This window comes from Drosophila miranda, chromosome 3 (assembly GCF_003369915.1).
Source record: "Drosophila miranda strain MSH22 chromosome 3, D.miranda_PacBio2.1, whole genome shotgun sequence".
Taxonomy (NCBI): domain Eukaryota; kingdom Metazoa; phylum Arthropoda; class Insecta; order Diptera; family Drosophilidae; genus Drosophila; species Drosophila miranda.
The window spans coordinates 20,289,684-20,519,374 of NC_046676.1; the positions used below are offsets into that span (position 1 = coordinate 20,289,684).

The 229,691-nt window shown below is 46.5% G+C and overlaps 36 protein-coding genes, 3 long non-coding RNA genes and 16 other non-coding genes across 78 annotated transcripts; 23 read left to right on the forward strand and 32 right to left on the reverse strand.

Annotated features, from left to right (window-relative positions):
- Positions 1-257: 257 nt before the first annotated feature.
- On the forward strand, positions 258-1,679 carry LOC108160616 (epimerase family protein SDR39U1). Its single transcript, XM_017294732.2, has 4 exons — positions 258-367; positions 439-881; positions 936-1,166; positions 1,237-1,679. The coding sequence occupies exons 1-4, from the start codon at positions 346-348 to the stop codon at positions 1,429-1,431; spliced, it is 891 nt and encodes a 296-aa protein (XP_017150221.1). The 5' UTR covers positions 258-345; the 3' UTR covers positions 1,432-1,679.
- Positions 1,680-2,066: 387 nt separating this feature from the next.
- LOC108160617 (general odorant-binding protein 67) lies at positions 2,067-3,035 on the forward strand. The gene is made up of 3 exons (XM_017294733.2): positions 2,067-2,172; positions 2,267-2,470; positions 2,535-3,035. Exons 1-3 carry the CDS (start codon positions 2,125-2,127, stop codon positions 2,922-2,924), a joined length of 642 nt encoding a protein of 213 aa, XP_017150222.1. The 5' UTR covers positions 2,067-2,124; the 3' UTR covers positions 2,925-3,035.
- A 71-nt stretch (positions 3,036-3,106) lies between these two features.
- LOC108160615 lies at positions 3,107-4,372 on the forward strand. The gene is made up of 2 exons (XM_017294731.2): positions 3,107-3,585; positions 3,641-4,372. The coding sequence occupies exons 1-2, from the start codon at positions 3,138-3,140 to the stop codon at positions 4,282-4,284; spliced, it is 1,092 nt and encodes a 363-aa protein (XP_017150220.1). The 5' UTR covers positions 3,107-3,137; the 3' UTR covers positions 4,285-4,372.
- Positions 4,373-4,426: 54 nt separating this feature from the next.
- Positions 4,427-6,356, reverse strand: LOC108158179 (putative uncharacterized protein DDB_G0294196). The gene is made up of 3 exons (XM_017290396.2): positions 6,147-6,356; positions 5,497-5,680; positions 4,427-5,431 (listed from the first exon to the last, which is right to left on the reverse strand). Exons 1-3 carry the CDS (start codon positions 6,214-6,216, stop codon positions 4,540-4,542), a joined length of 1,146 nt encoding a protein of 381 aa, XP_017145885.1. The 5' UTR covers positions 6,217-6,356; the 3' UTR covers positions 4,427-4,539.
- Positions 6,357-8,657: 2,301 nt separating this feature from the next.
- Positions 8,658-14,890, forward strand: LOC108159166 (nucleoporin NUP188 homolog). 2 transcript variants are annotated; one of them, XM_017292192.2, is made up of 8 exons: positions 8,658-8,778; positions 8,839-10,076; positions 10,133-10,242; positions 10,303-11,267; positions 11,327-13,394; positions 13,456-13,610; positions 13,685-13,868; positions 13,954-14,890. In XM_017292192.2, the coding sequence occupies exons 1-8, from the start codon at positions 8,753-8,755 to the stop codon at positions 14,821-14,823; spliced, it is 5,616 nt and encodes a 1,871-aa protein (XP_017147681.1). In that variant the 5' UTR covers positions 8,658-8,752; the 3' UTR covers positions 14,824-14,890. The 2 variants fall into 2 exon arrangements, with proteins under 2 accessions (XP_017147681.1, XP_017147680.1); XM_017292191.2 differs by having other exon boundaries at positions 8,753-8,778; positions 13,685-13,898.
- Positions 14,891-15,105: 215 nt separating this feature from the next.
- LOC108159167 (glutaminase kidney isoform, mitochondrial) lies at positions 15,106-23,698 on the forward strand. Of its 8 annotated transcripts, XM_017292194.2 has the most exons (7): positions 15,132-15,647; positions 18,283-18,383; positions 20,695-20,724; positions 21,485-21,724; positions 21,797-22,170; positions 22,230-23,257; positions 23,339-23,698. In XM_017292194.2, exons 1-7 carry the CDS (start codon positions 15,411-15,413, stop codon positions 23,486-23,488), a joined length of 2,160 nt encoding a protein of 719 aa, XP_017147683.1. In that variant the 5' UTR covers positions 15,132-15,410; the 3' UTR covers positions 23,489-23,698. The 8 variants fall into 8 exon arrangements, with proteins under 8 accessions (XP_033246429.1, XP_017147683.1, XP_017147685.1 ...); XM_017292196.2 differs by lacking the exon at positions 20,695-20,724 and having other exon boundaries at positions 15,133-15,647; XM_017292193.2 differs by lacking the exons at positions 15,132-15,647; positions 18,283-18,383 and adding an exon at positions 19,185-19,615.
- A 597-nt stretch (positions 23,699-24,295) lies between these two features.
- LOC108159169 (probable ascorbate-specific transmembrane electron transporter 1) lies at positions 24,296-34,799 on the forward strand. Of its 4 annotated transcripts, none has more exons than XM_017292201.2 (6): positions 24,296-24,652; positions 26,282-26,450; positions 33,140-33,363; positions 33,446-33,668; positions 33,745-33,909; positions 33,988-34,799. In XM_017292201.2, exons 2-6 carry the CDS (start codon positions 26,329-26,331, stop codon positions 34,127-34,129), a joined length of 876 nt encoding a protein of 291 aa, XP_017147690.1. In that variant the 5' UTR covers positions 24,296-24,652; positions 26,282-26,328; the 3' UTR covers positions 34,130-34,799. The 4 variants fall into 4 exon arrangements, with proteins under 4 accessions (XP_017147690.1, XP_017147692.1, XP_017147693.1 ...); XM_017292203.2 differs by lacking the exons at positions 24,296-24,652; positions 26,282-26,450 and adding exons at positions 28,720-28,808; positions 29,383-29,646; XM_033391617.1 differs by lacking the exons at positions 24,296-24,652; positions 26,282-26,450 and adding exons at positions 32,490-32,505; positions 32,975-33,064.
- Positions 34,800-39,669: 4,870 nt separating this feature from the next.
- On the forward strand, positions 39,670-48,537 carry LOC108159987 (ras-specific guanine nucleotide-releasing factor RalGPS1). Of its 3 annotated transcripts, none has more exons than XM_017293695.2 (8): positions 39,670-40,069; positions 44,496-44,594; positions 44,653-44,999; positions 45,057-45,384; positions 45,452-45,903; positions 45,967-46,170; positions 46,502-46,612; positions 46,992-48,537. In XM_017293695.2, the coding sequence occupies exons 2-8, from the start codon at positions 44,535-44,537 to the stop codon at positions 47,599-47,601; spliced, it is 2,112 nt and encodes a 703-aa protein (XP_017149184.1). In that variant the 5' UTR covers positions 39,670-40,069; positions 44,496-44,534; the 3' UTR covers positions 47,602-48,537. The 3 variants fall into 3 exon arrangements, with proteins under 3 accessions (XP_017149184.1, XP_033246974.1, XP_017149181.1); XM_033391083.1 differs by having other exon boundaries at positions 39,670-39,835; XM_017293692.2 differs by lacking the exon at positions 46,502-46,612.
- Positions 48,538-48,770: 233 nt separating this feature from the next.
- On the forward strand, positions 48,771-49,451 carry LOC108159989. Its single transcript, XM_017293697.2, has 2 exons — positions 48,771-49,050; positions 49,145-49,451. The coding sequence occupies exons 1-2, from the start codon at positions 48,872-48,874 to the stop codon at positions 49,359-49,361; spliced, it is 396 nt and encodes a 131-aa protein (XP_017149186.1). The 5' UTR covers positions 48,771-48,871; the 3' UTR covers positions 49,362-49,451.
- Positions 49,452-49,490: 39 nt separating this feature from the next.
- LOC117187995 lies at positions 49,491-52,555 on the reverse strand. Its single transcript, XM_033391084.1, has 6 exons — positions 52,479-52,555; positions 50,711-51,028; positions 50,484-50,645; positions 50,345-50,422; positions 50,145-50,288; positions 49,491-50,023 (listed from the first exon to the last, which is right to left on the reverse strand). The coding sequence occupies exons 1-6, from the start codon at positions 52,500-52,502 to the stop codon at positions 49,616-49,618; spliced, it is 1,134 nt and encodes a 377-aa protein (XP_033246975.1). The 5' UTR covers positions 52,503-52,555; the 3' UTR covers positions 49,491-49,615.
- An 85-nt stretch (positions 52,556-52,640) lies between these two features.
- LOC117187996 lies at positions 52,641-56,807 on the forward strand. The gene is made up of 2 exons (XR_004472407.1): positions 52,641-56,490; positions 56,546-56,807. It is a non-coding gene; the product is annotated as an uncharacterized LOC117187996 (long non-coding RNA).
- A 14,524-nt stretch (positions 56,808-71,331) lies between these two features.
- On the reverse strand, positions 71,332-71,995 carry LOC108160966. 2 transcript variants are annotated; one of them, XR_004472593.1, is made up of 3 exons: positions 71,846-71,995; positions 71,662-71,780; positions 71,332-71,565 (listed from the first exon to the last, which is right to left on the reverse strand). XR_004472593.1 is itself a non-coding variant. In XM_017295264.2 (3 exons), the coding sequence occupies exons 1-3, from the start codon at positions 71,931-71,933 to the stop codon at positions 71,418-71,420; spliced, it is 351 nt and encodes a 116-aa protein (XP_017150753.1). In that variant the 5' UTR covers positions 71,934-71,994; the 3' UTR covers positions 71,332-71,417. The 2 variants fall into 2 exon arrangements, 1 of the variants encoding a protein (XP_017150753.1); XM_017295264.2 differs by having other exon boundaries at positions 71,666-71,780; positions 71,846-71,994.
- Positions 71,996-76,995: 5,000 nt separating this feature from the next.
- Positions 76,996-77,697, reverse strand: LOC117188237. Of its 2 annotated transcripts, none has more exons than XR_004472526.1 (3): positions 77,397-77,697; positions 77,265-77,339; positions 76,996-77,206 (listed from the first exon to the last, which is right to left on the reverse strand). It is a non-coding gene; the product is annotated as an uncharacterized LOC117188237 (long non-coding RNA). The 2 variants fall into 2 exon arrangements; XR_004472527.1 differs by having other exon boundaries at positions 77,663-77,691.
- A 6,473-nt stretch (positions 77,698-84,170) lies between these two features.
- On the forward strand, positions 84,171-85,281 carry LOC117188288. The gene is made up of 2 exons (XM_033391871.1): positions 84,171-84,263; positions 84,332-85,281. Exons 1-2 carry the CDS (start codon positions 84,186-84,188, stop codon positions 85,196-85,198), a joined length of 945 nt encoding a protein of 314 aa, XP_033247762.1. The 5' UTR covers positions 84,171-84,185; the 3' UTR covers positions 85,199-85,281.
- Positions 85,282-85,579: 298 nt separating this feature from the next.
- LOC117188290 lies at positions 85,580-86,250 on the forward strand. Its single transcript, XM_033391873.1, has 3 exons — positions 85,580-85,726; positions 85,806-85,920; positions 85,998-86,250. The coding sequence occupies exons 1-3, from the start codon at positions 85,621-85,623 to the stop codon at positions 86,137-86,139; spliced, it is 363 nt and encodes a 120-aa protein (XP_033247764.1). The 5' UTR covers positions 85,580-85,620; the 3' UTR covers positions 86,140-86,250.
- A 48-nt stretch (positions 86,251-86,298) lies between these two features.
- LOC117188289 lies at positions 86,299-87,053 on the forward strand. The gene is made up of 3 exons (XM_033391872.1): positions 86,299-86,578; positions 86,649-86,766; positions 86,857-87,053. The coding sequence occupies exons 1-3, from the start codon at positions 86,389-86,391 to the stop codon at positions 87,038-87,040; spliced, it is 492 nt and encodes a 163-aa protein (XP_033247763.1). The 5' UTR covers positions 86,299-86,388; the 3' UTR covers positions 87,041-87,053.
- A 29-nt stretch (positions 87,054-87,082) lies between these two features.
- On the reverse strand, positions 87,083-87,606 carry LOC117188291. Its single transcript, XR_004472547.1, has 2 exons — positions 87,345-87,606; positions 87,083-87,283 (listed from the first exon to the last, which is right to left on the reverse strand). It is a non-coding gene; the product is annotated as an uncharacterized LOC117188291 (long non-coding RNA).
- Positions 87,607-88,102: 496 nt separating this feature from the next.
- Positions 88,103-88,731, forward strand: LOC117188354. Its single transcript, XM_033392084.1, has 3 exons — positions 88,103-88,236; positions 88,300-88,414; positions 88,483-88,731. The coding sequence occupies exons 1-3, from the start codon at positions 88,149-88,151 to the stop codon at positions 88,586-88,588; spliced, it is 309 nt and encodes a 102-aa protein (XP_033247975.1). The 5' UTR covers positions 88,103-88,148; the 3' UTR covers positions 88,589-88,731.
- A 19,787-nt stretch (positions 88,732-108,518) lies between these two features.
- Positions 108,519-112,078, forward strand: LOC108158779 (integrator complex subunit 8). The gene is made up of 6 exons (XM_017291453.2): positions 108,519-108,726; positions 108,785-109,186; positions 109,250-110,275; positions 110,334-111,198; positions 111,270-111,732; positions 111,802-112,078. The coding sequence occupies exons 1-6, from the start codon at positions 108,612-108,614 to the stop codon at positions 111,919-111,921; spliced, it is 2,991 nt and encodes a 996-aa protein (XP_017146942.1). The 5' UTR covers positions 108,519-108,611; the 3' UTR covers positions 111,922-112,078.
- On the reverse strand, positions 111,986-113,440 carry LOC108158782 (flap endonuclease 1). The gene is made up of 2 exons (XM_017291459.2): positions 113,223-113,440; positions 111,986-113,157 (listed from the first exon to the last, which is right to left on the reverse strand). Exons 1-2 carry the CDS (start codon positions 113,302-113,304, stop codon positions 112,079-112,081), a joined length of 1,161 nt encoding a protein of 386 aa, XP_017146948.1. The 5' UTR covers positions 113,305-113,440; the 3' UTR covers positions 111,986-112,078.
- A 258-nt stretch (positions 113,441-113,698) lies between these two features.
- Positions 113,699-118,968, forward strand: LOC117188313 (protein DEK-like). 2 transcript variants are annotated; one of them, XM_033391959.1, is made up of 11 exons: positions 113,699-113,795; positions 114,243-114,492; positions 115,122-115,618; positions 115,690-116,101; positions 116,169-116,269; positions 116,330-116,518; positions 116,574-116,765; positions 116,829-116,913; positions 116,986-117,110; positions 117,185-117,337; positions 117,406-118,968. In XM_033391959.1, exons 1-11 carry the CDS (start codon positions 113,793-113,795, stop codon positions 117,418-117,420), a joined length of 2,022 nt encoding a protein of 673 aa, XP_033247850.1. In that variant the 5' UTR covers positions 113,699-113,792; the 3' UTR covers positions 117,421-118,968. The 2 variants fall into 2 exon arrangements, with proteins under 2 accessions (XP_033247850.1, XP_033247851.1); XM_033391960.1 differs by lacking the exon at positions 113,699-113,795 and adding an exon at positions 114,148-114,165.
- A 1,603-nt stretch (positions 118,969-120,571) lies between these two features.
- Positions 120,572-125,879, reverse strand: LOC108158780 (far upstream element-binding protein 3). 3 transcript variants are annotated; one of them, XR_001775278.2, is made up of 7 exons: positions 125,470-125,879; positions 124,230-125,381; positions 124,002-124,151; positions 123,412-123,935; positions 123,104-123,350; positions 122,558-123,026; positions 120,572-121,017 (listed from the first exon to the last, which is right to left on the reverse strand). XR_001775278.2 is itself a non-coding variant. In XM_017291454.2 (6 exons), exons 1-6 carry the CDS (start codon positions 125,548-125,550, stop codon positions 122,682-122,684), a joined length of 2,499 nt encoding a protein of 832 aa, XP_017146943.1. In that variant the 5' UTR covers positions 125,551-125,879; the 3' UTR covers positions 122,553-122,681. The 3 variants fall into 3 exon arrangements, 1 of the variants encoding a protein (XP_017146943.1); XR_001775277.2 differs by having other exon boundaries at positions 120,577-122,294; XM_017291454.2 differs by lacking the exon at positions 120,572-121,017 and having other exon boundaries at positions 122,553-123,026.
- Positions 125,880-126,086: 207 nt separating this feature from the next.
- LOC117188314 (NF-kappa-B inhibitor-interacting Ras-like protein) lies at positions 126,087-127,239 on the forward strand. Its single transcript, XM_033391961.1, has 2 exons — positions 126,087-126,270; positions 126,551-127,239. The coding sequence occupies exons 1-2, from the start codon at positions 126,157-126,159 to the stop codon at positions 127,064-127,066; spliced, it is 630 nt and encodes a 209-aa protein (XP_033247852.1). The 5' UTR covers positions 126,087-126,156; the 3' UTR covers positions 127,067-127,239.
- A 941-nt stretch (positions 127,240-128,180) lies between these two features.
- Positions 128,181-129,369, forward strand: LOC108160448 (60S ribosomal protein L11). Its single transcript, XM_017294459.2, has 4 exons — positions 128,181-128,274; positions 128,450-128,581; positions 128,651-128,948; positions 129,169-129,369. The coding sequence occupies exons 1-4, from the start codon at positions 128,269-128,271 to the stop codon at positions 129,297-129,299; spliced, it is 567 nt and encodes a 188-aa protein (XP_017149948.1). The 5' UTR covers positions 128,181-128,268; the 3' UTR covers positions 129,300-129,369.
- An 88-nt stretch (positions 129,370-129,457) lies between these two features.
- On the forward strand, positions 129,458-130,600 carry LOC108160447 (ADP-ribosylation factor-like protein 6). Its single transcript, XM_017294458.2, has 4 exons — positions 129,458-129,919; positions 129,988-130,119; positions 130,183-130,311; positions 130,375-130,600. The coding sequence occupies exons 1-4, from the start codon at positions 129,622-129,624 to the stop codon at positions 130,539-130,541; spliced, it is 726 nt and encodes a 241-aa protein (XP_017149947.2). The 5' UTR covers positions 129,458-129,621; the 3' UTR covers positions 130,542-130,600.
- Positions 130,601-130,603: 3 nt separating this feature from the next.
- On the reverse strand, positions 130,604-131,586 carry LOC108160449 (elongin-C). Its single transcript, XM_017294460.2, has 3 exons — positions 131,490-131,586; positions 131,202-131,413; positions 130,604-130,903 (listed from the first exon to the last, which is right to left on the reverse strand). Exons 1-3 carry the CDS (start codon positions 131,553-131,555, stop codon positions 130,762-130,764), a joined length of 420 nt encoding a protein of 139 aa, XP_017149949.1. The 5' UTR covers positions 131,556-131,586; the 3' UTR covers positions 130,604-130,761.
- A 7,019-nt stretch (positions 131,587-138,605) lies between these two features.
- Positions 138,606-142,288, reverse strand: LOC108160223 (tubulin beta-1 chain). Its single transcript, XM_017294073.2, has 2 exons — positions 142,117-142,288; positions 138,606-140,005 (listed from the first exon to the last, which is right to left on the reverse strand). Exons 1-2 carry the CDS (start codon positions 142,171-142,173, stop codon positions 138,719-138,721), a joined length of 1,344 nt encoding a protein of 447 aa, XP_017149562.1. The 5' UTR covers positions 142,174-142,288; the 3' UTR covers positions 138,606-138,718.
- Positions 142,289-147,381: 5,093 nt separating this feature from the next.
- Positions 147,382-147,473, forward strand: Trnay-gua. Its single transcript is given in 2 exon segments — positions 147,382-147,418; positions 147,438-147,473. It is a non-coding gene; the product is annotated as a tRNA-Tyr (tRNA).
- Positions 147,474-147,591: 118 nt separating this feature from the next.
- On the reverse strand, positions 147,592-167,870 carry LOC108158784 (helicase domino). 4 transcript variants are annotated; one of them, XM_033391668.1, is made up of 16 exons: positions 167,663-167,870; positions 166,404-167,061; positions 166,034-166,349; positions 165,516-165,822; positions 164,342-164,446; positions 161,865-162,680; positions 160,350-161,634; positions 159,855-160,041; positions 158,083-158,219; positions 157,828-158,014; positions 155,375-157,537; positions 154,851-155,069; positions 151,992-152,027; positions 148,840-151,911; positions 148,354-148,776; positions 147,592-147,972 (listed from the first exon to the last, which is right to left on the reverse strand). In XM_033391668.1, exons 2-16 carry the CDS (start codon positions 167,048-167,050, stop codon positions 147,967-147,969), a joined length of 9,906 nt encoding a protein of 3,301 aa, XP_033247559.1. In that variant the 5' UTR covers positions 167,051-167,061; positions 167,663-167,870; the 3' UTR covers positions 147,592-147,966. The 4 variants fall into 4 exon arrangements, with proteins under 4 accessions (XP_033247559.1, XP_017146952.1, XP_033247558.1 ...); XM_017291463.2 differs by having other exon boundaries at positions 147,592-148,776; XM_033391667.1 differs by lacking the exon at positions 167,663-167,870 and adding an exon at positions 167,334-167,503 and having other exon boundaries at positions 147,592-148,776.
- On the reverse strand, positions 157,649-157,758 carry LOC117188537. The gene has a single exon (XR_004472631.1). It is a non-coding gene; the product is annotated as a small nucleolar RNA Me28S-Am2589 (small nucleolar RNA).
- Positions 158,316-158,460, reverse strand: LOC117188546. The gene has a single exon (XR_004472640.1). It is a non-coding gene; the product is annotated as a small nucleolar RNA psi18S-841/snoR66 (small nucleolar RNA).
- On the reverse strand, positions 158,501-158,641 carry LOC117188553. Its single transcript, XR_004472647.1, has one exon. It is a non-coding gene; the product is annotated as a small nucleolar RNA psi28S-3316 (small nucleolar RNA).
- LOC117188542 lies at positions 158,701-158,845 on the reverse strand. The gene has a single exon (XR_004472636.1). It is a non-coding gene; the product is annotated as a small nucleolar RNA psi18S-841/snoR66 (small nucleolar RNA).
- LOC117188552 lies at positions 158,886-159,026 on the reverse strand. The gene has a single exon (XR_004472646.1). It is a non-coding gene; the product is annotated as a small nucleolar RNA psi28S-3316 (small nucleolar RNA).
- Positions 159,086-159,230, reverse strand: LOC117188547. Its single transcript, XR_004472641.1, has one exon. It is a non-coding gene; the product is annotated as a small nucleolar RNA psi18S-841/snoR66 (small nucleolar RNA).
- LOC117188550 lies at positions 159,271-159,411 on the reverse strand. The gene has a single exon (XR_004472644.1). It is a non-coding gene; the product is annotated as a small nucleolar RNA psi28S-3316 (small nucleolar RNA).
- LOC117188543 lies at positions 159,471-159,615 on the reverse strand. The gene has a single exon (XR_004472637.1). It is a non-coding gene; the product is annotated as a small nucleolar RNA psi18S-841/snoR66 (small nucleolar RNA).
- LOC117188548 lies at positions 159,656-159,793 on the reverse strand. Its single transcript, XR_004472642.1, has one exon. It is a non-coding gene; the product is annotated as a small nucleolar RNA psi28S-3316 (small nucleolar RNA).
- Positions 161,707-161,815, reverse strand: LOC117188536. The gene has a single exon (XR_004472630.1). It is a non-coding gene; the product is annotated as a small nucleolar RNA Me28S-Am2589 (small nucleolar RNA).
- LOC117188549 lies at positions 163,113-163,245 on the reverse strand. The gene has a single exon (XR_004472643.1). It is a non-coding gene; the product is annotated as a small nucleolar RNA psi28S-3316 (small nucleolar RNA).
- On the reverse strand, positions 163,274-163,418 carry LOC117188545. The gene has a single exon (XR_004472639.1). It is a non-coding gene; the product is annotated as a small nucleolar RNA psi18S-841/snoR66 (small nucleolar RNA).
- Positions 163,459-163,599, reverse strand: LOC117188551. The gene has a single exon (XR_004472645.1). It is a non-coding gene; the product is annotated as a small nucleolar RNA psi28S-3316 (small nucleolar RNA).
- LOC117188554 lies at positions 163,616-163,750 on the reverse strand. The gene has a single exon (XR_004472648.1). It is a non-coding gene; the product is annotated as a small nucleolar RNA psi28S-3316 (small nucleolar RNA).
- On the reverse strand, positions 165,891-165,998 carry LOC117188538. Its single transcript, XR_004472632.1, has one exon. It is a non-coding gene; the product is annotated as a small nucleolar RNA Me28S-Am2589 (small nucleolar RNA).
- Positions 167,871-169,280: 1,410 nt separating the features above from the next.
- On the forward strand, positions 169,281-171,736 carry LOC108160549 (N-acetylglucosamine-1-phosphotransferase subunits alpha/beta). The gene is made up of 3 exons (XM_017294616.2): positions 169,281-169,500; positions 169,562-170,973; positions 171,024-171,736. The coding sequence occupies exons 1-3, from the start codon at positions 169,407-169,409 to the stop codon at positions 171,510-171,512; spliced, it is 1,995 nt and encodes a 664-aa protein (XP_017150105.1). The 5' UTR covers positions 169,281-169,406; the 3' UTR covers positions 171,513-171,736.
- A 4,771-nt stretch (positions 171,737-176,507) lies between these two features.
- Positions 176,508-180,325, reverse strand: LOC108160955 (homeobox protein unplugged). Its single transcript, XM_017295248.2, has 3 exons — positions 179,299-180,325; positions 177,046-177,299; positions 176,508-176,976 (listed from the first exon to the last, which is right to left on the reverse strand). The coding sequence occupies exons 1-3, from the start codon at positions 180,143-180,145 to the stop codon at positions 176,599-176,601; spliced, it is 1,479 nt and encodes a 492-aa protein (XP_017150737.1). The 5' UTR covers positions 180,146-180,325; the 3' UTR covers positions 176,508-176,598.
- A 5,351-nt stretch (positions 180,326-185,676) lies between these two features.
- Positions 185,677-187,219, forward strand: LOC108160043 (sister chromatid cohesion protein DCC1). The gene is made up of 3 exons (XM_017293787.2): positions 185,677-185,792; positions 185,850-186,989; positions 187,049-187,219. The coding sequence occupies exons 1-3, from the start codon at positions 185,755-185,757 to the stop codon at positions 187,146-187,148; spliced, it is 1,278 nt and encodes a 425-aa protein (XP_017149276.1). The 5' UTR covers positions 185,677-185,754; the 3' UTR covers positions 187,149-187,219.
- On the reverse strand, positions 186,991-189,964 carry LOC117187688 (ATP-dependent RNA helicase DDX24-like). Its single transcript, XM_033390371.1, has 5 exons — positions 188,460-189,964; positions 188,284-188,403; positions 187,768-188,220; positions 187,527-187,710; positions 186,991-187,471 (listed from the first exon to the last, which is right to left on the reverse strand). Exons 1-5 carry the CDS (start codon positions 189,865-189,867, stop codon positions 187,213-187,215), a joined length of 2,424 nt encoding a protein of 807 aa, XP_033246262.1. The 5' UTR covers positions 189,868-189,964; the 3' UTR covers positions 186,991-187,212.
- A 147-nt stretch (positions 189,965-190,111) lies between these two features.
- LOC108160044 (phosphate carrier protein, mitochondrial) lies at positions 190,112-191,997 on the reverse strand. The gene is made up of 4 exons (XM_017293788.2): positions 191,864-191,997; positions 191,250-191,471; positions 190,429-191,193; positions 190,112-190,371 (listed from the first exon to the last, which is right to left on the reverse strand). Exons 2-4 carry the CDS (start codon positions 191,452-191,454, stop codon positions 190,205-190,207), a joined length of 1,137 nt encoding a protein of 378 aa, XP_017149277.1. The 5' UTR covers positions 191,455-191,471; positions 191,864-191,997; the 3' UTR covers positions 190,112-190,204.
- A 376-nt stretch (positions 191,998-192,373) lies between these two features.
- Positions 192,374-197,872, reverse strand: LOC117185792 (VWFA and cache domain-containing protein CG16868-like). The gene is made up of 6 exons (XM_033390370.1): positions 197,652-197,872; positions 197,234-197,590; positions 196,429-197,176; positions 195,693-196,367; positions 195,057-195,635; positions 192,374-194,987 (listed from the first exon to the last, which is right to left on the reverse strand). Exons 2-6 carry the CDS (start codon positions 197,522-197,524, stop codon positions 192,913-192,915), a joined length of 4,368 nt encoding a protein of 1,455 aa, XP_033246261.1. The 5' UTR covers positions 197,525-197,590; positions 197,652-197,872; the 3' UTR covers positions 192,374-192,912.
- A 1,880-nt stretch (positions 197,873-199,752) lies between these two features.
- On the forward strand, positions 199,753-200,779 carry LOC108158402. Its single transcript, XM_017290659.2, has 2 exons — positions 199,753-199,971; positions 200,025-200,779. Exons 1-2 carry the CDS (start codon positions 199,960-199,962, stop codon positions 200,634-200,636), a joined length of 624 nt encoding a protein of 207 aa, XP_017146148.1. The 5' UTR covers positions 199,753-199,959; the 3' UTR covers positions 200,637-200,779.
- LOC108160823 (pro-resilin) lies at positions 200,706-204,745 on the reverse strand. Its single transcript, XM_017295054.2, has 2 exons — positions 204,324-204,745; positions 200,706-201,967 (listed from the first exon to the last, which is right to left on the reverse strand). Exons 1-2 carry the CDS (start codon positions 204,327-204,329, stop codon positions 201,287-201,289), a joined length of 687 nt encoding a protein of 228 aa, XP_017150543.1. The 5' UTR covers positions 204,330-204,745; the 3' UTR covers positions 200,706-201,286.
- LOC108160825 (casein kinase II subunit beta') lies at positions 202,023-202,919 on the forward strand. The gene is made up of 2 exons (XM_017295055.2): positions 202,023-202,665; positions 202,726-202,919. The coding sequence occupies exons 1-2, from the start codon at positions 202,115-202,117 to the stop codon at positions 202,808-202,810; spliced, it is 636 nt and encodes a 211-aa protein (XP_017150544.1). The 5' UTR covers positions 202,023-202,114; the 3' UTR covers positions 202,811-202,919.
- Positions 204,746-217,018: 12,273 nt separating the features above from the next.
- Positions 217,019-220,783, reverse strand: LOC117185791 (dehydrogenase/reductase SDR family member on chromosome X-like). 3 transcript variants are annotated; one of them, XM_033391662.1, is made up of 5 exons: positions 220,693-220,783; positions 218,973-219,158; positions 218,794-218,901; positions 217,599-217,980; positions 217,019-217,534 (listed from the first exon to the last, which is right to left on the reverse strand). In XM_033391662.1, exons 2-5 carry the CDS (start codon positions 219,151-219,153, stop codon positions 217,138-217,140), a joined length of 1,068 nt encoding a protein of 355 aa, XP_033247553.1. In that variant the 5' UTR covers positions 219,154-219,158; positions 220,693-220,783; the 3' UTR covers positions 217,019-217,137. The 3 variants fall into 3 exon arrangements, with proteins under 3 accessions (XP_033247553.1, XP_033247551.1, XP_033247552.1); XM_033391660.1 differs by lacking the exon at positions 220,693-220,783 and adding an exon at positions 220,420-220,527; XM_033391661.1 differs by lacking the exon at positions 220,693-220,783 and adding an exon at positions 220,420-220,526 and having other exon boundaries at positions 218,973-219,175.
- Positions 220,784-222,999: 2,216 nt separating this feature from the next.
- Positions 223,000-225,097, reverse strand: LOC108160316 (the record flags this gene model as incomplete). The annotated part of the gene is made up of 3 exons (XM_017294240.2): positions 223,000-223,599; positions 223,662-224,032; positions 224,086-225,097. Coding segments are annotated over 3 exons (1,557 nt in total), but the record flags the coding sequence as incomplete, so codon positions are not given.
- Positions 225,098-229,691: the final 4,594 nt, after the last annotated feature.

Here is a 229,691-nt window from a genome sequence, read left to right on the forward strand (position 1 = left end):
TAATGGTATATTTTATAATTTCAACAATCTATTAAATTTCATTTTCAAAGGGTATAGAAATCCAATAAAAGCAAATATTTAGAATAGGCCAGTCAAGTAGAAAAATTTATTCATCAATGGGCTAAAATTATGTGGGCATGGCTAAATGTTCTATATAGCTGATAATATTCGACGGAAGATCAAAAACGAAGAATATGTAAAATATAACTTGAATTCGTCAGTATATTTACGGTGCATTTGGAAAATAAGACGGTATATTTTGGTATATAAATATCCGTGGTCAGATCAGCTGTTTTTTGTGTCGTAACTTGGGAGAATTCTTAAGAATTTAAATAATAGCCGCAAATGTCCAAGCACACGTTGATAGGTACGTTCAATGTGGGACCCAGGACTGGAGCCAGGTGAATTAATCGGCGTTCTCGCTTATCCTGCTGTCAGGTGGCGGCACGGGGTTCATTGGCAAGAACCTGTCGAAGCTTTTGTCCCTCAAGGGCTATGATGTGACAGTCATTTCCCGGATGCCCGGGCCGAAGCGCATTACCTGGCACGAGCTGGAGAAGAATGGCATACCGAACAGTGTGAACTCCGTGGTCAATGTCACTGGCCAGAATGTATTAGATCCGTCACGCCGCTGGACGCCCGGCTTCCAGCAGAACGTGTGGAACTCTCGCATCAACTCGTCCAAGGCTCTGGCCAATGCCCTGACCGCTGCCCCTCAGGTCACTTCCTTTGTGAATCTCTGCGGCGTGAGCTCTTACCCGCCATCCGCCACGAAGATCTACACAGAGGACGATAAGGTCGAGGGCTTCGACTACATGTCCCGACTGTGCCTGGCTTGGGAGGAGGCGGCACATACTGGAGGCGAGCAGAACTGTAGAACTGTGAGTGAGCAGAGAACTCTATAATCATATTAATACAATATTGTTCGTTTCCAGGCCATAGTGCGCACGGGAGCAGTGGTTGGACTTGGCGGCGGTATGATTGAGTCAATCTGGTTGCCCTTCAAGCTGGGCGTTGGCGGTCCCCTAGGCACTGGCCAGCAGATCATGCCGTGGATTCACATGCTGGACCTTTGCAGTCTTATACAGCACATCATAGAGAAGTGCGAGTCGGGCGTGTTCAATGGCGTTGCTCCAGAGATAGTCACTAGCAAGGAATTCTCCAAGGTAAGCGTTTGCTATTCTGAGATCCTATTTGACCTGTAACTAATGGCTATCCTATCTGATCTCTCCTCAGGCCTTTGCCAGCGCACTGAACCGACCTTGCATCTTCAATGTGCCCGAGTTTGTGGTCCAGGCGATCTTTGGCAAGGAACGTTCGGCCCTCCTATTGAGCGGTGCGAAAATCCAGCCCAAGAAGGCTCTGGCCTCTGGTTTCCAGTTCAAATATCCCACGGCCAAGGCTGCCTGTGCGCAGTTGGTGGGAAAGTGAGGGGGGATGTGCAGAGGACTACATGGAATACCATTGGCCTCAGTTGTGGTTTAGTTAAAGGAACCCTGTCCTTGTATATTATATAGAAAGTGGCAAGCGAAAATTAAAACGGATTTCTGCCAGTGCAGATCTATGAATCATACCGAGATAATGGAGCCTAAAAAGTCCCATTTAATTTGTTTACTCATTAGGTTTTGGCACCAATTTTTTGCTGTTGTCGCATTATATCTCATTATTGGTTTAATTTATTTCACAACAAAGATAATTATTTTAATCGAAACGTATGTACGACAGACATGTTCCCGCAAACTAGCCAAAACCAAGCGATAATCTTAGCTTTCGGGTGGCACAATGCGGCACGGCACGAGAATGTCTACAAGGAAATTCCCGTCGAATTTAATAGCGGAGTGTGAATAATGCGAGATCGATCGGACAAACAGAGCCCTTTGCTGACTTTGGACAATTGAAATAATTACGGACAACAAAAAACAATTTCAGAATTGGCAAAAATAAAAAGGTTAATTGACTTGCACAACGAACACGAATCGCAGTATACACACATAATTATAACCATCAATCAGTATTAAATGAACATATCGTTTTTTTTCTCCTATCGTCCGTCCGGATGTTCTATAAATTCATGGCTTCCATGAGGTTGAAGCTTAGTGTAGTTTGAAGCTGCAAAACCGCAAAATGCTCTCCAGAACACAGCTTTTACTGGTCGTCGTCGGGTTCTGCCTGGTATGTCTATGATGACTGCACAGCCGAGTGCTAACACGCGAATGAATACCAGCTAACGAGCTCAGCTCTGGTCTGCTCCAAACTCTATTAACAGAACGCAGCCGCTTTAGGAGATGTGGACTGCAGCAAGAGGCCCAAGTTTGTCGATCCGAAGACATGCTGCCCCATGCCGGACTTCATCACTGCAGAGCTGAAGGAGAAGTGCAAGTCGTTCGACATGACACCCCCACCCAGGCCCACTGATGCCAGCGGTTCGTTCGAGAGCAAACGTCGTCACCACCATCCACATCCCCCACCGGTAAGGTTCTGGGCCCGAATGTAATCCATGGGTAATGGAACTGATTAACGCATTAACCTTCTAGTGCCTGATGGAGTGCATCTTTAATGAGACGGGCATCTATCAGAACCGGCGTCTGGACGAGACCAAGCTCGAGAGCTACATCAATGTGGTGTTCGCTGACAGCACGGATCTCCAAAATGTTGCCACGCAGGCGTTCGTCACCTGTGCCGAAAAGGTGGCCGATTTCGAGGCCAAGTTGAGTACCGAGCGTCCACGCCCATCTCCGCCACCGGGCATGCCCGTCTGCGCCCACGATGCCGGCCACCTGATGGGCTGTGTCTTCAAGAATATGATGAAAAACTGCCCCGACTCCATCAGGAACGACGACCAAGAGTGCACTGATTTGCGCGAATTCTTTATCAACTGCAAGCCACCTCGCGGTGGTCCACCATTCTCATCCGAGAAGGCCTAGACTCTCAAGGAACACTTTTAAAAGCTCCTAAGGGAGTGCATCATCAGGCAGGACACTTAATGTTCCCCCAACAGATTTAGGGCACGCGACCCAATAAATTTTAAAGCTCAACCTTCTGTTCCTTCCTTTGTGCCTCTTATCGCCATGTTGCACGTCTGGGCGCGCACTGAATTAGAAAATTAGATTTCCTCAAAGCAATTGCTTATCGCGCGCATGTGCGAGGCGAACCACATTATCCGTTGGGCTCCTGGGCGACGGATTCATTCAAGTTCCGTCCGGCCGCGGGTAAAGAACATGGAAAAGGAGCTGCACGAATTCTTTGGGGATTGCCGGAAACAGGAGTTTAGTGCCAAGGAAATGCGCACCATATGCCAACCTCTGATCTGGCAGATACGCTTGGCCAAGGTCCAACGATGGCTGCTCCTTTTGCTTCCACTGTTTTTGGTTTGTCTGCTTTGGTTGTACTGCGACACCTTCGCCTGGTGGGCGAGTGCTTTCGGAAGACTGCTGCTGGTGCAGGTGCTGCCCTTCTGGGACTGGACTCCACACTACAATGGAAAGTGCCTGATCCCGCGTGGCGAGCAGCGTGTGGTGACGCAGGCTCCAGCTCTGGGAAGGCATGAGACTCTGTGGGAGAACTGCGTGCTCTGCGAGTCGCTGGGTGAGTGGTGAATCAAAAATGCCATATAAGTCTGATCTGTCCAATTTCCAAGCAGAGGGCATAGCCACCGCATCCAATGTCAGCTACTCAATGCTGGAGTCGCAGTTCCTGGAACGCGGCCTACCCGTCATTGTCACTGATATCGATCTGACAACGGATCTGGATAGCCTGCTGTGGCTCATAGACGACAAGGCGCCAGAGGTGATCTCCAGCGAGGCCTGCGACGTGTCCAGTAATCTCCTGCTGCGAAAGCTCTTCAGCGTAGATGCGGCTTTGCAGAAGATTCGCTCCCTCCAGGCCCAGCCATCAACTGCCTGGCATCTCCAGCTGCGCAACTGCCAGTGGAGGGCGGTGAAGGCGTCACGGCTCTTCCTAGAGCGACCCTACTTCTATCCCTTGCACCTGGAACCCTACTACTCCAGCTGGCTGCTGATATCGCACCAGCAGTGGCGGCCCCAGGCGGAGATCGACGTGCGTGGCCTGGTCTTTATTCAGCAGTTAAGCGGACACTTTGAGCTGGAGCTCCGACCCAAGGAGCCCTGTGATGACGGCCAGTGTCCCCGTCTAATGATGCGCCTCAATGCAGGCGAGGGTATGCTCTTCTCCACAGACTTGTGGCGCCTCAGCTATGGTCTGCAGAAGCCCGACCCAAAGCAGAGTTCGATTGCCAGTATTTTCGAGGTGGACTGGCAGTTATAAATACAAATACTACTACACCTATAAGATAGCACTGGAGTTATGTTACAGCTTTTATGGCCATATTAAATTATTTCCATCGTTACCTCTAGCACTATTCTAAACCGATCACTATTCCTCCCAGAAATATGACCTAGCAGATGGATCGAATTTGATAGTTTGCCGAAATTGTATTTACACCTGACCAGAAACGCCAGAAACATTCAGAAGGAGGCTACACATCAAAATTACAGATATAACTACGATAGGAAGAAAGATCTAAGCACGTCGGCACTTGGCCTCCACGAGCTTCTGCAGAGTGCCCGTCAGACTGTTTATGGCGTCGATCTTCATCCGCTCGATACGCTCCTGCTGCACCATGGACATCTTCTGGATTTGCACCTGCTCCCGCTGCAGGCTCCGCTGCAGGTCAATTTTCTCGCGCTCCAGGTCGAGCTTGCGCTCGAAGTAGTCCCTCCACCAGACGTCGTCCGTCAGTGGCTGGACATGCGGCTGTGTCATCTCGAACATCTTTCCGTTGGTCGTCTCCAGCTGCTGGCTGCTATCGTTGGTGCGCTCCGCCTCGGCAGCCTGATCCGCATCGTACTCGAGCTTCGGTTGACGGACCTCGGAGAGACTATTGCTGCTGTCCTCATCGAAATCGTCGTTGGACTTGCTGTCCATATTCATTTGATCCTGCAGCAGCACCTGATCCACCGGCGTAATGTACGGCTGTCCCTCCTTCAACTGCGGCTGCATTTGCAGCGTGATCTTTGGAGTTCCGGGCTTTGTCTGGAATGCTGCCAGCTCTGATGGTGGCTGTTGCAGTTGCATTTGTAACTGCGGTTGCTGTTGCTGTTGCTGCTGCTGATACGTCTGCTGCTGTTGCTGCTGCTGTTCCTGCTGGATTGGTGGTTGAACCTGTGGCTGCTGTGGCTGTGGTGCCGGATTGGACTGCTGGGACATGTCGGCCTTCTTGCCTTGCAAGTACTTGAACATCTCCTCGAAGAACTCCCAGTGGACGTAGCCAGACACATACTTCTTGGTCAGATTCTTGTTGTACGTGATGAGGATGTTGTGCCACTTCTTCTGCACTTTGGCGGCACTGTACCGGAATCCCAGTCGCTGCAATTGGCGTGTGCAGTGCAGCCAGAGGGCTGTTCGCTTCTGCCTGTAATGCCGGTAATCTATTATTACAATGAACATTACCAATGGCTGCACTGAGTGTAAACATACCTGCCCTCCGTGAAGTTTCCCTCCATGGGGCCGCGTATGTGGATCAGGGCGCGGGTGGCATCTGTGGTCCAGGCACGCTCGTACGGGCCACGTCCCAGGCTGTTGGCGCTGCCCGGCAACTCGGCCTCCTCCAGCAGGCACTCATCGTCCAGCTCATCCAAGTCGGTGTCGCTGATTTGGTAGGCTGAAAGCGGAAACGGAAACAGAAATCCAAAGATGAACAAATGACTCCACAAAAACTTGTTGCTTTTGCAACCAGATGGCAGCACCGGCGCTCTCTCAGCATCCTGCTCCTTCCAGGCACACAAGCACGCACACACTGAGCTCTCTCTCTCTTCTTCCCAGTGTTTGCTTTCTCTCTTTCTCGTTTCGACCTTACCACCCACCACCAGCCCACATCCTAGCAAGGGAATAGCCTTCTAGCTCTGGCTGATGGTACTGCGGCTTAAGTACATCATAGCCTCAGCCTCAGCCGCAGCCTCAGCACAGACCCGTCCCTCTCCTCCTTTTCACTTTCACATACACAATTCGAAAGAAAGTTTCGAGCCATAGATGATAGATAGTTTTACATTGTACATACATATATGTATTGTATGTACATACGTATCTGCAATGGATTGCAAGTGCACCTGGATGGTTTGAGGACTTACGTTCATTTTCGTCTATGTTACTATTTCCATTGCTTGGCACATTGGCTCCATTCAATTGAATTTGAGCCATTTTATTGGTGATTTGGTTTCCGTATCACTATGCCCCGATACACTCAATATTCACTCATGTGGGTATATGATTTTTTTCTCAGCCGCCAGCCTTTCGGATTAGACCTTATGCCTGTCAATAGTTTTCTGTTACTAACAGGACATTTTGCTGGCCGCAGCTTCCAGGCGAAAATTCGGAAATTCGCCTGCGCCTACTCTCCGTCTCTCTCTCGCTTCTGCTTGGCCTCTCTCTCGCCAGCTCAGATCTGTGGAGTGTGGAAGCTGCAGCTAGAGAAACAGCATAGTGTGGCACACGAGTATCTAGACCAGCGCTGGGCTGTGGGTGGGTGGGTCGTGGGTGGTTCAGCATCTGCGCACTCTGCACACCTTGGCAGGTCTTTAAGCTGCAGCCACCTCCCTGTTTTGTTATGATGGAATGTCTAACGTAAGTAGTTCTAGTCCGGCTGCATGGGAAGTTTGATTCTTTGCTTTGCTCTTATTAAGTATAAAAGTAATTAAAGTACTCAATTTTCTGAAGCTTATCTTTTTGCAGTCATCCAGAGAAATGAGAAATGTTTCCTCATCATGTTAACTTTTATCCTGTTTTTGGTAATTTCAAAAACCAGTTCTCTGTTCTCCTATAAATCTATATTATATACATATTTTTATATAGAACGTTTTTTGCTACGTTTTAATATCTTTCTCTTTTCAAACTGTAACGAACATTTCAAATTTGACACAACTTCATATTGGTCGAATTGGTCTGACAGCATCCAAGCCGCGAAACAGCGCGTGCGTTTTTGGTTTTCTGGTATCTTAGAAATTGTGGATTTTCGACCTTTGTGGAGGCAGAAAGTTTTGAAATACACTTGTTACAGTGACATATCACAGAGGTCTGGATACAAAATGTCGTTGCTCTAGCTCTTATAGTCTCTGAGCACTAGGGGCTCATAGGGACGGACAGACGGACAGACAGACTTGGCTCAATCGACTCGGCTATTGATGCTGATCAAGAATATATATACTTTATAGGGTCGGAAACGCTTCCTTCTGGACGTTACACACATCCACTTTCACCACAAATCTAATATGCCCCTATACTCATTTTGAGTATCGGGTAAAGAAAATAAATACAGACACACTGACTGAGTACCGGGTATAAATGTAGAGGGGCGGCCCTAGCTGCGGCTTACAACGTTTCAGCTCGTTTTAACTTTGCTTTGTCAAAGGCATACAATCTACTCGAATTCGTTTTAAGTCTTAATAAGTCTTAAAATGTTCTTGTATTTGCTTTAGTCAAACATGTGATAAAGCGAGGAAATAATGCACTCTAGCATATATGTAATCTCATTCTTTATTTAAATGAAAATAATTCATGTTGGCATAGCTGTATTTAAATACTAATTGAAATGCATGTATAAAATGGGGAGAGTGATTGGCTCATCACCTCAGTTGAATTCTCGCGTCGTCAAATCGAGTCTGCACAAAATGTTTTGTGGCCTTAAACAAGTCGTTTGCTGTCTTCTGATACTTCAGCAAGCACTGAACATTAAAGCTCAAGTGCCGATAGTTGTTGATCTATATCAAGATATTTTGCCCGGACTAGTATTCAAACTTTTAAATCCTGGATATCCTGGCAGTGTCGGTCCGTTCGGATTATACTATACTGCCGTGGCTGACAAGTTTCTCGAATATACCTTTTTTGTGCTATCCTGCAATATTAATCTACCGCAACCACCATGGGTGAGAAGTGACACGATCACTGAACATAGAACTAACAATTTTATTCCTCAGAACAATGGATTGTGCCTAAGTTCATCTATGATTGTGCTCAAAGGCTTATTACAGGTGCCAGAACGCTACTGCGGCATAGGGAAGTTTGAAATGACAACTACTGAACGCCGATTAACAATAAATGTGATTATTCTACCGGGTTTTACAGGGAAATTTCTATGTTATATCTATGTAGATCAGTATAATAATACTAATAGCACATTTGTCAGTAAACGGTAAATCGATAAAATGACGCATTAGAAGGTTTGGTCAAATGGCTATACTCTAGCCGTTTATCCATATATTTTTACAAATGATACCTTAAACGACGCTTAATTAATTAAAGCACCAAAAGAAAGATCAAAAAATCATTTTTATACTTTTCCTAAAAAGCTATATTTAGCAAAAAAAAAAAAAAATTGAATTAGAAAGCTTAATATTTTCCAGTCGCTAAGCTGAAGCTACAAAGTGTTTGGGTCTGATTTGGGACTTATTGAAATACACTCCACAAAAATGATGAAACTGGACGAGTTTTAGCGCAGCTCATATGAATATCGTGGGAATGTTGTTCCGCGGTTTAATTCAAGCGTTCACTTGTTTAAACAAAGCGGGGCCAAGTTCGTTTTTTTCGTCGGTATATGAACGGTATATTTTGAAGCTAGGAAAGTATATTCGGTATATTTCTGAGAGTCAGACCGTATATTAAATCCGCGGTCACACTGTGCAAAATTGCGCGTGTTTTGTTAATAAATTATAAAATTTAGTTTTAAGCGAGATCAAACACAATGCCCATTGTGGAAAAATATGTCATGTAAGTCCTAATAACCCTCAGTGGCGGATACAATCAATTAATCCCGACTGTCGCTTGCAGCAAAGACTGGAAGCGCCTTTGGCAAATGGTGTCCGGCATCCACCATGAAACTCCCAGGGACATAGTGCGGGAGGAGCTGATGAGTGTGTGCAGTGAACTGCAGGCCGGCGTGTTGCAGTTCAAGCCGAAGAGTGCATCAGATGTCCAGCTGGAAGCACTTTTGAGGGATAAGAAGCAGGAGAAACTGCTGTCGTTCACAGAGCGCCTACAAGACTTGCTCAACATCGAGTCGGCACAATGCTGGGAGATATTGTGTTACTATCTCACGCAAGAGTACCGCGGCTCCGCCAGTCTGCTGACCCAGCTGATTTCCACAGAGACGTCTATGGCCAAGCTGCTGGCGGATATAGTACACTACTACTCGCTGGAGCGCATGATTGTGCTGAAGATTGTGAAGAACCTGCTCGTTTTCTACAGTGTGCCCAACCACCCCTACCACAAGGAGTACCGCGAAGTAGTGGATAAGATAACGCTGACTCGCCTGCGGGACTCGTACTTCGATCAGCTGGAGAGTCTGATCGATGAGCAGCCGCCGCGAAAGCTGACGGCAGGCGAATGCTTTTACTCCACCGACAGTCTGAAGGCGTGGTCCGAGCGCAATTCTCGCGAGACCAAAGAAGTGCTGCACATCCTCCTACTGATGACCGAGCACTTGCCGATGGGGCTGGAACAGATCAAACGGCTCTTTTCGGTTTTCAAGCAGCACTCTTTTGGTCGCACGCACAAAAGCCTGAACGAGGGTAATGTCTTCCATCAGGAATTGAGGCGCAGTCTAATCTACTCTGAGATGGCGCTACTTCTAAGGTGTTTGGACTTCGAGGAGCCCCGCGAAAACTGCGATCTCATTGAGAAACTAGTCGGTTGCCTTGATGTAGATATAACCAGCATGTACCATCGCCAAGAGCATGGACCCCTGCTCCTGTTTTGGATGCTGATGCGTTTGCGAGGCACCAACGATGCCGATGATGCATCCAGTTTGCTTCGATGCCGACACCTTGGCAAGCGCGCCGTGGATCTTAAATGTTTTGTCGAGCTCCATTCGATTGTCACACATCCGATGTTCTCGGATGACAGTCTTCTGTCACGAATTGTACGCAAGACCGTCTACAACCAGGTGGGGTACTTGTGCGACCTGTTCGACGGTGACGGCAGCTGTGCCCGCTACGAGGGCATTTACGAGCTGCTATACGAGCTCTTGTCGTGGCCGCAGCTGGCCAAGGATTTCTGCACTCGTGAAGGTTCGTATTAGCATTTGAGTTTTTGGATACTATTGAAATTATCCTTTTGCTTTCAGATACTGGGGCGCGCTCGCTCTACACAACTCTGTTGGAGAACTTTCCCCTGGACTTTACGAATCTGGCCAAGCTGGGACAGGCGCTAACCAAAGGGGGACAACGGAACTATGTAAGCCATTCGTGCAGTATTTTTTTGTTCTAGTTTCCTAATTGTATGTGTAATAATTAGATCAAGAAACAGCTGGAGTCTTTGCCCATACTGGCGCTCATGTTCGACGAGAAAGTGCACAAACTGAATGAAGTGGACACGGATGAGTTTGAATTGACGGCCGGCGTTAGTCCCTATCCGGGCATAGACTTTAACATCCCCGTGGGCACCAGCTGCACGGCCATACAAGATCCGTCCGGTTGCTACATGCATTTCCGCACTCAAGTAAACTTCTTCGATGCCCTGCACCACGAGATGAACTGCCTGCTGAAAGAGACGGGCCATCTGCACGGCGACTTTGAGAGCAACGACCGCATTCGTCGCGTGGAGGCCGGCCTGAGGTTCCTGGAGTGCGCAGTGCAGCACACCCAATCGGTTGAAGCCATCAGTGCCGAGATGGTGCATCCCACCGAGATGTGCATTGATCTTCTGAACAAATTCAAGACCGTGCAGTGCCCCCCAGTGGGACTATTGTCCACATGCCTCAACGTTTGTACGGCGCTGCTGCCGCTAGTGGACGAAGAGATATTCACGCGCGTAAGCAACCTGGGCATCCTGCCCAGCATTTCTGATAGATCTGTGGAAGACTACAAGCTCTATGCTGGCGGCAGTGCCGCCTGCTTCCAGGCGCGCTTTCTTGGCTGCATCATAGACAATGTGGAGAAGAAACTCGAGCGCTACGACTTCCTGCTCTCCTACCTGGCCTTTCTGCGCACATATACGAAGCTCAAGCGCAATCGCTACATGCAGGTGGAGCTCCCTGGCCTGATCTTCGTGCTGCGCGATGTATTTCCCCACGTGCATGCCTGGCACTTCCGGTCGCATCAAGACAAGAACAAGATATACTTCGAGATTTTCAGCTACATCTGCGACATTCTCGACCTAATCAGCACCGGCAGTACTCCGAGGAGCGAGGACCGCGAGCTCCTCCTCAAAGTGTGCATCTATTCGCTGCTGAATCTCGAGAACGGCATGATTCTCCTCAGGTGAGGGTTTCCTTCGATTTGACTCTTTATTCAACTTTATTGATTCGGATTTCATTTAGGTTTGTGGGCGTAGGCAACTCCTATTTGCAGAACTCCATGGAACTGGAAACGAACTGGATGCAGCAGCAGCCGCAGGGCCTGACGATGCTAGTGCGTCTCTCCATGCGCATTCTAATGCAGTTGTTGCGACTGAAGGGTTCGGTGTATGGCGGCCACAAATCGCTCTCCCCGCTAGAAGCCTTGATATACACCCAGCCCAAGCAGAGGGACACGCTGCGTATCATTCCGACTGTGTGTAGTTATATGAGTAACATTTTCGACAGATGGCTGCCCATCCTGTCGTGTCGTCTGCTGAAGCGCATTGCCTTGGAGTTTAACATGTCGCTGCTGGCTTGTCTCGACATGGAGCCCGACCAGATCAGGCTGACCTTTATACAGAAGCTGCCGGACGAGCTGGAGAGCGATTCAATCAAGACAGCCATTCTGGAGCTGGTGGATGCCTGCATTGCAAAGCAGCCGGGCGTTACCGAGGCCTTTTTCAAAGTCAACTACGGCCAGGACAAGTGCTCGCGCTCGTTTTTCGGCAAGGAGTGTCAGCCGACCATTGGCGAGAGCATTGTCACGTACATGAAGGAGTTCCTCGATGCACTCGAGCAGGAGCCGCTCACCATACAACAGGCGCTCCCCAGAAAGATCATGAACATCTTCCACTCACTGTGGAAGCACAATCTCCAGATGCTGGTCAGTGATTTGCTGAAGGAGTCGAAATTCTGGCAAAGGCTCTGCTCGCCGCTGCTCTGCCAATTCGAGACGAATATCCGCGTCTACACCCAGATCCTCAACATTGTGTCCATCGAAGTCTACACGTGCAACGGAGAGAATGCCGCTCTCAAAGATGTGCTGACCAAGTTCTTTGAGATCAAACACTTCGGAGAGTGGCTCAACTATGTATTCGACATACCCAAGGCTCCCGCCGTTGCCAACTCGAGCTCCGATGAGCTGCCTGATTGGATTTGCTGCCTGCAGTCGTTCAAGGATCTGATTATCATAATGCTGAAAAAGCAGCCAAAGCTCATGAGCATCCCGGAGCCAGAATTCAAGCTGATGGCCAAAAAGTGCCTAGCCGTGTTGGTCGATCGTTCGCACTATCTGGAGGATATGCGTCCGTTTATAATGCTCGCAGAGCTGTATGTCTTCATTCTTCTGAAGCTGAACCACTCGTACACGAACAGTGACAAGGAGGACCGGGAGCTGATGGAGCATTTGCTGCAGCTGATGAGCCGCATCTGCTCCTGCTATGAAGACCTGCACGTGCGTGCCAAGGAGGCCTGTCTGGCCATCATCATCAAGAGCGCCCATCTCTACACGAGTCTGCTCATCCACGATTCGGCCATATCCCTGAGTTTCCTCAACTCTGTGGTCAGCATCATCTGTACCGAGCTGCAGAGCATGGAGAACTCGGTCAATCTGGATAGGAGGCAGTCGGTGGAAAATACGGACAGCACCGACAGCACCGACAGCACCACCAACTCTTTGATTCTGTGCCTCAATCTGCTCAAGACCGTGGCCACTATATTCAACAGCGAAGGACCCGGAAACTGGGACCTGCCCTTTGTGTCCGTCCGGCTATTTCAACGCCTTCTGCGCTGCATCGCCCACACTCTGCCGCTGCACAACAAACAAATGCTCACCGTCCACCTGCTGAACGTCCTCATCGTGTTCGCCAAGAGCCACTGCTCCGTGGAGTTTCTGCACTGCGATATCGGCGAATACTTGTGGCTTAGCCTTCAGCCGCCGCCCGAACTCGTCCAGGCCAAATACGAGTTCAACAAGCCCAAGGCTGATGCGGATTGCTGGACCCCGGAGCATTGGTGGCCCGTCTATGCCCGGGGCATTGAGCTCGTAAACATCATCTACGAAAAACATAAGGGTTGCTTCCTGAAAAATGCCCTTCAATTTGTGGACATACACGAAGTCTATCTGGTGGACGCCATGCTGCTGAGCAAGCAGTCGCTGGAGCCGGCTGCCATGCAGCTGATCAAGGCCGCCGTTTCACTGGTGGCCAGCCTGACGGAGCACCACATGGAATGGGCGCAGCAAAACAAAACGTCCCTTATGAATATAATGGTAAGAGAGTCGCATTGAAAGTCATTCAGTAAATAATTTTACCAATTTTCTCTACCCGTAGCGTGCGATGCAAACCCTGCTGTGCCACGTATCCACCCTGTTCCACCAACAGCGCAATCTGAAGTGTCTCCTGGCAGGGAGACACTGCCAACTGGAGATCCTACGCAGCACCGCGGCTATTGTAATTGACGATGACCTCATTGGCGCCTGCAACGAGTGAGTTGTGATTGTTTGTGGTTGTGGCCCCGGATTTGGCTAATATATATATCCCGTTTTTTGCACACGAATAGCCTTACAGACATCATCATCTACTGTACAAAGTCGCTGCTCAAATTTAGCCCTGATTTGATGGAACTAATCTGCTCCAGTGTCTACGAGCCGAGCAAATGGTCACCGCTACTCGACGTAAAGTTCGGAGCTCCTAAGATGAGCGAGCAAAATGTAACGTTAACCTTTACCATGATCCTGAATATGGTCAGCATTTATGTGAAGGCCCTGAATATGGTATGCTGCCCGTATACTTATTACGAATAGATCAATGATCTCTTTGAATCCACAGCAAAATCATGGCTTCAGCGAGGTGCCCCTCAACACCCTGCCCAATGTTAGCCAGGGTGGGGAGACTGCGGACAACGAAAGCGCATCACTACTCCAGACCAACCGAACTTTCTCCAAGACAATATCGAGCACCTCGATTGTATCCGTCAGTTGTCCCGCCAGCGAGCTGCTCTCGAACATGGATAGCCAACTGTGCCTGCTGGCACTGGAGCACTTGCTCATGTTCGTGGCGTCGCAGGGCATTTACATAATTCGGTCCACAAATCTGGAGCCGCGCTGGAAACAGATTGTGCGGCGAGACATCAATAGCGATCTTCTCTGCTTCCATGAGTTCGTGCGTCGCAAGGTGATCGCGGACAGTCGCGAGTCGCGTTCGCCCTGGCTGCGCCGCAAGCACGGGCTATTCAAGCTAAATTTTCTGGATCCGACTCGGAGCTCCAGCTCCCCCAGCAGCCGCAGCACCGATGTTGTCCGTCGCACCAACACCGCCCCTACAAACGAGCTGCGGGTGAATGTAGTGCGACGGCTGCATCTACAGCAGCAGCATCGCACTCCGTCTGCTGGCACGAATAACTTTGACATGACGCGCGACCTGAGCCCAATAGGAGCGGAGCACGGTCCGCCCGCCGCCCAGCACATGGCCACCTCGTCCACACCCCGCTCCAATGATCCGGAAGGTGACTTGGGCAGCAGAAAGCGCCTGTATCCGGGTGACAACTGCGTGTTGGATGATCTTGCCGCTATAGAAGTGCAGTACTTTCCCCCTCCGATGGAGCCCGGCTTCTGTGAGCAGTCCCAGGTGCAGCTGGTTGAGGAGGACTACCTCAAGCTGATGTCGCTGCTCTTCGTTGTGATACCGAGCAGTGAATGATCCATCTTTCCTCCTGTTTCTCGAGCATTTGCAGATAATTTTAATAAAGTTTCCACACATGCATACATTTCACACTAGTATGCGAGTGACGTCATGGCCATGACAAATGCCAAACGTAGCCGAGCCCCCAGGCAACGTCATTGACGAACGAGCACGTGCTAACAGACAGAAAGAGAGAGAGAGAGAGAGCTCGCTGGAAATGCCACCCATGCCGTGTATCTCTCTTGTTGGTGGCTCTTGTTCCCGGTTAGAGTTCTCTCTTTTCCGCTTGCCCACAGCCCAAAGAAGTGGCTACCTCTGCTGCCGCTGTCGCTGCTTCTGCTGTTGCCGGTGGCAGCAGCAGACTGAGGCTGATTATAAGTTTTTTCTGCCAACTGCCGCTGTTGCTGTTTGGCTTTTTAGTACCTTTCGAGTCGCCCAAAGAGAAAGAACGCATGTGCAGAAGCGGACACGCACAGAGCATAGCAGATTAGCCAGAATTACGCGTTCGAAAGGTTTATAGACTCCAGCCACGCCACCGTTGAGGCTGACTGACTTGGCATTGAGAAAGTGCATACAAAACAGAGGAATAATAAGTGCTTGTGATAATGTTCAAAGGTGTTCCCGCTCTAGCAAGCCAGAATCTTCGCTTCCTGAGGAGCCACACGGAGCAGGCAGCCACCGCTGGCCTGGGCCTGGGCCTGGCGAAACGCTCAAAGGCATCGTCTGTGGAACTGGCCGCGGCAGATCCGACTGATGTCCACTCTCCTGGGGAGTCGAACCTGCTGAATCGCGTCAAGTTTGGCCATACGGGCCAGCAGGTGAAGCAGAAAATAACTACTGAGGTGAGTCCGAGGTGTGAGCGAACGGCACAGCTGACCAGAAAATCCAGGGGATGATGCAAGTGTCTCGTCTCGCACATTTGGGACAGGCCATGAATCGCGTTCCTATTGATTTTTACATGTGATAGCTCGAGTGAATCTGCACCGCACCACAATCAAATCCCAAGAATCCCCTGGGTGCGCACTTTCCCAGCAGAAAAGCAAACAATTTGCACACATCTGAAAATAGATTTTTGGAAATTCAACAAGAATACAGTACGGTTTGGTTCGCCAGAAATCGCCCAGATTTATTACGAGCATGCCATGGACTCTGCTCTGGCCTGGAAGTTCTTTCATTACGAAAAGTCTGACAACGTCGTATTCCTGGTAGCCGGCAATAAAGATAGCGCCCTGTCGCCGGGATTTAGTTTAATTAGATAACCGTGAACCACACACCGCACCGTGATTGGCGCAATCCCTCCGCTAGATAAAAAGCCCAGCCCATTCACCCGCACTCCCACAGTGATAGCTTTTTGTATCTCTTGGTATCTTATCACATGAGTACCAGACGGTCTGGACAAAAAAATTGTGAAATTATCGTGACGATTTTTGTTTAGGCGCTAATCAGGTGCAAATCAAGTGACACACAGAGACTACTGGTCCTTCCTTCCTTCTCGATTCATTCATTCATTCAGCAACCAGTTCTCTCTCACATGTGGAGCACTAAACAGTTTGGAGTTGTCAACAGAGCAATTAAAATGTCAGACGCCAGACGGCGGGCCGGCCCCAGACGCTGACCGAGACATTGAAACTGATTGGGAATAATCGTGGTCGCAGGAAATCTGCTCTAAATTATTCTTTCACGCTCGTAATCGAAAATCTTTGGTACACGCCACATGAATCACTTATTCCATTCCCCCACAAAATCTGAGCAGGTCAAAATCACGCGAAAGTGTCACCCAAAAATAATTTGAATAAACATGAGCGTAGCATAGCAACCGAACTTTAGAATATTCGGACTTTAGAATACCTGCTGGTCGGAATTATCTGTTGTACTCTTCGGGCAAAATGATATTGAGAAGCAGCAGGTGCAACAACTACATTCACAATGACAGGATAAGACGTGAAACAAATGCCTAAAAAAACTGAGATATATTATACGTTTTCTGGCTGTAAAACCTATACGATTGGGATAATTTCCGGTAGATCGGCTTATAAAAGCTAAAGCCAAACCCCTGCCAAATGAGATACAAGTATAAAATATATATAATAAAGATTACTGGGTATACCATAAACCATATGACCGCTCACAGTCCCATCGCTAGCCTCTCACGAGCGGACGCCGAAATGGTTTTGTGGTTGTTTCGACGTGTCGTTGCCATGGAAGAAATGAACACACACATCGAAACGCACATATTATTTAGAATTTTTCGCGTACGTATGTGTGTATGTATATATTAAATATTCAGCTGACACAACAACAAAGAACCAAGCCCCTTCACCACTCACATGTGGTTTCTTTTAATGAGAGCAAAGCTTTGGACGAATAATTTCTCAAATTTTCCCAAAATTTCCTCTCTCTTGTTTGTCTCTTTTGGCGCCTGAGCACTTCCGTGCAAATTATGCGTCAAATACATATGTATTTCGTCAACCGTCAACGAATTTCATATGGAAAGGTGTCAGTCAGGTACATACGTCCCACGCTAAGGTGCCGCCGGGCATCCTCATCTGTCTCTGGGTTCTCTGGTTCTGGTTGAAGCACTTGACAAAAACTTGTTTGCAAAATTCTGTATTATACTCGTATTTGTTATATTTATATACTGCATTTGCTGTATTTTTTGTTATGGCAGATATTCGTGTTCACATGACTTTCTTTTCGATCAATATGTATTTAATAAAATTCACATAGCAAGTGCGAAAACAGCTGAACATCAAGAAACGATTTAGCATGCGAATAATGCTGGAAATACCCTTTTGGGGTTTTGACAGAATCTGAAAGAATCATCTCTATTGGGACTAGAAAGCATAGCAATGGAAGGTTGATTTAATTTATATTTATATCGAAAAGAAAAAAAATTGGAATCAATTTAATCAACGAATTGCCCCTAAGAAGTCGAAGAAGCGGAAGCGTCGTCTGTTTCGCTGATGTCATACGGCTTTTGGGTTGGGTAAGCCAATAGCATTAGTAGGAAGTATTTAGTTGCGAATAAAATATTGACCAACATAATTAAAGTGTAGTTAAAGCACTTGGCTAGTAGGCCTGGAACTTTAACTAAACAAATTATCAAATAAATTAAATGTAAAGCTGCGAAGTAAGCAGTTAAGGAAATCTATGAGGACGGCAAGGAAATATGCGTATGATATGCTCTAAAGGTGTCCTTGCAAGAAGTTTTATTACAATTGCACAAGCAAAGGTACTTGGCATATAATCCGACACTATATAAGGTTCTGGCTTATGAGGTCTTTCCCGTATTCTCTGCCCGACTTAGTAGAGGAGTACATTAAAAATTGGACCTAAATATGTTTGTACGTGTCGTATAATTCGCAATAGCTAGGAGTACGTGACTCGGGGACATTCCTTTTCCTACCCCGAACCGAACCGAAACACACCTAAACCCAAATGAAATGTGAAGTAATATATTGTCTTTTTGGTTTTCAGAAGAAACTGCGCGCTCCGCCGCTTATGAATCTGGTGTTTGCCAACCGCAAGCTATCCTTCTACGACCCCAGCTCCGGACGCAACGAGGAGAATGCGAAACTGTAAGTAATCAGCCGCTTCGAGTGCATCACTTGCCACTTATCACACCACCACACCTGCTACACCTGCCACACTCCACGCCAAAGCACCCTGCCGAATGCATTCACTCAGTAACGGTTAGAATCGCAAAATATTTGCATCACTCATTCGCACTTGCTCTGCTCTGGTTGCTGGTTGCTGGCTGCTCTGGGCTGCTCTGGGCTGTTGTTCCTTCTCCTACTCCTGTCCATGCCACGTGGCTCAAATGAGTTGCGTCCACAGACAGTCGGAGCTAGCGATTCTGGGGTACCAGGCCGGATACCACAGCCCCCTAGTCGGTTGCCATTTATAGAACACACTGCAATTTGCATTGCTATTCATAGATGGCCAAATATTGTTTTGAAAACTGCAGCCAAAACAGTTTACAGACTCAATTAGCAGCAAGAGCAAAAGTCCAAAGAAATGCCCCCTGTTGTGCAATAATATGTTTTGATTGCATTTCGTAATTATTTTGTGGGAATCTCTGCAGGCACGCGTAGGTTCTCGTACTTTTTGGAGGTGCCTTGCCCTTTGTTTAATGTAGAATATTCGGGGATAGTTACGAGAGCAGAGCTCCGAATCTGGCGCGCTAATTGCCGGCAATCTCGTGCGCATAAAAATAAATTAACATACGTTTATTAAACGAAGATAAAAATCGAAATTCGCTCAACTCTTTGGCATCCATGTGTATGTATCATATGTATCATGTTGGTGTAGACTTTGGCGTTGCCCGAACTATAAAACCATTGCCCGGTCGCCGGTCGCGCTCATTTCGTGAGTGACGGGCCACAAGTTTGTACAGAGAGCAGGAATCGAATCGTCGTATCCGAACGGACAACACAGACACACAGATGAGCATGGGCGATCGCAGTTGGAGCCTGTTGCAGTATGCAACGGAGCAGGCGCCAATCCCGATGGACGGCTACACCGCCGAGGAGGCGGCCCAGTTCAAGGACGTCATCCGTCAGAGAATAGTGGATGATCTTAAGTCGATGACTGGCGAGGAGCTGATCGAACTGGTCAAGGAGAACGCCGCCAAAGTGGTGGAGGAAAAGGCAGAGACACAGGCGGCTTCCCCGACTCCCGTTGATGGGGCGAAACGCATCCAGGACGATGCGGATCTGATCGATGCGGGCATCATAGCCGAAATGGTGGCCGGACTGTGCACCAAGAGCCAAAAGGAGACCTTTGTCAAGGTGATAACGAAGTATATCAGGTAAATGTGACTCACCTGAGACGTGCCCACCACCAGCACCATCGCCACCGTCATCTTTGGGCCTTATCAGCTAGACGGAGGCGTCTCAAAGGTTCCTCTGCGTCATGTCCTCTTATCGTTCCGGCGTGCCCATAGACTCGTACCATGCGTGTGTACACACATAGTGGGGCAGACAAACCCTAGAGCCATTATAATGCCATAAATGCTATAAAACACACATCTATATGTAGGCAAAAATGTCTATATCTATATCTATACAGATATAGAAAAAGGAGTTAATTAATTTATTTTATTGGCAATAACATGATTTAGAAATTAGCACCTCGCTGCTCGCTCGACTCTATGTGGTGTGCCCCCTGCTCTGTTCCAACCTCCTGCTCCCTTGCACCGCCTCTTCATCTAAGTGCTCTACAGACCCAACAAAAGTCACACATTTCGATAATGTATAAAATGCCGGCGCGATTACAGTTGTTCCCATTAAACTTGCAACAGTTCAGCGCTCGAGTCAAGGCGAAGCGGGTTCCAGCGATCCACAGATCCACAAAAAGATAGCTACTCTCCAGATACGTAATAACAGGTATACGGCAGCATGGTGAAGAGCAAGGAAGTGGCTGAAGTGCTCCAGGAGCTGAAGCGCCAGAGCGAGGACGGGGAGGCCAGCAAGGAGCGCGAGGAGACGTACAGGCGTGGCAAAGAGCAGGAAACCACAGAGACGGCGGCCATCATCGAAGAGATTATCGAGGGCATCTCCCTGCAGAATCGTCGCGGCACAATTGTCCGTACAATTTCCGCCATAATAAGGTAAAAATAGAGGCGGCACCGAGGACAGAGCCAGGGCCAGAACAAGAGCACGAGCAGGGACGCGAAAGGTTGTAATTTATGTACATAGTTGTCGAGTGGATCATAAAAATAGATTGTGCAAGCAAAAACACACACCCCACCCACCAATCTCCAACACACCCCCTGACACGAACAATCGAAAATTGCGTTGATTGACGCTCATTACAAACATATGGAAATCTATTCTATCTGTATCTCTATAACGATTACACTCTGATCATCCTGTTTCATTTTTTTAGCAATCAGCGACGCCACTATTCGATGCGGCCGTGAGTAATCAAGTTTATTGCGCTCCTCCTCCTCCTTCCCCTCCTCCTTCACTCTAGTATTTGACTTAGATTTGGCTCCATCCCATCCCGTGCGATCCTCCCAGTCAAAGCCCTGACCCCGACGCTCGCTCAATCAAGCGCAACTCGCCCAAATTGAAGTTGATTGAAAGTCTGCAGAAAATATTAATTTCCATGAATTGATAGTTCCAAAAATTTATCAATTACCCATGACAAAAACATTGGCAAAAATCTATAAATACTCCCTACTGGATTCGTGCAGTTTTCGACCAGACCAGCACGTTGCTGCAATGGATGTCTGTCTGTGGGAAAATTAGCACCTGGCTTCCAGCGCCACAGCAGATTGAATACCTGCTCCCATGCCTTAATGGTAGAGATTGAATCTGATGTTGTCCCTAAACGCAGACTCGTAGGGTATATGCATCGGTTTGTCTGTGTCTAGGAATACCCCAGAACCCAGTGATTTTTAATCGAATCCAAAGTATTGGGTATCTTAAAGTCGGATTCCTCGACTATAGTCATCTTTTCGGTTTTTTTTTGTGCTGGAATTTTACTTTGCTTTTCGACATACGCATGCTAAAAGTCAGAGATCCGTGGTCGCCCGTGTGTGGGGAGGGTTCGAACCTCAATTAGCAGGTGCCCTAAAATTCAATTGCTTTGTGGTTTGCACAGCTTGGCGGGGGAAACCATTCCGCTAATTGTCTAACTGTTAACCGACTCTGTCCTCTCTCCATCCCCACAGCCATCGGGAGCAGGAGCAGCGCAATGCCGAGGATGTGCTGTTCGATATGTTTGCCAGCGAGGAGACCGGCCTGATCTCGATGGGCAAGTTCCTGAACGGACTGAAGACCACCGGCATCAGGCGGAATGATCCACGGGTGCGCGAGCTGATGGACAACCTCAAGAAGGTACACAAGCTGAACAACTACGAGACGGGATCCTCGGCCGAGACGCAGCACCTTAACCGGGAGACCTTTAAGGCGTAAGTAGATTCACAGTGCCCTTGAAGGAGCTCTCGAGAACTGATCCACTGACTAATCTTTGTTGTCCGCAGCGTGGTGGCTCCCAATATCGTACTGATTGCGAAGGCATTCCGACAGCAGTTCATCATCCCCGACTTCTCGAGCTTCATCAAGGACATCGAGGAGATCTACTGTCGCTGCAAGACCAACACCCTGGGCAAAATCGCTGACTACATTCCGCAGCTGACTCGCTACTGTCCCGAATCGTGGGGCGTGAGCATCTGCACCGTCGACGGACAGCGCTTCTCCATCGGCGATGTGGAGGAACCGTTCACATTGCAAAGTTGCAGTAAACCGCTTACCTATGCCATCGCCCTGGAGAAGCTCGGTCCGAAGGTGGTGCACTCTTACGTGGGACAGGAGCCCAGCGGCAGGAACTTTAATGAGCTGGTCTTGGACCAGAACAGTAAGTGGCACTCCTTGTGGAGAACGCTCTCAAGCTAAACTAATTGTTTCCATCTACAGAGAAGCCACACAATCCCATGATCAATGCCGGTGCCATCCTTACCTGCTCCCTAATGAACGCACTGGTCAAGCCTGACATGACCTCGGCCGAGATCTTCGACTACACCATGTCCTGGTTCAAGCGCTTGTCCGGCGGAGAGTACATCGGCTTCAACAATGCCGTGTTCCTCTCGGAGCGAGAGGCTGCTGACCGCAACTATGCCCTCGGCTTCTATATGCGGGAGAACAAGTGCTTCCCCAAGCGGACCAACCTGAAGGAGGTGATGGACTACTATTTCCAGTGCTGCGCCATGGAGACCAACTGCGAGGCGATGTCCGTGATTGCAGCCAGCATGGCCAACGGCGGCATCTGCCCCACCACCGAGGAGAAGGTTTTCCGGCCAGAGGTCATCCGCGATGTGCTTTCGATCATGCACTCCTGCGGCACGTACGACTACTCGGGCCAGTTTGCCTTCAAGGTGGGCCTGCCGGCCAAGTCTGGCGTCAGCGGTGGCATGATGCTGGTCATACCCAACGTAATGGGCATCTTCGCCTGGTCGCCGCCACTCGACGACTTGGGAAACACAGTGCGGGGCGTGCAGTTCTGCGAGGAGCTGGTCAACATGTTCAACTTCCATCGCTACGACAACCTGAAGCATCTGTCCAACAAGAAGGATCCGCGCAAGCACCGCTACGAGACCAAGGGCCTGTCCATTGTCAACCTACTCTTTTCGGCGGCCAGCGGCGATGTAACGGCTCTGCGCCGGCACCGACTGTCCGGCATGGACATCACCCTGGCAGACTACGACGGACGCACCGCCCTGCACTTAGCCTCCTCGGAGGGCCACCTGGAGTGCGTCAAGTTCCTGCTGGAGCAGTGCCACGTGCCGCACAACCCCAAGGATCGGTGGGGCAACCTGCCCGTCGATGAGGCCGAGAACTTTGGCCACTCGGACGTGGTCGAGTACCTCAAGTCCTGGGCCGAGAAGACTGTTGCAGCCCCAGAGTGCACACCGGAGGCGGTGACCACCAAAACCGAGGCGGATGAGGTCAGTTCAGTTCAAAGAGTGACGGCAGCGATGCCCCCGAAGCCAACTCAAGATATAACCACTTGCAATCAAACATTTCAGGAACTGTGCAGCACCAGCGATCTCGATCGCAGTCCCAACACCAGCCCAATTCCCACAGAGTCTGGATCGGGCCTCTCCAGCCCGGCGCCCTCGGAGACGGGCAGTACAGTGAGCATCGCCAGCGATGACAAGACCAAGCCGGGTCTCTAGGCAGCCAGAGATCGTCCGGTGCCCACCGGATACCCGTAGAATCTCTCCTTCGCTCTCGATTGCCTGTGTCTAAATTATTCGCACAACCATTTAGTTTTTACGAAGACTTAGCTTAGAGCCCTAGAGCTCCCGTATCAGCTCGCCCGCCAGTCGAAGAGGGGCGCTGATCGCCTACTTTAATTGTTAATAAACCAAACATCCCACTAGAGATCCCCATGCAATGCTTCCTAGCAGACCCACTTTGGCTCCCTCGATCAGGATCGGGTGCTTTAGCGGCATTTGTACTTACAGTCATAGTGTACTTAGGTAGCCACACACATCTATTCCAGAATATCCATCTGAAACAATGACAATAACAAATATTTATATATTTACTAACCGATGTCGGGGTCTGCGACCTTGTATTACCGTACGCTATAGTCAATTGATGTTTCTAAGTGTGTTGTTTGCATATTTATGTATTATTCTGTTCTGATAAATCAAGCTTACAAATACAATTTGAACATATAGTTATAGTTCACAAAACAGACATCTTAATATAATATATTTTCTCTATTCTTTCCACATGTCACTCGATTTATACATACATCAATCTTTACATCCTACATCCTATCTATGTACATGCGAGTACGAGTATGTATATTCTACATTACATTCGTTTGCTTTGCAGCGAAAGATACGAAAGTACACGAAGCTGAGCCATTCGGCTGTTGGGGGCTCCATATGACTCCCTTCCCTCCCCCACCCTCCCCACCATCTAGCTACCGGCCAATTCCAATTTTCGATTCGAATTCAGTTCGTTCACAGCATTCGTCGAGCACGGACCTGGGAGAGTGCGTGCGTTTGTGTGTCTTGACTGCTTGTTTCTGTTTTTTTTTGGAGTTTCCATCACGGATTCATCAGTAACGCCGCCATCGCCGCCGGTCCGGTAATGTGCATCTGCGTTTCGTTCGCTCGTCTCTGTGCAGATGAATTAATTGCTGAAAATATTTAGAGGCAAATATTCATTGGAGCGACCACAAATCCAATTACACTTAACCATATTCATATTCATATTCATTATTCGTGGAGTGTTTTTGTGTATAATTACTTAATTGAGCATCGCGTTAAACAGATCCCAGAAAGAGAAAAGGATTTCCACTCCACAAGCCATTATATCTTGGGGTAGGTTGTGTCTTGGCCCGGCATAGAGTGACAACAGCAACAAAAACAAAAGCAGCAGCAGCGGTTGCTGGCAGTGGCAGTGGCAGCATCGTCTATAGATGCTCCACTTCCGGTTCCGCCTGTCTACTATGACTATGTGTGTGTGTGTGTGTGTGTGTGTGTGTGTAAGGGTTTTCGAATGGAAGTGAATAAGCCACCGAATTCTACAGAACCAAATCGGATTATTCATTTTGTTGCCACAAAAAGGATGTCTATTGTGGCTGCATTTTCCACTTTCTATCCTCTATCTCTTTTTTTTCTCTCGTCAGAGAATGCCCCCAAAATTGACAAACTCGGCACATTTTGGTGCATATCCGGGGCATTCCACATTCGGGGATTGTTCTTTTGTGAGTGGATTTTTGGCCGCCCGTCTTGTTTGTTTGTTTCCCTCACATCGAGGCAGAAACAGAGGCAGGGGCAGATACGGGCAGCTATGGAATTGCATAATGTCCAGTTTCCTCTTCAGAACGCAGCTCAAGCGATATCATCGAAATGGGAATGAGAAAGAGAATTGGGTCTCCAGAAGTGCAGGTCTCTGAAAATTGAACTCATTTACAAAGAGGGAGACAGAGTCGCACTCTAATCGGGGAGCCAATCAAACCAAATGGAGCACTCACACAGCACCCCCGCAGCTATTCTCCTGACAATAATTGTCAGACCATATCTGCTAATAATAGTGCGAGACACAAATCGGCAAGGAATGCAAATAACTTTGCATGGGGTGGGGATTGGGGCTGGGGTTGGGGTGGGAGTGGGTCAGTCGATTCAATCAGTCCATCCGTGGGAAATGGACACATGTCGGGGGACATTGTAATGCAAACAAGTCAAAGGAATCCAGTGGAGGGCGGTGGTTAAAGGAAGTTGGCTTCGGCATCAACATTTGCTATTCATTCATGTGTCCATCAAGTGTCTACCCATTAGGTTCAATGAACTGCCAAGAAGTAGATCGTCCAGTAATCATTGATTGGGGGAGTAGAGGGAGTGGGCCACACTCGATGAGGACCACCGGAAATTGGCGCTCTCCGTAGAACCCAATCGGACGTGTGATGAGCCAATTTCAGACACAGCAGCAGAACACCAGAACAGCCAAAGAACAGCCAGAACTGAAACCAAGTCAAGTGCATTGCCCTGCTGCTCTGGCCGGGGCTCAGCTCCTGTTGACGCTGCACTTTTGCCACCTTACGCGGCGTGAGTGGAGTGGCCAAAAATAAAAACCAATTCCCGGCCTCAGCATGAATGTTGTGCATGGCTGGCTGGGAGGAGGGGCCTGCTCATTATGCACCATTCCAATTGTGGCCAAGGAATGGGGGGGGAGTGGGGAGCAGAGTTCGCACCAAAAGCCCATTCATACGTAATGAAAACTGGCATCTGGCGGCGCCGCAATTCATCGCCAGATTGTGGCGGTAGGGAAATGCGGAAGAGTTCTCCTTGCTGCACGGGCAGGCACAGCCCCAGCCACAGACACAGATGGGTGGGAGGATGCGGATATAGCTGTGCTGCAGTTTGCTTGTTGTTCTCTCTATAAATATACCGCACATGAAACATATTTACTCGTATAAAACCACACACATATCTCTCAACTCCTCGCAGCCAGAACAGTAACAGGAACAGAAACCATCAAAATTGATTGCTTTAACATGGACACGAATTCGGTGAGTCCCCTGCCACCGCTGGAGGCACCATTGGCCGTGTTGGACAGCGAGAAGACACCGCCGGGAACCCCGAACGGCATTGAGATGCCTCCACCGCCAGACGAGAAGTAAGTCCCCCAGATTCCAAATCAATCCCTTTGGCCCCTGTACATTGTCTCGAGCATCATCAACCAATCAACACATAATTCACAGCTTCCCAAAACATTTGTGCATAAATATTTAAGCAAATTGTGTCACTTATAGAACAACACACATTTTCAGACAGACAGAGACACAGACAGAGACAAAACCCACAAATGGCCCCAGAGAGCAGAGCAATCTAGCCGGCAATTGGCTCTGCCGCTCAGCTGGCAGCTGGGTTTTGTATATGTGTTTGTATTTGTCCACTGACTAAGACTCGACTCAAACTCAGTACCAGTCTTATATGCGTACCGGGCCTCGTTAAAGCCGCCTGGCCGTTAATCGATTCTAATGGCACCACGCGGCGTATGTGTAACATTTACATTGAATGGGATCGGGGCACGTTAGCATTACGCTTTGCCCAGAAAGACTAAGGCTAATTAACAACAACAGCAGAAACAGAAACAACAACAACTGTCGACGCCTACACACCCTTTGGCTTGGACGTCGGAAGGTGTACGCCGCTGGTTGGTATTTTTACGCGCCAATTTCCTAATTCACGTATCTTTGAAAGTCGTAAATTTTATTTTAATGCGACCTCGCTCGCAAATCACACAAAACTCGGGCACATCCTTTCTCCCACACACAAACGCACACACAAACGCGCCCCAGCCCACAGAGATACTCACTCACACACATTCAACAGTTGATCGCGTGTGCGCGTACAGTTGCCTCTGGTAGTAAACATACCCATCCTCCCCTTCCATCCCGCCCCTTCCAGTGTCCTTGTCCAATTTGTGGGCACGCAGCGACCACCAGTGTGCTCCTCTACCAGCTCAAGTAATTACGGACATATTTTCCAGACGAACGGACATCTGTCCCGTGTCCTTAGAGTTGGCTTCAACCTTTTCGCCGCCTTCCTTCTTCTGGCACATTTTCATTCCGTTTTCATTTGCTTTTCATTTGGTTTTCATTTGATTTTAAGTAATTTTTTGGGCGCGCTCCCACACGAAAAACCACTAGCCGTTCGCTCCAAGGAGTTATAGCCATTCCGCTTACCCGACCTCGAGTAATGACCGAGCTCCAAAGCAGGGAGTGTTTGCAGTCGGTCCTTGGCCCTCCCACCCTTAAGTGCTGACTGACCCACTGAAGCACTGTTCTTGTGCGGCTGGCTCCTTCGCCACGAATTCGGGGAAGCCTCCTTTCCATAAATATTTGATTGGTTCGCAGACTGCTGCCAGGTGTTTTGATTGATACGAGTATTCATGCTTACTGAGCCACATTCACCCATTTATTTATAGACCCTAAGGCACTCCACTCCGTTATATTGACATACAGGTGTCCCATTAATTAGGTTCCGAATGGAAATTCAAGCAATGGATGCGTGTGCACCTACTTCTGTTTGTCCACTTTAATTCATATTATCTGTGTATTTCGTATCTGATGGCTTTGTTCTTGACTTAGAATATGTCTGCTGAGTCTCTTGCCTATCTTTTATCTTTATAATATTTATCTTAGCAATAGAAGCTGTTTCAGCAATAATCTTTAAAGTCAAAATTGTATAATGCAAGGCCGTGCTTTAGGTATGATAGGTAGATAACATTCAAGTACATTTCCGATGGTTATATCCGACTGGGAAGACCTTGAAAGATTGTCTTAACGCTCAGAATATTTGGCATTAAGAATAATTTTTCAAAATAAATCAATCGTTGTTACGTTATATCTACACCACATCTACATTTCTTTGTGGCGACATCTAGACTCAAAGTTTTTCACATTGAAAATCTTCCGATTTTCTAAATTTTACATGTGCTCAACGGCTATTTTTTGTTAATAATTTGTTGTATTTTAAACAAACCAGTATTCAATCCAAATAAGGCCAAATAAGCCTTCTAATAACGATCTCTCGAGCTTTTTACATGAATTATATGTGCGTGGTTCGTGTCCCCACTACACGCGACCGATCTTTGTATGAAATATCCTAACGCGTTGCTGCGCGTCGCCTTCAACGATTTGGCAGCACGTATTAAATTTCATTTTCATCGGTATATAGAAATCCAATAGAAGCAAGTATTTTGAGTAGGTCAGTTAAGTAGAAAATTGATTCAATAATCGGATAAAATTATGTGGGCATGGCTAAATGTTTTACCTAGCTAATATTATTCGACGGAATGTCAAAATTGAACAATAGAAAAATGAGACGGTATATTTTGGTATATTTCTGATGGTCGGACGGTATTTTTTAACCATAAATCCGCGGTCACACTGGTCTTGACTCGATCGCCGCCGTTATATCTGTTGTTTCCGTTGATCGTGGGTATTTGAATAACGTGTTGGTGCTTGTGGTGTGTTTCTCGCTCTTAACAAAAGGAGCAGCATAAACAAAAAAAGAACCGAAACGGACAATATTATAATTAAATCGTTTTGTTTATACTCATGCTGAGTGTTCTGTGTGTGTGGTGTGCCACTTTTACCAACTTTAGATGCTTACAACTGTGTATTACACGGATCTCTAGCTTTCTTTGGCTGTGCTGTGAAATGTAGAGTTTTTTCGGTGCTTTTTATACGAGAAAAGAATCGAAATTTGCAACTCAAGAAATCGCATTAATTGAAAACGCTGCGTGTGAACTTTTCGGCCCCGCATAAACACATGAATAGATAACGAATCTGCCACTGTATGGGATCGTTTATTGCCCCCCAGAGAACCCTCGAATCGAACTGAACCGACCCGAACACTCTGTGATTGACAAATTAACGCATTCATTTTGATTAGCATCTGTATCTACTCGTATCTGTTCGATAGCTGAGGGTTCTGTTTCAATAGTTCCAGCGATTAACGATCCCACAGTCAGATGACAGTTTCGGTTGTGTCCGTCCCCCATTCGGTGTCTCGATTGTCTATAGATTGGCATTTTACAGCATTCGCGTTCGCCGAACCTCAATTGCGGAAAGCTCTACACATGAACGAACTTTAGTCGTACCGCACAGATATATAGCTAAACATCGTATATAGTAGAAGCAACAGTGACGCATCATCATCATCACATTGAGATCGCGTCTAGTGGGTGGCGGTGACAAAAACAAGAAGCGAAACCCAGCCACTAATTTCAACTAATTTCGAACACTTGGCTAAATGCGTGATCGTCACTTGGCCAAAATGCCGCGTGGAGGAACAACAACAGCGTAAGTTCTCCTCCTTCCCTCATCTTGCAACCCCCCAACCCCAATCGACTGTACCATATTTATTTAAATTAAACAATTGCGGATCGGATTAATGTTGGAAAAACACTGGCGGCGAGTAGTTTATCTGAGGATCGCATTTTTTCTCGCACTTGAGTCGTCTCTGGTTATGGCACCGCGAATTCGATTGTATCTTCAAGATACAATTTCAGACGCACATGTGTGTGTGTGTGCGGCTGCCGCCAGATCGTATGCCATGCGAGTGTATATGCAATCATGTCGCTTAATATGATCGGACACCCGCACTCCGGCGAACCGCAATTGAGCCTCCGAGACGTCGTCTCCAAACAATTGTCGGGCATTGTAAAATAACACCAGACCAGTATATACTTGCAGTATAGTGTGCGTGTGCGGAGCGCACTTCACTCTGCTCTATCGTCATAATTAACCCGCAGGATATATACATATACATATGTATACCCATCCAGCGTGTGTCTGATTTTCAGTGATGCGTGCGGCTGCGACTGCGGCAACAAATGTTTTAATTTGACTCCAGTTGCAGACTTTTAATTGCGCATTCCGCGCCGGCTCGTTATTTGTTACATCCTATGGTTTCTGTAATTGAAATGTGCCCAGGCTTCCTGGAGTGGAGTACTCTGAATACGAATCCGAATACTCCCTCCCTACTCATCATACAATACTCTGCCCGCACCGCACTCCATATTGGACAGTTAACGTTGCTCCAATTGCCGTTCGGGGAGGCGGCCTCCGGCAACATCTTTAGCGCTGCGACAGCAGTTATGGCCATAATTAGCCTTCTTTAAAGTACAGGTACGGACAGAACAGAGTATATCTGTTCTCCTCTGTTCCCCTTTTCTTTGGGCCTATGTTTTAATGGAGACGTCTTGTGGCCATGACAATTGCAGCCACAGCCACAATCACAATCACATAATCTTATCTTTTCGCGTGTGATAAGAAAACCTTAACATTTATCCAAGTTTCGGATGTTGTTTGCCAAGCTTATGATGACGGATGCCCTGCTTGCCCCTGAACTGGGGGAACTATCACTGTCCCATTCCACTTTCTGCCATTTCCACCAATCAGCGGCATGGAACGACTTTAATTGAATTTGCATCTATCAAGAGGTTGATTGGATGCCATCTTCGGCCTGCAGCCTTTATAGGGTAATCCCCTACTTTGGCTTTCCTGTGGTGTGGAGGATCTCCAAGGGGATATGCTGATTACGAATGACACATGTTACTGAGAACCGCCCACTTGTGCGCTTTCTCTGCGGCACTGTGCCTGTGCTGTGGGTGCACAGTGAGTGTCAACAGCCTCCGCTTCGCTGGATGACCCATTATCCAGAGCCATGACTGAGGTTCAGGTTCACGTTCACGTTCAGGCCCGGCTGCGGCATCGACTTCGACTCCTCACTCCCCCGGAGCAAAACAGGTGGCTGTAAAAACAAGTTTTCCATAAAGCGAAAAGCTTTTAGCGAAAATTTCTCAGACTAGCTCCCAGTTAAAAAGTGAAAGAGATATAGCAAGTACAGCAAATGCACACATGCAGTTGCATAGATACAGATACATGGACACCGGCGCGCCGATGCACACCCATTTGTGGGCCCGTCTGCTGTCTGCTTATTTTCTGCGGCAAGTGAAATGTGTGTTAAAGCAAACACACTGCTCTGCCAGTGCAACTGCTGCCCCTTTGGGCCCCTTCTCCAATGTGTTGAAAGCTAAATGCCTGCCCCAACCACAGAGTCAGCCGCAGTCGCAGCCAGAGGGGCACAGACACTGAGCTGCATGCAGGCCATGTAGGAGTACGACTACGAGTACGAGCACGAGTAGTTGTAAGCATCGTTCATTGACATCGCCATCGCCATCGAATGTGTCTGGCTTTGGCTCTCTTTCCACATAGAAGATCTTTCTCTCCCCCTGTAAGTGTGTCTGTATCTGTAGCTCTCTCGCTGTCAGTGGACTATTGTTGCATGTAAATTAGAGCATTCATTAGCACTATCACCAAATGATGCAAGTGGCACTCTAGTCACGAGACTGGACTGGGAAAGTGAGAGTGGAGTGTGACTGCAACTGCGAGTGATAATGGTTTATAATAGTTTTCCCATTTGCTTCGCTTTTGCTTTCATTATCGCAGTACTGTGAGGGGTAGGGGCAGGGACAGTTGCAGCGGCGCGACGCACTATTAATTTAAATAATCATTTTGTTTGCTTTCGTTTCGCATGGCATTGCAATGCATTTCACTTGACGCCTGTCCGTCCGTCTGTCCACTTCAATTGCACTGGGCCTGGCCAAGAGCTGCACTTGGGAATGGAATGATTAAGCGCCTCGTTGGCAGCCAGCAATGCGCCTAATTACCCCATTCACCCCAGCCTCTGGTTGCCAGCCCATAATCCAGTTTGTCTGTTGGCTGTTTACTTTGAACAGATGGCCCGCGGATTGGCTGGGCCTGGGTATTCATTGTGGCAGCTCCTTAACACACTCGTACATATCCGTTGGCTGTGGGGGGGAGACACTTCTCACAGAGCAATGTCCCAGTGCACAATGCTGATGATGGATATGTTTCGGTGATGATATCATTCTACCCAGCATCAGTGCTCCATCGGAATTGGATGTCATACGATCACACGACAAGTGATGAAATGAATACTCATACGCCCGGCCACAATTGAATTGAAACCATCAACTTTTGACTCCATTCCACTTTGTGCCTCCAGTGGGGAGGGGGAAGAGGAAACACTTCCCCAGCTGTCAAACAGAATTAATCAGGAAATTATACTCTCACACTTATATAGCTCCCAATGGGAAAAAAAATTGTACAAACTGTGGTCTCTTTTTAAGAAAGGTGAAAAAGCAAGTACAAATACAATCATCTCTCTCTCTTTCTCCAGAGTAGCCACAACACAGAGCTGTCTGCAGTCCGAGGGAGGAAAGATCACAAACAATCTGGGGTAGTTTCAAAAGGAAATGGGAAATTTACTTAGCAAATTAGATAATTGCAAACTTTCTTAAACTCAGTGCTGTGATTCCACTTGAGGGTCTGACTGGGCTGTTGTGCATCAATTAAACCGATTAGCAGCACATTCAACCCGCAATCAGTTCAACTAAATCTCAAGAGATTGAGAGAGTCAAGTAGAATTTCCATAATTTCAAGCCCAGACACAGAAACATCACAAATTATGCTATAATGAGGGAGAAACAGAACCATTTACATGTCTTTGGGGCTGGAAGAGCTCTGTGTTGGGCAACTCTCAATGGGGAACCAAATCTAAGCATATATGATATATATAATGTAACCCCTCCTCCACGAAAAGGAGCCCCAGCAAAATGAAAACCATTGACAAACCCTTTTTCGATGGGCTGAACAGAATGCTCTTCAATCGAACCCGTACTGCGAAGAATGAGTAACTGAATTTAAATTGGAATTGAAAATTGACGAGTGCTTTATCATCATATCCTGCTCGAATCTCTCCTTGCAGGCGCTATGAGGAGGATCCAGACAATGCCTGGAACTGCTGCTCCTGGTGCGAGTACTTGCTGATCGTGATCCTTTCCACCATTCTGCTGGTGGGAGTCCTGGTGCTGACCCTCTTCTGGGTGATGTTCTATCGCGATGGCTTCGCCTGGTCGGAGAGCCCCAAGCAGCAGTTCAATCTGCATCCCATCCTGATGATTGCCGGTTTCGTCACTCTCTCTGGATTTTGTAAGTTATCTGCCATTGTTTACAGCTGGTTCACGATCTCAGCTCATCTCGATTGCATCTACATACTCTCGTCTCCTCACAGCCATCTTGATCTATCGCCTGTGCCGGTGCGTGAAGCATATCTATGTGAAGCTGATCCACATGTTCTTTCACGCCATTGCCATTCCGTGCATCGCCCTGGGTTTCCTCTCCGTCTTCGACTCCCACGAGGCGTTGCAAAAGGTGAACTTCTACAGCCTGCACTCTTGGCTGGGTTTCGTGACTATGGGCATGTTTGTGCTGCAGTTTGTGATCGGATTCTTCAGGTAGGTGGTGTCGTACTCCCCAAATGTCCCAATCCAGCATACTAATCACCACATTCATTGGTGATGCTTGCATTAGCTTTCTGGTGATGCTCTGCTGTGAGAACAAGACCTACAGCTGCCGCTCCGCCATGGTGCCCATACACGCCAGTCTGGGTCTGGCCAACTTCTGGCTGGCCATTGCCACATCTGTGACGGGTCTCATTGAGAAGGAGCGCGAGACGGTGGCCGAGACGAACGTCAGGTGAGTGTCTGATTGATTGTTTGTCCTTTCACCTTGGAAAATACATACCCTATCACATCTTTTCTTATCTTCTTGTAGCGCCGAAAATAAGCTCATTGAGCATTACATCACCAGTGCCATTGGCATCACTCTGATCTTCATCGGCATCATCGTCACCTTTGCGGTGCGACGGTCCAACGCTCCCGCCTCGGCCAAAGTCTACGTAACCGAACGCATTTAGGATGTCGGCTGCTCCCCAGCTGGCCCCAGCCAACCACAGCCAGTGCAGGAAGAGCGTCTCAAACGGAAAATGTATCCAAGGATTATCTGTGGTTCCGTTGTGGATTCAGAGCTTTGAACCAATGTCGTCCTATTGAAAGGCTTAGCACAAACAGATCACGCTTCTGCATACTCTTTCTAGACATACCTGTTATAACGTTTTATATGCCAAATTGAATTCCCTTCATATACATAGACTACTCTACTGCGTAAATCAAAAACTTTTCTCACCCATCCAATGGCAGTTTAAACTCCTAAGTAGATTTGTAGGTTTAGGAATCTCAAAGCAATCGCATTACCACTTGGTAGACAGTGAAAGTACCCGACCAGATCGAATCAGAACCGACCAAACGCAGGCAACAAATAATCAAAATTTAAGTGTTCAGCTGAAGTTGATCGTACATTACAATACATACATACATGATTAGCCATTTTTTTGGTACTATAGTAGAATTTTGATATAAGCCAATGTATGTATTCAGCAGATAATACAACTAATCTATGTACTATACCAGATAAAGAGTACACTTTACACATTTATTGTAGATTCATATTGTCGCATTTGATGTTTATCAGTATAAGCTGTAAACCAATTTTACAAATAAATCATACTTTCCCCAGTCCGGGGGTCTTATAATATTTTTTTTTTGTGCTGAAAAATTTGCTGAGTTTAAATTTTTGATTTTTGATTTAAACCATATAGTATATATGTAGAAATCCAATAAAAGCAATTATTGAAATTAAGCCAATCAAGTAGAAAATAGATTCATTAATCGGATAAAATTGTGTGGGCACGGCTATATAGCTGGTAATATTCGACGGAACATCAAAAACAAGGAATATGTTAAATAGAACTTGAATTCGTCAGTATATTTACGGTATATTTTTCAATTTCGGACAATGTTCCTTAGCGATTTAATCAAATGTGGAACATCGTAAATCGCAAAAATTTCTTGGGGCTGGGGTTCTTAATGTCGACTCCCAGTCTTCTGAAAACAGCTCTATTATTTGAGCCCTGTTGTCCTTTTTAAAGTATTGGTTATTTATTATTAGTTAAACCAACCTGCAATCAGCTGTTCGGTTGCAGAAGTCCCGCGGGGGTCCCGCCAGCCATCCGTAATTGGTGGAATATTTGGAAAAATTTCAATATTGTTTATTGCTTCTGTCCCGGGTACCCTGTGATTATCTATTTACGATTCAGTGGTACTTCGATAAGAAGCCACAAAAGCGAAATTAAAGCATGAATGGATTGTGCAGAAGATCGGATACCTTTATAACTATATGTTATTAGTGTTCAATCAGCGTTTAGAGTAATTAAAGCAATTTAACTCTACCATGCATAAATGAACACAGCATAAAATAACACGTTCGTGTCATTCAAATGTTATTGTGCCCTCAAGAGCAGGAACAATGCGTTGCCAGCTGATTATCTGTGCGCTTCTCGGATTATTCCTAACATTCCACATCAATATTAACGTAAATATATGGATAATACTAGTAAAGTGGACAATATTGAACCAAGTTTTCAGGATGCCGTCGTCTTCAAGTTTACAAACTTCGTCTGCGAGAGTTACAACCAATCCTGGTTCGTGTTCCACAACTATCGTCTGAAGGCCGTCAGTCGAAACAAAGTGCTCCTCAATTTGAATGCAACGGTATTACATCCGATCAACAATGCATCAGTTCATGTCAGAATTTTCAAAAAGGCCAACGGCTATAAGCCTTGGCTCGTCGATAATTACTTTGATGCCTGTCAGTATTTGAGAAAGCGGAATCACCCTGTTGCTAATATAATCTATGGGCTCTTCAAACAGTTTACTAACATGAATCACTCATGCCCCTACGTGGTAAGATTATACGTCTATGTCTAAACCATCAACTGAATACAGATTCAGTAGAATCCTGAAGATCCCTTAAAAAACAACAGTAGAAAATGTATTGTACCGATTAATCAAATATATGTATGGGCTATTCCGTGATATTTGACTGAACGCTGTATGAAACGAAAGGGAAATAGCAACGGAAATTGGGGTCTAGTTTCGGTAAAATAAAATCTGTTTAGCCGAGAACCATTTGTTATTTTTGAGCTATAATTATCAGCATTTATTGACTCATTCATGCGGCAATGCGACGCTACAGGATGCATGCTATTCGAGGTGATAAATTCGAATTTGCATCACCAGCAGCTGTTATTGCCCTTGGAGTGGCAAACGAAATCAACTGTTGGCTGAGGGACAGTTGGCATTTGCAGATCCCGCGGAGTTCCGTTTTGCGCTTAGGAGACTAATTCAGTAATCACAGGGTACCCGGGACAGAAGCAATAAACAATATTGAAATTTTTCCAAATATTCCACCAATTACGGATGGCTGGGGGGACCCCCGCGGGACTTCTGCAACCGAACAGCTGATTGCAGGTTGGTTTAACTAATAATAAATAACCAATACTTTAAAAAGGACAACAGGGCTCAAATAATAGAGAAATATTTGCGATTTACGATGTTCCACATTTGATTAAATCGCTATGGAACATTGTCCGAAATAGAAATCTTTATACCCCCGATGGCGTTGTTTCATGGAAAATAGTCGAAGAACTGTATGAAATCGATTCCAGAAATTCAACGCGACTCTGCCCAAAATTAACAACAAAGCATATACATATATCCAAATAGCTTTGAAAAAATGAAGATCAAATATGCCACTCAAGTGTTTAGCCAAAGTGTGGCTAAAAAGCTGCTCTTCGAACAATGATTAGTTCTGGAGGCTTTTAAAGTGCAAAGAAAATGCAGAAGCGACGGCTACATTTATTGAAAAAATTAATAGATTATTCGACTGTCTAAATAGTCATGTCCTCTACGATAAAAACCCATTTAGGAGTGCACTGCAAGACAAAAATCTTGTCAATGAGACCCTGTCGGATATGCGAAAATATTTTGAAGAATTTAAATATCCACAGGAAGTCTACTGCATAAAGGGTATGATTTTAACAATCAACTCCATACTTTCATTTGCCCAAAATGTTTAAAGTTTTTTATATTGCTAAGTCCAAATTAAATCAATTTTATTTAATCAGATCTCGCGGTGTTACCAACAATAATCCAACTATGTATGAATTTAATGTAATTATTAGTAAAATGCTTTCTATGAAAGTTCTAACTTCCACTACAGTATCTGGGAACTGTTCGCCCGATGAAGATACGATGTTAATTAACATTATAAAAGATAATGTCTCAAGTGAGTCGGCATCAGAGTCTAAAACTTTTAATAACGATATCTTGATTTCCACTAACGAAGATGCAGAGTTAGAACTTTCAATAGAAGCAACAGATTTAAGTATCCAAGCCGTATTTAATGAGAATGCATTAAGATATTATGCAGGGTATTTATTGCATAAGCTGCTGAAAAAGTATGACTGCAATAAATGCTCTGAACTTTTATCTGAAATCGTCCGATGAGGTCCGATGTTCTTCCGAGTATTTAATACTCAATACAAATTTTTGCTATGTCAGCAGTAGTTTGAAACTTAAAGCTTCTTTCTTCTGAAGATTTTTTTACATAAGTTAAAATTTATTTTGATATATTTAATTGGCATTTCGAGACAAAGTCTCATAAATTCAATTTAAAAAGAAGCATTGTCCAAAAATGTATAATTTTAACGTCAAAAATAGATAAATATGCAGACTGGTTTAAATTTTCCGATCCGTGCTTTGTACACCGAAATCATCTGCTCAATCAGTTTGTATTGATTTTGATTAGAAAAAATTGTAAATATATAATAATAAATGTGCAATTATATTATTGTAATATTTTATATTTTGTGGTATAAATCAAACAAATAACAGCTTTTATTTTATTTCCCGCGCCCTAGTGTACCATACCCCCACCCCCTGCCCATTCTTCATTTATTTTGTGGCGGTAGGTCAGTCCATCAAAAGACCCAAAACAAGAACCAAACTCAAATTTCAGTTCTAGCGGCCAGCAATACTAAACACACATACGCAAAGTACGTGAGAATGCATGTGCACCCATACATTAAAACATGCTGGAAGCAAAAAATCTGAAAAAGAAAAAACCATACAATCACATATTTTTGTCGAAACATATTGCGTGTGTACTAACACATGCAAAGATGTTCTCTCTGCGCTCTCTCTCATGATGACGTCACTCTGGGGTACGGAACGCGCTAGTGTGTGACGCGAAGAAAAAACGAGGAATATGAATAATTCGGTATATTTTGAAGATGAGACCGTATATTTCGGTATTTATTTGAATCGGATAGAATCGGTAATTACCGGTTCACAACAATGAGTCCCATTCCATACACAAACATGCTGCTAATTACATGCACACATACCCTGGGGCAAATGGATAATATAGAATTGCGGAAATATATGTCATCCTATGCTCTAATTAAGGCAGAAACTAGTCAGTCTCAATTTTAAACGATACTTTGCAGCTCATCGTCTGTCTACAGAGACCAAGAACTGGTACTGGGATCTGGATTTATACAAAAACACCTAATAAAATGAATAGGCCTTACAAATGCAATCTAACTCAAGGTCTTTATTAATTACATTTAAAAGCAGCTTGGAAAACAGTATCTCAATATAATATTAACGAAATAGGGTATACAAATGCCCATACCCTGGCTGACAACAAATGAGTCTGCAAATACCAGCCACATTGACGTCACAACCTGCTATTGAACACTTTTGTTGAAACCGTGTTTTTGTCAAAACAAAAAACATGCAAGTACTTAAAAGTAGTTAATCCTGATCAAAATTGATTCAGCAATCATATCAAATTATCTGGGCAAAACTGAGAGATCTATATAGCTGGGAATATTCGACGGAAGAAATAATAACCAGGAATTAGTCGTCATAACCGGTTCACAACAATGAGTCCCATTCCATGCACACATACCCTGGGGGAAATGGATGTTATAGAATTGTGAATATGTTTATCATCCCAGGCTCCAAAGAAGGCAAAAAAAATTTAGTCTCTGTTTTTAACATACATATTTCAACGATATGTGAAGCTTATTTTTTCTTGCAGGGACCAAGAATAGGTATCAGGATCGAGATATATATACAAAACACTCATCATATACATGAATATGTCTATAAAATGTAATTTTGAGAAAAGGTCTTTATGAGTTACGTTTTATCTTCATATCATATTTACACTCTCATATAAAATTAACAAAATAGGGTATACAAAGGCCTATACTAGGGCTTTAGCGATTGTTTTTTTTGTTGAACTATTTTGTTTAAGCCTTGTTTTAGTCAAAATACACTAAAAGCAAGGACTAAAAACTAGCCAATTGTGTAGAAAATGTATTCATCAATGGGCTACAATTATGTGGGCATGGCTAAATGTTCTTTATAGCTGGTAATATTCGACGGAAGATCAAAAACGAAAAACATGTTCAATAGAACTTGGATCCGTCAGTATATTTACGTATATTTTTAAAATTAAACGGTATATTTCGGTATATTTCTGAGGGTCGGACTTAACCCGCGGTCACACTGGTCGCGTGAATTCTGTGTAATTTTTAGCATTTAAATTTAATTTTTTGTGATTTGTGTTGTAAGAATCCAACAAATAGTACTTTGCTGGCGGAGCGCTTTTTCTGTTCGATGTTCGGTCTGATACGTGGAGATAACATAAGGTAGCAAATGTGTGGTGGTTGAGAGTTCTCGGCGTCGGTATCGCGCGCCGACCAAACATTTATTTTTTTTTTTTTTGCCCAATGCTAAAAGAGACGCGAAGAAGCCAATAAGTGTAGCGAAGATTAATTAAATGTGCGTTGCGCGCGTGTCGTCACACACCAATTAATCGAATTAAAGCGGTGCCCCAAGTTGGATAATGCGGCCACAGTGCCACAGCTTCAGCTGCTGTTTAGGTGAGTTCTGGTCTGTGCTGCTGTGGGGCTACCGCGAAGGGCTGGATGTGCTAGGCGTTGGGAAACTATAAATAATGTGCAATGCTATTTTGGATAGGCGACGGCGTCCGTGTCGCCCCAGAAATCATCAAGAATCAAGTGCAATTTTCCTTTTCTTTCGGGGTCCCGCGCGTCCATGCTGATTACGAAACGGGGCAAGGCGCGAGTGGCAGGGGATGGGGAGTGGACGCCCGCTTGGCATACAATGGAGCTTGGCTTTCGTTAACGAAGGAAAATTGCGTGCGAAGGTGTGTGGGGGGGTGTCTGTTTGCTTTCGTGTTCAATGCGCTATCGATTTGGTTAGGGGTGTTCACCATTCCCCCGCTTCCGGTAGGAAAGCAGGGTATGTCTTTTATGTGAATCATCCATCGTTTGGTTTGTCGTCGAGCAGCGCAATCAATAAAAATCGTTTAGCATTACCCGCATTGCTTGACTTGACACTTCCTTTAGCGTTAGATCATGTGATAAGCAAATGCTACTATCAGTCTCAGATACACACACACACACACTAGCACGCTTAGCAACGCCCCTTCTCGAAATTCGAATTTAAATGTTTTCCAGCTGTTGTTGCTGCTGCGTTTCTTTGGCCCACGGATACTTGTTCAACAGGATGTGAGTCCCAGCAGCAGCAGCGGAGACAGATGTTTCTGCCTGCCCTCGCATCGTTGCAAGATGTGAGATGCTGACATGCCATTTCAAGGCCCTCTCCATCCGTCTCCCTACCTCTCGCTTCCAATTGCCTTTGTTCTGGCTTAAGTACAGCCACTCGGAAAGAAATGGGTAAATGGTTCATTTCTAGGTCGGGATGGGACCTGAGCCGCTCACTGGGTGCCTGCAAGTGACCCACTTTGGAAGCGCGGATCACATAAGCCGCAAAACCAACAAAAACAAAATGCGAGAAAGAAGAAACCTCAGCTCAATTGCTTGGCCTTCCTTGTGGGCCCCAGCTTTGTTTTTGTGCACTCTCACGCGGGGGTATCATGATTATTCTCAGAACTTTGCAACGCTGCAAGCCGACACATGTCCGACCCAGCAATTAATAAGGGTACTCATATGTACATATGTATATGTGTTCTCTATATTCTTGATCTGTTCTGCCTGATCTTATGAAAACCAGTTATTAAACCCTTATTAAATGCGGAACTGCTACGATCGGATAACTATGTACATATATCGTTCAGGAAGACCAAACACACATAATTCAGAAACGATCGGTGCCCCAAGGGTATCCCTAGCTTCGGTCCGCCCAAGCGTGGGCTTCCTTTCTGGTTGTTGTTCAGTTTTGCACTTTTCATTTGTACTCGTAGTTTCTCTCTTGTTGTTACCCACCAGCGACCGACCGTAATTACCTGTATTCCCCCATCGAAGTGTGCGTTAGTCGAGTGCATGTGCGCGAGCGTGTGTGTGAATAGTTTTCTACGGGCTGCCACTTGCCGTGGAGCCCCGAGTGTGCCGCCGAGTGGATTATGGTCGGATGATAACGCCCCTAGTTCTCAATGAAAGATTAGCTAAATTTTTTCCCACTTGAATAGCATCCCGCCACCCCCTGATATTCCAATGTCTTCTCTGGCAGTCGGTGTCGAAGGTTGATTGAGTCAAATGGAAATTAATGCACAAATATTTCATTTTTAATCGCAAATCTCTTCGGGCGGTTGTTGAACTTGACAGCAGAATGAAACGACGAGCCGAGCGAAGATCACTGGCGACAGCCACTCACCGCTGACCTTGCCCGCCATTATCCATATTGTATAAGTACGACAGATACTACATGCATAAAATATTTTGTAAAAACTGTGCTGCCAGCTCGAACTATGCATAAAGAAAGCGGCTCCAGAGATCTTTGGCCCCGCAGCGAAGTCTGAGGGTCAAGCAGAGCTGAACTGCAGATTCTTTTGATGGGCAATCACATGTCGTAGCCGCCGGCGCAAATTCCAGAGCAACACCCACCCACACACGAAGGGGCCAAAAGAATTTATCAATGGAAAACGCCAGTAGCCAGAGAGGAGAAACAAGAATATTAATGCTAAGTTTCCTCAGGCACACATGATTACCCCCTCCCCCGCACACAAACATATGTATGAGCATACATATGCATAGAAATATGTATGGCATTGTATTTTATTTAAATACAATTGCAGGCCTTATACTGATAAACAAAAAACTGAAAAGCAGAATGGAAATTAAAATGAATATGAGAACGGAGAACAGAGAAGGCAATGTGATTTCCGCGAACTCTGCAGCTGTTTTGTTTGTTTTCTTTGAATAAATTTATGTAAAGACAATAAACATATTGGCCAGAGAAAGACTAGGGAGAGATGGTGCTGATCAGGGGGAAGATTGCAGTGGGCGGCATTTTGGGCAGATAAACAGGCAAAAAGAGGCGCCTCCACATCCACATTTTTCCATATCCCTGACCACGAAAACAGCCATTTGTTGCCGTGTTTTTTTTTTTATCTGTATCACATAAATCCGCTGGATCTGAAAAGTTTACGAAATTCGCATTAAAGGAGATCTGTCTTCCAGACAGAAAAGAGGGAAATCTTAACAGATAGACAGGCCAGGCCCACATGAGGAACGTTTATTGTTTGGCTTGGCTTTAATTGCTATAATTTGATATCTACTATAAATGTGTTCTCTTTTCCGAGCCATAACCGAAAAGAACTCTGAACGAAATTCGCACAGATTGGCAGATACACATATCCGTAATTTGTGGTATATTCGGACTCGGACACAGACTCGACCCATCCCATCCCATCCCATCAGAATGAGATACGAGTATTTGTGTGTGTTGAGCGAATAGTTCAATAGTCAATAAAGTCCATTTGCTCAAAAACTTGAGGCAGTCGTCTGGCATTTTGGAATATATGTACATACATATATAATTTGTGTTCGCCTTTTGTCTTTTCTGGGCTTTTGTCGGTTGTTTTTGTTTCGTTCCCCCCAATTTGTTTTCATTTTATCTATATCCCTCCACATACTCGCACCCGTACGAGTAGCCGTATATCTGCTTGTGTATTTTTTTGTAAATACGCTGCAATTGAATGGGATTTCCTTTTTTCTTGATAGAAGCATATGGAAATGCCTGGGAAGATGCGAATCCCGCACGATTAGAATGGAATCTGCTCTCAGTTCGAATAGAATATAAGGAAATGCGAAATAGAATTTAGTGCCATTACCGTATCCATTCTCAACTGACTTTTCCTCTTCCGTCTTTGGTTATCGTCTCTCTGTGGCATGCTCTCTTTACCGCACCCCCCCACAACGCCACACACTCATCTCTAATCATATTTTCTCGGCCATATCTGAATCGGGTAATTCCATTTGGTCCATTGAGCAACGCAAAATAATCGAAGGAACCGCAGACGCAGACGCAGATACAGACACAGACCCCCAGTGACAGCCGCGACAGCATGGCGAAGGCGATGCCAGTGGGGCTATGTGTGGACGTCATTGCATTTGATCAGCTTTTCTTTGAAATGATTATAACTTAATTGAAATTAATTAGCCGGGGTCGTCTCAGTCAGACTTTGCTTGGAGAAATGTGCATAGAAATGGCGTAGATACACAGGCACTGCAGTGCAGTAGTGCAGTGTGGGGCCGGGCAGGGCAGGGCATGGCAGATAGAATTCAAACTATCTATCATTCTCAGCGTTGCAGTGGAAATCTAGAGAATGACCGGCATTCAGAGAAGGGAGATAGATACATACCTACTTGTACTTCGTAGGCCCGTAGTTAAATTTGGGTTCATTTCCAGGGTCCGTGCTCAGCGAGTTCATTGAACCAAGCGGAAAACCAATTTCGGCTTTGGCTTTGGTGACTCGTTTTCAAAACAAGACAAAACTTTCCGCTGGCCGTTGCAGCCATAGCCTTTATCAGTGCTGCGAGTGTGTGTCTGTGTGTGCAGCATATTGTTGCACCCCCAAAAAGCCAGTCGACCACACGACTGCTACCATAAAAGAGCAACGCAGAGCGGACCAGGCCGGGCCAGGTCTTCCTATTGCTTCCGCGCGCTCCGTGCTCGTGACTCACATAGCCCATTCCATTCAATTGGAAATTGGGCAGCGAAGCGTGCCAGAAGCTGCCGCCTTTCCGCTGTTCGTGCAACACAAAAGCCACAATGCAGAACAACACCGTGCCACAGCAAAACAAACTTCGGTTTCAGTAAGCGCGTGGAAAGAAAAGCAAACGGTCGCCCGAAGCTGTGCATACCCTTGCAGATCGATCCTTTGATATTTGGATCTACAGCGATCGTAGTTGATGTCCGAGAAGTCTTGTAAATCACTAAACACTCCTTCGCTAGGGTATAACAGCGGATCCATTCGAAACTTTATCACAGAGCGAACTCAATCGGAAAGTTTATACTTACAAGTCCCGTCGTTTATTGCAGTCTGTTTGTGTTGTCCAAGTCCCACGTCCGCTGGTTGCCATGATGCGATACTCGGAAATCTCACGCGACCTGTCCATGGATAATCTGCGCTACTCGGAGGTAAGACTTCTCGATTCCCCATTGAAAACGGTTTGACTAATGTTTGCCAATCCCTCAGTTGAGCAGAAAACCAACAACCGACTATAATGGATACGCTGGGCAGGCGTATTCTACGCAGTTGCAGTTCAGACAGAGCTCCCCCGCTCCTGCTACGCCTCCATCCATGCAGTCGCAGCAGCAGCCGCCTCGACTGGCCAAGCAGCGGAGTCCGAATGGGAATGCGCATACAATGGCCTGCTTGCGGCAGGAGAAGAGCCCGAAGGAGCACCAGGTGGAGCCTCAGATGTCGCAGCATCAGGCCAGCAAAACGCTGAACATCAAGAGCACGCGACGCAAGAACTCCATCGGATGCCTCAACAGTTTCTCCTCCTCGCCAGACTCGCCGGGATGCTACTACAGCATAGCGTAAGTGAACCACCCACAACCATTGACTCACTTCTTACAGAAATTTCTCGATTCCAGGGCCTCGGCAGCACCGTCCTCCAAGTCGCAGAGCCTGCCGGCCCATGGCTCCATCAAGCAGCTGGATGCGGTCATCTTGAGCGCCCTGCGAGTGCCCGCCGATGTTCTGGCCAACCAAATCACGCTGCTAGACTTTCCTGTCTTCGCCGTGATTCAGCCGGATGAGCTGGGCAGCTGTGCCTGGACAAAGAAGGACAAGCATGTGGTCACGCCGAACATTGTGGCCTTCACCAAGCGCTTCAACCACACGAGCTTCTGGACAGTGCAAGAGATATTGAACGGCGAACAGCCCAAGCAGCGAGCGGAGATAATGACGCATTTCATCAAGGTATGGGAGAGGATCCTTCAACCGAATCTTCTGTCGAATAATCACCCATGTTTGACTCTCTCTCTAGGTGGCCAAGAAGCTGCACGAGCTGAACAACCTCCATTCGCTGTTCGCCATAATCTCGGCCATGCAGAGCGCCAGCATTTATCGGCTGAAGAAGACGTGGGCCTGTCTGTCCAAGAAGGATCGCCAGTCGTTTGATCGGCTCAGTGACATATTCAGCGATCAGGACAATTGGTCCAATCTGCGGGCCTACCTGGAGAGCCTACGCCTGCCCTGCATACCCTATCTGGGACTCTTTCTCACCGATTTGATCTACATCGATCTGGCGCACCCGCACAAGGGTGGGCTGGAGCCCGAGCAGCGTCGAAACAAGATGAACAACATACTCCGTGTCATTTCAAACTATCAGCAGTCGGACTACAAGCAGCTGCAGCCGCATGAGTCCACGCAGAAGTATCTCACATCTATACGATATATCGAGGAGCTGCAGAATATATTCGAGGAGGATCAGTACAAGTAAATCAATCTACATACAATATGTATATGCATTTAAAGAACGTTCTTGTGATCTCCTCCTAGACGTTCACTGAATCTGGAACCGGCATCGCCCTCAGGCCCTAGCTCGTCGTCCTGCAGCTCCAAGGAGTCGTTCAATGTGGAAACCGTCACACCGGCCCTGGGCTGTTTGAATCTCTCGCCAGCCAAAACCATTGGCTCCATGCGCATGGCCAGCGGTACAAAGTTTGTACCCGGCCATCGCAAGTGCCGCAGTCTGGGCACCAAGTAAGTACCGGCCCAGGACAATACCTGTACCCACGACAAGCGATACCCATTCGGTTCATTCCGTTCTTAACCACTCGAACTCCTACCTAATCTCTCCACCAACTCAAATCACTGCGCCAATTGGACATTGTATACACCGGGTCTTTATTAATCGTTAATCTGTCTCTCGTTTACTCTGTCTCTCACTTGATTGTTTTGCTTTGGCTTCTGCTTTCGTTTTGTGTAATTTGTGTAATTGTTAATGTACTCTCGAAAAATCTGTAAATGCAACGGCAACCGTAACCGCATCCGCAACCTCAACCGCAACCTAAAATGATGCACTGCGTCATAGATTTCGCAGCAGCAGCTTGCCGCGCAACTTTGCACAAAAGTGTCAATGCTGCATTGTGATGATTGCGCCGGGCATTGGCACCATCTCCAACAAGCGGTGCAGATGCCGCGGGTGAGTCCTGTAGCTTGGATATACACTTGTATGAACGCCTGTAGCCGATACTGATCAGAACCAAAACCCAACCGCAGACTTTATTTCATTTCGATATTGTCATCATAAGTTATTGTCCTTCAGTTTGTGCACGGACCCAAGTTGGAAATGCTTCATATGAAAGACACCCCACACCCTCTGATCTACGCCCCACACACTGCTCTTTTGATTTGGTTTCTGTTTCACCACAAAACCACACTCTTCCCACACCCCACACACACATACGCAGTTCGTCCTTTGTTGCTTTACATTCATTTATTACCTCATAGCTGAGATGCATGAAGAACTTTCGAAGTCCAACAGACCGAGACCATAACTAAAACCATCCACTTTACCTTAGCATCTTTGGAAAGATTGCCACGCACAGTCACGGCGACGGCCATCCGCACCATCTGCAGTTGGAGCACGACCAGGGCGTGCTGCCACGACACCATCTGCTCGACGACTCGGTGCTGGAGCACAGCGATGCCCTGTCCAATGCGGATCTCACCTCCCTGGAGAGCGCCGAAGGAATATTGTGCGACTTCACAGGCAGCGAATGCGATCTGATGTCCCCGGAGGCGGCAGCCGCCATGCAGGGCTGCGTTCGTCGCAAGACCGTTCAGAAGGAGGGGCGCAAGCCGGCGGTGGCCTCCTGGCAGCGATACTGGCTGCAAATTTGGGCCAACTCTCTGGTCTACTTTCCGCCCAAGTCCTTCAAGGGCAGCGAGCGGAGCGACTTCAAGCGCGAGCCCTGCAAGGTGTGCCCCCTGGATGGCTGGTACGCCCACGTCAGCGACAACACGAAGCACAAGAACACCTTTGAGCTGTGCCACCGCACTCTGGGCACCGTCTACAAGTTTCGCACCGACAGTCCGCAAATGACGCATCTCTGGACGAACGCTATCTGCAAGCTGGCCACAATGCGTGTGCCAAAGCCATTGCCAGCCAATCTGATGTCCTTCGAGTGAGCTCCTGCTCCTGCTCCTTTCGGGGGAATTGTACTTGAGAGCTCGAATCTATTGTACTCATCATTGTTTAGACCGTAGTTAAGTTAGCTTAGCCATTGTATACATATGTGCACACCGCACAACCAAGCAAGCAAACAATCGAGCAACCAGCCGCAACACCACCCACCAACTCAACCACTCACTCACTCAACCACACACGAGACAACAAACCACTGAACATTCCCAGAACACAATGAACGAACAAATTGCAAACTGCAAACTACATCTAGATGAATCGATTCAAATGGTATTTCAAAAGACTGACACCGGCAGAGAACGAAGAGGAGGAAGGAATTGAAGCAGCGAATCAACATAAACAGACAAATAATCAAAAACAGATCAATTGTAAGAACCCCATTTCCGTGCTGTCTTTAGTGTTGTGCTGTTTGTATGTATATCCTTAATGTTAGGTCAAATACTTGGACATTTACTGAACTTTATTTTGCGCTAATTGTGCCATATTATTTCTAAATTAGTGTAATCACTGCGAGTGTCGGCAGAATTGAATATGAATATAACAGAGAATCAAAAATCAAACGAACTTTCGAAATGAAACTATAGGCTTTAATACGAGTATGCTATCGCTGTCACTATCACACCATCCACTGTACGATCACTGCAACCATCTGCCTTAAGTTGATGCACTCTAGACATAGACACACCATATACCTACGATTACATTACTCTATATAAATATGTGTGTATATTGCATGCTATAGACAATACTCTGCGCGAATTGTACGAAACGAATGTGTGTAATGTAATGTAATACTTGTTTTCTGCAAAATGTTGGAGATGTGCTCATGAATTTGTTACTCCTAAGCTTTGCCACGCATACAGAACTTTGATTTGCAACGTTTTTACATTAGGCTTAAGAAAGAAATGCAACAAAAAATATTTAAGAACGCTGTTGCCTCGAACATTTCTGGTGGATCGGATCAGATTGGATCGGTACATAATAAATGTCTCCTCTATCGTTTGGCCTGCCACCAGCACGGGGCAATGTGTGAAAACAAGAGCTGCAAACGAACCGAGAAATTGCTCTTATATAAGTCTATCGCTTTGGGATTTACAACCATTTTCACCCGCAAATCAGATCGTGCCAAGTGCGGGAATTTGCAATTCATTCGTTTGATGGTTAATGGTGGCTGCCTTTGGCTTTGGCCCGGACGCACTGAATTTCAATTAGGGAACAGAGCATGACAGGCCAGCGCTCAGTGGGAGCCATAAAATGAAGAGTGGAGATAATAGAGCCCCCATTCGACTGCGAAACATGAAAGGGGAGACTAGCGGATACAGGATGCCTAGGCCAATCATCACAGAAGGAGCCTTCCCATTTCGACTGCTGACAGCGCTGCTGCTCTTGTGCCTGGCCATCAGCTGTTGCCTGGGCGGCAAGACCACTACCATGTGAGCCGATTGCGTAACCACTAGCCACTAGACCACTTTCACCAACCGAACCTATCCCACCTATCCTCTCCCCTCGCACACGACACGTTTACAGCGTACGACACACAGACACCCTGGATCCGCAGGCGGACGGCTTCTGGGCGAACAAAACTACTTGGAATGCCCGCTGGGTGAAGTATTGGCGGACCAAGAAAATCTACGAGCCTGTGTGGAAGAAGGTCTGGACACCGACCGTCCACAACGAATGGGTGCCGCTGCCCAATGCCCCCACCGAGTGGGAGCATGAGGAGGGTCATGCCCATGCCCACTGAGAGACTGAACCTAGCTTTAATTTTATTTATTCATTTTATTCGTAGTTGTATTCACTTTGTTGTTAATTAAACATTTAAGTCTAGAGATAATTTAAAGTGGCGCCAAAGCAAATGGAAGTGGATGGATGCCTTAAGAGCTAGCGACTGGTTTGTAACTATTTACAAGGAGCTTGGGACGGGCAGATGCAGTTGCAGGTGCAGGTGCAGGCGGCGATGCAGTGATGCAATGGCGAATGGCTGCACTGCTGCTCTGCCTACGCACCGGGAAACTTGAATTGCGAGGTGGCGGCCACCGAGGCTGCGGGTCCGGCAGCAGCTGGCGACTTGGCTGCCTCCAGAGCTTTGGCCTGGAAATCGGCACTGGCCACTGGCTGCAGCAGCGTTGGCTTGCCCGAGGCGGAAGCATTGGTGTCATCGCGTTTCCACACTACTTTATCCTTGCCGGTGGCAGTGGCTATTGCAGGGGCGACGGCTGCGGGTGCGGCACCGGTACCCTTGCGGTCCCAATCCCAACCAGATTCGTGATGATGATGATCATGGTGATGATCGGGCGAGGGGAACCACTCGGATATGACCACTGGTTTCCAGATCTTCTTCCAACCAGGCACCCAGATCTCTTTCCAGCCAGGGACCCAAATCTGTTTCCATGCCTCTTTCCATTCCTGTAAGTAAAGGGGATTGCTTGTATATATATAGTCTGTTCGCTGTCTAAGAATTGCTATGCTATTTTTGCGAGATGCCTGGCCACAAAAGTACGTTCATATTTATTTGATATCTGCATACCAATTTATCGGTCCAAATTTCCTTCTTTGCTGGTTTCCAGTACTGTTTCCATCCCTCCTTCCATTCCAGTTTCTTGTCGGGCACCCAGATTTGCTTTTTGGCTGGCTTCCAAATCTTTTTCCAGTGGGATTTCCAAACCACTTTCTGTAGGAGAAAAGTATCAACTGTTGCAAAATGATTGTAGGGATGCTGCTACTGACCTTCTTCCAAAGATCGTGGCTGGTGTACTCCCAACCATCGTGGTCCTTGCCCAAAAATTTCTCGCCGGGAATGCCAACCTGAAGAGGGAAACGGAATTGTGATCAGATATTAATTGTGGCATGGGAAATGGATGTATACCTTCACGAGCTCAGGGGTCCAGATCTGCTTGTAGTCGGGCACTTGAATGTCCTTCCAAGCAGGCACTAAAATCTCTTTCCAGTGAGGCACCCAAATTTGCTTCCAAGCTGGCACCTGAATCTCTTTCCAACCAGGGACCTTCACCCAATGGGGCTTGTAGATCTACAGAACAAGGACCACAATCAAAATCTGTTCCAAGTGAAAGCTAATTCCGTTTCGAGGCGAACCTTTTTCCATGAGGGATTCCAGATTTGTTTCTTGGCTGGATTCCATATCTTTTTCCAGCCCTCTTTCCACGTGACCTTCTTCTTCCAATAACCGGGATCATGGTGGTGCTCGTGGTGTTCGTGGTGCTCGTGGTGCTCCTCTATGTGATGCTCGTCGATGACAGGATCGTCGATGATATGATCGCTAAATCCCCCCAAGTCGATGCGCTGCTGGGCAACGCTCTTGCTGTCCACCTGAGTGTCGGCTGCCTGCTGATCCACCACAGCCTTGGCTTGGCTGCCACCGATGGCCACAGAGAGCGCACCGAGAAGACCAAGCTAAAACAGAGAAAGAGAGAAGCGCAGAGATGATCAAACGACTTGGGAAGCAAACTTCACTTCGGAGAGCAAACGGAATTCGCAACAGTTATGATAATTAATTCAATATTCTTCAGACAAAATGAAATGTGAGTGTACTGTCCCAAAACGGGTTTAAAGTGGGTCAGAGTCTGAGTCTGGTCAGTCACCGGCAGATAAACGTTACGTAATCGTCGCTGTGAACACTCGCGGCGGCACATTCAATGGGTTCGTGCAAAGCCTGACCTGGGTCAAGACCTGGCTTATGATAGATGCGCGCCTCATATGGCCCCTCTTTATTTGGTCAATTTGTTTTATTATGCAAATTTAATTGGGTTTTTTAAAATAAACATCTATTTGGATGTTTTATGAGTCAGCGCTAGCGTTGGCGTCGCTGCTGGGGCAGGGCAAATGTTGCAAGCCAAGCCCTCTGTATTTGGAGAATCAAACAAGGTCAGCAACACCAATCGCAGCCGGGATTTCGCAAACACCTTCTCGGTTTGGACGATTTCATGTCATTTCAAAATATCCCAAAACTAATCCTAATCAATTGGCGCACAAATGTCAACAAGATTCGATTATGAAATGAAAATTAACGCCGGCAAAAATTATCTCATCGCCGTGCTCTGATAGTGCTAATTGTAAGCGGATCGATCGTGTCTGCTTCCTCGCCCTGGTGGACAGAGAAAGTGACGATGGAGACGACGACTGGTTTGGCCTGCAGTTGGATCATCGGTCGTGAGGGAAAAGAGTCGGCGGCTCTCTCGCTGCCGTCCCACCAGGCAGTGCACTCCATGGATATACCATGGATGCTAATGAAACGATCGCGAAGCGATTTAAATTGTTGACAAAGCGCGACAAAGTGGGAATGAGACAGCCATGGCTAAGAAAATCTCAATTTGTATGGATCGTGATATTGACAGGAAGGAAAGCGTATTTCTTTAATAGATATGCTAGTCGAAAAACAATGTTTTCTATAATTGTTGCAACATAGAAATAATGGTTTTTCTTATATTAAGGTAGTGAAAACCACCCTGAGAAATCTAATGCACTTTTCCACTGTTGTACATCAGTGGAAAAGTGCATTAAAAGCAGAAAAAGTATCCTTTATTTCCCATATTCATTCAAGCAATCGAAAATGTTAAATGCCTAAGTTGTTCTTTGTTCTTCACTTTCTTTGATCTATTTTTTGCATATTCATTCATTAAAAGATTACGTAATCCTTTCCAAATCTCTTAATCCAAAGCAAACCGAAACTAGAGCAATTTTCCAAGAGAAATTCACTGAACCACGGAATCTCCCATTTCCACTGGAAGAGCAATCTATGCAAATATAATTTGCAAAATTACTGACTCCATTATTAGTTCCACAACATCAACCGAACCCCCATTTTGACATACGACACTTTTCCACTGTTGTTTTTGGTAATTACCACAAAATGCCGCTGGATCCTCATGGCTCCCGAATACAGCTGGAGATAAGGTCGAAAGCACTATTTGTGGCACTGGCTTATACCGCGGTGTAAAAGAGGGTTACTATGATCACTGGATACCACTTTAGGATGGGTGGCGGAGGAGCTCACCGCCTTGGACACTTTCGGGAATCGACTGTTGTGCTGAAGACTGTTGGCCTACGGTTATATACGCAAATACACTCTGCGCAGGTGCAGCCGGCGAAATGAGAGCACCACACACGCACGCACACTCTTTCTCCCCCACTCTCTCTCTCTCTCTCTATCTGTCTCTCTCAGTCTGTTTCTCTGCGTGAAAACGAGAGTAAAAGACCTTGAATTCTGATAACGGTTATGTGTGTAAACAATGACGAGGCGAAGAGAGCTTTTGCTTCCCAAAGCTCCAGCTTTAGCGACAGCTGCGCTCTCTGGCGCGCTCTCGCAGCCGCTCTTATGGCTTGGTCTTGGACGTGACTTCGTCTATAGCCTGCTCCGAGTGGAGTGTTGTAATCGCTACAAAAAGCTTATGGCAATAAATGTTATAAATCTTAATGCCGAAAAAATTAAAAAATAAAGGCAAGCCCCAGCGGCAGCCGCATTTAAGCAATGCAAATTAATAGCACGCAATGGGAAATCAAAGAAACCAAATAAACGAAATAATGTGGCAGACCTCCCCTTCCCGCGACGCCCTTTTTGACCATCTTCCTGGGGACCGATTGCCGGATGGCCGGTTTGGATTTTGATTTTTGGGAATTCTTATTGTTCAATAGCCAAAGCCGAAGGTCGTCACGTTTTTGTATACCTATACCTATATACCTATTCGGGACTGAAGATGTTTTGATATGCCAGGTGGTGTCGCATTAATTAGATGGTTTTAAATGTAATTCGTTGGCTTCGATAGCACCCAAACTCGGTTAAGGGCAATGCTCGGGGACGTGCCTATGCCTATGCCTACGGCCCATTGCATTTCTTCGTGTGCAGCAATGTGGCAAGCCCCTTGGCCAACACTTGGCCACACCGCCGAATCAATTAAAAACAATAGAAACACAGACTTGACTCCGAACATTGCGGGCATTTCTCATATCCCATGTCTGTCTGTCTGCTTTCCGTTTCACTTCCTGGGACATTGCAATGGGAGCGGATCCATATAGCCAGAGCCAGAGCCAGAGCTAAAGCCAAAGCAGCAGACATGCGGAATACCTCTTTAAATGGTTCGATTCATTTGGCCAAAAGCAAGTTAATTGCATGTTGATTTAAGTTTGATTTTATCCGTTTTTTATTCCCTCTCCTCTCATCAACTATGGCAGGGGCTAGCCGAGGTCCACCTGTTGGCCAGATTATGGAGCTGTTCCAGGTGCGTGCGCGGTCTGGTTCCGTTTCACTTAGTGGGAAGTCCACGACAACCAGTGGGGGGAGTTTCATAACGGGCAGTCTAGTACTGTCTGTACTACGACAGGGAAGGGGATTCATGTTAATACACTCGGACTCCTATGAAGCAGTAGGAAAGCTCCCCCACTTTCTCTGTGGCTCTCCCTTAATGGCCTGCCATCTATTCCCATTTCCTCTGACAGGCAGTTGTTCCACCCTCCCCCTACCCGGGCCATAAGGAAGTGCCAAACGGGATTCACACCAGGAGCCGAGCTCCGCTCCTCCAATCATATTAATATTCATCAAATCCAGATAAATGAAGCTGCCCCAATCGACAGAGTACGCTATGCCAGTGTATGTGTGTGTCCCGCTCCAGGAAGTGCTGTCCGAGCCGCCAAACTGGAATGCATTGAGTGCACGAAATGAAATGCGTAACCACTTGCCCATGGCCATGCGTTCCCCCGCTGCAGCTCTTCGGTTTGGTTTCCATGTCCTACGCGGCTCGTGCCCCATGCCCGCTCTAACACTCGCCTCAATATCGATGTTGGACCACTTTTACTTTTCCCCACTTCGTTCGTGGCTCAGCCATTTGCTGCAGACCTGTGTGTTTATTTATTTATTTATATCTCTCATGATTATTCATCTTATCGCTGGCGGTAATCGGTCAATGTATGTGGAGCGTTTAGCCAGCCGCAGCTATAAGGGAGTGCTGGTGGTGGTGATGTGCCGCGTGTGCAATTGGTTCCGGCATGAAAATTAGAGCAGCATTTGGCATGCACTTCCTACCTCCCTCTCCACTTGCTTTGCCCTGCTGTTGCCTGATTTGAATGGCCAAGAGATTGGCAGTACGATCGACAGATTGTGTGGGCTGTGCTCACATAACTCGTCAGGGGTGGGCGTGACATGGCCCACACACTTACACACTCACAAACTCACACATGGCAGTAAACGACACCTTCTTAGCCTGTACTGTCGTTTTCAGCCTTTTACTTCCGATGGACATTGCTTCCTGCTTGTCCACCAAAAAATAAGCAAATGCAGTCGATGAGGCTGGACGGGCTGCGTTGACAAAACTCACGCACCATGCCATGTGGCAAGACTTTGTTGGTGCCGTTGCATATCCATATAAGGCTGTGGCGCGCCAGTACGGGCACTTGCCCCAGGCTTGCTACAGTTTCCGAATTTCCCTGAAACCGCAGATACAGGTATTTGAAGTGGATCGAAATTTATGATTTCATTATACGCGCATCACAGGCAATTTCCCTCTGAAGGTCGTCCGCAACGGTTGTCCTCATTCGGCGGCAAAACAAAAGACTCTGGGCACGAACCTCTCATGCAATTCGTGTCCATAACAAAGCCCACAGCTGCATGAGTTATGTCTTTGCTATAAAGCCACAACCAAGTGTCATTTGCATAGACATTACTCTTTGGTAGACCCAAACAAATAATCATCAATCGCACCTCGTTCATTTTATTTGACCAGCGAATACAAATAATTTAACGATCGTATAAAGAGTCGCAACGGCGCCTGGGGTCGCAGACTATCTCGGAAATGCAGCGGGGGAAAACTGGTTACCTTCCAAGTTCGCTGACCCAGAGAGCCCTTCGGTGCGACTTGGGGGGGTTAACCAGGAAACCTGTCACTCGGGGCGGGCTTTGGCTCTTCAAACGAGCTGCACTTAAGTGGGCATATCTGTTCGATTAGCTGCTAAACTGTCTGCAGCAACTGTGAGCCAGTGCGAACGGGTGATGGGATGGCATCAGCGGTCTTGCCTCAGTCAGTCGGTCAACTGCAGTCACGCCTGGCAATTGACTGGGACATGCAAACGAAGTGCAACGCGGATTGCATAATTATACAACTGTCTGCGTCTGCGTCTGCGTCTGCACCACTGCAACAGCAGCAGCCGCACCGGCTCACAACTCCACACTTTTGCCAATCAATTTCGTTTCCGTTTTATTCATTTTCCAGTTTTTCGCATGAAACTGCACCCAAAAGTCAAAGGAAAGGTTCATCAAGGAGTCAGTCCGCATATTCGCTATGGAAGAGCCGGTTTGTTTTTCTTTTGCTGCATAAAAAGTACAAGTTTTTTCCAACGATAGCAACACAAACAGATTAATCGTATTCTTTGCCGTTATTTTAATTAAAACTCAATAAATATTTAATACATTTTATGAAATAACCAATACATATTCGTAAATGTGTCAGTTCATACACAGAACATCTCGAAAAACGATCTTGCTGCGTTCGCTCCAAGGATCTTCGGCTCTGGCGTTCCCCGCCGGCTCCACCTGGTGAAGGGGCCACCAGGCAGTGAGCCCCTGGGGACATGATTCCTGTCGCGCGAGGCTGTGGCCTGGGCGACCTATGGGGCCGGCCACTGCCATGGCCCTCTTCCTTGCGTTCCACGCAGCTTTCTCCACCTTTCCAGTGAAAGGGTGATCCCGCCGTAGCTCCTCGTCCTCTCTGTAAGTCGAAGAGATGAGTCCTGGCTAGACTATGGCAGCCACTGACTAGCCTGCTGCGGGCCATAGCCATAATGCAGCTGCTGTGTCGCTGACTCGACTATGGGGCGTCCCGTCCGCTGCAGCAGGGACCAGGGATCGACGCCGGAAATTTTTGAGACACGTAAGCAAATCAGTATATAATATGGATATATTTTATAATATATCTTCCTTCACAGAGGACTTATGTACCTTGCAAGATCCGAGCCCAACAAGACATCGTCATCCTTCGACCTGGCCATCGACAACAAGGACTTTGACTACGGCAACCAAAAGAGGAGCTACGCGGGCTAGACTCTAGATAGATCTCGTTGTTGTTAGGTTTAAGGATATATGTATATTAGATAGTCCATATATTAAGATATTAGATACAAATGTTTTCCACTTGTTTATTTATTTATCCTAGGCTAAGTTATGATGAATAAAGCTATTGAAAAATAATCCTTGCTGTATCCTGTTTCGGAGAAACTATCCCGATTACAAAAGGGCGCGAAATATTTTTGATTGGGGAAAATGTCCTTGATCCTTGAAAAGGACTCCATTAAATCAGGGACCTTTTTTATCACAGGAAGCCTTCGCACGCCCAGATCGGCCCACAAATAGCCGAGAAAACTAAATATGTATGGTTGGGGTTGTTGGAGTCCTTAACGAAGGATCAAGGCCACTTTTCTGATCACGGCGGGTCATGGCACACTTCAATTGTGCCACAAGTAAGGTAGAAAAAAAGATATATATGTCTGGAGATGATATCCTAGATCCTTGGTCCTTGATAAGGAATGCATTAGATCAAGAAAACTATTTCGATCACAGGAAGCTATCGCACGTCCCGATTGGACAAGAAATGGCGGATTTATGCCATAAACAACAAATTACAACAACAACATCCAGTTATTACAACAACAACTACTTTCCATTTTGGGCTCTCAAAACCGAGATTTTTCGATTTTCAGATCTGGGATACCAGGCGAACAGAAATCAGCAGAAGGTCGCTGGTTTTTTTTAAATTCCTTTTAATTTTGGTTTTACGATTTTTCATATTTTCTTTGGCCGCTATTCTCGTTTGTGGCCATTTGACCGGTCAAAGAAAGTACGAAAAAACCTAAAAATTAAAAGGAATTAAAAAAAACCAGCGACCTTCTGCTGATTTCTGTTCGCCTGGTATACCAGATCTGAAAATCGAAAAATCTCGGTTTTGAGAGCCCAAAGTGGAAAGTAGTTGTTGTTGTAAGGTTAGGTTTTTTCGTACTTTCTTTGACCGGTCAAATGGCCACAAACGAGAATAGCGGCCAAAGAAAATATGAAAAATCGTAAAACCTAAAAATTAAAAGGAATTAAAAAAAACAAGCGACCTTCTGCTGATTTCTGTTCGCCTGGTATCCCAGATCTGAAAATCGAAAAATCTCGGTTTTGAGAGCCCAAAGTGGAAAGTAGTTGTTGTTGTAAGGTTAGGTTTTTTCGTACTTTCTTTGACCGGTCAAATGGCCACAAACGAGAATAGCGGCCAAAGAAAATATGAAAAATCGTAAAACCTAAAAATTAAAAGGAATTAAAAAAAACCAGCGACCTTCTGCTGATTTCTGTTCGCCTGGTATACCAGATCTGAAAATCGAAAAATCTCGGTTTTGAGAGCCCAAAGTGGAAAGTAGTTGTTGTTGTAAGGTTAGGTTTTTTCGTACTTTCTTTGACCGGTCAAATGGCCACAAACGAGAATAGCGGCCAAAGAAAATATGAAAAATCGTAAAACCTAAAAATTAAAAGGAATTAAAAAAAACAAGCGACCTTCTGCTGATTTCTGTTCGCCTGGTATCCCAGATCTGAAAATCGAAAAATCTCGGTTTTGAGAGCCCAAAGTGGAAAGTAGTTGTTGTTGTAAGGTTAGGTTTTTTCGTACTTTCTTTGACCGGTCAAATGGCCACAAACGAGAATAGCGGCCAAAGAAAATATGAAAAATCGTAAAACCTAAAAATTAAAAGGAATTAAAAAAAACCAGCGACCTTCTGCTGATTTCTGTTCGCCTGGTATCCCAGATCTGAAAATCGAAAAATCTCGGTTTTGAGAGCCCAAAGTGGAAAGTAGTTGTTGTTGTAATAACTGGATGTTGTTGTTGTAATTTGTTGTTTATGGCATAAATCCGCCATTTCTTGTCCGATCGGGACGTGCGATAGCTTCCTGTGATGGAAATAGTTTTCTTGATCTAATGCATTCCTTATCAAGGACCAAGGATCAAGGATATTCTCTTCAGACATATATATCTTTTTTTCTACCTTACTTGTGGCACAATTGAAGTGTGCCATGACCCGCCGTGATCAGAAAAGTGTCCTTGATCCTTCGTTAAGGACTCCAACAACCCCAACCATACATATTTAGTTTTCTCGGCTATTTGTGGGCCGATCTGGGCGTGCGAAGGCTTCCTGTGATAAAAAAGGTCCCTGATTTAATGGAGTCCTTTTCAAGGATCAAGGACATTTTCCCCAATCAAAAATATTTCGCGCCCTTTTGTAATCGGGATAGTTTCTCCGAAACAGGATACAGCAAGGATTATTTTTCAATAGCTTTATTCATCATAACTTAGCCTAGGATAAATAAATAAACAAGTGGAAAACATTTGTATCTATTATCTAAATATATATCCTTAAACCTAACAACAACGAGATCTATCTAGAGTCTAGCCCGCGTAGCTCCTCTTTTGGTTGCCATAGTCAAAGTCCTTGTTGTCGATGGCCAGATCGAAAAATGACGATATCTTGTTGGGCTCGGATCTTGCAAGGGTTGCGCTTCTATCCTGCTGTGATAGGACTCGGCCTGTCTCAAATTCGCCTCGGTAATGCTTGGATAGGACCGGTTAGTCGACTCAGCGACATAGCAGTGGCATCATGCCTATGGCCCGCAGCAGGACAGTCTGGCTGACACAGTCCAGCCAGGAGTCATCCCTTGGACCTCCCGAGAGGACGACGTGGAATCCACCGCGGTGGAGGTACCGACGGCGTAGACCGGAGGAAGCGAGCTGCTAAAATGAAAGAACGAGTTAAATAAAGTATATGAATAAACAATAACTTAATAACTTAACTCACCTAGCGGGGTAAGAGAAGAGGATCGCTGCATAGCAGGTTGTTGCAGGAGAGGGTATCGGCCCTTAGGGCTGGAGGGAAGGCGATCGTGGATGCAGTATCGATTCGATCGGCGTTTAGCTTCCGCCGCAGATTCCCTTCGGTCCGCCCTTGGTCTTCGGTAATGTTGAAGATATACAAAACTGATGTATTTAATTTGCTGTTATCGAATCGTAATAGAGTCCATAAAATCCATCTAAATAATTTTGTTTTTTATATGCATTTATATGAATTTATGATGGAATCTACTCTTAAACGGCCACATCTCTTAGGCAAATCCGCAGTTTTACATTGCCGATGAAAGAAATCGTTTGCGACATGTTTGGTGTATGACTGATACATCTATAGAGTGTATGGTTAGGGGCTTGGCCAATGTACGCTTGATACTTTACTCTAACTCATTATTAATTTACGTTTATTACAATGTTTTTGAGCGCGCGTAGTTGAAACTGAAGATGCCAGACCATCGCGTCGGAGTCGCAGGTGTTGCCACACCAGCGAACGACTCGTAGTTGCAGTGTTGCTGAGGGGCTGCGATCCGGGCTGCCACATAGTACATACTTAAACTAAGTGGCAACCTCTGGCCATCGCGAACCAAGCGATTCAGACATAGGTGGCGCCAAATGTAAATTTACTACACAGGAGTCGCCACATTTCCCGCCGATTCATTTCAAATTTGAATATTTCGTTCTTTGGAAATATTGATTATTTAATGTGAAAATATTAAATAATCTCGCCCTTTCTTTCATTATTAATACTATTAGTGCTGCCAGTTCCACTGTTGACCCACCCAATGGTAATGCAAACAGAATGCGAGCATGGAAATTGAATGGGACCGCGCGGACACCCATCGGGGATTGGGTGTGTCCTGTCGCCGCAGCGAAGCGAAAAGTTCAACAGGCTGCTCCACTAAATCAACAAAAACAAAACCGCAGAGTACCGATAAGCGCCGCACAACCAAGGGGGGGGTGAGAGAATAGGGAGGGGGTGGCTGGAGGGTTCAGACAGGAAGCCAAGTGACCCGCATAGGACCGACGCTGGGGACACACCAGCAAAACAAACAAATGGCTCACATTAAAATGAACGGCAACGGAAATATTAGCGAAAATGTTGAAAATTTGTGTACAGCAGAAGCAGAGAGCAGCAACACGGACCCGGACACGGAGACCCAAACCCGGACCCAGATCCGGATACAGCGTGGAGTGGGTAGAGGGGTCGGAGTTGGAACCCCGGGGACACTTAACAGGCTTCGTCGCTGGCGTCGTTTGTTGCTATTTGGCCAGGCCAAACAAACGGAGATGGGGCGACTGGATGTGGGGTAGTATGTGGAATGGGAAATGGGGACTGGGGACTGGGGACTGGGGAGCAGCCAGTCCTGCCCAGTGGTTGCAGTCCTAAAATGGATATGGGTTGACAACTGGCAGTTGTAGCCATCCTTGTTGGTCCGCCTCCTCTAGTCTCCGGGCGAATGCACGTTGGACATGCAAGGAAAGGCAGCCGCTGCGAATAGGGGCGGTTCCTCTGTGGTGTAGCCTTCTCTAACTGAAAAACTGTGTTCGAAATTAGCTTTCTTGAGAGCAGGGGAAACTATGTCACCGTTTTGGCCCCTGGACTAAATTGGGCGCGGGAAGTACGGGCAGCTAGCCTGCTCGGATCGTTTAAATACAACGATTGGCGCTGCTCCTGTTGTCATGCAACTCGAACGAGGCCCGTAGCGTAGTCATGTCATGGGCGAATCGACATTCAAAGCTTTATCAATCGGAATAACAGATACAATCTGCCTATTAAGCTACTTATGCTTATGCCCCGGCATGCCAGAACCTGTCTGCTGTGTAATTCTGGCACGTATAGGGATAGGGGACAGGGGAGAAGAAAGACCCTTTCGTACTTTGTGCAATCCAGATGGGAATTCCTTGTGACTGCATGTAAATTGTTATCAAGTTCGTTACTTGCTGATTATATAACTAATTTCCTTGACAATGGGGCAACAGAAGAAAGGAAACTGTCTCAATTTCAAGAGGCTACCTTGGAGACTTTGGAGACAATAGAGATAATGTGTAAATAAACACCTAAACCCATTGAAATTATATGGATTTCTGTTCAATATTTCGTATGTTTCTTTCAGTTTTCTGGTGATTCACTTCGTGAATGCTCGTGCCACATTTCTGTCTGGGGGCTTCGTTGTTCTCCTAGCCATAAACCTACTTTAAGGTCCACAAACCAGAATCAACTTAAAAAACAGTTCGCTGCCTTTTGTTTGCGCCATCAATTCTTTTATTTCAATTCATTCAAGTATTCTTTGTTCCCAAAATCTTTTAATAGTTTCCTTACCACAAAAGTGGAATGGCACGCAAAGGCCATACAGAATACACACGGAAAAATTAGTAACAGAATTAAACAAATACTAAATATTTAAAGCACAACAACCACACACGCATAAATGGAAATTGAAATAATAAATGCCCACCAGAAAACTCACATAAATCAGCTGACAAATGACAAATTGTTGTTGTTTTGTGTTTTGTGGTGACAAGTTTTTCTCAAGGGGAAATGGAAATGGAATTGCGAAATGTTTTATAAGAAATTCTAAAGAATTTCCTCTGCAGAATTCACTTGATTGGAAGTGAAGAACTATGTTCCTTTTCAGAGCAGCCCAAGGAGCCTTCTTGACCTGAGATTCCACACTCCACCAGGCTGTTGGCCCCTCTGTGTGCAGTGGAGTCAAATAAAAAACGGACCAAGCTCACTTCACAGCTGTTCTCCATGTGATTGATGGATCCGCGCTGCCTCACCTCATTCGAGAGGGGAATAGGATCGATCCCAGTCCATGCTACCTAATGTATGTATATCCGCAATGGCCTCCAACGAAAGACTTTTTTGGTGCTGCCACTGCCGCGGATGATGATGTTGCTGTTGCTGTTTATGTTTGTCTGATCTGCGATGGTTTCTATTTTTGAAACAACAAACAAATTATGAGAATGAGAGTGAAAATGGGCGACACGAAACGACACGAACGGGGGGCCCGAGAGCACACGTTTCCCATAGACAGGGCCATATATCGTGGCATCTCTATAGAGATTGCTTAAGTATTTTGTGATTTTTCTTAATCATCATAAATTTGAGTTAGTTTCAGCCCCAAACAGGGCCAGAAAGATACGAGAACGAGAGACAGAGAGACAGAGAGAACTTTTGGCAGTTGGACAAGAACTTTCACGTCGACGGAAACATCAATAAATTAGAAATGTTTAACTCAACATTGGTTGGTGGGTGGTGGTGTGGTGGTGACGCTGACGATGATCAGCAGCAGGGGTGAAGGTGGGTGGGAGCATAGCGGGGGCCACAGCTTATTGTCTGCGCGTTGTGCTGCCGCTTGGGCGGAGGAATTTCTGGGTATCTCACTGCGTTGCCGGTTGCCATAATTCGAGGCATTTAATGGCCGCCTTCTGGCCCAGCGCCCCCTTCCATCTGCCCTGAGGTGTGTGGGGGCTGAGAGGACAGATCAGAGGGGGTGGGCCAAAGTCTGGGCAGAGGGATGAATTCGCGATTGACTCACGGATGCTGCGCAGAGAAAAGAACCCCCGCCAAGGGGTTGCTAAACTACAGCGGAACGTCACAAAATGGAGTCCTGTAAAGAGGCCATTTTTCGGGAAACCAGAAACGAATACAACGGAAACAGGACATTGGCTTGAACATGTGGCATTACTTGCGCATTCTGCGAACTCTGGCGAGTGACAAATGTACAACGTCATCGCTCCCAGACGCCCACCCCGCCCAAGCAACGCCCTTTCCCTGTCCCTGCCGCGAGTGGGACCCGCACCCGCTGCCAATTAACGTAATTAAATGATGCGTAGGGAGTCGAAGTCGAGCAACCAGCACTTGGTGTACTCTGCAAGGCCCACAACACCACCACCACAACACCACCACCACCACCGCACCCATGTCCGTGTCCGTGTCCATGTCCTGTGGCACTGTACTGTGTATCTTATCCTTCTGGTTAATTAATTCGGGACATGGAATTACACTCGAGTACTCCTGCACTCGCCTGCACATGTGCGAGCTCCACTTAATGTTTCAATTGGGAGTTGACAGTCCTGCGGCCACAGCAGTCCCCATCCGTGGCCGCCGTCACGATGATAATTGGAACCCAACTAAAGTCAGCGGGCCAGGCCGGGCGGAAGCCCCACAGTCCCCCACGTTTTTGGGAAAGCCACAGAAGGTTCCAAAAGAATATGGAAACCCGATATGTCATCCACCAGAGGACAGACCTGTCATCGACTAAACAAAGGCAGCGATTTCTTCAGGCTTGCATGCGAAGGCACGCTCTCTCCTTGATTTCCCCAAGGATTCCGGCGCACCCTCTCGCACCCTGTAGGGGGACTTTTCACGTTTGACCCCAATTTCACTTTCATTTGGCACGCCCGCACGTAAAACACCGAAATTATGCTAATCATGGCACTTGGCATCATCTCTCCCGGTCTGCGGTCTCCCGGCAGCCATTCGAGCGGCCGGTAAGTCCCTCTTAATGACCGTTATTTGTTAGTTTCTCTCTCTCTCTCTGTTGCTCTGCTGTTAATTAAACTAATTACAACATTTAACAGCTGAAGGCCTTGGGAATGTAAGCCAAACTCTGGATACTCGTACATAAGTATGATGGAAGATGGGATTTACATTTTGATGACTGACTTCTCTTCAGGTGTAGACTGTACATCAAACAGCATTGCCAGACACAATTCCGCTTTCAGCTGGCACCGTTTCCTGTATTCATTTGGGGCATAGCAAATATTAATCTACACTATCAAACCGAAAATGTGTAATCAATTATGGATCTACCCCAGTCTACAGAGGGATTAGCATGAGTAAATATAAGTATCGGGGAGCGCCAATCTGGACTCCAACATCTGCAAATTCCATGCCGGCACAGGGTCAACAACTTCATCCAAGGCTACGCCACCACACACTTCTTTGTTGGTCCTGGTCCTTCCAGGACGAGGAGGAGGAGGAGGAGGAGGAGGGGAAGGAGGCTCCCCCAAATATGCAAAACAAAACGCGCTACAAACGAAATAAATTCAAATGCGTTTTCGGTGGATCGTAAATGTGTGCCAGCACCAAAATTAATTACAGGCAATAACGTAATTCCAGCCAAGGGCTGGCTGTGCTTTTTGTGGCCGAGAGGCCGACCAGACCATGGGGAGGGTGGGAGGGGTGGTGCAAAGACACAATGTATTGCCAAAATGGAGGAAACAATGAATGCGACGCGGCAAACAGAAAAATACTCGTAAATGCGACATACTTTTGGGCGCTACGGCGGGCAGGCAAAACAATTGCGTGTATCTGGGCGATTAACATGATATGCGGAAATTTTCTGTATTGCAACAACACAAACAAATGCAAATACACGTAAATGTGGGGACCCAGTGCCCCCGTCCCCACCCACTTGGGCCCTGCGCAGGCGCCAGAGCCGCCACATACCCGCAGCGGCGCCTGTCCGAGCACTCGTCATCGTTTTTACTTTTTGCGAATAAAAAAATTATATTGCTGGCCCAACTACTGCCTGGGGGGTTGGGTCCTTGGGCCGGAGCGAGAGACTTCGTGCCCGGACATGTGGCAGCCTGACATTCAGTTGCCGCCGGTCCGTCCGCCTGGCTGCCAGTAGCCAGCCAACTGAAGTGAACAAAACTTTGCGGAAACACCGGAGAATCGAAGCCATCCGTTTGAATTGGGAACACCCAAGGGGGAGGAGACTAGTTTCAGTCGGAAATCACTTAGATTCGAGCCAAATCTCTCCATAAATACGCTGACAAATTCCCAGCAAATTGCTGCCAAATTATGCCAACAGAAAGAACGGATGCTCGGTAGCATTTTTCAAGAGATCACTCCAACAAACAATGTGCAAAGCCCCCTCCCCCCCAACAATGTGACAAGGCGATCCAACTCACTTGCAAATAAACGAAAATAAACCAGAAACAACAAAGTATTCGGTGCTCAAAAGAAACAAATACCAAAGCCTAATCTCCGCTAATAAATTGTCAACAAAAATAATTTCGAAAAAGTCCAACAACAAAAAAACATTTTAAATAGAAACAACTTACGGAGAACGAACACATTCGGTAGGAGATGGGGATGGAAAAGTCTCTTGAAGTGCATATATCTAAATGGCTGTGCTGTGCCGCTTCCTGCTACGAAGTGCCGCAGAATTCCAGCTACCAATGGGGTGTGGGGTGTGGGGTGTGGGGAGGTGAGTAAGTTTTCTAATAGACATAAATTTGACATTTTTTCTTGTTTCACTTTTAATTTCCCTCAACTATTAAAGCCTCCGTGTGGGCGTTGTGCGTGGCGCGGCGTGGCGTGGGGTTTCTCTTGTTGCATTTTGAAATACGCTGCCTCGGGGTACAACGATTTCGAACAGAAGTTTGAGGCGCCAAAAAAGGAGATCCTTAAAGCTTAAAGACATCACAGAGCATCGTCCTTATAAGAGTAAAATATGGGACAACGACCACGGAAAATTATAGAAAAGATCCTTAATTTCCATCATTCTGGAAGGGTATTCGCGTCTTCGTACACAGCCAGTCGCTCCTTCCCCGCTTGTTACCATTTCATAAATACCGAAAGCATTTATTATCAAGTCCCAAAAGTTTAATGTCTGCGCGTATTTTTAGCCCAGTTAAGACACATTAACGTGGCAGGGAAACGAACTGTTTGTGGTCGGTAAAACATGCGACCAGGTGAGGCGGCAGAGGAGTGGGCATCAAGCATTTGATGGCTTTCATCAAAGAATTGTGCAATTTTATGAATCGTATAAAATTAATTACTCTCGGGGAGAAATAAATCTATTTATTATACGAGCCAGTGTCCCCTTCCCTCTGTATATCGCTATCGAATCTATATTTATCGGCGGCTGACTTGGTCCATGACTAAATCAAACGCATATCGCAGAGACATAATCTCATTAGCCTTATCTCAGTGGCATCCACGTCTCCACAGCCCTGCCTGCCCCGAGCTCCGAGCCGAAACAGAAACTCCAACGAAATCGAACCGGATTGGTATCAGTATCGAAGTCAGGTGCTTGTCCGTCTGTCTGTCGTCCAAGAATGCATGAACACACAAAATATTTTTACATAAAAGGCAAATCAAGAGCTATAATCAAATAAAATAAAACAGAAATCAAAAAAATACCAACAACAACAGCTAAAAAAAATAAGAAAACCGAAATCCCAATCCAAATACAAAATAAAAGTCGAAAGAGAAGGAGAAGGAGAAACACTAATGTCAATAAATTAAGTCAACAAAAGAGACCAACGAAAGCGGTCCGCTATATAAATGATATAAAACTATCGGAGGGAGACATTGAGGGGGAGAGGGTAGGGATTTGGAAATCCAGCCGATCTCAAAATCAGAACGGGTTTTGTCCCTCTCCATCTCTCTCTCGCTTTCGATATTCTTCTGCTAACAGGCACAGAGACAATGAAAATTAAACCTCAATTTGGATTCAAACGGTTCGAATTCAGATTTTGTGCCCAATGTATCTGGCATCTGTATCTGTGTCGTTGTGTTTGTTGCTTTTTGGCTTTGTTCGGGGTCTCTTTCATTTAAATTTGTGGTCGGCGGCACCTGGATTTCACCTGTATCAAACGTTTTTTGTCTTTCCTTAATTTATTCTAATTGACTCTCGGCCCGAACAGATCTCGAATGAAGCTGAAGCTGAGACTGAGGCTGAAGCCAAAGCAGCTGCAGCACCACCACTCGCTCTGGCAGGCCGCGACTCGAGTGCCAATTTGTCATATACCAAATGCAAGTGTTTCGAACCACCACAGATATTTGACTATTTTAAATTTCGTTTGGCGGAAAACCTGATCCAAATTTAACAGATTTCTGTTGGCCAAACCCCGGCCCCGGTGACCAGCATTGAAAGTAAAACTCAGATGGAAACAAATGATGCTGTTTCTGGCAGAACAATATACATGACTTTTCGTGATTATAGTGCCATTCTCTGTCTTTTCGATTGATTAATTATTCTGCTTATAATTCCCAAGGAATAAATTCCAAATTACTTGCGACGACAACGACTTTGGTTCCAATTTAAATAGCGGACTGTACGCACAGGTATGGAGAGTATTTTAATTGATGTTAAGTCAAATTTATGGTCATTTTTGTTTGCTGTTTGCTGATGGCTGGTTGGGTACTATATTTATTTATGGACTGTGCGGCGGAGCACGCGCTGTAACTGAGCTAAAAGAGGGGGGAAATAACAGACCCACCCAGTATCACTCTTACTCTCTCTCTCTTTCTAACCTTTTTTGTGGTTTTGTTAGAGTTAAAAGTTATGTGTCTATGCTGAATAAATTATTATGACTTTCACGCCCCAAGGCCCCCGTGGAGGGGGGCAGGAGGCGTGAGCATTTACAACGTCACACACAAATGATTAATAACTTGCACGGTCATAATTCTTTTACCTCATGGCCGCACAAAAGACCCGCAGATACTCGGACACACAGATACTCGCACATGCACTCGAGTATCGCCCCGAAAAGGCGGCCAGCTATTCAATATTTTCATTATTCTCATGAGTGCAAGCCAGAAGCCAATGAACCGCAGAGGAGAGGCGTCGTCGTCGTTGTTGTCGTTGTCGACAACTGGTTGACAGCTGCAGTTATAGTTAGCAGCTACATCTATAGATACAGATACAGCTACAGCTACAGATACAGATACAGATACATGTGTATCTATAACTGTCAATTGCTGTTCTGTATCTCCAACCAGCCATGGGTCTCTCACTCATATCTGTCTGCCGCATTGTGAAAGTGAAACCCCACAAGTGCCCCACCTCAGACTCCCCCCAACCCCCGGGTAGAAGCATAGTTAATACGAGTCGGGGGACATAATTGAGTTAGCCAAATGCCGTACAGTTTTCGAAAGTTGAAGCCGGAGCGAGCCGCGAGGTCTATCAATACACATAATGACGATCCCATTAAAGCATTAACTATTCATTTCATATTCCAATTGGATCATATGACAATTTGTGACAAGCGGCTTAATCAATACAGACAATTAGCCCCACAACAAACACTGCCTGAGACGGTGGGGCACTTTCTTCTTCGCTTGCCTCTCATGGTCCCAATCTCTCGGACCGCAACCAATCCAATTGGAAATGGAGCTCAGGTTATGCTCCCAGCCGAATGCCGAACGCCGAATGCAATGCAATTCAATTCGGTTTCTGTATAGTTTTATTGCTGGAGCTCCCTGTAATTGGATGTCTAGCGCTGCAGCCCTGCATACACAATTTTGCCTAAAATGCAATTGGGGCTCCATTTCTTTTATGGCAATGCAATTGCATTGAATTGAATCTTAATTATTGGCCACCAGAATAGCAGAGCCCCATGGGCCAGAGAGCAGGCAAACGGTAAAAATAACACTATAAAACCCAGCCCCAGCCCCAGTCCCAACCAGCAGCAACCTGGCCAACGACAGTGACTCGCTTAGAATTGATTACAAATTCCATTCATTTACCATAAATACAGTAGTGTGGCGGGGGGGATCAGTAGTTGGGGAAGGGTGTCCGTGTCGCCTCTTTTTCGTATGTAAAACGCGTAGATTTGTATTCAGAAACTGACCAAGGGGCCTGCATACGCAATTTATAACGAGGCGAGGTGGGGCGCATGGAGTGGAATGGAAATGGTTCTCGTCTTCGTCTCCGTCTGCGTCTCCCTACTCCCGCGATCACCCAGACTAGTGGCCCTTCCTCTATCGCTACAGAACCCAAATACCCAAAAATGGAACAATCAGGCCAAGGGTCTGGTCAAGGGTCTCGGTCTCATACACCTCTTCCTCCGCTCTGCGGGGACCCTGCTCAATCCGGAAGGAACCGAAGTCCCTGCTCCCCAGCGAACTCCATTATTTGCTGAACTTCCTGCCAATCGATCACGAAATACTATTCAAAACCCATATGCCCGTCCATCTCTAGGGTGGAGAGCACTCTGATTCAGTATTCCGAGTTTTGAAATGTATTTTAAAGCGCACTCGTCACCAAATAATTGATATGCCAACAGAGAGAGAGAGAGAGAGAGAGATTCGGATAGAGTGAGAGGCATGGGGAATAGTTCAATGAAATGTTAAATGATTTCGCACTGGGATCAGTGCATTAAGGCCTGTCGTTGCATCGCATTAGGCAAACGGCGAGTGCGAGTGCGAGTGCGAGTGCAAAGGTGCTCTGCCAATGACTCGCCCTGGAGGGAACCCACCCGTTCGATTGGATGTCGCATGTATTTCCGTTCTCGGAACGGGAATGTTATTCGGCCAAAAGCCCAACACAACAGAACAGAAAAAGAAACCAAGAAACATTTTTGTTCATTTGCCAAGGCAGCCAAGAGAGCGCAGCGAAGGACGGTTGGAAAGGAAGACAAGACCCTCGCGACACCGAAAGTCGTTGGAGACGAGTCACATTTCAAAATTGACACTTCAGACGTGGCGTTGCCAAGTTTTCCCTTTGGTCTAGGGTATGTCGGCTATGCCAACTGCATAGATACTGAAATTTCCTCTAAATTTCTCCCTCCACTTCTACTGCGCCACTCTCTTCGATTCGTTGGCTTCGTTGCCGCCGTTTGCCGCCTTTTGCCGCAACCGAAAAAGACCAAAAGCAAAACAATTAACGCGCAGATAACGCGGCATAAGAGCCATTTGCTGGTGTCTGTCCCCATCGAACTACTTAAATGCTTTAGTTTTCATTTCATCTGCTTCTCGGCCAGAGACAAATCACAGCACACGCAGACGCAGACGCAGAAGCAGAAGCAGGAGCAGAGGTGGAGGAAGATGGTGGCACAATGGGAGCCACAAGAGGGATGGGGAGGGGCAGGCAGCCAGTTCAATGACCAACTCTTGGGTCGCTTTCAGCTTTCATCAATGGTTGCGCTACATTGGCCACAAGGCAGCGGCAGTGGCAGCGGCCGCGGCTGCGACGACAGCAACAGCAGCAACAGCGACAGTGGCGTTGAGGCGACGCTCTGATAGATACAGATACATGCTCATCAGCTTCAGCTTCACATTCAGCTGCTTGACGTTTTTCTATGGCTTGCCATGAGAGGAAGATGAGGAGGACCAGCACCAGCAGCAGCAGCAGCAGGAGGAGGAGGAGGAGGAGGAGGTGCAGCGGTCGCAGGAGAATAAATGTCACACGCAGTCGCCACATTTAGTTCAATTGCATTACAAAAGGCAGCAGAAGCAGCACAGACACAGATACAGATACAGATACATACGTTTATAAAAAGATACAAGACCAAATCAAACTAAAGCAAACCAAAGCAAACTAAAGAAAATCACTGAAAACAGCGCTGACTGGCAGCGGACTAAGTACTCAACGGACACGGCAGCAGCGGCAGCAGCAACAGCCCCACAAACAATTTCAACAGTTGACATTCTATTGAAAAGTATTTCGGAAATTGTAACGCTGAAATGTATCTGCTGCCTCCCTATCCCATCTCGCATCTCCCATCTCCCATCTCGGATCTCGCATATTTGCAAACGTAGCCAAGGCGTCTTCCCGTACAACAGCAGAGCAAATACCTTTCGGCTTGAATCACTCACTTGCCCCGACTTGTATCTGTATCTCGCCAATGCCTATTCTGAGATACTTGTCCCCTGTCTCTATACTTGGACCGCCTTCTGGGCCATGTCTCTCTGTCCCCTGCCAGTGACTCATGGGCCTCCGATCGCTGAATCTTCCGCATTTCACCAATAAGCAGCTTTAAGCACAACTCCAACCTACTCCGATAAAGATGCAACTGGGATCCTCAGGCGGCAACAGTAGGACAAACAACCCTCACAGGCAGACGGAAGCCTGATATATGATTATGTTGGATTATCGTTTCAGACTTATAAATTTATTGGCTTTGTCCTATGGCTGATCCCGTTCCGGTTGCGACGATCAGATCTGGCGGACCTTGGAAATGCGGATCTATGTAATGGGACTATCTGGGCTTACTTGTGTTTCTTCTTTTGCGCAGTCTATTAGTTCGACGCACGTCCAACAGCATTCGGGCCAGGGCCTGTCTGACGACACCCCAGTATCCGCGCAGTCTGCGAACGCAGCAGGGATCTGGCAGCTGTACAGTAGCATTAGAGGAGAATCAGAATCAAAATCAGAATCAGAGATTCAAAACGTTTGCTTGTCAGTTGAGAGACTGGAACTTGGGCGATACTTGCTAGTGGATGAGTACGTCGCCGCCGTTGTTTTGGCAATGGAAAACCCCGCAGACATCCGGGTCATCCTGCATTCCATGGACAACCATGTCGCCGTTTGGGCCCTTGCAGCCTCCATCTAAAATAATTGCAAAGATAACCTCTGGCGAAAAAAGAGAGCTTGAACGAGGAGGAGGGTGTCACCTGCGCCTGGTCCAAGAGTTTTAAAGTGCACCCAAGAGTTTCCCACTGTCAGGAGCATGAACTCCATTAGAATTAAGGTAAGCTTCATTTTCGCCCCTGCTACTGTTGATGCAACGAGTGAAAAGCCTTTTATGGTTGGTCCCCTAGTCGGTTGGGGCCCTTTATAGTACTACGATATATATTATATATTACTACCCCGATCCACTGGCCCTGGCGATGTTCTGGCTTCCAGTATTTAAAACTGAACATTTCGCGGAAATTATTCATAGTCGTACATGCGTTTTCCTTCTGCAATTTGATACCCAGATGCAAAAGTTCGGAAATCACCTGAGCAATCGGTTTTACGATAAACCCTTGATAATATAGACCCTATATGCAATCCCCACATAGTTTCGGGCCACACAGCCGGTTTCTATTGGCTTCCATTGGAGCGATCCGTGGAATATCCAGTTTCTTCTGAAGATAACTCAATCAAAAGCTGAAAAATGGAGTACGAATCGGACCGCAATATCGATTCATCTGCATGCTTCCTATCTGGTTTTGTAAGTCTATCCCAAGTCTATCAATAAGTTTTTGTTGTCGGAGCGGCAAAGTCTGTCGAACAAGGGGGTGGGGGCGGAGAGGGTTGCATATGTTACATATGCAACATTTCATTTGAATTTGTCTCCCCGACTCGCAGCGCAGCACAGCGCAGCGGATGTTGTGGCAAAAGTTCAACCAAAATGCATATGGCGATATATACTCGTATACTCGGGCACACAAAAAAATAAAAAACGAAGTGCAAAATGCAAAAGGCTGTCTGTGGCAGCAGCAGCATGAATTGGCACAATTCACAGCTAATCCAATCAGCTGTAGTGGCGGCACATCGAGAGACAGACAGAGAGAGAGAGAGGGAGAGAGATGGGGAGAGCGTGATACAGAGCAATGTCCTGTCCAGTCTCTTCCGGTTCTCTAGGCCAGGCCAAACACCTGCATGGACGGTTTGTTTGGGCCAGTGCCAGTGCCAGTCCGGTTCGAGCCACAGTCGCAGTCTCCGCTGCAGTTGCAACTCTGATTGTGAGCCTGTCAGGCGTGTATTAATTTCTGGATATGCGCATGTGTCTGTGCAACAAGTTGCTGTTGCTGTTGCTGTTGCTGTTGCAGTTATTCTTTTTTGCGTTTTTCTTTAATATGCAGATTGTGTCGCGCTGACTTTAATACTTTGCAACGTCGTCGATCATTTCGCTTTATGCCAGTGCGACTCTGTGTCTGTGTCTGTGGCTGTGTGTGTGCGAGATGGAGAAAAAGAAACAAGCATGTTGTACATGTCGCCCGTCTTGTAAAACCTGCAACACATGCAACATGCAGCAGCAGCCACAGCAATGTGCTGGGAGGGAGTGGAGCCAGGCCAGCCGAACGGTGCAACTGTGGAACGGGGCTTCCTTCCACACCGAAGAGCGCAAAAATTTCACTTGGCCACAATTTTAATTAAAATTTAAAAAATCCCCAAAACCCCAAATCGCCGCACCGATGCCCCCATACTCTTTCCGAATGCTAGGACCCTGCCCATTGCTTTGCTCCTTTTGCGGCCGCCCTGCGCTGTGAGGGTATGCTGCCGCTTCGCCTTGGCGCTGCGCTACGTTTCCGCGGCGCGAATAAATTGGACAAAATAAAAATAAAACCATGTAACAGTGTTAATGTAAGATGACGGCAAACAAAAATAAACGAATAAGAGAAAAGAAAAACCGATGCAAAAACGCTTTTGGCGGTGACTGTCTAGAGATGGCAGTTCGCGTGCCGGTCCCTATCGAGAAATGATCTGCTCGTGGGAGAGAGAGTTCTTAAGGACAGCGATAGCCGTCAGTAATCATCGGTATCGGTATCGATTGATTAAGCTTCCATCACTAATAGCAGGAGAGCGGTCTTCCAGCTTCCAGATTCCAGTCCGTGTGCATGTGTGTGTGTGTGTGTTTTTTTTTGTTGCAAATTTGAGTTACGCTTTACAGGATTTTACAGATTGCAAACATTAATTTTCATGCATTGCCAGGCACACAAGTGTGGGGGGGCCTCTCAAGAACCGCTACACACCACACCAGCCGCCCCTCCCCGCCCGCAGTTCTTCGGTTCTGCCGCTGCCTTGGTATGCTGAAATTATGTACGGGGCGTGGCAATCGAAACATGTGCAGTTATGCTTTACAGCGTCCCCCTCTCTCGATCTCTCTCTCTCTCCGTCTCTCAGCGAGCTCCTCGTCCCGGCTTCTCCTTATCGCTGATTGCGGTGGGTTCAAATGTTGACAGTCCGACCCGAAATGTCCCAAAAAAAATATATATATCAGCGGTTTCTTACATAATTGTACCAGCGACAATGAAGAAGAGACAAAATACCCCAAGAACCCCAAATGGGAAAATCGTTTAAAAATGCAAATGGCCCGCACATCGACAGAAAGCAGAAGGCAGAAAACGATATTGTGTATACGAGTATACATACATATGTATTCAAATCAGTCCATGGGTCGGTCGTCATTGCCGGGTTGTCGAGTTGTCGGTGGGTCGCCTTGGTTTCTGTGGCTGTCGTTTCCTGGCGCTGCATTTGTCAAACGCCGCGGAATTAATGAACCGCAACAGCACCGCCGATTTGTATCTAATGGAGACCGAAACAACAACCAGACCCAACCAGCCTGGCAACAACAAGCCCCCAATACAATCACAAATTGTAGCCAGAACTCATGTTTAGAGCGGCGGACCTTAGCACGTGTGAAATATTTTCACATGGCACTTCATTTATTTCGTTGGACTGGGGCTTCGACTGTGAATGCGCCAGCGGCTGGCTCCAGGTGTTGGTCACCTTCTGCTCTTGTTGGGGACGCGTCCATAAATTTCCTTATTTTCTGCTTTGTGCATTTGTTACGTTCGTTAGGCACGCAATTGCCATCTCTTTCGCTCACCCTCAGTCCAGTCCCGTCCCGTTCCGTTTCGTTCCGTCCTCTGTATCGTATTCAATTTGTTTGGCGATTTTTGACAGGCAACGGGGCCTTACATACATACATCTGTATGTATCTCTAATAACTCTGGCCTGAGTGTTTATGTATCGATTCAATTCCAATACGCGTAGCAATGCCAAGAATTTATGCAATTTTCCACATACAATTTATATTCTACACCGATACCAAAACAGGGATAGGTTCTCCAGCAGAGGAGTATTGTATGGTTTATGCGGGGAACCTACACATCATGACAATCGACTGCGCATGAACATCATCAACAGCTTTGTCACCACGTGGCGGCTGTCGATCATCGTACATGTTTACACATATTGATATAGAGAACCGAGCCAGCTACTATCTTGGTGTGTACCTCTGACGAGCACTTCGACTTCAAGAGATAACCCAATGACTCTTGGGGTAAGTCTTTCTAAAGCTGTCTCGCCCGAGAAGTATTTATCACCCGGACCGAGCACACACACAATGGTCCAATGGTCTCTGCAATCAATTTCAGAACTGTCACTTTGACACTTGAATGTTCTGTTTTATTCTCCCACTCCCACTCTCCCACTCTCACTCCCTTATCCACCGTCTTCTGTCCGCCTGTTCTGTTCTGTCTTCATGCTTCATCGCTGCTGCTGTGCCGAATGCCGTAGACAGCACGTCTGTACCCTATTTATCGGGTACAAAGTATTACGATATTTATCATACAATAAATGCCATTTTATCACTCTCGAGCCTCCCCATACTTTCTTGTCTTTCGCCACGCACTGTGGCAAATATTTGTTCATTTGTTTGTTTGTTTGTTTGTTGCCTGTAGGAGAAGTACCTACAACACACTCGTCTGCCCAACTGCGAGTATTTTTGTACACTTTGTAGGTGGCTCTTATTTCTGCTGTCAACGTCGTCGTCGTCATCGGGGGCACCTCTCTATGGTAGTAGTTGGTGGCAGGCGGTAGAGAAACAAAAAGACAAGTCTGGTAGCCGACATGCCCTGTCACATTATTCCCCAAAGCTGTCAAAAACAGAAGAAACAACAGAAAATGTCACACCTCTGGGTGGTTCGGGTGACACCTTTTGACACTTGTCCAAAGTGCATCAATGGCAAACACAGGAAATGTGCTACTTCTGGCAATGGATTCTCCTTAAACATTTCGGAACGACCCAGAATCCAGAGCTATTTCCGTTCCCTCGCAAACAAAAGTTTTGATCGGTCTGACTAAAAACTAGGTATGTAAATCGGAAAGCAAATCCCAGGGTGTTCCAATCTGTCTGCCGTGATATTACTCAGTACTCTCCGCCCTTTGCCTTATGCTAGGGGGCAAATCCCAAAAGGAGCAGCATCCAGAAGATACAGGCTTGCAGGGCATCTCTTGGCAGGCATGGCAAGGTCATAAGTATAGCTACAAAACCGCCCAGTTAATGATTCGATCTCTGCTATAACTTGACCTAATAAAGTGTTTAACAAAGCACAACCCAATCTTCTTCTAAAAATTTTTCACAAATAGCTGATACTGATTTTTCCATCTTTTTCTTTGCTGAAATTCAAGTTCAAGTTGTAGAAAAATATCACCATTTCACATATCATATCATGTGGATTATGAGAAGCATTTGCTGGGTAGCAAAGTGGATGGCCCCCCACTATTCCTCCCTTGTACATACATATATCCGCTTGTATATCCAATAACCGTAGAGCGGCCCCCAAATTCCTTTAATATTTATTATCACAGGGTTGGTTTTGTTATTGATACTGAGACGGGGGTCTGTTCTGTTCTGTCCGTTTCCACGATGATGACTCAATTGACGGACAATGAACAACTTTCCAGTGAAAGAATTAAACTCGAAAAACAGCATATCAAGTTCTCCCCATTCATTCAGAGCCCAAGAAATCAGCTGATCTCGGCAGTTTCTCTGCTTACGATATGGGGTACGTACGGGAACATATATATATTACGATATATGGTGACAAATGTATTATATATCACTCCCAGCTCCACACGACATTCATTGTGCACTGATATTAACACTTGTACATACGACTATTCATCCATATGTATATGGAATTTATCTTAGGTATTATATTTTTGCCTGAGAATGTTTTGTGGGAAACTTTGTTGTTTCTGCGTTGCCAGGCTGCGGAAGTATCGATTCCGTTACTGGAGAACCTTTTAAATATGAGATTCCTCGAAATATTACTTGAATTCTTTGCAGTTTTATTATTATATCATTGCAGAAATATTAGCTGGCATTTTCAAAACGGATGTACTCGCATATGCGAATAAGCTTCAGGCCAGTTGCACCCGACACCTTGTGGGACAGTCGTGGCCATTGCACATCGGGGGACCGTCACTGTCCAACACGGGCAAACAAGTGGGCAAGTGGTAGACAAAATTCTCATTAACTAAATAAACTTATGACAGATGGAATATACAAATGACGGGCATTAATTGCATACTCACGCAAAACAAGTTTCCCAGATCTGTCTGCCTGGGCGAATCATTTAGCAAATTAAATTTGCATTTCACAGTGTTTTTCTACGAATACAAAGAAGCGCTAGAATAAGCAGTGTGCGGAATCCCCTACATATTTACACAAGGGTCATTCAGGCGGTGGAATTTAGGGGAAAATTTAACATTTATGGGTAATGGATTTCCTAGGAATTTGATTGCCAAAAATTGCCACCTAACACGTGTCTTGAGGGGCCGCCTAGAGCCCCCTAATAGCTCCTCTCTGCCGGGGAGGAACGCATTTCTAAATGTGCGAGTGTCGGAGGCAATTGAAATGCTTTTCAGCAACGGCGAATCGAACCGCTCCGAAATGCTTTTATAATGAGCTAATAATCAATCCCCGAGAGCACCTGTTGCCAGCAACGCCAGCGCCGACGAGAGCAAACTGCCAAGTAATTAAGAGATTTCCTTGGAGCCCAGCCTCTGAGCGGTTCGATTGGATTGGATTGGCCCAGATGCACTCAGTTCCAGTATCAGATGTGGCTTTGCTTTCTTATACCCTCGCAAAGGAGGGTATTTTTATTTTAAGGGGATCTTAGCAACGCCTTTGATTTTGGTGCACCCAATCTGTAGGACAGAGCAGCCAAGATCGGATCTTCTTTTATTGAGAATATCGATAGTGAAAAGTAAACTGCCATAGGATCGATGGGTGTGCAAGGGTATCAATAGCTTCGGATCCCGAAGCAGGTCTTCGTTTCTCGATTTGTTGTAGTGCCATTTTAATTGCTAATCAAATCGATTTATAATTCTGTGTTGTCCAAGTAATTTATTAACTATTACAATTTGCTACGCTCATCGCATACCCCATAGCCAGCACCTGCTCCCCCATTCTCTACGTCTGTCGCTCTTTCATTCTACCTCCCTGTTGTCTGGTAGAAGGGCGGCGGGTGGCGGGTGGCGAGTGGCGCCAACTGTCGTCGTCGTCGAGGCGGAAAATCATTTCGAAACGAATTCGCGACAAAGGGAAGCGTTTGCGGTTTTCCCTTTTACATTTTTACCCATTTGATTTTATAATTGATTGATGGCATTGATTGACTATGAGTGGGAAAAAATAACATATATACATACATTTGTAGCAGCAGTAAGTAGATCAGATCTTGGGCAGAGCTCGACCACTTCAGGGAACAGGAAAGAGACAAATCTCTTGCCTGGAAATGGTCGATTATAGCCGACTCTTGTGCTCCCTCCTGCCAGATGGCAGGCCTATATAAAAAATGATCCAACAAACGTGTCGCAGACAGCGGGAATTTGTTTGCTGTCGAAAATATTATAATTTTCATTTGTAAGTTTTTCGCACGCACAAACAAAATCCCAAACATATCATAAACATGAAAATAAATTGGCTCGGCATCGCCGCTGAAACATGGACTCTACCGATGCACAGATGCAAACACAGAGAAAGATACACAGATACAGATACAGATCTGTGAGGGCCCGCAGTCATGCTGGCAGATACTTTTTAGCCACTTTGACTAAAGCAATAACATTAGCACTTGGCTGGCGCTGTTTTTGCCACAAAACTATTTCTGGCACCTTACAAAAGAACAAGAAGCAAGAAAAAATAGAAAAAAAGGAAATACAATAACTACGAGTACAACCAAAAAGCTCAAAAAACTGAAAAAACATTTGAGTATCTTTTTGGGAATGGTATTGGGAGTCGGGGGGGGGCACTAAAATTGCAAAGCATACAGTTTTGAACTTGGCACAAGGGATGGGATGGCAGGCGCAAAGGAACGGGACAAAGTCTAAATGGATTGTTCTCTGGTTAGAGATATGTACGAGTATGTAGATGGCTGGGATGGATGGCTGTTGGGCAGCATAGAGCACAGAAACTGCGTCTACAAGTGCGTTCTGCATCTGCATCTGCACATACTCGTACGACACATACGAGTATGAGTCCGAGTGCATGTCTGTAGTAAGTGTGGTACGGTCAATGCACAGACGGAGACGACCAGACAAATATTTGTTTGCTTTTGTTGCCTCTGCAAATGGGTGGAAGTGGGTGTGGAGGCGAAGGCGGAGGTGGAGGCCTGACCACGTCACGTCACCCAGCCGGTCCTCATCGTCGGCGTCGGCGTCGTCGTCATCCATATGGCAAAACTATTTTTAAAAATGTTTTAATTATTTGCTGCCATATTCCTTAAAGCGTTGACTAGTCGGCGGCGTCTCCGTCTGCTGGTCTGGGGCGGTCGGTCTCTTCCCTGGTCACTGGTGGGGGGAGTGGGGGAAAATGGGGCATGGTGCAGCGTGCATTGGCAAAATGTGCAACAACTTTAGAGGTTTTCTCTGTTTAGTACATTTTGGCGTGGGCTTTGGTTTTTACTTGTATTCCTCCATTCTTTTTTGTTTACCCGCCGCCTTGCACATCTCGTCTCGTCGCAAAGTACATTAAGTGTGAAGTTTTCTCCCAATAGAAATATTATTGTCGCGTCGCGCCTAATGTGTCGCAGCTTGCATGTAATTTTCTCTTTTGTCACCCACCCCACCGACACTCGCCCTCCCGTACACCACGCAAAAAATGTCTAGGAGATCAGAACCCACCCATACCAGCAGCTGCAGCACAAGCGCTTTTGCTCTGCAAAGAGAGGAATATTGGAACTGGAACGAGGTGTACGCTCTCCCGAAGCGCTCTCTGGGAATTCCGCACCTTTTCAGGTGAGTCAGGAAGCTAGCGAAGCTGCCATGCGACATTTTGGACAACAAATTCAATGCTTTATCCGTGTCGTTCTGTAGAGCAAGTCAAGCATCGATTCCATCGACCAGCGACAATAGAAACGCCATGTACGAGTGGTCGTAGAGCCCCTGCTGCGGCTTTTAACCGTCAGCAGGCAGCCCAGACTTGAGACGGCCAACAAACCGCAAGCATGCTCGCTTTACGGGCTTCTTTTTACCCGAGACAAGACGCCCAATGAAGCGAGAAAAATTACTGTTTGTTAAGTGAGTTTGTCAATATGAGGCGTGCGCATCGCAAAGGCCCGATAGGCAAAGACCGAGACAGAGACAGAGACAGAGACAGATAGAGATAGAGATAGAGATACAAACAAGTATCATTAACGCAATGCCCAAACCGTTAGAGAGACATTCGAGTTTGGGCTGAGAGTCGGAGCTGGAGTTGGTGGCATCTTTACCCGGAAGCCGGCTTCAAAAACTCCATAACTCCGAGTATTTTTCTGCAGAAGTTTTCTTTGGTTTGGCTTGGCTGCGAGAGAGGAAGGGGAAGGGGCCTTTGCAATGTATGTAATTGAATACCTGACATAGTCATTTTTCCCGGCACATACCCTAACACTCGCCAGAGCGTCTTCATTTCCACTTGCCGAATATTTTGTTCGCTCATTTTTAATACATTTTTTGTATATTGCCTCATTCGATGAGGACCCAGATCACTTATACATATTTCTACTACTACTATTATTTGATTATCAGAACATTAAAGGGTATCCAAACCATCGGCCCCCAAAGGCTATCTTTCCTTCTGAATACTGTTCTTGTTTGGGTTCTGGTTCGGTCTAAAAATGGTACTTGGATGGTACCCCATCAGAGCCCAGAACACAGCGGGCGCAACGCCAAGCCAAGGCTACTGGCCATACATACTGCCAGCAATTACTCATTTATGGCCAACCAGCGGCATTTCTCGCTCTCGGCCGCTGTGCGTGTGTCCTTTTGCGGCCACTTATTAAAGCATTTCAGAGGGTATAACCATTTTGACCGCAGAAGGAAACATCTTCCGACCCCATAAAGAATACAAAAACTCGTATGTTCGGATGGCTGGCAAAGGAACGATCGATATGCAAGTGTATTAAAAGCGTCGACCCCCCCCAAACAATCCTTTCCAATCCTATTGGCCTATTCGATGGTTTGGTCTGGAGGTACTTCAGGTTCAGGTACTTCCACCCCACCCTTCCCTTCGGGTATTGGCTTCTGCTTTATGCATATAGCGATTAAGGGTAATTAAAAAATCGCATCAATCGACTGTCCTACCCATAACAAGCTTTAGCCACCTATTAGCCACATTTAGCCACATTTAGCCACATGTAGTACCTTATGGGTCTCCTTCGACAAGTGTTCAAGTGATGAAAACTGAACAAAGAACGTTGAATGTTGGTTTTCAACTGGTAATTACGCTGAACTATATACATACTCTTGAAACATACATCTAAAATGTTAAAAGATAGAAATTGAACCGAAGAATAGAAATCAATTTCCTTCGAATTTACCCTTCCAGATGTTTCGACTAAATAGACATGTTCGACTACAACTAATCCCATTTGTTTCGTTTAAATGAATCCCAGTCGACACAAATCGTACGAGAATGTATTTACAATATGAGCGGAGCCGTATAGATGTAGATTTGAACTTTGCTCCCGATTTAAGCTAATCAGGTCCGTGTCATCATCTATTATTTTGACAGCCGATAAGGGCTCGAAAATGTATGTATCTGAACTTTGACATTCACATGTACAGATGTACCATCCTCGCAGCAACAGTTCCCTTATCTCACCGATGCTGCTGTCTAACCTAAGCTGGAGCTTGGTCTTGGCCTGGGGCTGGTTCTGGTGCCGGAGTGATAAGAAAATTTAATTTTCAAAACCAGTAATCACAAATCGATGTTCTATTTAAATAGGGCATTAAAAATACATTTTTGGTTTGGATGGTGCTGCTCGAAGACTGACAGAGAGAGAGGCAATCAGTCGATAATCAGTGCAGCGAGAACGTTTTCTTTGGAGGGCCACGTGGGGTTATCGGACTCCTAAATACTCGCAATGCAACTGAGTGTTATTTCATATTATTTTTCCAAACGTTTATGTTCCATTTGACACAGATGCAGAGGCTTTTATATACATACATATGTACACACATATTTACACACCCGGGAGTGCTATCAGTCGGTCAGTGCTATACAGTGGAACCTTATAATCTGGTACTCCTCGCCTTCGCCCTCGCCCTCGCCCTCGCCCTCCCAGCACAGACAGTACGACGAGTATGATGGTCAGGTTCCGAGCGCATGAATCCCCTAGGATAGGGGAATCGAGGGAAATCTATGGATTCTTGAACCCCCACTGAACTTTGAGCTACAAAATGCATTGCTCTAGTGAATGGAATCTATGAAGAAAAGTCAAGAGGGATTCTGAATAGAAAGATCTCTCTGTTACTTCACATCTATTAGGTAGTACTCTGGCCTTTCCGATGGGATTCGTTTGCTCGACTTTCCAGCATTCTATCTAAATTTTGTATATTTCGAACCATAGCTCCAATGTTAGAGGGCCTTTTCCCGGACATTTGCTTAAGTTATATTCCTTTGCATTTAACTTTTAACATTTTGACATTTCGCTTTCGCGATGGCCGACTGAGACTTTGACTGAGAATTGGCTTCGTTCCCGCTCCACACCCATTCCGCTCGTCTCTTAAATGGCGCCCCCAAAGAACTTGTCGCTATTTTCTCTCTGGTCGGTCCGTCCGTCCGTCCGTCCTTCCGTCCTTGTAGCTGTCCACCTCTCTGTCTAGCCGTCAGCTCTAGCCGGCGGTTCGCTTTTAGTTTTAGCATTTACTTCTGGCATAGTTTGCATTTTTCTAGCCACTCGTATCTATCGTTCTATCTATCTATCCACCCATCTATCTATGTATATGGCATGTTTCATTTCGTTTTTCGTCTATTTTTTTAGTTGTTTTCTACAAGTATATGTATGTTCTTATTGTACTCTGTGCTGTGCTCGTTTTTGTTATGGGATGGGTGTACGAGGGCTGTAAATGCCGCGTGTGCTCATCACTTGCAGACACTTTAGAATGCAATGCAGCTTCCATCTGCGAGATACACAAAGCTCTGAGAGTAGACAGACAGAAAGATACAATCGAATGCTCAAACGCCTCAGATCGGACCGGATCAGATCGAATCAAATTATAGCCAATTGGTTTTAATCCTTTTTACTCCACTTTACTTTATTGTCTTCTAAACAGCTTTGTCCTTTTTTCATAATGTACTGTACAGATAGATAGATGGATAGATCGCCAAGTAACGTAAGACGAAGCTCTAGCATGTTGTATACTTGACACATTTCCAACAACAGCGGGGAAAATCATCGGCCGTGTTTACGCCACTATCTTCACACTTTTCGAACGTGGCTGGAATCTGGCAAATGAATTGGAAATTTGCATATTAATTTTATTCAAGGTCTGAGGTACCTCAGACGAGACACACAAAACGGGACAGAACAGAGGGATCAGATCCCTCTTACTCACTAGTTAATCAGGGCATCACCATCAGCGGTATGGCAGTATATGACACCACAATAGTCTTTGTGCTGCGAATATTCTCCCACTTTAGTACTAGTACCTGGGGTTTTGCAGCTCTGTGTTTTCTCATCGGCAGGATATTTCTGGTAGTGAACCAACGAATGCGCCCCGGATATGGCTAGCAGCAGGATGAGAATATTCTGCACGACAGCCATGATGACAGACCAGACTAGTCAGACAGCTAACTCCACTTGGTAACTGAATGCACTGCCACTGCCACTGCCACTGACACTTTTATAGTCCATATTCAAATTGGCTCCAGCAGGTAGCAGAGAACCTGCGATTGACAGCAAAACTGTGGCTTAGCCAATGATGGCTTCTGCATAAAGACTCGGTTCTCTCGGAAATACATCACTCGTTCACTCGTAATCCTTTGCTGTAAGAAAAGCGACAGCTTTCTTCATGGTAATGCCTTTCCACATTCCATATTAGAAAACCCACATCGGCTGGGTACTTAGGATTGGGTTGGGTAATCCCCCACTCGTTCATTCGATCACTAGATCTAGAACTCGGCGACTTTGAGCAACTAATCAACTGCTCAAAATATACCTCAGGAATCGAATTATGAGAATTCCTGATCAATAAATGCGAACGCGAGGCTTGCTTATTTTCTTTTATCTGCCGCTGCTGCTCTCGAGTACTGCCGGCTATCGACGGGCCAAGGTAAGGGCGTCCAACCTATGGGCCTCACCCAACTATTGACCCGACCTCACTATCGACCCCACCCGCAGAGACATCGGGCCCCACGCAAGCGAATGGCCAGGCCGCAGAATCTCTTCGAGGACTTTGTCCCCCTCATCATCGATGCAGGAGGCGGTTACGGATACAACCATCAGGGAGATGCGGGTCTGGCTGGTGGGGAGACCGCTGGGAGCGAAGCTGCTGGAGGAGCTGCCAAGAACTGCCAAGAACCCTCGGCGCAGTGCAATGTAAAGGAGATCTTCGAGCCCGGCAATCCCAAGGAAAATTCCTTTTCCATAGCCGTTCAGGCGGCGCAGGATGCGAAGGCGGCCAACGAGGCGCAGGCGGCAGCAGGCCTGGCAGCGGCTCAGCACATCAAACTGGAGCTGGCCGAGAAGGCGTTCCAGTCGGCCAAGGCGGCGGAGGCGGCTCTAATGGGCAAACAGATGATGGTCGAACAGCTGGAGCAGGAGGTGAGCCAGGCCAATGCCGTCATCGAGATGGAGACCAACGCGCTGCATAGCACGGAGATCAACATGAAGGCGGCCATAGATGCGTCCTGTCAGGCCAGCGAACAGTTCCACTCTTTCACCGAGTTGCAGAAGACCTTCAAGGAGAACCTGGCCAACATCCAGACTGTGGCCATGGGCGTCCAGCAGGAGATGGCCTCCAAGACGCAGCTGCTCGAGGCCGCTCAAAGCCGGACTTCAATGCTCCAGAAGCAGCTCCAGAGCGCCAAAGAGGACTACGAGAAGACCAAACAGGCAGCTTATAAGGCTGCCTGTGCCGCCATCGAGGCCAAGCAGAAGGCCGCCTCGAATAATGACGGCTTTTTGGCTGTCCGCAAACGCCGTCAGCCGCCCCACCGCCCCTTAACGATCGATGACAATGGAGTCAAGGAGGAAGCGAACGCTTGATAACAACACACACAATCCCAATCGTACATATATTTTGTATTCACACTTCAATATCAAAATGATCCTTTCAAAACTGTGTACTGAGTTCTCGGGGGAGTTTTGGGCCCCTAATTGGCCGTGGATGCAGTGGAAACTTTAGAAGCACTTGCAGCAGGCCTGTGTACTTGCAACCGGGTGTCACGTTACTAACGAGCATGCCATATGCATTGCAATTTCCCTTGAAGAAAATGGAGTGTGCAGAACTTCCGCGAAATTTGCCGAATGCCGGTTAGCATGTGGCGCACTAGGAGAAATGTGCCTCTAATCGTGGTGCGGGATAGTAGTAGAAACATGTGTACATATTTATATCGTAGAATGAAGTACTATAAAGGGCACAATCAATCAGGGGACTAACCATTAAATGCTTGTTACTCGTTGCGAAAATGAATATGAATTATAGTCGGAGCTTAATTCGGGTCCTAATTGGGCTCATGCTCCTGTCCCTGGCGGATTCTCTGGTGCACTATTGGAAACTGGAAGCAGGCGCAGGTGACTTTCTCCATTTCTACCATAGGAGTGCTCTTTATTCAATGTTTTTTGTTTTTGGGTTATATTTGAACGATTTCAGAAGAAGGGTGCAAATTCGAAGACCGCGACCTTAAAATAGATGAAACGGCGAAGAACCCAGATGTGTGCGGGGTCCTAGCATGCCAGAACAATCAAGGCGACGCCCTCATTCAATAGCAAGTATTCGCAATCTTTCACATGTTTTCCACTGACGGCAATCAATGATTCTCCTCGAATATATGTACATGTGTAGCTGCCAAATACCAGCCGTCTTTGCAGGCTGTGATGCAGATTCCGTGAAGACGGACGCGGATTGGCCCGATTGTTGCTGGCTTTGCGTTACGGAGGTGAACTGTGCCAAACACGAAGTAACAACCACGGAGGAGCCCCTCTAATAGTTCATATATTTACCCATGCAAAATCATGGATCATGGCGGAATAAATCAAGCTGGAGACTTTGGGGCACCTGCCCTTGCAACAGGTCTCAGTCTCATCTTACCCCCCAAACCTTCCCCCAGTAAACATTCCATGGGCGTCGATTTCAGCCAGAGGGAACGTCTCGGGGGTAGAACTGATTAACGAAATGCCCAGGTGCGACATGCCTACGTATCGTATTGAATCGTAGTAATCGGCGGGGTCTATAAATGGGCCCACCAGCGAAGGGACCACCAATCAAACGCTTTCCACTGGTTTTGTCGGGTGTTCCACAGTTGTTGTTCCGTTCAGTTTACGATCAGTTTCCGAAAATGAAATACATTTTCCTTTTAGTTCTGGTTGGGCTCATGCCCTTGGTTAAATCTCTGGTGCACCCTGCTAATTTGGGCCAGAGTGCAGGTAACTAACGCCTCTGCTTCCCCATGCATGCTCTTTCAACGGGATGATACTAGTATTCCACTTATTTCAGATGGCAAGGGCTGCAAGGGACCAAAGGGTGACATTTTGCCGGGAGAAATGGTGCAAGACGAAAACGTTTGCGGCGTCTTTTATTGCGCGACCGACAAGGGGGACGGCTTCATTCACTAGCAAGTATCCACCCGTTTTGCATATTGCATATGGCACTCCTCGCTGATCGGCGGCCCTTTTAATCCCCGATCCGTTTACTTATAATGTAGCTGCCAACTAACAGCAACATTCGCAGAGTGTAGTGGAACTACCGTGTCGACTTCGGTGGACTTTCCCGATTGCTGTTGGTTGTGCGTCAAGGATAAGAAGTGCGATGAGGAAGGCGGAGCAGAAGCAGGAGGAGCAGAAGGAGCAGAAGGAGCAGGAGTGGCCACAGAGAAGCCCCCACCTTAACGAACACTCTTCAATCAGTTCAACAAAAGTCCAGATCGAAATCTCTTAAAACATAACACTTGTGATGGTTTTTTTAAATAAACAATCCTATACGAGTACAGTTCTGAATTCGTTGTTGTTTTGCTCATATGTTTAACTTAACAATCAGTGTAGTAGACGCATTGAAAACAGCATTCGGGAAATAGTTTGTACGTGTCAACGCCAGTTTCGTTGCACTCCTGGAACGGGAGTGTGATCTGGCAACTGCATGGTCAGGATCAAATTTGATTATTCGATAAATCTGATACCAAATTGTGTCACTTACTACATTACAATGGTGGATCCGGACGTGTTCCAGCATAAATATTCAGCACACATTTCAAGGTGAGTAGTAGCCTGTAAATTTCGAAGTATGCGGCCATTTGGCAAAGTGCATGCTTCATCCGCGGTGCCTTTGGCTGGATAATTTTGCCACAATACGAACGAATGACTACAGGACACGGCCACCATCAGAATGATAATGTACTTCAAGATAGCCATCATTGTAAACAAGCCAGACAGTTGCCTCAAGTCTCTAGCTCACTGAACGGGACTGTGGCTGAGACTTCGTTTTATACCTTTTATAGCAAATATTTATTTTATCACCAGAATCTGGCACCGCACCTGGACTCTCCATGAAAATAACGTCTCTGCAAAGGCTCCACACCCATTCGTAGGAAAACTTTATAAAAAAAACCTATGTATATCTTTCAGATTCAAATTGTGCCAGATCTCCAAATGCTCGTAAAATATCAGTTTTTTACATTAGACCTCGTCGACTAGACTTTTCTTCATCTAAAACAGTGAAATACCTTTCAGTGTAAAAGGAAAACGATAGGCAGCAGGTGGCTCAGAACGGGTGTTCCCAGTTTCATTTGCACTTGCAACGAGTGTCCAATTGCCGCTTGGATCGTATTCTCATGTAGGATTATTGAACATTTCTGCGAAATGCGATGGCTAGCATGTGGCAGTACATCGAATCTCGGGGGCCGTGATAACGTAGTATAGAGTACTATAAAGGGACCAACCAACCAGGCGGCCAGCCATCGAGGGCTTTTCACTCGTTAGAGCAACAGTTACAGTGGCGAAAATGAAGTTTACAGTAATTGTAATGGGGCTCATGCTCATACCATTGGGAAATTCTCTGGTACACTATATGAAACTGGAACCAGGCGCAGGTAGCCCACTCCCCTTCTTTCATATTCTCTATATTCGAGAGGTCATCTTTGTGATTATTCCAGACGGTGGCTGCAAGGGCACAAGCGGGGACTTGAAAGTGGGCGATTCGGAGAAGGACCCCCTTGTGTGCGGCTCCATCCACTGTACGAACGATGCAGGCGACGCCTTCGTCCACTAGCAAGTATCAGCCAAATCATCTGCCTATCTCAACTCTGTTGTGAATAACTGACTCATTTTATACATAGTTGTCAAATACCAGTTCCGTTCGCACTGTGCCCTGGAAGAGGCGTGACCACAGAAATCGAGTTTCCCGACTGTTGTTGGATATGCACCACCTACAAGAACTGCTGATTAACGGACCACCTTTTAATCCTTTTATTCAGCTATCTTTCCAAAAGGGTTCCAACTCTCTAGCCGAAAAATGTGCCCATCGGGAACAAAAAATACAAATGAAAAAGGAGATGCACCCAATAAAAGAACAATTATAAACCAGATCTGGGTGTCGGGTAAGGAGTAGGGCCACTTAGGAATATGATGAGCGGTTTGGACTGGGCTTCAGTTCGTGCAAAAGAAATTCGGATGACGTATGCACATTGAACGGGAAAGACAAGTATAACAACAAAGAGCAACAAAAACGAAATCCAGAAAGCTGTTTGGGTACACAATTTGTAAGCTGCGGCTGCTGCTGACAATGATACCCTACCTGAAAAGCGATACACATTCATATGCACTCTCGCATGATCCTGTTAAATGGGCGAATGATTTCCAGGAGAATCTAGACATTCCAGGCACGCGCAGAGTAAGAAATAAACACGATTGTGTGTCGGGGTTCAAGGGGTTCAGAATCAAGGTGTATCCGACCAAGGTAGAAAAAAGCAGCTATTTTTCTCTTACTCTTTATTTGTTAAGGAGCCGTTTTAGAACCCTGAAAAAAATACAATTAATTCGGTGAGCATAGCATAAACACTTTTGATCCTCTTAGAAGTTATCGCATAGTCCATTGCGAAAGAAACAATAAGAAATATGTAACTAGAAATGGCAGAGATTCACTACTTTAATTATGACCAATTAAGTTTTTCCAGAAGAGTGCGTAGCGACGGCGAAAACGAGCAACCTTAACGTACCGTGTCGTCTCAACCGCAGAAAACCATGCGGTGCAACATGTTCGCTCAGAGGGAGATGGCAAGCAAACGAAACGCAACAACAGGCGCGAAAGAAAAACAGCGTGCCAAAGCGAGATGGCTAGAATGCGCACACCCAGCAACAGCAACAAAAACACACCAAACGGTAAGCTAATAGAAATGCGACAAAATATATACCCAGAAGCGGCGCCAGAGAAAGAGAGAGAGAGAGAGAGCGAGAACGAATAGAACAGCTGTCTGAGAGTCAACATGTTTGAGGTCGTTTGCGCTTTAATTCAGTCATGATTTTTTCCGTTCAGCCGTTTTCCGTTACAGTTTTGATCGCTCAAGTCGGAGTTGGATTCGAGTTGCGTTGGGTATGGTATCACACTCATACTCATACCAAACGCAATCCAAATCGCTGACTACCGTTGAATGACTAGACGCAAAAACGTAAAAGTAAAAATGTTTTGATCGCGCGCTCTGACGGACGTCACCTCCTCGTCCGCCGTCACTCGCCTTAAAAAAAGAAACCACAGCAGGGCGAAACGGACAAGTGCGCGTCCACATTCTCGGTCCGTTGCAAGCTCCCGCGTGCCGCCTCGAGGTGCCCAAATTAATCCCGATGAAGCTCCAGAAACCAAGAAGACTCGGTACGCTCACACCAACACAACACCTAACGAATTCTAATTTGTATGCGTCCGTGTGCGTGTGCGAGTGAAGAAGCTAAAGCTATCGAGGAATTTAACATTTAACACCTTGGCCAGGCCGTGCCCACGCGTGTTTCACACATTTCAGCCGACCTTTTCCCGTGAATTCGCGCGAGTCCGGAATTAGACAGTGGCAACACGTGGACGTAGAAGGCCATGACTCAGAGCATTACCAGCACCAGCTAATTGTCAAATTTTCCAAAATTGATAAAGACAAAAAAAAAACCAAAAATCCACAAACCATTCCCCCCAATGTGTTAATGAAAGCAATAGTCGACGGAAATAAAGCTTCGTGTCACGATTTTATAATCACCGAAACATCTCAACAGGAACAGGCATAGGAAAGCGGGTTTCCAGAACGATTCCAGCTGAAATACCCGCCAAAGAGGAGTGAGCGAGAGGCATAATAACTGAGTATTTATTTTTTTGATTATTTCCAAGCCCGAACCGAAGAAGCAGAGAGAACCGTTACGATGGCGACAAAAATGTGGTCACAATTGCAATCAAAGACACACGTAAACGTAACGGCGAGCAGCGAGCAGCGGGCAGCAGGCAGCAGGCAGCGCTGCTTCAAACATGTTGCATGCAACCAATCTGCGCGATCGGCTCGAAGATCGCAGCCATGCCGAACCATGCCGGCGCTGCCAGCTTTCACTTCGTTTTTACAATTTTTCAATTCGTTTTTGGCGCTTTTCACTTCGTTTTTGACGCCCGATCCCAACGGTTCTTGGGGCTTGGGGTTCTTCATAAGTGCTCTTGCACATCGTGGACGGCCTGTACCTACATGTGTAGATATTTTTTTTTTTGACGCGCGGGCGTTATTGTGCATATTTCCGGTGGCCGAAAAATAAGAGGAATAACAGCTATACGATAAAGCTATACATTTCCAACAAATCGCTCACAAACACTCGCATCTCCCATGTTCTGTGTGTTTGTTGCGTGTGTGTGTGTGTGATCCACTCGTAAAAATAATAATAATTGCATTTATCGGGTGTCCGACCGGCGCCAGCTTCAATTTAATTATAAATAACATCAACTTAACTAAATAGCGCCATCGCTTCCACACTCTTTCGAGATCAGTTCCAGTCGGCAATACCAGATGTACAACACACACATGCACGTGTGAACATGCGTGTGTATACATAGTTCTGTATACTTTCCAACGTTTTTGCTTGAAAGAGTCCAAGTAGGCGTTGAGGCAAACCTCGTCCCTCTTCGCGCTCAGCCTGCTATCGTCTCGTCTCTCAGGGAGCATCACGCGCGCCGGTACAAAGTTAAAGTTTACTTACACACACGCTTGAACAACCTTCGTAGTACTTAATGGATCCCGTTTGTCAACCCACTTCTGAGCCAAGGGAAAAATCAATACATTTCAAGGCCCCCTTGCTTTGGCGCAGACCCAGACGCCACCGAAGATAATCGCAACCCAGCCAAAAACCTAAACCGATTCTAAAAAAAAACGTTCGAAGAGAATGAAAATACATTACTTCTTATCGGGGAACTGGGGACAATGTTTCAAGGTTTTCGAAAACTGGGAACTTTGAGCCGGCGCACACTCGATAATAATTAACAAGAATTCTCGGCAATAAATATGTACATAAAAGAAGAAAATACAAAAGAGGGAAACACAGTGCGGTGACGAAAACACGTTTTGCTATTCGCAAGGACATCTGTTCACATCTTACCGGGCAGCATTAGATCCTTTAGATACCTCTAATACTGTCAGGTAAAGATGTCGTCCGTGTCCTTATCCATCATAGATCCCAAGAAGAGCAAACAAGGCGTAAAAAACTAGTTTTTCAATTGTGCGTGTAGAAGCCCGAAAAAGAGATCACATCACAGCGGAAGGAAGGAAGGAGAACACGACGGACCAGAAAGAGAGAGAGAGAGAGAGCGAGAGCTGCTGGATGTCGATGTGGATAAATGAACAGGCAGCAGAGAAATGGTCATAATTTTTTTTTTTGCAGCATCAGCAACGACAAGACACGACGCGACGCGACGCGTTTTGTGATGACATCAGTAAGAGACAGAAAAAAAGAGAGGGAGAGAGGGAGAAATACATATCTGTACTCGGCCCCTCTTCTGTTCGACGGTCGACCGGCGCCGCCCATGGGAGAGTGGTGGGGAGAGGAGAGTGTGTGTGCAGGTAAACCTTATAGAAAGAAGACAACGTGGTCGGAGGAGCGGGCAGAAGAGGAACCAATAAAAAATATATTTTATGGTTCCGCTTCTTTTTTTCGTTTTGCGTTTCGTTTCTTAATTTCTTCTTTTCAGCATTTTAGTGACAAAAATTCACTTTTTATGATGCCATTTCCCTCTTTTACCCCTCCCCACCTACTCCGCGATTTACGATTATAGCTAACTATCCGAAGCATCAGGTTGGGTTTCATTTTTTCCCCTGTCTATGTTAAATGTTCATAATCCGAAATTATAGAAATGTGAAACCAGAAACTGAACGGACATACTCGTCCATAATCAAAAAAGAAACAAATTAAATGCTTGCAAATTGCAGAAGCGTGATCAAATCGAAAGAGAAAAGCACGGCTTTTAGGGATATTTCATTGGGTTATGGTCGCCGGAATTTTAGGATATGATGTACCTGTTCAGAGCACCGTGCAGATGGCATTATGTGTACAATAAATATAGCAGCTGCAAAGTAGCGCAGAGCAATCACTGCAAAGCAGCTGCCTCGTTTAGCAAGTACTGATCGATTTCCCTTTTGTGCTGGTATTCTTCCGTTCGTTGCAATTCTCTGCATTCGATTCACGCCTTTGCTGATAAGGTACAGCATTGGAGGCTGATCTCGCCCCGAGACCTGCACTATCCTCGCTTCTCTTCTACACATTTTACTGTGTGTGTTTGAGTGTGCGCTGTAAAGGCAAAAACAAATACCAGTGCCGGCAAACACAACCGGGGCTATTGTCAAGAGTGACCAGAGTAATGTGGCTATGGGGTCTCTCAAGGAGGGGGGAGAAACTTCGTAGGGGAGATATATGACCCACAAGCACACTCGTAATGCACACCAAGGAACAGGGCTCGTAAAAGCGTTTAGAGGCTTTTAAATTTTACAGTTTCTTGGCACAGTGGTACTCATGTTTAATGTAGTTAGTGTTGCTTGGGCGCTTGGCTGGTTGGTGACGGTGGGGCCCCTGTGGTAAAAGGGGGTTAATCTAATCAGGAAAACAAAAAATGCGTTAGCTGCGGTCGTCTGGTGGAAAAGATCCCCAATGGCGGAACCGAACGAAACGAAACGACCAACGTAACCAGAACGAATATAACACCTGTTAATGAACTTAGGAGCGACTCTAATGAAATACACATACACACAAGTATACCAAGGTCTGCCCCTCTGTATTGCACCCCGTAGAAATAATTGCAGGACCGAAAAAAACCCTTTTGGAGTCTTCTAATTAAAGATTCTATAAATCTATTGAATCAGTGGAAAGCTTCTTACCTACCGCCGCAGAGTGATTCTCCCCCTGATAATGCATTCGATTCATTGCTGATGCTCTGACTTCCCCTAAGATTTCTAAGATTGAAGTATTTACAAAGAATTTTCTTTAACCCTGCACAAGGTGACCGGCAATGCAGACAACATTTACAAATAATCAATCTACCGTTGTTGTCACCAGACAGAGCCGCTGGCCAAGCCCTAAAAGACTCTTGGTATTTCATAATTCGGTTGAGAATATTCCAAGCGGTCTAACGGTCAAACCAGCGGCAGAAAAAGGTGCCAAGTCAGCGCAATCGTGCGACAATTTCACAAGCAACAATCATCGGCCAATCTAAAATATTAAATCAGGCAATACTCGATAGGGCAGCACTTCAAGCCCGAGCACTAAGGCCGAGTGCTAATCGAAATTGTGACCAGAACACTTGTGGTATCCATACACATGGCCGCATGATAATGCCACATCCCAAACCACTCCCCAGCTGAAAAACCAATAACGATCGATTCAAATGCAAACAAAGCCAAACAATTCCAACCGGCAAACCCATTGACAGTCAATTCCATCGATGGCTCGAGGGGAAAACGTTGAAATGAATTTCTCAAATCTGACATCTGATTCTGCAACAGAAGCATGTGGCTCCATAGACACAGGCACTTGAACAGTCTGTATAGAAAAGGCTTTTGCAAATTCTTGAGAACGAACCCTGTGTCTATGACCAATGGTAATCATCTTGGAAATCCATCGATCGGTTCAAGGCAATTCCACTATCTTCGAGCAGGTGAAGCGTCGTCAGAGTTGAGAAGTCTAGTCCGAGTACGAGTACATATTGTACGAATATATGCAGAGGAGCAGTATCTAATCGGGGGTTGGGGCTAGAGTATCTAATCATGGACGACGGACCGCAAGTGCGTGTAGAGAGTATCTAATCATGTGTGTGTGTGTGTTTTTCTTTCTAAGACCAGGCGTATGCGGAACCTGTACTATATTTCTCGGCGATTAGATCCAGCGATTCCCGAGAAAAAAGATTGTACGAAATAAGAGCAGATCTAATGGCTGGAATACGGAAATAGAGTAACTAAATTCGATAACTGACACACTTATAACTGTCTTATGGCACAATAACTCTCGTCTGTATCGTATCTGACAGTCACCCAAACAAAAAATCTCCACTACCGTATCTCGCCAGGCAACAGAAAAAGATACTACGAGTAGAGGGGCGCTGCCACTGAAATGAGCCCCAATCAAAATATTGAGCATGATTTATAAATGACGGACGGGGTGTAATATAATATGCCTTGACGTGTTAATAGAGCGGACCCAAAAGGAAAACGAAGGAAAAGAAAAGAAAACACGATGAACTGCCGCAGGGGAAAGTGGCAAAGGCGGAAAGGGGCAGTGAATGTGAATGGGCGTAAATCAATTAAAGGCTAACAAAGCAATCAAGCTCCAGATTCATATGGAACGGGTGAGGTGGCGGGAGCGGGGGCTTGTAGCGAGTCATGCTCCGTCACTCCTTGAACGGATTGTGTGTCACAGCAAGAGTTAAATTGCCCCAAAATGCATTCGATAGGCCCAGCCGGACTTCAACACTTCATCACCAGCAGCGCATTGGCTGTGTGTGTCCCCCTAATGAACCAAACTTGTAAGACGATTCCGAGAAGACTCCACTCTTGTCTTGGTTTAGCTCTTTTTCTCTCGTTGTGCATTAATTAGTTATACACTAATTTCCAATTCCGATTTCAGGCATGCAAATGTTAATTGACCACTTAAGTTAAAACTTCATAATGATCGTTAATAATACCGAGCGATCTCTCTGAAGGTAAAAAAACGATAGGGCAAGCAGGAGCAGAAAGTTGAGCGAACGCCGACAAACTGTAAGCAAAAGAACAGGTTCACAAACCTTAACTAGCCAAGTCGAAGACTCTTAAAAGATATGCACACACACACACACATACCAATACACATACACAGGCATTCATACGACTATAAGTAGTCAGAACCTTTCAGAACAGAGCTGTGCGCTGACGATGCGAGCATGTGGGAAATCTGAGAGCATAGAGGCAGCCCGGTCCGGTCCCTCTGAGCTTCAGGCTCTAACTGTCCGTTAATGATCTTTTCTGCTAGCTCATTTATTCAGCATCTACTTGCATACAGTATATAAATATGTATGTGTACACCCAGAAGACTCAAGATGAGAATATTGTACGGTTCTAGCTGAGACAGTATTCCAAAATGTTGTTTTGTGCCCAACAACAAAAGTTCACAGCGGTTAAAGGAGCAAATGGAACAATTCAATTTTAAAATTTCTAAGAAATGGGGGCTCAAAGATATATTAGCTTCCCCTCTAATGATATTCTATGCACCTAAGTACTTCTTTGAACGCTGTCAGAGGATTTTAAACCGCTTTTATGGAAAATTCAATTAACTGTAGTTCGGTTCAATTTAGAGCAGTAACTATAAAATAACTATTATCTTAAATTGATCAAACACTTGTACAGGTATAGGTACAGGAACAGCTAAGTGGTGCAGAGAGTGAAGGGGAGACCAGACTGATACAAAAACTGGATGGGAAAGAAATGCAAGCTCATGGCTCATAATCAAGGGCCATGAAAGCTATTTCCTGCCCAAGCTGATTGCATTGATTGCCCTCCAAACTGGAATGGAAATTGGACCAAACGGGGAAGGAGTCCGTCCGGCCGTCCGCCCGACCGTCTGTCCGATTCTGACTCGTGCCGGAGCCACTACCCCAAAAGAATGCACATGGAGTTTCCCGGCCTAGCGAAACTAACACTGCTCTCACTCACTCTCTTGGCCACAGGTAATTGAACGTTCTCCCCATTCTCCCATTCAGCGCAGCTACTGTGTGCAACAGTGGCTCCATGACACGCCTGCTCTTTAGCGATGGCCCTGGGAGGGGCCTAGGACTGGGCAATGTGCATCGCGTCGCATCGCATCGCATCGCATCGTATCGCATGGCATCGCTCCGCTGATTCAGCATCGTCGCTGGGGTGCATCAAATTAGCATTGTTCCCAGAGTCAGTGAGCTTTTTGCCTGGGCACTCCGAGACTGTACTTCGAGGCAAGAATAACCTTTAATTGGATTGAAGAATTTGAAATAAATATAAAATGTTTGTCATTCATGAAATACTCGTCGCATTTTGTTTATCTTGTATTCTCGCTACGCGCCAGCATAGATGGGATTGTGGGGGGAAAAAACCAACATTCAATTAAATAAATTACCCAACTACATATTGACATAACATACTCGCACTCGTATTGTGTGGACTGTAGACTATAGACTTTTGAAATTTCATTATCATAAAAGCATATTTCGTGGAGCTACGAGTACGAGCAGGCAGGCATTAATAACTTGGCCTGCAATTTGCATTCGTTATCCGAAACACATGGCGCCCGTACATACATACATATGTATGAACATATTTATGAATTGGGGCCACAAAAGCGCCACCTGGCGGGGCCACGCGTGTGTGGCTAATCGGCCCCGTCCGTTCGGGCTTGGTAATTAAAAAACGTTAACGTTTTCAGCCTGGTTATTCTATTTTAGCTCTCTTTTTTTTCCTTATTTCGTTAAGTTGAACTAATGGAATAATTAGCGTAAATGTTGCTGAACAAATTTCAGCTGTGGCACGACTATTGGTCGCCGCCCCATGGACGCCGAGTCCAAGGAAACTTGGATATATACTGTATTGGCTGGATGCTCCTGTCCATGCCTCCCCCGGCACACTGTTACTCAGTGAACAATTAGCCAAGACAAGAATCAACATATGGAGGCTGTTCAAGCCGTCATGAATATGCATGAACAGCTGATTTATAAGTGAACTCTACGCCCCGTCATAGCTGGGACTACAGACGCCTAACAGCCATCAACTATAACTATATGTACATATAAACTTAACACGTAAAAAATAATATAAATTTGCATAGAAATTGCAATGAACCTTAGCTCGCAAGTGGAAGAACAGCAAAGCAACAGGTTAATGGCAGCACTGGCCAACAAGCGAGCTGGTAGAGGGCAGAAGGGGAAAACCAGAAAGGAAGGCCTTATACACACACACACCCATTACGATTTAATATTCATAATACAGCGATGGGATTATATTTTGGCTTGGAATAACCACCATATGACATGGATAATATCCATATGTATCTGAAATATTCTCGTCCTCATATACTGAGCAGAAAGGAGCGAAGAACAATGAAGTATTGTGAATCCAAGGATTATTTCTAAGAATATTTACAATATTTTGATAGCTGTTTCAATAGTTTAGCGCTAAACTCACCGTTTCATTGCTGCTCCATTTTGCTGTTGCACAGTGTAATGGCTACACTTAGCGTTGCTGTACTCGTACTCGTACACATATTATTAGCATGACTGTTGTTGCTTTAGCAAGTGGTGGCAGACTTTTGAACCCGCGCAGCTGACTTGCCGGCCCACAAGTGCAAATTAAATGGTTAGTGGAGTGGGAGGGGGCGAAAGCAAAAATTTGTTCATTTACTTGGCCAGCAGCTACTGTTGGCCAGCCAGTGTACTCGCTTGCATTTGGCCATCAGATGCGAATTGTTTTTATTTTATTTTATTTTCCGCTTGTTATTTATAGCGCACCATTCTGGGGCAAGGGGGAAGAGTGCCAGGCAGGCCGCAGAGAGCAACAGAGTTATTAATGCTTGGAATTTTCATAATCGAAACGGGTTTCCGTTTCCAACCGGCAGAGGCAGAGGCAGAGGCAGTCAGGCAAGGAAGCACGCGCGTCTTGTCCATGCAGAGACGGAGACGGAGACCAGACCAGACCCAGACTCTCTCTCTATCGCTCTCTGGGCAAAAGCCAAGCATGGGTTAAGCTGAAGAAAGAGGGAGAGCGAGAGAGAGAGAGAGTGAGCAGAGTTCTGGCAATGGCAAGACAAGCACACGCCTTGCGCGAACAGGTGAAGCGTTTAACTGTACGTGGCTGGTGCAGAGGCTGCTGGCGGGGAGTGGAGAGTGTCCAACCAATTGGCCCGAGTGCTCCATGGCTGGACTTTGTATACTGTCAGACCTGCACCTGGGTACGAGTATACTCGTATGCAGAGGACGAAAGAAAAACACTTATGATCCGATCGCTAATTTGTTGAACTTGCAATTCTGCGATTGCTTTTCAGGATATTTCGCCTGATGCCAAGTTAAATCGCGGGGCTGCACTACGATAATGGAATGCTGGCAAAATACGATACCAATTGGGAGCAGGAAAGCCGATAGGCAAATCGATTATTATCGTTATATATCGTCAAAAATGAGATCGTCGCTCTCTGCTTATGCAAATTCTTAATAATCGCGTTCCTTCCATGGCGTCGCTTCGCGTCGGCTTTCACTCACGCAACATGCATGCTGCAACAGGTCGGTGCCGGTCCGAAAAAGCTCATTGCCCATGGCAATGGGATTGCCTTGCCGGGCTGCAGGTAAGGTAGGTAGCCCCATCCCCATTGCCATTGCCATTGCCAATGCCAATGCCAACCTGCTCGACGCTGCAGCACGATGGCCAAAGGTGTAATTTGCTTAAAAGCAGCGAACAAATAAAGGGTTTCAATGGCCCGACTCCACCGTCGGACAGACAGCCAGAGATAATGAATTGAAGAGCTGCAGCAGCAGGGGATAGAGTGCGGTGGAGCAGGAGGATGAGGATCAGTGACAAGTGCACGTTGTCCGCTTATGACGTCGGACGACAGCTGCCGTATTTTTTGACTGGCCCACGGACAGTCCATGTCATCCTCTGTCCAACCGCAACATCATCTAGGCCTCCGCATCCTGGTCATAGTTTTTAATTAAGTGCGTGTAGGTTTCAGCTTTGGCTTTTCCTCCCATCATTATTCTGCCTGCCTGCCTCCCTGCCTGCACTTGACTCTTGATGTGCGGCGACGCTTGGGCTCAGCAGCCAGGCTGCGTTCCCAGGAATGCTGAAAACTGATTAGGAGTTGCCTCAGAAATCGAAAATCAATTGGCGGAAGAGGAGGAGCAGTAGGAGGAGGAGGGCCTTCTGGGACACCGAGGACCCACAGCGGTGGCCCCAAAACTTTGGTCGGAAATCCATTTAAAATGCATGGATAGCAGAGAGCAGTATGGAAGGAGCTGGAGAGGCAATCAATTGCTGTGCGAGGAGGGAGGGAGGGAGAGGGGCTTCTGATAAATGCCCAAAGGCTGCCAAGCGCAACGTCGATAAAATAAATGAAGAAACCAAACGGCGCTAGCAGTGGGAGAGGGAGAGAGAGGGCGCGAAAGAGAGTAAGCAGAAGCTTATCGAAAGAACGCAGGCAATGAGAAAAGAAGCGAAAAAACCGAGCGGCGCTACTAGAGAGAGAGAGAGAGAGCGCATGAGAAGCTTATCGGAGGAACGCGGGGTGGAATGGCCAAGGAATTTATTCATAAGCATAAAAAAAGCCCAAGCCGCAACTCTTGGAACAGGTTCAACTTTGGATTCGGGTTCGGGTTCGGGACGACTCTGGCAGAGAAGGGGCTTAAGTATTTATTATTAAAAAAATCCGAATGCAATTGCGGCGGCTCGCCCAAGTGGTTTACGCCGCCACCGCCGCCACAGCCACAACCACTGCCAGACGATGGCCACTCTGCACGATAATCATGGGGTGTGAAAAATTTATGAACGCCGTCTTCTCGGTGCGCACGCGCACAACACAGCGCAGGAACCGCACTGCCGCACCGACCCTGACAGCATAATGAATATACAAATAAATGTTTATAAGTATGCTTAATCCCCAAGCGGCAGGCAGGCCGGAAGGGAACTCCGCCACGCAGCAACAAGTGGATCGGATCTTTGTGAACTTTCGATTTGTGGCTCCAACCGCGTGGATCGATGGATGGATGGTTGGATCGGCTTGAGTCATCAAACTGCTTAAGTGCTGTCAGACGTCTGGTGGCTAGCCGCATGCTCAGAGCATCTCAGATTTATGGCCTGTTAAAACGTCTGCCGCAAAGTGCCAGGCAATTGGTTAAGAGCTACAAGCCCAAGATACAACACGTCCGATAACAAAAGGGATCACACACACACACACATGGACACAAAGGGGGAGCTGGCCACATGTCCAAAAAAGGATCCACAAGGAGCAGTCGGAATCGCAGTCGCAGTCGCAGTCCCCGGCCCAAGTCCAAGTTCATAAATAAAAGATGGCAAAAACCAGACTCGAGAAAGGGCAAAACAATGGACCGCAATCGCACCGCAGCACCGAACGCTTCACCGGCCTTTGAATTGAAAACAAAACCCTTTAAACCCGGGAACTGCACTGCATCCGAGGCAGAGCTCAAATATGCAGACGTGACTTATTTAGGACAAATTGTGTGATTTACGTTTCGCAATAAAAACAATAATGGGAGCAGAATAAGTGGGAAAGAGAACGGATGGAGTGGGATAGGAGTCTGAAGAGGAAGTGGAAAGAATTCCTTGCATTGTGAGCACTCAATGAACTATTCGAAAAAGGACAGAGCAAAGGAATAATAGATGGATTAATATAATAAAGAAATGTGAAAGGAATTTGCCATTGGATTCTCCATACTTCTACGGCAGTGTTGTCGTTTAATTCTAGCTAAAACTTAAAATTTATCCATCTCAAATTAGCAGAAAGATCATATCTTAATCACCATAGCTTAGAAACATTGAGTTTTTGGCATACTCCCAGTTATCTTCCTTCAGGCCCTCAACAACGTCAATTGCTTCTCACGCTGAATCCCCAGTGAAGTCCTCATATGGCGATTGTCGATAAGAAAGGAATGAAAATGCTATAGGCAAAGAAATTGGACACCGTCGATACATGGACTAGGACAAGTGTCTACCCAGAAGATTATGCTTAAGAGGGAGAGGACATGCTTGACTTGCAAGAATCTGGGAGTGGAATGGGACCGGGATCCCAAAGAAGGTCAATGGTCCGCGTCGGGGTCGGACCGAACCAGGCGATGCCATGGATTCTTCGTCTTAGCTTGGGGTTTATGGTTTCTTATTTACGAGTTAGTCCCATGGCTATTTTGAATATTTAATTTTGTGACACTGACTCGATTCGGTACATCGGTCCCGAAAACTCTGAACCATAAGATACAATACTCCCCGACTCCACGCTATTTTGTTGCTAGAGGCATAATTAAAATTTATGGCCAATGCGCTTCGAGCCAATTCATTAGTCGCCTTCTAGACGCGGCCTAATTAAAAAGTTTCATAAATTTTCAGCCCCAGCCACCTGTTGATCATGGTCTATGAGGCCATGAGTGTCTGAGCGTGTGAGTGTGTGTTTGTGTGTATCTGTGACTAATTCCCCAAACTATAAAGTATGTTGAGAAGGGTCAAAGTTGACTAAAGTCAAGAAAACCATTGGGAATTTAGGTTTAAGAGAACGATGCTCTCTCTCTTCAGTAGGACTCTTCTGAGCGTTATTATAAATCCTATTCTCTTTTACAGCTCTTTTCAACTGTTTGCTATTGGAAATTAATGAGGAATATATATGTTCATATGTACAAATTATGATGGAATTGCCAAGCGGACACAGACAAGCCTGTCCAACTGCAACAGACCCTGCCTGCCCCTGCACCTGCCACAGACGTCATTAGCATGCAGGCAGCAATCCACAGAGCCAGCCAGAGGGAAGCGACCACTGCGATCGGTTGACAGTTGTCAAATCCACTTACGCTCTTCATGGTAAACACATTTTGACGAGCCTGCTGAAGGATTTATTCAAGTGCAGACAGACTAACAGACTAATAAGTGCGGTCCCCTCTCCACAGACATGTGTACGTACACCAAGAGTGTATACAAATGGAGCTGCAGCTACCTGTTTCTACCTGGAATACCCATTCAAATTTGTATTTGAATTCTTAACGGACAAAGCGGAGAGTCAAGTGGCTATAGTTCTATATATATATAGCTTCTAGAGGGATTGATATAGGTAAGGGATCCGAACGAGTTCCGTCTGACAGGGCTAAGGTAAAAGATGAAAGAGTAACCAGGCATTGCCAGGCCAGAGAGCAGACTGTATTGAAGATCACAGGCATTGCCAGAAGAAAAACGCTCAAGTCTCTTCAGACGATCTCTCTCAATCAAACAGTTCTTCTTCGAGGGTCCAAGGTGTTTGGCACATACTCGCACTCGACAAGTAAAGAAATACACCTGAGTGTCGTCCGTGAACGAACGGGTTTAGTCGAAACGGAACAGAATCGAGCCCAGTCGAGTGCCAACTGTTTCAATAACGAGATGAACAAATGTGTTGGCTCCTTCGTTTGTTCTTTTCCAGCTGTTTTCTGGCGGAGCTGTGGAGGAGTGGGGTCTTTGGGGATAATAGAAGGTAGCTCCACTCAGGGTCTAGCGTAATATTTGCTCAGCATACACGTGTATTGACAGAACCGAACCGAACAGAACAGTCAAAATTGAATGCTTGAAGGTATACGTACCATACCATACCCCGAAAAAGAACTCGTGACTTAACAAGGCCAAAAGTAGTGCGAGTAGACGGTGGATGCTGGCATCGAGGGGAGGCGCTGGCATGATGCTGATCGTGATCAAGATGGATGGAAACGGCAGGCCATTGTGCAACTATTTCCACACCACAAGTGGAAATCCATCAGCCCTGATGATCCTCCATCCTCTTTGAGTCGATCTCCTCCTGTTTGGCAGTTGACAATTGATGGCCCGCACATTTATCTTTCACTTGTTGCCGTTTTTCCGTTGTTGTCTTGCACCTTATTCAACCATCTCTCGCTCTCTCTCTCTTTATTGTTTGACTCTCTCTTTCCCGTCTCTCTGACTCCGCCGGGCCTTTTGAAGTGAGCCCGTTTTGACAAATGTGTGTCATTGCTGGGCCATCAAAAGAAACGATCGTTTCAGTTTTCGTCTCAGTTGTTCAGTTTTTCGATTTTTGAATTTGATTTTGTTTGGCAAGGTGTATTTTTTCGGCTATTAATGCTGCTTGATGGCTACAGAGAGACGCAAAAACAGTAAGACCAAATCAAGTGACTGGCAATCTGAAGATGATCATCATTATGATCATCCTCATCGTCAGCTATTGGCTGCTGAAACAACTTTCAATGAATGGGAATTCACTGGCAGTTCATTCAATCGCTTATTGACGGTCACTCTTTGTGCGGGATCTTTGCAACTGATTGAATATCGACGTGATCTCATTTTAGAGGATCATTCGGGACTACTCTGGCTGATCCAATTGATCTTCCGTTTTCTCATTCCATAGATCTTTTTGGGCCTAGTTTCTGAAGAGATCTCCAAAATAGAACACCCTCAATTAAAGGTATTACACTGAAAATGATACCAATGAGACAGTTTAGGACCTGGGATGACATTTGTGGAACAACTCTTGTCCCCGGGGTCTGAAAATGAGAACAGAATGCGACAGCCAACAAGCACTAAATGTATGTATACTCGTATGTGTGGATGTTTAACAACTTTCATTGTGGCGACAGCGAAGAATATCTAAAAAAAAATGCCATCACGATTTTGAAATAGTTTTCCAAAAAAGACCCCGACACACACACACACACGCACGCACCGAACTCTGGACGGCGACAAAGATATTTTCATTATACACTGCCATATAAAAGAGTCTTATGGAGGAACGGAACGGTAGCATAAATGGTAGAATATGTCTGGTTTCAGAGATCTAAATATTCCAAAAAAACCCAACGAAAGCATACTAGAACAGAGATTCCAATCAGGTTTCATTAAAGTGAAAGTTCTGAGGTTAAGATCAGTTGAAGAAGTGTCTTTCAGAGCATTCCGTCTGCGGCGTTCCCCTGTCTGACTGGGAAAGTGAGAAGAGAATTTCTCAACATTTCTCAACATTTTGCATCATTTCAGAAGCCATCAACGGCGACACGGTGGCAGAAAAGCTCGCCACAAAATTTTCTTTTTAGCTGAAGAGATGTTGCCCCCTTACCATCCCCCTGCGGAGTAGCTGCGTAGGTGTTCGGGGATGTCCGTCCCTCTGTCCGTCCGTATGTGCGGGCACTGTCAACTGTTGTTGAAAGATTTTCGTGTCGTTGTTTCCATGCCGCCTGCCACCAGACGACAGACATGAATTTTCCCGCAACGAAAGAAAAAAAAAATCCAAAGAAAAACGAATACATTTCGAAAATCTTTCTCATTCCTTTAACATTTCTCAAGATATTTTCCTCGTGGTTTTTTGTCGCTTGCTCGGCGCAGCTCATACAAAACGTAAAAAGATTTAGCAATAGCAATGAATTTAGTTAATTTATGGCATTATTAATAACATCTATAGGAGAAAAGCGAAACTGTTCAAAAATGAGTGCCCACTGAAATGTTTTGTACCATACATGCTAGAGAAGAACACATCCACGTTCTCTCAGTAGAAGAAGAAAGAGCCTTCCTATATCTATTTATGCAGATAACTTGGGACAAATAATATCCCCTAATTTGAGTTATTTGAGGTTCTTTAAGAAGGGTATTGAATTGCTTACTTCCATTGCATTCGATTTAAGTTGTGAGAAACCCCAAAAGTCATAGCAATGTCAGACTACCTCGTAGAACATCGATAGCCCTTCAAGGGCTGAGTCTTGTAGCTGGTTCGGACAATGGGGAATCTCACTGGGTCAGCTTAGTTATGCAGAGATTATTGAATGATAGCTGGGCCAAAGCCATAAATACTTTCGGATTGAGTTCCGATGCTTGTCTTGTGAATGGCACGAGCTATCAACCTGCATGAAATGCAAATAAGCCCCACAATGGAGATGCCAGCCAGCCCCGGCCCAAAACCAATTTACGACCCAATCAATAGAGCTTCAAAGCTGTTTCTTTGGATTTCATTTTGGCGTTTGTAGTTTGGCTTTTGGCTTTTGTTTTTGGGTTTGTTTGGATCCGACTAACAGCGGGCTTCGGTTAGTATTGGTCTCGAGTGGTTTCTGGTTTTCTAGAGTTCCATATTTACATTAATTTGTGAACAAAGTATGGCATATTATGCAAATATTTGACAGATTCGAGTCCGTCGGCTCCCCTAGCAACCAAACGAGATCTATTCAAAGTGCAGCCCCCAGTGCTCGACGGTGGCATACTCAGCAATGGTTATAAAACTGTTTTGAGCTCTCCAGCCAATTGTTTGCCTGGAAACTACCAAAAAATCAATGGCTATCTGCTGAGATTAGTCGTGTATACCCGTCGTACCCAGCGTGGGGCTGAATGGTAAGCTCAGATTGAGACACAACTGACCCGAAACTGTCCGAGTGAAGCGTGAGGCTTTGTGGCGGAGATACCGATAACCTGGATGACTCTCTAGCTAGATCAGGCACTTAATTAATGTTATTTAGCATTGACTTGGAATTTAATAGTCCCCAGTTCTCAGTCCATGTCGCAATCGACATCGTCAAAACAGCTCGCTTTGTGCTGGACGCATTCCTTGGCGGCAACTTTGAACCCCACCGAGATTAAACATTTTCTGCTGATTCCAAACTATTGAAAGTGTAGATCAGAACGTCCCCTTTGTGTACATATGTACATATGTATGCTTGAAGGTCCCCTCCCAGTGCTCGGGAAACCATGAATGAGATTTCTCATATTCTTCAATTCCAACAATACCGAGAATATGTTTGTTCATATGTATAGAAAATTCCCCGAACTATGTTTGTGAAGCTCTTCAAGGAGAAAGTTAATTTTAGCCAGGGCCAGGCGAAAGGTTTTTCATTTTCGAGGGCAATTTATTATTCAAATTTATGGCGATATTAAAACACGAAAATTGAAATAACACTTTTACGCATTTGACATTTTTATTGGCCACCCCCATAACCTGGCCCACCGCCACCCCTCCGTCGAAGGAGGGACGGGACTGACACTGACTGCCGCAAGAACAGCGAAACAGATAAAGAAGATTTGTACCAATTCCGATGCGAAGAAGACATTTTAAATTAAGTCTCAAGTCTCCTCGCCGCTGCCCCGATTGTGCCTAATTTATTGCATAATCATAGGAAAATGCCGAGACAACAAAGTAAAAAGATTATCGCACGTCTTGACCCCAAGAATAATAAAATAATATAGCACTTATATGCCTGTATTTCGAAATTTAATTCGGTGGAATCTGTTTTTAAGAAACATTTGACCACTCCACAGAAATAATGATCGTAAGCAGATGAAATATGCCATATACACACTCACACACACAACACTAGCGCATAGGCTATTGGAAATCGGAAACATGTAATTTGCATAAAATCACCTGATTGAACGTTAAATATTTTTAAGATTCAGATTATAATGCAGAGAGATGAAATGCTCATAAAGTTCACGATGGGGCGGCACTAAAAAGAGACAACAATAAAATTGGGAGTACAACACTGAAAGAAATCGGTGTGAGCCGTCGAAGGAGAACCAAGAAAGTCTGCCTCTATATCTGTACAATTTCTTGCAGTGCAGAGGAGGATCTGGTGAATGAGGGAGAAAGAGATAGAGGACTGTGAGCCCAACTTATGGAGCACCTTGCCTAAAGTCCGGCAAACATACATATTTGCATAAATTAACCAAATACCAAGCTATTTTACATTTTTAATGAACCACAGAAAATTTCTTATGCAGAATGAAATGATTGGGTACTGGGTACTCCCCCTTGGTCGCTTAACGTTTGTTGATTCTGTATTCTATTTCTTTATCGATTTATGTGCAAAGGTATTATAAATTAGAATTTTATGACAGCCATAGGTGGAAGATGGAACGAAAATGTGTCAGACATGTGAGCATAAATAAAAGAATTTCGAGTTAATTTATTTTTGCTGCAGCTGAAAGCGCAGGGTTAAATGGGAGAGATTTAAATAGGAGGAAGCTGTTTTATTTACATGTCTTGCGGTTTTTATTCCCAGATAACTTTTGTTAAAAAGAGACCGCAATACTTCCGTTTCCGCTACAAAAAAAACAAGCAGACGATAAATATCGCATGGACACATATCGATACAAGCTGCAGTGCTGCAAAACGAAATACTTTCCGCCTATCGATACTATCTACCATTCTGAAGCCCTGAAAAGTATTTTCTTTAATTTTTGCTTTGATTATTTAATCTATAAACTTTAACAGGTATATTTAAGAACAAAATGTATAGAAGCTTTTTTGAGTTTCCGATCTCTCCATCTATCACTTCAAAATTTATCCCAAGGATTGCGTTTAATTCATTCACTTTCAAACAATTTCTGTTTGGCGCGCAAAACTCATATTCAGTCAATAGTGTCGAAAAGATGCCAGCAACACATGCTGGATATTATAGAACTAAGGAAATGTTTGTCACCTGAAGTTCCAATGATGGCAGAAAATAGTCAGTTTCTGTTTTAAAGCTATTTCAACGAAATATAATATGAAAGTGGGAAATATGTATACAGGACACTAATCGTATGCCAAAATAGCTCTAAAACATGTCAATCTGAAAAAAGTAACTAGTAATGTTTCAAATCAGCTTAAAAAACAGAATATTCATATTAATTAATTGATATATGGTATAAAGGGGCTATAGTCATAGTGGATACCTGTTGACCAGCAACAATCACGTAACATTCCATAAACACTTACGCTTTATTCCGTACACACTTACGTTTTTTGCTCTAATTTTTTGTTGACCTATTTTGTTTAAACCTAATTCTAGACACAATTCAATAAAACAGAGTAATTCAAATTTACATATCTTTTAAGAAGATGATAGATCAATCATATAAAATTATGTGTTTAGGTATGGAAGTCCTATCTAGCTAGTAACAGCAAATCGAATATCAAAATCAAGTAATATGGTTTCCAGCCCTTGACGGAGAATGATTAACCCATTGTAGACCAAGGGAATATTTTAATATTTAACCGAAAATAATGAAAATTTCATATGTTTTGAGCAGTTCGGGTGAAAGATATCGTGGTTTTTTTTTTAAGTTCAGATTAAAGATTGGCATGGATCTACAAGAAGAATTTACAATCAGTAATATTTTCCGCCGCTTACCTCAAGTCGTTGAACTGTTTAAATAGAGGGGCTTAAGTGGGCCAAGTTCGTTTTATATTTTATCGGTCCGCTGCCCACAGAGTTTAATTTTGTTTTGACTATTACAATTTGTCGAAAAACAGAATGGATGATCCGCTCAAACCCAAGCCGGTGCCACTGGCGGCCGAGACGGTCTTGTGGTTTGAATTCCTGCTCGATCCGCACAAGATAACGCAGCACCTGCAGCGCGCACATCCCGGTAAGAGGCAAAGTTCCCACTTGTAGAGCTCTGGTGACACAACTACGGTTTTTTACAGAACCCAGCGCCCTCGAGTTGATCATGCAGTTCATCAGCGTGACGCCGGACACGGCGGTAGCGTCCGTGGTGACGCCTGGAAGTGACCTGCAAAACCTGCCGGGCGCCACTGTGGGAGGAGCAGTGAATTCACCCACGCCCGCGGCTTCAGCACCTCTCAATGTCTCCCCGCTCGCACAGCAACAGCAGTGGCCAGAGGAGAATGGGCTGGATCTCACCAGAAAGCAGTTGGCACTGAAAATTCTCGAGTTGAAGGTTGCCACATGGCTGCGATGGGACCTAGACATGCTGGAGAAGAACCTGCCCGTGCTAATGCAGCTCGCCTTGCTCCGTGATCTCTGCACCATTAGCTATGGCCGCAATCTGAGCATACCCCTTGCAAGTGACTTCGATTTGAAAATATGTAAGTCCGAGCGACGGCTGAAACGAAAGAACTGGATAATCTTTATCTTTGTATTTCCCTTAGCCGCATTTGGGAACGAGCGAGCTGCGAGGTTTGCCCTCACCATCTATCACCGCCTACTGCTACGGCTGCAGCTCGTCAAGGAGAGTTCTCCTTTCAGATTCCAGCCGATCGATCAGCTGCAACAGTTCCTGGAGTCGCCAACGCAGCCTTCGATTGAGTATCTGCAGCAGCTTTGCGCATCCAGCAAGCCGTTCTACGTGTTCCACTACGACAGCTTTGTGACCCTGCATTGTGATGATGTCAGCACTGGCCAAAACTACGACATAATGCATCTGATCACCCCCCAGGAGCTGCGGGCCCAAATCAACTACGAGCTGGCCCACTATTACCTGTACACCAAACAGTATGTGCTGGCGAGGGAGGCGGCTGCCGCCTGCAACAACAACTTGCAGGCGATATCACCGCAGACCACCCTGTACTTCTGTCACATTCGGCCCGTGGAGCTGGAAGGGCTGCTGCTGGCCTGCGGAATCAGCGCCCAGAAGCATACTCTGATGGAGCGTTTCCATCAATCGTTGCTGAACAACTATGCGGAGATTGTGACGATTCTGCGGCTGGATAACCATGCACGCGAAATTCCGCTGATCAGTAGACGCAATCTGGAGCTGGACCTTGAGGGCGCCATCTCTACGGGACAGCTCAAGGATACGATGCAACTGCAGCTGCAGGTGGCGGCCCTCAATATGGTGCGAAACATCTTCGAATGGGGCAGCATATTTGGCAGCGTGGAGTACTTTGAGAAGTATCGCGAGCTGGACTATCTGCCGCCTCTTGTGGAGGCCTTGACAGAGGTGCTGCCCAACTGCAACAAGGCGCAACAGTCAGCCCTCAAGCATTTCCTCATCGACTGTATGCTCCACCAGGCACAGCCACAGCAGTCGAAGCAGTTGCTGCAGATCGTGCGGGATTTGGGTATCTTCACGGTCGAGGAGCTGGACGATTTGGATGATCAGATGCTGCAGGCAGCCCCTCCCGTGCCGAACAGTTCTCTGGCCTCGCTCACTGACTGGATGTGCCACTCCAAAAGTAAGTGGCAATCGATGCGGTTTTCCCCATTTCTAACCCCTTTGTGTTTTCTGTGCAGGTGCCCGTGTGGACGTCGCTGCCCTAGAGCGGCAACTGATCAGCTGTACGAATGCGAACACCGTGAGGATTCTGCTAGTGAAGCTGTGTGGAACGGCGCCGGAAAAACCCCTGTGGTCCATAAATCCCAGCTGGGATGTGCCTCAGCCACTAAAGGCAATGGTCATGGCGATGCCAGTGAGTTTCCTGCAGGATTTCAGCTACGTGCTGCTCGGAAAGGCGCGAGAACTGGCGACGAGGGGCGACTACATTGAGGCCGTGTCCATGCTGAGTGTGTTAAAGTCAGAGACGCAGCGCCAGGAGATAGCCGGTAATACTCAGTTGATGTGCAAGCTGCTCACGTGGGAGATTCTGAACATACAGATAACGCAGAGCCTGGAGGAGTGGCACCAGAAACCGCTCGACCTGCAGTCGCTGGGAGCGCGATGCAAGCAGTGTCTAAGTGTACTCCAGGCGGGCGACTCCATATTGCCTAGGCCGGACATACTCGAAAGCTGTGCCATCATGCTGCTCAATCTGACAGATTTCCCGCCACTCCTCTTCCTGGAAAAGCGGACAGGTCCTCTCGAACTACCTCTGGCCTTTGCAGCCACCTTCATTGAAATGGAGAAGATGAAGACCACCAAGAAGGTGTCTCGCGATGCGTGGGAGCTGATGGTGAACATGTTCCTCAATGTGCCCAAGCGTTCAACGCCATCGAGTGGCGGCAGTAGCTCTCTCCAGACATTCTTGCAACGTGTTCGCCATCAGAATATATTTGGTCTGGCCATCTCCATGCTGGGAAAGCTGCACAACATACTCAAGGATGATCCCAATCACGATCTGAGCTGTGAATACATGCACCTCTGGCCCACCAGCGTTAACAAGTGAGTCCCATATATCGTCCCCTATTTATACTTATATAATCTCTAAGCGAATTTTGTTCCCATCCTCTTAGCCCCATTAGCTTTAGCCTGCGTAGTGTTTGCGAGACTCTTCAGTGGCTGCTGTCCGAAGCTCTGTCATACTATCCGCAGACCATTTCCTGGCTTAAAATGAAGGGCGACCTGGACCTGGCCATCGGGAATAACGAATCCGCGATGCGGTGCTATGTAAATGCCCTGGTGACCGGAACGGACTACTGCACGATGCCGCTGCAGCGCAATGTGGCGGATGACTATGTCATTCGCAAGATGATTCGCTGTGCCGCCAATTTGGGCTGTCATATGCAGGCCACCGTCCTGTGTCAGTTTCTCGAGGAAATCGACTATGGGATTGTGTTTAAAAATCTCAGCGAGAAGTCGTCAAACTTCACCGATGCCATGGATTCGTACTACAGCTGCATATGGGACACCACGCTTCTGGAGTTCATTGTCAATCTGCATGCGAAACGAGGCGAGCACAGTCGAAAACTGGAGGCGGTAAGCCAATCCCCTAATCCCTGAGAAGCACTCACTCACTCTCTGACTTTCGCCCTGACTTTCACACAGATCTCCATGATGGGTACTTTGGAGCTGAATGCCAATAACAACGAGGAAATCAAACGAGAAAGCGCCATGGTGCGCAAGTCTCGCTTCATTCGCGCCCTGGCCAAGCAGTATTTGCTGTAGTCGCAGACGCAGACGCAGGTTAACATACACATCCACACAAATCCAAAAGAAGACCAACTAGAAATAAGCTCAAATCGATGTAGTTCTAATATTAATTGTAGGCTTTAAATATGTTTAAGTTAAGATTAAAGAAATTGTACGTTTTTGTAGAGAAAAACTATTTGGGTCTTCTGCCACGTGCGGCACCGCCGCTGGTTTTGGCCTTCTTGTTGTTGGCACTCTTTTTTGCCTCCTCGGCTTTGCGCTTGGCTGCATTCACGGCATTCGGTGTGCTGGGCAATGTTTTAAAGAAGCTATCCAGTCGCACTTGGGTCTGAGCATGCTTGGACTTGAAAAGTTTTTTGGCACCGTTGCGAACACGCTCCTCGCTGAACTGCCTGTCCCCGCAGAGGAACTTGACCAGTCCCTCTTCGTCGGGTTCCGTCCATTTGAGATCAATGGCAGAGGCATCGGCCACCTCCGGCTCAATGAAAAGCTCGCGCGCCACCTTGTAGTTCCAGTTCTCGGGCACCGTGTACTTGCTGGTGTCCAGGTTATCCAGAATGGTCTCAATATCCCTGTAGTTGTTGATCAACTCTATGGCACGTTTCGGGCCGATGCCCTTGATGCTCTCGCAGTAATCGCAGCCCAGGAGGATGCATAGATCGATGAACTCGCGGTTGTTGACCTCTAGACCCTCGAGCAGCTTGTCGTAGCTAAACTCCTTGACCGGCATCTTACGGGCCTCGCTGTATGTGAGATACCTAAGCAGCTTTGTTGACCCAAATGTCAGCGCATCCATATCCTCCGTCGCCGTGGCATACACCTTTCCAGCCTTGACGAGCGCTGCACACTGTGCCTCTGCCTCACAGGGGGCGTCTACATAGGGAACTCCCATCAGGGACAGCAGTTCCTTGGCTTCGCGAGCATGCTCTTTGGTCACTCGAACCAGGCGACGATTGAATTTCTCGATCTCCGCGTCATCGCCGGCGTCCGTGGCAGCCTTTAGGGCCTTCTCTGCCTCCTCACGGCGCTCGGCACGCTTGGCCAATTCCCCAGACTTCAAATCTGGAGGCTTACCATCAAACACATACACGGGCTTTATTCCGTTGTCCAGTAGTCGGATGGTGCGATAAAACATGCCCATCAAATGGGACGTGGGATCTCCGTTGACTGTCGCCAGCTGAGCTCCCTCCGACCGCACTGCTATGAGGAACTGGTACAAGCACATACTGGCATCGATAGCCACCTTACGACCTACAAAGAATAGGATCGGATAAGGTTTAAGAGGAGTTCTTTTGTTCAACCAAATTCAGACTCACCAAAGAAATGCTTCATTTCACTCTCACGTATGGCCTGGGGCGCCAGGTCCGCTATGAGCTTTGATAAGCCCAAAATTCCCATGGTAAGTGTGTGCTCACTGAATTTCGTGTACGCAAATAAATATAAGGTTTATTCAAAGGTCACGCCGGCGTTTCCAAATTACTTTTTCCTGAAAAACGTCGCGCGCTTTTTTTGCGACCAATCACTTTCGATAGTATCGATGAATTCCTTGCCGGCCGGCCATCGGTGTCTTCGATAGTGTAGAGTAAATATTAGAAAACCAGATCTATATAATTTAAACAAAAAAACGACACTTTATAACATAAATTATTAACTATTAATACCAGCACTTTAAAAGCACTTGTCAGATGCCTTTTACCATTAGTATTTCAAAGCAATATCTATCAGAAAGAAATATATCGCGACAAAACGGAACCCTGATTCACATTTGATATTTTTTAGGCACTGTTCCGTGCTGATGCGGTACCATCGATAGTGACACCACTAGTAAATGTGTGAATGTGTGAATGTGTGTCGGCTGACGGAAAAATATAAAAACCATTAAAAATATGGTACGTAGAATTCTGAAAATGGTTTTAAAACAAAGTTCCGAGTGTGTGCCAAGGACGCGCATTGAAAACGGCTAGTTGGCAAATGCTTTTGTGGTGTAAATAGAGCGCAACAAATATTGGCTCCAGAGAGAATGCGGATTGCCCGACTATCGTTCTCTCCCCGCTCATTTTATGTGTATAAACATGGCGTCGTAGCGGCCCATAGCTAGGTTTCAGTGCGTGGGAGTGAGACAACGAGTGCGTGCGCGCCTCATAGATTTGCAATGTTGTTTTTCAATTTCTATCTCCTCTCCCTCTCGCTCGTCGTGTGGAAGACACGCATACAGAAGCTCTCGAACTCATTCCCGAATAAAACGCACAAAATCGAATGGTAGATGGTGGTCGCCGCCAAAAATTAGCAAGTGAAATAAAATTGTGATTTTGTATCTCTTTCCACTCTATTACCAGGATGCTAACAAAGCGGCAGAAACGGCAACCAAAGAGAATGCCGCCGACAAGGTAAACGAGGCGAAGGCAGTGGAGAATGCAGCGGCGGCCGCCGAGGGCCGTGATGAAGAGTCCAAAGGAGCCGAACAGGGATCCGATGCAACGACACCCCCTGACGACGACGGGGCCTCCGCCACCACCGCTGATGACGTCGCTGATAAAAAGCCCAAAGGAGACACAGTGGAAGCCCCCACCCCCGACTCGGATGCAGGTAAATAAAAGCCACGCGCACACAACGACAACCTGCCTATGTAGCAATGTCGTATAAATCGTGCTCGTTGGTGTTGGTGAAGAAAGAGCGAGAAAAACAAAAATCATAAAATGAATTTTGCGCGCGTTTCGCAACGCGGCGAAATGGGTTCATTTTCATCTGTCCCCAGCAGAGAGTGTAGTGGTAGGGGGGACATGTGGTCGCCGGCCCGCATGCATATGTGTGTGCGTGTTCCTATTGGCTCTCTGCTGCTTAGTTTAAGAGATTCCGTGTGGCGCTGTCGTCTAAGCTGTTCGGTATACTCTCTCCTGACTGTCGATGTATATGATCCATGGTTCGAACCCCACAAGAGCGAAAAATATCCTCTCTCCCATCGGAGTAAAAGATAAGATAGTTTTCGTTTTTCCTTGGCTATTGTTCATGCTAATCCTTTCCAATGGGGTTTTGCGTAGTAAAGGCCGAGGTATAGTAACATTTTCAGTATTCATAGTTCCTTGCGCTCCTAAGTGAAGTTAGCTCTGGACTTCCCAAGGCTGAAGACAATTCCTTTTTCCAGCAAAATTAACCTTTCTTTGATTTACAGAAATTTCTAATTAGTTTTAATCATTTTTTTTTCTGTCTTTTCGCAGGCGCATCGGACAAAACGGAGGTATCGCCTGATCCGGTGAAGAAGGTTAGCATTAACAACAGCAAGGATTCAAAGAAGGAGGATGCAAAACAGGAGGATGAGGATGAAAACGAAGACGATGCGGATACTCAAGGGAATGAGGAGGACGATGACGAGGACAAGGCTAGCGATGAGGAGAGCGACAGGACCACTAAAACCGCTGCAGACGAAAAACACAAAGGTAGTGATGCCAAGGATGGGGCCAAGGGAAAGACAGTTGCGGGAGCTGACAAATCGGCCCCAGCCAAGAAACCATTGTCCAAGCCCAAAAATGGTAAGGTGGAGAAGGCAGAGGACGACGACGACGAAGAAGCCGGAGATGCTGACGAGGACGATGGCCTGGATGAGAACAATGAGGTGGCAGAGGACGATGAGAATGTCGTGGCTTTGGCGGAGATTGATCGCATCAATGAGAACATCAACAAGACTCGTGTCGACGGCCTACAGACCCTACATGCGGTGAGCGGACGAAATGAGATTATCATTCGGAGAACAATTGATTTAACATCGAATATACAAATCTGTTTTAGCTCTGTTTTGGGGCCCAAGGCAAAAACAATGTTGTGAAGAAGAATCTGCGCTCCTTTGCTGGATTCGAGTTCGCCAAGGACTCGACGGAATACAACAAGAAACTCGATGCCATCAAGAAGGTGGACAACAAAGGACTTCGGAGCATTTGCGAGATTCTCACATTGGATCGCAAAGGCAGCAAGAATGAAATCGTAATGCGAGTGCTCAAATTTCTAATGGAGCCAGACGAATCGCTGTGCTTGGAGCAGGGCGACGAAGACGAGGAGGAGCCAGACGAGGATGACCTGGACGAAGAAGAGGAAGAGGTCAGCGAGGATGACAAGAAACGCAAGAGCAGCAAGTCGGGTGCCGGCGGCAGAGGCTCAGCTCGCAACTCTAGCGGACGTCCCCGGCGCACGACGGCTGGCAAAAGTAAGTCAAATACAATCATTAGTTCGAGAAGATCCTTAACCCTGACCTTTGTGTCGTCTGCTTTCAGAAATGTCTGCGTACGTGGACTTCTCCAGCTCCGAGGAGAGCGAGCAGAAAGTTCCGGTGACCAAGCGGAGACGCAACGATGACTCAGAGTCGGGTTCAGACGTAAGTATTGCAGCGGATAATGCAAAAACGAGAATCTCTAATTTACACCATCAATTACAGTACAATCCTTCGGCCAATTCAGACTCTGATGCCGGTCGTGGCGGCGGCGGCGGCGGTGGTGGTGCCGCTAAAGCTGGTCGCAACGTGTCTGCTCGAGGCAGTCGGGGTCGTCCAGCGCGCAAGAGTCGGCGAAGAAATTCGGACTCTGAGGAAGAAGAGGAGTCCGAACTATCCGATGCCGATAGCGATGTATGTCTACCCCCTGTGCCCTTCCAAGTAACCTTCTAATCAACACTTCTAATAGGTTCCGAAGCGCAAGCGCCCAGCCGTAACTGGTAAGCGTGGGAGACCGGCGGTCACTGCCGTGGCTGGACGACGGGGACGTGGACGGGGGGCACCTGCGCGAAAACGCAAAGATTCCGACAGCGAAGAGGATGACATTTCCGAAGATGAGGAGGAGGAGGAACTGTCGGAGTTTGGCAGCGACCAAAGTGAGGTAAGCGAAATAACAGACACGGTGGGCAAAGGGGGGAAAGGTAGTAACATTTCCATCTTGCAGGATGTACGCCCCAAGAAGAGTAGGAAGCCCACAACGCCTGCGAGAAATAGCAAAGCTAATAACAAGTCAAAACCAGCTGGAAAGGGTAAGCTTACCAGCACCTTTGAACCATTAATTATTTTTTAACCTCCTGCCTCTCTCTGCTCGATGCATCCAGCCGATGGTCGATCAAAAAAATCAAAGAAAGAATCGTCCGAGGAGGAGGATGATGATGTCGATGACAAAGATGAGTCTGACGAGGATGAGCCACTAACCAAAAAGGGCAAAATGGCATTCCCAACGGTGAGTAGCCGCGAGCTCTGGCTATTGCTAGTTCGATCTTAAATCGTGTGGTATGGTATACCTTTTGATTGCAGGATGAGCAAATACGCGGCTATGTCAAAGAAATATTGGATAAGGCAAATCTGGAGGAGATTACCATGAAAACAGTTTGCAAGCAAGTCTATGCGAAATATCCAGAATTTGATCTAACAGAAAAGAAAGACTTCATTAAGGCCACAGTAAAAGCGGTAAGCAAACATCAGCGAATTGGTATCTTTGCCTAATGATCGGTCTAATCGCAATCCCTATTCTACAGTTAATTGCGACATAAAACGAAGACGGGGGGCATCTTCAAGCTGGAGGAAGGGCCAGGTCCTGTAAACAAACCAAGCAAAATAAAACAAACAGCGGCAGAAAAGTAACCTTTGCCACCCTTTGAGAGCTGTTTCAACACCATCCGACGTTCGGCGTAGTTCAAGAAAAGTAACTCTAGCTCTCCTATAAGTATATGATGATTTGTGCTCGTAAAGCTATCTGCAGTTAATCTTAACTCAAGTTAACTAAACGACGGAGCCATTCGCATAATACAATGTCGTCTCCGGTCCACTCTTATATATATTCACATGTATATATAATTTCTTTTTGATCCCAGAAAGCGACGCCCCCGCGCTTTAACTTTCATTTATTTAATGGCTAAATGTGCTCTTGACAGCTCTGCAAAATGTGTGTAAATTAAGCCAAGGAGAAATTTGTAAAAATCAGCTTAAAAAACGAACTAAAATGTAGCTACTTTGATTGACATTCAAAACAAAAAATTATGTATTTAAAGTTAAGGCAAGATAAATAAAACAAAAAAAGAAGAAAGTAAAAGTAAAAATCGAAAGAAGAAAAAGGAAAAATAAATAACCAAAATTCACACACTGGCAGCAGTACAAAAACATAATAATGAATGAAGGAATTAAGCCACTTTGCAAGTAAATGGAAGAAGACTTAAAATTTAAATTATTGCAACACTTTTTGGCAATGTAAAAAATTCAACTTTGGGCGAGTAACTGTAGTTTTAAGGCGCAGACACACACACACGCACGGCAGAGAGGAGCGAGTGAATTGAATGATAATTAATTGATGATCCCCAACGGAAGTTTCCAGTATCCCCTTCCGCCGCACCCCCATAATCCTATTCAGATCAAGTGCTTCACCATCACACCTAGTAGTTGAGGATTGAAAGGAAGAGAAGAGATACATAGGTTTCTCGGCAACACAACGCAAATGGGAACACGCTCACACGCCACGGATGAGTGCATCAAATAAATGAATGAAAGAGTTAAATATTATAAATATTTATAAATGTAAACAAAGGCGGAAATAGATGTATGTTAATTTTAAAAAGAAAAAAAGGCAGTACACAACACAAAATGGATATCAAGCAAAATGTTGAATTATCGACGAAAGGAATCGTACAGAAAAAATACAAAATATATATCTAGAACATCAGCATTCTCAATGTAAGTTTTCTTGTAGTAAACTCGTTCATAAATAGCAGATCAAAAATCCAAAATTATACAAATAAAAACAAATTGATGTATGTTGAATTGCCCAATCTATTATACCTACTGATACGCACTGTACTATGTATGTATGTCGTCTAGTTTAAGAGTTTACAATATGAGGTAGTCAGAGGAGGATGTAATTGAATGCCGGACGAATCCAGCTGAAATGGATGGTTGGATCGATCTAGCATGCACTAAGCTCTATAAATATATACATATACATATTCTGTTGTTCTAACTTTAAATGTTTCGTTGCGAAATGCTTAAGGGATGAGATGAACAAGAAATGATATATATATCAGTAATAAAATGCGAGAAGTTAAGTAAAAGGAAATCTGTGTGCTGGAATAACTAATGGTAGGGAAGGGGAGGGGATGGGGTTTGCATGTGCATGTGGTAAGAAATTATTATTGTTTTTTTTTTTGCCCCGGCACCCTACATGAACTCCATACAATAAACGGTATCGTTTTGTGGTTTTAAGATGGGGAAATTTATTTGAGAAAATTTGAATATTCAATATTGATGACATTTAATTGGGTATATACAAATTACGATCTATTGCAAGTTGAAAGGTTAAACTAATATCGATCAGACTCTGACCAGCCGAATATACAAAGATTCCGCAGATAGGGCTGTAAATTGCAGATATTTCATGGTTCAGTTATATATGTATTATCAAAAGATATGGATATATCAACAAATGTTATTAAAACAACAACAAAAAATATAAATATGTTCCAATTTCTGGTTAAAAAAAAACGATATAATATCTATGTATCTATGCATATGTTAATATGAGTTATAGAAAGGTAGAAAAGGATTTTGGTATATTCAATTGGCCCTGCAAATAGATCAAAGCACGTAATTTAAATCAAATATAAAGAAATACATCTATGTATCAATTTCAAAAATATCATTTGATTGCAAAATAAACGGCTTGACATTGGATCCAAAAAAATGCTGAACGGAATTGGGTTTTAAAATGGACTTCTAAGGGTAGATGGACCATACTTACCTCTCTGCAGATCGAACAGGAGGCCATCAGGGGATTCGAGACCTTTGCTGAAACTATAAGAGGACAAACGACTTCCCGATCTTATATAAAACAGGTCTAGGCCAATCTAAACTAGCAGAATTCCATATGTACATCAAACTGTTTGAGATATGCCTACAGATACTATTCAAACCCTTCCTAGTCCCAGACCTATGCCACACTTTGAGACGAGTTGTTAGACAATATACAGTATACAAATGGTGGATCAATAAAGATATACATATGTAGATATAGATGGGCTTTGGAGGCAATGTTATCCGAATATATAGCAAACAAATGATACCTTGAAACTATACACATAATTATCTGTTTATGTTCTTGATCGACTGAAGTCTACTCTGGGGAGGGAGCACTGCACTGCACTGCACTGTTTGGGATATCGGATATCGTCGCAGTTGCTATGAAAATATATAGAAATATATATATATATATATGTAAAGTTTGCACACAAAAATAGATGTTCATGTATATCATATGTCAGCGTAATCATATCAATCAAATATCAATATTATAAAAGTGCATTTCGATAAGATAAGGCAATTGTATATGTAAAAATCGTAAATTTCCAATATTTTTCAAGGCATACCGATCGTGGCACTGAAGCAAGCAATTAATCAATCAACCAATCAATCGACTAGGAAAAGTTAAAGCCTGTCCTTTGCCTGTGCCCCCAGATATTCTCCAACGCCAAGACCACAACAGCGCCCCTGAAAATACGCTCGAGAAACGACTTTCAATTATGGCAATAGACAATAGTCAATAGGAAAAAGAGACAAAAAAACATTAAAGTCAATAGAAACGCAATGGGGCATAGAGCACTGTTGAGTGCCATATGCTGAGAATAGATTTATAATAAGTATATATATATGTGGGATATATATTATATATGGTATTATATTAAATGTTTATTCAATGTCTCGACGGCTGCGGGCAGATCAGATCCGCATTGAGCTCTGAGCCTGCCCTGCCGGCCAGCGTTTACAAATTGTTGTTGTTCATCTGCTGTTGCAACATTCAGATGTATTGGTGAGACGTAAAACTTAGTTTAGATTATTCAAATTAATGTTTAAATATTATGGTAGACCAACTTTTCATATGGGTAAGTTTTATCATATCATTGTTAGATTTGCATATATGTACGTTTGTATATCAATATATTTTATATAGATAGACAGTAACAAGAACACACGATCTTACCAAGCTTGACACTTTTACAATTTAATATTTCGTATCTGTTCATGTTCAATTAGAGAGTGTAAAGGAGTTCTGTTCTGGAGTTTTGCTTTCGGATTTCTGTTATGAACTGGCTTGAAGAATGGCCCCTCTGAAAGTACATATATGTTGGCATATGTATGTATAATATAGGGTGGCATATGGTAATATATGTAGATATTGAAATATATGGTGGAAATGTGGCGTGATATTATTCTATTCCTTGTACCTTGGGAAATGAGTTTTTGTTTTAAAGAAAATACATATTGAAAATAGTTTCACCAGTTAAGATACGATATAGTCCTATATATAGTACAGAAAATAGAGTACAGTACGAAATCAAGTCTAATTGTATTGAATCTTGGGTTGATCGTAAGGCTATTAAGTAAGGTATATCTTCTCCACAAACTGAAAGGTGAAAGTTATATATTGAACGAGCATGTGTTTAATTATTATCATCAAATCAATTCGGTTTAGTTTCAATATCCACTCCACTCCACTGCACTCCACTTAACAAACATTTCAGACAAGGCCCTGGACTTTCAGAATCTTATGAAGAGTACATTTAACAAGTTGAAAAGTCTTACCAGATCACCAGATATCGAACTTCGTGTATTGCTTGAATCGGTTTTTGTAATAACACTAAGCTAAGTACGAGAGAAATATGTTCATATATCAAAAACGATCATCATTTATGAGCTACATTCGATATATAGGTAATATATATGTATGTAAGTATATGGATGTATATTAATATAATTCTATATATTTTAGTTATTGCAATTTGAAAACTCTCAAAAATGTTGTCTTTCAAGTGTAAAAAACGCTCAGCACTCTCCACTCTCCACTGCCGTTCGCTCATTCATTTCGCTTGACGAGGAAAGAAATTATATTCAGATATACATATGCAGATAGATGTACTATATGTTACCAAAAACGGATTGGATTGGCTTGGCTTGGTTTGGTTTGAGTCTACTGTGTGTTTGTATGGCTCTGTGCTATTGAACATGGACAGCAGAGGCAATATCTTTTCTTTCAGTTTGGTTTATAGATAAATATAACTACAAATATAAAAGTAGAGTTCGACTTTCAGGGCTTACTTATGTACTAATGGAGAAATCATAGTGTTAATATATTAATTTACAATTATGCAAAAGTGCGACGCCACAAGCTAGAATGATTTGACTTGTTTGACTGATGGATCCGGTCTCTCTTTCTCTCTGAATTCGCTTCCCTTCCCTTCTGTGCGCTCATCTCGTCTCATCCCTTCTCTGTGATTCTTCGTATTGCTGTTGTTGCGGTTAAAAACTTTTACTCTTGTGTTTTGCTTTTATTTTTTGCTAGCTTGTGGGGGATAAAAGACATAGGACATAGTGGAACAATAGATCACTGCAAAGAGTTGTACGCATGGTAAACGAGATTTGGTTAGGATATCACATAGTGAAAGCATATATATTGTACTAGTACGTATGTAAACATTAAAAGTTGAGGGAAGGGCTGATCACTAAAATGAAGCAGGCAATTAAAGCAGAAAGGTAAAGCAAATATACGTAAAGCAATTATTTAATGGCAGCTATTTTCAGTTCAACACGAAAGAAATGTTCCGTCTATCAACTACTGGGACTACGGTTTGTCACTTGGTTGTCACTCACCCAATTCAAGGCACCTGCCACATCCGTTAAGTGGAGTAATTTCCACTCCAGCTACAGCTACCATCTCTACTCCGACTCCGACTCCTACTTCGATCTCCTCGCCACATCACATCCCGAATCGCTATCAATGCTTGTCATTTTTGTGCGGCTTCTGTTGCTGCTGTTGTCCCGGCGCACCCGGGTAGCCGCCATAGCCACCACCCGGATATCCACCGGGATAACCAGCGGGCGGACCACCGCCGGGCTGCGGTGGTGCTTGGGGCTGACCCGCAGCCGCAGCAGCGTAATACTGTGAATATTGTGCATATTGGCTAGGAGTCATACCTTGTGCATAGCCACCGGCTGCTGCAGCAGCGGCCGCGGCTGCCGCCGCTGGATTGGGCTGCTGCTGCTGGCCGGGATTGGGGCCGCCTTGGTTGGGGTTTTGCGCATTGCTTTGGCCAACAGCAGGTCCACCGTTCTGTGATTGCTGCAAGGCATCAAAAGTGCCCCAACGACAGAATTTAGCGACTGTTTAACCAGATCTCAACCACTTGTTCGACTCACCTTATTCTTCAACGTCTTCTCAATCGCCTCTGCCTCCTCGTGCTTGCCCACACTGCGGTAGTATTCGGCCCACTGGGCGCTATAGTCAGCGCTGTTGCCGCCGGATGCCTGCTGCTGCTGTGCCTGCTGCGGCACTTGCTGTTGTGGCTGCTGCGGCACCTGCTGACCGGGACCAGGTGCTCCGCCCCCTTGTTTGGCCTTCATCTGTTGCTCGATCAATTCAGCCTCGCGATGGCAGCCCATTTGCCTGTGAGTTGATTGATTTGTTAAACGGATGTGTATGGAGGAGACCAGCTTAAAATTCTTACTTGTAGTACTCGATCCACTGGGCCGAGTAGTCCTGCCCAGCGTTCGCACCGGAGCCACCAGGTCCACCGCCCTGATTTCCACCGGCCATTGCCATTTGCTGCTGTTGCTGGGCCGCAGACGGATCCCATCCCTGTTGGCCATAGGGACCCCAGGGCTGTTGCTGCTGCTGGTACGCTGCTGCAGCGCCGGCATTCGCATCGCCGCCTTGCATTGGATTGGGTCCACCATAGCCGCCCTGCTGCTGACTGTGATGGGAATTGCTGGGTCCACCTCCAGAGCCATTACCACCGCCGCCTCCACCGCCACCACCACCACCACCGATGGGCTTGCGGGCAATAACAGTGAGCTCCATGTTGATCTTCTCAGAAATCATTTGACGGGCCGCCTCCACCTGGTCGGTGGTGCCCTTGGACTTAAACAGCTTCTCGTTGGGCGGATTGCTGGCATTGCGATCCATTTCAGTATGGGCGCCGGATTGCTGATTGATCAGCTTAATCGTCTCCCCGCCACGTCCAATTACAATCTGCAAGGTAAAAATTTCAGTTAAGATGGGAGGTGGAGGGCCAGAGGAGGTTTGTTCTCAACCTACACCGCATTTGGATGCTGGCACCATGAATGTGATCTCCTCACGCCCGCCCTGGGCATGGTTTACGCCATAGCCATAGCCGTAGTTGGAGTTTCCTTCGCCGCCACTTTGGGAGCCGCCGCCATTCCCATTGCGGTTCAGGCCATTTCGTTGCTGTCGAATAGAATAGAAAGAGGTCAATGAACCAAATTTTGATTAGATTATTGCCTCCTACTCCCTAGTGCGACATACCATCACGTTCTCGATCAGTCCATCGATGGTCCGCTTGGCGTCCTCGACTTGCTGGCGTGTGCCCTGGATCACACAGCGTCTATCGCCCATCTCATCGTTCTTGCCCTGGATGAACTGCAGCTTGCAGCCGCATTCGGTTTGAATCTTTCGGATCATGTCTCCCCCCTTGCCAATGACAACGCCGACGGCGATTTTTGGCACAAAGACCTCTACGCTCTCGCCGCCATTGCCATTGTTGAAGTTGTTGTAGCCGAGGCCAGGGCCACCGCCTCCGCCACCACCGCCTCCTCCGCCACTACCGCCCCCGCGTCCACCCTGCTGCTGAGCCAGTGCGTCTTTCTGGGCGATGAGATCCAAGACCATCTGCTTAGCATGCTCGATCTTCTGCGGATCGCCGGAAATGCGCAGAGGTTTGATAACCTCCTGATTGGGTCCGTCTTGGATGATAATCATCTTGGCTCCCGTCTTCTCCTGCAGCTGTTTTATGGTGTCGCCACCCTTGCCAATGACCAGGCCCACCTTTGCTCCGGGTATCATGATTTCTTGGTAGGGCGAATAGCCACTGGGTCCCGGAGGCGGCATGTTGATGGTTAGTAGTACCTCCACGGTTCCGCCACCACCGCGGCTGGCCATCTGCTGGATCATATCTCGCCCCTTGGACACGGTGTCCCGTTGGCCACGCAATGTAATGACTCGCTCCTGTTCCGGCATCAACTGTACCTTAGCCCCCGACTCGGCCTGGATATGAGTGATGGTGTCGTTGCTGCCACGTCCCATAAAGGCATTCGCTATGGATTCGGGTATGCGGATTTGCTCCTCGCACGTTGTTCCGGCCGATGCCGCCAGGCGAGCAGCCACTGCAGCTGCCTGGGCAATGGCTTGCGTAATGTTTGCACCGCCCGGACCTGATCCCCCTCCGCCTCCTCCACCGCCCCCGCTGCTACTGCTCATGTTCGAGTTGTTGTTGTGGCCGTAGTCCGGACTGCCAAAAGAGCGCTTGCAGTCTGGTCCGCTATCGCCGTCGTCGTTGTGCCTCTTGAAGCTGTTGCCCGCACCGGGTCCCGGCCCGCCGCCACCAGAAGGTGGTGATGGTCCTGCTCCAGGTCCTCCTGGACCGCCTGCCTGCTGGCTGGGTTGGATCTTAGCCGCTATCTGCAAACGAATGGCAGATACACACAAAACGTGTGTACAGAAATAAATGAATTTTCCCTCGTTTTCGCGTATGTATTCTTCTTCTTACCTGCTTGGCACGCTGTATCGCCTGAGCCAACGCCTGGGATTGACTGATACTCTGTCCTTGTTGCGGTTGAAATTCACTCATTTCAATTCAATTTACCAACTCAACTTCGTTCCCACTATTGTTAGCTTGTAGTTAAGGGAATCTTGATTTTTTTCTCTTCGTCGGGGTTGAAAATTCAATAACCAATTAAGCGAATTTTCTAAGATGCCGCTAGCAATGTTTAAGTGTTTATTTTCCAGCCACGAAATACGTTTTCCTCCAGTTTTGACGTCGCGAAAGGCACAGAACTGTTTTAAGCTGTCTTTTTACAGTTTTTTAATAGGTTTTTTGGTTTTTCACGTCGAAAGTGCGGAAATTATGCGTCGGAAAAAACTTTTGCAGCAGTGTGACCGCTGATTTTCGATCAAATATACCGTCCGACCCAAGAAATATACCAAAATATACCGTCTCATTTAAAAACTATGCCGTAGATTTACTGACGATTTCAAGTTTTATTATACATATTCCTCGTTTTTGATATTTTTGACATCTATAATCATAGTGACAACCGGTTGACAAGCAAAATGTGTGTATTGCAATTTTTATTTTCAAAATAAAACGCCTATTAGTTTTTAACTACCGATATTTTTGTGCACCGATAATTAAATATATGACATCCCTACAAGACTTAAAAACGTAAAAAATAAAATGCTCAACGCAAAAGTTGGTAAAGTTGGCAAAGTGTTGGTATGTGGCATGAAAGGCGTTGGTAAGACAACAGTAATTGAGCAGTTGGTTTATGGAAACCTAAATCCAGACACAGTGAGTGGACAAAACGAGATTTAGCACGGCCTAAGTGGGACAGTGTGTGTGCAGTGTGCTGGATACAAACAAAAACTATTTTCGAATGGAAATTGGTTTTGATTCATTTAATGAAACGTAGACATTGTAAGAGTGCACTAAAAGGGATGTGTGCATGCAGTGTCGTTTTGAGAATCAACACCGTCACGAGTACTGCGATACACCTCCTGCCCCGCTAAAGACCTAAACTGAATTCATAAATGTGAAAGCGTGCATTTAAAACATAATATTTTTTCTTCAGGAACTCCATCCTACCATTGAGGACATCTATGTTGCCAGCTGCGACACGGGCCGTGGAGGGGCTCGTGAAACATTACGCATCTACGACACAGCTGGACTGCAGGGCGAGCAGGCGGCTCAATTGCCGCGGCACTACTTACAATTCCCTGATGCTTTTGTATTGGTCTATGACCCCATTGATCCACGAAGCTTAGATATGCTGGCAGACATTAAGTCAGACATTGACAAGCATAAGGAAAAGAAGGAAATCCCTGTCATTGTACTGGCCAATGTGCGAGCCCGGGTTAAAAGGGACACACCACCAACAACGCCTAATCCCGTCGAAAAGATTATGGACCGGGCAAACATCTGGTGCCAGCGGGAGCGTATTAAGCACTACACAGTCAATGCCATGGAACGCCCTTCATTGTACGAGCCGTTCACGTCTCTGTGCGCTCGTGTTCATCCAGCACAGACGAAAAGCACGTTCCCGCAACTGCGCCAGGTCATGCAGAATCGGCAAAAGAGCGAGGCGTAGATTCCTACAAATATATTTAGTCTCAAATTGCGAACTACTAACTAATGGGTATGGGGGTATTATTTATGTCTTAATTTGTCTACTGTTTACTTGCCTTTCAATGTGCTGCTTTAATTGTACTTATATTGATGTTTGTGAGTGTCCAATTAAATATTTAGTATTTATTACAAAAAGTCTGTAATGCATTAATTTCAAGATAGTCAACCTGTTGGTTAATAAGCCTAATATTACATATGTATAGTCAAAAAAATGACACTACACTATTATTACCAAGGGCGTAAGTTTTTAGGCCCAGTTTTTTCATTATCGTTTCTCTTAAGTTGCAAATCCTCCAATTCCATAAAAAAATCATAAATTCTAGAGCATTGTCTCTAACTATCACTGCATTCTTTTTCTAAAACAGTTTTAATGCTGCGCCCCTCTCTTAAATTGAAATGCAGTGGCATACGACTATTGCTCCGGGTGCTAATTCTAATTCTAACATCTTTAGTTGTTAAAATGGTGTTTAAAATTTCTGATTTAATTTTAAGTCATTTACGACCAAATTAAGGTAATGACTTCAAAAGTAAATATATGGGCCCAACGGAAATTTTGAACGGCTCCAGTTTTACAAGAACGCAATGGTCATTGGCACTAAGAAGTTTGGTATTTTCCGGGATATGCCGACATATTATTCTAGTACGGTCGTAGTTAATATCGTACAGATCTCTTTACTTTCGATCTCATTTTATATCGCTTCCATACGAATATCATCCCTGATTTGGTCGACCAAATATTTCGTCTGAGTTAGTCTATCTAGGCTATAATTTTCTAGATGTTTTTTCTTTTTCATGGCAACTATTAGCTATGCTATTAAAAATTGTAGAGGGAAACATCGATATCATTCAATAGTGACAGTTGTGGTAGTCATAAAAATAAGAGGGGTACTCAGGTCCTACGTACATCTTCCGAAAATATTATGAAAATATTTATATTTCCACAGACTGCATCATACGGAATAATACAGAACCAATTAAAATTCTTAAAATTTTCCTAAATTACCTACAAAGTCAATCACATCGCACCGTTCGCATTTCAGAGGAAAAACATCGATAGTCTTCAAATATTGTAACATTGAAATATCGATGGTTTTGCAGGCTCTACTGTCTCTAGATGACACTGAACTGTAACACGCTTCTTTCCTTTCTTTCCCACATACCATAATGGCGGTAGGTTTATACGAAATTTTGAGTGGCGTATAAATTGCCCCGCATCGGCTATTATTCACCTATATTTGTGAAAAGTGGAACCGTCAAAACTATGTGGACGTCTGCAATATGCCACCCGAAGCTATATTTAACGCGAATACGGCTCCCAAGTAACGAAATTCATTGATTGTTCCAGGCCGTTGCTAAGAAGGAACCCAAAATTAAGCGCGACCCGGCGAAGAACCCGATGCGCGAGTTGCACATCAGGAAGCTGTGCTTGAACATCTGCGTTGGTGAATCCGGTGATAGGCTGACCCGTGCCGCTAAGGTAACTATTCTTTTGTGTACACACGACTGTTGTCTGTTCAAGTAAACTAAAAACTGTCTTCAAACACAGGTGCTGGAGCAGCTGACTGGCCAGCAGCCAGTGTTCTCCAAGGCCCGCTACACAGTGCGTTCTTTTGGCATTCGTCGTAATGAGAAGATCGCTGTCCACTGCACCGTGCGCGGCGCCAAGGCTGAAGAGATTTTGGAGCGTGGTCTGAAGGTGCGCGAGTACGAGCTGAGACGCGACAACTTCTCCTCCACCGGCAACTTCGGTTTCGGCATCCAGGAACATATCGATTTGGGTATCAAGTACGATCCCTCGATCGGTATCTATGGTCTGGACTTCTACGTCGTCCTGGGCCGTCCAGGTAAGCAAGAGAAAAACTTCGCCGTAAAGCGAATGTGCACTTAATTAGGTATCTCTGCCAGACTAGGCATTGATACTCAGTAAATGTGCGCAAAGAAATGAAGATGTGCTCAAAGGGATTTGCACTAATGCGAATCCATACGGTACAATTTCCACATTATCTGAATTTTTCCCAAACCTTGTTGGCATATTTCTTACCTATTCTTTTTACACCGTTTCAGGCTACAATGTGAACCACAGGAAGCGCAAGTCCGGAACTGTGGGCTTCCCTCACCGCCTGACAAAGGAGGATGCCATGAAATGGTTCCAGCAGAAGTACGATGGCATCATTCTGAACAGCAAGAAACAGTAGAAGCTCCTATCGTAACAATGTTTTTTTAAGATGAATTCTACAATAAAACTTGGATTCTGTCGAAAAGTTATTCATGTTTTATATAAGTTATGATTTAGATTGATATTAGGAAATAATCCACGAAGAAATAGCTCGATATGCTACATGTACATACTATACTCGAGCAGTGTTAATGTTTCAATGCCCCAGTTGTTGTTCAGGTGTGGGCGAGGGCGAGTTGGCCAAAGTCAGCCAGAAGGTGAACTTGAAATTTTTCAGGCCACAGGGGGAGTGGTAGTAGCAGGTGCTAAAGTTGAAGGCAGTCGAAACTTTCAATAAATCGATGCCTTCACACAGGATATTGTTGCCATGGCAATCCAAAGTCCTTTGCGGGGCCAAACATGTCAGAACCATCGTAGTGAAGCTTATAAACAATTGCGGCGGATGCCAGTCAAACAGTAAAATGGGAATGTTGCACAATTTGGCCGATTTGATTAAAATCAAAAAGGACAAAATGACGATTCTAGTGCTGGGCCTGAACAACAGCGGCAAATCCACGATAATCAACCACTTCAAGAAACCGGGTGACCAGTCAGCCATTATGGTTCCCACAGTGGGCTTTATGGTGGAGCAGTTTTACAGTAAGTTCCGCCAGGACGAATGCTATGCCTACCTCTTCCATTCATGAATATCTATCATTCTTCCACAGGCATGGCAGGAGTTAGCATAAAGGCGATCGATATGTCGGGCGCCACACGCTACAGGAACCTTTGGGAGCATCAGTTCAAGAACTGCCAGGGGATTATATACGTCATTGACTCCAGTGATCGCATGAGATTCGGTATCTTAACATGAATTCACATTGATTCCACATCCAATTGCTCAGCTATCCTTTACATTTCAGTTGTGGTGAAAGATGAGTTGGATCTGGTGCTACAGCATCCCCATTTGTGCAATCGAACTGTGCCAATTCTTTTTTATGGAAACAAATCGGACGCAGAGGATTCCCTATCCAGCGTCAAAATAGCAGCAGGTGCTCCCAGTTCTACTCATAAATACGTGTGTCAGTAAATACATAACGACCATAACTTTTTAGCTCTCAGTTTGGAAAACATCAAGGAGAAACCCTGGCACATCTGCTCCAGCAATGCTATATCCGGCGAGGGCCTCGGCGAAGGTGTCCAGTGGCTGGTCCAGCAAATGCGGTTCGCCATGCTAAGCAACAAGGACGCCTCCAAAGCCAAGTCCAAGCATAGCAAATGATGCTCAAAGCCTGCGAATGTTTCTTGAGTTAAATAAAAGGGTTATTTTTAAACAAGGAATTATTGTCGTTTAAGAAATTAACAGAATTTTATTTTTTTCTCGCCTACAGAGACAATCATCTTGATTCATTAAAAATTAACACAGGCAAAAATTAGGCTTCATTCAAGTTTGCTTTCCCCTTGTTTAATTGATAATAAAGTATATAAAGTTAACCAATAATTTAGCAGTCTAGGAAGTTAGCCGCCATTAAAAGTTCTAATGCGATCTCTGGTGCAATTGGAAACTCGGGTATTTCAGTGGAACTATTGGTGTAGCGTACTTTGTAAGTGAAGTACATGCAGACCTTTTGTAAGACGTGCGACCTGAAAAGAAACAACACGAATATCAGCTCAGTCGGTGGTTGGTAATCCCAAAAGCACGAGTGTCCTCAAAACGTATGCAGAATGTACGATTTGATTATCATTTAAAGAACCTGTGGGCATTTTCTTTAAGTTTAGTGTGTTTCAGCACTAATGTCTATCCACACATTCATGCATGCCTCTATGGAATGATGTGTGTATGTATTGTGCAAAGTCGCCGCCGGTCAATAGGTCAGAATGGATTATGCGGCCTAAGATAGCCCCCAGTTGCTAGCGGGACTGCAGTTTGGATTGAACTTACGGAATCTCCCGAAAGTGCACTTCATTAGCCTCGTTCTCGGCAAATTGTCCTGGGCCGGATAACATCGCCTTGATGGTTCCAGAGGTGAGAGCGTGTTCCCGTTTTACAATAAATTCATGGCCGTCCGACGAAATTAGCTTGACATACATGGCGTCTGGACCCTCGCATCCGCCATAGATTTTGTCGCTGCGCTGCTCATCCATTGCTATCATCTTTGTGGGTACAGGTTTCGGTAAAAAGCATTTATTTGCAAAAATTCGCCCTATTTTATTTATTTTTTCATCTTACTTGTTTCGATAGAATATACTGACTTATCGGAAAAATATACCTCAGAAGTATACCAAAATATGCCATCTCATGTGATACCTATGGAGCCTGGGATGACAAACATTTTCTCAATTCTATAATATCCTTTTCCCTAGGGTATAAACATTAGTGTTGCCGGGAATCATTGTTGTCAAGCGGTTATTACGACGAATTCCTGGTTTTTTATATTCCGTCGAATATTCCCAGCTATATAGATCTCTCAGCCATTCCCACTTAATTTTATCCAATTAATGAACCTTGTTTCTACTTGACTGGCCTATTCTAAATAATTGCTTTTATTGGATTTCTATATACCGTTGAAAATGAAATTTAAAGATTGATGAAATTGACCGATATACCGTAAATATACCATCGGCTTAATGTTTACCTCAAAAAATATCGAAAAGTATTAGCCGTCAGCCGTCAGCCGTCGGGTGCTACAGGGGGATAAACGGATGTCGGGTCGGCTCGTCACAACTGTAGACTCGGAACGGGGCACAGGCGCCTCGGGTTCATGGCTTGCCCTGGATCCAAGGCGACTGTGCTCCGCGTCATAGGATACAGGTGGGCACGAGCGAACCGGCACCCGCCGTAACTGTACACACCGGCGGAAGTGCGACTATACTCTCCCCGTGAGGGCGGCTCGAAACAGGTCCTGGTACGGTCATGTCTCTGTCAGGATGCTGGCTAATTGTAGTCGGGCGGAGAGAAGAAAACTCTCAGTGAAATAACCCCAATCCAAGGTGACACTGTCATATGCCGAGGGATGCATGGCCGAGGGGGTGCTCGGTCGCTTATATGCGGACTCTGGATACCTGCCGACCTCCAGTTTTAAATAAGGCTTCCCGGGGCACGCGGGCTATGCCCCGGGCGACTAACCCCTTCCCGCCTACTCGTGGGATCAGTATGCCAAATTTAAATCTAAAAACAAAAAACACCGCAAAGGAGCACGGCACTCCTCCTAAAGTGCCGGAGGGAAAAGACCATCCCTCTACAAACGCATCTGGGAAACCAGTGCCCAAAAAGACGGGGAAGGAGACTAAGTCGGTCCACCGTCTCGAGGCAGCAGGCGCTGTGAGGAGAGGACCGAAAAGCCAATCGGGCCAATCCACGTCGGGGGGCCCCAAGGGCGACCCGGTTACCGGGGGGGCGACCATGCAGAGCGATATCGCGGCTGGCGGACCCCTTGGGACCGGGAACCCCTTGACAACCCCGGCAGGCGGCGCCTCTGCCTCGAAAGATAGGCCCAAGTTCCAGGACAAAAGACGTGCGGCCTTCATCCTGGGCAACGACGACCCGGTGTTCCTGGCGTCTGCCCAGGGAATCGAATCGCGGCGATGGGCCAGACAGTCCTGCCCGACTACCAGCCAGCCAAAGCTGGCAAGGCCACAGCCAAGGCCTCAAGCAAGCGGCAACGCTCGGAGGAGGACACCGCCACACAAGTCCAACAGGCCAAGAGGACGAAGACACTGAGCAACCGCTCGTTTGCCGAGGTGGCGAGGGGAAAAACCCTGATTGGAGTCCTAGACAGGGGCTCTAAAGACGGGCAGATCCCTAGGGAAAAGTGGCACCTCGTGGAAAACGAGCTCCAAGACCGTTTCCTCCAGGAGTTGGAGGAGAATGGAGGACCTCCGCCCAAGTGTGAGGACGCCGGGTGGCACCAAGGCAGGGTGACAGCCATCGCCTGCCAAGATGCTCGCTCGGCGGCCCTCTACGCGAAGGCGGTAGCGTCGCTCAAGGAGGTCTACCCAGGAGCCCAGCTGGAGGTCGTGAAGTGGGAGGACATCCCCAGCAAGCCGAGGGCCAGAGCGTGGGTCTCGGCGAAGCCTGCAGAGCCGGATAAGATTCTCCGGATTCTGCAGGTCTGCAACCCCCACCTTCCCACAGCCGATTGGAAGGTGGCCAAGGTAGAGGAGAGCAACGGGCAGAGGCGCCAAATCATCCTCGTCCTGAACGAGGAGTCGGTCAGACTTCTCCACGACACGGAGGGCGCTGTGGACTACGGCTACAAGAAGGTAGTCGTAGTACCGTACAAGTCCGACTCCAAAGGCATGCAACCGACGGTCGAGCCAGACCTGGAGCCCCCGGAGATCCCTAGTATGGAGATCAAGCCTGCGGTGTCAGACGTGACATCAGTGGTGTCGGATGACATCCTAGATGGTTACGTGTCAGACGTGAGCGATCTCTCTAGGGATCTCAAGCACATCGGGGTCGCGGAGGAGCTGGACTCTTCGGAGAACGACCACGACAGGACAATGGTGGAGGTGAACCTCAGGAATGTCACTGATACTCCTGCAGATAAACCTCCACCATTGTAAGGCAGCATGCGCTGCTCTCCTGCTCCACCTAGCCAAGGGTGGAGCCGACATAGTCCTCATTCAGGAGCCCTGGATCCTCGGAAACAGGGTCTCTGGTCTGAGGACTCCTGACTATAAGCTATACGTAGCTGACTCCGCAGGTAAAACTTGCAAAAAGAGATTTTCACTTATTTTTGCTCCCAAATTTCAGCAATGAAGACCAAACAGCAGTGAGCCTCGAAGGCCAGGGGTGCTCACTGAGAATCTGCTCCACGTACATGGGTCACGACCAACCAGACCCCCCTCCACAGGCGCTCAGGGCGCTAATCACAGACTGCGAGGCCAAGGACACCGGCCTAATCGCAGGGTGCGACGCCAATGCACACCACTGCCAGTGGGGAAGCACTGACACCAACGAAAGGGGTGAGTACCTTTTCAACTATTTACTGACCACTCAGATGGTCCTTTTAAATAGGGGGAGTGATCCCACCTTCATTATTAAAAACCGCAAGGAGGTCCTGGACCTCACACTTGCCTCTCATGAGTTACACGGGAACATCGTATCCTGGAGGGTCCTGGAAGAGCACTCCTTCTCGGACCACAGGTACGTGGAAACCGTATTCTCTTTTTCACTACCGAGACCAGCTCAATTTCGGAACCTTAGGCGGACAAACTGGGCTCAGTACTCAGACCACCTCTGTCGTGTTCTCCCTGAGACTCCACCTGAGGAGGAGATCTCCAGGGAAGCCACGACTCATCTTGTTAAACTATTTACCGACGCCTGCAATGAGGCGCTCGATAAATCCTGCCCCTCTAGCAAGAGCAGAGGCCGGAAGAAACCTGAATGGTGGAATCCGAAACTGAGGGAACTCCGGAAAGCCTCCCGAAGACTCTTCAATAAAGCTAAGGCTGAAAACGCTGAGCAGAACTGGGCCGATTACAAGGCCAGTCTGTCAGTTTACAATAAAGAACTGAGGAAAGCCAAACGCGCCTCATGGCGTAAGTTCTGTAGCGACATTGAGAATAACTCGGAAGCCTCGCGCTTGCGCAAAGTTCTCTCGAAGACTACACCCACTCTGGGCTACCTGAAGAACGCCGACCAATCATGGACAACGTCCAGCAATGAGTCGCTAAATCTTCTCCTTAACACCCACTTTCCCGGCTGCGATGAAAACAGACCACACTACATCGCGGCTCCCTCCGTTGCCTCAAGTGTTATCATGAACCTGCTAAGCCAGGAGAACATTTCCTGGGCAATAAAAAGCTTCAAACCATACAAATCCGCGGGACCAGATGGCATCATCCCTGCCCAACTGATTCACGCTGGACAAAAAGCCACTAATTGGCTCAAAAGGATATACGAGGGAATCTTCTCCCATGGATATATCCCGGAAACCTGGCTTCACACCAAAGTCGTCTTCATCCCCAAGGCAGGCAAGCCCTCGCACACTGCCCCCAAAGATTTCAGACCCATAAGTCTATCGTCCTTCCTTCTGAAGACGATGGAACGGCTTTTGGGGATGCATCTCACGGTAAATATTCCGCCTAGAAGGCGCCTTTAATAACATCCTCCCGACCGCCATCACGGGTGCACTGACGGACCTGGGGGTTGACTCCCGGACGGTGAGCCTGATCGATCAGATGCTACAATGCAGGACGGTTGAGGCATCACTGGGGACGTCAACGTCCACCAGATTTGTCAGTAGAGGCACCCCGCAGGGCGGAGTCCTCTCGCCCCTCCTATGGAACGTGGCAGTGAACGAACTGCTGCGGGAGATAGAGGGGGGTGGCTGCCGCGTGGTGGCGTATGCGGACGATGTTGCTATAGCATTCTCGGGTAAATTCCCGCAGACGCTGTGTGAGTGCCTGACAAGCACTCTCATGAAGATGTCAAAATGGGCAGACAAATGCGGTCTAGGCGTCAACCCGTCTAAAACGGAACTGGTGCTCTTCACTAGGAAGTACAAAGTTCCGGCACTGATTCCCCCAAGACTATGTGGGGAAGCGCTAATCTTCAGCAACAACGCCAAGTATCTTGGTCTAATCCTCGATGGAAAGCTCGATTGGAAATTGAGCATAGAGGATAGAGTAAAGAAGGCCACAGTAGCCCTCTATACTTGCAGGAAAGCCATCGGACTAAGATGGGGAATGACCCCCTATATAGTTCGGTGGCTTTACATCACCATCATACGACCGATCATGCTCTATGGAGCGGTAGTATGGTGGCCAGCCTTAGACAAAAGGACATGCCTCAATAAACTCAGCAGAGTTCAACGCATGGCAGAGCTATGCATAACTGGCGGGCTACGCACTACTCCAGGGGAAGCCCTGGATACTGTGCTGGACCTCCTCCCCATAGATCTCATGGGAAAGAAAGTGGCAACACTTTCCGCACTCAGAATGAGAGAAGCCAGACTGTGGAAAGCGTCCGCGGTTGGGCACTCGGGAATCCTGACGAGACACCCGCAATTACCAGAGAGGACAGATTATTGTGTCCCTAGTGATCACCTCTCGACGCTTTTCCAGGTATCAATCCCACTTAGGGAGGACTGGGAGATGGGCGAACCAGGACCCGCAAATGCGGTTCACTTCTACACTGATGGCTCAAAGTTAGACGGCCGCGTGGGAGGCGGAGTCTACTGCAGCGAGCTGAACATCAGTCATTGCTTCAGGCTCCCGGACCACTGCAGTGTGTTCCAAGCGGAGGTTGTAGCCATCAAGGAGGCCATTTCCATCGTCTTCAAACTACTTCTAGACACGCACTTAGTGTGCGTTTTCTCGGACAGCCAAGCAGCTATTAAAGCTCTAGGCTCAATATCGTCGAACTCAGCGACTGTAAATGACTGCCGCAGGTCTCTGCACGAGATCGCAGATCAGTTAGACCTTTTCCTTATATGGGTCCCAGGCCACAGGGACATCGAGGGGAACGACGCCGCCGACGAGCTAGCAAGGCAGGGTACTACAATTCCTCTCCTTATGGAGAGGGAGCAGGTAGCGATGCCTCTGGCTACGTGCAGGCTCCTCACGCACGAATTGTTCGAGCAAAATGCCAATAGGAGATGGCAGCAAACCGTTTCCTGTAAAATCTCAAGATTGATATGGCCATATCGATCGAAGAATCGCTCAGCCGAGCTGTATAGGCTCAGCAGAGCACAGTGCTCTGCAGTTACTCGAGCCATTACGGGACACTGGCAGATTGGCACTCATGCCTCTAGACTGTCAATCCCTCATAACGACTTCTGCAGGAGTTGTCGCGACGAGGAAGAGGAGGAATCGGTCCCCCACTTCTTCTGCCACTGCCCGGCCCTTGGAAATCGTCGTCTTCGTATTCTCGGGGCCGCTTTCCTCACAGACATTTCGGACCTGTCCGAAATCAAACCGGGGACCTTGTCCAGATTCATCCAAGCCTCCGGATGGGACTGCCCTTAATTTGCAACAGCCTGTTTCTCCACGGTTTTTTTTAAGCACTGGGAAAGGGCACACGCCCATGCGGCACCACAACGGACCTTCTACAGGTCCAAGTGAGCTTGGGAGGGTTTCATCACTCCCCCAGGCTACCGCCTGAACCTAACCTAACATTACAAATTCCAGAAACGTTCACCCTGATATACGGTCTGACACTCAAAATATACCGTAAATGTACCGATAAAAATCCAGCTTAACCCACTTAACCCTCCTTTATTTGAACAGGTGAATAACTTGAGTTAATTTCCTAAAAACAAAATATCCATGATATCTTTCACCTGAGCTGCGTTAAAGTTAGTCAAAATTTTATAATTTTCGTGGAGTTACACAAAGGTCTAATCGTTCGCTGTACATGATAGAGAATCATATTCCTCGATTTTTATGTTCGACTTAAGATTACTAACTAGTTAGAAATTTCAGCCCTGAACACATAATTTTATACGATTGATGAAACAATTTTTTACAAGAGTAGTCTCTTTTATTTGATTTTGTTTAAAATAAGGGTTAAACAACAAAGGTCAACACAAATTTCCTATTTTTACATGTTAGGTACACATTTGCTACATGTAAAGTACATGTAGGGAAATTATAGATAGAGCTGCGCGCCAAAGTGGAATTTTTTTAAAGTAAATGAGTGACGAGGAGGTAAAGTACCTACCATATAAAAACATGAGTGCAATCCATTGGAATATATTATGCAGAGAAGAACGATTTGAGAGAGTGAAGTTTAAAAAAGGTGCGTTTGGAATTTTCTATACCCTATGTTCTGAAATTTAACTTTAATTGATTGGTTGATTAAGTATATACCGTAAATATAAACCCAATTTCGACGTCAAAATATACAGAAATTAAGTCGTAAGTGGTATGTATACATACACATACATACCTGGTATCCCTGGAATCAATAGTGCTGGAAAGCCAAACAACTTCTTACAATATATTTGTGACGTCATACTTGGCGATAATATTTTAATAAATCAACTTATCTGATTTATGATGAAGGTTGGCCGATTTTAGAAAGAAAACAGAATAGAATCACCTCCAATCCAGTCCGATTCCTGAATAATGGGCATTTTCTGGGTATAACTTATATAAAGTTGGGGCAGGTTAAAATCTGCTAATGGTTATTGATTAATGCCCAAATCAATGGCCGCGTTCTCAGCACGCCCTATAATGGAAAGTCTGTACATATGTAGACGTTTAGTCTAGTCAAAAACCCATCCTTCAACAGTTCGTTGAACTCTTAACTCTTATGTAGCTCAACGTAATCAGATCATTTTCATTAATTGACCCCAATGTAATGACTCAAGGACCACAAAAATATTGCAAATAACAATTAGACATGTGAACAAAATGGATCTGACTTTATTGATTACGTTGTTAAAAGAAACATTTTACAACTGAACTTTTGTCCTGGTTTTATTTTTCGCAAAACATCGAATTGAGAAGTTAGTTCTCATCAACCTCAGCCTCTTGCTCCTCCTCGAATTCGGCATCCTCGTCGGCAGTGGCTTCCTGGTACTGCTGGTACTCAGAGACCAGATCGTTCATGTTGCTCTCGGCCTCAGTGAACTCCATCTCGTCCATGCCCTCACCGGTGTACCAATGCAAGAAAGCCTTGCGACGGAACATAGCAGTGAACTGTTCGGAGATGCGCTTGAAGAGCTCCTGGATGGCGGTGGAGTTGCCAATGAAGGTGGCGGACATTTTCAGGCCACGGGGCGGGATGTCACACACGGCAGTCTTCACGTTGTTGGGGATCCATTCGACGAAGTAGGAGCTGTTCTTGTTCTGGATGTTCAGCATCTGCTCGTCGACCTCCTTCATGGACATGCGTCCACGGAAGATGGCGGCGACAGTCAGGTAACGACCATGACGGGGATCGCAGGCAGCCATCATGTTCTTGGCGTCGAACATCTGTTGGGTCAGCTCAGGCACGGTGAGGGCGCGGTACTGCTGGGAGCCGCGGGATGTGAGTGGGGCAAAGCCGGGCATGAAGAAGTGGAGACGTGGGAATGGAACCATGTTCACGGCGAGTTTGCGGAGATCAGCATTCAGTTGGCCGGGGAAGCGGAGGCAGGTAGTAACGCCGGACATGGTCAACGAGACCAGATGGTTCAAGTCGCCGTATGTGGGGGTCGTCAGTTTGAGGGTGCGGAAGCAGATATCGTAGAGAGCCTCGTTATCGATGCAGTAGGTCTCGTCTGTGTTCTCGACCAGCTGGTGCACCGACAGAGTGGCATTGTAGGGCTCCACAACGGTGTCCGACACCTTGGGCGAGGGCACAACCGAGTATGTGTTCATGATTCTGTCGGGGTATTCCTCGCGGATCTTGGAAATCAGCAGGGTACCCATGCCGGAGCCAGTGCCGCCGCCAAGGGAGTGTGTGAGCTGGAAGCCTTGCAGGCAGTCGCAGGATTCAGCCTCCTTGCGCACGACATCGAGCACGGAATCGACCAGCTCGGCGCCCTCTGTGTAATGACCCTTGGCCCAGTTATTGCCGGCGCCGGACTGTCCGAACACAAAGTTGTCGGGCCTGAAGATCTGGCCGAAGGGGCCGGACCGAACAGAGTCCATGGTGCCGGGCTCCAAGTCGACAAGGACGGCGCGGGGCACGTATTTGCCTCCGGACGCCTCATTGTAGTACACGTTGATGCGCTCCAGCTGCAAGTCGCTGTCGCCGTGGTAGGCACCGGTGGCATCAATGCCATGTTCGTCGGAGATAATTTCCCAGAACTATAACGAAAAGAAACCAAAGAAAATGCATAATTAACAATTTAGTTCAATAAATGTATGAGTATTGATTGATGGTCTGACTAATCATTCGAGATGTCTGCGCTATATTCAATGTACAATGTGTATGTACTGTGTTTGCCTGTGTACCTATGTATGGCCCGAGCTCTGATTAACATATCTCAGGCGATGCCATTTTTGGTGCGTTGCTTGGCTCATGAGACTCCGCCGACACAGACACCGGCGTCGACAACGATAACGTCATCTGGCGTGGGCCCAGCTCGGAGCAAATCTGTCGTGTCTGGCATTGGACTCTGCAATTGTCAGTGTGGGCCGGCGACGGAAATATCAGCCCCGCCCATTCTCCGTTTCCCTGACACCCCACGCACCTTTCAGGGCGACCTCAGGCTTGGCTTGGCTTTCCTTCTTCCCCCTTCCTCCCACTCATACATTTCCCCAGTGCGCTTACATCACCGGCGCGGGGGCAACCACAAACACACAAACAGCCCACACACACATTTAGGCCAGACGGCGACGGCAAGCGGCAATGGCGTTGGCGGTGGTTGAGGTTAAGCTGCAACTCTGGCTCAGCGTACCGACCATATGGCGCATAGATCGACTATTTTCAGGGCATTGCGTCACCGCGAGTGACAAAAAAAGTTTGCTTCGTTGTTTATGTCGAGTAAACAAATAAAATAATTAACTAAAATAAGTCGATAGAAAGGCGAGGACGATGTACATGCATACAAACATACAGAGAAAACTGCGTGGTTGACATTCATAAAAAAAGGTTGTATTGTGTGGTAGCTCTTCTACATATACATACACACGTATACAGTTCTCCGAACCTCTTTAAGCCGCGTCGGTGATACACACACATAAAGTCTTACATTGAGCACAACAAATGTTATGTTGCAGCTGCCAGAAGTTTTAGGCTTTTTCAGGGGTTGTTTTCAGGACACGGCTATTGATTTTCCCGGAAAGGACTCGAAGGAGACGATGATACAGAGGATTCGTCATCAATTTTCCCCGTCCCAGTCCTTTTTGCACGCATGTGCAGCACCGCCCTTTTTTCTATGTGTGTGTGTGTCCAGAAGAAAATATGGAGTTGGAAGGAGAGACCGAGAGTTCGCGAAGTATGCGGCAAATTCCTCTATATGGTTACCCCCATTTTGGCCGCCTCTGCAGCAGAAAAATTTCTCGCTCATAAAAATAAACCAAAGTTGCATTTCTGCCTCTCCACACAAGCAAATGCAGATTTTCCCCCTACATACACTTACACATGGACGGAAGGTGCGACTGTGTTTGTATGGACTGTCATGAATAAAAAAAAGAAAATGTTTTCATGGTAGATAAGATAGAAGCCAAGCCGCTCCAAGAGTGCAAAAATAGCGATTTGTATGAACATACAATCGATAGAATGAGTACATACTTATACTCAAAAATATGTATAGTTCTCTCTTATACGACCGGTCACCGACAACCGGTTCAGCCATTTTAGGTTAAAATGACGTCATGTTTTCTCTTTAGAAGCATAGCGGCAAAAACCGGCAGCCAAACTAGTAGAAAATGTATACTATGTATATGAGAACTGTTTGGAAGTATGTGTGCTATGTCTGTGCAAACCCTTCACCATCTGTGAGCCCGAGTTGCTTTCACATTCAAGAGGAAAATTGAGAAAGTATTTGTTTGAGGGAAAATGACTCATGCATTGGCTAGCGTTCATTTTTCTGTGTATGTACAGATGAATGTAACTGCAGGCAGACACACCCAAAACTATAATTACAGGGGCACATAAAAGACAGGCTCCCAGAAATGTTGGGCGTGTCCGAGTTTTTTAGAGGCACACTCACACAGATCAACGGGAAATTGCAAGCGAGGAAAGAGCATCTCGCGGGGAGCAGGCAAACAGATGCCGGTACGCACGCAAACATACGTCTTCATGTATACATAATTCCCCGCCTGTATGTGTGTTTTTTGTAGGCAAATGCCAGCGGCGGTCTCAATCATTTTTGCCACATGGGCAGCAGTGCAAAAAACGACGCCATTTTGGCAACTGTACTTAATTGGCCCATCTTCTAATAGCATGCACAGAATCTGTGGCAGTAACATACCTTGGCTCCGATCTGGTTGCCGCACTGACCAGCTTGGATGTGTACGATTTCCCTCATGTTGTCTTTGTATGGATCTTTTAACTTTTCACTTTTCACTTAAATTATCTCTTTGAGCCTTGTCGAGCACGGAAAAAATCACTTCGGCGCGAAAAAAATGTCTGAAAATTGTGTGCAGTGCACCGCTATTTATATGCGTCTCGTATATCGATGGGAAATCGAACTTGGCCCACCCAAGCCCCCTCTATTTAAGTAGTTCGGCTGCTTGGGATAAATGGCGGAAAATATGAACGATTGTACATTATTCTTGTGGATCCATGCCATCTTTCTTTTGAACTTAAAAAAAAACATCGACATCTCTCTCCTGAACTGCGCTAAAATGATAAAATTTGAATTATTTTCGGTGGAATATTAAAATGCCCCGTTGGCCTACAGTGGGTTAATCGTTTTCCATCGATGATTGGAAACCATATTCCTCGATTTTGATATTCCGTGGACTATTACTAACTATATAGAACAGTTAGCCATGCCCACATAGTTTTAGCCCATTGATGAATAAATTTTCTACACAATTGGTTAGTTTTTAGTCCTTGCTTTTATTGTATTTTGACTAAAACAAGGTTTAAGCAAAATAGTTAAAAAAAAAAAACAGTCGCAATGTTGCTGGTATTTGAAGACATGATGCGTGTATAGGCCTTTGTGCACCCTATTTCGTTGATTTTATATGTAGATCAAACATAATTTATTAAGACCTTTTCTCAACTTGATATTCTTTAGACATATTCAAGTATCTTGTATATATTTATCTCGATCCTGATACCTATTGAGCCTTGGAAGACAAACATTTTCACAATCCTATAACATCCATTTCCCCCAGGGTATGTGTGCATGGAATTAGCAACATGTTTGTGTATGGAACGAGACTCATTGTTGCTAAAGCGAAACTGCGGCGAATCGGGTATTGCCTATATTTCAAGCTATAGATGCCCACTTAGCTTTATCCCATAGATAAATGCATTTTCTACAAGATTGTTTCTTTTAATTACCTTTATGTATTTTATTTTGACCAGAAAACGGGTTTCAAGTAAATGTTGCCGCAACAGTGTGTATGGAATGCGCAACATTGTGTATGGAACGAGACTCATTGTTGCTAAAGCGAAACTGCGGCGAACTGCGGCGAACTGCGGCGAACTCAAATTCGATTCAAAAAACGACCAATTCTTTGTTCCGTTGAATAATACTATCTATATGGAACATTTAGCCATGCCCACTCAATTTTGTACGATTGATGAATCAATTCTATACATGATTGGCTTATTCGAAATACTTGCTTTTATTGGATTTCTATATAGCATTGAAAATTAAATTAATAGATTGATGAAATTGACAAAAATACCATGGGAGCGCGGCGAAAACCAGTTTCTACAGTATGACCCTCAGAAATATACCAAAAGATACTGGCTCATTTCAAAATATACCGTAAATATACTATTTCTACTATTCTATTTTACATATTCCTCGTTTTTGATATTCCGACAAATATTACTAGCTATATGGAACTTTTAGCCGTGCCCACATAATTTTATCCCATTGATGAACAAATTTTCTACACAATTGGTTAGTTTTTAGTCCTTGCTTTTATTGTATTTTGACTAAAACAAGGTTTGAACAAAATAGTTCAACAAAAAATCAGTCGCAATGTTGCTGGTATTTGAAGACATGATGCGTGTATAGGCCTTTGTGCACCCTATTTCGTTAATTTTATATGTAGATCAAACGCAATTTATTAAGACCTTTTCTCAAATTGATATGTTTTTTACTTATTCATGTGTATTATTAGTATCTTGTATATATTTATCTCGATCCTGATACCTACTGAGCCTTGGAAGACAAACATTTTCACAATTCTATAACATCCATTTCTCCCAGGGTATGTGTGCATGGAATTAGCAACATGTTTGTGTATGGAATGAGACTCATTGTTGCAAAAGCGAAACTGCGGCGAATCGGGTATTGCCTATATTTCAAGCTATAGATGCCCACTTAGCTTTATCCCATAGATAAATGCATTTTCTACAAGATTGCTTCTTTTAATTACCTTTACGTAATTTATTTTGACTTAAATACGGTTTTCAAGTAAATGTTGCCGCAACAGTGTGTATGGAATGTGCAGCATTGTGTATGGAACGAGACTCATTGTTGCTAAGGCGAACTGGGGCGAACTGCGGCGAATTAAAAAAAAACGACCAATTCCTCATATTCTTTGTTCCGTTGAATAATACCATCTATATGGAACATTTACCCATGCCCACTCAATTTTGTACGATTGACGAATCAATTCTATACATGATTGGTCTATTCGAAATACTTGCATTTATTGGATTTTTATATAACATTGAAAATGAAATTAATAAATGACAAAAATACCATTTAGCACTTAAAAACACCACATGGAGCGCGGCGAAAACCAGTTTCTACAGTATGACCCTCATATACGGTCTCATTTGAAAAATATACCGAGTGGTGCGCGCCAAATTGAACTTTTTTGAATGTGAGCGACAAGGATTTAAATGTTGTCAACCGGGCCTTTATCTATGCCCACATAATTTTATACGATTGATGAATCAAATTTCTACACAATTGGTTAGTTTTTAGTCCTTGCTTTTATTGTATTTTGGGTAAAACAAGGTTTGATCAAAATAGTTCAACAAAAAATCAGTCGCAATGTTGCTGGTATTTGAAGACATGATGCGTGTATAGGCCTTTGTGCACCCTATTTCGTTGATTTTATATGAAGATCAAACGCAATTTATTAAGACCTTTTCTCAAATTGATATGTTTTTTACCTATTCATGTGTATTATTAGTATCTTGTATATATTTATCTCGATCCTGATACCTACTGAGCCTTGGAAGACAAACATTTTCACAATTCTATAACATCCATTTCTCCCAGGGTATGTGTGCATGGAATTAGCAACATGTTTGTGTATGGAATGAGACTCATTGTTGCAAAAGCGAAACTGCGGCGAATCGGGTATTGCCTATATTTCAAGCTATAGATGCCCACTTAGCTTTATCCCATAGATAAATGCATTTTCTACAAGATTGCTTCTTTTAATTACCTTTACGTAATTTATTTTGACTAAAATACGGTTTTCAAGTAAATGTTGCCGCAACAGTGTGTATGGAATGTGCAACATTGTGTATGGAACGAGACTCATTGTTGCTAAAGCGAAACTGCGGCGAACTGCGGCGAACTCAAATTCGATTCAAAAAACGACCAATTCTTTGTTCCGTTGAATAATACTATCTATATGGAACATTTAGCCATGCCCACTCAATTTTGTACGATTGATGAATCAATTCTATACATGATTGGCCTATTCGAAATACTTGCTTTTATTGGATTTCTATATAACATTGAAAATTAAATTAATAGATTGATGAAATTGACAAAAATACCATGGGAGCGCGGCGAAAACCAGTTTCTACAGTATGACCCTCAGAAATATACCAAAAGATACTGGCTCATTTCAAAATATACCGTAAATATACTATTTCTACTATTCTATTTTACATATTCCTCGATTTTGATATTCCGACGAATACTACTAGCTATATAGAACTTTTAGCCGTGCCCACATAATTTTATCCCATTGATGAATAAATTTTCTACACAATTGGTTAGTTTTTAGTCCTTGCTTTTATTGTATTTTGACTAAAACAAGGTTTGAACAAAATAGTTCAACAAAAAATCAGTCGCAATGTTGCTGGTATTTGAAGACATGATGCGTGTATAGGCCTTTGTGCACCCTATTTCGTTGATTTTATATGAAGATCAAACGCAATTTATTAAGACCTTTTCTCAAATTGATATGTTTTTTACCTATTCATGTGTATTATTAGTATCTTGTATATATTTATCTCGATCCTGATACCTACTGAGCCTTGGAAGACAAACATTTTCACAATTCTATAACATCCATTTCTCCCAGGGTATGTGTGCATGGAATTAGCAACATGTTTGTGTATGGAATGAGACTCATTGTTGCAAAAGCGAAACTGCGGCGAATCGGGTATTGCCTATATTTCAAGCTATAGATGCCCACTTAGCTTTATCCCATAGATAAATGCATTTTCTACAAGATTGCTTCTTTTAATTACCTTTATGTATTTTATTTTGACCAGAAAACGGTTTTCAAGTAAATGTTGCCGCAACAGTGTGTATGGAATGGGACTCATTGCTGCTAAAGCGAACTGCGGCGAACTCAAATTCGATTCAAAAAACGACCAATTCTTTGTTCCGTTGAATAATACTATCTATATAGAACATTAGGCCACGCCCACTCAATTTTGTACGATTGATGAATCAATTCTATACATGATTGGCCTATTTGAAATACTTGCTTTTATTGGAATTATATATAAAATTGAAAATTAAATTAATAGATTGATGAAATTGACAAAAATACCATGGGAGCGCGGCGAAAACCAGTATTTCTACAGTATGACCCTCAGAACAGCACCGAAACATACCGTCTTATTTTAAAAACATTCCGTAAATATACTTAGGAATTCAAGTTCTGATATACATATTCCTCGATTTTGATATTCCGTGGACTATTACTAACTATATAGAACATTTAGCCATGCCCACATAATTTTATACGAATGATGAATCAATTTTCTACTTGACTGGTTTGTTTCAAATACTTGACTTGTTTTCTTGCTAGGGCGATTGCAGTTTTTGCTCCTCAACAACAATATTCTCGTATGAACTTAGCCCATTGTTGCCTACCGGTTCAAAGATAACCTTACCCGATTCAAGTTCGGTTAACGATTCTATCGACTGCATACGAGTGCGCGCCAAATAGAAATTGTTTGAAAGTGAATGAGCGAAAAGGATGTAAATGTACGAAATTTGTGAGGGAAAATTTAAAAAACCTGCGTATGGAAGTTTCTATACCCTTCTTTAAACCCCGAGCGCGCCCTCTGTCATTTAAAACCGCGCCATAGAACAGCTTTTTTGCCCCTCATGCAACATCTTAGTGTACAGTACTTGTACAGTCTTTGCTAGCACTGAACTAGTAGGTTTTGGGAGCTAATGACGTACGTTAGTTAATGTTGATACATAATTTAGTCTGTGTCCATGTAAAAAAAAAAACTGAGTTTTGTCCAAAACTCAATTCTCACCCCCTCCAGTAATGCAGACGGCGCCATCAATCGCCCAGTCTGTTAATGCCGTTTTGCCAGAGAGCCGTTGTCACCTTCGATAGCTCAGTTGGTAGAGCGGTGGACTGTAGAAAGTTTCGTACCGAAGATATCCATAGGTCGCTGGTTCAAATCCGGCTCGAAGGATTTTTTAATTTTTATTTTTTTTTTGTTTTTCACATACTTAATTGCCGCATAAACAGAGTTTACTGAACTCGGCTACTTAGTCGGAAACTATTATTAGCTAGTACAACTTTTTTTTAAATATCTTTATATTTTTCCTTTATTTCTGTAATTTGTTCATTATACTAGAGCATAAGTAAATTATAGTCTAAATAGATGTACATTTATTAATTTGTAGTATGTAGTATTTGATGGATTTACAAATGTACATACGGCGGGGGGCGAGGGGAGAGCTTAGATGACTACAATTTACAAGTTTAATTTAAAGCAGGCAGTTTGCCAGTAATTAATATAGGTACTTAAGAGTTATTGCGAATTAAACTAAGGCTACGGTACACTATGATTGGTAAAAGTAATTCGGCGGCCACGCCGAGCTGATTGAAGCGATCGTCATCGTCATCAGCACGATCTTTTCCAAATCCTCCACAGCTGTCGAGCGATCGCCCATCGCCATCGCTCATGGCTGCAAAACCAATCGACAGAAATTGAGATCAATTTAGCAATGACTGAACTATTTGACTAATTGATTGAATGCATGAAGATCGACGTGGTATGAGTGTTCGGAATTTGGTCGAAACTTGATTCGAAAGATTCAAATTGTTTGGCAGTTGATCGAGTTGGTGATGCTTGTGCTTGTGGTGGTTGTGGAGTAGGGACTGGAGTTCGAGTTTGAGTTTGAATTGGTGGTTTTTGTGGTGGCTCTGGCTGTGGAAGCGACGGTGGAGGTGATGCTCGAGATGCTCCGCCGATTGCGTGCCCTGGCGGCTCTTTGCGACCGACTATGCGCTAAATGTTATTCTTTCTCGCTGCGTATCATGATCTTTTTCTGTACCAGCTTGCGTACCTGTTGCGTTGTGGGTTGTGACATGCCGCCCTGCTGCTGCTGTTGCTGCTGCAGACCGCTCACGGTTGGCAAGGTAGTGGTGGTCTGCGTTATCGTCATCACCTCGGCGGGCCCCGATGTGGGCCCAGCGATGCTAGTGTGTTGCTGATGCTGTTGCTGCTGCTGTTGTTGTATCTGTTGTTGTTGTTGTTGATGTTGCTGTTGTTGTTGCTGGACAACTGCCAGCAGGTTCCCACCGGCAGTGGTTTGCAGCCGGACGGGACTGGCATTTTGCCGCTGATTGTGCTGCAGAGCAGCAATCAGGGTCTGCTGCGTGGTCTGGCCCCCAGCGGCCACTTTCAGGGCGTTGGCAATGCCTGGGCTACCCACGTGAGTGCGCAGGCTGCCGGCAGCAAGGGCCTGGGCAGAGGCGGCCGATACCACCTGCAAGAGCGGAGAGGATTGTTGATTGATTCCTCTAGAGGAACTCTTGGATAGGTAACCTACCTGGATCGTCTGCCGCTGATTGGCCTGCGAGGCCACCGACACGGGTATGACCCGTCCGACACTAGTCTTGCCCAGCACCAGATTCGTGGTGGCCAACGTCCCCTGCTGCCCACTGCGCATAACCTGTTGGAACTGCTGCACCGTCACCGAGCTGGGCAGCGTCTTGGTGTTTTGAATGTGCAACAGCTGGGCCTGGACACTACCTCCACCGGTTGTCACCTTCTGCTGCTGCTGTTGTTGGCCTGCCACCGTGGGCAGGGTTCCCCCACCGGTGACGGTCATGCCGCCAGACTGCTGCTGCTGCGGCTGGGGACCGGACACAATGTTGGTGGCCGTTGGCTGTCCGCTGGCGCTTACCAGCTGTGTCATTCGGCTGATCTTGCGCGGCATCGTCAGCTGTTGCTGCATTTGCAGATGCCGCATGGGCATGGTCACCTTGATCTGGCTTCCGGACTTGAGCTGCGGCAAAGGGATGTTCACGCTTCCCGCCTGCACCGTGGGACCCGTGGCGGAGACTGTGACTCCACCCGCGCTCACACTGCTCCCGCTGGCTGCCGCCGCCGTGGAGGCCTTCACCAGGGATGCAATCTGCTGCTGGGTGACCTGCTGGGGCTGTACCTGTCCGGCCACTGGCAGCTGTCCCTGTTGCTGCTGTTGCTGAACGGCCGTGGTGGTGGTGAAGAGGGCGCCCGTCGCCTGCTGGGCCTTTTGGGTGGCCAGTATGCTGTGTCGCTTAACCAGAAGCATGTCTCCGGCTGCCGCTGATGTGGTGCTGCCGTCCGCCGATATCACCTGACGCTGCAGACTTTGCTTGCTGGCCATTTGCTTGATGAACTGCGTCCGGGCCTGGCCGTGCATCTGGACACTGCTAACGACGTTGGCCGCCTGTACGACGCCAGCTCCCGGCATTCCGGAGACGGCCACCTTCTGGCTGGTCACATGGGTGGGCATGTTGCCGGCCTGGATGATGGTACCCGCTGTCTGCACCAGATTGGCAGTGGCCACTCCACCGCCTGCTGTCCCACCAACGGGAGCCGACTGCGTCTGCAGCACCTTGAGGCTACGCTGGCGATACAGCTGGATGTGAGCGCCTCCCGGCTGCTGGGTTCCGGGAATGACCGTCGTCTTCCCTCCCTGCTGAAGGGCAGTCACTGGAATGCCCTTGGTGGTCACCAGCTGTGTTTGTGTGGCTGGGGACGTGGGCACTGCGGCCAGACGAAGTTGCGTCTGGAACTGTGCGGGACTGACGCCCTGGCCGAGGTTGGGAACGGACACAATCGACTGTCCGGCTGCATTTGTTCGCTGCTGCAGCGTGTTTCCCGTGGAAGCGGACACAATTCGCTGACCCCGCAGCATGGCGGTGTTAAGTGTGGTCACTGCCGTGGTCTGTTGTTGCTGTTGCTGCTGTTGACTGGCAGTGGTGGTCAGCACGGAACCCACGGTGGGCAGTGTGCTCACGGAGACTACCTGGGGCAGGGTCTGGGTCTGCACAATGCTTCCTAGCTGCGGGGAACTGTTCACGGGGAGCGTGGTCTGTGACGAGATGGACACGATCTGGGCTGCGCTGCCAGACTGTGTCTGAACAACGGCCGGCAGACTCTGTACGGGCGTTGTCAGCACCACGCTGACGCTGGATTGGCCCGGGTTGGCAGCGGCCGACTGTTGGGCCAGCTGCTGCAGCTGTCCTGCCGTCAGATTGGAAGAGGTTCCCACAATGGTCTTCACCAGCTGTTGCGTGGCGGACTGCTGGCCTTGTCCCGGGTGAGTGCGCATTTGCTGCTGGGGCTGATGCAGGAGAATGGCCGTCTGCTGGCCGGGCGATACGTTGGCGCTGGTTAAGTGCTGGATTTGCAACTGCTGCAGCTGCCCGGCGGAGGGAACCGCCACCGTTGTGTTCGTGTTGATGGGCTGTTGCTGCTGCTGCACCAGTTCCACGGTCTGCTGTTGCTGCTGCTGTTGTATGGGAAGAGTTTGGGGAACGGGTGAAGTTGTGGCAAGCTGCTGCTGTACCTGCTGTTGGTGGGGCTGGGGCTGCTGTTGCATCTGCGGCGCCTGTTGCTGGGGCTGATGTTGTTGTTGTTGTTGTTGTTGTTGCTGCTGCTGTTGTTGCTGTGGCTGTTGCTGCTGTTGGGACTGCGGCGGCAGCAACTGTTGACCACCACGTTGCTTCTCCCGGATCTTGTTGGCCTTCATGGCAGCAATGTTCTGCGGGGGCACGGGTTGGTCATAGTTCTGTATGCCAAACTCCTGCAGCACCTCCATGTGCTTGGGGTTCATCAGGCTGGGCGCACTGAACTGTCGCTTCGGCGGAGGGGCCTTCTTTAGGTAGGCCGTTTTGATGCTGTCGAATCTGGAGCGCATGACCTTGTAGAAGGAGGCGTTGTTGTCGCTGGCATAGAGCTGGGTGGTGCGCAGGTAGCGCAGTGGGCTCTTGAGGTACTCGGTGCGCAGGGTGGGTTTGAGTTTCTTCTGCTTCTTGGGGCTCTCCACCACCTTGCCCTCCTCGCGCGGCTGAATGTGGGTCTCGTAGCGGTAGCGGCACTGCCTGGCCGAGCGGTATGTCTTTGAGCAGAAATTGACCATCTCCGAGACGAGGTCCCAGTTGGGCGTCTGACCAGGCGCCAGCTGGACCAGACTGCAGGGCAAGCCTTGCAGATTGACCAGCACATGCAGTATGGCAATGTCCTCGAAGATGCACCACTCGCTCATGGCCTCCGGCTCGGTCAACGGCTTAACGGGCAACTGTGGCTTCATGCCCAGTACGGGGGAGTTGGGCTTAAAGCTGCCGCGGAAGCGCTGGTTTTTTAGCTCGCGACGCAGCCGCGAGAGCTGGGGCGTCGGGCGATCGAAGAGCGACTTGGGAGGCGCGCAGTTGTCCTCCCGTCGCATTTTGTTGGTGCGCCGACTGCCATCGTAGCCGGCCTCGGAGCGCGAGCGTTTGTTCTCCTTGCGCACGTAGACGGGCGGCAGGTCCAGCTCCGCGATTGGCACTAGGTCGTACATAAACGACAGAGAGTGGTCTATGTAGATGTCGTTCTCACTGTCCTGCGGCGGCGTGGGCGGGCACCACATCTATATATTTCCGTAGGAGATTCAGATTCAGATTAGACAAGGCAATGCAATTTCCGATACTGGAGATCCGATCCACTTACCGGCATCTGTTCCATGGTGTTGCGTGATATCCAGACCTGGACACGGGGCCAATGGGAGAGGCAGAGCCAAAAGCAGACGAAGAGGCAAGAAAGTTAAAGAAAAGAATACACGTTCCACATTATTTTCAGGATATAGCAACTCTGTTTTGGTGTTGGCTTAGAAACTATTTTGATTTGAATTGAATTGAAAATTGCTAATTGATGGCGTTGTAGCTTTCATTCCGAACAGTTTCTAGTTTTCGTACGATAATTGGGATTCGATTTGATTTGATTTTTTACGATGGCAAGAATACTTTAGAGGACTCCACGCGGAACTAACAGATCTCAGACACACGACAGATTTTCGGATATACGACACCAAAACAGAATTCTACATTTCTTTGGAGAAAATAATATTTAACAATCTTTGGATGGAGATTTACGCGCTTATTCTTTTCCCAACTTTTGTGCAATTGTCTCTTCTAAATGGAATATAGGGGCTACGCACGAAATGAGTCCGTAAATAAAAACCACAACGTCTTTTAGTTTTTCTTTTAGTTTTAGTTTAGTTTCAGTTTCGTTTGCTTCTGATTTTTTTTGTTTTTAGATAGATTTGTAGTTGATCTATCTTTATTTATACAATGGAACACACGAATTGAGTTCTGGTTTATTTGTTAGTCAATCTATTCGCAAAGTCTTAAGATGGTTAAGGTTTCCGTTTTGCTTTGCTTTCGTTAAGTTATGAGTACAAAATAAATTATAAAATGCAAAATATTTAAACTCTAGTTTACAGGTATACCTCGCGGCTTAAGAACTAAAGCAGTTTTTTAGGGAGCGAAATGTTCGGTTGATGAAAAGTAATAAAACATTTATGATTTTAATGCTTGGATACTTGGAGTGGCCCTGATTACACGATGCTAATTATATTGTATATATCTATGTACAATCTGAGAGGTCTTACTATGCTAAACTACTACCTATCCATCCCTCTATAGTGTGTCTCCCCATCTTCCCATCTTCATCGCTACCCTATCGATCCAAGTGAATTTGTTATCCTAGACTTCTGCCATTCGGCTAATCACTAACTAACCTTAGCACACATGAATATATAGTATGTATGTTTGATAGAAGGAAACTTGTTACAGTCTATAAATACTCGCCCTGTAAACAGCTCGAGGACGACAAGCTCTCTCTCGCTCTCTCTCCGAGCAGGATTCACCCACTAAAACGTGCACAACACACACACGCACCGCAGCTGGTTTGGCTGGCTGACTGGCTTTTAATACTTCAAGTAATACTGACAAACATTCGTTATCACCGATTCGTTGTCCCACTTGAGGAGGAGACTGCTCCTGTGGCTGCGTGTGCTCCAGAGCTTGCTGTGGCAGGAAGCGGCGTGGATCGTAGCATCACTTTGGGCGTCTTGGTTATCCATGGATGCAGCGTCCCGGCTGTGCTTTTGTGCTGTGTTGACGACTTGTTGACGGCGATGTTACCATCCGTCTTGACCATTCTCTTTGTCACTACCCTGCGCCTGGGCTCGCTATGCACCTCTCTGGGCGTCGACTCGTTCTTCTTGATGCTTCTGTTCGAACCACTGCGGTTCAGGGTGTTCGCCACGGGACTCATGTCCAGGGTCCACAGATTGATCTTCACAGAGCCGCGGGATCGAGTGCGGGGCGTGTGGCCAACAGTTTCGCTCTCATCGCTCTTATCCGACAGAATCTGATGATGCTGCTGCCTCTGAAGGTCTTGCTCTTTGCTCGACTCTGATTTGGCATGCGCCAAGGGATCATTGGGCTCATCTGTGTCCGTCTCCTCGCTCACATTATAGTACGTGGAGCTGGTCATTGTGGTGTCTTGCACTTGATCGTGGGCACTCCAACAGCCATCCAAGCTGGCATTTGATTCGGCCTCTCCTTCGGCGGTAACTTCTCCGGCTGTGGCATAACTGCTCTCCGAGTCCTCGGAGAGGATGTCCACGTGCGTTTCCTGCTCTTCATCCTCATCAGCCCCGTTCCCTTTTTCGCTTAGGGATTCTTCCGTTTGCGTTGTTGTCTCCTCCAAGGCGGATTCCCTATCGTCATCATCTTCAGCACTCAACTCCCCATCGTCATCATTGTCATCGTCTTCAGCTGCCACACTCACTTCCTCCTCTTCATTTTCTGTATTATTGTCATTCTCGTCCTCGTCCTCATCCTCATCGCTTGGAATAGCCAAGGGTGCAGCTATCGTAGCTCGTCTTTTCAGCAGCCTTCGCCGAGAAGTGACCGAAACAGAGGTGCTATCTCCACACACTCGCTTTGGAGGCGTGGTGGTGGTGCTGCTGCTGCTCTTTCCACTGCTGTTCATTTGAGTGGACTTGAGGACGGGCGTTTTCATCATCTTGCTCATGGCAATGTTGGCCGACAGCCGCTTGGGACGCTCGCCGGCGACCACAGGAGAGTCCTCCTCGGCAGCCGCAGCCGCAGCCGCTCCTGCAGCTAGGGCTGTGCGTGTTGTCTTTCTAGTGGGCGTTGTTTGAGCATTGGTCACATGGACCACACCCAACGAATGGAGTCGCGTGTTCCGTCTGACAGACGAGCCGCTCTTGCCCCCAGTCGTCGACCTCTTGCTGTTTCCTGTCCCTGTCCCTGACCCTGACCCCAACACTACTGGAGGCGCACTGACATTGAGGCTGACACGACGCCGACACGACGTCTGCGCCGGACTACTACTGACCGCAGGCGGCACTGATCTCTTCTGGTTCCTGCTGCCACTGTGGCTGCTGTTCACACTCTTGCTCAGCTGGTGCTGCTGACCCTGCCTGTTGCGCTGAGACCTACTGGCTGGGGCTCGCTTTTTGGATGAATGGGAATCTTGTTTGGTATTGACATTAACCTGATTACTCGAATCCTTGCGACTGTAGGTGAGCAATTCCTCAGGCTCGGCCTCCGGCTTGAGTAGCTCCTCCTCCTTCTGCATAACAGCCAGTCGATTGGCCTCCCATTCCCGCTTCTGTGCCTCCAGCTCGGCCTCTGCGGCGCGCAGCTGTTCCGCCGTCCAGGCAGCTCCAGTGGCCTCCACGAACCGCATGGCATAGCGTTCCACGGGCGACAGCTACAAGTGGGGGGAAGACAAATGCAATAATCATTAGAACACGCTTGACTCCACATCCTCACTGACACGATCTATCCATCATAACATCTAAATTCGAGGGCTAGCCATGTTAGACGTTGAGTGATATAATCGAGCGTGGGTTGGTCGCTTCGACTATGTCTGAACGTATACTCCCCGAAGGAAAGTTTCTCTTGGCAGTGCTCGCTGAATCGAATGCGCATCAAGATACGGTATTCAATATAAATTGCAAGCCCTGCCATACCCGCACCCCATCCCCGATCAATCAATCAATAGTCACGACTCACCTGCTTGACGATATTCTGCATCTCCAGATCTGCCTTGCTCATCTCACCCTGAGAGGAGCCGACGCCTGCCTCGGCGTTGGCATCATCCGCAATGGGAATATTCTCATCGAACTCGGCCAGATCTGCGGCCACTTCGGCCTTGGCCGTCTTGGTGGCTAGAACGTCCTGCTCATCCTCGGCGGCAGCGAGGGCGTGCTCAAATGCTCGCAGCGACTGCTTCTCCGTTTCCACAACGGCGGTCGCGGTCGTCGTCGACGTGACAATTCTCTCCGTCTTCTCATCGGACTTGACGACTTCCTGGGGGGTGATGGTGGTGGTGGAGGTCTCGTCCTGCTCGGTGTGATCCATTGTGAATAGATCCTTGATGGTGGAGCTCTTGAAGAAGGTTGTGGTGAAGTGGCCGCCCTCGATGGCCATGTCGCTGAGCATTCGCTTCTGATTGGCCTTCTTGAGGATGTTCACTTCGATGGTCTTCTCGGACACCAGGCGGTAGATGTGCACGTCGCGCGTTTGCCCGATGCGGTGGCATCGATCCTGCGCCTGCGCATCCATGGTGGGATTCCAGTCAGAGTCGTAGAAGATGACAGTGTCGGCGCCCGTCAGATTAATGCCAACGCCGCCCGATCGCGTGGACAGAATGAAACAGAATATCCGTTTGTCCCCGTTAAAGCGCTCCATGAGGATCTGACGCTGCTCGACGCGCGTCGAGCCATCGAGTCGCAGGTAGATGTGGCCGTGGTGGTTGAGGAAGGCCTCCAACACGTCCAGCATCTTGGTCATCTGCGTGAATATCAGCACGCGATGGCCGTCGACCTTCAGCTGCCTCAGCAGACGATCCAGGGTCTGCAGCTTGCCACAGTCATACTGAATGAGCCGCGGATCCGGAAACTGTGTGGTCATTGCCGAGATAATGGGATGCAGAAGGTCCAGCTTTGGCAGCAGGGTCTGTCCCACCCTGCTCTCGATCTGCCGCTCGTACTGCCAGTGCGTGGAGGACAGATTCTGGACGTAGCGGCGGATCAGCGGAGCACACACCGAAGGAACATAAATCACAAAGTTACTAAAGATTGGCGCCATTTCCGCACACCTCTGCTCGAAGGTCTTGAGCAGGTGATTGAGGGACCATCCATCGCGATGGGCCATAGCCGTGCAGCAGTTGGAGAAGCTCCGTGTCTGCCACGTGGAGTGTCGCAGGGTACGCGTCGACTGCATGCACCGCTGGATGGCCTCGCGGCAGTCGTGGCCATAGATGGGAGTGGCATCGGTACGCCGACGATTGATCGTGGCCATGCGCTTGCGGGAGGCCAGGCGCTGTTCCTTGCGCATCTGAATGAGTTCCTGGACCTTGTAGGGATCCTCTGCTTCCTCCTCCTCCTGCTCCTCGATCCCCGTGCTTCCATTGGCTATTCTCCGTTTCTGCGCCGTGCTCTTCACATGCGTCGCCAGATCCCTGACAATGGGCTCCTTGATTAGCTGCTGAGATGTTAATACTGTACTAGCGGCAGCTGTCCCCGAAATGCTGCTCGCATTGACGCCCGCTGTGACAGACGACGGCGACGATGTCTTGCTGGTGAGAGTCAGGCGGGCACCGGCTCCCCCCGCATTTGTGGTTGGCGTGAGGTAGAAAAAGGGTTTTCCATCCTGCATCGTCTTGGTCACCTTGGCCGGCGTTGGGGCATTCATATGGGAGCGTGCAGTCATCAGCTTGGCGTTGGCCAAGACGTTTAGCGCTGCCCCCGGAGAGGATGCCGATCCTCCTATAGTGGTTGTGGTCGTCGACGACGTCGTAATCACGCTGTTGATCACAACCGGCTTTAATGCCATATTAATGGGGTTAATGGAACCACCGATACGCTTCATGATCCTTCCACCGGGCAAGAGGGTGCGCATTGGCACAATCTTGGACCCCTCCAACCGCATGGCCGGACTGGCGCCCACTCGCACCGCATTCAGTTTGAGCCGCTGCGCAAGCTCCGCACTTCGCACTCGTATGTGAAACCGATACTTGCCGTTGGGGCAGCGCGGTGGTGGCTGTGGGGCGCTGTCGATCTCCTCGATCAACTTGCGTGGCGGAACGAGCAGGCGGCACTTGTGCGATACGTACGCGCTTAATGTTTCCTCCAGATGCAGCAGCAGGAGATTCACAGTTTCCAGATTGATTTGCTATTGGCGAGATAGTAATTTGTCAGTCGATTCAGATACACACATACATATGTATATTGCTAGAGCTACAACTGGCCTGTGGGGCAGGGGACGGGGGACGGGGAACTGGGCGATTGAATCAGACAAATGCCTCGCAAATGCGAACATCCTGGGACAAGTTTACGACTCGCTCCAAAACAGATTGAGCCCAACTTTCAGTGACAGTTTAACATCATTTTCAATCAGAGGGAGCAAAAAGGGTAAATTGTGCGGGGGAGGAAGGAAACACCCTTCTGTGACCTGGGACTCACCGTGAACGGGTCATACTCCATTATGTCGCAGACGAGACGCGGCGTGTGGAATGTAATGCCCTCCATTTGAAACGGCGATATTATCGGACGCACTTCAAACATATTCGGATGGTTGCACACCTTCCGCAGCTGCATCAGCACATTGATCACGCTCAGCAGATTGCCCGTCTGCAGGGTTTCCCTCGTTCTGCAAATTACAAATCGTATTAGCCAAGTCATTCCAGTTCTTAAAGTGGGGAGCAGTGATGTACTTACTTGGAGCGACTCATGAAATCCTCGTACAGGTAGCGCTGGCGATTCGACAGACGGCACATGACCACATGCTCGTACTTCTTTGGCATTTGCTTTTCCACCTCCTTCTTGAGGCGTCGCAGCAGGAACGGCCGAATCACCTGCAAGGACACACAACGACGAAAAAGTGTCAATTACAGCGAGATTAAGCTTAAAACTAAGAGGATAGTGCTTAGTGCTGCTATCATAGCGGTGAGGTCGTGTAAGGAGCGTTTTCAATGTGATCAGCTTGGTTATAGACCCACCACATGGATAAGACGCCCCGTTCCCACTTGATCTAGCAAACTAACAAATTGTCATCACATGTGGCTGTGTTTCAATGTGACACAGAGTGCATTTGCCTAAATTGGACTCCGACGGGTCACGGGTCTCACGGGTTTCAGGGTGTTCACAACGTAAACGGACCAGAGTCATCAATGAATGGAGCTCCGATCACTTTGCTATTGCGAGAAGTTTTGTCTGGCACACATCAACGATTTTCAAGAGCATTTATTGGGCTGGCAGGAAAACGCTTTTAGGTGCTGCTATTCCCAATACCAATCATTGGGATCGGAGTTTTCTACTGGAATTACGATTATTACTAGGATGTACGATGCGTTTTCAATGTGATCAGCTTGGTTATAGACCCACCACATGGATAAGACGCCCCATTCCCACTTGATCTAGCAAACTAACAAATTGTCATCACATGAGGCTGTGTTTCAATGTGACACAGAGTGCATTTGCCAAAATTGGACTCCGACGGGTCACGGGTCTCACGGGTTTCAGGGTGTTCACAACGTAAACGGACCAGAGTCATCAATGAATGGAGCTCCGATCACTTTGCTATTGCGAGAAGTTTTGTCTGGCACACATCAACGATTTTCAAGAGCATTTATTGGGCTGGCAAGAAAACGCTTTTAGGTGCTGCTATTCCCAATACGCATAATTGGGATCGGAGTTTTCTATTGGAATTACGACTATTACTAGGATGTACGATGCGTTTTCAATGTGATCAGCTTGGTTATAGACCCACCACATGGATAAGACGCCCCATTCCCACTTGATCTAGCAAACTAACAAATTGTCATCACATGTAGCTGTGTTTCAATGTGACACAGAGTGCATTTGCCTAAATTGGACTCCGACTGGTACAATATCTCACGGGTTTTATGGTGTTCACAACGTAAACGGACCAGAGTCATCAATGAATGGAACTCCGATCACTTTGCTGTTGCGAGAAGTTTTGTCTGGCACACATCAACGATTTTCAAGAGCATTTATTGGGCTGGCAGGAAAACGCTTTTAGGTGCTGCTATTCCCAATACGCATAATTGGGATCGGAGTTTTCTATTGGAATTACGATTATTACTAGGATGTACGATGCGTTTTCAATGTGATCAGCTTGGTTATAGACCCACCACATGGATAAGACGCCCCATTCCCACTTGATCTAGCAAACTAACAAATTGTCATCACATGAGGCTGTGTTTCAATGTGACACAGAGTGCATTTGCCTAAATTGGACTCCGACTGGTACAATATCTCACGGGTTTCATGGTGTTCACAACGTAAACGGACCAGAGTCATCAATTGGAACTCCGATCACTTTGCTGTTGCGAGAAGTTTTGTCTGGCACACATCAACGATTTTCAAGAGCATTTATTGGGCTGGCAGGAAAACGCTTTTAGGTGCTATATATATAACCTCACCGGAGGTTATCTGTGACGATAAGTATTCTGAGAAACGCTTCTTACCTTGTGCAGACGCGTTATCAGAGTCTCGTTATACTCCATGTTTCCCTCGATCATGCCCGTCATCGGATTGGAGAACCACTCCTTAAACTCGCGGTGTGAGGAGAACACATAGGGCATGAGGAAATGCATCAGAGACCACAGCTCCATTAGGTCATTCTGCAGCGGGGTTCCCGTCAACAACAGGCGTCTATGGGAGAGAGAAATGAATGATTATTCGAGTGGACTCGTGGGAAGTGCGGGTGTGGGAGTGGCTGCTAGTGCGAGTTTAGGGTTGTCTCAGAACAGGGCCACAAGCATTCTAGGGCGGGATTAGCATGCTCTGGTTTAGTATGCGGCATTATAACGATATTAATTTTAGCACCCAAGCGTAGTCCCCGTGCTAGTTAGCAGTCGCATGGTTACTGATTTTTGGTGCTTTTTGGCAGGCAAACAGAAAGAGAACAACAGATTGCCATACGGGTAACTACAGTGGGGTGGGGGGTGAGTTGGGGTTACCTCTCGGTGGAAAAGTTGAGCAACAGCTGCCAACGCTGCGACTTGAAGTTCTTGATGTTTTGGGCCTCGTCGAGGATTAGATATTTCCACTTTTTGCGGCGAAAGCTTTGCTGATCCTGGACGACCAGCTTGTAGGAGGTAATGCAGACGTGGAAGGCATTGGGCTTGGTCCAGCCGACGCGCTTCAGCTTGCGCTCCTTCTGGGAGCCGTAGTAGGTGAGTATCTTGAAGCCGGGACACCACTTCTTGAACTCCATCTCCCAGTTGAGCATCACAGACGATGGCACCACAATCAGATGCGGTCCCCAGTTGCCTCTGGCGCAGGCGAGGTGCGCCAGCAGGGCAATCGTTTGAATAGTCTTCCCCAGGCCCATCTCATCGGCCAGGATGCCGTTCAGCTTGCGCTCGTTCATCGTGACCAGCCAGTCGAGTCCGATGTGCTGGTACTCGCGCAGCGTATGCTTCAGCAGGAAGGGCACCGGAGTTACCACATTGGTGGAGGACAGGGTATTGCCTTTGGGCTGGAGACTCTCGGCCAAGGCGGCGGCATCATTGAGCATGTCGTCTTTGTTGGCGCCGGCAGTAGCAGCCCCAGCACCAGCACTGTCACTGCCGGCAGTCGCTGCTGCTCCGCCCGCATCGACAGTCGCATCTGTTAACAGACTCTTGAGGCCATCCTCCTGGTCGTCCTCCTCCACTTCCGTTTCGGTTTCATTCGTGGAGAGATCTTCGTCGTCATCCTCTTCGCTGGCATCCACATCGCTGCCGTCAGTGGAATTCTCGTCCACTGCCGTGGAATCGTCATCTGAGTCGAGTTCTGGGGCGCTACAAGGCTCCAGCTTGCGTCGCTTGGGACTGGGCGACCGATCACTGAATCTTCCAGACTTGTACTTCTTCAGCAGCTGCTCAACCGGCAGGTCGTTGTCGGCCTCCAGTTCATCGATCTCCCTTTTGTGATCGATCTCCTGCTCGGCCTCCTCCTGCTTGCTGATGGTGTTCTCATCGTCTTCGCTTGCCTCCTTCGCCTCGAACTCACTGTCGCCTTCGCAGTCTTCCTCGTCGTGCGTCTCGCTCTTCACCGCAGAGGTGGTATGCTCCTCCTCCTTTATGAGCTTATCACGATTGTCCAGATATCCGGGAGGCAAGTCTTTCAGGAAATCGTCGAAGTCCATTTCAGATTCCTTGGCCAGGGCCGTCACCTCTTCATTGACGTCCGCCGCCTCCTCCTCCGCCTTGGCAATGGTCTCCTCATCGTCCTCAGAGCCAGACTCTGGCCGAAACTCAACTGCAAATGAAAGGGGGAGAATCGAGAATTAGCGACCAATGAGATCTCCCGGCAATCGGTAAGAGGAAACGTGAAAGCATCAGGCAAATGCCTCGCAAATGCGACCATCCCAGGGTAACATCGAAGTGTTCAAAAATAGACCACGACAACGTTTCAGTGTGTATTTTATCATCATATGCTGATTCCGCTGATTCTGCTGAAAGGATATCTTGTATTTGAAATTTTCTTACCATCAGACTCCCGCTTGGGCGAGGTGAGGCGGCTGGAATTGAGGCTGAGGCTGGGTGTGTCGGCCGCCATGCTCTTGTTCATGCCCTCCACCAACTGTTGAGAGAACTTCTCGGTCTGGCCGACAATGAAGTTGAGATGCTGATCGAGTGCCTGCTTGCGCTTCTCCTCGATCTTCGTCTGGTGCTTGTACTCCACCAACTTCTCCACATTCGACCAGAAGCACTTCACCTCGCGGGCAATGAAGGAGGCCACTCGCTTTAGGTGCAGCTCTTGGGCCTTCTCGGCCCGCTGGGCCGCATTGGCCTTCTCCTGGAAGTACTTTTGAACCATCTTGGCGCACTTCTTGGCCGCGTTCTTCTTCCACTTGCGCTCCTGGGCAAAATCAGCCGCCAGCCAGGCCATCTCATCGAGAAGATAGTCCCAATGCGCCTTCGGCCGGCTCGGCTCCTGCAGCTTGGGCAGGCGCCGTTCAGTCCATAATCCCTCTCGCTGTAGTTCGGATATACGCTGCATCACGTACACCTCCTGCTTGGCCTTAAACGAGAACTCCTGCGCCGCACTGGTCGGTGTGCCAGCGGCAGTCAGGGCTAGTCCTGGGCTGAGCAGGCTCCCGCTTGGAGTGCCAGGCGTGATGGCTCCACTGCCGCTACTCGCCGGACCATTGCCCGTGTACAGCGGCGTCGTAGAAGTGCCTGCCGCCGTTGCCGTTGCGGTGGCTCCACTTCCACTGCCACTTCCGGCATTATTGTGGCTCTGGGTGCGCCGGAGCGTCGTCGAGCCAACTGCGGTGCTGCAGGGTACCAGTGGAGTGCCACCTTGGAATAGAAACCAAAATAAATGTGATTAACATGGCCATTCAGCTGCAACTCAAATATCAATCAAGTCATTAAGGTCCACTTGTGGCGTGGCGAGGCATGCTGGAGGGTGGGTGCATCAATTAAAAAAGATCTGATCTACCAGGAAAGCAACAGGAATGAATGGAATAAACATGAGAATCTCTAGCGAATCGGTTGCTAAACAAACAGAACGCAACAATAGATGGCAACTGCATGCAAACTTATTCCTAATACTCGTATGGCGCCCGAATCCATGGATGAGCCACGAGCCACTGGCTGGGCCGTCAATGTGACACAGCGTGCGCTTGCTTCGACCTCCACACTGGTGGAGAAACCAGTAGATTACGGATCCTCCAGGTCACGTGCTACTGCATTGGGCATTGGGCTTCTTTCGTACCCATCTCTGAGATCATCTGTAGCCAGCTTATGGTGATCCTGCTGCCATCGATGGGGCAGAATCACTTGCAACTGAGCCTTGCTATGGCACACATCTACGATTTTCGAGAGCATTTATTGGGCTGGCAAGAAAACGCTTTTAGGTGCTGCTATTCCCAATATATACGATTATTACTAGGATGTACGATGCGTTTTCAATGTGATCAGCTTGGTTATAGACCCACCACATGGATAAGACGCCCCATTCCCGCTTGATCTAGCAAACTAACAAATTGTCATCACATGAGGCTGTGTTTCAATGTGACACAGAGTGCATTTGCCTAAATTGGACTCCGACTGGTACAATATCTCACGGGTTTCATGGTGTTCACAACGTAAACGGACCAGAGTCATCAATGAATGTAACTCCGATCACTTTGCTATTGCGAGAAGTTTTGTCTGGCACACATCAACGATTTTCAAGAGCATTTATTGGGCTGGCAGGAAAACGCTTTTAGGTGCTATCTCCCCCAAGGATTATCTGTAGCCAGCTTATTATGATTCTGCTGCCATCGACGGGGCAGAATCACTTGCAACTGAGCCTTGCTATGGCACACATCTACGATTTTCAAGAGCATTTGAAAGAGACTATCAAGAAAACGCTTTTAGGTGCGGGTTAACTTGAGAGCTATAGAACTAGGCTAGAGCTAATGATGGGAATGATGGGTTATAGATGACTTGTGAGAAGTGAGACGAAGTGGTGGCCCAACTGGTGGTGTGACAATCCCAATGGATAATGAATCATGTGGATCATGAATATCAACGCGCAATCAAATGTTCTAAGTATGCTTAAGTTTGCTAACTTGCTTACAAATCAACGAATCAATCAAAAATGTACATTCATCAGTTATTCAATTCAAACGTAAATCAAACTTTAAGCAGTTTTACCAATACCAATACCAATCCAAATCCAAATCCAATTAATAACTAACTAAGGACAAAAAGACACCAATTCTAGAATGAACGAATTAAATAAATGAAACTTTAGGCACATCAATAAATGCACTACTTTTGCGCTTGGAAAATTATAAATAAAATGCTTCAATATTCAATAATTAACAGACAAAATGTTTAGTTTATATATAAGAATTTCAATCAAAACGATAATGTTTTTTCTTTGCTGAGAATATTTGTTCTTTTTTTTTTTTTAGTTTTTTGATATTTTTGTAGTTTTGTTTTGTGTTTAGTTTGCGAACGATAAGCACCTGGCACCAAAGGTACAGAAGAATTTCCTACGGCAGCAGGAGGAGCGGGTATTTGACCGAAGACCATACCGTGACGACCTCCTAAAGGTCTACCGGGTATGTGACCTATATTATAACGATAACAATAACGATAACGATACAATTATGGTGAGTTGAGAGTGTGTGCGTTATAGGAATGTACATATGTGGGTAGGGTATTTGCATGGGATGTGATAGCGAGAACAGAAATACAAATCATACAAATGAAGAACAAACAAAAATGTAATAAACAAAATTTGTAAATCAGAAACATTCGTAAATACAAAGAAATGTCTTTCATCCCAGTGGACCAAAAAAAAAAAACGACAAAATCGCGAGCGATTCACGGCAAAGAGAATTTTGTGATCAAAGTCTCGCTAAATGATCGCAAACGAGTGATAAGTGGATAAAATTGCATCTTTAAAGATATCGAATAACGCCTGCAAATCAACACAACATGATCAGGGATCACTGAACGGATGGATTGTGATTGTGATGCATAAATTCATATTATGAATGAAAATCACTAAACATCGGCACTATCGTATGAAATCCATCAATGAGCGCTGAGCATGTTGTGCTGGTAAGCGATTGATTTATTTTACGATTTTCGATTTTAAAATGTTTGGTTTTCGCGTAATTCTCGACTAAGAATTTCGGGTCCATTGGGATATTGCGTGTTAATGTGTGTCGTGTGTGTGTAGCAACTGAATTTTGCTAGTTTTTTAAATTTGATTTTGTGGTAAATATTAGTAGGACATAGTAGGATATAGTATTAGATGCCGGCCACAATATAAATGAGTTTAAATATGTTTATTTTGGTTTCATGTGAGTGCAGGACGTGCGTTGGCAGTTGGCACGATTCGGATACGGTTACGGTTCGGTTACAGGAGTTCGAGTTGGTATGCAGTTGGCTAAAGTTTTTTGGCATTGATTTTAAACTTTTAAATTTGGCATTAACGTAGGAAAAATAATGAACGGAATGGAATGAAACTAAATGAAACGATAAAACATCTTGTAAAAACGCAGTAAGAGAAAATACAGTATCTTTTGATCGAACAGTCGAACAAACACAACAAAAACACAAACAAAAATAATGGTAACAATGAGAGGTTTGATCCACTTTTGGGGGATCCATTGAATACATCAAATTTACCTTGCTGCGTTAGCTGGACAACAGCGGCGGGTAGTTTTGTTGAAATGGCCACTGGTGTGGCGCCCACGGCTGGAATCTTGATCTCCGCCTCCGGTGGATGAACATTACCGCTTGCCTCGACTAGACTGCCGCTTGTGGTTGTGGTGGTAGATGTGCTTGCTGCTGGTGTGGTTGCAGCGGGGGCGGGACTGCTGCTGCTTCTGTTGCTCGTCGAGTGGCTTACAGTTGCTGTTGCTGCTGCCCCTGCCGCTGCGGGAGCTACCGTAGTGCTGCTGCCAATCTTTTCTGGCAATTGAGATTGCGTATTCTGGGGAAAAACAGAAAAACGTATTCTGTGAAATAAAAACCTACGCAATCAACGGTAGTTGATAACAATATTCCATCAGACAAATGCCTCGCAACTGCGAACATCCTTTTAACAGCCAAAATCAATCAAAAATAGACCGATAACGGCGTTCAGTTGAATTGTAACATCACTTGGCTAACATATCTAGGCGTTTATAGTAATTTTTGCTAACCGCTTTCACTGTGCTATTGCTGATTCCGTCCACCTGTTTTCCAGTCGTCCCGGTGTTGCTTGTTCCACTAATCACCGTCGTCGTCGTCGTCGTCGTCTCCAGTGTTGCTTGTTGCGGAATTGGAGTTCTCTGGGCTTGGGCCGCACCGGATGCCGCTGACGTGCTAGGTTTATCCTCGTGTACCAGCTGATCTATACGATTTGCATTGCTGTAGCTGATGAATTGCGGGGTTGGTGTCTTTTTACGCCACGCAGGGTAGTCCATCATACTGCCGCCGTTTTGTAGGTAAAAGTATTCGGACACATTTTCAAGATGCCTGTGGAGGGGAATTTAAAGCGTGAGCACGAAAAGCCGCGATAATCGATCATACCTTTCCTTAAGGGTACGCAAAATCTGCAATTTCTGCTGGAGAATGCGCTTCTTGAGCGCATTCGAGTCTTGCAGGGCTTCCGAAGATACCCCACCGACTTCGCTGCTGGAGGCCACAGAAGCCGGCAGCAGGGAGCCAACAATGTTGCTGCTGGCAGTCCCGACAATGCTGCTGCTCGCCGGGCTGGAGTTCGGACTGTTGTCAAAACGCTGACGCTTGGCCTGCGGCGGCGAGGCGGAGGCTTCTATGATGCTCGTGGTGGCGTAGTGGGCGGATGAGACGAGTGTGGTTGTGGTGGTAGGTGGTGCTGCTACTGGCGTGGCTGCCGTTGCCTCTGTCGTTTGCTGTTGTGGCGGCAAGGGCGACAGCGGCACAGGCAGCTGCGCACTGGGCAGCTGCTGCTGTTGGTGTTGTCTACTGATACTGCGGACTCCTTTCGGTTGTGCTAAGTAGCGGGAAGCCGGTAGGGCTGCTGCTGTTGTTCTATTGCTGGTCACTGTTGTTGTTGTAGCCGCCGTTGTAATTGTGTTCAATTTTGGGAGTGCAACTGATTTTTCCGTAGAGTGTAAAGTTACGCGGTCTGACACAGCAGGAGGGGCCGGGCTTAGCCCTTCATGCCCCCCTCCTGCTGAATTACCTTCATTCATGTTTGAGACATCTGCAAGTACACCAAACGATATGGAATTATTTTGAATTATCATTGGTTTGGCGGGAAACATTCGCTTTGCCGCTTTCGGCTCATCCGGCAGAAGAGCACATGTTCTGCACCCACCTTTTGCCTGATATAACTTTTTTTAAATTTTCTTCTACAGTGTATATGAAATGCTAAGCGTAGTATCAAAATTCAGTAAAACTAAGCAATAAAATAAGAGTCATCCTGAAATGAGCTTATCACTCAACTTTTCCCCTCCTCGCTGCACGCAAACGCACCGAAAATGCAACTCTGCGCTTGCCATTTTCTTCGATTTTTCTTTCTCTACACACGCGTTTTCTAAGGCCAGATTACGTGACCACCATTTAAAACTACATATATTCACAATTAATTGTAAGAATTATATTTTTTTAAATTTCAAGACATTTTAGCTCTCAAAACTATCAGCCATCTCTCTCAAACTGGAATGACATGTGCGAAAACGCCGCAGTCAGAAAGAGACGACCATATATACGACATGGCGTCGGTTCTTTGTGTTGGTGTGCGCAGCAGCCACTTTTACATATATACTGGGCGGACATTTTTTCACAATTTTTCTTACGCCTACCTCAGATGGGGAGAAATTTTAATCACAAAATATCCACATCTCTGCGATGCATCCGTGTAGAAAACCTGAGCGGACGCGTTGTAAAAACCGTGCCGCACTCAATTATGTATGAATTAAACCGTATTTACTGCCCCTAAATACTAAAACTAACTTTTTGTCTGCGGAAAAAAACGCGTGACGCGATTTTGACAGGAAGTGACACACTATAAAATATACCGTCCGACCCTCAGAAATATACAAAAATATACCGTCTCATTTGACAAATATACCGCAAATATACTGACGAATTGACGATCTATTTTATCTGTTCCTCGATTTTGATATTCCGTGGACTATTACTAGCTATATAGAACATTTAGCCATGCCCACATAATTTTAGCCCGTTGATGAATCAATTTTCTACACAATTGGTTAGTTTTTAGTCCTTGCTTTTATTGTATTTTGACTAAAACAAGGTTTAAACAAAATAGTTAAAAAAAAAAAAACAGTCGCAATGTTGCTGGTATTTGAAGACATGATGCGTGTATCGGCCTTTGTGCACCCTATTTCGTTCATTTTATATGTAGATCAAACGCAATTTATTAAGACCTTTTCTCAAATTGATATGTTTTTTACTTATTCATGTGTATTATTAGTATCTTGTATATATTTATCTCGATCCTGATACCTACTGAACCTTGGAAGACAAACATTTTCTCAATTCTATAACATTCATTTCCCCCAGGGTATGTGTGCATGGAATTAGCAACATGTTTGTGTATGGAATGGGACTCATTGTTGCAAAAGCGAAACTGCGGCGAATCGGGTATTGCCTATATTTCAAGCTATAGATGCCCACTTAGCTTTATCCCATAGATAAATGCATTTTCTACAAGATTGCTTCTTTTAATTATCTTAAAGTATTTTATTTTGACTAAAATACGGTTTTCAAGTAAATGTTGCCGCAACAGTGTGTATGGAATGTGCAACATTGTGTATGGAACGAGACTCATTGTTGCTAAGGCGAACTGGGGCGAACTGCGGCGAATTAAAAAAAAACGACCAATTCCTCATATTCTTTGTTCCGTTGAATAATACCATCTATATGGAACATTTAGTCATGCCCACTCAATTTTGTACAATTGATGAATCAATTCTATACATGATTGGCCTATTCGAAATACTTGCTTTTATTGGATTTCTATATAACATTGAAAATTAAATTAATAGATTGATGAAATTGACAAAAATACCATGGGAGCGCGGCGAAAACCAGTATTTCTACAGTATGACCCTCAGAACAGCACCGAAACATACCGTCTTATTTTAAAAACATACCGTAAATATACTTAGGAATTCAAGTTCTGATATACATATTCCTCGATTTTGATATTCCGTGGACTATTACTAACTATATAGAACATTTAGCCATGCCCACTTAGTTTAATACGAATGATGAATCAATTTTCTACTTAACTGGCCTATTCTAAATACATGCTTTTATTGGATTTCTATATAACGTTAAAAATTGGCAAAATTTACCATTATATACCGATATACCGTAAATATACCGTCGGTTCAATTTTGACCTAAAAAAATACCGTAAACGGTCACCCTGCAGATTTCGTTGATTATCAGTGTGACCATAGCCTATCGTGCGGTTAATTGATTTAGGTCAAAAACCAAAACAAACCATTACATTTGTGTGTTGTTTTCTTTTGTACGATGAAATCATCAATGAAATGTGCACTGTAAGTCTCTGAGGATGCGTCTGCGCCGCCGTTCGTGGCAACGTAAAATGCGACGCGCCATCGAGCAGCTGAAGATGCAGTCGCGCCGCAAGCTGCAGCTGTTTTCGGGTAGGATCTAATTTTTGGACACTTGTCATCTGGAATAATCGTAGTTTTTCTTACCTACCAGTGGTTGGCGGGCTGTGCTTGATGTTCTGGCTGGGTGGCAGTCTGATGTCTATATCCGAGGACAACCAGATTAGTGACAACAACATCCCCTGCACGCCCATCGACGTCGTCTATACCTGGGTGAACGGTTCAGATCCCAGCTTTATCGAGGCCATCAGTCGGTTTGACCCCAACTATGATCCCTCGCGGTTCGACGATAAGAACGAGCTGCGGTACTCACTGCGCTCGCTGGAGAAGCACGCCAGCTGGATTCGTCACGTGTATATTGTGACCAATGGCCAGATTCCCAACTGGCTGGATCTTAGCTACGAGCGCGTCACTGTGGTTCCCCACGAGGTGCTGGCCCCCGACCCGGCGCAGCTGCCGACGTTCTCTAGTGCGGCCATCGAGACATTCCTGCATCGTATTCCAACGCTGTCCAAGAGATTTCTGTACTTAAACGACGATATATTCCTGGGGGCGCCGCTCTTTCCGGAAGATCTGTATACGGAGGCAGAAGGTGTTCGGGTCTATCAGGCTTGGATGGTGCCCGACTGCGCCTTGGACTGTCCCTGGACGTATATAGGAGATGGGGCCTGTGACCGCCATTGCAACATTGATGCATGCCAGTTCGATGGCGGGGATTGCAGCGATACGGAGCAGCCGGACGGTTCCCACATCGTCATGCACAGCCAGGAGACGCACGAGGAGGAAGCAGCTCCTTCTACAATACACAAATTCCCGCACATGGGCCTGCAGAAGCTAATCAAGCAGAGCTCCTCGAACTTCAGGGATGTAATGCGGCATCGAAACGTGTCCACCCTGCTCGAGCTACGGCGCATTGTGGAGCGCTTCAACAAGGACAAGCTAATGTCACTCAATCCCGATCTGGAGGACAGTAGCACAGTGATGCCAACGAGCCAGCGTAAAGTACTGCACAAGGAGGACTTCAAGTCATCCACAGACATCTATTCGCACTCCCTAATTGTCACCAACATGCTGCTGAATAAGGCCTATGGCTTCAAGGCTCGCCATGTCCTGGCTCACGTGGGCTTCCTGCTCGACCGCGATATTGTTGACGCCATGCAGCTCCGTTTCCCGCAGCAGGTCCTGAACACGGCTCATCAGCGCTTCCGCTCAGCCACAGACCTACAGTACGCCTTTGCCTACTACTCCTTCCTTATGAGCGAGACGCAGCTGCTGAGTGTGGAGGAGATCTTCGACGATTTTGACACGGATGCTTCCGGAACCTGGTCAGACCGAGAGGTGCGTACATTCCTCACTCGCATGTATTCCCCGCCCTTGGACTGGTCGGCGATGCACTACTTTGAGGAGGTTGTTCAGAACTGCACCCGAGCCTTGGGCCTATATGTCACCCCTGATACAGTGGTGCATTCCACGTTGGTCTATGAGCGCTACGAGGACTCCAATCTGGTGGGTGACTGGAATAGCTCGAAGAAAACAACTAACTGTTCCTTTCACAGCCAACTATAACGCGGGAACTGGTCGTCCGCTGCCCCCTGCTGGCCGAAGCCCTCACGTCCAATTTTGGGAAGCGCTCCAGATACCGCTACAACATCAGTCCGAAGCGGTCCTTGCACAGCAACTTTATGATGCTCACCTCGAATCTCACGGAGGTTGTGGAGTCCCTGGACAAGATGCGTCGTAATCCGCGGAAGTTCAACTGCATCAACGACAATCTGGATGCCAGGCGGACGGAGGACAACGATCTAGTGCGCCATCTGCTCGAGGACTTCTACCTCTCGTTTTTCCCGCGACGCAGTAAGTTCGAGTTGCCGCCGCAGTTCCGCAATCGCTACGAATCCTGGCGCGATTACCAGAGGTGGCGTCGTCGGAAGCGTGCCGTCCTCGTTGTAGGCTATGGCGTCAGCCTTCTCCTGATCATCTTCCTACTGCGCTTCATGTGCCTCCACAAGGCCAAGTTTGTGAGGCGCTGTGTACAGCGCCTGTAGAATCGGACGGGAGAGTTTTCTTTTGTAATGTGATACGTTGTAACTTTTGAGATATTGGCCATTTCTGCATGCAATCATAGTCAAATTTAGTTTTAGGCCATGTGCAATGTTTTTTTTCTAGATTTTTAAGCGCAAAATGGAGGCTTTGCAGTGCAACGGTTGTGTTCTTTAGCAGTCGAATACACTAAATAATAAACACTTAATTCCAAATCGAAGCAATTCAATTTGAGCGCTCTCTATCAATGGCCTTCCAAGTCGATCGAAACGAGAAGCAGGGCCCAACAAGAGCTAGCTGCTATGGCACACCGCTGCTGCAGTTATAATTCGAAAGTATTCTTACAGAAAACGTTATATTAAATTAGTTTTTTTAGGTTTATTGGTTTGGCTGCTGTCCAGTTCCCCAGATTGCTGCCAGCACTTAGCATCTCCATCTCTTCCACTGGCTCGCCTCCCCTGGCGCGTCGATGATTACCGCAAAATTTGAGCGCCCGCTGAGCGGTGGGCGTTGCCAAACAATTCAGTTGTGGCACACACACACACACCACACAAACTACGTCATCACTTTTTTGGTGCTTGCGGACAGGGCCCACTCGGTGGGTGGTTTGTAATTATGGACATGCGCCACCCACTCCGTGGCATTGCGGCACATTAAGCGCTGGCGTTGAAATTATAGCAACAAAAAACGGAGACTCCGCAGCAAGTTGGCACTTTGCGGGCCCGGAAGTCGGTGGGCGGAACTAGAGCGAGTCCAGACAGACTGATACGGGTCGCTATGCGCTCGCGTGTGTGTGTGTGTATCTGTATCTATGTATGTGCCTGTGTCTGTGTCTGTGGGCGTTACCAAGAAGAAAGCTCCCCAGTGCCGTGCCCTGTCCATATGATGATGATGATTTGCTTTTGTGCATTGAACATCTTCTTTTTTTATTATTTTGGCTTTTATTTTGCCAACTCACCAAATCACATGTGGCCGGGGAGCTGTGGGTGTGGCATCGGCATCCCATCCCATCCGGATGCTGTGGCATAAATTGCGTCCGTCGTTTTTTAGTCAGTGGCTTAAGTGGGGATTGCTCTGTCTCTGTTATAAAGAGCAGGAGAAGTGGCTCTGCGGGAAGTCGCCCTTTCTATGTGACTCTCTCTTTTTCTGGACAGGAATATCAATTATCTAAACGGCAGCTCGAATCTTATCAATTATCTACCCATCTCCACACGGTGTCCTTTGCAGGCATATATTCAAACTGTTTAAACGTGCCACTGAAGCGGACACGTAGGCCCTTCCATACCACTGGCCTCGTAACTCATCCTAAATGATCTCTAGTTGGGCCACCCAGGGATTCCGATTCGAAAACGGACTCACAATACGTGCACACGCCACAATTTGGTTTATTATGTGCTCAGATCCCTACCCTCTTTTCAGATCTCAGTGCGTTCTACCACGGAGCGGAAGTGGTTGTGGCTTGGGAGACCTCTCAGTCCCCTGATTAATGTTGGATCGTCATGCCAAATTATGCAAAAAGATTAGCTCTGTTTGTGCGTGTGGGCGATCCATATATCTAGATCTGAACGGAGGATGTGATACGGATATCCTGTCGGGAAACTGAATTTTCTGGATATATAGTTTAAAAGGAATTAGAAGGCAATACAAGGAATAGTTAGTTAGATAATAGTCCCAATTTTGATGGATATTTGCTTCCCTTTGGGAGCTTGGGACGTAAAAATATACACGGGTTAGCGGGGAAAACCTTCAAGAAAAACTGAGGCAATCTTCAGGGATTCCATTCTTTATTCTATATTCTCCTGCAAATATTTCCTCTTCCAATTTAATTTCAAAACAAACAAATAAATTCAGTTCTTCTGCCCCAGAACCCTTCCCAGACCTCTGAAGAGCCGACCCTTTGGCGGCTGCCCAGGCCCCAAACCCAGACCCCAGACCCCAGACACTTGGACACCCGTTTCTAATATTCTTCTCGGAATCGTTTAGTTCAGTGTAAAAGGGGGGGCAGGGTGCACGTATATGTAATTGGATGGCACGGAATCGTTGGACACATTTTGACAAACGGCTTCCTTCGTGACCAAGTGCGAGCCGTGAAAAGTCTTTTGAAAATTGTTCAATTCGAATATAAATTTTCATATTTTTATTGAAATTCATTATTTTTGTTGGTTAATTATTGCATTATTCATGCAGTCGGCACTTTGTTCTATTCATTCGCTTGCGGTGAAATAATGCCAGCCCCCGCAATGTAATACATAATTATTTTCAAATTGTTTGTGAAACTCCCGCCCCCAGAGGCCGTGTGGGAGAGTGGAGGCGAGGAGGCGTGCCTGCAGCGACATATTGAATATGAAAATGCAGTATAAATAAAGAATTAAGACATTAAATCGTTCATTGCGGCAATTTACATTCATTATTATTACGAGTTCGAGGTACGTGCCCATAAGCCATGGGAATTGGAATACGGACGGACAGTGGCGGATCGGACAGTTGGGGAGAGACACGGACAGCCAGAGACAAAGACGGACTGCGACGGCAACGGCAACGGCGACGGCGACGGCGACACTGCTTCATTGATGAGGGACTGGGAAAAGGTCTGCCGCTTGCATTCTTTATATTTCGGTTTTGGAAATTAATAAAATCATAAAATTGTAATTAATTAATTCACAAAACCAAAGGAAAAGAAAACAAGTAAGAGTGCATTTGGCAGAGAGAGATTCGACAAGGCAGGTACCCTTTAGGCAAGTGGAAAGAGGAGACTTGGAACTTGTATATAAGACTCTTCCGAGATACCAAAGCTAGCTCAAACCGGTGATCGTTTGCAAGGGCCTGCTATCGCACGAACATACCACCTTACCTTGATTCTTTGAGAGTCTCTTTTGTATATTTTGACGTCCATATATCTGCATTACATGGCAGCCCAATATACTTCACCTGATACCCCATTGGCTGTCCGCAGCAGAGAGAGAGCAATGTCGCCGCCGGTAGCTGCCGCCTGTCCGACCTGACGGATCGTCATCGCTGGCCGCTGATTAGGGATTCAGGTGCGTGAGTGCATTCTCGTTTGATTCTTTTTGTGTGTTTCGGCCTTCTTCAGCAGAATTTGAACAGTCGGAGCCAGGCTCTGGGTGCCCGATCGTTCGGCTTTGGGGGACGGGACTGACAGATCGGCTGGCAATGCCAGCAATGAATGGTCGCCTCGCAGCCCCCTGGCACTCTGATTGTGGTGTCCCCCCTTTGGGTTTACAAGCCGCTTACATTGCTGATTGCCGCTGATTGTCCATGAGGGGCAGTCACTCCGTGTCCACTTTGCATACGATTTCATGGAGATATTTCTGATGTCTCTGGCCGCTGACAAGTGCACTTTAATGAGTCGTCCTCGGTGCCTTTGAAGGTCTGTGTCTCCGTCACAGTGGCTTAAGGCTCTTGGCCGGGCTAGCAACAAACTTGCAACCGAGCAGGCAACGTTCTCCCTCTGCTTTGCCACATGTGTTGCCTAACTATGCACAAAAGTGGGCGTGCCCCGGCCTTATGACAAATTATGACAGCGCGCATTCATGGCTTGATTTATGGCTGTCCCTGCATTCAACGATGACCCCCTTTTCCTACTGGACTCGCAGCAGGATCAGCATTTGAATCTCCACCCTGCCTGCCGTCCGCAACGCCAACCGATTTACTCCTGTTTTTTTTAATGATTTTAAAGTGATTTTTAACGTGCTGCATTACGGCTGCTTAGCTGTTCAGCTCAACACAAATCCGCGCGTAATTAATGGCAATATAATTTACAACAAAGGCAAATCTGGCAAAGGGGGTGAACCGAAGGCAGGAGAAAATCACAGACTTGGGCAGATTCCCATGTTCCAGCCACAGCAGCGACGGCCACAACGAACTGCAAATGAGCTGCACAAGGAATCGCACATTTGATAGTAGGGGAGTGGTATGCTTCCAGTTTCGTTTCCCCTATACATTGTAGCGCATTCCCTGAACCATTCAAGCCGAGCCCTGTTCCTGCTTCCCACTTTGTTCATTTGCCGCAATCTCAGTGCCAGCTTCCGATTCAGATTCAGTTTGAGTCGCGGCAAAAGAGCATCCACAGAGCAAGGGCAATCCCGCAGCCGGCAGCAAATTGCCTGCAAAGTGTTACAATAATAAAAACTCATGCTTGGAGGCGTGTCCCAACATAAAGCTGAAAACGAGACGACAACGATCCGCACAGGGGTGATGTGATGGCAAAGGCATAGGCATGGGCCCTGGGGTGGGTTTCCACCTCCTTTTGCCTCCTGCCTTTTGCCACAATTAGAGAGTGATGTGGGGAGAAAGGCAGAGGAGTGTGGGGCGAGCAGTGGGCTACAACAAACAAAAGTCAATTGTCGAGGCAAAAGGAGGCAGCAGCCAATAAGTTGCTAATGCAATTAGAAATTCACACCAGGGGAGGGAGAACAGAACTGAGGCTGATCCTGCTGCACAGCAGGGCTAATAAGTCATAGGGGAAGTAGGAACCAGGAACCAGGAACCAGGCATCAGAGGCTGAAGAGGCGTGACACGTGAGACACCTGGAGTGATTGTTTGCCATCGCTCCGCTCTGCTTCTGGCTCTCCCCTCCATCAGGAGCAGCCGCAGGAGCAGCATCATCAGCAGCACTCCCAGGCTCTCGTTTTGTGACAATTTGGTGCGTTAAATTACAAAAATTAGTCACAGATAAATCGAGTCAACTCGAACTTCAACTTCAACTTTGGTCACTCTCGCCTCTGCTGTTAGGTCGGTCCTCTGGGCCGTGTTAAATCGCACAAATTGGCAGTTTAATTGTACCAATTGACATCGAAACGAGTCCCCGAGCACTGCCTGACTCTGACAGGGCCTTCTCAGGCAACCATCCCCATCCTGCAGGATTTATGTCCGTTCATGTGGTTTGCTGCATATACACTCGTACTCGTACGCGCACTCGACTCATAATGAGATATCGTGGAGGCCAAAAGTAGGCAGGAACCGAATTCGATTTTTATATTGTTTTATTTACAAAAAAAAAACTTCATGACAACTGAACATCCTTTCTTTTCGTTCTTATGTGTATGTACATCCTAAGCAGAACCCACCCGATCAGTAGATACTGCGGCCCATGGATAGGGGGGTCGTCACTCCAATGCCCAATGCAAGCCCCATCCCCACACTTCCGGCCCCAACGGAGGCAGTGCTGGAGCTGGGGGCGGAGCCGCCCAGGCCGCCGCCATTGAACTTTTCGAAGCCGCTCATCGCTTCCGTCGATAGTTTCTTGCGCAGATCCGGTTTGGGTCCGCTGAGGCACATTTTCTCCAGCTGCTGGTGCTGGGAGCGGACTGCGAAGCGGTTCACGTGCACCGGTATGGGCACTACTATCTTGGTGCCGCTCGCACTCCCGTTCCTGCCCAGGCCGTGGGACGTGAGTCCGGCCTTCACCCGCTTCCATTTGGCGCGTCGATTTTGAAACCAGATTTTCACCTAACGAATGGAGGATGCGGTTCTCTATAAATGCGATATTTCTTGCCATAGATCCACTCTCTCACTCACCTGCACTTCGCTCAGTTTCAGACTTGTGGCTATTTGACTCCTCTCCGTGAGGCTGAGATACTTCTTGGCGTGGAACTCCCGCTCCAGCTCCAGCAGCTGCTCCGACGTGAAGGCGGTGCGGCGTCGACGGGACTTGGAGCTGCTGGAGCCACTGCCGTTGCCTTGCGAGTCCTTACCGCCCAGGCCGCCGGCTTCATGGTGCGAGTGGGCGCCCTCGTCGTCGCTGCAGTCTTCGCTATCCGAATTGGTATAGGCTGGAAGGTGATTCGAAGATGGAGGTTATTAGATGGAGAATAGCTTAAAGGAGCTTTGAGGAAGAAACTAGTCTAGGGTAAAATATCTATTTTATTTTATTTAACTACAAAGGCACTAACACTCTCTTGTTACTATTCTAATTCGTTTTGATCTTCCTCTACCATTTCCTTTCCCTTGGAATTTAGGAAATCGTAGCCCTGAAATCTCTTCTCTGTTTCCAAATAGCAATATGTGAGTTTCAGGGTGAAATCAAGCGATTATGTTTAATAAAGTGTCCTCCTGTTAGTCCACATCCTCTTCCAATTCAAGAATCGCTTCCTCTTAATGGCTCCCTAACAAGTTTGTGGACTTCTGGCGTAAATGGCCTGTGTCATAACTTGTGGCAAGCATATTTATTTATAACTGAATACATGTGTCTGAATGATGGCCAGCCCCAGCCCCAGTCCCAGCCTCAGCCCCCAGAAGGGAAGACATCAGGAATGCTCGGGCCGTAATCTGTTTGTCTTAAGCTGTCGTTTGTGGTGTCTCCCAAGTTGAGCGTGAAAGTTAAATGTCTCCTTGGAGGAGGATGAAGATGCGAATGAGGGTGACAGCCCAATCCCCATCAACATCCCCATCCCCAACCCCATCTGGCTGTTAATTTTGAGTACACGGCTAAGCGGTTTTTTAACACTTACACGCTTCGCATGCCCTCGCTGTCACTGATTTATCGGACTCGAATTGAAGGGGGGTCCCTGCTCGTCCACCACCACCCAGCCACTGCACAAAGCAAACACCCTCCGTCAACCACCCACTCAAATACAGTTATGAATATATTAGTGGAAAATTTGTTGCGCTTTTCAGCCGCTTTGTTGGAAAATTGATTAGGGCAAGGAGAACGCACGTGAATCCTTCCCAACTTTGGGGCCATTACGATTTGGATGAGAAGGTCTATTCTCTACGCTAACGCTGACTGAGAGCTGAGTATGTTCCTTCCATTCGAGTGGCATGGCCAAGTCGTCATGTTTGTCAAAACGTCAGCACACCATCCACGACTGAGTCTGTGACTGTGCCTATTGTTACGGCTGTTCTGTCTTCTATTGCTGGGAGGGCTGCCCGAATATCACAGAGCAAGAGTTGTGAAAACTTTTCACAGCTTTGATTGACACCGAACATTGGGTCTTAATGCGCTTTATGCTAATTCTGATTATGACTTGGCAGCCTCAATTTTAATTACCATCACAAAACCACATTAGACAGCAGTCTACGGACTGGCCAGCGACTGGGACTGTGACTGGGACAAGGCTCTGCCAGTGAGGGTGGATATGCAGGGAATGGGAGATTTCATATGATCCAAAACTTGAAATTGGAGTGAGTGCTGCAGCACTTACGAGTACAAGCATTTGTGGCATTTAAGTTGCGATAGAGAGGTGTGATTGCTCTCACCCTCTCACTTGAATTACTCTTGTTTTTGTCCAGACTTGGCTTGCCTGAAAATTTATCTTTCAGTAAAAGATAGAAGAATGATTCGGAATTACTATTAAGCAGAGCTATGTCTGGATGGATTGTTGCACCTTCCTACATATCAGAATTTTCATCATTCCCATTAGAGCTATTTCAGTGCTGAATATCTTTCGGACGGACTTATTCCAGTCAAAACTTTAACAAAAACGAACCGATTTCCTCTGGGGCTGACTCTTTCAAACACGTAAGAATTTTGCAGATTAACAATTTAAAAAGTTGGCACTTGATATGAACGCTTTTCCATGGTTCTGTACAATTTCAGCTATACATATGTAATTATTAATACATATACCTAAAGCCTGCCGCCCAAGAGGCGACTGTGAAATATTTCCTTTCTTCAAACATGACTCGGTGAAAAAACACAGACAGATTGTAAGCCGTTGACACTTCTACCCAAATTATTTAACACTGCAATTCTAAGCAAGACCTTTAGCAAAGTGCCTGAAGAGTTTCTCAAACACTCAACTGCTTTTCCACTAGCTATCTGGTACCCACCTCCATTGCGACTCTTGTCCAGCTCTCTGTTGCAGTTCCTTGGCATCGGTGATAAAGTAAGGCTGATGTCGCTGCTGGAGTCGCCGCTGCACTCGTAGTCCTCATCCACGCCCACATCCAGTGTGGGTTCCACAGGGCTGTGGCTGACGGACTTTGCTGGCGAGAATGGATTGGCCTGCAGAAGCATCGGCTCCTGCAGGTGCATCAGGCTGTGGCTTGGGTGATCCTCCTGCAGGCGACCCGCGACGGCCATGTGCTGCAGGCGAGCGTTAACACTGAGATTGTGGACGTAATCCTGGTTCATGAGCTCCGCCAGGCGGCGATAGCTGAGATCCGTCGGAGTAGCAGCGGAGGCGGCGGCGGCGGCAGCGGCAGACGCATTGAAGGGAAGGAATCGTGTATCCAGCGGGTGGGGCAGCGGCGACTTGTCCAAGGCATGTGGAGGTGGTGGATGAGGATGCGATGGCTCCTTGCCGGCAAAGGGGTTGCCAACGGGCGATCCCAGGTAGCAGCCGCCGCCGGCAATTAAATGCGTTAATCTCTCGTGGTTCTGGGCAAAGTAGCCATGAAGCCAGGGATTGTAGAGCGGGAACTGGGTGAGGCCCAGGGCCGAGCTGGCGACCATGGCCCGGGCACTTAGCTCCTGCTCTTGCTCCTGCTCGTGATCCTCCGGCGGGGACGGCGGTGAGGCGGATACGGATGCCGAGGCGGATACAGTGGCAGGTGTTTGGGTGGCAATCAGACTTTCGATGGAGAAGGGCTTGGGCACCAGCCTGGTGGTCGTCTTCGTCTCCAGGCTTCCCACAGCGCCGTGCTCCCCGTTCTGCAGCAGGGCAGGCCGTTCCATCTTCCCCCGGCAAAGACGCACAGGCACGGGCACAGAAGCTATACACTATACACGCGCGGACTCACAAAACTCTAAGAATGCACCCAAGAAAAGTTTCAACTCCAAGGCGAGGCCTGTCAGCGTCAGCGCAGTGAACCGTTCAGAGATCGGCGGGCAACTGTCGAGTCGCAGCCAGACATCACGTACTGCACCCAAGGGTCGAGAGAAAGCACCACCAAGTGCCACACACAAATACTCGTGCACACACTCACACACGGCCAAAGCGGATACATGGCTCCGCCCTCTTTCCAATATGGCGCATGACAAGTTGTCTGCCGCGCTGCTGCCATTGGCCGTTGGCTAATTGCCGTGTGGCAGGGCACAGCGAACCAGTTTGTCTGTTGCAGCTCCCCCTCAAACCTCTGCTTGATTCCCCCTGGCTGCCCACCCCTTTTCCCTAATTGCGTTCTGCTCGAATCGCTCTGTAATCAGACATCGCCGGACTATGTCTACGGCAGAACGCCCTGCCATTAATGCGCCGTCGTCGTTAGTCCTCCTGCTGAGGAGCAGAGGAGAGGTTGAACTGGAGTGGAGGGAAATGGCGGATACCGGCTGGGGGATTGGGGAGTGGAGAATGGGTTGCGTGGCGGCTCTCACGAGGCATATTAGTAACCAATTTAAATTCAAACATCAGTTTCAAAGGGGGTGTGACAGTCAGGCATCATTAGCAGACACTCAAGAAGGCACTAGTGCTCATCATTTATCTACATAGTATCTTTATTTACTGATGAAGTATTCCATTTGTGGGTTCCGCTTATAACTGCAGCTAATTGAAGCGGAGCAGGTTTTGCTGGGGTTAAAGTTCGCATATGCTTGAATGAGACTAGACTCTGTCTCCATTATGTATTTATATTAAATCATTAATCATTATTGGTTAAGTACAGCATAGATATTCGTATGTTTTCTATAATTAGTTGGTTCTACGTATTTCAATATACTTCAGATCCCCGAAACCTCCATAGACCCAAGATAGATTTCGACCTCCATATCCCCTGCCAGCACTTCCGCATCCGCAGTGCCCATAGACCACGCCTAGAGGGGCCTCCATCATTGATATGCCAAGCGTTTTTCACACTCCTCAAAAGGCAGCCAAAGGCAGGTGGCAATAGTTATAATAATTTGCATGTTTATGGCTTAATTGATCGTAATTGACCAAATTTTTGGCCATAACAAACGAGCCTCCCATTGATTGGAGCGCACTCACGTGCGGGTGTTTGAAATATTTTACGAGCGCTGAACATTGGCAAACACTCTGACAAATTCGATGGTTGCATAAATTACAATATAATTATGCGGCTCGTTGGTAATTTTTTGGTTTTTCTGATTATGATGAAAGTTGTTTATTTTCTTTTTGACGATTATAAGGGATGGGTTGGGGAGAGATGGGGATACAGCATTTTTGTTGGCAGCGGAAAACGGGCAAATTAACGAAATGCAACGAAGCGTTGAATGCGCTCAAATAAATCAGAGCGCTGTTGACACCCGGGGATGTTGCCCAGCCCCATCCCCATCCCCAGCCGCAGCCCCAGCCTCATTCCTCGTTCTCATCATTCCCATTTGCAGTTCTCAGCGTTCCTCAGAGGCAGACACGGACACAGATACAAGATACATCTGTATCTGCATCTGCATCTGCACTCTCTTCGTATTGAGCGAGCGCGTTTTTTAGATTTCTTTGGATTGCCCTGCAGACGGAGAACAATTCGAAATTATTTACTGACAAATTGTTGCAAATATTTGGCATAGCCGATGATGCACCAGAAATGCGCACAGAAAACGAAATGAAAATAATTAAAGCTTTAGCGAGACGTATAATGAGATACAAATGTATCTATCCATCCAACGCCTGTGCCCCAACGGCTCTAAATTGTATCGTTCGGCCAATAAAAATTAAATTTTCATGCCACTCGATGAGATGTGAAGGCGAACATGTGTTACCGTGACCGCAACACACGAAAGCCGTCCAATGTTTACCCAACAATTGCCACGCCCCCACTCAATTTGCGGCAGGACCGTCCCCACTGACCGGGCCTAGACCATAATTGTGACATTTTACCCTTTCTACCTGCACCGAGCACGTACTCCAGTGCCCGGTTCATAGTAGGCCTACGACTGTAATTAAGAATTTCTGGCTTATGCCAAATGTTTATTCAATTTAATTGGGGATATCGGAAGCAAATTACACTGTCAATGCTCGTTTGTGGGCAAGCAGGGTTTACTCAGTAATTAGTGGGTAGCATTTCCATCGGCCTCTCATCAGACATTCTATGGATCGAAATATTATTAACCATGGGACGCTGACAATTGATAAGGGGCGTTTCATTCATAACCAATTTATCTATGGATGGAATACCTAACTTTGTATCATGCTGTTTCTATCATTTATTGAAACGAATTTAATCCTGATCATTTGATTAGAGTTCGAGGGTCCATATGATATATGTATGTATGTAGGATCCATATGAAAATAATAAGTAAAGGCAAAAAATCAGGTCCATTTAAATTTAGATGAGCTATATTAAATAATTTTATGGAAATAACATTATTTGAAATTGTTCCCTTTTTACTCCGAACACACAATCAAAATTCAAAATAATTTCAACGTTTTTATACCCGATACTCAAAATGAGTATTGGGGTATATTAGATTTGTGGTAAAAGTGGATGTGTGTAACGTCCAGAAGGAATCGTTTCCGACCCCATAAAGTATATATATTCTTGATCAGCATCAATAGCCGAGTCGATTGAGCCCTGTCTGTCTGTCCGTCTGTCCGTCCGTCCGTCCGTCCGTCCGTCCGTCCGTCCCCTTCAGCGCCTAGTGCTCAAAGACTATAAGAGCTAGAGCAACGATGTTTTGTATCCAGACTTCTGTGATATGTCACTGCTACAAAAATATTTCAAAACTTCGCCCCGCCCACTTCCGCCCCCACAAAGAACGAAAATCTGTGGCATCCACATTTTTAAAGATACGATAAAACCAAAAACGCAGAATCGTAGAGGATGACTATATGTTTTAGAATGTAAGATCGTATAATTATTATAGCCAGAATCAAGAAAACAATTTCATTCTTTCTCGCTCTGTCTCTCTCTAATACACAGGTTTCATGGTCGGTTTTGTCAATTGCAAAATATGAGTTCAAGGATCTCAGAACCTATAAGAGCCAGAGCAACCAAATTTGGTATCCACACTCCTGTGATATCGGACCTTGACCGTTTCGTGTCCAAATTTCGCCACACCCCCTTCCGCCCCCGCAAAGGACGAAAATCTGGGGATATTCACAAATCTCAGAGACTATTAAGGCTAGAGTAACCAAATTTGGTATCCGCACTTCTGTTAGATCTCACTATAAAACGTATATCTCAGAATTTCGCCCCACCCCCTTCCGCCCCCACAAAAGACGAAAATCTGTTGCATCCACAATATTGCACATTCGAGAAAACTAAAAACGCAGAATCATAGATAATGACCATATCTATCAGATTGCTTAATCTGGATCAGATCGGATCATTTTTGTAGCCAAAAGCAAGAAATCAATTTTCAGTGGCTACGCAGCGCCCGACGTCACGCTCAGACTGATTTTCTGTCTCTCTCGCACGCACTCTTTGTCGTGTGGTTCAATATTAGCGGCGTCTGCCGCAGGAGAGCCATACTGACTTAGTATCGGGTATAACTGTAGAGTTGCGGTGTCCGCAGCAACTCACAACGTTCCACCTCGTTTATTCTAGCGTAATACAGAGGTGTCACACTTAAGCTGACCGCTATTAAAGTATTGAGCTGGATGCTATTCATCCTTTTTATACCCGATACTCAAAATGAGTATTGGGGTATATTAGATTTGTGGTAAAAGTGGATGTGTGTAACGTCCAGAAGGAATAGTTTCCGACCCCATAAAGTATATATATTCTTGATCAGCATCAATAGCCGAGTCGATTGAGCCCTGTCTGTCTGTCCGTCCGTCCGTCTGTCCGTCCCTATTAGCGCCTAGTGCTCAAACACTATAAGAGCTAGAGCAACGATGTTTGGATCCAGACTTCTGTGATATGTCACTGCTACAAAAATATTTCAAAACTACGCCCCGCCCACTTCCGCCCCCACAAAGGACGAAAATCTGTGGCACCCACAATTTTAAAGATATGAGAAAACCAAAAACGCAGAATCGTAGAGAATGACCATATCTTTTAGACTGCAGAATCTTAATTGGATCGTATTATTATTATAGCCAGCATCAAGAAAACAATTTCATTTTTTCTCGCCCTGTCTCTCTCTAATACACACGTAGCATAGGCGGCTTTGCTTAGAGTAAAACATTAGCGCCTAGATCTCAGAGACTACAAAAGCTAGAGCAACCAAATTTGGTATCCACACTCTTAAGATATCGGACCTCGCCACACCTCCTTCCGCCCCCGCAAAGGACGAAAATCTGGGGATATTCACAAATCTCAGAGACTATTAACGCTAGAGTAACCAAATTTGGTATCCGCACTTCTGTTAGATCTCACTATAAAACGTATATCTCAGAATTTCGCCCCACCCCCTTCCGCCCCCACAAAGGACGAAAATCTGTTGCATCCACAATATTGCACATTCGAGAAAACTAAAAACGCAGAATCATAGATAACGACCATATCTATCAGATAGCTGAATCTAGTTTAGATCAGATAATTTTTATAGCCAAAAGGAACAAATCAATTTGCAGTGGCTACGCAGCGCCCGACGTCACGTTCAGACTGATTTTCTGTCTCTCTCGCACGCACTCTTTGTCGTGTCGTTTAATATTAGCGGCGTCTGCCGGAGGAGAGCCATACTGACTTAGTATCGGGTATAACTGTAGAGTTGCGGTGTCCGCAGCAACTCACAACGTTCCCCCTCGTCCTTTTTTTTTAAACTGCTGCTGATGAATGAGAGCGGCTCTCTCTCTCTCTGTCTCTGTCTCTCTCATGACGAACTAAAGCTTCTTGCGAGTGTCGACAGTCAAAGATAATTACTATGACACTATTTTGGCTGCGTTGAACTAACAAAGCTGGAAGCTATGACGGTGCAGTGCAAATGTGTAGTTAGCGTGTAGTTGCCATGTAAGGAAATTAATTAAGTGGAATTATTTAATGACCAATTTAGCTTAAACCTTATTTCATAAGCAATCAAATAAAAAGGAGTACTTAAAATTAGCCAGTCATATAGGAAAATGATTAATCAATTGGATAAAATTATGTGGGCATGGCTTAATGGTTTATATAGCTAGTAATATTCGACGGAAGATCAAAACTGAACAATATGGTTACCAAACTTCGACGGAGAACGATTAACCTACCATAAGCCAAGGGGGAATTTCAATTTTCCACCGAAAATAATAAAAATTTAATAACTTTAACACGGTTCAGGTTCAGTTTTTTTTTAAGTTCAGAGGAAAGATCACGGATCTACAAGAAGAATTTACAATCGTTAATATTTTCCGCCTTTTACCTCAAGTGTTAAATAGAGGGGGCTTAAGTGGGATAAGTTCATACGAGATGCTATATTGTTGTTGAGGATCGCGGCAAAATTATGAGCATGGCTAATATGGCTATCTAGTTAATATGGAGGCCATGGAAGTAGATGAAAACGCTCCCCAGCTGTAAGTGTCCAATAAAAATTCATGGGATTCATTAGGTAGATCCTCTTCCATTGATAGATACGTCCGCACGCCGGAGGATGTAAAGGCAATTGTGAAACATGCCAAGTTGGACGAGAGGCAGCTCACCCAAGTTACTCAGGCACTGTATTACCCCTCGGCAAATATTATCGCCGACAATCTGCGTCTGCTAGAGCTCGATTCCCACATGCTGCATCACATCCGCGAGGGTCAGACGCTCCACTTTAAGGGTGGCCTGAATGAAAAGATCGTGCTCTGCACTGACGAGCGGACGTACGATGTTAAGGGCGCTGAGATCTCCAACAGCTTGTTGCTCGTGCCGGATTTAAAGTTTGGCGCTGCCACCAGCACATCCCCACTTAAGAGCCCGCGCACAGGCAATGCAAACGCTTCTCTGGAGCGAAGTCTCAACGACAGCACAGAAGATGACCTGGAAGTGCCTCGTACTCTGGAGCAGCGCTCGGTCCTGGCCGTGTTCCATGAATACTTTGAGTGCCGCGAGATCAAGCCCCGCTTCCGCAAACTGGGCGAGTTGCTTCAACTAACTCGGTATTCGGGGCCGGAGAACGAGTATTGCATTGAGCGGAAGGTCCTCTTCAGCTTTCAACAATTGCTGGAAACGGTCCAGTGCAGTAGGGCACAATTTGAGGAGGGTCTACGGAACTTTCGCGCCTTGGAATTCGATGGTCATATACGCGTATTGGAATACGAGTACGAGTATCGAATAATCAGTCTGATGCTCGGTTTGATCAGCGAAAACTCCTGGGCCCTGGACGAAGTGGAAAGGGGGGAAACAATCAGCGCTTTGAAGGGCATTGCACCAGAGCCTGTAGTGACTGGGCTCTTTGACATCTATACCATTCCCAGCGAGCGCTGTCCAGGCCAGTTCTCCTACCAGGAATCCCTGGTCGCTCGGATTGTCGCTCAGAACATTCTGCAGCCGGGGCTGCGTTTCCGCAATGAGGAATTTATGCGTTCCTGGCAGGAGGCCATGCCCGAGGGCATGTCCTGTGAGATGCAATATCTACGTGGTCTGGGAATCTGCGATTCGGAGGGGGCACAGCCTTGCATACGCTCGCTGGCCGAAGAGCGACTTCCCACAAATCTCAACGATCGCATGAGGGATCTGTTCAAGACGAAACGCAAATGGACCCTGGAGGAGATGGAACCGTATATTGAGTAAGCATGAGTGGGTTTATCGTTATTTTCACTTGGTCTAATAACTACGTTTATTCTAGGTGTTTCACAACTCCAACTCTGTCTGTTTCCACTTTGCTGGCCAAGAACGCGCGGTCTCTGACAGAGGCTGGCGTTAGGTATTACGTTTCGAAGCACTGATCAACTTATCCGGAACTTTATTCGTATAATCCTTTGTGAATCTTTTAAGTAAAATAATGTTGATTTAGGCATTTTTTTTCCGTTTGTTTCGTTGCTTTTTGGCCAGCTTCTGGTCCTCAATGGCCGCCTTCATAGTATCCACGGCACTTGTGGTATGACTCGTGGTTACATCAGAGTTCTCGCTGTTAGGATACTTGAAGCTGAAGCCCCTGGGGAAAAGGGGCTGAGCCAGGAGAGAATGGAGCTGTGCCCGCACTGTTTCCACGTGGACGCGATTGCGTCGTCGTTCTATCACAAAGGGGTCCTCATCTTGGTCGCTGCCACTACACCAAATTGTTATATTAGAGCAGATTCGAATGTGGTTTCATGTAGACTTACGACTCATCGTTGTACCCATCAATGATCATGTCCATTTCCTCGGCGTGCTTCTTCATCCAGCCACGCTCGCTCTGAACCCGCTTGAGTTTCAGCTCCTCCTTGTCCAGGTCACGAGCTAGGTTTACACGCTCTCTCACACCGGCCAAAAAACGCTCCGAGATGGGGAATAGTGGCAGATCCTCGGCTGCAAGAATAAATTGTGTGTTAATAAGTCGTTTCGCGATATCTAAGTATCACTCACTTCTCTCTAGTGTTTTGTAGAGCTTCACGTAGCTCCTGACCTCGCCAGGTTCCATAAACATGACGGTTATTCCATGCTTATTGGCTCGAGCAGTACGGCCCGAGCGATGAACATAGTTCTCACTGGTGCGTGGCACCTGATAGTGAATCACATGCTCCACATTCGGAATGTCCAGGCCACGGGCAGCTACATCTGTGGCGATTAGCAGACCTGTGGGACAGTCGCGGAAGCGTTCAAGGTTCTTCAGGCGCTGCTTCTGAATCATGTTGGCATGGAGTGGAAGAGGACTGCAATCTAGCAGGCCAAAGAGCGTGGCCAGACGCCTGACACAGTCTATGGAGTTGCAGAAGACGATGGTGCGGCCGGGATGGCGCTGGATGAAGTAATAGAGATAGAAGTCCTTCTGATCGATGGGACACAGCAGACGGCTTTCGGTCAACGTTTGAGCGGTTTCTGTCAGAGATCATTTAAGGTTTATTGTGGATGCCATTTGGGGTTCCAATGAGATCTACTCACGTTGAGTGCTGGTTATATCTACAATTTTGGGCTGAGATATGCCCAGCTCCTCAATGAGGCTTTCGATTTTCTGATCCACCGTTTGCTTCACAAACTTGGGACGCTTTCCCACATTGCGCTCTACGAGAAGAAAATTACATATATTTTGACATTGATGAAAGGTTTCTCTATCTTACTCTGCATGTGATCTGGCAGATCATGGACCAAAGTCAGTGTGGCGGAGAAAACAAAGTTTTGGCGTTGTTGCTTCTTTTGCTCGTCTGCGTTGAGCACCTTGAGAAGGCTCCTAAGCTCTTCGAAATGACCCTTCTCTACCATACGATCCGTTTCGTCGATAACCAGGAAGCTCAAATTATCCAGTTTGTTGAGGTGCTGATTGCCCTGGGCAAACAGTTCCCAGAGGCGGCCGGGTGTGGCCACAACGATCTCCGGACACTGCCGGAGCACACGTTCCTGCTTGGCTACGGACAGGCCCCCGAAGATAGCAGCTACTTTGATTCCAGTGTATTTAGCTGCAGACACCAGGTGATTCTTTACTTGGACGGCCAGCTCCCGAGTGGGTGTCAGCACCAGACCGTACAGGGGAGTTTGCTTGCGCTGTTCACGCTCTTCGGCATCGCTGTCCTCATCGCTGGCACCAGACACGTGGTCCAGCTCGTCAGGCGGCGGCGTCAGTTCATGCTCATCGTCGGCTGGCGGAGCTATTGGCGCGCCCTTCACTTTGGGGGCCTTGCGAATGCCAGAACTAGCATTTCTCTGCTTCAGCTCCATAATTCCAGCCAGCATAGGAATGCCAAAGGCCAGGGTCTTTCCACTGCCGGTTTCCGCAGCTCCCAGGATATCCTTTTTGCCGTGGATGGCAGCTGGCAGAGTCATGGACTGAATTTGCGTGGGTGCCTTAAAGCCCTGTTCAGCCAGTGCTCGTAGAATGTTAGAGGGCACTCCCAAGCCATTCCAAGCGGACAGTTCATCCTCGTATTCCGTCGAAGCGGGCACAAGCTGAGGTACTTCTTCATCACTCGAGGGCTCCACTGCCTCCTCATTTTCATCGTCCGATTGTGGAGGTCTCAACAGTACATATTGACCTGAAGGATTGTCCTCGTTGTCGTCCGACTCCGAACCATCTTCTTCTTCAATATTTTCCTTTTTCAGCTTTCGCGATTCCTTTCGCTTTTGTCGTTTCTCCTTCAGTTTTTCTAGTTTCTGTGCATGACGTTCGGCTTGACGCGCCTTTCTGGTGGACTTGGCCGTAAACACCACTTCGTCCTCGCTTTCCGATTCACTGGAGCTCTCACTGGGCCCCTCCTCCTCCACAGTCTTGGATACCTTCTTCTTTTTACTCTTCACTGTCTCTTTTTTATCATTCCTTTTAGAAGCTCTCTTCTTTGAAGACTTTACCAGCTCTGCATCGTAATCCTCCAGAACTTCCAGTCCAATCAGGCCCTCGTAGCCGCCAAACTCATCGGAAATCACGTGGCCCTTTATTTTAACCTTTTGCCAGTTCTCTGCCTTATCATTTTTGCTCTCCTTGTTACCTTTCTTTCCTTTCTTTGTTAGCTTTGCGGTTTTAGCCGTTGCTACCATTTTTATGAATTAAAATAAATATTATTCAAATCAAAATTTAGCCGCTGACCGCGTGTTTATATGTTGACAGGGCTATTATGCAGCATACAGCTGTTTATATGTTGATTCGACAGGGCTGTTATGCAGCATGGAACAGCTGTTCAGTGTTGTGCAATATATACAGAGTTGCCTATGGCGATGGCAGAAAATTGCCGTTAAATTAAACGGAATGTACACACAATTTTCTTGTATTTACAAAAATAAATATTTTAAAGTTTGGTTTTTATTCAATCGTGGTTTTACTATTCAAATGTCGACCAATTCGTTTAACAAGAGGCTTAACCGATTTCTAAACGGCTTACTGTTCGCCAGTCACGCCCAACTTCTTCTTCAGGGATTCGGGCATTTCTGGTGGAGGTGGACGTGGCATGCGGAGAGTAACCTTCACGGCATCGTAGATGAACCACTGTGCAGCAGTCAGAGTGCCGATCATCACAATCCTAGGCACCAATCCGCCCCAGAGACCTGTAGAAAAGTAGAGTTTAAGGCAAGGGCTTACACAAAACCAGAATCACTACTCACCAGCCCAGCCCAGCTGTTTGGCCACATCCAGGGCGGAGGCGCCCTTAGCCTGGTTCAGTTTGGAGACCACTGTATCGGCGGGATGCGAGACAATGGCGCAGAAGACACCGGCAATGTAGCCAGCGGCGAAGGTGACTATCAGTTGCTCGCCCTTGGTGCAGTCGGCACGTGGCTTGGGAACCACATACTTGTACAGCAGCTCGAGGGTGCGCTCGAAGCAGGCGAACTTCATCATGGTGTATGGAATCTGTCGCATCCAGAGTGGGACCAGACCCTTGTAGAAGGCGCCAATGCCCTCCTGGGCAGTCATCTTGGGCAGAGCCTCGCGCAGCGTCTTGGCGAATCCGGGAGTGGTCTGAATCTTGACCTTGGCCGCCTCCATGGGCGCCAGGGCAATATCAGCGAAGAACTCGGCGGAGGCCGAGGAGGCCAAGTACAGGCCGGTTCTATACAGGAAGGCGTTCTCCTCGCCAATGGCATCGCCGTAAATGACTTTGAAGACCTCGTAAAGACCGAACTTGCACAGGCCCTGCATGGAGTAGCCGATGAAGGTGGGTGCCCAGCCCTTGCCCAGACCCCTCACACCCTCCTCGGCCAAACTGACCCGGAAACCGTTGAACACACTCTTGTACTTGGCCGGATCCACCTGCAGGCGGCACTTGACCAAATCCAGCGGCACTACCATGGTGTGTGTGGAGCCGCAAGAGATGATACCTCCCAAGCCGCACAGCAGGAAGTATTTGTTCGATCCAAACTCGCAGGAATCTAAACCAGAGCCAGAGATTAGAATGGTTTCTCTGGATCATCATCCATCCACTTACCACCCAGAGGAGCTGCGGCGGCGGCGGCAAAGTTGTGGTTGGGGCTATGTTTGCGGGGCGAGACATCGTCAAGGGCCGAGGCTGACGGGGATGCCACTTTAGAGAGCGCAAGGTCGGAGGCAGGAGTGGCAGCCTGGCAGTTGACGCTGGTGAACGGCGACCTGAACGATGAGCTCTGCGCGGACTCGAAGATTGATTTGAACATGTTGCCAAGAGAAGGTGCTAAAAAGAGATGGGAACACGGAGGGAGGAATTAGGATGCTTTAAGGTTAAGGTCATGATGTAACCGAACGGATTCCATATACATAGAACAGAAAGCATACAATGTGATCTTTATTCCATAATCACTTATGAACTGAACGGAAGATATAGTTCCATTTTCGAAAAATCCCAATATTTTAACCGTTTCGTTTTGACAATATTCATTTCGGACTCATGGTTTCAATTCATTTTTTACATAACTATTGTTTTCTTTCTCTTGCAAACACTTCATCACAGCATTAAGAATTGCGTAATAGTTTGTTCCCAGTGAGAATCGGTAGCGTAGCACTTTGCTTACAGTTCGAAAAACTTTGGAAAACCAGAGGCACTTGGGGAATCGAAAAAACACTCACTTCAAAGTGCTGGGGATCGGAAGTGAAGTGCAGAAAGGCCTGAAGTGTAGATGAAATAAAGTTGTGTTGCTGGGCTGAAATTAGAGGACCCAAAACAACGTTCGTCGCGCGCCAGACCAGAAAATCAAATGCAGCAGTTGCAATAAAAAATCTAGAGCTTGCAGCCTCCCGCCCAGGGTTGTCAAATGCGATCACAACGAATCGGTTCAAGACAGTTATGAAACGGTTACAGAGAGGTTTATTAACTGACATGAAAATGTTGTGGTCAAGAAGAAAGAAGGCATTAAAGTAGGGTATCTCCCAAGCATGGTTAGCCTTCAGGTCACCTGACAACCCCTGAGTAGACATTGTTATTTATAAAACGACAGAACAGATTTTGGCCAGCGTCTGTCTTTGCTTATAGACTGTATATGTGTAAAAATACATTCATTAACGCTCGCGGCCAGCTGATGGATGATTCGCATCCAACGATTCGCTCTGGATCAAGGTTAAGATCTTTTGTTTTATGCAAAATTTAAACATTTTATTTGAAACGTACAATGCTAGATAATATTGTATGTATTGTATAAGTATTTAGTACTAAAATCGGTAGTTAGTAACTTTATGGACATAGGATTTATTACAAAAAAACGGTATACGTGTACGGCAGCATCGTGTCGTACGATTGCTTTGCGGGCAGTAAGTACAATTCTGCGATTGATTGGTGCTTATCGAATAAATGCTAAAAATATTGGAAGTAGCTGCATAATATAGTAATACTTTTTGCAATAAATTACATATGTTAAAATACTATAAATCGAATACATTAAAATGGCAGAAACAACGTCATCACTAAATTGTTGGTGTTAAACTCGCACTTTTCAGAGGTTGTAACAGATATACATGCACATTCGTGGACATTCGTGGTGTGGATTACACTGTAGTCGACATGGTATCCGGGGCCCAACTTCCGGGGGTGGGCGGCAGTTGAACTGCCCGTGGGGGTCACTTAATTTAGTTGGCAAACAAGCGGACATCTTACTCGCTAAAACTTAACAGTTCTATGTGGACTACGACTCGGCGGTCTCCATGTGCCGATGCACCGTTACGGGGGCCAGTATGTAGTGGGGTCGCGTCTCGTCAGCTTCGACGGCGCACAGGGGCAGCGTTGTCTGGCCATAGACGCCGCCGCCCGGTGGTCCCCGACAGGGCGAGGGCGTGGCCTGCATCTGCTGATGCTTGTATCGCTCCGTCTTCGAGGTGGGCTGATTGCTCAAGTAGGGATGAGTGTTCGGCTGTGTCGAAGACTGCTGGCGATTGGTTGGACTGGATATAGAGGTGGATATGGACATGGTGTCCGACTTGCTGTGCCGCTTATCGTTCAGGAGCAGCGGCTCGGCCAAGGTGAAACACTGCTGGTCGGAGCTGTCCTCGTGCGGAGTCATGGTGCTGTAGCCATGATCGGACTCCCCGTTGGGCGGCCGTCGGTAGCTGCTGCCGCTGGAGACGTGATAGGGCGAAATGTCCGCCGCATGCATTAGCTGCCGCTGGGCGGCCGTGTGATCGTAGCCCCCTCCGAGCGGAGGCTCGTCGTGGGCCTTGCAGTCGTCAAAGTTGAATCTGGACAGCGGCAATCCGTAGTTCTCCTCCTGAACGGAGTCCACGTAGAACTGTTCCTGGGCCTGGGAGTCCAGGTTGTGCCTGTAGCAGTAAATGGCAAACGCAATGACTATGGCAAGGACGACTACGGCACCCCCGAGGGGTCCAAAGGCGGAGTAGGCATGCTGCTCTCTCTGGGGATTATGGGCAGCTAACAGCTCCAGCTCGTCGAGCTCGCCATAGGGCGTCAATGAAGCCAGCACACCGTTGAAGCAGCTGGCCTGGGAGGCACAGAAGGAGTTACTGAAGCTATTTCCCTCCACATCCTGCTGGCACCACTCGCAGCCCATCACGCCCAGGCACTCCCTCTGGCTGGAGTACGATTCGCAGCCTCCCGCTACCACACAACTTGGCAGTCCGCTCAGCAACTGGGTGGTCGGGGGCAGGGCTATAAAGTGCTCGCTGGGAGGCGAGCAGTATGGGAAGTGTTGCGTGTAGTTGGCGTAGTACTCGAAGGACGAGGATGTGTTTCCGTCCCCCACCATGGGGCACTCGCAGGGGCATTCGCAGTCTGTCTGATCCATTCGCTTGCAGTTGAGGCACTCCCGGTCGATGGTGCTGCACGGACAGAAGGCTCCTCCGTCGCAGCTGGAGTTCAGCACGGCGGCAAAGAGATTGCTGCCCCGGATCAGGGCAATGGCGTACTTGGTCCGCTCGCCATGCACCACGTTGCCCAGGATGCTGGCCAACGAGGTGTTGAAGGCGTAGTAGCGCTGCAGAGTACGGTTCTGGTAGCTGGCACAACCCAGTTTCCGCACCAGCTGGCCGTGGTTGAGCATGTCGTTGGCCAAGTACGATTCCTTGTGTGTGAGATGCTCATGCGGTCGCCTCTGATTCCTCGTGGGCGTGGCCGGCTGCAGCATGCTGGGATGGGCCAGCAGGTAGCCCTCGTGTTCGAATATCAGGCATTTCATGTGCGGCAATAAGCACAGCGGCGTGCTCTCCAGGATCAGGCGATAGTAGAAGGCATAGGGTACATCTAGGGCGACCACACCCACCGGCCTGTCCTGCTGGGCCGAGTGGAGGGCATGCGCCTTGCCCTCGAAGATGGTGTGCGCCAGGGTGACGATGTATCCGGCTCCTCCCGCATCCAGATACGGGGCTGTGCTTACAATTTTCCCCGGCTGGGCCATGGCCTGACGGAACCATGGCCTCCGAGTGGGATCGTAGCTGCTGCTGAGCAGGCAACCCGGATACAGCTGGAGCACTCCACTTACACTGGCCATGTATCGTCGAATAATGTGATCGCGCAGCGATCCCCGTGTATCCTGATGCCGACGACGCAGCTGCTGCAGGGCCTGGTAGAGCATACTCACCTCATGCCGGATGCTGGGTCGCAGACCGGGATTGGCCAGCACGTCGGTCGGCTCCTTTAGATACGCCATAATGTTTTCCACATGTCGGAGCTGTGTGCTCGGGCGATTGTTGTGCAGGAATCCGAATGGCGACTCAAAGGCAGCTGCGCTAAGAAACAGCGTGGGTGCATCTGCAAGAGATTCAAGTATGTAATCCATGTGGGGACGACTCTTTTATGTGATGTGCCCGATGTACTCACCCATTGTGGCCATTTGTCTGAAGTAGCGACAGATCTTAGGCACTGCAGTCCCGCCCTGGGCGAGGTCCAGCCGATGATATAGCAAGTCCATGCTCTCTCCGTAGTAGCCGGGCTCGTAGTTGGACACGGTATCCTTCAGGTTGTATCGTTGCGCGGAATCATTCCGCATGACATCGCTGCCACTACTCACCAAGCACACCACGTAGATGCCCAGCACGGATTGCCAGTGGTAGGTGCGTTGCAGCCGTTGCTTGCCGAGATAAACTTCCGTTGTGGCATTACCACTCTCCTCGTGCAGGAGGCGCTCCCGAATCTGGCCGGAGAAGTCCGTGGCATTCTCTAGGTAAGCAATATTCACGGGATACGAGGCCTCTCTCTGGATGAGCGGGCGGGGAAAGGCCGGGTGGGCCAGAGTGTTGCCAGAGGAGCGATCGAGGAGGAAGGCATAGCCACTGCCCTGCCTGGCACTGGGAGCAGCACTGGGGTAGTTGAGCAGATCCTCTAGCAGATCCGCCAGGTACAAGTTGACTCCTACAACACCATATGGAGGCACTGCATGCGTTATAGAGACCAGAACATCTGCGAAGGGGAGGAATATTATAGAGGATTGTGGAAAAGAGTGAACTGAGCTCTCACCTCCGCTCTCTGCATCCACAATGGGAGGATGGACCTCCAACGTATCCGTCAAATATCGTTCCACGAAAAGCTGGCCAAAGATCCGGGAACTGGTTTGCGGAAGCAACGTCTCCGCATGCATTTTGCTGAGCACAAAGAAGCGCCCAGCCAACTGTGATGGCTGCTGTCCAATGGGCCACCATTTTGTCACATTAATTTCGTATTTTGTATAGTTCTGGGTAGCCACATCGCTTAGGAATTGCTTTTCGTACATAATCCGCTTTTCATCCAGGACCACGGCGCAGGTATTGATGATCACTGGGGCTTTGAGGTGTCCCTGGCCTTCAGCAACCACTCGAAGAACAGCCATGGCATCCGATAAGTTTGTCAGGAGGCCACGCGTCACATACACAAACTCTACTGGTTGCTCCGCTGTGTTAAGCATTCCCGATTTCTGGAGGCGTCGGAGCAGGTGAAAGGCATACTCGAATCCCAATGTATGGTTGGTGAGAGCGTGGGCCCGGCTCAAGCTGTTAACATAGCTAAGTATCTCCTCCTTGTGGGCACGGGTGGCACCATAAACTCCGTGCACAGCTTCCGACGGGAAGGCATCCAGAGCCATAATGTTCGCCTCGCTGGCAACCGTCACCAGCGAGACTTTATCCGTGTCCTCTAGCAGCTGCAGCATCTCGTGAACTGCAAGAAACTCAAACTGTGATCTCTGAAGCTGAGGAAGAGGTCTAAATGTAATATTTACCAAAGTTTTTAGTGAGATCAAACAACTCGGCGTTCAGAGCCGATCCCACATCGATGAGGAGCAGCACAAACTTTTGCTTAATGGCCGAAACATAGAGCTGTCGGAAGTGGAGGCTAGCTGGGGCTCCATCGGAATTGGACAGGAAGTATATGTGCTTGAAGTGGTTGCCGCTGGTATTTGAGGCTTCTGCATCGCTCAGGCTGAGCCTCCGCTTGAGTTGGAAGAGCTGATCGGATATGTAACCATTGACAGCCAATGATCGGGCATTGTTTTCATTCAGGAATGCGCCGCGCGCATCATCCGACTTGAGATAGTTGAGGATTTGTATCTGCTGCTTGTTATAATGGAGAGACTGGGACGTGGCAGAGGAGGCAGTGTCCAGATCATTCTCATAATCAGGCTGACAATTCTCGATTTGGGTGTTTAAATAGAGCTGATTCTGGGTCTCTTGATCTGGTTTCTTGGCATGAAAGTCTTCCATTTCCGAATCCATGTCAAACTCACTCTCCAGTTCCTCATCCTCGTCATCGTAGCTGTACTGCAGAACTTTGCTGAGATTATAGCGAAACAGATCGCGCAGCTCCAGAACTAAGTGGGTGGCTTTCAGGAGCTTCTTGCTGAGACGCTTGCTAAACAGCTTTAAATCCCGCTGCAGTTGGGGATTGGCCTGCGCGCTGTCGTTGGTGAACGACTGACGAGCTGGCGCCGCTCCGTTTGCACTGGTAAAGTGTATAGCGTCAAAGATTTCCTAGGAATGGCCGGGATTAGACGGAAGTTCATCGGGAAAATCGGCTGGGACACTTACTTGTATTTTGGCCACTCGCATCTCCACATTGCGTATGCTGCGTAGCTTGCTCTCCATGTTGTGTCGCAGCTGCATCACGTTTTGCTGATTATAGTTGGTAAAGAAAACGCTCGCCGACGTCTGCTGGAGGGGCATAAAGCCAGCTGCTCCTTCGACCCCCAAGTCTGTAGGCACTTTGTTGGCATTGCTTGTTTTGTTGGATATGATTAGAGGAACGTGTTGACTGATAGTTGGAGACGCCAGCGCTGCCAGGACAAGCAACGCGATGCGCAAGCTGCTGCTGTGCCACATGTTGTATCAATCTTTTGGACAATACTGGCACACTGGCCACTGGCACATAAACGGGTTACCGCATCACTGAAAACAAAAACCAATTCAAGTTCACTTAAGGATTGGCCAGTAAAGAAGACAATATTACCTGAATCCCTTTTGTCTTCCACGCTGTCTTGTTTATCGAATTTCTGTTAAGATATGTGTATGCTTCGTCAGCGTGCGGCTTGGCAAATGAGTGCTCATTGGTTGAATGAATTGGGGCAGCTTTCTTTTAACATTTAATCACACTTTTCATTCTGTTTTAACTTAGAAAATTAGTAGTATAGTTTAGTTTTTTTAATTTTTTCATGGAAAAACATCGATGTTTTTGTAAATTGTAAATACTACGGCCAGAGTGACCTGACACTCAGAAATATACCAAAATATACCGTCTCATTTTAAAAATATACCGTAAATATACTGACGAATTCAAGTTCTATTTGACGTATTCCTCGTTTTTGATATTCCGACGAATATTACTAGCTATATAGAACATTCAGCCATGCCCACATAATTTTAGCCCGTTGATGAATAAATTTTCTACACAATTGGTTAGTTTTTAGTCCTTGCTTTTATTGTATTTTGACTAAAACAAGGTTTAAACAAAATAGTTCAACAAAAAAAAAAGTCGCAGTGTTGCTGGTATTTGAAGACGTGATGCGTGTATAGCCCTTTGTACACCCTATTTCGCTAATTTTATATGAAGATCAAACGTAATTTATTAAGACCTTTTCTCAAATTGATATGTTTTTGACTTATTCATGTGTTTTATTAGTATCTTGTATATATTTATCTCGATCCTGATACCTACTGAGCCCTGGAAGACAAACATTTTTTCAATTCTATAACATCCATTTCCCCCAGGGTATGTGTGCATGGAATTAGCAACATGTTTGTGTATGGAATGAGACTCATTGTTGCAAAAGCGAAACTGCGGCGAATCGGGTATTGCCTATATTTCAAGCTATAGATGCCCACTTAGCTTTATCCCATAGATAAATGCATTTTCTACAAGATTGCTTCTCTTAATTACCTTTATGTATTTTATTTTGACTAAAATACGGTTTTCAAGTAAATGTTGCCGCAACAGTGTGTATGGAATGTGCAACATTGTGTATGGAACGAGACTCATTGTTGCTAAAGCGAAACTGCGGCGAACTGCGGCGAACTGCGGCGAACTGCGGCGAACTCAAATTCGATTCAAAAAACGACCAATTCTTTGTTCCGTTGAATAATACTATCTATATGGAACATTTAGCCATGCCCACTCAATTTTGTACGATTGATGAATCAATTCTATACATGATTGGTCTATTCGAAATACTTGCATTTATTGGATTTTTATATAACATTGAAAATGAAATTAATAAATGACAAAAATACCATTTAGCACTTAAAAACACCACATGGGAGCGCGGCGAAAACCAGTTTCTACAGTATGACCCTCATATACGGTCTCATTTGAAAAATATACCGAGTGGTGCGCGCCAAATTGAACTTTTTTTAATGTGAGCGACAAGGATTTAAATGTTGTCAACCGGGCCTTTATCTATGCCCACATAATTTTAGCCCATTGATGAATAAATTTTCTACACAATTGGTTAGTTTTTAGTAAGGTTTAAACAAAATAGTTCAACAAAAAAAACAGTCGCAATGTTGCTAGTATTTGAAGATATGATACGTGTATAGGCCTTTGTGCACCCTATTTCGTTAATTTTATATGTAGATCAAACGCAATTTATTAAGACCTTTTCTCAAATTGATATGTTTTTGACTTATTCATGTGTATTATTAGTATCTTGTATATATTTATCTCGATCCTGATACCTACTGAGCCTTGGAAGACAAACATATTCACAATTCTATAACATCCATTTCCCCCAGGGTGTGCATGGAATGGGACTCATTGTTGTCAGCCGGTTATGACGACTAATTCCTGGTTATTTATAGTGCCAGCGTATGGTCACTCTGGAAGTAACGTATTTTTTTCAAATTTGAAAGGACAGCCAGCAGTTGGAGAAGGAACACAGGTTAATAAATCTATCTAGATAGATAATGACTTTGAACTTGAAGAACACGTCACTCTACGAATGGTAATTTGGAGGTAACTATTAGTAACGAGAAAACCTATTTTTTGTGATATTGTCCGATAACGGTCGCGCCTGTGCCAAAAATGTGCTCATCCGTTGTCTAAAGGTCATATTCACGCGATTCTGTTGCGTTTTCTGCTTGTCGATTGGATACGTGACTATGTGGCCTGAGATGGATCAGATGCCGCCGCCCCTTCCAATGTGTGTCAGCCGAACAGGGCGCGTGCCTGGCATATCAACGATGCGAGTGGTTTAGATATTTTAATATAAAAATGCGTAAGTCCCAAACATTTGATTGCAGTTTCTATTGTAACGTCCATCAAAATGCTGGCAAAGGTAAGGGATTACTGGATTAACACCAAAATATGTGAAAAATAAATTGCTTTTAGATAATTCCATTGATTGCTTTGATGGCTAGTGTTCGAGGAGAGCTGCCTACTAGTCGGGGAGCTCCATATGCCCCAGCTGGATGGCAGCCACGGGTTCCCTTCAATCTACCCAACGAGTACTTCGCTCCCATCCGTACTGATCAGGGTTCAGGTGTGAAGATCACCAAGGAACGCGTGGAACATGCTGGACGAATAGACACGCCTCAATCGAGCTATTTGCCTCCTTCTCACTCCCTACTAGATGTGCCCGAGGAGGAGGGCTTGCCCAATTCCAATCTGGGAAACTCTCCGAACAGGAACTCCCTCCGTCCATCCAATCAATACGGTGCTCCTAATCCTGATCCTAATCCTGCCTTCAAAATCATCTACCCCGATGATGAGGAGTCGTCTACTTCTGATTCGGCCAACCAGCGGCAGTCCAACGTAAGAGAGGGTCGCTATTATATCGTTTCGAAGGATAACAAAATACAGAGGGTTTCATTCCGCGCACTGCAGAAGGTCGATGATGATGATGACTTTACGGCGCAGCTGAGGTACTCCACCGTGGGTCAGCTGCAGGATCCGGTCTATCGGTACAACAGCCAGGGACAACTGGAAAGGGTCCTCAAGTAGACTCTCTTCAACTGAAATTGTAAAGTTTTCCAGGATAAAAAACTATGTAGTTTTTGTTCTTTTTCTGACTTTGTTTTATACAAAAATGCATCTTTATTCGTTTAATTATTAAATATACACAAGAAATCTCATATGTTCGTTTCCTTTGCATGTTTTCCATTTTCTCATCTCGTTTTGGGATTTCCTCAGCTAAAAATTAAATACAATGCTTATTTATATGAATGTGTGAATGCGTTAATGGTCATAGATGTGATCGAGAGTGTGTGCGGTGTGTGACGGTGTGTGCGTGGACTAACACAATTGAGGCGCTTAAACAAAACAAACGGCAAAAAATACAAAATGGAGCACGTGGCATAGAGACAGTGGTGAAGATAACAGAACAGCTGGTAGGGGGGAACGGAGCGCGCCTGGCTATGGCAAAAATGGCGGGCGCTCCACTAGAGGGAGAGATAGATAAAGAGACGAGCGGGATAGAGATAGATGCAGTAAGACAGTCACTGTCAAACTGTTGAGGAACCGCTGCCCCTGGCAACGGACTTAATACTCGGCCAGGGATTATGCCAGCGATCCCACGAAGTAGATCGTATAGCTAGGGGTCGACTTAACTCGGTAACACACAGAAGGCATCTCTACTCTCCTCCTGCCTCCCTCTAGTAGCCGTTGAACTTGCCCTGCTGCGCGTTGCTGTCGTAGCCGCCGCCATTGCGGCCGTTGCCATTTCCGTTTCCGTTGCCATTGCCATTGCCGTTGCCGTTGCCGTTGCCCACCTGCTCGTAGCGGATGGTGGGGCGATAACCGTTCTGGTCAGCCTCGTACTCAACGATCTGCTTGCGACCATCGGGCAGGAGGACGTAGTAGCGGCCCACGGCAAGGTCGCCATCGCGGGACTCCATGTGGCCGAAGTCGTTGCCGGACTCGTAGTCCTGCACGTCGTACTTGAATTCGTACTTGGCCGGGCCGTACTGCTCCTCGTCGCGCTGTCCGTATCCATTGCCATTACCGTTGCCGCCGCCGTAGCCGCCGGCTCCGTTACCGTTCTGGCCCTTGAAGATCGCTCCGGTCAGCGCCGGGGCTCCATACTGGCTCTGGGGCTGGGCAATGGGGGCGCCGTAGCTGTTGCTGGGCGCCGCGATGCCGCCTCCATTTCCACCAGTGCGTTGGGGCGGCAGGTAGTTGCTGGAGGGGCTCTGAAAGCCCTGCGTGGGTGGCAGGTAGTTGTTGGAGGGCGCCTGCGGCGACTGGTTGGGGGGCAGATACTGGTTCTGGGGCACTGGAGGTTCCGCATGAGTCCAGGCGGCCAGGCAAACGAGCAGCGCAATCGATGTAAAGCACTAGGAAGAATAAAAACAGCAAACATTAGCATTTTATAGGACCAAGTAATCCGCCCCAAGTAGCCCAGTCGGAAACACTCCACCCAGCAAATACAAATCTAAATCAAATTATAGTTTAAGGATCCTTTAGAACATTTTGCTCCAGCTATGACAGATTCGGACGAGACCGCCTGGATCCATTGGTTCTGCAGGCAGCGCGGAAACGAGTTCTTCGCAATGGTGGACGAGGACTACATCCACGACAAGTTCAACCTAAACTTCCTGGACACGGACGTTAACAACTATCGCTGCGCCCTCGAGGTGATCCTCGACCTGAACAATGGCTCCGGCTCCGATAATGTGACCGATGCTGATGTGGAGGCCAGCGCCGAGAAGCTGTATGGCCTGATCCACGCCCGCTTCATCCTCACCAATCGCGGCATCGACTTGATGCTCGAGAAGTTCCAGAAGGGCGTCTTTGGCACATGCCCGCGCGTCTTCTGCCAGCGCCAGCATGTGCTGCCCATCGGCCTGAGCGACAATCCCGGTGACGAAATGGTGCGTCTGTACTGCCCCAAGTGTAGCGATGTCTACCTTCCGAGGTCCGCTCGGCACGCCAACCTGGACGGCGCCTTCTTCGGCACTGGCTTCCCCCACATGCTCTTCATGGTCAATCCGGAGCTGCGACCCAAGCGAGCAAAGGCCAAGTTTGTGCCCAGGTGGGTCCTCTACTCGATGTACCCTTTCCTTATTCATATCTGTATCTTCTCACTTCCCAGACTGTACGGCTTCAAGATCCATCAGCTTGCATATCGCTCTGAGTCGCAAGTAAATCAAAAGGACTTGCAGGAAGTTGAGACCTAGAAGTGCCGCAATTGTGATCACACTAACTAAATTCCCCATTTTGTTTGTGCTTTCTGTTCATCTGTCTACCTACCCCATTAAACCCCCATAATCATAATCACAATCATAATTAGGCCTGCTCTGTGTGACCCTATAAGCGATTGTTTCCACACATCTCGTCTCGATGGTCTGTCGCCGATTCTGGGGCATTGTACGTCTGCTTTTTATAGCTTTTAACTGGGACGTATGCAAATTTCGTGTAATTGTGTCGCTGATCAAGTGAAGGGCTACCTCGTGGTGCAACCTGTGGGAGAACCTCATCTGCATAGGCTGACTGGGATTGCGCCACACGTTTCCGAATGGTTGGCAAAAGATTGTCTAAGTAGAAGAGGGCCGTCAATGACTTTCATGCTTCATTGGCCTTAGTACGCTTACGCTTAGTACCGCTTCTGGCCGTCTTTTATCGCTGCCTGGTCATCTCTGTGCGAGTAGACTCCGTACTTGGGCAGTGGTTCGTTCTTCTTCCGCCACTCGAAGTTTTGTTTAATTTATGCATTGCAAAACGTAGTAGCAGATGGTGTTACTTCCACCGCCATTCGGGGCCCAAGTACTGGGATCGGCTGCCTTAATTGCTTCCCAGGTAACAGGAGAGCCCTGCTCATGGATGTTCTGGTTTCATCTGATCTTGTGCAACATCCGAGATAACAAATAGCAACAACAAAACAAAAACAGTAGCCCCCTACAACAAATGGATGATGATGGCAGCTTATGAAATTTATTATGCGGATCTCTGGCGGGCACCGCGGGCCGAGGCGCTTGATTAATCGCCCAGCTGAACTTGACTCTTGATCTGCCACCCATATTTATCGTTTTATCATATTCCGCTGATGTTTAGGCCAAGTTATTGGTGCGGGATGGCCAATACAAGCGCTGCTTCATTAGCTTGATAAGTTGTTTAATTGATTGATCGATCGATTGCTAAAAAATTAGATTCACCAAATTTGGTTGAAGAAAAACTAACAGAAATTTGTGTACAATTTTTTTTGCACATTTTTGATCGATTTTTTAAGTATGAGGAAATTTAGTTTAGATCCCCAAAATATTGTATTGGTAGAAATAACCAAATTAGGAGATTTTATTTGCAGTTTTAATCACCGAATGAAAAAAAATAGACTTTAGAAAAACTGTCGAAAGGATTCTATGATAAATCCTGAATAACCCATTATATACGAGTATACACGTAATATGATTTATATATTCCGTATTATTCAGATGTCCTCTTTATGCACATATGTTCTCTTCTCGAAAGTTAAGTCTGATAAATAACATCCTCAAAACATCTAATTTTCTTTATCACATTATTTAATCCTTATAATCCTGGCGTGATCCCCTGACCAGGATAATTCTTTGGAACACCACTGCACACCACTTGACACTTGATCCGTTATTCGACAGTTCTTATAGTAGTATGTATAACACACAGGATCCCATCTCCCAATACGATGATGGTGGGGATATCCTACACGATATATACCTTCATTTTGTGTTGTCACTTGTTTGGGGGTTTTGGCACACACGAAATCTGTTTGTTTCCTCTGTGGAACTCTGCTTCTGGGGTTCTTCTGGCGAAGATGGTTGAACGGATTGTGATACTGAAACAATTTCGTAGGCCAGTATTTATATTTGAAATGCGCTGCACCGCGACTCTGGCTGTGGCAGAGGCTGTGGCAGATCTCTCTAACGACGTGGTATCTCAGTCGGCGTCGACTGCGAAAAATCGCGCGCCAAAATGTGTTTTTTTCGGTGTATTTCAATTTCGGTTTTCGAACAGCCACATCAAAAACAACAAAAAGCTCATTACAAAATAAATGCAAAGCAAAAACACTTCAGTAGAGGAAGCAAAGGCACAGAGGTACAGCAGCAGCCGAAGAGCATATTACTCTCCGGGCTCACGAGAGTAAGAAGACGATAAGCGCATTGGAAACGAGTATTGAAAGGTGAGGCAAATTACAATAGTAGTTCCAAGTACTCTCTCCCCAACATTTACCGAAACCCAATTCTCGTTGTCCCAGAAATCCCATTCGGTTACACAGAGAGACCCGAAAAACGGGAATGCCTCACCTTACATTGCTAGGCTTTGGCTAAGCCGAAGCTGTGAGAGAGAGGAAGATCAGGCCAGTGGTTGAAGGCGATAAAGAGCGGGGAGGGGGTTTGTTATAGTAAACTACTTTGAAATTGAAGCGCCAAACATTTTAACGAACACGAAGGCGGGGGTTTGGCTTCGGCTACAGCGAAGATGAGCTTCCCAGGCACTCGGGAAATGAGACGGGTAGCAGGAGAAGAGTAATATGTAATGTGCGCTCCTTCCACTACAGGCCATAAGCATTTGCTGCCGCTGCTGCCGTCGCTGCTGTTGTCGCTCATGTAATAGCAAAAACAGTTATTTGTAATGGAATTAGTCATACAGCTGGCAGCGACGCCGACTGCGATGCCGGCAGCAAAGTGAGCGGAGCTCTGCCACGGCAACTCTGCGACTCCACTCGCTCCACGCATCTTCAGTCGCCGCCGAGACAGCAGCGGCAGCGAAACTTTGCCAAAGACAAAAGACTCTTCAGGCTGGAAAGGCGGCCCGGCTGGGGCTGTAAACCGTAATCGTAATCCCAAAATGTTCTCCATGTTTTGGGTAATAGTAATACCCCAACAAATTGTTTCCCTTTAGTGCGTGGGAGTCTCGGTGGGATTTGTTTCAGTTTCTGTACGATTTAATGAGCCGGATTATGCGATAGATCTCACAGATGTGTCGACATGGATTCCAGGCGGATGATCGTTGGGGAGGGCGAGGGCAATTGCAGTTCCCAGAGATTTGATGATAAGCGCATTATGCGAGTGGTTTAGTTTTTCCATAGTTTTCCATATGAGGATTATTTGAAAGAAGTGGAGTAGTGGACGAAACATTCCCGATCTTAACTATTTCAATATATTAAAGATGACATACGATCTACAATGGAATGTGATCAAAATCTGTTTTGTAATAGCTACTTATCGCCGGAAAGCTTCCTTGCATAACACAAAGAAATGCTCGATAAATACTCGAAAAGTACTCGTAATTCAATATGTTTGCTGCCATATGCTCCCTCAATGGACTCCCTCAAAGAGTGGGCGTAGCATCCATCACGATCAGCAAATACTTGCTCGTATTTCCTTGGCCAATTGCCTTTGTCTCTCTGGCTCATTTCTTGCCCATTTCGCGATCGAGATCGAGATCGAGTGCGTGGCAAATGATTATTGACTTTTTGGCAAACATTTTGCTACAACGGTTAGGGGCCCTATTGTTGTGGTTGCCGCTGATTATTTGATTATTTGGCACGGGCTGACTTTCACAATTTTTACGATCAGTAAGCCCCAAAGGCCAGGCGCCGCCCCACCCCATAAATGAGCTGGTAATGAATGGAGGGAGTGGAGTGAATTGCACTGCCAGGAGGAGATGCCCCATGGACGCCATGCCCCAGCTTCCTCCATGCGAATTCCGGCAAGTGTTTCTGCAAGTAATGCCGCGACCTTGCCACCAGAGCGAATAATAAAACTAAATTGGAGAATAAACTCCACAAAAGTTTTGTAATAGCGAATATCATTTGGAATTATGTTTGCAAAAAAAGAAAAACTATAACATCCTAAGGTAACATTATAATGGTTAATTTCGTTGAATATACGAGTATGCGCCTGACTCTTGAATTTGGAAAACAAAACAATTAAATAAAACTTCGTTTGTGCCGCATTCCACGGAGCCATAACTGAGATTCATATTCAATAGCACTCCATGAACAACTTGAGATCTGTTTTCTGTTTCTGTTTCTGTTTCTGTTTTGGGTTTTCAGTTTTCAGTCTCTTCTGGGGGTTTCTGTTCATGTTTGTAATCATTTTTCCAGCACATTAAAAAATCATTTAATTTCCTGCATCGGCTAATTTACATTGAACGTCCCCCGACATGGGGACGGGAACGGGGACGGAGCGCAGGCGGAGACAGCTTTGGTGTGTCGATCTCTAGAGAGGGCTAATGCTAATGGCACCCAGCCAGGTGATGATGCGCCAAAGCCAAAACCAAAACCAAAACCAAAACCAAAAAGACAATGACTATCGGTAATTTCCTGATGGTTTCTCCAGTGCTGCGGACGGGGAGGACCTTGAAATACTTACAACAATGTGTATCTGTATCGCGGACCAGATCTCTATCTGTGTTTGTTTTGTAACCTAGAATGCTGACGAGTGGAACGTAAACGTATAATTTAAATTAAACTACGATAATTTCTGATGCAATGCCCCCCAGTCGGAGCCGCGGAACCACGGCCAGAGAATCAATTAAGGCATCTTTTGATGTAAATTGCGCCGCACTTCAAAAAATGATCAAAAATCTCCATCACGATGATCTCTAGGAGGTGTTCGGGGCGCACAGCAGATGGGACTGCGGTTTGTTTCGAGATTTTCGCACTTTGACGACCGACTGCATTCTTGGCCCGATGCGAAGGTCGTTGCCTTCTGCCAGAATCAGAGTAAAAGTTGATTGACTCACGAACAGATTTGACATTTTCAGCGGAACTCGTGGGTAGAGGAGTGGCCACTGGGTGTAGGGCGGGGTGCGTGGTGCAGGAGAGGCAGAGGCACAGGAAATATCCCATTTTCCGGTTAAATTAAATTAAATTAAATCGATAAGATGTACTCGATAACTGGATGGAGTTGATGATGAGCTTCAAAGGGAAGGACGAAGGATGGACTATCAAACCATTAGATCAAACCAATATATTTCCTAATAAATCCAATCATAAATGGATAATATTCAATAACATTCTATACATTTGATGGACAACTTCCTAAAAAATTTGTCGATGACATTCCATCAAACTGTATCGCCTGGCGCTCATCTCAATCAGGCGAAGGTCAGATCTTGGGAAATCTCGAGATCTGCCTGAGGAACCTGAGGAACGCTCAACTCAACTTTGGCATTTGAGCGATGGACTCGATCTCGATCTCGGCTCCGCTCTGTACTCTGTCTACACCACGATGGCTGTCATAAAAGACGCATTCACAGAGCACTCCATAAAGTAATTGCACTCGCGCCTGCGCCTGCGCCTGCGCCTTGGCCCGAGCTCGAGCTTGAGCCGGGTTTGCAAAATTGCCAAATTAGTTGTTGCAAGTACCTCTCATTCATGGAATGGAGCATTCTGTGCGCGGCATAATTAAAACGTATGCGAAGCAATTAAACTTGAAACAGAATAGATCTTGGTGGTAGACACAGACATAGCCGGGAGATGTGCATTCTGGCGCTCAATCAGTGGCAGCCGGCTTCTGCGATGATTGATGTGTCCCACAGTCGGACAGAAGAGAGTGGAGCCTCTGAGCAAACAAAAGCGTCTAAACCTTGCATTTTGTGGGCGATGGGAGCATCGGTCCACTGATTTATTTACGGCCCAAGCGGTCATAAAAATAGTTCCCACTGCAGCCGTTGAAGCCGTTGCAGCCGGCCAAGGCAGCATAAATGATTGTGTGGCAGCTACCGAAAAAATTTGCCTTTTGTTGCGGATCGTTGGTTGCACAACGCTAGCAAGTTCGAAGGGGCTCCAGCTCAATCTCATCTCAGTCCCAAGCCATTGGAGAACGTTCGATGAGTGCGTGCTCTGGCGCGGAGTCATCGGCGCGCCGCTTGCCAAATCGCAGGTCAATGAATAGTTTAGTATATGGTCCATTGTCTCGGGAATTTCACATGGGAAAAGGGAAGGGAAGAGTAGTTATCTTTGTCCGCCGAGCAGCTAATCCGCTTGCCAAATTTAACGTGTGGATCAACTCGAAGACACTTGTAAGAACTCGACCGAGTCTACATCCTCATGCGTGGGGGTCAACCTGTTTGAGGTCTTTGATTGGCAGTTTCTGCGGGCCTACCCACAACACATCACCTCACATCGCATCGCATCACAGCTCATCCACAAGAGCCCCGAGACGATTGGTAGAGATTCCAAGATAAATCAGCGCACATGTTGATAGACAAACAGAAATGATTACGATTCTCGCACTTGATACATCGATCGATCCAACTTCCGCCATTGCCAGCCAGCACTCGATCCGAGAAGAAAAGGTTATGCCATGCTCTCCATCTGATGCTGAACCCATCCCATCCTTGCCCCGTCGCACTGACATTGAAACTCTGACACGCTGGATCGAGGAGGGAGCCATGACTTTGGGCCCGTTCGTAATTCATTTGAAATTGAATTGAACTTTGAGTCGGGGCTGCACAGTGGTTCGGAAAGCATAGATCATTAACCTTAATTGAATGGTTAAATCCCACTTTTATTGATTTAAAATATCCAAATCTTTGCCCCACTGTGCAGCAGCTCACAGCTCGATTTCTGGTGCTGAAGTTTATAAAACAATTAAACAACAAACACAAAAGCTAGATGAAAACCCGAAAAGTGTAATAAAGATCATGAAGTGCGGCACCAACACCACCACCACCACCACCACCACCACCACCACAAGAAGAAACTACACAAAAAGCCAAAGTTTTGATGGAATTTTCGTCAGGGTAAGGGGTGAGCTCCAATTCCAATTCCAATTCCCATTCCAGCTCCGGCTCCGGCTCCCACTCCCATCTCAGTGGAGGGAAACGAAACACTTTCAGTTTCGGGCAGGCCAACAGTAGACCAGAGCAGAGCATAGCAGATGATTGTGCAAGATTGGGGCTGGTCGGGGCAATGAGGCAGTGGGTCGCACCGGGTCGCACCGGGACTTTTACCCAGTAGAACACGTCTCGTTATGCGCATTAACGGTGCTGGGAAATTGTGGGAGCTGGATCCGAGAGCATAATTCGTGTCATTTGCATATGCAGCACGGATGCCTGATCTGGCACCTGGCATCTGGTCCGCTCTGGCGGAGTCCCCCCCTTCCATTGTGAGTAGCCGAGGCTGTCACTATCACGAATGCACTTTGGCGGCGGGGAATGGATCCGCCTCAGAGTGGGAGTCGATCGATCATTATCACCCCCTGAACGATTGTAACATAGATCGTCGTTGATATTCATCTGTTTAGAGCACTCGTGCTCTCGGTAGTCAAATGTCAAGGCACATCCTTTCTTCTTTTGCATGTCGCTGCAGAATATTGTTAGCAATCGACCCCCAAACAATTAATAATCACTCTTCGGATAATGAAAGCTTTGCCAGCGATGCCGATGCCGATACCGCCGGCCAAGTGATTATAAAAAGACGAAAGAGCTTACACGGGATGAAATCTTTGCGATACGCAAATGGGGCATCCAAATCGATACACAGCTCTGGAACCAGAGGGTTTTGGGGTTGAAAGAACAAGAAAAAAAAACTATGGAAAGTATTCACTCTTATCGCGAGTTTGGGCACCGCATAAACATTAAAGATCGTTTGGCACTTGCTGTTTGTGGAGCAAAAAGCAATTTGAAATCAATTTGAAATCGAATGGAGCGCCATTGGAGAGCGCCCTCATCGGTGGAGCAATTGTTTCACCGAAAACTAATTGCTTGGCCTCAAAAAGTCCGCGAGTATCTGACGGATACTTGGTCGGATCTTGGCGACGATTAGTTGTGGTCCTAATTTCGGATTCAGCGATAAGAGCCCGCAACCTTGAGAGACTTGACACATCTGCAAGATACAAGATACCAGACACTTATGCAACAATCATTTGCCAATCATTTGCCGTAATTGTAATTGAATGTGAATAAATTCCTTTGGCATTTTCGGGGGAAAGTAAAGTCGGCTTGTTTATTTGCACTTATCTCCGCAATTGATTCGCCATAGAAATCAATAAACTCTGACAAAATTATGCCACATAAATCAAACGCATTGTTGAAGCACCGCAGTCGCTTCCTTGAAGACCCACGAGGGCATCTCCATGTCCGACATCCCATCTGTTTCTCAGTGTGGGAGCTGAGGATGCTACGAAGCTGGAACTCAGTGGGGTTGGGGATGGGGATGGGGATGGGGATGAGATGTGTTGCAACGCATCTGCAGCCTCACGAATCTCGGAATTTATGATTTTCTACTGATGTAATAATAATCATGCACAGCCCCAGACGACAGGTGAAAAATTGTTACAATTTGATGGCTCTGCCAGTCACAACAACGTGATGCGGCCCCGCGCTGCACTCTGCAAATGCAATCCCTGACTCTATGCTGTGGCAGTTTGCAACCGTTGCAGTGGGCTGCTGCTGCTGCTGCCACTGCCGCTGGTGCTCTTGTGGCAGATCTACATGGGTTTCTTTTTTATGGGACTCTAAATCGTTTCTTTATAGCTGCCTCTACCTCAGGCGATGCTGCCTCTGCCGCAGGCGATGCTGATTTTCAGAGTTTTAGAATGTGTAGTTCGCTGGGCTAATTAGATGTGCACGTATCGGCCGCACATTATTTATGGCTCTGGGGACGACTGAAAACTGCACAGATTGTGGGGGCTTGAGAGTGGTGTGAAGGAATGCAGGAGGAGGGAGCAGCCTTGAAATGTGGAGCAATCTTAATCCGTTGGTTGCCCAACCCGAAAGAGACCCATCTGCTATCAATGGACACTTTTACCCATTATGACCATTAGCGTAACCACATCCGGGGCCGGGCCCAATCTAATCGGGAATCACGATAACCCCACCGGACCCTCGTACTTCGTAAGCTTCTCTGGTCGCACTCCGATGCGAGGTTCAGGTACACAATGTGAAGGCCAGACTTTGTTTTACCATCAGTGCCATCAGTGCCATCAGTGCTGAGAGACAGTCAATCATTCTGGCGACCTTGTCGACTTGAAGCCGGCTCCGGATCGCAACCCCAAACGTGCTGGCTTCTGTGTGAAAATGTGTGAAAATCAAACAATGATCAGCACTGTCCCCGTCATTCAGAGGCAGGAATCCGCAGATCAGATGGATTACAAAAGGTTCTCGCAAAGGTTCTCGGGTCGATGCCCCACTCCGCCGAACTCCAAAGCAGACAGCGGCAAATAGTGTAGGATTATGTGCAAGTGTATCGCAAAGATGGCATGCCACATGTGAGCTCTTGTCTGGGGCGCCGCTTGTGCTCAAGTGGCAGCCACCAAAAATAAAGAAAAACTCAAGACTGACGGACGGGGACTTGAAAGTATCTATCTATCTATTAAAGCAAGCGGCGATGCAATTTTGAGCTTCATCTTCGACTAGTAATCAAAAGTCGGGGACTCCACTTACTAGTACATTGCTGCAACACGCAAGCAACTCCACAAAAATGAGACGCCAAAGCAGATTAATTATGGAGCCAGAGGCTGAGTCTGAGGTTGAGTCTCAGCCGGGCCGACAGCCAGAAGGAAGCTTAGGAAGCAATCTTGGCTCAGTTTTGGCGCAGGTGAATGTGCTGAATGCCACCGCCAGAGCCAACGCCAGAGCCAGAAGTTGGGGGCAGGCTGCGTCGTCTATTTGTTGAGTGTTTGACATATGATTTTTGCTAAATGAAAAATCTTTCGAGTCTCCATCTCCATCTCGGTACTGGCAGAATTTTCGTAATGATTTCGGGGCTCTTGCGAAAAAATCTTTTATTTGGCAGCGATTCTTTCATAACCCAAATTCAAGGCAGATCAACGGATCTCCATCTCCATCTGCAGCTATCCACCTGCCACACACAGCAATAAGAGGCTGACGGGAAATCAATGAGCATAAATAAGATTAGAGCGGGAGCAGAGCGCAGAGCGCAGAGCGCAGAGGCCTCTTAATGCTGGGCACTAAATAGCGGTTTAATTGGCACCCAGAAGACCCAACACTGGTGGTGGTAACAATGCCCTCCCTGCCTGCGGGGAAAGAGACAACCCCATTGGTTCATCGTCAGATTGCGGGTATGACGAGGCAGAATTGGGCAAGTGCATCTGGTGCATACCTTTCGATTGAAGAAAATGGAGAACGATTTATGAGGAAATAGACAGGAATATGGGTTGATCGCAATTCCTTGGCGGGTGTTGATCAGAACAAATTAACATTCTGGTGACCCAAAGATACTACAAAATGGTGACCCCGAGAGTAATGAAGAAGCTTCCTTCCTATCCCACCGATTCCACCTCACATTCGATCCCCGTCAAAAAAGACAGTATCGGAATAGCAATCGAAGCAGAGAAATCAATTAGTTGAGCAGAAATAGCTCTTGCATACGTGGCAGCTTACTTAATTGCATTCAATTAAAGTATCTAAATAAATTGGGACTCGATGTTGTCGGGTGTCGGGGCACCTGAAAGGGTCTTGACTTTCTAACCACTACGAGGGCTCTCTTCTGCATGAATTTCGCTCTCGTTCGAGTATTTTAGTGGGCCGCGTAACCAAAACCAAAACCGAAACGCGAAACCAATTCAATTCAATCCAATCGCATCCCATTGAAATCCAGTTGGGTTCGTGGCTCTTCTCTCTGGTGTTGGGAATTTTTTGGTGGCTGTTGGCACAGCAGTCGAGATCTCAAGTACCCTAAACATTCACTTTTATCTACGAAATGCAGTCACCCAATTTCTTGCCGCTACTTGATACAGTTTTGTGTGCGGACAAGGTCGTTTGTCGTCTGTCGTTCGACGATCGACGATCGACGATCGAGAGCCGCCTGTCTGCGTCTGTCAGCCCCCTAGTTTGTTGTTTGTTTAGTGGGGTTTATGCAACAAACATCATCACAATTGGTAAGGGTAATTGAGATCGGGAGCAGGCTGTCAGTGGGTCAGTCGGTCGAACGAGCTGGTGCCACTGCAGCAGCTCCTCCTTCTCCGTGGGCCCTGTCAATGTGTCATTCCCAGCCTTGGACACTCTCACTTTTCACCTATCAGAGACAGACCCTTTTCCCCCGTCCTCAAGTGGGCTCTCGAAAAACCCCAAAAGATACTTCGAGCTGTGTAAATACTTACGATTAATTACACTCGAAACCCGGCCCAGCTCGATGGCAAATTTCTTCGACTCCGAGTGGGTCCGGCCTTTGTGTGGCATGCCCATGATAATTATCATAATAATGGAGCGTTAAATGGGGCAGCATCGCACAACCACATCAAAGTGGCGCCAAAGGGCATCCGATATAATGCGAATTTGTATCTGTATCTATTTATTGTGCCGCGCCGCTTCCATTTTGAAGTGCTTCCAAAAATAATCCGCCAAAAAGATCGAAGACTTTGTACGGTTTTGGTACGGGGTACGTGGTACGAGGGCCGAGGGACGCGTTAGAGGTGTCAATATGCAAATTGGCAAGGAACGATCCATGATTGATCATCCATCCATCCACCAATTGGATGGCAATTATGCATGCATGTTTGCAGATTCGGTTTAAGATTCGAATCCGACAGACAACGGTGCGTATGCGTGACGGGTATGGGCATGGGAATTGGGTAAAGGTTGCTAATTCTCTCAGGAGTGGAGGCTAAGGCGGTTTGATCACACTAAAAAGTAGATTCGGTATTTTTTCGGACTAGCATCCATTCAATTCATGCAGAAAAGCAAATCAAATTCTAGATCATAAATATGAGGAAGCAGCTTACTCTAATCTCAACTGCTCAGATCAGAGCCATTCCCAGCTCTGTTGTGACCCGCAATATCATTAACTCTGGCACATCCATCATCCGAGAGATTCGCAATTCATATGCACAGCGGGAGGTTCTATGGGGCAGGGGTCTCAGCCGAGTCGCTCCCACTCTTGCAGCCGCACAGCGCATTCCCCAGCGCGGCGAATCTTCACACTTTGGCCATTAATTTGTCCAGAGTTTCCCAACATATCAGTGCTCATCTGCTTGACCAACCCAAGTGCCTGCCCCTGCCGGTGCCCTGCCCTGCCCTGCTGCGCTCCCACTTAATGTACTTTTTATTTAAATTCGCTGCTAGACAAAAGAGGCAACCATTCGGCTGCGCTCGACTCTGGCGGCGAATTCTTAGCAACAATTTGCTGCTCCAATTAAGCTCCAACAAGCTCTGCTCCTGCTGCCACTGCCGTTTCATCGTCTTCTGCTTCTTCTGGCCAAGCGTGAGTACATTCATCATGCGGTGATTTATGGCGCCCACGCCACTGCCATCGCCATCGACGCATGTGCTCACGTTTTTCCACAGCGAAAAGAAGCAGCAGCAGCCGTAGCTGCGCGTGTGGGCAGCTCCTCACTATCCCACTATCCAGCACCATCTCCATCTCCAGCCCCAGCACCAGCATTGTTATGCTCTGTTAGCCATTTTAGAAGCGTGTGGAAATTAAACGATGTGGCAAGACTCCAACAAATTGCTGCTGTGGGCGTTGGAGGTGCAACAGCAGCAGTAGCAGCAGTAGCAGCGGCAGCAGCAGTGGCGGACTCCTCTCTGGAGTTCCGCTTGGAGCAGGTGCCAAAATCAAACCATATTAACCACATAAAACATAAATGAAGAAACCAAAGAATCCACCATCCAAATGCACACACTCCAATGAGTTTATTAAGCTGCCACCAGAAGCCGCAGCATCCAAAGCGAAGAAGCTGCAACAGCCAAAGAGAAGTAGCTGCAGCTGCTGGCGTGGCGCAGCCCGGCTCTGCTCGGCTGCGGCACACCGTTTGAGGCTGTCAGATGAGAGGCATGTTGAGTGTTTTAATTACTCGTACAGCCAGTGCGATCACTGGTTGCCACTGCCACCAACTGGCAACTGGCAACTGTATCTGAATTTGTTTGATTTACGCGTGGTCATTAGCCATTGCCAAGTGGTCTCCGATCTCCGGTCTCTGGTTTCTGGTCTCTGGTCTGGGCTCTTTGGTCCGCCTGTCGCGAAATGTCAAAAGGTTAATTGGATTGTGGCAGCCGTGGCAGCATGAAGCTGCAGCAGAAGCCGGACGCAGTTAAGAATCTCGTCGAGCATGGAATGCCGGTTCAGTGGAAGAATGGATACTTGGAGGGGCCTCCATTTCCATTGAACGGCCGCGAATGGTCAATGGTGAAGGAAAGGAACTGCACTTAAGTATGGCAATTTATTTCAAGGAAGTTCTCTATAGCTATAAATCGGTGTTGGTGTTTCTGTGGACATTCTCGGTGCACTGCCAATCAGGTAAAGTTTATTTCATATCTATTGTTATGTTTTATTAAAGGTTCCAAAAGTGTGCATTTACAGCAAAAGAGTTTTACGAAACAATCTTTTGGACAATCTTTGTGGATTTTCGGTTTTTGTGGTGCCGCAAATACACTTGTGACAGTGAGATATTACAGGAGTCTGGATACAAAATCTGGTTGCTCTAGCTCTTGTAGTTTCTGAGACATGGCTATATCGTCTCGAATATTGATGCTGATCAAGAATATTTCCTTTCAGCTACAACACCTACACATCTTGTCAGATAGGGGACGTGCCATGGAGCATAAAGACCCCCTGGATCCTAGACGAAGAAGAGGACTTTTTTCTCGATTCCGTAATCAAAACTTGTTTGGGGCCTTATCCCAAAGTCGGCAACCGCCATCTCATCAGCAATCGTCGCTTGTCGAAATCAAATCCAATCACCGCCGCTAATGCTCGCCAGACATGCAAGATCTGGGAGATGAGTTCATTTTGGTTGCCACTTCATACAACGGACAGCCTGGGAAGCCGGGCCGCCTTCCTCCGTCGACGTCCACTAAGATTTTGATGGATGACAGCGCCCACCCGATCGGCAGCTTCACACATTGAGTTATCGCGGGGTCTATCTCTATCTACCCGTACCAGACGCTTTTGGATATGCATTAAATATGAGATGGATGTCGTTGTCTTGGGACGTTCCGATAGCTTAAGTGACAGCCGAATTGTTGTAGTTGCTGCAGATGATACACCTACCTATCCACCTACCTGAGCACAATCTCGCTCTCTCTCTCTCTGGTCCCCACTTCATCTCCATCTCATGGATTCCTCGCTCCTCTTTTATGGTTCGTAACTGTAGTCGATTAAAATTCCTCAAAAATGTTGAATGTTAATCGCTCATTGTTTAAGGGGGCGCACAAAATTAAATTGTTTGCTTTTTGCGAATTTGACATATAGCAGATGTTGCTGTTGTCGCTGTCGCCTTTCAAGCTGCCGCCGCCGTCGCCGCAAAGAACTGAGTGCATTTTGAATGTACTCGTACTCGTAGTTTCTGCTGTGGTTGCTGCATTTTTAATTGCATTCCCCGCCCGCCGATGCCGATGGCAATCAAACAAAGACAAGTTAATTAAAACCTCGCCTAGAGCGGGGGAGATATTACAGCTCCTAGGATACAGTCCCAAAGATAGAGAACACTGCCAGCTCTTCCATATAAAATTGTTTTATAAAAGAATCGTTTCAAAAAAAAAAAAACAGAGTGTTTGTTAAAAGTTAGCATTGAACCAATTGTGGAAGGAATGTTAAAGATTGAGTGGTTTGGAGGTGTCAGTATTCGCCGTTTCCATACTGTTTGATCTTGAGCAGGTCGCAGGAGAACTGGAAGAACTGCTCGCACTTGGCTGGTTTCTTGGCGTCGGGATGGAAGGGACCCTTGCCGCCGTTGCTCAGATAGGTGCCCCCCTGGCCCTCGATCGAGGGATCTATGGCCGCAAACACGACCGTGCGGGAACCCCGCTCCGGCGTCTTGAAGAAGAGCTTCTTGAACATTGGCACCGATGTGGTGGCCGAGTGCTCGAACAGATCCGTGTCCACAATGCCCGGATGCACCACATTCACCTGCACGTGCGACTTCTCTGCATCGAGCAGTGTCTGCAGGTGGCGGGTGTACAGGATTTGAGCCAGTTTTGACTGGCTGTAGGCAGCTCCCGGATAGTATTGCTTGCTGTGGAGGACAAAAAAAACACCATGTGAGTGGACATCCAGCAAGTTTGGGATGATTCACTCACTTTCCGTTGATGTCCTTGTAGTTGATGCGTCCAATGAGGTTTACGCAGGAGCTCACATTTACGATCCTCGCATTCTTTCCCTCCTTGCCCGCCGCCTTCAGTCGGGGCAGCAGCAGGTGACTGAGCAGGAAGTGGCCCAAGTAGTTCGTGGCAAAGTGCGACTCGTAGCCATCGGCGGTGAGCCTGAAGGGGGCGAACATAATGCCGGCATTGTTCAGCAGCAGATCGACCTTAGTGTACCGTTCCTTGATGCGCTGGGCGAAGGCCTGCACTGATTTCAGATCGCCAACGTCGAGCTGCTCGCAGATCAGCTTGCCCTTGGTCGCTTTCAGATCGACTATCGCTCCGACGGCGGCTTCAGCGCTTTTGGGATCGCGAACACCTGTATATGATATAAATTAATACAATTATTGAGGATGGAAATGGAGTCCAGAGTCTTTTCTATCGCGTTTTTAAGGAGAAAAGTATGTTATTCCTTGAATGAATACATTATTGGTCCCACCCTGGTCCCTGGTCACCCTCCTGGGCCACCCCCCGCATGCATTGTAAGCGGAAGGCCACCTTGGAATCTGAACCAACCAAACTCTTCTCTGCCATGATAGATAGCTCTATCTCTTTCTTTCGAGCTAAATTCGACCAATATCTTCTTCTACCCGAAATTGGACATGTAAAAAAGGTCTAAGATTCGACAAAGTAATTCTACACGGTAACTACACAGGGGAGACACCTAGCGACGAAACATGTAGTGTAGATTTCATGTATCATGTAAAAAGTAAATTTACCGACCAACACCAGCGATCAGCTGTCGCGATTTATCGAAGCACCGCCATCTCAATTGGATTTGTGGGGCAGATTTCCGCCCTGCCTCAGCCCCCAGACCAATCTCATGGGGCTTGTACTTTGTATTCCATAAACGGCGATCTGGGATCCGATCGTGATCGGAGTTGGGAGTTGATAAGGTAGATAAAGAACTCATGAGCATGTGTCACGTTTTGCCGAGCGGATGGACAAGGCTGGGGACAGTCTTTCGATTCATTTTCTCCTTTGGAATTGTCCATTCCTCGCACGTGCATTGTTGTCGCATTAAATGTTTTCAGAATATATAATTATTCACTCGAAACCATCTGATTGATGGTCATGTCTAGCACCAGTTCCCATCCTACTGGGCACAAAGATCGAATTGGTCAACACTTACCCATGACGACAGTCATGTCGCAGGCCAGCAGCTTCTCCACAATCCGCAGTCCGATGCCGCGGTTGCCTCCAGTGATGACAGCGATGCGGTCCGGCTGCTTATAAAGTGCTTAAATGGATAATGTTCACAATTAATTTCAGTTTGATAAGCATCTTAATATTAAGATTATCACTGCTTACCCACACGATCTCGCGCCGCATACTGAGCGTCGTGGATGAGGCCCACAATGCCCAAATACTGATACCGGAACTCCGTCTTCCACTCGAACCATGACTTGGGGAACTCCTTGGTCGTCTTCGAGAAGAGGAAGCCACACAGCAGCAGGCCCACGAAGAAGAGCCAAAATAACGCGATCAGCATGTTTCCTAAGGGAAAGAATTTCCTGATAACGATTAGAAGAGCTACGTCTGCGAGCAAAGGTCGTGGTGGCGATGATAAGTACAGCCATGTCGGCTTGACACACGGCCGATTTCCCATTAGCCAGTGCCTTTACTAGGGCAATTATCAATATTGACGAGTCAATTCGACTCGAGTGCACTTTGCGAAACTCTTAACCTGAGTCAGCAACAATTTCACGAGCCATACGGTAAGGTAAGGGTATATCTATCTGCTATGAGAGTGGTTTTTCTTGTGAGGCATATTTTTGTCTTTATCTTCATTCTTTGCGATCCACAAAATGTGTTTGGAAATTAATACTTAATCGATTGGTGGTAGATAATAATGCCAGCCAGAGTACCCAACCTTCTTCGTAGCTCTCTTGCTGCTTTTTCACCTGGGCTTTGTCATATTTGCCGAGCAATTGGGCACGATTTGTTAGTTCTGTACATCAATGGAGCCCGACTCATTGCATCTTTACATCTTTACAGGTATAGGTACGAGTATATATGTTTGTGTCTTAATATTTACGATGCAAGTTGCACTTTGACTGCAGTTAGGCGACAGGCGTAATTGTTAAGCCAGGTGGGAGCGCAATTAAATTAATTAGTGATAGCTAGAGAGATACTATAGTATTTACTCGTAATGCCAGGGACTTTGCCGCAGGTAGAAGGTAGAGCATCGGTGAGAGAACCGAACTGTTTTTGTCTGTGATTGTGTGTGTGAATGCTCGTAAAATGCAAATTAAAAAACCAAACAGCGGTAACAGAAACGACAAAGAATAAAAGTTGAAGAACCCGCGCCAGAGCCAGACACAGAGCCAAAGCCAAAGCCAAAGCTAGCTGTAGAGATAGCCAATGATCGGGGCCAAAAGAGTGAATACTCGTATGGGGCCAGAGCCGAAAAAAGAAGCGCTAAGCAGAGGGGGCCCATCGACCTGTCTACGTATGACTCTGACTCTCTACGAACGTGCGTCTCTGGTTGTCGACTCTTTCCGTGACTTCCGTCAACAAAACGCAAAAGCTTAGCAGTTTTATTGTTGCTGTTTCTGCTTTTAATTTGGTTGCAACTTGGATTGTTAACTTTCTATTTCCTTGGTTGCTAATGCCGTGGCCGTTGCCGTTCCCTCTGCGGTTCACGTAGTGTCTTCTCTGTCGAAACTAAAGGAAGTGCACTTGCCTAGTAAATAGCGAAACGTGTCTATGCTAATATTGACACCCTTTTATTCAATTAAAGGTTGGGTTTGGCTACCTTGAAGATTTCAATTTCTATCAACTGATTTCGAGAACCGGTTTCCGCACTGGCCCTTGGAGTCACAACCGCACCGCGAGAAATTCAAAAGCGAACTGTGAGCTTTAAATGCGCGCCTTTCAGTATAGAACTTGATTCGTCTGTCACATTATTTTTTTGTGGGCCGACAACAGGTGTTTATGTAGGTGCCGGCTGCTGGGGCCGCAAAACAGCTGATGACAGGTCTTAATCCGGGTCCCCACTGACCCCTGGTTGAAGCCCCGATGTACTTACCCTAATAAATACTCAGCAAAGCACTTTAAACGACAGTTTAATTGAAAAACGTAAAAAAACAACAAACAAAATTCCGCAAACTTCAGTTTTGATCAGTGGATTTATCGATAAGATATACGGTCTTACACCTCGAAAATATACCAAAATATACCGCCTCATTTTCAAAATATACCAAAAATATACTGACGAATTCAAGTTCTATTTTACGTATTCCTCGTTTTTGATATTCCGACGAATATTACTAGCTATATAGAACATTTAGCCGTGCCCACATAATTTTAGCCCATTGATGAATAAATTTTCTACACAATTGGTTAGTTTTTAGTCCTTGCTTTTATTGTATTTTGACTAAAACAAGGTTTAAACAAAATAGTTCAACAAAAAAAAAAGTCGCAGTGTTGCTGGTATTTGAAGACGTGATGCGTGTATAGCCCTTTGTACACCCTATTTCGCTAATTTTATATGAAGATCAAACGTAATTTATTAAGACCTTTTCTCAAATTGATATGTTTTTGACTTATTCATGTGTTTTATTAGTATCTTGTATATATTTATCTCGATCCTGATACCTACTGAGCCCTGGAAGACAAACATTTTTTCAATTCTATAACATCCATTTCCCCCAGGGTATGTGTGCATGGAATTAGCAACATGTTTGTGTATGGAATGAGACTCATTGTTGCAAAAGCGAAACTGCGGCGAATCGGGTATTGCCTATATTTCAAGCTATAGATGCCCACTTAGCTTTATCCCATAGATAAATGCATTTTCTACAAGATTGCTTCTCTTAATTACCTTTATGTATTTTATTTTGACTAAAATACGGTTTTCAAGTAAATGTTGCCGCAACAGTGTGTATGGAATGTGCAACATTGTGTATGGAACGAGACTCATTGTTGCTAAAGCGAAACTGCGGCGAACTGCGGCGAACTGCGGCGAACTCAAATTCGATTCAAAAAACGACCAATTCTTTGTTCCGTTGAATAATACTATCTATATAGAACATTTAGCCATGCCCACTCAATTTTGTACGATTGATGAATCAATTTTATACATGATTGGACTATTCGAAATACTTGCATTTATTGGATTTTTATATAACATTGAAAATGAAATTAATAAATGACAAAAATACCATTTAGCACTAAAAAACACCACATGGGAGCGCGGCGAAAACCAGTTTCTACAGTATGACCCTCATATACGGTCTCATTTGAAAAATATACCGAGTGGTGCGCGCCAAATTGAACTTTTTTGAATGTGAGCGACAAGGATTTAAATGTTGTCAACCGGGCCTTTATCTATGCCCACATAATTTTATACGATTAATGAATCAATTTTCTACTTAACTGGCCAAGTCCTTGCTTTTATTGTATTTTGACTAAACAAGGTTTAAGCAAAATAGTTCAACAAAAAAACAGTTGCAGTTTTGCTGGTAAATTAGCAACATTTGTGTATGGAATGGGACTCATTGTTGCTAAAGCGAAACTGCGGCGAACTGCGGCGAACTCAAATTCGATTCAAAAAACGACCAATTCTTTGTTCCGTTGAATAATACTATCTATATAGAACATTTAGCCATGCCCACTCAGTTTTGTACGATTGATGAATCAATTCTATACATGATTGGCCTATTCGAAATACTTGCTTTTATTGGATTTCTATATAACATTGAAAATTAAATTAATAGATTGATGAAATTGACAAAAATACCATGGGAGCGCGGCGAAAAGCAGTATTTCTACAGTATGACCCTCAGAACAGCACCGAAACATACCGTCTTATTTTAAAAACATACCGTAAATACACTTAGGAATTCAAGTTCTGATATACATATTCCTCGTTTTTGATATTCCGCTAAATATTACACGCCAGATAGATCTCTCAGCCCTGCCCACATAGTTTTATCCAATTAATTAACCTATTTCCTACTTGACGGGCTTATTTTAAATACTTGACTTTGACTGTTTTTGCCTCAATTTTTGCTCCTAAAAAACAATTTAGCGTCTCGTATGATGCAAAAACCGAACTTAGCACACTTAAGCCCCTCTATTTAAATAGTTCAACTACTTGAGGTAAATGGCGGAAAATATTAACGATTTTAAATTCTTCTTGTAGATCCGTGCCACCTTTTCTCTGAATTTACAAAAAACAACGACATCTTTCGCCTAAACTGCTCTAAAATTATAAAATTTACCCCATGCCCACATAGTTTTATACGATTGATATTGAGCCTTCAAAAAAGTCGTTTTTTTTGCTAGCTGATTTGAATTTATTTATTGAACGGAAATTTTTTACGGTGCATTTAAAGTGTAACGAAAAAGATATTATTACAATTTAAGTTATACATATCGATACCAGCTATTAACTAATTTTTGTCTTTATATAAGTATTTTTGTTTACGTTTAGTAAGAACGAAACGGAAGCTGAAGCTAGGCAAAAATCGAAATCTAAATGTAATTTTCATACAAGTGTAATTTTTCATTTGATTAAGTTTCGGTTAACTCATATGATTGGCGTTTTTAGATACATGTAGTGTCTTTGTGTGTGCAAGTGGGTGTTCAGTGTGTATACATTGATATATTTGGGGTGTGTTTAGGTGCTACTAAAAGAATATTACTGTGTGGAAAGGATAAAGTATTTAGATTTGGAACTCTAAGTTGCAGCTGCTGTGTCAGGTTCTTTCTCCATCTCTTCGGGACTTGCAGCGACATCCTTAGGCTCCTTTAACCGTCAATTCTCCACGGACATGTTGCCGATGTCGTCGTTGATGGACAGCACCTGGCCGATAAAGTTCTGATCGGTTACCACCTCGGCCAGGGCTTTGCACAGCTCCGTGAGCTCCTGCAACGGCATCTTCAGCTGCGGTGCCAGCTTCCCCAAATGGTGGCTTATGGAGTCTGGTAGCTGTAGGAGGATGGCCATTAGAATGAGGGTTTCCATAGTGCATTCGGTCTGAGAGTACGTACCTTGCCTTTGCCCACTTTGAAGCCGCTGAACATCAGCTTCGTCCGCACCCTCTGCTCGTTGGGTCCGTCGTAGAAGATGGTCAGATACGACTCCTGCACGTTGGCCACCAGCGGGAAGTAGATACCCGCATACACCTGGCCCTTGGCATCGCGCGAGAGCAGCGACCGGAAGTTGTACACTAGATTCCGGCGCACGGTCACATCGATGGCCGTGATGTACTCCTGGGCCACGTAGACCAGCGAGGTCTTAAAGCTGCTCTTCTCGCCACGGATCTCGCGCTCCTTCCACTCCACAAACTTGCCGCTGTGCTGGCTGTACGCGTAGCAGTAGTCCCGCTGCAGATGCGGCTCCTTCGATTGGGTAAACCAGCCTGCAAGGAAGAATCTTAATAATCTGCGATACACTTCTGTGAAGCAGACTTACCAGTGTGTGGATAGCTCTGATCCTTCATTACAGTCACCGCACGACTCACGTGGTACCCTGGATCGAGAATCATAACGCCACGACGCTCTCCTATGGCTATGCGCATGGCCACCATGACGTGCTCCTTCTCAACGGCCGCGTTGGCCGAGTTTAGGCCGTACTCTTCGTCCAGCTGAACGTAGTCGTTGCAGTCCATCACCTGCTCCTCGCAGGAGACCACATACAAGTACTGCGCCAGCACCGGGAACATCCGCACCATCCTGGCCATGATTTCAAAGGCCAGCGAGACGCACATGTGGTGGCGACGGTTGATGGGCACGACATAGAACTGGAAAAAGCTGCGCAGCTCCGAGCGGCGGGTGCGCTTGAAGCTACGGTAGAAGTCCACAAACAGATTGACCGTGTTGTAGTGGGTCTCCTCCAGCATGCGCTGCAGCGTGGTCTCCACAATCCCGTTCAGCTCCTCGTACTGCCACACGTTGTCGAAGATCAGGGTTCTCTTGCCGGCCTCGCCCTCGCCGCTGGTCCAGTCGGGCAGGGGCAGCGGATGACCCAAAGGCCACACACCGTTGATCTGGTTGTAGGCGCTCAGGTCGTAGCCATCGCCGACGGCCCAGTCCGAGCCGAGCGAGTGCTGGTCCTCCGGGAGGAACGGCTGCTGTCTGGCCAGCAGCTGCCGTATGTCGGAGTAGCGCTCCGATCCATCCACCGATGTCAGGTCGGCGGTTGGCAGCCACTGTAGCACCTCGTCATCCTCGTAATCGTCCTCACTCGAAGTGGAGGGCGTTCGCCGGATCGTGCCAGTGCTTCTTGCCTTCCCGGATTGATCATGTGCGAAGGGCGACTTCGTAGTCAGTCCCAATCCACGCACCGCATCCGCCAGATGCTGGTCTTCCTCCTGCTGGGAGTCAGAATCCGAGCCAGTGACGGCGGCGGCCCCCTCCTCGGCAGCATCGACATCCCCATCAGCGGGGATCGATGCTGCTCCATCCTGGCCGTGGGCAGCGGCGAGTCAACTTGGCCACTCGGAGCCCCAGCGGCCCACGGAGGGCACGTAGCCACTTTCGCAGTCATTGATTATAGCTTCTAGTTGAATGTTGGCGACTTGTTGCGTTGCGTTGGCGTTCGGATTCAAAGGTTCGGTCGCCTGGATGGCAGCGATGGTGGCTCCAGCTCCAAGACTGTACAGACTAATCCGGCCCTGCGCTCGGTTGAACAGGAGGTCCGGCTCGTCTCCAAATTTCGTTGTTGGTTTAGACTGATCTGTGGGTAAAGAAACGTGATCGAAACGGAATGTGAGAAAAGCTGAGCCTGAACCCTTGACCTAGACCCCTACTTATCGATCGTCCGATCGTTCAGTGTCTCAAGGGTAATTATCGGCACCCTCTCCCGGCAGCCCTTTCGTAATCAGTTTTCCCGCAGGTAGAGTCAAATGGGTTATTAATGAGTCCCGTAGGTAAAGGGATCGTTATCTGTTTGTATCCCGCTCAATGCTGTTGCCATGGACGTACAGTCCCGCCTCCCGTCTTCAGTGTGCAATAAACAATTGCCAGACACATAAATGGAGTGGAGTGTACAATGTACACGTACGGTCGTTGTACAGCCTTATCAACTCGCGGCAGGAAATGGGCGCGGTTGTTTAGTATGCGCTTAACTGCTGATAATTCACCAAAGTTAGTGGGAGCTAGCAAAAAAAAGACGAATAAAACACTCAGAACTCATAGGGCGGTGCCGGGTGGGGCACGTGCCTTGGTCACATTTGCATGCATGTGAATTTGTGAATTTCGCCCCATCTTTGTCATGCGCTAATCTCGCTTGTTTTTCGGTCGCACTTTTTTTATGATTAGAGAATGTTTATTGCGTAGTTGATTCTTTGAATTTCTTTGTGTGTAATATGATTCATGTTTATTATACCACGCGAAATTGTTGCTAATTTACAGGTGAATCATGGTCGGGCAAATGTGCGAAGGTCTGGGCTGCAGCTTCTCTGGCAGCCTCACGAGATCTGAGAATTATATTTTATATTCGTGTACTGCAGAGACACTTGATAGCTGCTGATTCGAATGCCCATGCCCATGATTTAGATCAATTTACTTACCCATACAATGGCCTAAAGCCCAATTAACAAGATTGTATTGTGGTTTTCCTTTGTTAGACGTTCCCTCGAACAATCTGTGGTATCACGCGCTGCTTCAGTGGAGTGCCGTTCGCGGCTGTTACTGAGATTCCGCTTAATTTAACACAGCTCAACTGTTGCTCACTAACGGGGGTCTGTGGCAGGCCCCAAACGTTGGGAAATGTAACGAAATAAGGGGTAACGTAACGCGAACTAAAGGCAAACAACTTGTTGAGTTGCTTGGGTTGTTTGCTGTCTTTGAGTTTCTCTGCTTGTTTGTTTGCTTTTTGTTTGGGTTTGCTCTGGTTTTGATTTGATAGATTTGATTTGCTTTTGCATTGACCTGTTCAATGCAGGTCCGAGTTTTTTAACGATATTGGCGAATTAATCGACATCGAAGTGAATTTTATTCAACACGTTTTATGCTTAACCTGGTCCACAGATACAGACACTATGTATATCCCTCGGTATAGTATGCACTTGCACTTGGCTATTTTCGTAGCGTAGAGATGCTTTCTTTCCGACGACTGCTGGCTGTTCCGTTGGCTATGAAAATCGAAGACCGAATGAGTGTCGAGTGCGGGCCTACTTCTATATATACAAAAATCCGATCGCAATTGTATTGTTTCCCCCGATTCGACTACGAACTGTGGCCGTAGCTGGCCCTGTTGTTGTTGTTGTAGTTGTTGCCTCGGTATTTGTTTGTTTTCTTTATACGCGCGCACCAAACCAAACGAACAAAATATTTCAATTTATGACGCAAAAAAGCTTGAAAAATTCCACAAAGCCCTTGGGCCGATAACGGGGCAACGGAACGCGACTTTTGTTTTGCTCCGTAACTTCGTGTCCGAGTGGCTGTGGCTGTGGGGGCGATTGTTATTGTTTTTACACGATAGTTGGGGGCTAGAATCGTGTTGGGATAGGATCGGGACCACGCCTTTCTTCTGCAAAGAGAAAGGTGAAAGAAGAAGGATAATTTATGGAAAAAACATCGTAAAATTATCGTATAACTAATCAACTGTTGAAACTGTTTACTGCGATTATAGCAGCTCTTATCTATTGTTTATCCCCAGTCAGCACTTGTTTATGCTCCAGTTTATTTATATAGTTTACGATGGGTACGGTCACCGTGCCCCTCCTCCTGTTTTATAACTAGTTGAGTGGAAAATTTGCCATTCCATGGGTTGTGTCGCGTGGGTAACCATTGGCAATGGTAAATCTGATTGGACGCCCTACTCAGGCACAGAAGATGCATTCGATTGATTATGATATGGCAGCATCGGTGGGTGGCTCTATGGGGGCTGCTGCCCATTGTAATGCGCATTAGCAACGCCCGCTGGGAGCCAGTGGAGCGGTGGCAACGTGGGCGCCTTGAGAGGCAACTGGTTGTTGTAGGGAGCGGAAAGGACTTGCCCTACAAGTGTTGCGAACTATGTAATAGGTCCCTTAGGTCCCCCTAGCCAACACGTAATTAGTGTCACGAACTAATTGGCAATAGGACGCCAGCTGCCCTTCCATTTATAGATACGTATCTTAGTACATATATATTCTTAGGCCTAGGACGCTGCTCATGCTGATCCCATTTGGTCGAGGCCAGGGCCCCACCAGATAGAACAATGCCACAGCCTTTACACTCTTGTTTACAGAGTGGTGGCATGCCCCGCCCCCACTCCCCTCATCTTTATATAGTACCATATAGTTGAGATTTTAATTTTTGCGCCGTAATGAAATTGTTCTCTTCTGGTGTTTGCCGAGATGCACATTGTACAAATAAAGACAAACATTTTGTGATGGTGCAATTTGATGAGAGAATTTTGTACTACCCAAGGTCGTCCTTGGTGTGGGGTAACTATTTGCACAAACTGTACTCGAAACAGGATAGAATGCTCGCTTAGTCGGTGCGACCCCTACTTCGTTTGGAAACAAATAACAAGTAGATAAATTCAGCAAAGTGACATCCATTAGGAGGGCAGCTTATGCATAGACAAACCGATTAAATATGTTTTTATTAATTAACTACCAAATGCGACGCGTAAGCTGTGTCAGGGCTGTGGTGGGGTGACAGTTATGAGCCACACATAAGTTTCTGTTGGACAAAACGGAAGCCAAAGATGGAAAGGTCGCGCAACCAGTGGCGGGCAAATTGGCTACGACAGTTACTTCACGCTCTCTGCATTGACGTCATAGGCAAATGGAAGAAACGAAACGGAAACCTTATCCCAGTTTCCCAACGGCGACTTTCCTATAGAAACTAGTTCAATGTCGCCAAACGGTGCCTGACGTCATTGTACATATGTGGCCCACTTCGCTGCCACAGCTTCAAGCCGGCCGGCACTTGGAATGGGTATCAGGTGAGGTTTCCCCCCCCCCATTGACCCAGCCCATTCCAGGGGTTGCCTCAGTCCACGTGTCACATGTAGACTGTCTCGCGTCTGTGAATTTGTAAACAAATTCGCATCCGGGGGCACCTACTGTGATGGGCCTTTTACAATCAAAACAACAGCAGACCGAACCAAGCGCAGACGCTGGAATTCTTCCAGATGGACGTGGAAAACGTATGGACTCATTGCCACAGAAACAATGTCCAAATGGGGAACCATAACTCATCAATTATAAACTTTACCTTAGAACAGATGCAATCTTCCTACTTTTTCTATGTACAACCCGTTCAATTCATGCTTGCACACTATTCTAGAACAGCACTGTAAGCATCGCCCGCAGACAAAAAGTGCATCGCAACGGTTCTTTACACTGAAGGTCAACTAAATGGGCACGCTGCAAACTAAAGGTATACTTTTGGGGATGAAATATGTTTTATTCAGAAATATAATAGTTTAGTATTAGGCGCTATAGTGGGACGGCACTGTATTTGGTATCCTGCTTTTGCGCACTTATATCGAATTGCATATTTCTTTGTTGTCTGTTCCTTGGCAACACCCCACTGTTATGGAAAGGAGCCCAAATTGGCCCAGTAGTAAAATCGATAGAGTAACTCCACACACAGTGGTTTGTAGAGGGTGGAAGGGATTTCTTACCCTTTCAATTGGTTCTCTAAGGGAACACAAACACTCGCACTAGAACTGGAATCACACTCGTATGAACACACGCAAAATCAGTCGCCGCCTGCCGGAGGTCGGAGGTCAGGGGGAAAGGTCGAGTCGAGTCCACAGCCTTACAGCTTTTTACTCCAATTGTAGGAACCGTTGTAGAAAAATAAAATCAATATTATCATTTTAGTGTGCATATTGAGGACAGTCATTGCACAACGGTTAAGGCACGATTGCACTTGTCGCAAAGGATTGGATGCAAGTCTTTCAACTAAACTGATGACGAAACTCGGGTCGATTAGTTTTTATGCCTCCTCTTGCGTTTGTGTGGCATTTAAGGTGCGACGGTCGAGAGAATGCGAACTACGCGAAAAGAAGACTCTAGAAACTCGGGGGTATCCTTCGATTATTTCAATTGAGATGGCAGTGCATCGATAAATCGC

Excerpts from the sequence above, each read along its gene's own strand:
- LOC108160616 (XM_017294732.2), top strand. The coding sequence starts at position 346 with ATGTCCAAGCACACGTTGATAG. Across the intron at positions 882-935 it reads GCGAGCAGAACTGTAGAACT|GCCATAGTGCGCACGGGAGC; the intron begins GTGAGTGAGCAG and ends GTTCGTTTCCAG. Across the intron at positions 1,167-1,236 it reads CTAGCAAGGAATTCTCCAAG|GCCTTTGCCAGCGCACTGAA; the intron begins GTAAGCGTTTGC and ends ATCTCTCCTCAG.
- LOC108160617 (XM_017294733.2), top strand. The coding sequence starts at position 2,125 with ATGCTCTCCAGAACACAGCTTTTACTGGTCGTCGTCGGGTTCTGCCTG. Across the intron at positions 2,173-2,266 it reads TCGTCGTCGGGTTCTGCCTG|AACGCAGCCGCTTTAGGAGA; the intron begins GTATGTCTATGA and ends CTCTATTAACAG. Across the intron at positions 2,471-2,534 it reads ACCATCCACATCCCCCACCG|TGCCTGATGGAGTGCATCTT; the intron begins GTAAGGTTCTGG and ends TTAACCTTCTAG.
- LOC108160615 (XM_017294731.2), top strand. The coding sequence starts at position 3,138 with ATGTGCGAGGCGAACCACATTATCCGTTGGGCTCCTGGGCGACGGATT. Across the intron at positions 3,586-3,640 it reads CGTGCTCTGCGAGTCGCTGG|AGGGCATAGCCACCGCATCC; the intron begins GTGAGTGGTGAA and ends ATTTCCAAGCAG.
- LOC108158179 (XM_017290396.2), bottom strand. The coding sequence starts at position 6,216 with ATGGCTCAAATTCAATTGAATGGAGCCAATGTGCCAAGCAATGGAAAT. Across the intron at positions 5,681-6,146 it reads TAACATAGACGAAAATGAAC|CCTACCAAATCAGCGACACC; the intron begins GTAAGTCCTCAA and ends TTCCGCTTTCAG. Across the intron at positions 5,432-5,496 it reads GGAAACTTCACGGAGGGCAG|GCAGAAGCGAACAGCCCTCT; the intron begins GTATGTTTACAC and ends CCGGCATTACAG.
- LOC108159166 (XM_017292191.2), top strand. The coding sequence starts at position 8,753 with ATGCCCATTGTGGAAAAATATGTCAT. Across the intron at positions 13,611-13,684 it reads CTCATTGGCGCCTGCAACGA|CCTTACAGACATCATCATCT; the intron begins GTGAGTTGTGAT and ends GCACACGAATAG. Across the intron at positions 13,899-13,953 it reads ATGTGAAGGCCCTGAATATG|CAAAATCATGGCTTCAGCGA; the intron begins GTATGCTGCCCG and ends TTGAATCCACAG.
- LOC108159167 (XM_033390538.1), top strand. The coding sequence starts at position 15,411 with ATGTTCAAAGGTGTTCCCGCTCTAGCAAGCCAGAATCTTCGCTTCCTG. Across the intron at positions 21,725-21,796 it reads AACCGGGAGACCTTTAAGGC|CGTGGTGGCTCCCAATATCG; the intron begins GTAAGTAGATTC and ends TGTTGTCCGCAG. Across the intron at positions 22,171-22,229 it reads GCTGGTCTTGGACCAGAACA|AGAAGCCACACAATCCCATG; the intron begins GTAAGTGGCACT and ends TTCCATCTACAG.
- LOC108159169 (XM_017292201.2), top strand. The coding sequence starts at position 26,329 with ATGGACACGAATTCGGTGAGTCCCCTGCCACCGCTGGAGGCACCATTG. Across the intron at positions 33,364-33,445 it reads CGTCACTCTCTCTGGATTTT|CCATCTTGATCTATCGCCTG; the intron begins GTAAGTTATCTG and ends GTCTCCTCACAG. Across the intron at positions 33,669-33,744 it reads TTTGTGATCGGATTCTTCAG|CTTTCTGGTGATGCTCTGCT; the intron begins GTAGGTGGTGTC and ends TGCTTGCATTAG.
- LOC108159987 (XM_017293695.2), top strand. The coding sequence starts at position 44,535 with ATGATGCGATACTCGGAAATCTCACGCGACCTGTCCATGGATAATCTG. Across the intron at positions 45,904-45,966 it reads TTCGAGGAGGATCAGTACAA|ACGTTCACTGAATCTGGAAC; the intron begins GTAAATCAATCT and ends ATCTCCTCCTAG. Across the intron at positions 46,171-46,501 it reads TGCCGCAGTCTGGGCACCAA|ATTTCGCAGCAGCAGCTTGC; the intron begins GTAAGTACCGGC and ends ACTGCGTCATAG.
- LOC108159989 (XM_017293697.2), top strand. The coding sequence starts at position 48,872 with ATGAAGAGTGGAGATAATAGAGCCCCCATTCGACTGCGAAACATGAAA. Across the intron at positions 49,051-49,144 it reads GGCGGCAAGACCACTACCAT|CGTACGACACACAGACACCC; the intron begins GTGAGCCGATTG and ends ACACGTTTACAG.
- LOC117187995 (XM_033391084.1), bottom strand. The coding sequence starts at position 52,502 with ATGAGGATCCAGCGGCATTTTGTG. Across the intron at positions 50,423-50,483 it reads GGACCCCTGAGCTCGTGAAG|GTTGGCATTCCCGGCGAGAA; the intron begins GTATACATCCAT and ends TTCCCTCTTCAG. Across the intron at positions 50,289-50,344 it reads GCCACGATCTTTGGAAGAAG|AAAGTGGTTTGGAAATCCCA; the intron begins GTCAGTAGCAGC and ends TTTCTCCTACAG.
- LOC108160966 (XM_017295264.2), bottom strand. The coding sequence starts at position 71,933 with ATGAAGCTTACCTTAATTCTAATGGAGTTCATGCTCCTGACAGTGGGA. Across the intron at positions 71,781-71,845 it reads AACTCTTGGACCAGGCGCAG|ATGGAGGCTGCAAGGGCCCA; the intron begins GTGACACCCTCC and ends CAATTATTTTAG. Across the intron at positions 71,566-71,665 it reads GGCGACGTACTCATCCACTA|CTGCCAGATCCCTGCTGCGT; the intron begins GCAAGTATCGCC and ends GCTACTGTACAG.
- LOC117188288 (XM_033391871.1), top strand. The coding sequence starts at position 84,186 with ATGCGAACGCGAGGCTTGCTTATTTTCTTTTATCTGCCGCTGCTGCTC. Across the intron at positions 84,264-84,331 it reads CCGGCTATCGACGGGCCAAG|AGACATCGGGCCCCACGCAA; the intron begins GTAAGGGCGTCC and ends CCCCACCCGCAG.
- LOC117188290 (XM_033391873.1), top strand. The coding sequence starts at position 85,621 with ATGAATATGAATTATAGTCGGAGCTTAATTCGGGTCCTAATTGGGCTC. Across the intron at positions 85,727-85,805 it reads GAAACTGGAAGCAGGCGCAG|AAGAAGGGTGCAAATTCGAA; the intron begins GTGACTTTCTCC and ends GAACGATTTCAG. Across the intron at positions 85,921-85,997 it reads GGCGACGCCCTCATTCAATA|CTGCCAAATACCAGCCGTCT; the intron begins GCAAGTATTCGC and ends GTACATGTGTAG.
- LOC117188289 (XM_033391872.1), top strand. The coding sequence starts at position 86,389 with ATGGGCCCACCAGCGAAGGGACCACCAATCAAACGCTTTCCACTGGTT. Across the intron at positions 86,579-86,648 it reads TAATTTGGGCCAGAGTGCAG|ATGGCAAGGGCTGCAAGGGA; the intron begins GTAACTAACGCC and ends CACTTATTTCAG. Across the intron at positions 86,767-86,856 it reads GGGGACGGCTTCATTCACTA|CTGCCAACTAACAGCAACAT; the intron begins GCAAGTATCCAC and ends CTTATAATGTAG.
- LOC117188354 (XM_033392084.1), top strand. The coding sequence starts at position 88,149 with ATGAAGTTTACAGTAATTGTAATGGGGCTCATGCTCATACCATTGGGA. Across the intron at positions 88,237-88,299 it reads GAAACTGGAACCAGGCGCAG|ACGGTGGCTGCAAGGGCACA; the intron begins GTAGCCCACTCC and ends TGATTATTCCAG. Across the intron at positions 88,415-88,482 it reads GGCGACGCCTTCGTCCACTA|TTGTCAAATACCAGTTCCGT; the intron begins GCAAGTATCAGC and ends TTTTATACATAG.
- LOC108158779 (XM_017291453.2), top strand. The coding sequence starts at position 108,612 with ATGGATGATCCGCTCAAACCCAAGCCGGTGCCACTGGCGGCCGAGACG. Across the intron at positions 110,276-110,333 it reads CTGGATGTGCCACTCCAAAA|GTGCCCGTGTGGACGTCGCT; the intron begins GTAAGTGGCAAT and ends TTTTCTGTGCAG. Across the intron at positions 111,733-111,801 it reads ACAGTCGAAAACTGGAGGCG|ATCTCCATGATGGGTACTTT; the intron begins GTAAGCCAATCC and ends ACTTTCACACAG.
- LOC108158782 (XM_017291459.2), bottom strand. The coding sequence starts at position 113,304 with ATGGGAATTTTGGGCTTATCAAAGCTCATAGCGGACCTGGCGCCCCAG. Across the intron at positions 113,158-113,222 it reads TGAAATGAAGCATTTCTTTG|GTCGTAAGGTGGCTATCGAT; the intron begins GTGAGTCTGAAT and ends TATTCTTTGTAG.
- LOC117188313 (XM_033391959.1), top strand. Across the intron at positions 116,519-116,573 it reads TATCCGATGCCGATAGCGAT|GTTCCGAAGCGCAAGCGCCC; the intron begins GTATGTCTACCC and ends CACTTCTAATAG. Across the intron at positions 117,111-117,184 it reads GCAAAATGGCATTCCCAACG|GATGAGCAAATACGCGGCTA; the intron begins GTGAGTAGCCGC and ends TTTTGATTGCAG.
- LOC108158780 (XM_017291454.2), bottom strand. The coding sequence starts at position 125,550 with ATGAGTGAATTTCAACCGCAACAAGGACAGAGTATCAGTCAATCCCAG. Across the intron at positions 125,382-125,469 it reads CGATACAGCGTGCCAAGCAG|ATAGCGGCTAAGATCCAACC; the intron begins GTAAGAAGAAGA and ends ATTCGTTTGCAG. Across the intron at positions 124,152-124,229 it reads GACTGATCGAGAACGTGATG|CAACGAAATGGCCTGAACCG; the intron begins GTATGTCGCACT and ends TCTATTCGACAG.
- LOC117188314 (XM_033391961.1), top strand. The coding sequence starts at position 126,157 with ATGCTCAACGCAAAAGTTGGTAAAGTTGGCAAAGTGTTGGTATGTGGC. Across the intron at positions 126,271-126,550 it reads GAAACCTAAATCCAGACACA|GAACTCCATCCTACCATTGA; the intron begins GTGAGTGGACAA and ends TTTTTTCTTCAG.
- LOC108160448 (XM_017294459.2), top strand. Across the intron at positions 128,582-128,650 it reads GGCTGACCCGTGCCGCTAAG|GTGCTGGAGCAGCTGACTGG; the intron begins GTAACTATTCTT and ends CTTCAAACACAG. Across the intron at positions 128,949-129,168 it reads CGTCGTCCTGGGCCGTCCAG|GCTACAATGTGAACCACAGG; the intron begins GTAAGCAAGAGA and ends ACACCGTTTCAG.
- LOC108160447 (XM_017294458.2), top strand. The coding sequence starts at position 129,622 with ATGCCTTCACACAGGATATTGTTGCCATGGCAATCCAAAGTCCTTTGC. Across the intron at positions 129,920-129,987 it reads TATGGTGGAGCAGTTTTACA|GCATGGCAGGAGTTAGCATA; the intron begins GTAAGTTCCGCC and ends ATTCTTCCACAG. Across the intron at positions 130,120-130,182 it reads CAGTGATCGCATGAGATTCG|TTGTGGTGAAAGATGAGTTG; the intron begins GTATCTTAACAT and ends TTTACATTTCAG.
- LOC108160449 (XM_017294460.2), bottom strand. The coding sequence starts at position 131,555 with ATGGCATATTTTGGTATACTTCTGAGGTATATTTTTCCGATAAGTCAG. Across the intron at positions 131,414-131,489 it reads AGTATATTCTATCGAAACAA|ATGATAGCAATGGATGAGCA; the intron begins GTAAGATGAAAA and ends GTACCCACAAAG. Across the intron at positions 130,904-131,201 it reads GTGCACTTTCGGGAGATTCC|GTCGCACGTCTTACAAAAGG; the intron begins GTAAGTTCAATC and ends GTTTCTTTTCAG.
- LOC108160223 (XM_017294073.2), bottom strand. The coding sequence starts at position 142,173 with ATGAGGGAAATCGTACACATCCAAGCTGGTCAGTGCGGCAACCAGATC. Across the intron at positions 140,006-142,116 it reads GCAACCAGATCGGAGCCAAG|TTCTGGGAAATTATCTCCGA; the intron begins GTATGTTACTGC and ends TTTTCGTTATAG.
- LOC108158784 (XM_017291463.2), bottom strand. The coding sequence starts at position 167,050 with ATGAATGAAGGTAATTCAGCAGGAGGGGGGCATGAAGGGCTAAGCCCG. Across the intron at positions 155,070-155,374 it reads TGCAGAATATCGTCAAGCAG|CTGTCGCCCGTGGAACGCTA; the intron begins GTGAGTCGTGAC and ends CCCCACTTGTAG. Across the intron at positions 148,777-148,839 it reads ATCAGCGGCAGACGATCCAG|GTGGTATCGGCCGCCTCTGC; the intron begins GTAGGTTACCTA and ends CCGCTCTTGCAG.
- LOC108160549 (XM_017294616.2), top strand. The coding sequence starts at position 169,407 with ATGCGTCTGCGCCGCCGTTCGTGGCAACGTAAAATGCGACGCGCCATC. Across the intron at positions 169,501-169,561 it reads CAAGCTGCAGCTGTTTTCGG|TGGTTGGCGGGCTGTGCTTG; the intron begins GTAGGATCTAAT and ends CTTACCTACCAG. Across the intron at positions 170,974-171,023 it reads GCTACGAGGACTCCAATCTG|CCAACTATAACGCGGGAACT; the intron begins GTGGGTGACTGG and ends TTCCTTTCACAG.
- LOC108160955 (XM_017295248.2), bottom strand. The coding sequence starts at position 180,145 with ATGGAACGGCCTGCCCTGCTGCAGAACGGGGAGCACGGCGCTGTGGGA. Across the intron at positions 177,300-179,298 it reads GGACAAGAGTCGCAATGGAG|CCTATACCAATTCGGATAGC; the intron begins GTGGGTACCAGA and ends ATCACCTTCCAG. Across the intron at positions 176,977-177,045 it reads TGAAACTGAGCGAAGTGCAG|GTGAAAATCTGGTTTCAAAA; the intron begins GTGAGTGAGAGA and ends TCCATTCGTTAG.
- LOC108160043 (XM_017293787.2), top strand. The coding sequence starts at position 185,755 with ATGGAGGCCATGGAAGTAGATGAAAACGCTCCCCAGCT. Across the intron at positions 185,793-185,849 it reads GATGAAAACGCTCCCCAGCT|ATACGTCCGCACGCCGGAGG; the intron begins GTAAGTGTCCAA and ends TTCCATTGATAG. Across the intron at positions 186,990-187,048 it reads GAGATGGAACCGTATATTGA|GTGTTTCACAACTCCAACTC; the intron begins GTAAGCATGAGT and ends CGTTTATTCTAG.
- LOC117187688 (XM_033390371.1), bottom strand. The coding sequence starts at position 189,867 with ATGGTAGCAACGGCTAAAACCGCAAAGCTAACAAAGAAAGGAAAGAAA. Across the intron at positions 188,404-188,459 it reads TCTGCCAGATCACATGCAGA|AGCGCAATGTGGGAAAGCGT; the intron begins GTAAGATAGAGA and ends TTCTTCTCGTAG. Across the intron at positions 188,221-188,283 it reads AGATATAACCAGCACTCAAC|AAACCGCTCAAACGTTGACC; the intron begins GTGAGTAGATCT and ends GATCTCTGACAG.
- LOC108160044 (XM_017293788.2), bottom strand. The coding sequence starts at position 191,454 with ATGTTCAAATCAATCTTCGAGTCCGCGCAGAGCTCATCGTTCAGGTCG. Across the intron at positions 191,194-191,249 it reads CGCCGCAGCTCCTCTGGGTG|ATTCCTGCGAGTTTGGATCG; the intron begins GTAAGTGGATGG and ends GCTCTGGTTTAG. Across the intron at positions 190,372-190,428 it reads CAAACAGCTGGGCTGGGCTG|GTCTCTGGGGCGGATTGGTG; the intron begins GTGAGTAGTGAT and ends ACTTTTCTACAG.
- LOC117185792 (XM_033390370.1), bottom strand. The coding sequence starts at position 197,524 with ATGTGGCACAGCAGCAGCTTGCGCATCGCGTTGCTTGTCCTGGCAGCG. Across the intron at positions 197,177-197,233 it reads TGCGAGTGGCCAAAATACAA|GAAATCTTTGACGCTATACA; the intron begins GTAAGTGTCCCA and ends GGCCATTCCTAG. Across the intron at positions 196,368-196,428 it reads TGATCTCACTAAAAACTTTG|TTCACGAGATGCTGCAGCTG; the intron begins GTAAATATTACA and ends AGTTTCTTGCAG.
- LOC108160825 (XM_017295055.2), top strand. The coding sequence starts at position 202,115 with ATGACAGATTCGGACGAGACCGCCTGGATCCATTGGTTCTGCAGGCAG. Across the intron at positions 202,666-202,725 it reads AAGGCCAAGTTTGTGCCCAG|ACTGTACGGCTTCAAGATCC; the intron begins GTGGGTCCTCTA and ends CTCACTTCCCAG.
- LOC117185791 (XM_033391662.1), bottom strand. The coding sequence starts at position 219,153 with ATGCTGATCGCGTTATTTTGGCTCTTCTTCGTGGGCCTGCTGCTGTGT. Across the intron at positions 217,981-218,793 it reads CGACATGACTGTCGTCATGG|GTGTTCGCGATCCCAAAAGC; the intron begins GTAAGTGTTGAC and ends TATCATATACAG. Across the intron at positions 217,535-217,598 it reads TACAAGGACATCAACGGAAA|CAAGCAATACTATCCGGGAG; the intron begins GTGAGTGAATCA and ends TGTCCTCCACAG.